The sequence below is a fragment of the Ochotona princeps genome, chromosome 26, assembly GCF_030435755.1.
Source record: "Ochotona princeps isolate mOchPri1 chromosome 26, mOchPri1.hap1, whole genome shotgun sequence".
Classification (NCBI taxonomy): domain Eukaryota; kingdom Metazoa; phylum Chordata; class Mammalia; order Lagomorpha; family Ochotonidae; genus Ochotona; species Ochotona princeps.
The window spans coordinates 18,877,113-19,160,474 of record NC_080857.1 but is presented as its reverse complement, the minus strand read 5'-3'; the positions used below and the strand labels follow the sequence as shown (position 1 = coordinate 19,160,474).

The window sequence follows — 283,362 nt, the reverse complement described above, 5'->3', positions numbered from 1 at the left end:
ATCCCAGCGCTGCCCCCAAACCACCGGCTGGACGGCAGGTGGCTTTAATTAGGTCAGGTTCTCTATCTAAAAATAATAGATGAGCTGGACGGTAATTCAGTGGACCAGAGGGGGAAAAAGTAGGGACAAGCCACGGGACACGGATCTAGCTTGAGTTACTAAGGCTCCTTGCCCAGATGACCATCTTTCCAAGTTCTGTCCAGGAGAAGGTGGCGCGAGGCAGAACCAGGATCGAGCCTTAACTTCCAAATACCGCCCCTGGGGGCTGGACCGAAAGAGGACACGGAGCCCCGTCCAGCGGCGCCTGCGTCCTGCAGGCCGAGCGGCCCCTCGCCGCCCCGGAAATCACGCGAGAGTTCCGCATCCTCAGCCCGCCCTCCACCTGAGAGAGTCGCGCGCCCGGCTGCTGGCGCTGAGGCCCCGGAAGCCAGGTGTGACCCCGCGCTGAGGGAGAGGACACCCGAGCAGGGTGACCCCCTGGCGTCCTCCCGGGGAGGGGGCCTCTGGGGTGACTGTCTAGGACACTACAGAAGGAGTAGGTCTTTAAAAGTTGCTGGGAGTTAGCCACTTCGAGCTAGTTAGAGTTGGATCCTCCCATATGCCAGGCGCAGGGGGCACGGAGGCATCACCTACCGAGTGGGCACGAAGCCTAACCTGCTCAGCGCTGCCGGGCTGGGCTGGAAAATGCTGGTGCTTAAGTGGTTTTCCTGGGAGGGATTGGTGTGACCCCTGGAGAAGGTGAAGCGCTGAGGAGGGTTGAGGTGGCTTCCCTTAATATCATGCCAGGCAAATGTGATTTACTGAGGTCCACTTCCCCCACCCCATGAGGGCTTCATTGAGCGCCCCCTTTTCCTTTTAGATCGTGAACTTTTGTGTCTAATTTTAGATGTCAGTTTTTATGATTAAGTTTCTTATATAAAAATTTATATGTAATTTAAAGATTCATTTCTTTATTTGAAAAAAGGTGAGCAGGCAAGATGGACTCCACTGGCTCACTCCCCAGATGCCACAGAGGCCAGGACTGGGCTGTGCTGGGTGAGGTAGGGATGAACTCTGGAACTCTAGCAAAATTCTGCCCAGGCATAGATTCCACTCAGGCCATCTTTTATTGCTGCCCCGCCCCCAACCAACTGGCACATTAGTAGGGAGCTGAATCAGCGGTGGAGCACCTGGGTCCTGGAGTGGTAGCCTAGTGGCTAAGTTCCTTACCTTGCACACAAGATGAGGACTCTAGCCACTAGGCTACCATGCCGAGACCAATTTATATATATATATAGATAGGTAGATATATTTATTATATTTTTATCACAAAGTCAGATATACAGAGAGGAGGAGAGACAAAGAGGAAGATCCTCCCTCCACTGATTCACTCCCCAAGTGACGGCAACAGCCAGTGCTGCGCTGATCCAAAGTCAGGATCCAGGAACTTCTTTCACGTCTCCCACATGAGTGCAGGGTCCCAAGGCTTTGTGCCGCCCTCGAATGCTTTCCCAGGCCTCAAGCAGAGAACTGGATGGGAAGAGGGGCTGCTGGGATTAGAACTGGTGCCCATACAGGATCTTGGTGTGTTCAAGGTGAGGACTTTAGTCGCTAGGCCACCACGCTGGGCCCAAGTTCTTTATATTTTTAAGGTGGTGTTTATTGTACTATTATGAGATATTTTGTAAGCACCCTACATTATTTAAATATAATATTTGACATTTGGAAAAAAATTTTTAAAGCCTTAGGACCCAGCGCTCGTTTGGAAACAGAAAAAGCTTCTGGCTGCTGGCAGCAGAGCGGCCCAGCTCTGTCTGCAGCCATTTGGGGAATGAACTTGAGGATGGGAGTCCTCTCTGTAACTCTACCTTTCCAATATATATATATATATAAAAGATTTTATTGTTATTGGAAAGCCGGATATACAGAGAGGAGGAGAGACAGAGAGGAAGATCTTCCATCCGATGTTTCACTCCCCAAGTGAGCTGCAACGGGCCGGTACGTGCCAATCCGATGCCGGGAACCTGGAACCTCTTCCAGGTCTCCCACGCGGGTGCAGGGTCCCAAAGCTTTGGGCCGTCCTCGACTGCTTTCCCAGGCCACAAGCAGGGAGCTGGATGGGAAGTGGAGCTGCTGGGATTAGAACCGGCGCCCATATGGGATCCCGGGGCTTTCAAGGCGAGGACTTTAGCCGCTAGGCCATGCCGCCGGGCCCATATATATATATTTTTAAAAAAGTGAGGCCTAACTGGCTAATCTTCCGCCTCCATGTCCTGGATCCCATAAGTGTATAGATTCCTGTCCTGGCTGTTTCACTTACTGTCTAGCTCTGTACGTATAGCCTGGGAGAGGAACAGAGCATGGCTCAAGTCCTTAGGATTTTGTACCTGCATGGGAGATCTGGAAGAAACTCCTGGCTCCTGGCTTTGAATTGGCTCAGCTTTGGCCATTACTACCATTTGGGGAGTGAACCAATAGAAGGAAGATCTTTGTCTCTTCACTGTAAATCTGCTTTTCCAATAAAAATAAATAAATCTAATAAATGAATAAATAAATCTTTTAAAAATATGTACTTCTCATATCAAAAAGCAGTTTTTGGAAAAATCTATAGTATGTGTATTTTAAGGAAGTAAACATGCTATTGGAAGTAATTGGAAAAAGGGAAAATATTCAACTTCCAAAAAATATGAAACTGCATATGGTATGACTCCTTCGAAAATTTAGTCATCGAAGTTCTATTAATAACCACTTAAGGATGGTTTAGCCCCATTTAATTTGAAAAAAAAAGCAACTCTTTAATTTCTTAACATAATTTACTCGGTGATTCACCATGTAAATTTCATGGACCTGATGTGAGGAAGTGGCCTACAATGCAGCACCAGTTTCAGAAATTTTTGCCTAAAAAAAATATTCTTGAACTTGAATCTAATGAAGTGTCTGGGCCTAACTGCCCGTCAGGGGTAAGGAGAAGAGACTGAAGAGCATGACAAATGATACCACGAGGAAGCAGGTGGAGGAAGTCCACAGACAGGAAAGAAGAAATCAGTGCCGTGAAATAATAAGGGAGGATGGGCTCAAAACCCTAAGTAGGTGGGCCCTGAATTCTGATTTATTTATTTTTATTGAAAAGGCAGATTTACTGAGAGGACAGACAGAAAAATCTGTCTGCTGGTTTACTCACCAAGTGGCTGCAGTGGCTGAAGCTGAGCTGATCCAAAGCCAGGAGCCTGGAGCCTCCTCCAGGTCTCCCACAGGGGTGCAGGGTCCCAAGGCTTTGGGCCATCCTCAACTGATTTCCCAGGCCACAAACAGTGCACTGTATGGGAAGTGGGGTCACCAGGATTAAACCAGAGCCCATTTGGGATCCTGGGCGTTCAAGGTGAGGACTTCAGCTGCTAGGCTACCGTGCTGGACCCTATTGATTTTTTTTAAGTCATTGTTACAGTCCGAGAGTGAGATCTTCCATCTGCGGGTGCGTTCCCCAAGTGGGCACAGCAGCCGTGGTTGAGCCAGGCTGAAGCCGAGAGGAAGGAGTTTCTTCTGGCTCTCCCACTTGGGTGGCAGGACTCCATGCACTTGGGCCATCTTCTGCTGCTTTTCCAAGGCTATTTTTTTTAAAGATTTATTTATTTTTATTGCGAAGTCAGATATACAGAGAGGAAGAGAGACAGAGAGGAAGATATTCTGTCCAATGATTCACTCCCCAAGTGAGCCGTAACAGCTGGTGCTGCGCTGATCCGAAGCCAGGAACCAGGAACCTCTTCTGGGTCTCCTACGCGGGTGCAGGGTCCCAAAGCATTGAGCTGTCCTCGACTGTTTTCTAGGCCACAAGCAGGGAGCTAGATGGGAAGTGGAGCAGCTGGGATTAGAACCGGCGTCCATATGGGATCCCGGGGCTTTCAAGGCGAGGACTTTAGCCGCTAGGCCACTGCGCCGGGCCCTTCCAGGCTATTTTTCAGGGAGCTGGATCAGAAGTGGAGCAACCGGGACACGAACCAACAGTTGTATGAAATGCTGGCATCGTAGATGGTAGGCAGCTCCAATGCTGCTCCAGGAATTTCAGTTTTAATAAATGAATAAAAGAACTTTTTAAAATTTGGTTATATTTCACTTAAGCAGGTAGTTAGTGGTTTATTTTGCCACCTTGATGAACTGGCTGGCTCCAGAGAAATAGATCATGTTGTTTTCTTTTAATCAAGCCCCAATAGGAAGCTTAATCATGGTAGTGTGAAGATGAATGTGCTTGAATTCTGTGAGGCCCAAAACATCTTGCCTCACTCAGTCTTCAATGAATTTGTTCTTACTAGCTGAGAATTCTCATTAGAGTTACCTCTGCCCTCTCCCCCTCCTCCCGCCCCGCCGCCATGTATTAGCTTTAGGAGGCAAATTCTGATAAAAAAAAACAAATAGTGTATCTGTTTCTGGATCCTAAATAGGAGTTTTCTCTCTTTGTCCTGCAATACAAATGGACTTCTTTGAATATTTCCAATCTTTTTTGTGATTTAATGATTTTTCTATTTATAGAAGTTATTGCATACATAAACCTTGTGAGACCACTGCATAAACAGAAATGATTGTGCGAAGGGTGGTGTTGAATTCTCGACCTGGTAAGTATTTCTGATGAATGAGCATCTGTGATCTTTGATAATTACTAAGGCAAATGGGGGATTACAAGCTAATAGGATGTCCAAGTGATAAATTAAGGTTGTAAAGTATTAGCATTAGTAAAGATATTAGAAGTTCTTGACATAATGGGACATTCAGTTTTACAAATACATGTGTCTTTTTTTATAATATGTATCACTGATTTTTAAAATTATTTAAAAATGTTTATTTTCATTGAAAGTCAGATTTACAGAGAGAAGAAGAGACAAAGATTTTCTGTCTGCTGGTTCATCCCCCAAGTGGCCACAATGACTAGCTGAGCCCATCTGAAACCAGGAGCCAGGAGATTCTTCTGCGTGTCTCACATGGGTGCAGGGTCCCCAGGCCACAAGTAGAGAGCTGCATGGGAAGTGGGGCAGTCAGGACACAAATCGGTGCCCATATAGGATCCTGGTCGTAAGGCAAGGATTTAGCCACTGGGCCATTGCACTGGGGTCTATCACTGATTTAAAAAATTATTGATTTGAAGTGTAGTATTACAGAGAGGGAGGAAGAGACACAGATTTTCCATCCATTGGTTGGCTCCCTCCTGTGCTGCTGCCCTCCATAGCTGAAGCCAGGAACCAAAGCTTCTTCTGGGTCTCCCACATGAGTACAGGGGCCTAAACACTTGGGCCATTGCCTGCTGCTTTCCCAAGAGCATTAGCAGGAAGCAGGACAAAAAATGGAGCTTCTGGGACTCGAATGAGATGCTGGTGCTGCAGACCGCAGCTTAACTCATACCACAGTGCTGACCTCTGTCCTTGCTTCTTACTCTACCCATTTTCTTTTCTTTTTTTTTAAAAAAAAGATTTATTTATTATTTATTGGAAAGTCAGATTTACACAGGAGAGACAGAGAGAAAGGTCTTCTATCCACTGGTTCATTCCCCAGGTGAATACAGTGGCTGCAATTGAATCGATCTGAAGCCAGGAACCAGGAACTTCTGCGTCTCTCACACAGGTTCAGGGTCCCAAGGCTTTGGGGTGTCCTCTACTGCCTTTCCAGGGCAGAAGCAGAGAGCTGGATGGGACGTAGAGCAGCTGGGACATGAACTGGTGCCCATATAGGATCCCGGCAAATGTAAGCTGAGGACTTTAGCCACTTGACTACTGCACTGGGCCTTTTTTTTTTTTCCCTCTCCTCTCCTCTCCTTTGCTCTCTCTCTCTCTCTCTTTGTCTTTCTCTCTCTCTCTTTTCCTTGATGCAGTTTTGTAGATATAGGGATTCTATCCTTCTATCCCTGATTCTTAGAACACGCTTTTCTGTTTTATATGAAATGTACTGACTTAAGTCAATGCTGAATTATAGAACTTTAGGTATGGGTGCTGGTTTGTGGTACAGCAAGTTAAGCTACTGCCTGCAATGCCAGCATCTCAGATGAGCATCAGTTTGAGTCCTAGCTGCTCCACTTCTAGCTCCCTGTTAATGCTCCTAGGAAAGCAGCAGCAGATGGCCCAAGTGTTTGGACCCCTGCCACTCACATGGGAGTCCTGGATGAAACTCCTGACTCCTGTTCATCCCGGCCCAACCTTGGCTGTTGAAGCAATTTAGAGAGTGAATCAGTAAATGGAAGATCTCTTTCTAAATGTCTTTGAAATGAATGAATTAATGTACTATGAAAGTAACCTGAAAGGACTGAGTAAGCCAGTAGATGGAAGCTCTCTCTCTAATTCTGTCTTTCAAACAAACAGGCAAATTTAGATGGAAGTATCCTGGGATTGAGGTTTGATTGAGCCCGCTGTTGCTTTGGGCCGTTGTCTACTGCTTTCCCAGGCCACTCTCAGGGAGCTGGATGGAAAGCTGAGCAGCTAGGACAGGAACCTCGACCCATATGGGATACTAGTGCTTGCAAAGTGAGGATTTATCTGTTGAGCCATCACACCATGTGGTGAAAGTGTCCTTTTAAAGAATAATGTTTGCGTGAAAAGAAGTGGTTTTTTGATTTTGTCTTTTGTTTAATATCTTAGGAATAAATGGTATTCCAGTGGCAGAGAATTTCCGAGTGGAAGAAGTCAGTTTACCAGATACTGTCAATGAAGGAGAAGTGAAAGTTAAAACTCTCTACCTTTCTGTGGATCCTTACATGGTAAGAATCAGGAAGTTGCGTCTTGAGGCAGAATAATTTTTTATGTTATTGCATTTGAATGTTATTGTGTGATCCATTCTGATTGGTAACTAGTTGTGCTTAACTCAATCTTTTTAAAATTTTTTGCTTCTTTTTAATGTTGTTTACATAGTTGAGAGGGATGCATGCACATGTGGGCCTCCAATTAGGGTGGGGAGGGTTGAGGTGTGGAGGAAGGTGGGTGGGACAAATGTTTCAGTTCTTTTCTTTTTATTCTGCTGGTCTGCTGGTTGAGTGTGGGAGAAGGAACCCCTGCTTGCTATCAAACTACATTAGCACCCAGGGATGGGAAACAGTCATTTGATAATGCCTTAGAGACCCTGATGTAGAGAAGAATGTTCCAAGGGTGTTACTTGAGTGATTTTTGTTGTTCTCAGACGTTGTTGGTTTTGTTGCACCAGAGTTGAAGAAGTTATTCCCCGTTCTACTGGCTGACCAGGTCCACCTCAGTATGCATCCATAGACTCGGACACTTGCTGCAAAGCTTGGCCTGGAGTGTTATCTAAACTGTTGTGATTCCCATCCTCTGACAAGGCACTTGCTGTCCCTGATGACCTAGATGAGCTGGTTATTATGTCCCCTTTGTGCATCTAGACAAGCTGTCCACTTACAGGCATCAGCAACCGAGGAGGCCCAGTCCTGATACATGCTCTCCACGGTGGTACCAAACATCTTGTAGTTTTCTCTGTGGCTGGGATTTGAGTCTAGCAATCTAGTTGGGGAGCCCCCCACCCAAGAAAGCTTGTCTGGGTGACCTCAGACTTGATTCTCATATGTGCTAGGTAGTGCAGGATCAGGTTCAGACTGTTACATTCATTAGCCAAAGCACATACTGGTGAAAGCAGCTGCCTGTTGAACTGACAGGTGCTGCGGCCTGGTCCAGCCCACCACAGGCCCAGTCTTCAAGCACACCAGCAGGTGCAGTCGCCTAGTTTTGGCAACTCCCAATAATCCCTGCCAGGCCCATCCCAGCCCTGGTTTTTGCACATGCCAGCATGTGCTGCAGCCTAGCATGATCAGTGCTGTCTCCCATCTGGTTCTCATGCACACTGCTGTAGATTAACTCAGTGTGCCCTGCCCTCAAACCTGGCCCATACATATGCTGAAGGATGCTGCTTCCTTGACCAGTCTGGCCTACCCCTTGGCCTGGTTGTCATGCTCACCAATGGGAGCTGCAACCCAGCAGGGGTGTGCCCACAGTTCCCCTTTGAGGCCTGCTTCCAGCCCTAGATCTTTTTTTTTTTTAAAGATTTATTTATTTTTATTAAATGGCAGATATACGGAGAGGAGGAGAAGCGGAGAGGAATATCTTCCATCCATTGATTCACTTCCCAGGCGGCTGCAGTGGCTAGAGCTGAGCCGGTCCAAAACCAGGAGCCTGGAGCTTCTTCCAGGTCTCCCATACAGGTGTAGAGTCCCAAGGTTTTGGGTCGTCCTCCATTGCTTTCCCAGGCCACACTCAGGGAGCTGTATGGGAAGTGGAGTCACTGGAATTAGCCCATATGGGTCCTTAGCGCATGCAAGGTGAGGACTTTAGCCGCTGGGCTACCACACCAGGCATTATTATTATTATTATTATTATTATTATTATTTAAGAAGCGATATCAGTTTATGAGAAAGGATTTACCAGGGGAATTGGCTCACACTGGAATAGAGACATGAGATGTTCCACAATACCATGATAATACCATGTGTATGCAGGGGCCCAAGACTTAGGCCATCTTCTGCTGCTTTCTCAGGCACATTAGCAGGGAGCCTGATTGAAAGTGCAGCAGCAGGGACTCAAACTGGCTACCTAAGACTATTGTTTCATTATTAAATTATCTTGGCACCCTTGCTGAAAATCAGTGAACCATACATATGAGGGTTGTTGACTCAACTCTGTTCCACTAACCCATGTGTTTATGCTAATACTTCCCTTGATTGCTGTAGCTTTTTGCTAAGTTTGGAAACTAGGATGTATGAGTTTTCCAACTTTGTTCTTCTTTCTCATGATTTGGCTATTCTAGGTTTCTTGGATTTCCATATGCATTTTAGAATCAGATTGGCAATTTCTACACAGAAGCCAGCTGGAATTTTAAAAACAATTGCTTTGAATCCAGATCAATTGGGGGAATGTTGCCATATGTGATGGTTAATTTTCTATGTAAGCTTGACTCTGCTATGGGATACTTAGGCGTCTGGTCAAACCTTGTCTTTGAGGGTCTCTGGGAGAGCTTGGCACTTGGAGAGATGGCCTGAGTAAAGCAGATACACCTCTCCCGTGTGGGTGGGCTTCATCCAGGCCATTGAAAGCCCGAGGGGAACAAAAAAGTGGGGGCAGTTGAAGTACCTGCCAGACTGGCTGAGCTGAGGCTTCTGTCCTCAGACATCCAGCTCCTGGTTCTCACGCCCTCAGACCTGGTCTGAGATCTGGCCTGTCAGCTCTCTGCTCTTAAGGCAATTGAGCCATGGCTCTGGGCCCTAATTATTTTTCCTGTAATCTAACCTCTGGGCTCCTGACAATGGAGCAGAGCTAGAAAGACACTGTAAATGCCTCACCACAAGTAGAAGTGAAGAGCCAGGCACTGACAGCACCATGCCTGACCCTATCCGAGTCTGCAACTGGACCCCACATAGGCTTGGATCTGCAGCTTGGTGCAGTGGCTCAATGGGCTAATCATCCCCCTTCAAGCGCCAGGATCCCATATGGATGCCAGTTCATGTCCCAGTAACTCTACTTCCAATCCAGCTCCCTGCCTGGGAAAGATGATCCAAAGCTTTGGATAACTACACCCAAGTGGGAGACTTGGAAGAAGCTCCTGACTTTTGGCTTAGGATTGGCTCAACTCTGACTGTTGTAGGCACTTGGGGAGTGAACCAGCAGACAGAAGATCTCTTTCTCTGTCTCTCCTTCTCTCTGTATTTCTGCCTTTCCAATAATAAATAAGTTAAAATCAGTTAACTGTAAATGTGTGGTTTTGTTTCTGGGCTTTCTAATCAACTTCTTGGGTCTTGAGTCGACTTTATGCTGGTACTATGCTGTTGTGATTACTACAACCTAATTTTAGAAATCCTTAAGTTCCTTTTTACTTGTACTTCTTATTAGTGAAAACTTTTTTTTAAGAATAAAAAAATAACAGAAAAGAGAAATTAAGATAAGTATATTTCAGTTGCCTAACTTGGCATTACTTGTGTTACACTTTTAATCTCTTAGTAAATTAGTGACTGATTCAATATTATGTGATAAAATTGCCTTTATCTTTTAAAATTTTTTCTAGCGTTGTAGGATGAATGAAGACACTGGTTCTGACTATCTTACGCCTTGGCAGTTGTCTCGAGTGGTTGATGGTGGAGGTGTTGGGGTTATAGAAGAAAGCAAACACACACATTTGACTCAAGGAGATTTTGTGACTTCTTTTACCTGGCCCTGGCAAACCGAGGCTATTCTGGATGGAAATAGCCTTGAAAAGGTGATGTACATTGTAACAGTGTTCCTTTTTTCTTCAGTCTCATTTTCACTTTGTACATTTAGCATTCAGTTCTGCTTATCATCTGGGAAAAAGTAAAAATATAGTTTCTTTTTAGCTAGTTGTCAGAATGTGGAAAACTTTTGTTCCTTGTGCACTCCTGAGCTGTAACTGTCTGGAACAGATATGAGGTTGCCAGAGAATGCTGTCACTTTGCAGATTTATTTCTCAAATTATATGTATAAAACTTGTGCTGTAGCATTAAAAATGTTTTATGTTGCTCTGAAGACAAAGATGAAAGAAACAGAAGAGGTTTTAGACTAAGAACTGAAAGTTCCCTTTAATTATGTGCTTTCAAAATGTCCTGAGAAATACCCGCAGAAGAAATTCACTTGCTCTGTGCTTGAAATTCTATGGAGTTCACTTTCTATTCATAGGTTGTTTCCTCTGAAATGACCCATATTATTTATTTTGTTTTAGATTTTCTTTCAATGCAAGGAGACAGTGACAGACATGGAGATCTTCCATCCACTGTTTTAAATGACCTCCTTAGCCAGAGCTAGTCCAGGCTGAAGCCAGGAGTCCAGAACTCAGTGGGAGTCTCCCCTGTGGGTGGCAGGGCCCGAGGACCCGGGTCACCATCTTGCTGCCTCCAAGGATGCACATCAGTGGGACACTAGATGGGAAGCAGGGGCAGGACTCGAGCATAAGCACGCTGATACAAGAAGTGATGTCAGAAGCAGCATTTTTAACTTCTTACCAAACATGTAGTCCTTTTTATCTGTTTTCACCTACCAAAAGAAGTAATCTTCAGGCAATTCAGTTGAACTGCTGTGTCATTAAGGTAATTATTTCATATACCTATCCCTCAGTCTTCTCATGTACAAAATAAAAAGAATAACTCTTACATACATGTAAGTGTAAGTGAGCTGGAAATGAGAGCTGGGAATTCAATCCAGGTCTCTCACAAGGGACGTGGGACCCACTTAGCCCATTACTGCTACTTCCTAGGATCTGCACTAGCAGGAAGGTAAAGTCTGGAGCTGGAACCTGGTACTTGGAGTGGGGACACAGGCATCTTAAGAAATGCATTCCCCTCTAGGGCCCAGGATGATGGCTGCAGTGGTTTAATCCTCACCTCTCATAAGCTGGGATCCCATATGAGTGTCAGTTGTTGTCCTGGCTGTTCCACTTCCCATCCAGCTCCCTGCTTGTGGTCTGGGAAAGCAACAGAGGATGACCCAAAGCTTTAGGATCCTGCATGCACATGGGAGACCCAGAGGAGGCTCCTGGCTTCAGATGGGCCCAGTGTCAGCCACTATGGCCATTTGGGGAGTGAACAGCAGATGGAAGGTCTTTCTCTGTCTCTCCTCTCTGTAAATCTGCCTTTCCAACAAAAATAATAGATCTTCTACCTCTTGTAGTGTGTTTTCTTATTAAGCATTTTATAAATTTTTATGTATTTGGGCATTACAAAAAAAGGATATTTAGTTTATTTTATAAGGAATTTATCTTCAAAAGTTTATTTGTTTTTAATATAAAGGGAAATAATAGTCCTTTTTTTTTTTTCTCTTTACAAGTAAATGACAGAGGACCCTGCGTGGTAGCCTACCAGCTACATTCCTTGCCTTGCTTGGGCTGGGATCCCATATGAGTACTGGTTCATATCCTGACTGCTCCACTTCCCATCCAGCTCCCTGCCTGGGAAAGCAGTTGAGGATGGCCAAAGCCTTGGGATCCTGCACCCACGCAGGAAACCTGGAAGAAGCTTGTGGCTTGTGGCTTCAGACCGGCTCAGCTCTGGCCATTGTAGCCATTTAGGGAGTGAACCAGCAGATGGATCTTTCTCTGTCTCTTCATCTCCCTATAAATCTGACTTTCCAATAAAAATAAATATAATCTTAAAAAAATAAATGACACAATTTTAACAAAACTGGACAGTAGTTTACTGTTCCAGTAACACTGTTAACTTGTTCATTGGACTGTTTGGGCTGCCATAACAAAATGCCACAAGTTGGGCAGTTCAACAACAAAAATATATTTTCTCACAGTGGCAAGAGGCTAGGAGCCCAAGATCAGGGTACTGGAAACTTTGAGTTCTTGTGAAGCCTCTTTATGTGGTTCAGAGAGTGAGCCTCTTCGTCCCCAGTGTGTATGCAACTGGCCTTTGAGAGAGAGACAACTTAGTCATGTTAAGAAAGGATTTCTAGGGTTATTTTTGGATGCTTTGTGTTTTATTTTAGGTAGTCCCACCACTTGTAGATGGGCACCTTTCCTATTTTCTTGGAGCCATTGGTATGCCTGGCTTAACTTCCTTGATTGGAATACAGGAAAAAGGTCACATAACTCCTGGAGCTAACCAGACCATGGTTGTCAGTGGAGCTGCGGGGGCCTGTGGATCCCTGGCTGGGCAGGTAAGCCTCCTGGAAGTAATTATTTTGTAAAGGAGTCATAATTGAATGTCTGGACACATGTATATAATTTAAACTGTAAAGTTTTATTTGTAATTATTTCTTACATTTCTGGTGGAAATATTGGTTTTATTACTTAGACTGTCTTAACTATGAAACAGTTTTTTTCTTCCCTCTCCTTGTCTAATAGCCAAAAATATATACAGTAAGTGATGGCATAAGGCTCTCATCAGTGTAAGGAAGAGAATCATATAGAATCTATCTAGAATTTCATGCATTACCACCAAATCTAAACTTTAAAGAAATATTGTCAAATAAAACACTTTGTTGGTCCTTCATAGAATTTTATAAAGTACCTTGTTTGATAAAGCATAGCCCTTGTTGTGTGGAACTACTGAAAGAATATATTTTATCTTAGCAGTGATTTTAGTTCTTTGTGAACCCAAAAAACACTGAATTGTAAGGTAACAATGTTTTGAATTTAACTATTTTTATGAAATGAGGTTTAAATTGTGATTGTGTCAACTTTCAAACTAAGTCTACTTTCATTTGACTTTATCTATTTTGAAGGATGACATAGTGTGCTCAGTTCTTTCGCTTGCGGATCACTTGTGACTAGAGGCAGTATAATCTAATGCACACTGTGATGAGCCCTCTCTCAACCTGCAGGAACAGCTTGTATAGATTCCTGTTTTTACACCGAGATGTGATACTGTACAGCCATTCCACTCTCAAAAATTTCTCCCTAGATCGGCCATTTGCTGGGCTGTTCCAGAGTGGTGGGAATCTGTGGAACAGACGAGAAATGCCTCTTGTTGACCTCAGAACTGGGCTTTGATGCTGCAGTCAATTACAAAAAAGACAACGTGTCGGAACGACTCCTTGAGCTGTGCCCCTCTGGGGTGGACGTGTACTTCGACAACGTTGGTGGTGACATCAGTGATGCAGTGATCAGTCAGGTTGCTTGCTGATTTTTTTTCCAAACAATTGTGATTATTGCATTATATTTGTGGTGATATCTTTTTTTTTTCATACTGAAAGAAAATTTTTAGAAAATTATGAGTTTACTATGATAAATAACATGATGATCAGCATTATATTGAAGTGAAACAAAAAGCTTACTGCTATTTCTTCCATTTTTATGCAGATTTGCATTATGAACTTTATTCTTAGTTCTTTGCTGGCAATATTATCTTTTTCATCTTCAGTTTAGTTGCATTTTTAAAAAAGATTTGGTTATGTCATAACAAATTAATCCTGCACCTGCTAGTGCCAGCATCCTATATGGGCACCAGTTTGTGTCCTCACTGCTACACTTCTGATCCAGCTTTCTGCTTATAGCTGAGGAAGGCAGCAACCACATGGGAGAGCAGGAGAAAGTGCCTGGCTCCTGGCTTTGGATGGGTTCAGTTCTGGCCATTTGGGGAATGAATCAGTGGATAAAAGAGCACTCTCACTGTCTGTCCCTCTCTGTCAAATCTGACTTTCAAAAAAAATTTTGTTTATTTATTTGAAAGGAAGAGTTAGAGATAGAGAGAGAAATAATCTTCCATCCATTGTTTCACTTTCCAAATGGCTGCAGTGGCCAGGGCCGGGTCAGGCTGAAGCCAGGAGCCAGGAGCTTCATCTGAGCCTCCCTTGTGGGTTCAAGGGCCATCTGCTACTTTTCAGGTACATTATCAGGGAATTGGATCAGAAATGGAGCAGCTAGGACTCCAACCATTGTTCATATGAGATGCTGGGCCTGGAGGTGCCAGCTTTATCTGCCACGCCTCAGCACTGCCTCAGTTCAACTACATTGTTGAAATTGTTCTCATGTCCAACTGACCATTGGCCAGTGCATAGTCAGGACCCCTGACTTTAGTAGGGAATGAATTTAAATACCAACATAAACTACTAGTGCTGCATGATCCTTTTATAAAATCGTTTGCAGTTGAGATTAATTAATCTAAATCCAAAGAAAGATGTTACTAAAAGTAGCAGCTACATGTAATTTAATACTTTTGCTCAAGCTGTGATTTGTCTTTATCCCCGTTATTTCTAGCTACTTAGAACTCTTCTATACAAAAGGATGAGTACTGGGCCCGGCGGCGTGGCCTAGCGGCTAAAGTCCTCGCCTTGAAAGCCCCGGGATCCCATATGGGCGCCGGTTCTAATCCCGGCAGCTCCACTTCCCATCCAGCTCCCTGCTTATGGCCTGGGAAAGCAGTCAAGGACGGCCCAATGCATTGGGACCCTGCACCCGCGTGGGAGACCCGGAAGAGGTTCCAGGTTCCTGGCATGGGATAGGCGTGCATCGGCCCGTTGCGGCTCACTTGGGGAGTGAATCATCGGATGGAAGATCTTCCTCTCTGTCTCTCCTCCTCTCTGTATATCTGGCTGTAATAAAATGAATAAATCTTTAAAAAAAAAAAAAGGATGAGTACATCTTCAATACCAAAGTTGATTGGCTGGAAATGATGGATTAACTGAGGGGCTGAAAAGGTTTTTTTCACTGAGGTAGCTATGAAATCAGCAAATATAGGAAAGGGTGTACTTAGTCTATCACAGGGTCTAATCATCCATTTTTCTCTGTGCAGATGAACCCTAACAGTCACATCATCTTGTGTGGGCAAATCTCTCAGTACAACAAGGATGTGCCCTACCCTCCCCCACTGCCTCCAGCAATCCAAGCGATCCTGAAGGAAAGAAACATCACAAGGTGTGTTCTCTCATTTGCATTTATTCTGAGGTTCAAGGCGGTTTCTGTATCAGAGAAGCATCAGAAATGTACTATTCTTCATTTACAGCTCTTCCTCATGAAATTAAACTTAGAAAACAGACATTTTTAAAGTCAAGTTAAATGTTTAGGTTTTGGTTAACTAATTCCCTGAAAGCTGAGACTTAATGAGTTCAACTGGCCTGGTTAGGTCCCATGAGAATGGGGAAAGAATATGCCCACAGAGGGGAAAAATATCACAGTGCTGTTACTAACTGGGGCTGTGGCTGTTGGCCTGGCAAAGACGATAGAAACCTATGACACTTACACCTATCACTATAATTAAAACTGAGAGTATATCTGACCAGACACGGAATGATGAAATCCTAATATTTTAAGGCTTCAAAGAGAATTATAGAATACTTTGAAGCGGGACTCTTTTCATCTTGTTTTCTGATCATTATCCTTTTTCTCCCGACTACAGGGAAAGATTTCTGGTGCTGAATTATAAAGATAAATTTCAGCTTGGCAGTCTACAACTGAGTCAGTGGTTTAAAGAAGGAAAGCTAAAGGTACAAACTGCTCCTGTTTTATCTCACATAATTCTTCCTGCCACTTGAAATTACTTTTCCATTACTTGGATTTATTATAGCAAGCATACTAGTTTTCATTATAAAATTCCTACAGAAGTGCACTGAAGATTATTATTATTTTTGGAGAAACAGGAAAATAAGAAGAAGTAAGTTTCTGTTTTCCTGGCTTACTCTCCAAATCCCCCCTTGCCACAGCCAGGTCTGAGCTGGGGTGAAGCTAGGAGCCGGAAAGTTGAGCCGGAGAGTCAAACCGGTTTTCTCACGTGGGTAGTAGGAATGCAACCTCTGGCGCCACCATGGCTGCTCCCGGATCAGCCTGAGCAGCAAGAAGATGCACTCTGATATGGGATGCAGGCATTTCAAGCAGTCTCTGGTAGGCAACACACCCACACCCATATATTGTACATTACCTCTACCTCCCAGACAAGTGTAAGCTCCTAATTGAAAAACCTTCGCTCACTGTTCCCATTATCTGACAATGTATTGAGCTTTACTTTCTGTAGATTATGTGAGGGAATTTCAAAAAGCTTGTGGAAAAATGGAATGAAAGAAATGTTCAGGGACAGGTGTTTGGTCCAGCAGTGAAGACACCAGTTAAGATGCCTGCATCCTGTATGAGTGCCTGGGTTGGGTATCTGGCTCTGTTTCTGTTTCCAGCTTCCTGGTAATGTACATGCTGGAAATGTACATAGCTGTGATGGCTAACGTGACTAAATTCCTGCCACCCATGTGGGAGAGTTGACTGGAGTTCCTCAGCTTCCAGCCTCACTAGGATGTTGTTGCAGGCATTTTTAAAAATCTGTTTCATGTATTTGAAAGGCAGAGTTACAGAGAGAGATAATCAAAGGGAGGTGTTCCATCCGCTGGTTCATTCTCCAATGGCTGCAGTAACCAGAGCTGGACCAGGCTGAAGCCAGGAGCCACAAGCTTCTTCCAGGTCCCCCATATGGGTATAGGGGCCCAGTCTATATTTATGTGCTAATGTACTTTAAAAAATACTTATTTTTATTGGAAGGGCAGATATACAGAGAGAAAGAGAGACAGAAAAGTCTTCCATCTGCTGGTTCACTCCTCAAGTGGCCACAACAGCCAGAGCTAAGCTGATATGGAGCAAGGAGGCAGGAGCTTCTTCTAGGTCTCCCATGCAGATGCAGGATTCCAAACCATCCTATATTGTTTTTCCAGGCCACAAGCAGGGAGCTGGATGGAAAGTGGAGCACCCAGGATACTAACCACCACCCATATGGGATCCTTGTTCATGCAAGCCGAGGATTTAGCCACTAGGCTATCATTCCTGGCCCAGTACTTAAAAAAAAAAAAAAGAAAGAAAGAAAGAAGGAAAAATTAGAGTCCTGTGCCATGGAGTGGCAGGCTAACCTTCATCTGCGGCACCCTGAGCCCACAGGGGGTCTGCTTCATGTTTTGGTTGCTCCACTTCTGATCTAGCTCTCTGCTTATGGCCTGGGAAAGTAGTGGAGGATGGCACAGGTTCTTGGGCTCCTGCACCTACATGGGAGACCTGAAGAAAACTCCTGGCTCGTGGCGTCAGATGGATTTACTTCTAGCCATTTGGGGAGTAACCCAGTGAATGGAATCTCTCTCTTTCTCTGTTGGTTACTTTCTCTGCCTTTTAAATAAAAATAAATCTTTTATGAAGAGAGAATTATAGGTTGTGATTTGCTACTAACTTTAGATCACTCAATGGAAAATAAGATTTTATTAAAAAATTAATTAATGGGAGACTTGTGCACCTATATGAAATAAATTTCTATCCTTAAATAAAAGTGCCAGATAGTATTTTTTTAAGATTCATTTTTATTTGAAAGACTGATTTACAGAGAAAGGGAGAGAGAGACACTTAAATATAGAAACATTGAAGTTTGAGAAAGAATACTAAATCTAGCTATTTTGATTAACAGATCAAAGAGACTGTGATAAATGGATTGGAAAACATGGGAGGTAAGATTAATGGATATTTGCATACCCTTTTTTCTTTTAATGCTATCTCTCTAGTATGCTTTCTTAAACTATTTACCTATAATTATTCCATGTAAAACTGCCCTACAAGATTCCTTAAATCACTTGACTGAACTCCATGAAAGTTTAGTGGTATTTTTTTAAAGGTTTATTTATCTTTATTACAAAGTCAGATAAATAGAGGAGGAGAGACAGAGAGGAAAATTCACTCACCAAGTGGCCACAACAGCCAGTGCTGCGCTAATTTGGAGCCAGCAGTCAGGAGCTCTTCTGGGTCTCCCATGTGGGTGCAGGATCCAAGGCTTTGAGCTGTCTTGGACTACCTTCCCAGGCCACAAGCAGGGAGCTGGATGGGAAGTGGGGCTGCCAGGATTATAACCAGAGCCCATATGGGATCCTGGCGCAATCAAGGCGAGGACTTCAGCCACTAGGCCACTGCTCCAGGCCCCGAAAGTTTAGTGGTATTTAAGAAGTGTAGTTGGACCAGTGTTGTAGCACATGGGGTAACTACATCGGCTTTTTAGTGTGGCCACTGTGTGTGCTTCCCCTGCAGCTTCCTGCTAAGGTTCCTGGTTAGGCAGAGGAAGGTGAGATTTGCATATAATATTCAGACTTGGCATGCCAATCTCAGACATTTCTAGTTGAAGAAAAAACAATTCTTAAAAGATGTTAATTGGATTCATTTGTAACTTTGCCTGTCCTTTTTTTTTTTCATGACAACTTCCTTCTCTGTGAAAATAAATGAAGAAATTATTTAACGTAGTTTAATGTGTCTGGCCTGCTGACAAACAAGATAGTGACACTTCTCTTTTTTTCTGCCTAGTTGCATTCCAGTCCATGATGACAGGAGGTAACATCGGAAAGCAGATAGTTTGCATTTCTGAAGAAATCTCTGTGTAATCTCCGTGTGTATTCATCAAGGAAATAGACTTGTTTCCATTTTGCACAGATTTTTTTAAAACTGCTTTGAAAGCGTTAGAGTACAGGTAGCTCTTGATTTCAATGTGATCACAGGTAACTTTTTCTTAGTTGCAGAATTCTTTCCTATATCTTTAATATTATATATATACACACACTAGGTCGAAGGCAATGATATACTTTCTCTCTCTGAACTTAATATACATGTTATTTTCGTGATACGCTATAAAAACACTGGAGATTTGATACAACTGTTAGTGGGTCATACAGGATAGATTTCTAAAATGGAGAAACTTTTTTTTTTTGAGGTAGAATGCTTGCGAGGCTGTGAGTATGCATTTGTCCCATTGGATGATTCTTAAGTGGACTTGGAAGGGCCTTCCCGTGACATCAGTAAAGAGGGACTCAAGGATGTGCGCCTTGGATAGGGTGGGAGGGGCTCAGGGTGTGTGGAGAGCAGAGATTTGGGGTCTGGAGTAAGATGATGACTGAGCTCGATGAAGCTGATGGAGAAAATCTGGATTTACTCTAGAGGATGATCTGTGTGTTCTCTGCCAGGTAATTTGCCATACAGACGAACAACTCAATAGGTAAGAACATACATTTATAGCATGCGCGGATGGTCATCGAGTTGTGAAGATTTAGAGGGTAGAAAGAAACATCATTTGGAGTTTTAGGTGATAAAAAAAAGAGATGAAAACAACAAAAAATTGTTTCAGAAATGGGCAAATGAACAAATGGCTGTAAACATGTCTTCAAGATGTACTAATATACTCTTAACTGTATTACTCACCATAATAAACTCTCCCAGAACAGTCAAATGTTTGTGTGAATGTTGTGGTTTACGGTTGGTGGTTTACACAATACCAGTATAATTCTGTATGCAACATTTGTAATAAGTAGATCCAAACTGTGTTGGTAATCACACTTGTCTGTTGCACCGTTTAAACTCAGCTGGGAGCTCCATCTCTTCTCTGTATCGTAACTTCCAATCTCTCCAGAATGTTCCCTCTCAGTAAACATCCCCTTAGTGCCCCAAACTTTGCTGATACAAGAGCAATTGGCAGGGTTATGGTGGTGAGCCTGAGGGTTAATCCTCTACTACATGTGAGGTCTCCATCAGGTAGTAGAGCCCTGGCTGCTTCTCCTCTGACCCAGCTCCCAGCAGCAGGTGGGCTCCTCACCTCAGCCTGACCCTTGCAGCCATCTGGGGAGTGAACCAGAGGATGCAAGCTGCTTTCCCATCTCTCCGTGTTAAATTTTGCCTTTTTATTTTTTATTGGAAAATCAGATATACAGAGAGGAGGAGAGACAGAAAGAGGAAGACCTTACATCCATTGATTCACTCCCCAAGTGGCCACAACAGCTAGAGCGGCGCAAATCTGAAGCCAGGAGCCAGGGACCTCTTCCAGGTTTTCATGTGGGTGCAGGGTCTCAAGGCTTTGGGCCATCCTCCATTGCTTTTCCAGGCCACAAACAGGATGGGAATTTGGGCCCCCAGGACCAGAACTGGCGTCCAAATGGGACCCCAGTGTGTGCAAGGTGAGGACTTAACTTCTAGGCTATCGTGCTGGGCCCATCAAAGCTTATTTTTAAGTGAGGGACAAAGTATCTTTGAAATACATGAAATCTGTCCCCTTATGTTAATAAATTCTTTAATTAAAAAAATTAATACAATTTGTCAGGCTTTTTAGTAAATTCTCTTTTTTTTTTACATATATTTATTATTATTGGAAAGTCAGATCTACAGAGAGGAGAGACAGGAAGATCTTCCATCTGCTGGTTCACTCCCCAAGCGGCCACAACAGCTGGAGCTGAGCCGATCCAAAGCCAGGAGCCAGGAGCTTCTGCTGAGTCTCCCATGGGTGCAAAAAGGTTTCGGGCCATCCTCCACTGCTTTCTCAGGTCAGGAGCAGGAAGCTGGATGGGAACAGCCGGGATAGGAACTGGCCTCTGTATGGGATCCCAGCGGACGCAAAGCGAGGACTTTAGCCACTAGGCTAATCACACTGGGCCCCCTGTTAATAAATTCTTAAAAAAAATTTGAAATTCCTCTTTTAGAGAACTACTTTAGCTATTACTGTTTTTTTTTTTTTTTTCGTGCCCAACCATTCTGCAGAGGTTTTGAAGTCATTCAAATTACTTCAAAAACCAGTCATTTGAATCAAACCCATCAAGTCCAACAAGTGGTGGTATCTTAACTGTCGCATTCCTCCAGATGGGACATCCTAATACCATGAAACCGAGACTGTAGAGAATCCAGAATCCCTTCTTAAAACAGACAAATCAGTCGTGCCGGCGTCTCCGTTTACACCTCGCCCCACACGCAACTGCAGCAGTTTAATTCTGCACATCCCCATCTCAGGCGGTGAAGCTCGCAAGATCCTCTTTCACGGAGCTCTCTAACGTAGTTAATGTTTAGCCATCTCTCCTTTCTGCAATGCACCCGCGGGAACTCCTCACAGCCCCGCGAGGGAAACAAGCGGAGGCCACGAAGCTCGGCCAGCACCCAGGGCGCCTCCAGGGTCCGGAGCGGAGGCGACGTCTAGCCGGGCGGTGCGCTGCAGCTCGCCTCCCTGCACCGGCCAGCCTCGGTGAGACACCGGGCAGCCCCGGGTGACACCGGCCAGCCCCGGGGGAGGCGGCGGCAGCCCCGCTGAGACACCGGCCAGCCCCGGGGGAGGCAGCAGCAGCCACCGAGAGCCCTGAGGCGAGCGAGTGGGTGTGTGCGCGCGTGGGGAGGGGTAGGGGCGGCCAAACTTCCTGTCCCGCGCTCGAGCTGCTTCCGGCGGGAGCCGGAAGACGCTGTGTGTGGACGGGATTCGGAGCGACTGACTGACGGCCGGTCGGCTGCCCGGGGACGGACCGGAGGTGAGCTCCGTGAGGGAGAGTGTTCCGCGCCGTCTGGACTGGGTGGTCCCCGGGAGGGAGAGGGCCGGGACTGGCTTCTCTGGAGGAGATAGCACCGAGTTTGCCTTCGGATGGGGACGAGGAAAGCCGACCCCTTCGGGCACCCCTCTGGGGTCTGGCGGGCCCGGGATCGGCCAGTCTGCAGCCCCAAGGCCTTGCCTTTCCCCTCGCGGGGTTTTTGGGGGTGATGTTTCGGCTGCTTCTTACGGCTTTAGGGGCGGGGCTGAAGTCACTAGACTGTCCTGGGGAAAGCTGGGTCGTGGGAGACCCCGGTGTGGGCTTTGGGAATGGCACCTGCAGCCAGGGCCTGCCCGCAGACCTTGGGGCCTTGCCCTGATGTCTTTGTGTTGGGGGAAGGGGTCGCGCAGGGAGGTCCCTGCCATGTGTCTAATCCCACAGCTCTGCTGTCCTCCCCTTGAGTCTGCTTACTTTTCTGGGTCCCGAGGAGATGCGGCGGCCACCCAGCCGCTGGGCCCCGGGTTTGCCTTTCGCCTGTCAGTCCAGTCCAAAGTGTGGACAGCGGAGGTTTCTAGCCTCTATTTGTGGCGCCGGTTGAATTGATCCTCGGAAGTTAGTCACGGGAGGAGAATCCGCTCTAGTTTATTAAACTTTGTCACGCTTGTCAGCACTCTAAAAAATGCTTGTGAGCACTGTATCTGGAAGTTACCTGTTATGAAACTTGGAACTTAAAAATTTGTTCTTATACTTAGGCACAAAGGACAGTGGTAATATATTTGCAGATAACTCTAACAAAAAAGGTGAAATCATATTGTGGTGCAGAATAAAAGGGGAGCTAGCCTAGCACTAGGTTTAAACTCTAACTTAAGTTTTGTATCTAAGTATAGGTCTAATTTTTTGCAAGTTGATCTCCAATTTTGGATGAGTTTTTCTTTGTAAGTGAAGGAGTTTGGCTTTGGGGAATTGGCCATTCTGAGGCAGTAGGCTTTGGGTAGGGAGACTGACATCAGAGTTTCTGAATTTTGCAATGATAGGTAGAGTGGCTGTGTGGAAGGTGGGTAGGGAAAGGGATTTTTAAAGTGAAGCGGGCCAATTAGAAACTCGTTTTTATTAAGATTTATTTATTTTTATTGGAAAGCCAGGTAGGCATAGAGGAGAGACAGGAAGATCTTCCATCCGCTGATTCACTCCCCAAGTGACCACAATGGCCAGAGCTGAGCCAATCCTAGGCCCAGAGCCAGGAGATTCTCCCAGGTCTCCCACACGGGTGCTGGGTCCCAAGGCCTTGGGCCGTCCTTGACTGCTTTCCCAGGCCACAGGCAGGGAGCTGGATGGGAAGCAGGGCGGCCAGAACACAAAACAGTGCCCATACGGGATCTTGATGCATACAAGGCAAGAACTTTAGATGCTAGGCTACCATACCAGGCACTAGAAACCCCCCCTTTTTAAAAAAAATTATTTATTTTGATTACAAAATCAGATATACAGAGAGGAGGAGAGACAGAGAGGAAGATCTTCCGTCCGATGATTCACTTCCCAAGTGACTGCAACGGCTGGTGTTGCGTTGATCCAAAGCCAGGAGCCAGGAACTTCCTCCAGGTCTCCTACATGGGTGCAGGGTCCCAAAGCATTGGGCTGTCCTGGACTACTTTCCCAGGCCACAAGCAGGGAGCTGGATGGGAAGTGGAGCTGCCGGGATTAGAACCGGCACCCATATGGGATCCCGGCGCATTCAAGGCGAGGACTTTAGCCGCTAGGCCACGCCGCCGGGTCCTAGAAACCCATTTTAATAAGTTGGGAGACCTGAAGAAGGCATTCCAGTAGGAATTAAGTGTTCAGGACTAAGAATCACTGGGATTATTTATATGTAGAATGTTGAAGACCTAGAATTTGCAGCGGAGTGGGAGGAGGAAGATTGGGCAACGATTGAAAAGGATTACCCATGAAGAACAGGTTTGGTGGGGCAGACAGTCATCTGGATTTTGGGCTTGATTGGGTTTGAGATGCTGTTTGTGTACATATGTGTGGGGATGCCCATCTAGTGGTTAGAAGGTTTGGCATTCAGAAGTCAGGACTACAGAGGGAAATTGTAGTATTGTGAATTGCAGTGTTGCCTGCATTTGCAGTGTTACGCATTCATTATGCAAATATATGCAGCCTGTGAGGAAGTTGGGGGAGCTCCTTTGTAAGTCCAGCCTTGAAACTGGGAAGTGACAGGTGACTGTACAGATTTCCTCTCAGGGGTGATGAGAATGTGAAATGGGTTGTGGTTGCAGTTGCACTGAATCTACCAGTCAGTTAAAGTGTTCTCCTTAGATTTGTGACTTTTAGTTCAGTGCAACGTACTTTAAAATTGACATGCAATGAAGTTTTTGCAGTCTGTTAAATGGATATTGGAATTGGGAGTAGAAAAACAGTGTGGTTGTGTATTTACCTTTTCACTGCTAGCTGGTGTGCATAGCAAACACTAGGTTACAAGTGAAGTGCACATGATATACTGGACAGGCACTGAGAGCTCCTGTGTGGAGTGAGTTCTGCGTACCCGGCCTGCTGTAGCCTATGGTACTGTCTTTTGTTCATGGAGTACGTGTACTCCACCCTGAACTTGGGCATCAAAATTAAACCTCAGAATTATCCTAATATGGGTACCCAATGGTTCCAGAAAATAACTACATTAGAAAAAATAGCTACATTAGAATTATCCTAATATGGGTACCCAATGGTTCCAGAAAATAAAGATTCTTACTAAAATGAAAGCACTAAAATTAAAAAAGAGGTCCTGAGCAGTATAGTTTCTTACAGTCTGCAGCCCTGAAAGTTGGAGTAAGCAAACTTTTGCTGGTTCTCTAGGCTTACTGAGATGACCTGGAATGGGGGAAGAATGCTTGAGCCCTGAAATTCACAATAAAACCCAGAGAGAGAAATTTATCATGCAATTCTGTATACTCTGAGATCGCCCCCATTTTATTTTCTTAATTTTTAAACACTTATTTAAAAGAGTAGAGGAAGAGAAATCTTCCCTAGGCTTGGTCACTCTTTGCAGCAGTGAGGACTGAGCAAGGTCAAAGCCAAAATCCAGGAGCTTTGTCTGGGTCTCCTATATGGATATGGGGCTCAAATACCTGGACCATCTTCTTTTGTTTTTCCCAGGCCATTAAGGGGGAGCTGAATCAGAAGTGGAACAGCCGGGACATTACCTTACGCCCATACAGGATGCTGATGTCTCAGGTGGTGGCTTTACTTGCTATGCTACAACGTTGGCTCCAGGCTTGTCTTATTTTAAATATTTTTAGGGCCAGCATGGTGGCTCATCAGGTCAAGCCTCTGCAAGCTTCAGCATTCCATGTGGGTGCAGGTTCCTGTCCTGGCTGTTCCACTTCCTATCCAGCTCCCTGCATGTGGACTGGGAAGGCAGCAGAGGTGGCTTCACTTTTTTATTTGCTAATTTGTTGTATGAAGTGCCTTTGTTTGCTTACTACATATCCACTGTTCTTAATATTCTGTGTCTCTTTTTCACTCCTATTTTAGGCTCATTTGATTACCTGCCAAGAAGAGCATTGCATTGCCTAAAGGAATATGAGCAAAACAGGGCAGCATCATTGACTGAATTAAATTTGAGCTTGTCCCCTGAACAACTACAACATTTGGAAACTGAATCAATGTTATCAGATGAGTTAGAATCCAAACCAGAGGTGAGACTTATTTGTATGCTTTATTGCTTTATTTGGAAGACTTACATAGGGTGAGACATACAGAGAGCCTCCACGTGCCACTTGACTCCCTAGGTGGCTGTACTGGCTACTGCTAGGCCAGGCTGAAGCCAAGAACTTCATTTGTGTCTCCACACACATGAGCCAAGCACTTCAGCCATCTCCCACTGGCTTTCCAGGGCCTTTAGCTGGGAGCTAGATCAGAAATCAAGCATTCAGAGCATGAACCAGTGCCAGTATGAGATATCAGCACTGCATCAACTTGTTGTGTCACAGTGCCAGCCTCTATATTTTTATCAGAAGTTTTCTCAAAGATTTAAACATTTTATTATTAACTTCTATTATTTTATACAGAATCTTGTTATATCTCTAAACGCTTAATAGTTCTATACTTAAATGATCTATATAAAATACAAAGCCCATACATGTATCTCATGATGAGTATAGGCATATGTTCATATATAAATATTCACTATCACAAACCATTCTTTATTGATTTTTGCATATATTTGAAAATGCTTTCTTTCTGAGTGTGACTTTGTTTTTATTGATTTTTCTCACTGTAATTTTAGTACATCTATATTACATAGTGGAAAGGTCATAGAATTGGGAATCAGATTGCTTATGGTAACTAGTCATGTGACCTAGACTAGTACTACTTAATGTCTTCAAGTTGGTTTTTCATCTGTAAAATAGCCTGGCTTGATGTGAGAAATAAATAATTCAATACATGGAAATGTGCTTTGAAAATGTAACTCAGTACATTGCAGTTCATTTTTTAAACTAGCCATCATTGAAAATATTTTTGTTATTTCTGTGTTGTGGAAAGTGACAGTTAATCATCTAAATCAGTCTTTCTTAAACAGAGACCTTGGTAAAATGTCTTTAAATACCATGCTGTGGTTAATCTAGATTTCTTTGAACATGACTAAAATCAGTGGACCACCATGGTTTGACTACATCATCACCATTTGGTACATCCAGAGATTTAGTTCCATTCCTAACAATCTTTGTTCTTTGACATTATCTTTTGTTCCCCTCCCCTAGCTCCTGGTCCAGTTTGTTCAGAACACGTCCATCCCACTGGGACAGGGGCTAGTAGAATCAGAAGCTAAAGACATTACTTGTTTGTCCCTCCTTCCGGTGACTGAGGCCCCAGAATGTGGTCGGCTAATGTTACCAGGTAAAAATTGAGATCACCAAAGATAGGGTGAAGATGTCTCAAGAGGTTAACTGACTCCATGGTGCTGGTGGAATGGATAACTGACTGCTGGGAACTGAAAGCTGGGGGCTAAAGAAAAGCAGCTGTGGGATCTGTAAGAGTGTCAGTAGTTTAAGCCAAGGAAGTAGATATGATCACCCATGCAGAATGAGAAAAAAGTGCCAAGGCAGGACTCTGTGGAACTCATTGTTTAAAGTACTGGACAATTCAGGAGACCAGGGGAAGGACTGAGGAGGAAAAGCAGAGTGGGGTTGTAGTCGGCAGGCAGCCGATGTTTGAGAGGCTCCAGAGAGGCCATGGTTGACCTGTCCCACAAGGTGAAGTAGGTGCAGAGGCTAGAGGGAGTAATCAGTGTAAATGAAGAACTACTTCCTAAAAGCTCTTCTGCCCTGAGAAGAAAAAAGAAGAGGTGAGGTAACAGGAAGTTTAAGATATGAGATATTTGAGAGGTGTTATATGCTAAGTGGAGCCGAAGAAACAAGAGAGGAAAAGATAGTGCATAATTGGTTGAGGGAGTTCCCAGAGAAGTAGGAGGCAGTAAAAATCTGAGAGCAAGTAGTGAGGTTAGCTTTAGATGGGAATAGGAATTCTCATTTGACTATTAGCATGGAGACATTATTTTCACACATAATAAATTCTGCATATTCTGATCCTTGTTTTAAAATTTGAAATACCAGTGTTAATAGCCTGTTGGTAACAGCTTTATTTGTTATAAAATCTTTGGCTTAGTTTCCTCTACTCGTCTTTGTTTTGTTTGTTTGTTTGTTTAAGATTTATTTATTATTTTTTCTTACTAAGTCAGATATACAGAGAGGAGGAGAGATAGAGAGGAAGATGTTCCATCTGTCCGATGATTCACTCCCCAAGTGAGCGCAACGGCCGGTGCTGTGCTGATCCGGAGCCAGGAGCCTTCTCCAGGTCTCCCACACGGGTGCAGGATCCCAAAGCATTGGGCTGTCCTCCACTGCTTTCCCAGGCCACAAGCAGGGAGGTGAATGGGAAGCGGAGCTGCAGGGATTAGAACCGGCGCCCATATGGGATCCCGGCACTTGCAAAACAAGGACTACAAACAGGGAGCTGGATGGGAACTGCAGTAGCTGGGACGTGAACCAGTGCCCATACGAGATCCCAGCGCATTTAAGGAAAGAATTTAGCCACTAAGCCATCGTGTCAGAACCCTTGTTGAATCATTAAAAACTGAGTTTTAAGGTTATTAAAATAAATAAATAAAAAAAAATAATAACAAAGACAGGGCCCAGCGGCGTGGCCTAGCGGCTAAAGTCCTCGCCTTGAACGCCCCGGGGTCCCATATGGGCGCCAGTTAGTGTCCCGGTGGCCCGCTTCCCATCCAGCTCCCTGCCTGTTGCCTGGGAAAGCAGGTAAAGATGGTCCAAGACCTTGGAACCTTACACCCACGCTGGAGACCCAGAAGAGGCTCCTGGCTTTGAATCAGCACAGCTGTGACCTGTGTGGCTGCTTGGGGCGTGAATCAACAGATGGAAGATCTTCCTCTTTGTCTTTCCTCTCCGTATAGCTGACTTTCCAATTAAAAAATAAATAAATCTTTTTTAAAAGTTTTTTTTTTTTAAGATTTATTTATTTGAATTGCATAGTTAACAGAGAGAAAGGTCTTCCATTCGCTAGATCACCCCCTAAAAGACTTATGGTCAGTGCTGAAATCAGGAGCTAGCTCCATCTGGGTCTCCTGTGTGGGTGGCAGGTGTCCAAGCACAGGGCCATCTGCTGCCTTCTCGGGGAGCTGGATTAAAAGTGGAGCAGCTGGGACTTGAACTGGCTTTCTTGTGGAATGCAGTGTCACAACTAGGAGGTGAAGCTGCTGTACCACAGCACCGGCACCTTGGGCCCCTTGGGTTATTTCTTTATATTCAGTATAAACCTAAAATCATAATGAAGCATTGGTCATTCTAAAAAATTTTAAGTTCCCTGATCATTAACAGTTTCATGTGTATTATGAAAGTTGAGAGGATTCTGACTCTGAAAAATAACTGAAAATTTAAATTCTGTGTTTGAGTTAGTTTTCTTTGTATCGCAGTGTTTTTCAGCGACAAAGTAGTGATTTCTGGCCTCAAGAAGGACTAAGTTCTGTAATATCCAAGTGTGAGTTTTTATTATTGCTTACTGCCAAAGGTCAAAGGTATCGTTTCCTCACATTCCAATTATCTGTGGAGCCTGAAGACACCACTGTTTTTCCCTGAGGCAGATTTGATACTTGTAAAATGAAGCTGCTGTGTACTCAGGTTCAGGTGTTAGATATGGAAGGATGTTACCAGAGTGGTACAGTCTGTGTGTCACAATAGTGAGTTGAAGGGTGCTGAAGGAAGCTGTGGTGTTTTCTGTTTCCTAGATGATACCCCAAATCACACCAGTTCCTCCAAAGAAGTCCCTTCCTCGGCTGTGCTAAGAAGCCTTCAGGTCAATGTGGGCCCTGACGGAGAGGAGACGAGGGCTCAGGCTGTACAGAAATCCCCGGAGTTTCTGACCACTGCAGAGTCTCCCAGCCTGTTACAAGACCTACAGCCAAGCGACAGCACTTCTTTTATTCTCCTTAACCTAACAAGAGCAGGTATTTTTTTTTTCCTATCACTTTCTAAATTCTGCTTATGTCTAAGAAAGCACCTGAGGATAGGATCTGTTTAATTCAGTCAGCTTGCAGGATTGCTGTGGTCTGGGTACCAACAAGTGTGTGGAGAAAGTGGAGGAACCCTAGTAAGACTCAAACATTTGTTTTGAAAGTGGACTGGTGCTGTTTACTCAGGAAGGATAGACCTCAGAGGAGGAGGAGGATTAGTTTGCATTTGTGTCTACAGTGTTGTGATTTCAGAGGAGCATTCGGGCCAAGGTGTTCTTCAGAGAGTAAGAAATGGGAATCCAGAGTTCTTGAGAAGTTTGGCATGAAATAAATAGTTTTGACACTTGTTAGCATTCATAAAATGTGTGAAACATTGACTATAGGTTTTTTTTTTTAAAGATTATATATTTTAGTGGAAAGGCAGATTTAAAGAGGGAGATACAGAATGATCTTCTGTCTGCTAACTCACTCCCCAAATGGCCACAACTGCCAAGCTGAGCTGAGCTGATCTGATCTGAAATCAGGAGCCAGGAGCTTTTCCTGGGTCTCCCACATGGACGCAGAGTCCCAAGGCTTTGGGCCATCCTCTTCTGCTTTCCCAGGCCATAAACAGGGAGCTGGATCAGAAATAGAGCATCCAGGACACGAACCGGTGCCCAGATGGGATGTTGGCACTTCAAGGTGGAGGATTAATTAAGCCATCATGCTGACTATAGATTATTTGATTCAAGAGAAATACAAAACAAACTAAGAAGAATTAAGTCTGGGACCCTTAAAACCAACGTGTTACTGCACAGCAGCAGAAATAGCAGTTAAAAGGAGTTGAAGACAACTGGAAGAGAATAGCTGGTAGGAGGTCAAGGAAGGAAAAAGTTTTAAGGAAGATGCTGAATCACACCAAATATTTCAGGATGGTATAATGAGATGGAGTGTCTTGTAACCTTAGCAAGACAAATTGTTTTGGAGATAGTAGAAGCAGAGGCCAGGATTAGAGACAGGGAAAGGTTGGGGGATGAGAAAATGGATATACGAGTTAGAAAGTATACTTGACTTTGAAGCAACAAATGAGAAGGTAATAGCTAGAAAACCACTTGGAATTTTTTTTTTTCAATAAATATGGAAGGGACTTGAATTAGAGTATATTTAAAGACTGAGGAAAAGCTGGCCAGTAGAGAGAAGTGGGTTCTAAATGGCAGAAAGGAGATAATGAAAGAATATGCAGGTGCTTACTGAAGATTGGAATTTTGATACTTTACGGGATGGGGGTGGGGTGTTGATAGACTGTAGCCAGGAAGGACAGCTCTGCCTGTGAAACTGGAGGTGGCAAAGCAGTGGTAAGCCTGTGGGCTGGGAGTGGAAAGGTGATAGTCTGGTCTTCTCTGAGAACAGAAGCCGGACGAGAGAGGGAAGAGTTGCAGTAGCTGATTGAGGGCTTGAGAAGTTTGAGTGAGGGCACATGGAAGGCTCCTCCCGACCTTCACGGATCTTGTTTCTGCAGGCCTGGGCTCTTCTGCCGAGCACTTAGTGTTTGTACAGGACGAAGCAGAGGACTCGGGGAATGACTTCCTCTCCAGTGAGAGCTCCGACAGTAGCATTCCTTGGTTCCTCCGGGTGCAGGAGTTGGCCCATGACAGTCTGATCGCTGCCACCCGTGCACAACTTGCAAAGAGTGCAAAATCCAGCACTAATGGTGAGACCTCTATGGTATTTTCTTTTCTAGTATTCTGTGTAAAGAGATTTTAGTAATGTAATGATTATATTTTGAGTTAGATATATTTCAAGTTACTCTTTTTTTTTTAAATTGATTTATTTTTATTGCAAAGTCAGATATATAGAGAAAGAGACAGAGAGGAAGATCCTCTATCCGATGATTCACTCCCCAAGTGACTGCAAGTGGTACTGAGCTAATCCAAAGCCAGGAGCCAGGAGCTCTTCCAGGTCTCCAATGCGGGTGCAGGGTCCCAAGGCTTTGGGCCGTCCTTGACTACTTTCCCAGGCCACACACAGGGAGCTGGATGGGAAGCGGGGCTGCCACTGGGACATGAAACAGCACCCATATGGGATCCCAGCGCAAGGCAAGGACTTTAGCCACTAAACTACCATGCTAGGCCCTGGAGCCCTCCCTTCCACACCATTTCCTGGACATGCCAGCAAGAACTGGTCTAATGAGAGCCAATGAGAAGCTCCTTTAAGATAGGCAGAAGTGGGATGGGGTAGCATGGAGGACTGTTGGGGAGGGTGGTTAAGGTCCTGGAGGGCAAAGGTCAGGAGGGGGAGCTGCAGGTGGTGCTTTCCCTCCAAACATCTGGACTTCCTGCCCTCTCTACCCTGAAGGGTAGAGTAAGAGTGAAATTAGATGCAAGGAGTTTTTGGGCCCTCTGATTCTCTCCAAGACTCCCATCTCCCCCTTCCCTCTCCCCCAAGAAATAAAAGAAATCCAGTGGGAACATAGACACACCCCCTAAAATTCAGTTAACTCCTTGCTACACTTATCATTGAAGGAGGCATGGATGTCTTCCACCTTATGGTTCTCAAAAGTTACTTGGGCCTCCAGGACCTTCAAATTTGGAGATGCAGGGAGCTTCCACCTTCTGGTAAATGGCAGTCCAGTCGGTTGTGGCAAAGCACTTGATGCCACTGACCTTGTACTTGAGGTTCCCAAAGCGCTTGGTCCCTCAAGTGAGAGGTGAAGCAAGATGGGAACCGCCCCTTCCCAGAGACAATCTTCTCATAGATCTGAATGGGCTGGTCAGTGAAGAGCAGGGTGCAGCCAACGGCCATCCCATTGGAAAATTATTTGACAAAGATCTATCCGCTGCAGCCACTTAGAGATGAACCAGCAAAGGAAGCTCTCTGTCTCTTCCCCCTTCAGATAAATCACTGTTTAAAACAAAACAAAACAAAAAACAAATGGTGTTCCTTTTCTCTCATTTTCTTTAAGACATAGCTGAACAGCAATAGAAAAAAATAATTCATAGTTTTACTGTGAACATATGAAGCTTTGTCTTTCTACTATATATATATATATATATATTAGGAATAAGATTTTTATATCCACATTTCCCTCTCAGCAGCCATAGGTTGGGCAGGCCTTTGACGTAGTGGTCAAGATCCCATGTGAGACAATCGTGTCTTCCATCAGGGTGCCTGTGTTGGGTCCTGACTCCACTCCTGATTCCAGCTTCCTGGGAGGCTGACAGCTCAGGGAATGCAGTCCTTCTCACCCCTGGGAGAGCTGGCCTGAGAGTGCAGCTCCTGGGCCTGGCCTTCTTTTTTTTTTTTTTTTTTTTTTTTTAAAGATTTTATTATTATTGGAAAGCCGGATATACAGAGAGGAGGAGAGACAGAGAGGAAGATCTTCCATCCGATGTTTCACTCCCCAAGTGAGCCGCAACGGGCCGGTGCGCGCCGATCCGAAGCCGGGAACCAGGAACCTCTTCCAGGTCTCCCACGCGGGTGCAGGGTCCCAAAGCATTGGGCCGTCCTCCACTGCTTTCCCAGGCCACAAGCAGGGAGCTGGATGGGAAGTGGAGCTGCCGGGATTAGAACCGGCACCCATATGGGATCCCGGCGCGTTCAAGGCGAGGACTTTGCCGCTAGGCCACGCCGCCGGGCCCCTGGCCTTCTTTAGTCCTGGCGATTTGGGGCATTTGAGGAGTCAGTCAGTGGGTTGGAGAGCTTAGTATGTCTATCAAATTAATCACTCATTTTGCTTTTGTAGATTTCAGAACTATTTTGGCTATTATATTTGTCAAAGAGGCCTGTGAAAGCATTGTAGTTGTTGGTGGCTGTCTGGAACGTGCAGAGGGGGGTGTACAGCACTCTCATTTCTGATAAAAGTGGGTTCAGAGCTGGGCAAGATGAAATTAGATATCTTATTAACAATCACCAGGTACACACTATTGGAGCTTTATTGCTTGAACTTAGTAAATGAGCAGGGCCCTTCCCTGATTATAAACATGTGACTCATTTATAGGAGAAAATGTCCACCTTGGTTCTGGTGATGGGCAACCCAAAGACTCTGGACCTCTTCCTCCAGCGGAAAAGAAGCTGAAATGTACAGTTGCAGGCTGCGACCGGACATTCGTGTGGCCAGCTCACTACAAGTACCACCTCAAAACTCACCGGTGAGCAAATCCAAGCTCTAGTACCTGCGACTTGAGAACATGTCAATGCTTCCAGACGAGTTTGTCCCTCAAACTGATAAAGCAAAGTAGAGCCACAACTAGCTGGCTTCTGGTTAAGGTGTTGCTTCTTCTTTCATAGGAAGACTTGCATTGTCTCACCTTATTCTTGATAAATATTTAAGAAGATATCTGACATCTGAGTGTCTTAGAGCAAGAGTTGTCAAATCTTATTATAAAGTATTATATGAGAACTTTAAAAATTACTGTATGTAAGGCCTATGAGATCAGTATTTGGGCAGGGGGTTGTGAGTGGGATCTGTGGTTTAACAAGCTCTTCAGGTCATTCTGTTGTATCCAGATTTGAGATTTGTTGTCTGCCCTGAAAGTTGGTGAGGGAGCTTTGATTTGTTGTTTGCAGCAGAGTATGCTTAGATACTGTTACTTACTGGACTACTTTTTCAGAAATGACCGCTCCTTCATCTGCCCCGCAGAAGGTTGTGGGAAAAGCTTCTATGTGCTGCAGAGGCTGAAGGTACACATGAGGACCCACAACGGGGAGAAGCCCTTCATGTGCCCCGAGCCGAGCTGTGGGAAGCAATTCACCACAGCCGGTAACCTGAAGAACCACCTGCGTATCCACACAGGTGTGTGCCATCCAGCATTCCCCTGGGCCCAGGGATTTCTTATGTTTCCTGAGGAGAGGATGAAGTGGGAACGGAGTAAAGATCCCAGGGTTAATGTGAGGGCTCTGAAGATTTCCTTTTCTCCAATGCCACTTCCCACCCATTCAATAACATTTACTGTACTTTCTGTGTGCAAGGAATAGATGGTGTTTATTTTACATCTTGAAGCCTGATGTGTAGGAATAAATGTGAGACCTCAGAGAACAATGATGTAAGCAGATGTGAACCAGCTGATCAGTTTCCAAATCCATTGAATATTGCACAGTTGTTATGTTGGACAGTAACAGGTACCGAGTCACGTAGCTTCTGCTGATGAGGTTCTAGGGACCAAAAGGGGGAAGATGGGGAGAGGTAGGAAATACACACTGCAATCCTCGACTTTGAGAGTTTTGTTTTCTGGTTAGGAACTCACAACATCAGAGGTAGAATGGGAAAGTGACTTGCTGTGGATCTCACAGCGTGTTTCTATCAGAAGAGAAAAATAATAATGTCTGACTGTCAGACCAAGAGTCTAGGGTTGCTTTTGCAATGATTTTGTGATCCATTGGACCCAGCATGTGTTAGTTTCCTGCCAAAGTTCTGTCACCAAACTCAGACTACTGTCTTAAGATGTGTAACTGCTGCCGCCTTTCTTGACACTTTTTTTTTAATATTTGGAAAGTCAGATATATAGAGAGGAAGATCTTCCATCTGCTGATTCATTCCGTAAGTGGCCGCAGCAGCTGGAGCCACGCCAATCCAAAGCCAGGAGCCCGGTGTCTCTTCTGGGTCTCCCATGTGGGTACAAGGTCCCAAGGCTTTGGGCCATCCTTGACTGCTTTCCCAGGCTGCAAGCAGGGAGCTGGATGGGAGGCAGGGCCACTGGGATTAGAACTGGCGCCCATATGGGATCCTGGTGTGTTTAAGGTGAGAACTTCAGCCAGGAAGAGAATAAAGGATTCACAGACTACAAACAAAAAAAAAAAAGATTCATTGATTTTTTTTTATTAAAGTGTTTTTTTGTTAAAGTGTTTTTTGTTTTTTTTTTTATGGGTCCTGCATGATGACTCAACATGCTAATCCTCTACCTCCAAGGACCAAGATCCCATATGGGCACGGGTTCATGTCCCTGTTCCCACTTCCCATCCAGTTCCCTGCTTGTAGCCTGGGAGAGCAGCAGAAGATGGTGCTCTGGCCATTGCGGCCATTTGGGGAGTTAACTAGTGGATAGAAGATGTTTCTGTCGTTTCTCCTTCTCTTCATAAATCTGCCTTTCCAATAAAATAAATACACCTTTTTAAAATATGTTTTGTATTGAATTACTTCTCATTTTCTTTGAGAGATCGAGAACAGATCTTGGGTGACAAGGACCCACGTACTTGAGCTCTCATCTGTAGTCTCCCAGGGTATGCATTAGCAGGAAGTTTATTGGAAGTAGAAGAGCCGTGGGATGCAGGTGACTTAACTGCTGCACCAAATGCTGCCTGCCCCCAAAGTCTTTTTTCCTTTTTTAAGGATTTTAAATTTTTATTTTGAAAGCAGAGTTAAAGAGATATCTTTTATCCCGGGTTCACTCCCCAAATGACCACAGTGGCTGATTCTGGGTTTATCCAAAACCAGAGCCAGGAACTTCTTCCCAGGCTCTCACTTGGATGCAGGGATTGGAGGACTTGGGCTATCCCCTGCTGCTTTCCTAGGCCATTAGCAGGGAGTTGAGATGGAGGTGGATCAGTTGTGACTCGAACCGGCACCCATTATAGGATGCCAAAGTCACAGCCACACCATAATGCTGGTACCTCCCCCATCCCATCAGGTCATTTGTAGCTTCTATGTGACATTACCTCTTGAACTTTCCTTGTCTTATTCTGTGTCCCTTATATCAGCAAAATCACCATTCTCATTCTCTGAATTGGGAGATCATGTTTCCTAAACCATCTTGATGCATATATTTAATGCCTTTAGATTTTGATCTTTTTCTATATCCTTTTGTTTTTAGTTCTTCTTGTTAAACATTTGGCCTGTCATTAGAATTTTCTAGCTTTCTGACAGCCTGTCTTATGCCTTAGTATATTGTTCATTCAGCAGTTTTCTGGGTGCCTAGCATTTTGGGATAGGTATGGTTATGTAAGTTACAGTCCCTAGCAGACATAGGAAACTGTGTGGTACAGTCAGAAAACAGTGCAGTCCCTAGAGGGCTGCAGGCCCAGCTGCTAGGCTGTGACAATGCCGGTCTCACCATTTTCTCAGTTTGCCTTGGGTACTCTGAGTTTCCATGCTCTGTTCACACTGTGTCTTGTACCTGAACTTCTTTTTCAATTTTATCACTTTTTTTTATTTTACATCTTTAAGATCAGGGATGGGTACTTGGCCCAGCACTTAAGACACTGGTTCGGACAGCCATCTTTGTCCTGCATTGAAGTTTTAGGATTTGACACGTGGCTCCAGCTCCTAACTGCACCGTCTTGCTAATGCAGGCCTTGGAAGGAATGTTGATGATTCAAGTTAACTGTGTTCCCACCCAGCATGTAAGACACCTGCATTGAGATCCCAACTCTGGGCTTTGGTCCAGCCTGATGCTATCCATTGTGGATGTTTAGGGAATGAATTCGTACATGAGAGGAATTGCTCCTCTAAATTTTGTCAGCATTCTTTGTATAGGAACTTAATCATATTTATAGGAGCCAGTGTTATGGTGTAGCATGTTAAGCCACTGCCTGCGACCTGGCATCCCATATCGGCCCCAGTTGATAGCTTGGGGTGTTCTGTTTCTGATCTAATTTGCTGCCAGCTTCATTTAGGCTCCTGTACCTGGAGACCTGGATGAAGTTCCTGGCTGCTTGCTTGCACCTGACTCACTCCTGGCCATTGCAGCCATTTGAGGGGTGGATCAGTGGGTAGAAAATCTTTCCCTTCCTCTCTATCTTTTCCCCTTGTTGCTAATTCTACTTTTCAGATAATACTTTAAAAAACTATAAATACATAAGTGTCACACTAGCTGTGATCCTTGGAGGCCAGAGACCACATCTTTGATTCTTTTCACTTTTGATTTTGAAGTATTTATAAACTCACAGAAAGTTGTGAAAACAGTGCAGAGTGCTGTGTGTATCCTTCCCTTCCCTTCCAAAACTTGGCATCTGAGGTATATAGTGCAATATTAAAGTCAGTGAATTAACATACCATTATTATCAACTAGTCTATGGACCGCAGATTTTTAAAATAATAAAGCAGTGTTATAAAAATGGAAAATTATAGAGAAGCACAGAAAAATCAATATACTACTATGTAGATGTGGCTATTTCTATTTTAAGATTTATCTATTTATTTTTTATTGGAAAGTCAGATATACAGAGAGGAGGAGAGACAAAGAAGAAGATCTTTCATCTGCTGGTTCACTCCTTAAGTGGCCGCAAAGGCTGGAGCTGTGCCGATCTGAAGCCAGGAGTCTGAAGCTTCTTCTGGGTTTCCCACACGGGTGCAGGATCCCAAGGCTTTGGGCCATCCTTGACTGCTTCCCCTGCCACAAGCAGGGAGCTGGATGGGAAGTGGGGCTGTGGGACATGAACTAGTACCCATATGGGATCCCGGCACATGCAAGGAAAGGGCTTTAGCTGCTAGGCTACCGTGCTAGGCTCAAATGTGGTTATTCTTTTTTTTTTTATTATTATTAAAGATTTATTTATTTTATTACAAAGTCAGATATACAGAGAGGAAGAGAGACAGAGAGGAAGATCTTTGTCTGTCCGATGATTCACTCCCCAAGTGACCGCAACGGCCTTTGCTGCCGATCCGAAGCCAGGAACCAGGAACCTCCTCCAGGTCTCCCACGCGGGTGCAGGGTCCAAAAGCTTTGGGTCATCCACGACTGCTTTCCCAGGCCACAAGCAGGGAGCTGGATGGGAAGCGGAGCTGCTGGGATTAGAACCGGCGCCCATATGGGATCCCGGAGCGTTCAAGGCGAGGACTTTAGCTGCTAGGCCACTACGCCGGGCCTTATTCTAATGAAATTGTTACAGACTTTTGTGTAATTCTCTGAAATATTTCATTTGCTTGTTTTCTTAAATGGTACTATATTTTTCTGTCTCCTCTGCCTTTCTAATAAAAATAAATCTAAAAAATAAGAAAGGGGCTATATATAACACCTACTTAACAACTTTTAAAAAAATGTTTAAAATTTTCTCATTTTATTTTTAATATTGTTTATGTTCTTGAGAGGGATTCCTAGTGTGCCTCAGATTAGGGTGGCAGAGAGTAAGGGATGGAGGAAGGTGGGTAGAATAAATGTTTCCATCCCTTCTTTTACTGCTGTGTCCACAGTGGGGGAAAGGGAGGGAGCGACTCCTTGCCTCATTGCTGTCACACTACATCAGTTCCATTTGATGACACCTTAGAGACCCAAGCCTGCCCCAGCCCCAGTGTTGTGGCAGCATGTCTGCAGCCTAGCCCAACCCATCCTGCATCCTGTCCGGCTCTCCTGCACACCTATGGGTGCTATGGCTTATATCAGCCCAACCCACCTCCAGACCTGACCCACACATAGGCTGCCTTGTCCAACCTGGCCTGTCCCCAGCCCTGGCTTGAGAGGCAGCACTTGCTAGGTGGCCAGTTGAAATGAGATAGCATAAATTAAAGAAATCAGAGTGAGTACATCCCTAGAAACAGTGAAGTGGATGGGAACAGGGTGATAGACAGTGTGTTCCTCCCAGGGCTGAAGCTTACCTCGTTCTCTCTCTCCAGGGGAGAAGCCTTTCCTTTGTGAAGCCCAAGGATGCGGCCGTTCCTTTGCTGAGTATTCTAGCCTCCGAAAACACCTGGTGGTTCACTCAGGTATTAGGATTTGTGCCCTTCCTAGATTTCTAGAAAAGTAGAGAGACAACAGGATAAAAGGGTGGGTGAATGGTGTAAAGAAATGTGAGAAGAAACAAACTGCTCACCGTGAAAGTAAATACAGCATCTCTCTGGCATGGCAAAGTCCAGTCAAGGCACTCAGTAATTATATTCAGAGGTACTTACCATCAGTGGGGAAAAATCTGGATACGATTTTCAACCAACTCATTAGAAGATTTTAGACCTTTTTCTGAGGTGATCACATTTGGTACAGTGTTTTGAGAGTTGTGTCCAACAAGGATCCTGCTTTTTAGGAATGGACATTTGCATTCCCCAGCAGAGGATTTCAGGTCGTAATCAAGTAAAAAGGTAGAGGTTGGTGGCAGCAGAGCCAGTGATATTACTACCTTTTAAGGAGACCTTAGTGACCCTGCTGTAATCACTGTTTTGGCAGAAACTATATGTCTGGCAAATAGAGTCACAGACAGAGATCTTCCAACCACTGGTTCATGGCTGGAATGGTCCAAGAAAGGCCAGACAGAAGCCAGGAGCCAGTAGCTTCTTGCGGGTCTACCCCATGGGATTTGAGCCGTCTACTGCTACTTTCCTAGATGCACTAAAGATTTATTTGTTTCTTTGAAAGGTAGAGTTACAGAGAGAAGGAGAAGCAGAGGTCTTCCATGCTCTGGTTCACTCCCTAAAATGGCTAAAATAATGAAATGAAACTAAGAGCTTCATCCTTGTCTGTCACATGGCTGAAGAGCCTGAGCACTTGGGCCGTTTTCCACTGCTTTCTCAGGCACATTAGCAGTGAGCTAGATTGGTAGTGGAACAGCCAGGACTTGAACCAATGCCTTTATGGGATAGTAGCAGCTTAACTCACTACTCTACAACACGAAACCCAGTTTGTTACCTTTTTTTTTTTTTTCTTTTTTTTTAATTGGAAAGTCAGATCTACAGAAAGGAGAAAGATCTGCTGGTTCACTCCCTACGTGGCTGTAACTGCCAGAGCTGAGCTGATCTGAAGCCAGGAGCCAGGAGGTTCTTCTTGGTCTCCCATGGGTGAATGGACCCAAGGCTTTGGGCCGTCCTCTACTGCTTTCTCAGATCATAAAAGGGAAGGGCAGCAGTTGGGATACAAAGTGGCACCCATATGGGATCCTGGCACATGCAAGGCGAGGACTTTAGCCACTTTACCACACCAGCCCTGTACTTTTTTTTTTTTTTTAAAGATTTATTTATTTTTATTGCAAAGTCAGATATACAGAGAGGAAGATCTTCCGTCCAGTGATTCACTCCCCAAGTGACTACAATGGCCGGTGCTGTGCCGATCAGAAGCCGGGTACCAGGAACTTCTTTCCAGGTCTCTCACGCTGGTGCAGGGTCCTAAAGCATTGGGCCATCCTCAACTGCTTTCCCAAGCCACAAGCAGGGAGCTGGATGGGAAGTGGAGCTGCTGGGATTGCCACAACGCCGGTCCCTTTTTTTTTTTTTTTTTTTTTTTAACCTCAGAGTGTTTTCTAGGTTCATTCCATCTCAGAGTAGGGAAATGGTTCTTATTCCTTTTTTAAGTAGCTTCATAATATTCTCTCTTGCTTATGTTGTATGCACTGGCTCTTTCGATCTCTGTGGTGCATATTTGGGTTGATTCCAGTCATTAGGCATTTAAATAATGTTGCAGTAAACTGTGTGCCTGGATCGTTTTGCATTTGGCCACTGCAACTTAAAGGCGGATCCGTTGATGAAAGGGCAAATGTACGTGTAATTGCTCTCAGTACTCCTCAGTGCTCTGCTGTAAATGTAGTGTTTTGTATTATTAAGCATGAGGATTGCTGTCCAGTTGTTTTTTTTTAAGATTTATTTATTTTTATTGGAAGTCAGATATACAGAGAGGAAGAGAGACAGAGAGGAAGATCTTCCGTGCCTCCACTGATTCACTCCCCAAGTGACGGCAACGGCCGATGCTGTGCTGATGCAAAGCCGGGAGCCAGGAACTTCCTCCAGGTCTCCCACGTGGGTGCAGGATCCCAAGACTTTGGGCTGTCCTCGACTACTTTGCCAGGTCACAAGCAGGGAGCTGGATGGGACGTGGAGCTGTCGGGATTAGAACCGGCACCCATAAGGGATCTTGGTGTGTTCAAGGCGAGGACTTTAGCTGCTAGGCCACTGCGCTGGGCCTTGCTGTCCAGTTTTATCATTATTAATAATTGCGAATTTTTTCTCCACATTTATAGATTGGGAGACTTTCTTTTATAATCCTCATTCCAGTTTTTCTTAAGAGAACATTAGTGAAACAGGTTAACCCACTCCCTGGGATCAAGTCCCACCTTTTTTCCCATTCCTCTTCCTGCTAATGCTCCTGGTAGGAGAAGGTGATGGCCCAAGTACTGGAGTTAATGCCGCGCACGTAGGAGACCCAGTTGAAGTTCCTGGTTCCTACCTTTGGCCTGGCCTGACTCTGGTGATTTTGAACATTTGGGGTGTGATCCAGCAGATGAAAGATCTTAGTTTCTCTCTGTTCCATTCTCCCTTTCAAAAAAAAAAAAAATCACTGCATCTTTTTTGCAAAGTCAGAGGATGTGGCATTAGTAGCCCGGTGTTCACACATAGGAATCATTGTCTAGAATTGAACAACAGTTGTTTCTTTTCCAGGGACGGTAGTTTCTAGGATACTGTGGGCCAGCTTAGCCATTTCACTTACTTTTGCTTCCTGCTAGTTCAGTTTTTGATGCTTGCTCTAAAGCATGGCTGTCTGGGTAAGTGGAACGTAAGCTGAGCTTCAAGGCTTATAGACATAGAGGATAGTTTAGAGTGTTAAATTAGAACTACCAGTGTGAATATTGGAGACTCCAAAGAGTGGACCATGGAATAATGTAAGCCTGAGGGTGGTACACGCCCTCCAGGTCAAGGAAGACTGAGCAGAGCAACCACATCCATGTGTGATTGCTGTGATCCCAAAGCAGAGATGCCTTTGTGAAGGCAGCAGTGCGGTGGGTCTGAAAGAGCAATGAGTGTGCCAAGCCCTCCTAGGGTGTGCTCCCTGGCTTCCCCACGTGCTGAAGGTTGAGAGGCTGGGGAAGGTGGGGAGTGGGAGAAGCAGTGGTCTCTTGGGTTTTGTCATATACTCCCTGGGCCTTCGTGTCCAGGTCTTGAGTCCATTCTCTCCTGGTCAGAATGTCACCCTGTCTGTTACCTGCCCTGTTTCAGGAGAGAAGCCTCACCAGTGCCAGGTCTGTGGGAAGACCTTCTCTCAGAGTGGGAGCCGGAATGTGCACATGAGAAGGCGTCACCTGCAGCTGGGAGCGGCCGGGAGGCAAGAGCAGGAGCTGCCTGGTGAGGAGGGCTGGGAGGCGGGCATGGCTTGGCCTGCTGGTAAACCGGAGGCTGCTTTCTGATTCTGGGTTGGTAGAGAGAGCTGGTCTCATGTGATGGGCTGGTGGTTTCCGGACAAAACTGTGGACTGGTTTCTTGCACAGCTCCTAAAAATGTGTCTTTGTATTGTTTGTCCTCCCCTCCTAACAAAACCCAATAGATGACAGTAATTTGTGAACTCCCAAAGTCATTCATTTTAAAAGTTTCCTGGTAATTAGTCATGATCCACTGCAAGCATTTCTGTAGCAGAGTGAGTGAAGGTTTCTGTATAAGAGATTAAGCTTTTCCTGTTGTTATAACGTAAACTTACAAGTCATGATTACTTTTTTGCCCTAGTGTAAATTTTGATAACTTTTAAAACTCGTATTCCTTTTCCTTGTCTTTCCTTAATTATTTGATTCCAAATACTCCTAAGGATCCACCCGTCCCATTTGATATACTGATTCTTCAGGCGGTGATCACAGGCAAGGATAATTATCCCTGGGGCTTAACCTTCCTCTTCTCCATGTTTATTCTGTTCCTGAAAGCTGGTGAGAAGGGAGGGCAGCCAAGATACAGGTTCACGTCTAATACTTAAGGGGAAGGCCAGTTTCCTGTGAAGGCAAAGGAGGACCATGCACAGCCTTGACTGCTGTATTCTCTCACATCCTGTTCTCTGTGCAGCTGAGCCACTCATGGGCAGTAGTTTGCTTGAAGAGGCTTCAGTCCCCAGTAAAAACCTGGTGTCTATGAATTCCCAGCCCAGCCTTGGTGGAGAGTCCTTGAACCTACCAAATACCAATTCTATCCTGGGAGTTGATGATGGTAAGATTTCCAGCTCTCCTTTATTTGGGGAAGATGGACTGTGAAAAGGGGCTAAGAAAAGGGTGTCTCCAAAATGGAGGTTTTAATGCTCAGAATGACTGAGTAGCATTTTGTTCTTACTGAATCTGTAAAAATAAAAAACCTTATTGAAAATGATGTGGCAAAAGAATAGAGAATTTTTTTTTTGAAAGGGAAAAGCATCCATAATTCTTCCAGCATCACAGCCCAACTCTTTCTGTCTTTCCTATTGCAGTTATGGAAGAACTTAATTTTTAAAACATTTAAACAGAACATAACCAGGTTTTACAGAGGAGAGGTAAAGCAGTTTCTCCATATCTTCAAAAGCCAGATCTTCTGGAGAAAGAAAGGGCTTTCTAGGAAACAGTTGCTCCTCTTGGTATAGAAATTTCATCCAAGGTACGCAGGCCAGGCCCTCTTCTCTGACAGACTTAACAGGTGAGGTCAGCATGCATTTATTTAGGGCCTACTGTGTGCCTGGCACCATGGAAAAGACAAAAATTAATGTCTTTAAATCCAGTTGAAAAGTCAAAGCTTACAGTTACATGAGAAATAACATTAAGTAAATAGAATGTAGTGTATCAAGTAAACATTAAATTATGTGTCAAAGCTCTTAGACTTGTAGTTGATTTGAAGTCCAAGCAGTACGTCTGTGGGCTATGTCCAGGTAATTCTCATGCTGATCCCATTGACGAACACTTACTTTAAGTTACTAAGGCAGTTCTGAATATAAGTCTGTGTTAGGATGCTACTAACAGCACTGCCTCTTCTGGTCCCAAAATAATCCTAGTGGATAACCAGCATGAGGTACAGAGACTGTGTGGAGCTGTTTTGCCAACTTTGACAAGAGCCCTAAGAGAGGAAGGGACACTGAACAGGAACGGGTTTTTCTTAAGTCCTTGACCTGCAGTGATTGGTCTGTGGTGTGCATGGTGCATAGAGGGCTGGCTCTAGTCCCTGGAGTAGGCAGCTTTGACCTTGTTTTATATGCAGCTGTAGTCCCCATAATACTGCTAACACAATCTAAACTGATAGACTGAAAAATGGCTAGCTCCTTTATCAAGATGTCTTGCCTTTTCTTCCCATCCTTAGCTAATTCTTGCCAAACTTGCTGATAATAGTTACCAGACAGGAATTAACTTGGAAGAACTATGGGAATGCAGGAGGTTTATTAGAGTTCCTTACGAGAGGCTCGGTGGTGTAGGTGGGTGTATCTGCGGATTCCCTTTCATTCGCACGTTTGTTCTGCTGTCGTGTAGAGGTGCTTGCTGAAGGATCTCCACGTCCCCTGTCTTCAGTGCCTGATGTGACACATCACTTGGTAACCATGCAGCCTGGGAGGCAGTCGTACGAGGTTTCTGTCTTGACTGCGGTAAACCCACAGGAGGTAAAACTGTCTTCTCGTCCTTGTTCTGTTTCTGTGGTGACTACTTGGAGAATGAAAATGAATCTAGTTTAGAGGATCTGAAACATTCTCCACCTTGGTTTCTGTAACCTTGACTACAGTATTGTCCTTTAAGCCAACCATGAGGCCCACTGGAAAGGAGCCGGGATGTCAGGTTCTTGTGCATTGGGAGATTGTTCTGTTGCAGCTGAAAACACTCAGCCTTAAAATTCTTTTAAGCACAGTCCTTAATGAATGATGCCCCATTCTTACTGTTCTCTGCCCCACTGTAGTATGAAGATTTTTTTTTAAAGATTTATTTATTTGAAAGGCAGATCTACATAGAGAAGGAGGAGAGACAAATATCTTCCATGTGCTTGTTCGCTCCTCAAGTGACCACAATGGCCAGAGCTGAGCCGATCCAAAGCCTGGAGCCAGGAGCTTCTTCCGGCTCTCCCACGTTGGTGCAGGGTCCCAAGGCTTTGGGCCATCCTCCACTACTTTTCCAGGCCATAACCTGGGAGCTGTATGTGAACTGGAGCAGCCAGGGTATGAAGTGGAGCCCATCTGGGATCCCGGCACTTGAAGAGGAAGGATTAGCCAGTTGAGCCATTTCCTTATGAAGATGTTTTTATAAAGAAAATAACATTCTGGAACAATGTGATCCCTGAGCATTAAAAAAAAAAAGTGGTAACAAAATCGTTGAAAATAAGACTCAGTTCCTCCAGGGTTGTGTGTGGAGAGATAACTGGGCTTACAGGAATGTGTTCTTTTGCTTGTGGAGGAACAGTCACCATTAGCATCAAGGAAGTGCATTAGCTAATTCTAAACACCTCCAGCTCTGTGGTCGCCCAGAAAACAACAGGAAAACCAACCAGAATGTTAGAATCTCAGAGTGTTTACTGGTCTTCTGGAAAAGGATGACTTCATCACAACCTTATTTCATTTGTGTAAGCTTCGGCCAAAACCCGTGTAGCTTGGGCCTGTTCAGTATGACAGCACTAAAGCAGTGTGATCCTTTCTTCCCCTCCCCTTTTTTTTTTCATTATATTCTTTGCGCCACCAGTAGGCTGTTCCGTGATTAAAATGACTGCATCTTGTGTCGAATATTCACAATTGTGTAATATCCCTGCGAGTTCCTGGGATCGCAGGGCTCTGGGCTTGCGCCTTCTTTGTATTCAGTGCTGTGCTGTGACCCAGTGTCTAAGCCTTGTTGTATTACATTGAGAATCTTCTGCTGTTGGTGTCATTGGTCATCAGACCAACCACCTCTGCCTCATCTGTGGGGCTTTACTCTTTTTCTTCTTCATTTTTATGCCTTCGAGTTTTTATTAAAGTTTTTGAAGAGTGTGAGAATAGTATAATGAATCCATATATCTAGTACTCAGCTTCATTTACTTTATACTATTGTTTTATCTTTTTCCTCCTGCTTTTGTTGCTTTTACTAGAGTATTTTAAAGTAAATTGTAGACAGACATGTCATCTAAATCTTGCAATATATACCTGTTATAGAAAAATTAATGAGTTAGTTTAATTGAAAGGCAGTGTGATGGCTCAGTGAGTAAATCATCGCCTGGTACACACTGGAATCCCATTTGGGTGCCAGTTGCTGTCCTGGCTGCTCCTCTTCCCACTCAGCTCCCTGCTTGTGACCTGGGAAAGCAGTAGAGGATGGCCCAAAGCCTTGCTTGGGACCCTGCATCCGTGTGTGAGACCCGGAGGAGGCTCCTGGCTTCAGATTAGTTCGCTCTGGCTCTTGTAGCTGCTTGGGAAGTGAACCAGCAGATGGAAGATATTTCTGTCTCTCTTCTTTGTAAATCTGACTTTCTAATAAAAACAAACATCTTTAAAAAATAAAAAGAAGAAGAAGAAAAGAGATAAGGCACAGGCAGATTTTCAGTCTGCTGGTTTTTATGAAACTGTTGGGGATGGGCCAGGCCCAGGTCAGGAGCTGGGAACTCAGTCCAGTTCTCCTGCATGGATGCTGGGGACCCAGTTAGTGGAGCCATCATCTGCCTCCCAGCCTGTGCCTTAGCAGGGAGCTGAAACCAGGAGCAGTCAGAGCAGAGCTTTGGACCTACGCATTCCAGGGAAGGATGTGGGCATCCCAAACGGCATTGTAACCACTACGGCAAATTCCCTCCCCTGACATAACTACCAGGATGCCTGAGAATGTTTATTTTAAAAAGGAATTCAAAGTATGAGCTTGGGGCTGGCACAGTGGCTCCACTTCTGATCTAACTCTCTGCTTATGGCTTGGGAAAGCAGCAGAGGACAACCCAAAGCCTTAGTCCCTGCACCCACAGGGGAGACCCAGAAGCAACTCCTGGCTCAATTTACGGTCTGTCTGTTCTGTGAATCTGCTTTTCCAATAAAGGTCAGTCTTTAAATTCAGCAGCCCCTGCTGATGGTAAATATTCAGTGAGTAAGCCAGAAGATGCAGGCTCTTTTTCTCTCTCAAATATTACAATTAGATTTAATTTAAAACAGACAAACCTCATAACACCCCATTCCCTGCCACACAGCATTAAATGAAATCTGTGGTTTTTTGTTTTTTTTTTAGTTTTGTTATTTTCCTTAACTTACCTATCACTAAATTCTATAAAATTACTTTCATCCAGTTAAGTCACCAATTACAAGCACAATAGTTTATGTTTATATATATATGTATATATATATTAAAGATTTATTTATTTTATTACAAAGTCAGATATACAGAGAGGAGGAGAGACAGAGAGGAAAGATCTTCCGTCTGTCCCATGATTCACTCCCCAAGTGAGCCGCAATGGCCGGTGCGCGCCAATCTGAAGCCGGGAACCAGGAACCTCTTCCAGGTCTCCCACGCGGGTGCAGGGTCCCAAGGCATTGGGCCGTCCTCGACTGCTTTCCCAGGCCACAAGCAGGGAGCTGGATGGGAAGTGGAGCTGCTGGGATTAGAACCAGTGCCCATATGGGATCCTGGCATGTGTAAGATGAGGAGTCAGCCACTAGGGTACCATGCCGGGCCGCAAAATAAATCTTAAAAATTTTATTTGAAAAAGCTGCAGAGAGAGAAATCCTTCATCTGCTGGATTCTTCCCCAGACGACCGCAATAGCCAGCACTGGGTCAGGCCAAAGGCAGAAGCCAGTATTTCCTTCCCGATCTCCCATGTGGTGGCAGGGGCCCAAGGACCTGAGCTATCCTCTGCTGCTTTCCCAGGCGGAGGAGCTGATCAAAGTGGAGCAGCTGGGATACAAATTGGTGCCCATATGAGATGCTGGCATCTTGAGTGGTAGCTTTACTCATTCTACCATGGTGCTGTCCCCAAGCCTGTTTTTGTGTCCAGGGTCTTTACAAAACCTTGTTTGAACAGAAGCCCTGAGTTAGTGTCCGTATTCACTGCTACCCAGTGGGGATCCGCCAGGCTTTCTTCCTCTATCACAGGAAAGGCATTTTAAGCCCGTGGAACTCCTTGATTCCTGTGAGCAGGTTCTCCTTCTCAGATAGCCAGAAGGGAAGGGCTCCTGTCTGAGCCTTCAGCCTGAGCTTCGGGCAACACTGACTTAGGGGATTTCTGGGCACACTGCTACCAGTTTCTCTGAAAGTCACTCACTTTGTATGGTGGGTACCTGACTATACAAACAGCAGTCTGGCTTTCAGACATGGTGTAGTTTGTCACCGTGATTTCAACACCAGCCTCATGCGCTGGCTAGTGTGCCAGCCCAAGGCCTTTGTCCATCTGGGTGAGACGTGTCTCTGTTCGTGGCTTTTCACTTGCGGTGCACTCCCCAGCCTCCACTCATCGTCCTTTTACCTAGTGTGGAGTCTCTCCTGTAAACCTACTCTAGATTTGTTTTCAATCTCTTACAGTTACTAAGCCAAGGCGACTTAACTGACAGACAGACATGAACTTGGGTGCCGACTCCTGGTGGACAGCTCTGATGGCAGAGTGCACGCAGCGGGAACAGCCTGCCACAACCAGGGTGAATCCGTGAGGATCTACACCCGCCTTCACCTTCCCTGGCACTGAAGGTCGATGTGGGCGAGCTTCTCCTGTCTGCCATCGGATCCAGGCAAGGGGCCAGAGAGGCTGGGGGCTGCCTGCCTGCCTGCAGCTGCCACTCTTCCTGCTGCAGAATGCTGGGCTCGGCATCTCCCCCCAGTGCGTTCAGGTGTGCGTGGGCCGGGCCTTCTCGTGACGGCTGAGGGGAGGTTTCTTCTGAGCATTCACCCCGCACTCAGCGCTGCTCTTCCCGTGGGTGAGCTGCGCCCTGCCACCAGCCACGGAGCTTCGCCAGGAAGTTGAGCTTTCAAGATGCCTTGTTCCTTTGAAGGAGGGAGGGATGTCAACCTGTGGCTATTTCTCCCTCTGGCCACCTGAGTGAGAGACTCTGCCTCTGGGCTGCAAAAAATAAATTACTTGAATCTCCTCCTGGCCCAGGCTAAGGTACTATCTTGTCCTGTGTGCCTCTACCTGGTCACTCTGCTTTCCTCATTTATGAACATTGAGAAGCATGTTGAAGATTTTGATTTTTTAAATTAAAAATCAATGATTCAGAGCTTCAGTTTTCCTTTTAAATAAACAAAACAGCCCAGTCAGTTCTTTGGCTCTTGTTTTGGATAAAATGTGTTTTCTTAGAGAGATTAAGAAAATCCTGCCATCTTTTCCCTTTAAGGTAGCGCGCCGGTTTACTCTTGGGATTCCATGCAGGTAAAGCAATGGCAGAGTGTCAGGCAGCCAACGTCAGGCAGCACGGCCCGGGCGTCAGGCAGCCAACATCAGGCAGCACGGCCCGGGTGTCAGGCAGCCAACATCAGGCAGCACGGCCCGGGCGTCAGGCGGCCAACATCAGGCAGCACGGCCCCGGGCGTCAGGCAGCCAACATCAGGCAGCATGGCCCGGGTATCAGGCGGCACGGCCTGACATCAGGCAGCGCGGCCCAAGCGTCTGCCTTTGTAACTGGGAGGCCCGAGCAGCACTCAGCCACCAGTAAGGGCAGGTGTGAGCATAGAATGGCAGTAGAAATATACACAGGCATTTTTTCCAGGAAGGCAGTTAGAAGGGTGCTTCTGTGAAAGGTAGACACCCTTACTCTCCCCCAGGCTACAGCTACTTGGTTAGAAGAGTAGTATTCCAAAAATCACTTGTTAGTAGAGAATCATGGCTTGAGAGATTTTATTTGAAGTGAAGCTCATGCTGACAGGGACAGATGCCCACACAGGGGACATTCTCAAAGCTTGTACAAGTCTCTGTACAAGGAAGTAATTACAGTTCTTGATTAACATGCATAGATAATCATCTTGCACTATGTAGACAGAATTCATGGCAATGATCTATATTCTTTAAATGCCAGATTTTGCTTCCTCTGGCCTTTCTCTTAGTGGTTCCCAACTAGGGACATTCCTACTCAACAGGGAACGACATTTGGCTGTTGCAGTTGATGGGAGGTTTGCTGGCAGCTGGGAAGAGACCAGCGATGCTGGTAAACCCACACGTCAGCTCCCTCCCTCATACAGCAAAAAGGAACTGATCTGCCCGGAACAGCAACGGTGCTGGGTGGAGGCCCCACACCACAAGCTGCATCTTTGTCATCCTCCATGGGCTAAATCTGATGTGTTTTGTTAACACTCACATAATATTCCTAAACAATTCTAACAAGCCGCAGTATGCAGCTGTCTGGTTTCTTAGGGAACGTGGCAGACTGGCGAGTCTTTGCCCATGCTGTTGATACTGCCGTGCTGTCACAGATCCCTCCCCTTCCTGATTAACCCCTCTCTGTTTGTGTGCTCCCCATGGAACCTGCAGAGCGGGAACCCTAACTTGGTTACGATCCCTCTATCCTGAGCTTTTCTGCTTATGGTCGCTGACCATTCTGTCACCTGCTATTTCCATTTGTTCAGAGGTTTTATTTGAGTGTACTGACTAAGAAAGTGGTTTGAAATTGTCTGGGTACTCGTAATTCAGCCCCTCCAGTTCCTTCTGGGGACTGATAGGCCAGCCTGGAGAGTCCTCAGGATCCTGCCGTGGCTCTCTGGTGCTGAGTTCTGTAATTTCATGGGTGCTGCAGAGGAAATGAAGGCATTAAGAAATAGAAAATGTTCACTTTAACAGAGATTGTGCAAGGCATCAGAAAGTTCTCCGCATGGTAGGACTTGGGTTAACAGGGAAGAGGCTGGCTGGATGCCTGCAGCCTATGCTGTAGTACCTGATTCAAATGCCAGCTCCACCCCGATTCCAGCTTCTTGCTGCTGTGCCCCCTGGCAGGCAGCAGCTGACAGCTCGACTAACTGGGTTCCTGCCGCCTATACAGGAGGCCTGGTTGTGTTCTGAGCTTCTTGCTTTGGCCCCAGTATTGTACCATTAGGGGAATTTGAAGATTACTAACAAAGTGTGGCAGTTTCCAAATACCAGTTGCTGCTCTAAGAGTGCCCCCTGGTGGCGTTACTAGGGATAACAGGGAGCCGCAGAGTGATGGCGGCATCTCAGATTACCTAGGCAACTCCTTGGCATGGACTTCCTCCTCCCTCTGTACCATCTTGCAGTCCTGACCCTTGTTCCTCACGAAGTCTTCCTCTAGCCCGACCTGTTTCAGGGCCTCTTGATACCGTTGTTCGGCTGCTTTTCTGGCAATGTTCTAGAGGATGGAAATTACATCTGTTGGAGCCGTTTCGTGAATGACTGCATGACCCTAAATTACCTTTTGAATCAGTATCCGTATGATACACTACCATCACCATCCTGTGTTAGCACAGATTCAGGTAGTGACTTGGAGCCTTGTTTTTGAGCATTAATGTACGTGTGAGTCCTCCAAGGATTTTGCTAAATGCACATTGTCATTTGTTAGGACTCAAGTAATGCATGCAATTCTGTATTTCTTTCTTGTTTTCTAAATATTTATTTGGAGGACAGGAAGAAAGAAGAGGGAAGGATGGAGAACGAGAACAAGGAAGGGAACGAGAGGCCTTTCATCCTTTTGTTTACCGCTCAAAGGCCTGTAACAGGCAGGTGTGGGCCTGGCTACAGCCAGAAGCCTGGGTCTCCATCTGGGTCTCCCCCCACTTCTGCTGCCTTAAGAGGTACAGTGGCAGGAAGCTCAACCGGAAACGGAGGAATCAGAGCTCAGGCCATGAGGTGCACATATCTCTAGAAGCAACAGCAGCTTAACCTCCTCTGCCACAACGCCATCCCAAATTCTGCATTTATTTTATGATAAGGAGTTATTTTTACTTGAAAGGTCGAGTTAGAGAAGGAGATACAGAAAGGGAGATCTTCTGTCCATTGATTCCTTCCTCAACTCCTAGAACTGAGCCCATCAAACACCAGGAATCAGGAGCTTCCTCTGGTCTCCCACATGGATGTAGGGGTCCAAGGCTTCGGCCCATTCTCTGCTGCTTTCCCAGGCACATTATCAGGGAGCTGGATGAGAAGTGGAGTAGTTAGAACACGAACCGGCGCCCACGTGGGATGCTGGCACCGGCGCCCACGTGGGATGCTGGCACCGGCGCCCACGTGGGATGCTGGCACTGCAGGCAGAGGTTTAGCATACTATGCCATGGCACTGGCTCCCCAAATTTTATGTTTCTAACACTCCTAGGAAATGTTGATGGTTGATGTGGCAGCCATACCTTTGAAAAACAAGGACTTGGGCCCAGCATGATAGCCTGGTAGCTAAATACTTGCCTTGCATGCACAGGAATCCCACATGGGCACTGGTTCATATCCTGGCTGCTCCACTTCCTTTCCAGCTCTTGGGAAAGCAGTCGAGGATGGCCCAAAGCCTTGGGACTCTGCACCCACGTGGAAGACCCGGAAGAGGCTCCTGGCTTTGAATTGGCTCAGCTCTGGCCAATGTGGCCACTTGAGTAATGAACTAGAGGATGGAGGATCTTTCTTTCTGTCTCTCCTTCACTCTCTAAATTTGCTTTTCCAATAATTTAAATATTTATTTATTTTTATTGGAAAGGCAGATATATAGATAGGAGGGGAGACAGAGAGGAAGATCTTCCGTTTGATGATTCACTCCCCAAGTGGTTGCAACAGCCAGAGCAACACTGATCCGAAGCTAAGAGCCCAGATCCTCTTCTGGGTCTCCCATGCAGGTGCAGGATCCCAAGGCTTTGGGTCGTCTTCAATTGTTTTCCCAAGCCACAAGCAGGGGCCTGGAAGAGAAGTGGGACTGCCGGGATTAGAACCAGTGTCCATACAGGATCCCGGTGTGTTCAAGGTGAGGACTTTAGCCATTAGGCCACTGTGCAGGGCCCAAGGTAAATAAATCTTAAAAGAGAAAAAAAAAAATTTTCCGCCTTTCTAAACTACTCAGGGGACCCCTGGTTTCCTTAGGGAGATCCTTACCTGTGTCTGACTACTCTAAAAATAGAAAATACCATAGTGATTCTCCCAGTCCAAAAGCCACTTCATCTGGAGAGAGCCTTGTGGAGTGTCTGGGAGCATTCTGACCCCTGGCACCTGTCTGTGTGCCACCGCTCTAGAAGCTGGCAGTGCCTGGGGCACCAGCACGCTGGAGAGCCATGCGCTGGCTCCAGACCAAGGAACCAGCCGCTGTGTGTCTGGATCAAGCGCCCACTCTGGTTCAGTCTGAGTGAAAAGTCTTGGCAGTAAAATGCAAATCCCAGGGCTGGCGTGTGGCACCGCACATTAAGTCACCCCATGTGACACCAGCATCCTCTGAGGGCACTGCTTTGCACCTTGCTGCTCCATTTCTGATGCAGCTCTCTGCTAACGTACTGGGAAAAGCAGCAGCAAATGGCCCAAGGGCTTGGACCCCCTGCTACCCATGTGGGAGACCTGGGTTGAAACCTCTGGCTTCAATGTGGTCCCAGCCCTTACCATCATGGCTACTTGGGGACTGACCCAGAAGATGGAAGATCTGTTCCCTCCCCCACCCCTGTAAGGAAGTATGTCTTTAAGTAACTCAATAAATGTAACTACAAATATATTACCCTTTCTAGATAGATGGAGTTTAGTTTGGATGAAATTGTACCAAGCACTTTTCACTATTATTTTGGGAAAAGATGGTAGGAATAAGAGTTTCTGAGCTTCAAGGAAATGTTCGACCTTCACATTGTAAAACTCGTAATTTTTAAGAATTCTTTCACCCAAACAGGAAAAAAAAGATAGTGGCTTGGCTTTACCTTTGTGACTTGTTCGAAGAGGTAGGGACGTGTCTGTATTCTTCTCTTCATCTCCTCCAATTCTCTCTTATACTCTTTTGTTCTTTTACGGTCATTGTTCCTGGAATTAAAAAGGTTTCTAGCAACAATGCTGTCTTTTCCAATCCAGGGTGCCCTCCCGGCTAGGCAGAGAATGTGCCCCAAGTGTTGAAAACTAACTGTTGCGTGGTCCCGGGCACCCTCAGGACCCATGTGCTGCCTTCAAGGCCTGCCACCCTCGGACCCCCTAGGGACCATCCTCAGACCCCCTAGGGACCATCCTCAGACCTCCCTAGGGGACACTGACCGGTTCTCTTTCAGCTTTGCTTTGAACACTTCCTCCAGGCTCCTGTGGGGATCCATGGCTTTGGCACGCAGGGTGACGGATTTCGACATGGCTTGACACTTCTTCTTGTGCATCTCCAACCACCGGAGACCCTCATCAGCTCTGTCCTTTTTTTCCAGTGAATTTCTAAAGGGAGGAGGTGGAAAGCAGAGATGACCCCTGCAGCATATTGGGAATCCATCTTGGCAGCCCCTTGGAGGGTTACACTGGCATTCTCTGTCAGCAGTGCTGGCATGTTCAACGGGAGCAGGCTCCTGGGATTGATTCTACTGGCAAATGAAGTCTAGCACTGCGGACACAGTGATTCGGAGGGCATGGGCATTTAAACAGCCTTTCTTAAATAGCCTCAACAGGTCTTTGCTAGACTTTCTGCCTGTCTGCAACAATACCAAGAGCTTCCATTTACTGAGCCACCTGCAATGACCCAGCACTACGACACTATGTATTCTTCATGACTGCTTCCAAAGGTAAAGACTGATGTACAGAGAGGGTGAGCCACCTGCTCAGAGATACCCAGCCTGCCAGTGGCTTAGCCAGGCTCTATGACTCTAGCCTGAGCACTCAAAGGTGCCTAGGTTCATGGTCTTTGGGGATGCCAATCTCCATTTCTAGGTAGACAATATGGGGCCAACTTGTAGCACCCAATTGGTGTGACTGTTATTCTCTGAGGTGCTATGGAGTGTTCCATCACCACGAGACAGTCACAACTTGTGTTTGGATGTGTATGCGAAGAAGAGCATGAAAATGCGTCACCTCTTAGGTCCTGCTCCCCACTGCGGGGAAGCAGATATGGTCACTGGGAGGTTCGGGTCATTTGGCCCAGAGGAGGCGGGTGTGTTTGGCACTGACTCGTAAGCTCCAGCTGGGAGGCTGGAGGGGGAAGGGAGCACCCTTTGGATCCTAAACTGTAGTCCCTTCAGGAACTTAAGGAGTGGAGGAGGCCCAAGGTATTTCCCTGTGAGCTCTGTGGGGAGGCACAAGGACGACAGGCCTCTCCCAGGACCACGCTGCTCATCACTGGTGACCTCGCCTGCTTGCTCTGGCACGTGCAGAGGTGACCGTGCAGCAGGGGTCTCTGTGGTCTGTGCCTGGGAACTCTCATCTTGGCGGCAGGCCCAGCCGACTGCTTTCCTCTGTGGGAAAACCCCTATGGATTTCCCATGTTGCTCTCTTTATCTGGCTTATTCCTCCTTATTCATCAAGTTTTACCTTCAATATCCCTTTTAAGACACGAACGAGCCTGGACAAGGATGCCCGGCACGCTCTGAAGTTCTAGACCCCCTTCCTGTACACCTCCCTTGCGACTGTTGCTATTTCAGGCAGGATGTGACACCGCAGGCTTCCTGAGGAATCTCCAGCCTGACATGGTGCCTGGCAGTCAGATTCCCCCTGAATATGTGCTTGACCGAAGGCTCTGCTCCCCAGCCGCAGGTGTTCCTGCCCTCATCAAGGGGTCCCCTCCGACTCAGGGAGGAGCTAGGAGGCCCAGCTGCGGGGTACTCTCCAGCCCCAGGACTCAGCAGAGTGCCACATCCCACTCACCTGACAGCCGACTCCCGCTTCCTGGTGGCATCCGTGATGTGCACAGGCAGAGTGTTGGCCGAGAGGGCGGCGAGGCCGCTCAAAGAACGACTCCTTGGCAGGGGTGTGGCTGGTGGCCGCGGGGAATCCTAGGAGAGATGAGGGCCGCAGTGGTAGGCCTGTCTTAACCAGGATCTGGCTTTAGCGAAGGGCTGACAATGGGAGGCCTTCCTCCCCACCCAACCCCCCACTGCCCTGCAGGGATCAGGCTCGGAGAATGAGCTCTCAAGTTCAATAATAGATATAAGTGTCCACTCTCAGGTGTTCAACCAACGAGAAGACTTGGCACAGGGGCACAAAGGCTGACGGCCACTGCCTGCCTGCTTGACCCTCTGCTCGACCCCTCAAGCAGGCAGAATTACGGAGAGAGGGAGAGACAGAGAAAGATCTTCTATCAGCTGGTTCACTTCCAAAATAGCTGCAAAGACCAGGAGTGGCCCAGTCCAAAGCTATAAGCCAGAGGCCTCCTCTGCAACCCCCACGTGGCTGGCAGGAACCTGAGCACTTGGGTCATCCTCTGCTGCTTTCTCGGGTGCATGAGTGGGGAGCTGAATCAGAAGTGGAGCAGCCAGGACTCAAAAACAGGAGTTCATACAGGGTGCCAGCATCACAGATGCAGCTTCACCTGCTACACCACAACGCCGGGCCCCTCTGTGATGTTAGTTTAACAGGTATTTGAATCTGCTCACAACTGAGCAGTTGGTTTTGTTTTGTTTTGTTTATAAAGTGAAGAATGACTTGAGCAGTGTTTTTCCCTGGGGCCCTCCTTGAGTTTCAGGCGTCAGGCCCTGGCCACTCCATGTCTCACCAAAGCTGCTGGGCTCTCACCCTCTTCCCTGCGGTGGCGGCATTGGTGGCAGTGGCACAGGGCCGCTGGCTGTGTTGCAGGTTGGCAGTCCTCAGCGAGAAGGGCTCGCTGTGCGTGGCCTCGCGGCTCTGCCATCCCCTGGCTGCTCTCCTCTGGAAGGCCCTGTAAAGGCCCTCGTAGTCGGGGACTGAGGGGTTCACCCGGGGCTGGAACCCAAAGTCAGTCTGCAGAAAACCCAGCTTTCTTTCCTGGGTCCGCGCAGCTGCTCGGGGCCGGGGCTCAGCCCCGCTGCTCGGGGCTGGGATCGGACAGGAGGCCATTTGGAGGGTGTCCAGGGCACGCATCTGGATGCGGATTTTCCTGAGCAGCTCTGCCTCTGAGGAGAGAGAGAATGATGGTCAGCGTGCGGGCAGCATGTCTCCTACCAGGACCCTCCCTGTCGCATGCTGGGGCTGTCTGCTGACTTCTGGGGAGTTCTGAGGGAGCCTACATCATCCAGGAAGCTGGAAGTTGGCCGCGAGAGGAGTATTTGGACAAGCATGACAAAACACCCTGCTTTTCTTCTTTTCTGGGTGCCTCACTGGTAAACCTTGCCCAGGGTGCCATGGCCAGAGCCGACCAGATGACGGAAGCAGCCTCATGCCGGCAATCAGCACCGTCTGTGATGCCCACTGCAGACCGGAAGCAGGAGGGAGTGGCCGGGCCCCTGCTGCTCTCCCACCTCAAAAAAAGGCTCCTCCAGCCACCTGTCACCCAAGCCCCACGCCCAAGTCATTCTGGACCACTGCCTCCTCAGCCACGATCTCTGCTGTCCCCTCGTCTTCAGCCTCTCGTGCTCCATCCTCTGCCATCCCTGCTGTTTCATTTCCCAGCACACTTGCTGGTTTCACCTCCCCTGGGGCTGACACCATTAGTTATGACCCCAGCAGTGAGTGCGATCAGCTCGTGTGCCTCATCAGCGCCCAGGAGATGAAGTCCGAACACCCGCCCGTGGCCTCCGGGTCCCCTGGGGCGGGCCTAGGCTGCTCCCTTCCCTTCCCTGCCCCATCTCTTCACCCTCTCGGCTTCTTCCCATTACCATCCTCCATCAGCCTGGTCAGCCCTTTGACCGAATCCACCAAAGGTTCTTGTCGGTCCCAAACGGGCCCCACCCAACCACACCCTTGATTAGGTCCCTCTGCCCCCTTTAATCCTCACAAATGATGGCTCCTGTTTCTAATTGTCTATTTCTGTCTCACTCACATGTCTGTCCACGGCACTGTAGTGGCACGTGTAACTAAAGGGCAAGTGAGGCCTGTGGCCCTCATGCAGAACCCTGCTTTGGGTGAGGCGTAAATATCCAGTGATTGACAGGCCTCATCCTGGCCGAGGGAGGGGCGGGAGCAATCCTCAGGTGCAGCTGATCTGAGGTGACACCACAGTCCCTGATGGTCTTACTTTCTCTGTTCTTGCACCTGCACTGTCACCTGAGAAGGTAACAGGACAGGCATGGGGGCAATGCGGTAAGCTTTCCCACTGCTCGCACTGCACAGGGCTCGCCACTGTTCACCCCCTGCTAAATCTTCCTCCACCGCCTGCCCTGAGCATGCAGCCCCTCATGGGTCTGCCTGAACTGCCCGTCTCTAAGCCAGGCTGACCCCCGAGCTGGTGCCTGCAGGTTCCCCCAGGCCACAGTGACGAGCAGTCTTACCCTGGAGTTTGTCCCCAAGGGCTGGCTCGAGAATGGCCTTGGGGATCCTCCTGGCCGCCTTCTGCTTGGTGGCCTTGGCCTTGGCTGTGGCAGTCGTGTCTTGGTGTCGGGCAGCTTCCTTTCGTTGCTCTTCCTTCTGCAGGAAGCTGAAGGGCTTCAGGGAGGACAGCAGCAGCTCCTTCCTCTCCTGGATCCCCGCCTGCCTGCGGGCTTCACTGCGTGCCACCAGCTCCTGGTAGAGGGGCAGGTAGACGTGTGCAGGCACGGGCTGTGCCCGGAACTGTCGCTGACACTCGGCCTCCTCCTGGCCCTGCCGCTGGGCCTGCTGCCTCCCCTGCTCGAAGGAGGTGGGGGATGCCAGCTGCTGTGCCTTCTTGCGGGCCTCGCGCAGCGTCATGTGGAATGGCCGAGGGACCGTGATGGATGAGGCCCACGCACTGATGCTCCTGCGCTGGGATGGAGGCCTGGAGCCCTGGGCTGGCTGGAGCTGAGAGGTGGTGCTGGCCCTGTCCAAGGGGAGGCTGCCCAGGGAGCTACAGCGCCTCGTGGTGCCATACCTGGGGGACAAAGCAGAGCTGAATCTTGAGGATAGTCCTTGTGCCCAGTGCCCGGTGCCTGGCAGGCAGCGCATGGCCTGATCTCAGTCCCACAGGCTTCCCTCTCTCCCATGGGCAATCCTGGCTGCCCTGAGGGAAAGTCTGTTCTCAGAAGCGACCTGAGATCTGCCAGCATGCAGGGTGACATTTCTATAGGAGACAGGCCAGGACAAAGGGTGGGGATGGGGGATTCAGTCAGACTTCAAATCCGGCCACAGTTCTGCTACAGCCACGCATTCCTTGGGTGCAGAGTGGCAAAAGCAATACTGAGTTACAGAATTACAGGCAGGAGAAAGGAAATATTCAGTGAAGTATGTGCACTTGACCAAGGTGAAGGTATTCCCCTGGTCATGCCCAGGGCAGCACTGGGGAGCCAGTATCTCCCCATCCTTGCCCAAGATAAAGAAGAGAGCCAGCTGGGATCGCCTGCGGCTGCAGAGTGGGCCAGTAGCTGGCTGCCCAGCTGTACCTGGGAGACAGGGGCTGCGCCACAGGCTGCTGGTCCCTGCCCTGGTCTTGGAGGAAGCCATCCAGGTCCTCATCATCTTCAGAGGGGGGCTCGGCGCTGTCTGGGTCCGACGGAAAGAGAGACTCCAGCAGACAGCACCTGCCTTCATGCCTGAGCACCTGGGGCTTCTCCCGCAAACTCTCTGAAGAGTCCCAGGTAGACTCTGTCTCCTCCTCGGAACCAAGGAACTCGGCTAGTCGGCCGGCCCTGGGCAGAGGCAGTCGGTCCGCAGAGAACTCCTCTTCCGCCTCCGAGTCTGAGGAGGACTTGGGGGGAAACACCTAAAAGCAGAATGGAAGCAGATGGGGTCTGGGACCAGGCACCATTTTAAAGGCATCCCAAGCACCACTGTTCGCGTCACTGCTAATGATGGACTCAATGTAAGTTTCTGCATGGGGGAGCGGGGAGGGTAAGCAGGAGCCAAAAGCTGTGAGATGGGTTCCTTGCTCTAAAGGAATGCAGAGTATGCTTGGCCAAAAGGCAGGGCAGGGCAGGGAGTCTAACAGCCCAGGTCGGCCGCCTGCTCCACGTGGTGCAGTAGCCGCCTCAGTGCCTCAGCGAGCCAACGTGCACCAGGCAGCCTGCCCTGCCCCCACCAACGCACAGCACACCTGCTTGCTGCCCACCTCCCTGCTCCGGCCGCCCATCTGGCTGGCCTCTAGCCTCATGCTCTAGCTGCTTACCGCTGTCACTAGGAATGCATGATCCATGAGACGGGTCTCATGGAAAAAACAATGTCCCACAACACTAGCTAGGAGAGGCAGACAGTGTGAGATGGTAATAAATTTAATGAATGGGCCAAGTGCTGTGGCCTCAGTTGGCCAATCCTCCCCCCTTAAAGTACCTGGGTATGGCAATGAATAAAAATCACCATTTAGGGCCTGGCACGGTAACCTAGTGGCATGGTAGCCTAGTGGGACCCCTTGCCTTGCCTGCGTTGGGATCCCAAATGGACACCAGTTCTAATCCTGGCTGCTATACTTCCCTTCCAGCTCCTTGTTTGTAGCCTGGGAAAACTGACAAGGAAGGTCCTAATCCTTGGGACCCTGCACCCATGTGGGAAACCTGGCTTCAGATCAGCTCTGCTCTGGCCTTTGTGGTCTCTTGGGTAGTGAAGCAGCAGATGGAAGATCTTTCTATATCTCTTCTGAATATCTACCTTCCCAATAAAAACAAATGAATCTAAAAAAAAAAAAAAAAAAGAATTACCATTCAGAAGGGAGAAGTTAGCCATTTTGCAGCTGGGGATGGGGACGCTAAGAGACCCAGTGTTTTTTTTCTCTGATCTTGCTGCAGGCTGTGTTTACGTCCACTGCCGTCCGAGCTGTACTTGCCTAACTCTGGACTGACTCATTCGCTCCCTGTGAGGCAATTTGGGGTTGACACCCAGCTTTTCAAGGAGTTGGCCTCACTGAGGTCTGGCTTGGAATGTTCGGGGTTTAAGGAACAGGAGTCACAAAGGCCTTGAGGAACAATGCTGAATCTGTCAGAGTTCCAGAGGGGGCCAGGGGACAGTACCTGCCATGTCCCAGGTGAGGTGGGCATGTGGTCTGGGCTGGATGGACGTTTACAGAGGAAACCTGGCAGGAGTCGGGGGCGGAGAGGGCAGGCCAGGGGTGCTCACACATGTAGCACTGGGTGATGGTCCATTGGATTCTCTAAGGTCCAGCCACAATTCCCAATTCTGAGGCAAACTTCTTTTTTTGTTTGTTTTTAAGACTTATTTATTATATATTGGAAAGTCAGATATACTGAGAGGAAGATCTTCTATCCACTGATTTACTCCCCAAATGACCACAACAGTCAGAGCTGAGCTCATCCAGAGCCAGGAACCAGGAGTCTTTTCCAGCTCTCCCATGTGGGTGCAGGGTCCCAGGGTTGGGGCCATCTGGACTGCTTTCCCAGGCCACAAGCAGGGAACTGGATGGGAAGCAGGGCTGCCGGGATTAGAACCGGTGCCCATATAAGATCCCGGTGTGTTCAAGGTGAGGACTTCAACCACTATGCTATTGCACCAGGCCCTAAAATAAATCTTTTTAAAAAGAGGGAAAGAAGAATGTTTTCTAAAATGTCCTTAGATTTATTCTGATGACAGTTGATAGTGGATACATGGTATACAGGAAACCGTTCTGAGTTGTATGGAAATGATGTCTCCATAAAAGGTGTCATTAAAAAGGAAAAGTTTGGGGCCCAGCACAGTAACCTAATGGCTAAAGCTCTCACCTTGAATGTGCTGGGATCCCATATGGGTACCGTTTCTAATCCCGGCAGCGCCACTTCCCATCCACCTCCCTGCTTGTGGCTTGGGAATGCAGTCAAGGACAGCCCAAAGCCTTGGGACCCTGCACCCGCTTGGGAGACCTGGAAGGAGCTCCTGGCTTTGGATTGGCTCAGGTCCAGCCGTTGTGGCCACGGATGGAAGATCTTCCTCTGTCTCTCCTCCTCTCTGTGTATCTGCCTTTCCCAATAAAAATAAAATAAATCATCTTTTTACTTTAAAAAAAAGATTTATTTTATTTTTATTGGGAAAGGCAGATTTACACAGAGGAGGAGAGACAAAGATTTTCCATCCTCTGGTTCACTCCCCAAGTGGCCACAACAACCAAAGCTGAACCAATCCAAAGCCAGGAGCCAGGAGCTTCTTCTGGGTCTCCCACATGCAGGTCCCAAGGCTCTGGGCCATACTCCACTGCTTTCCCAGGCCACAAGCAGAGAGCTTGGAGGGAAGTGGAGTGTCTTGGACACAAACCCGTACCCATATGTGATCCTGGTACATGCGAGGTGAGAATTTAGCCACTAAGCCATCGCATTGAACCAACCGTTTTTGAAAGGTCCGCTGGTGCCACAGCTAAATCCTCACCTTGCCCTGAAGAAGCTCCTGGCTCTGGATCAGCTCAGCTCCGGCCATTGCGGCCACCTGGGCAGTGAACCAGTGAAGGAAGAGTTTTCTAATCTCCTCTGTGTAAATCTATCTTTCCAATAAAAATAAACAAATCTTTAAAAAAACAAAAAGACCCCCACACTTTTTTCACAGTCATCCTTTACTTTTTGTAATTCTCCCTCCAAACTCACACACCATCAGCGTCTCTCGCGCCCGAGGCGACCGCCACTCGATTTTATTTTTATTTTTCTGTCTCTGTGGATCAGAATCTCTGTGCACTGGCCTTCCATCCTGCAACATGAGGATGGCGGTCGTCATGGGGGTCCCAGGAGACTGCGGAGCGAGTTCGCCCGCCCCTAGCGACACGCCTCCGCCGTCGTCTCCATGGCAACATGCACCCGATTCCTCCCTCACGGATTCCTCCCCGGAGCGCAGCCGCCCTTCCTCCCTTTGTCTCTGCTCACCTGGCGGCTCCACTCCGAGTCACCGGGCGCTCCCGCAGGCCTCCCCACGGTCATCTCTCCTCAGCCAAGCCACTGCAGCAGCCGCGGTGACAGCTGCTGGCGACGCCGCCGCCTCGGCCACGGACCAGCCAGGTTCCGCCCCTTTCTCAATTTGGTTGCCCTGATTGGCTTCGAGGGCAACCTGCCACCAAATCCCACCCACGAGAAAAAGCTCGTTTTGTGATTGGCCTATCCTCCTCCATCGTGCGTTCTACTTCCGGTTCCGAGGACGCGGCTGAAGCAGCACCGGATTGGAGGGCTGAGCTCCGGAAGTGCTGCTTAAGGTGCCCTGGCGGGACGTCTGGGGTCGCTGGAGCAGAGTAGCACCATGGCGGCCTGCCTGGCCGTCACCCGGTGCGCGGCAGTGCCTGTGGCTGCCCGCCGAGGCCCGCTGGTCTCCTGTCGGAGGTGGTCCGGCGCCTCCGCAGATACCGTGTACGATGTGGTGGTGTCGGGTGGAGGCTTGGTGGGCGCGGCCATGGCCTGTGCTTTAGGTAAGCGCGTCTCCAGGCCCGGAATAAGCGGGGAAGAAGCAAAATAGGGCGGCGGGGGCGCCACGTGAAACTTGGGGATCCCGGCGCTGTTTGCGCCCCCCCGAGTCTTGAATGTTCTCTGCTGCCCTCCCGGAGTGGACTCCAGGAAGCGTTTGCTGCTTCGGGGGCCAGCAGGGTCCAGAGTGGGCCGGGCCTTTCTCAGTGGACCCCGAGGAAAAGCAGGGTTGGTGTGGAGCGCAGGTCGAAGTCATCAGCCGTTAAATGATGAAACCGGTGCGGTAGCCTAGCGGCTAACGTCCTTGCCTTGCACATGCCAGGCTGCCATATGGGCACCGGTTCTAATTCCAGCGTCCCCACTTCCCATCCAGCTCCCTGCTTGTTACCTGGGAAAGCAGTCAAGGACAGCCCAAAGCCCTGGGACCCTGCACCCACTTGGGAGACCCAGAAGAGGCTCCTGGTTTGAGATCAGCTCAGCTGCAGCCGTTGCGGTCACTTGGGGAGTGAATCAACGGACAGGAGATCTTTCTGTCTCTCTTCCTCTCAGTATATCTGACTTTTCAATAAAATTAAGTAAATCTTTAAAAAAAAAAAAAAAGTAGGCTGATTGTCTGAAGCAGATGTGGCCCCTGACTTGCTCGGCTGCCTTCGTCATTCTGTGGCCACTGCCTCTCCGCTGGGCTCCCGCCCTGGTGAGGCCACCTGCCGTGAAGCCCCACAGAGGCCCGCTCCATGCTTCTGACTTTCTAAGTGTGAGCTCACTAAGGCTCTTCTGGGTCAAGTGCCCGGCCTCAGGTATCTTATTACAGACACAGCCAAAGGACTCCTATGCGCCTCCCCAGGGAGCTGGCAGGAAGCCATACCTTGCCTGAGACAGCCTGGTGTTACCTAGGTTAAGCCTTAAATCTGCATTCATTTTAGTTTAATCCCCACAATAACCTTCAATGTAGCTTGTACAGATAAAGAAGTTAAAACTCAGAAAAGTAGCTTGAACCCAAGGACAGATTCTCAGAGATGCAAAACTCTGTTGAAGATAACCCTTCCTGGCCGGTTTAAATACATCCCTGCTCCCTGGCAGCTGTTTTGTCCCTGTTGGTAAGTGGGCCAGAATCCTGGCTCTCAAACTTGGGTGCATTTTGTTTTTCTTGGATTTTGGGTAATAAGACAGGAAGATGCCAGACTCCAAAGTACTTATTGGTACAGCCATTTATGGTGGAGACTGTGTGTAGCCCGAGGTGAGCCTTGCAGATTGCTCACCCCCACTTTGGCACAGCAGTCAGGTTACCAGCTGTGGGGCAGATTTACAAAGTGAGGATTCCAGGTTCTGCTTCCAGAGACCCTGACTCAGTTGGTTCAGGTAGACCAGGAACTCCTGGGTTTTGCTTGTTTTTTGTTTTTTGTTTTTTTTTTTAAGATTTATTTATTTTATCACAAAGTCAGATATACACAGAGGAGAGACAGAGAGGAAGATCTTCCGTCCGATGATTCACTCCCCAAGTGAGCTGCAACAGGCCGGTGTGCGCCGATCCGAAGCCGGGAACCAGGAACCTCTTCCAGGTCTCCCACGCGGATGCAGGGTCCCAAAGCTTTGGGCCGTCCTCAACTGCTTTCCCAGGCCACAAGCAGGGAGCTGGATGGGAAGTGGAGCTGCCGGGATTAGAACCGTCGCCCATATGGGATCCCGGGGCGTTCAAGGCGAGGACTTTAGCCGCTAGGCCACGCCACCGGGCCCTGCTTGGTTTTTTTGAAAGTGGAGTTACAGAGAGGGAGAGATATAGAGATATCGAGAAATCTTCCTCTGCTGGATTGCTTTCCAAATGGCCGCAAGGGCCGAAGCTGAACCAATCTGAAGGCAGGAGCCAGGAGCTTCTTCCAGGTTTCCCGTGTGTGCAGGGGTCTAAGGACTCGGGCATCCTCCAGGGCACAAGCAGGGAGTTGCACGGGAAGTGGAGGAGCTGGGACTCAAACCAGCACCTATATGTTGTATCCTGGTGAGGCTTTAGCTACTGAACCATCACAGTGGGCTCCCAGTATAGGATTCTGCTTGTAAGCATATGGAAGCAAGCTGAAGGCCGTGTGCGCCAGGTTGTAAGAGTCACTTGCTGCTGTCAGTTGAAATTGCCAAATGCAGATTTACCAAGGAGTCACACAACAGCTGGTTTCCTAAGATCATTCAGGGAAAAAAAAAAAATCAAACCAAAAACACTGTGTTAAACTGTGAAGGCTGACGCTCTGGGCTGGGAGTCTTCCGTGCATTTTGCGTGCTGTGTTCCTGTAAGATGAACAGAGTGAGATGGAGATGCTGTCTTCGGAGGGCCTCTCAGCCGGCTCACAGGCAGTTGTGGAGCGTGGGTAACGCAAGCTCTCCTTGATGGTTGCAGAGAACACACTGGTGATGGTTTACACAGCCCAACCATCAGCATCCACTTAGCTGCTTTAAAAGCAAGACTTTTACCTAGCAGGCTCTTAATAGTTCGCCAGGAGGCAGCCTGTTTTCCTTTGGGTCTCTCCTGTTTAAACTTACACGGGTTTGCAGCTTGAACCATTAAATTTCCCTGCCACATTATTTGTAAATTCTCTGGTGGTTTTTCTCCCTAAATGAGTTTCCTGAAGTGTTATATAAAACAAATGAGAAGTAAGATACCAAACCTGGCTCTACTTCATTTTTTTTAAAATGTTTTTATTTTTATTTGAAAGATTTTACAGAAAGAGACAGAGAAAGATCATCCACTGGTTCACTCTCCCAAATGGCACAATGGCTGGAGGTGAGCTGCTGTGGAGCCCAACGCCAGGATCCTCTTGTGGGTTTCCTACGTGGGTGCAGGGGCCATCATCTACTGCTTTTCTATGCCTTTAACAGAATGTTGGATGGAAGTGGAGCAGCCAGGCCACGAACTGGCATCCATATGGAATGCCAGTACCTCAGGATGGAGGATTAGCCTATTGAGCCATGGCACTGGCCCCCCTGGCTGTGCTTTGTGATGCTTGTCGGAACTGAATCTTTTCCCTTTCAGTGTCCCAGCCCATGTCACCCCGCAGACACCCAGCCTGTACTTGATGGGTACAGACTGCTGGAAAGAAATGTCTATTTCTCACCCCTTCTTCGCTCCCCCTCCCCAGGGTGGAGGTGGCAGGCGAGAGCGATGAAAGGGGTGAGGTGAAAGCTGCCCTGGGGGAGTGAGCCTGCCACCCTGCCCCAAGGCATCTGGGGAGCTCTGGCAGGGGGAGCAGCTGCCCTTCCATTAAGGGGCAGAGGTGTGAGGACTGGAGGGCACTGTCTTCTGTGTGGGTGGCATGTCCCCGCTCCCCAGCCTCCACAGACTCCCATGGTACCCACAGGGCACAACGGCCAGTGGGTTCAGTGCCTGTCCCTGCTGGCTCCCCTGGAGTGGACTTCCGCTTTTGCCCTTGCTGCTCTAGATGCTGTAACAAAGCCTCTCTTTTCACTTTGGTTCTAAACCACTTTCTTAGGTCACGAGGTAGAAGTCTGTGCGTATCCTTTTACAAAGTAAAACCTGTGGTGTTTTTCTCCCCCTTGTGATCACTTCACAGCTTTGCTTGGGCCATCCTCTGCTGCTTTCCCAAGTGCATTAGCAGAGAGCTGGATGGGAAGTGGAACAGCCAGAACTTGAGTCGGTGCCTAAGTGGAACACCAGTGGACAGGCTGTGGCTTTGCCTGCTATATATTCTGTTTTTATGTTGAGTAGGACTTGTAATTTTCAGTGACTTACTACTCTGAGGATTGGAAGTGGCTGGTTTTTGAATACTGTAGTCTTTTCTACTGTATTCTTCCTCAGACATGCAGTTTGCTAGTTAGGGCCTTCTTCATTAAGTGCTTCTCTGTGTGGGGCAAGTGGTGGACTCTGGGGAGGGCGGTTCTTGGGCGGCATGGTGGGCTCTGCCACCACTTAAAACTCCATGTGCGTACGGCTGACCTCACATGCCCTGCAGGAAGTCTATGCTATGGCCCAAGAAACTAGTTAATCTGTTGGTTATCTTGAAAATAGGAAGGGGAGTAATTCCTAGATTTTCCTAAAATGATATGAAACATTGCTTTCTCTTTTTAGGCCATGATATTCACTTCCGTGACAAGAAGATTCTGTTAATAGAAGCAGGTCCAAAGAAAGTATTGGAGAAATTGTCAGACACTTACAGCAACCGGGTCAGCTCCATCTCCCCTGGCTCTGCAACCCTGCTCAGCAGTGAGTATAGGCTTGTCTTTCATAGACCCATTCCCCTTCCTCTCTCAGTCTGCAAGTGTGTCCCTTGGAGATGTGCCATGCAGAGCACCTGGCCCAGAGGGACAGTGGACAGAGGGCCCCTGAGACACATGCACCTCACTGTGGAATTGAAACAGGATGAGTCCCTTCTTCATTCTCGGGGTCAAGGCAGACACAGACATGTGCAGTGGCTGTGCCAGGGCCTGTCTAAAGGCAGCGCCCACAGTGGAACACCTCTGTCACTGCCTGGCCCCGTGGCCTGCTGTGTTCTCTCTGACCCTGCTGTGTGACTTTACAGTGTCTGGTCAGTGCTCCTCTCGCCAATGACAGTGGCAGCTGCAGAAGGGCAGGGACTTTATCCATCTGGTTTCCCACTTTATCCTCAGAACTGGAGTTGTATCTGGCACAAAGGTCCACCGTAAATATTTCCTCAATAACTGAATAAAAGGTGGCTCTTAGAGTTGCAGTAGGAAGATGAGGACAAAAGAACAACATGGATCCAGCTTCCTTTTTTTTTCTTTAAGATTTATTTATTTTTACTGGAAAGTCAGATTTATAGAGAGGAGAGACAGAAAGATCTTCCATCCGCTGGCCCACTACCCAACGGCCACACTGGCCAGAGCTGAGCCAATCTGAAGCCAGAAGCCAGGAGCTTCTTTTGGGTCTCCCACGTGAGTGCAGGGACCCAAGACTGGGCTGTCCTCCACTGTTTTCCCAGACCACAAGCAGGGAACTGGAAGGGAAGTGGAACAGCCAGGACAGAAACTGGTGTCCATATGGGATCCTGGCTCATGCAAGGCGAGGACTTTAGCCGCTAGACTATCGTACCAAGCCCCCAGCTTCCTTTTTAATTTCTGCTGCTGTAATGTGCTTCAACTTACTGGGTATCTTTCCGTGCTGCACAATCTGAAACTGGAGATCAGAACAGCGCAGGTCCTGCCGCCAAATCCAGCAGGCAGAGAGGATTTTCTTCTCAGAGAATATTGAAAACAAGTTCTTACTTGACACAGTGTGGGGCCAAGGGCTTCTCTGGTCCCTGTAGAGTCGCTGTGGTCTATGCATGGTTTTCTCTCGTAGGTTTTGGTGCCTGGGACCACGTCTGCAACATGAGGTACAGAGCCTTCCGGCGGATGCAGGTGCCTCCCCCTTCCCTCCCGGCAAGCTGTCTGGGTCTGCTTTCTCCTGGCTTTCTGTGAATGTGTGAGGAAAGAGAGTGCACACTGAGCCGGCAGAAGCAGGGGAAGAATCCTCAGGGGAATGTTCTTTACCTCCTCTGCCATGGCGGTGTTTCTGCTTCTGTCACTTGGGAAAGTAGAACTTGGTTTGATGCAAGTCGTGCTTCCTTGGTTTTAACGCAAACTCTCCTCTTGTGTTTCCAGGTGTGGGATGCCTGCTCAGAGGCCTTAATAATGTTCGATAAGGACAACTTGGATGACATGGGCTACATCGTGGAGAATGACGTCCTCATGCACGCCCTTACCAGGCAGCTGGAGGCTGTGTCTGGTGAGGTGGCACGCGTCCCCATCTTCCATTTGCCTTCTGGGACGTGAACTGCCTGGGACTAAGTGAAGCTGCGGTTCTTTTTATAAATGCTGAGTGCTCACGCTAACAAATCCTCCATTGGCTGCTCTCAGCTTTGATTTTAGCGGCTTTAGTCCCATACAATATTTATTTTGGTGAAAAAGAAAGAATTGAAAGCCTTGCATACGGTTGATCTTCACAAAGGTCATGGAAAACACATGAAAAACTTAGTTTCCTCCAAAATGTATCCTTTAACTCCATTTTCCATGAGTACTCCCCTCATATAAAGCTTCTAATTTCTCTACATCCTTGCCACCACTTGTTTTCCTTTTTTTCTTCTTAAATTTATTTATTCTTATTGGAAAGTCATATATACATAGAGGATGAGAGACAGTCCATCTGCTGGTTTACTCCCCAAGTGGCCGCAACAGTCAGAGCTTGGCTGTTCCATAGCCAGGAGCCAGGAGCTTCTTCCAGGTCTGCCATGCGGTGCAGGGTCCCAAGGGATTGGGCCGTCCTCAGCTGCTTTCACAGGCTACAAATAGAGGACTATTGCCCATATGGAATCCTGGCGCATACAAGGCAAGGCCTTTAGCAGCAGGCCCTGGATTGCATTTTTATGACTAACAGTGACTTCCCATGTGATTATTGACCATTAGTAAACCTCTGAAGAAATGTTATGTTCAGAATTTTCTCATTTTAAAATTGGATTATATTATTTTTAGTTGTAGGAGTTCTTGTACTCTGGATATAGATTTCATCATATATATGCTTTGTAAGTACATATATGATATCTCAAGGTTCTAAAGATCTTTTCCAATCTTTTGTTTGGCAATACATTTCAAGCCATGGGACCATGTCTTAGCTCTGCTTGCAGCTTTTTTCTTGGTTTCTGTGGCCTGTCTTTCTAATGTTTTACTCTTTTCTCCTTTGACCTCCGCAGACCGAGTGACGGTTCTCTACAGGAGCAAAGCTGTTGGTTATACCTGGCCTTGTCCATTTTCCGTGGCAGACTCCAGCCCTTGGGTCCAAGTTACCCTAGGTGATGGCAGCACCCTCCAGACCAAATTGTTGGTAGTTGAAGATTCTTATTTTGCCAGAGATCACGCATGGCTATGTGTTATCCTGGGTTTTAGAGTTGAGCTATAGTTGAACTTAGTTTCAGGCAAGAGCTTGGTGACTAGCCCACATTCAAGCAACCCAAGTGGAGATGGTCTTGTAAACCTTAGGACCAACTTTAGTAGCACAGAGCCAGGCAGGCAGGCTACTCTTGCTGTCTTCAAGGTCCTGCGGACACTCCTGCCTTTGCTCTCTGCGTTTTCATCAGCTCCAAGTCCTGTTACTGGGCAGCCTTCCCTAGGCTCATCAGGCCTGTTCGGCTCTGGTATGTGGTCCACACTGAGCCTCTTCTTGCTGTTGTGTAGTTTAATATTAAAGGGATCTGGTTTACGAACTTAGAGCTGGCAGCTGCTAGACCAGATGAGCAGCATTTGCTCTGCAAGGCTCATGGTGAGGCCTGCCCTCTAGCGGCTATGAGGGAGGCAAGCCTGATAGTTTCCTGCACTCTTGAGCCAGGCATCGGCTGGGGTAGAGAGAACTCCAGGCAGCAGAGGAAGTGGGTGGAGCTGGGTGACCTAGGACAGGACGCAGGTCTCGGCAGCTCTTGTCTCCTTGCAGGTTGGAGCTGATGGTCACAACTCGGTTGTACGGCAGGCTGCGGGAATCCGCAATGTGAGCTGGAACTACGACCAGTCCGCTGTGGTGGCCACTTTACATTTATCCGAGGTAAGCTCCCGAGCCACCAGCTAGAGGTCCCACCCAGAGATGCCAGGCACTTCTCACAGGTACTCCTCTCTTGCAGGCCACAGAAAACAATGTCGCTTGGCAGAGATTTCTCCCCTCTGGGCCCATCGCGCTGCTTCCAGTAAGAGCTCCCCTCTGGCTAGTGTTCTAAGCACAGCCAGCCTCCTCCTTCAGGAGTTTGCTTGCTCTCGTCTTTCATCTGGTTTCAGCTGGATCCGTCCAGGCCCATTCATGTTCCCCTTCATGACTTCCTTTCTGCTTGACAGCTCCTAAGTTCAGAGGAATTTCAGCCCTGGTATCCATGTTCTCTTGACACAGCTCTCAGACACCCTGAGTTCCTTGGTTTGGTCCACATCTCATGACCACGCGGCAGAGCTGGTCCACATGGATGAGGAAGAGTTTGTGGACGCCGTGAACTCTGCCTTTGTGAGTGTCCACTGGTCCACCTGCCTGTGCATTGAGGGACAGGAAGAAAAGGGGTTTGGGGAAGGAACAAGAGCTAAGCTGTAATCAGCTGCCTGTAACTAACCAGTGGCCTGGACTGTGGAAGGTGCCTAGCGGAACACACAATTTTGGCAGTGATACAACTCCCGCTTGGGAGGGGGTTGCAGCAGCTCTCAGCTGCTGATTCACCTTGACCTTTGAAGTGGGACTCCTTCGTCCCCGAGACCCAACTCAGTGACATATTCCAAGGGAGGGCTGGGCACCCTGCAGCTTAGCAAAGCTTACATGTGCACCTCGGAGCCAGGCCTGGGCTCAGGGTTCTGCACTGGCACCCCTATACTCTAAAGAAGGGGAATGGGTTACCTGCCTGTCTGCAGATTTTAAAAATAAGGATGTATGCAACATGTGAGGAACATATCTGGGATATTGGAGGTGCGCAATCAGTGATCATAATTGTGCTGGGGCAGAAACGGCCCTGGCAACTCTGTTTTTGAAATTTAAATGTCACATTTGTCTACCCATTGCTAATTGTGCTTACCATAAGTGTTTACCAGGTCCCAGGTCCAGAGTAGTTTTGTATGGATTTAAGGCAGGGAGCTGCATCTGAAGTAGAGCAGCTGAGAGTTGAACTGGTGCGCATATGGGATGCCAGCACTGTAGATGGAAGCTTAGCCTACCATACCACGGCACTAGTGCTAGGAATGTGTTTCTTGAATTGCTAAGCCCTATGTCCTTACTAAATTCATCATAGTGAAGAGTTTTCACTCCACTGTTCTGTAGCAGTGATGAGAATAGAAGGAAGGAAACACTACAGTGGATTCCAAGGTCAGTGGAGCGTGCTGAACGCCCTGGGGCACTCGGTGTATTCCTGACCCAGGCCAGCAGTGACCACAGCAGTCATTCTGCAGTTACATGCCTTCTCTGTTACTACAGAAACAAGAGGGACCGTCCCTTCTTTCTGGAAACTGAGTGCCAAAGGGGAGGAAGGTACCTAAGCAACCATCTCAGTGCTATGGGATCCCAGGGTGGGAAAATGCCTAGAGGAGGGCACAAGAAAAGGTGGCATCTTCCGGATACTTTAAGAGAGTGGCATTGTGGGGACGTGAGGCAACATGACAGTCCAAGCAGAGCAAGCTCTAAATGCAAGAGCATTCTCTGTGTGGAGCCATGCTGCGGCCTGTGTGTGCTGGCTGAGGGCAGCCACTAGAGAGGTGCCGCTCAGGCAGGCAGGAGGTTGGGGGATGCTCTTCAGGAATGTTAGGTGGCATTACTCTTCGCTTTGCTTATATAGAGGCTTTCCTGTTGAAGTTGTAATTCCTGCAGTTGCTGATCACTTCTCGTCTTGTTTTTTCTTGGCTGTGATGCTCAGTGGAGCGATGCTAACCACACAGACTTGATTGACTCCGCTGGTGCCCTGATGCAACATGCTCTTGTCCTTCTGCGGCCTGCCAGGGTCTCGGCGCGCCAGCTGCCCCCAAGCGTAGCCCGGGTCGATGCCAAAAGCCGAGTGCTGTTTCCCCTTGGCTGGGGACATGCTGCTGAGTACGTTCGGCCTCGAGTGGCACTCATTGGGTAAGATCATACACGGTGTGGGGTGCTCCCCTCTGCACAGCGGGAAGCTGCAGCTGAACTGCGCTTTCTTCCTAGGGATGCAGCTCACAGAGTCCATCCACTTGCAGGACAAGGCGTCAACATGGGTTTTGGGGATGTTTCCAGTCTGGTCCAGCACCTCAGCAGTGCGGCCTTCAACGGGAAAGACCTGGGTAAGGACCGGGTTCCACAGACTAGCTTGGCAGTCAGAGCTTCCTTTGCTGCGTCTGGTTTTCTAGGAGAGGGAAGACAACTTTACTTCTGGGTTGGAGATTTCCGCTTTCCGCTTCGTTCCAGGCTCCATGAGCCATCTCACAGGCTATGAAACAGAGCGACAGCGGCACAACACCTCGCTGCTGGCAGCCACAGACTTGCTCAAGAGGCTGTACTCCACCCAGGCCACACCGCTTGTGCTGCTCCGGACCTGGGGGCTGCAGGCCACCAACGCCGTGGCGCCGCTCAAGGTAACATGCTGTGCGTGGCACTCTGCAGGAGGACAAGGATCCCTGCCGTCTTCACCTGTCCACCTTGCTCAGTGGTTATGAGCAAAAATGACATCCTTGGCTTGTTGGGGTTAGGACCCACATATAATAACCATATTTAGGAAGGACTTCAAGCAAGGAGACAGGGACTTGTATACAGAGTTTAAATTTTGTTGCTTGTATGGCTTCTTACCTGAGAAACCTGCAGTTACGCCTTGCTAGTGGAAACAAAATTAGGGAGTCTTTACTTTTCAGGTATTTTGAAGTGTCTGACCACCCTCAGAGTTGGAGTGTCACTCACTTTCATTTTCCTCTAGGAACAGATTATGGCCTTTGCAAGCAAATGAATGCTGCTCTTACGGAGAGTATGAGAAAAGAACATCCCAGCTGAAGACCATCACAGATTTCCAACATTTAATAAATTTACATTAAAATTCTTGTCTCTAGCTTTCGGTCTATGGAACCCCAACAACGAGTGACAGTTTGCTATGAGGACAGTCTATCAGCTAGGCCAAGGAAAAAAATCCAAAAGACTCTTAGGATTTGGCTAAAAAGCTTTTTATTACTCAACAAAAATCACCATGGGACTGCCTTACTCATTTTCCCTTGTTAATCCATTCCAGATTTAGTCTTTTAAAATACTGCTCATAAATTTATAGTTGTAAAACAGTTAGAAATACTCAGTTGATATGTTTTTAAAATTAATATCAGAGTGCAAATCAAATAGAAACTGCTTTAACTCCTGATATAGGTAACACTGGACCTCATGAGAAGAAAACCAAGTCTTAATGCTCCTTACTTCCTCACACAGCGCCGGATTTGAGTTTTGTTTCTGGTTCCTATCTGGGCCCTCCACTTTCTGCAGTAACCAAGAGTTTCACCACACAGGTTAGAAGACCCAGGGGACCTGATGGCATTTGTCCTGTTTGCTGTCCAACACGGAGGCAGCAGGACTGTGCTGTGCTCCCTTCACACTTTGCCTCTCAAATAGAATTTGAGCTCTGCTAGGTTTGCATACTACACACCGACTCGCCCTGGCCTCTGATCTAAAGACAAAATGAAGGAAACAGTCTGCTGTTGGGGATCCTCCTGGAGAGCAGGGGACATCTGCCACCACAGGGCAGCTTCTTAGGCGAAATAGGAAATTGGGAAGATGCTTGAGTGAAAAGAATGATGTCACAAACCTTTCTGGAATCTTAGAAAATTTGCCCAGAATAAAAGACGGCGACTGCTGGGATTGTAGGTAGAGACTACAGGGACAAAGAAAGGGAGCCCGAGTAAGGAGAACACGGACCCCTCAAGGATACAACTAAATTCAGCCAAGACGGGGAATTCAAAGGCACAGTTTGCAAGGACTTCGTGACCCACAAAGCATGTGCTTCAGGGGTGATAAACACACCATCCACTCTGTGCCAGGCTGTGTCCACAGTCCATTAGAAGAAACCAGCCAGCAGTACTGCAGTCAATAGGATCTCTTAGTAAGAGGCCACAAGGAGCAGAAGGGACACGACAGATCTCTAAGAAACATTTTCATTCCAAGTTAACGTTCAAATGGGTTAATTCTCCAGAGATTCTAATGTAGACTCACACGTGTAGCTAAATGTCTAGTCAGTGCAACACCCAAGGGTTCTAGAGGATTCAGGAAGACTAGAAGAGTGAATTATGCAGGACATATGCTTTACAGATATGGCTACTGCTTCTGAGACGTGTCAGACCCAACCTGGACCAGGGCTGTCTCCTCTCGGAGCCTGTGAGTCAGGAGAAGTCTAAAATGACTTGGTTTCTGTGGGAAGCAGTCTCTTCGTGACTGTACAGAACAACATAGAACAATATACCTTCTGGACAAAGGTGAGGGGTCTGGAAGCCACATCACATGTTTTAAAAAAAGGACCATAAAGAATTAGGGGGTGGGGCCCGGCGGCGTGGCCTAGCGGCAAAAGTCCTCACCTTGAACGCCCCGGGATCCCATATGGGCGCCGGTTCTAATCCTGGCAGCTCCACTTCCCATCCAGCTCCCTGCTTGTGGCCTGGGAAAGCAGTCGAGGACGGCCCAAAGCTTTGGGACCCTGCACCCGCGTGGGAGACCTGGAAGAGGTTCCTGGTTCCCGGCTTCGGATCGGCGTGCACCGGCTGTTGCGGCTCACTTGGGGAGTGAAACATCAGATGGAAGATCTTCCTCTCTGTCTCTCCTCCTCTCTGTATATCCGGCTTTCCAATAATAATAAAATCTTTAAAAAAAAAAAAGAATTGGGGGGTGGGAGCAGTTCTCTGAAAATAATGAAAGGCTTTTGAAGGAGAAACTCTAGCAGAACTAAAGCCCACTGAGCAGGCTAATTTCAGCTCCAAGGAAGGAGGACTTTCCCCAGCCCCACCAGCAGTGCAGGTTCACACAAAACAGAAGCACGGGGCTCATCCACTGGAAACGTGAAGAGATTTCAGCAGTGGGTGAGGGCTGGATTCTATCTCTTGGTGGTTTCAAATTCAAAAAGTCTGGCTCCATTATGTATTAGAACTTTTGAGGAAGGCAACAGTTAAAAAGGTGATAAAAGTCTGAAGAAATACCACTATGGATTAAAAAAAAATCAAACAAAGCCCCAAACACTTGAATTTCCAAAGTACCTTGTGCACAGCAGATGGTATTTACTGACTCGGGAGTAACTTAAAAACACATTTCCCCAGGGAGTGATGGGAGGGTCTGGCACATCTAACATCCTGGATGAGGAAGCAGAAGGGAAGGGGGGCTCCTAAGGAAGTCCATGTTTAGGAAAGCTACAAGCTCTTCTAGGGAACAAATCTGAGAACCAGATTTTTAGGGTGAGCAGACAAGCAGCACATGATGTCATGTGACAAAAAACCCAAGATAGTGAATTTGGAGGAATAATTCATAAAACCCAGAGCTCTTGAGCAGGCAGACTCAAAGAGAACCTGAGCATAATTAAACAGCTCTTGACATGCTGGTCCAGCTGCCCTGACGGGACCAACAGAGCCAGTGAGACCATGTGAGGTCATGGGTAAGGGCTGCAAGCCCTAAGACTAGCTGAATCAAAAAGGATGTGAGATCAGATGACCAGGGACCAGGGCAGGAAAGTAGAGCTACAAACACTAAGAGGACAGAGGCTGTGACCTTGAATAGTGCGGGCACAGACCTCACCACAGGCCAAAAGTCGACAGGATCACAGATAATCTACTATCACCACTTTAGCTTGGGAGGCAGTACTGGCACTGAACACACACATACCCATAAGGTTGGATGTGTTAATTAATCCCAGAGTTCACTGACAAAGTTGATTATAGGAGGTCCGATCCAGACGGCCAGCACACCTTCCCTAAGGTCCCCAGGGCCCACTGGCCTCCTTTCACGAGGTTGTGACGTGCAGTCAGGAGTCCCTCCAAGTCTGCTCCTGGTTCAGCTGGCTGCCTGGACCTGGCATACAGAACTACCCACTGCCATGCCGGACCCTGCATGTGAGTCACACTGACAGCAGCATCAGGCAAGGATGGGACCAGCCAGTGCACAGGGAGGAAGGACAACACTGGTACTGATAGGTCATGCATTGCTTAATTTAGCAGGGAAGAGACAATGTTTAAAGGAATGAGGCACTCAAAGGGTTGAAATGACACTTTTCTTTGGTTCCCAGGGACCATTCCCTGAGTTCTAACTCCAAGGCTGCATCCCAAAGCTACTCTTTTTGGCTCCCGGGGCTCTCCATGACAAAGCAGCTCACAGGTTTAGCTGTGGAGCCAGGTGTGCACTCCAAGTGGTTAGGTATAAGTTCACAGTAGATGTGTAGAATTAATCCAATCCAACTCTGTAGGCGCATGGGCAAGATCCAGCTATAAAAGCCCTTTCCCCGCAAGAAAGCCAGCTGCTGGACTTCAGTCCGGCCTGGCTCAGGAAATGGCCATGTCTTTTCTCCTCTCTTTCCGAAGCTTGTTGGCTGACACAGGCCTCAGAGGAATGACTGACCTCAGTAGGAGATGCCCAGGGACTGCAGCAGGTGGAACGTGGCGCCCAAGGCCCAGCCTGTCTCTATGTTGTTAACTTTCTTGGTGAGCTGTTGAGGAGAGAAGAGAGTCTTCATATTTTTATCCAATTTGCCAACTCTAGCAAACAGCACTTGCACAGACAACATGTGCAAACTCCCACATGGGAAAACCAAGGCAAAACTCAGGCCAGTTTTGAGGGTCCTTCCAAAAGCTGCTGACGGCCTCCACATCTGCCTTTCTGATCCCTAATGTCTCTGGCCTAAGTAGTAGTCCCAAACAGGACTTGTAGAGAAATTGAGTTGAGATTCTGAACTCTTCCCTTAATTCTGAAAATAACTGTTTTCTGCTGAGTCACTAGTTTCTGGTAAGGCAACTTGTCATGAAATGCTACGTGATGGAGCAGAAAGGGCATGGACAGAACTTGGAATAGACTGAGCTCTGGGAAAGGCCACAGCAAGCTCAATTCATACTGTAAGCAACCATCTTTACTCAAGCACTGAGATGGGCCAGGCTCAGAAACTACTTGCTTAGTACCCAGCACCCAGCACCCACTGCAGGTGTATGAGGCAATCAATATTTGTGGGTTTTAGCCACTGGTGACATCTTTCTGGTCCACCACATGCTCTGATAAGTAAAACTCGCCCAATGCATGGAGGGTGAGCCAATGCCACTGGCCTCTGAACACAGCAGGTTTGGATGATGGTCCCAGGCATCTGTCCCTATGCTTCCCTGACAAAACTCCAATCCTAGTACTTGTAACCACCCCACCAGCAGTGCAGAGAGACAGGGAGATACACAGCCAGGACAAGGACCACCCAGCACTCAAGAAGGGCAGATGGCCAACCTGCTTGCACCTACCTGTGTGTTCATTTCCCTCATCTCTTTCCCCTTGTTTGCTGCCCTGGGATCCAAACTGACTGAATAAACCATTTGACTTTAACCTGGGCTGTAGGACTTCATTCTGTGACCTCCAGAGTCACAGGGGTCTGGTCGTACACTTGGAGGTTACCGCTGCAGGCCCAGGGCCCTATCCACAGCCTGACAGGAATCTCTCTTTATGCCACCTCTAGCTGCTCTGATTACTAAATACATTCTCAACTTCTTTTCTCCCCAGCCCCAGGGAAGCAGCCTGCCACGTGCCCTGGTGTCCCACCTCTCACCTGCAGGACAGTGCTGTCTGCGAAGCCAAAGCCATCCTTTAGCAGGGCTGTGATGTAGCTGAGATCCATGCACAGGAAAGGACTCTCCGAGGAGAATGCCTCCAGGTTATCGCACACTGAAGGAAGAGGGAGTGCTGAGTGGAGCTCATACCTGCAGCCCAGGGGCCCAGGGCACTCTCCATGCATAGACAGGTAGCCTGGCCAAGCCTTGCTCTTACTAGACCACAGTGTGTTAGAAAAGTGCACGCTGCTGCTGTGACTATGTGTGGACTCAAATTTATACAGGACTTAGTTTATCTGCCCCAGGCTGATGACCTGTGGTAGGCACCTGGCTCCAAGTCCCTGATCTAATCTAAATCTGAGGCCCAGGAAACAGGTAAGGTCCAGGAGGCAACATGGGCCCCTGGCTCAGATCCTTTGCTGTTAGATTGGTTCTCAATGGGACCTCCATGGTGCTTTCCCATGTACCCTGGCCCTCAGAGTGTCGCTAACTGTGGCAACACTACTTCAGTTAAAACATGGAAAGGCAGAAAACAAGAGTCACAGCTTTCCCCAGTGCCTCACCTGTTCCCATCTTCTTTCCCAGCTAAGAAGGCCAGGAGACCCAGGGAGGGAAGCATTTCCCGAGACTGGGCACTGACCTGCTTGGGGCCCTGGGGTATTGGTGGACTGCCCGAGGTGCCTGCACCACTTTCAAGGCCTTCCTCACACTCACCTTCCTTGGCTTTTCTTTCAAAATCTTCCACCTTTAAAACACCTCCCTTCTCATAATCTGAAATAAAACAGACCAGCAGTGACATCAGAAAGCCTTCACAAAAACAAATTTGATCCTAGTGCTATAATAATGAAAAATTCAAGAACGGGGTGTGCAAACATGCCACATGCACACATCATCTGCACAGCCTATTGTACTCATCTATCGTAGTGTATTTACTGCAATAAAAAACAAACACATAGAAACATGCAGAAGTGAAAGGAAATGCATTTGTGTCTCAGCCTGATGGATGGGAGGCTCACTCTGCCGGTTCAACAAAAGCACTGCATTTGTGCCGGGGTAGAAGCACTACACAGGGCAGGAGGAAACTCTGGCCTAACATGTGTGTTCACTTGAATGCAGTGATGCATCCACTGGCTGTGTATGTGACAAAACCTGGCAACTGCGTGCTCTAAGCATGCACTCACTGATGGTCAATCACACCTCATTGAGGTGTAAAGAAAAACAATGACATGCGTAGCGTCTGTGGCAAACACCCAGCCTTCCACTTGCACGTGTGGAGGAGAGTACGCACAAGTGCTTCAGACACTCCTGCTCGGCCAGCCCCAGGGTGCACTCACCAATCATGCCCGTGTCCACAGCCCGATCGTAGTAGTAAGAGAACGCGTAGAAGGAGCTGCGCCGCACCTCCTCTGGCTGGTGCAGCTTTCCCTGCACCACTCGCAGCACTTCGGCATAGCAGTGCTCAAAGCCCACGTCCCCTGGAAAGGTGTCAAGGGGCAAGGTGAGAATGGGGGTGGGCAGGGGCATGCTCTGTGGCAAGCTGTTGCAGCCAATGTGGGAGGAAAGGCAAGGGGGGTGCACAGCAGCCTGCCTGCTGCCTGCTGCCCTGGCTCCCTGGGCCAGCCCTTCCCTCACCTGTGGTCACAGCTGCACCAGAGGCTGAGCAGCAAGGGCCCAAAGGGCTCACCTGCTTGCTTCATTGGAAAGCTGATAGCTTTTATAAAAGCCCAAGATGAGTTACCCTTCCTTAATGTCTCAATTCCAAGCCTTACTAAATAATTAAACTTTAACTGAGCCTAAAACAAAGCTCATGCTGCTGCCTCTGGGCAGGCTGAGAACAGGTTCCTCCCAATACTCAACCAGGGAAAGAAGGGCTACCCCTTTCCACTGGTCATCAGAGGCACACAAGGTCAGGAGAGTCAGTCCCTGCAACGTGACAAGCCACTCCTGGGCTCCAGATTTGCCACAAGTTCTGTTGTAAAGGTAATTTCAGCTAATGAGGGGTGGGTGTTGGGAGCAACAGTTAAAACACTGCTCATACCCACATTGGAGTGCCTGTGTTTCAATCTTAGCTTTGTCTCTTTATTTGAAGAATATATTTACTTATTTGAAAGGCAGCCATTTGGTTCATTCCCAAATGGCTATAATGGTAGCAGCTGATCTGGGCTGAAGCCAGGAGCCCAGAGCTCCATCCAAGTCTTCCATATGAGTGGCAGGGGCCCAAGGACCTAGGCTATCCTCTGCTGCCTTCCCAGGCACATGAGCAGAGAGGTTGAAGTGGAAGTGGAGTGGCTGGCACTAGAGCTGGCACTCTGATATGGGATGCCAGCATCGCACAGCAGCTTAGCATGCTGCACCACAGTGTTAGCACCCTGGCTCTGCTTCTGATGCCAGCTTACTGCTAATGCACATCCAGAGACAGCAGGTGATGGCTCAAGTGCTTGTGTCCCTGACACTCAGGACTTACGACTGAGTTCTGAGCCTCTGCTTCAGTCTAGCTCAGCCCCAGTTGTCACAGGTATTTGAAGAATTAACTAGAAGATGGAAAAAATCTCTCTAGCTTTCAAATACATACATTTTAAAAAATTGGACCTGGCGCGGTAGCATAGTGGCTAAATTCTTGCCTTACATGAGCCTGGATTCCATATGGCCACTGGTTCATATCCTGGCTGCTCCACTTCCCATCCAGCTCCTGCTTGTGGCCTGGGAGAGCAGTCAAGGACAGCCCAAAGCCTTGGGACCCTGCACCTGCGTGGGAGACCCAGAAGAAGCTCCAGGCTCCTGGCTTTGGATTGGCTCAGCTCTGGCCATTGTGGCTACCTGTGGATTTAATCAGTGGATGGAAGATCTTTGTCTCTCCTTTTCTTTGTAAATCTTATTTTCCAATAAAAATAAATAAATCTTTAACAACACAAATTTTTTGAGATCGTCTCACTAGGGCTTCATGCAGTGCCCTAACAAACTAATCCTCCACCTGAAAGCGTCAGCATCTATATGGGCACTGGCTTGTGTCACAGCTGCTCTACTTCTGATCCAGCTCTCTGCTTATGGTCTGGGAAAGCCCAAGGATGAAGGATGGCCCAAGGTCTTGGGTCCTGCACCCATGTGGGAGCCTGGGAAGAAGCTCCTGGCTTCCCAGATTTGGATCAGCTCAGCTCTGGCTGCTGTGTCTCTTAGGGGAGGGAACCAGTAGATGGAAAAACCTCTCTGTTCTCTCCTCTTTTCCCTATAAAAAATCTGGCTTTCAAATAAAATAAATCTTTAAAAAATCATCTCTAACACAGAGTTACTCACCTTCCTGGTTGCCACCATATTTGTATTTCACACCCCCAAAGACCCACTCTGCTTCCAACCACCGTGGTAGACAGGCGCTGCGGAAAGTGTGTCCATCAGCTCCTGAGAAAAGCCAAGGCCTGAGTAAGAGGCAAGAACACTGAGAGATGGCAAGGAATGAGCCAGAAGCCCCAAGAAAGCTGGGCTGCCAGTCTGAGATTAATTCCATGACTGTGTCCCACAGCAGGAACTGTTAGCTCAGGGTTCACGGGCAGGTTGTTGAGGGTGGGCGAGACTTCGGAAATGGAAAGCTAAGTTTTGTGCACACCCACACGGGACAGGGTGGTCTGTCACTTTCATCACATCTCAAAGAAATCCGAATCCACAAGAGTTGAGTTTCTTCCTTTCTAAAAGCAAGGGAGAAAATACTGTGCTACCCTATGGAAAATGTTTTATAAACTCTGAAATGTTATACAATCATCATTCCAATAAAGAGTTTACTAGGGCCTTGGAGTACAGCAGGTTCAGTCACCACCTGGTACATCAGCATCCCCAGTGAGTGCCAGTGCAAGTTCTGGCTTCTCCTCTTCAGGTCCAGCTCCCTGCCAATGTGTCTGGGAAGGTAGGGGAAGATGGCCCAAGTACTTGGGTCCCTGCCACCCACATGGGAGATGTGAATGGAATTCTAGGCTCCTGGCTTGGCCTGGTCCAACCCCAGCTGTTGTGGTCATGTGGGAAGCGAAACAACAGAAGAAATACTTCTTGCTGTCTTTCTGACTTTGAACTAAATCAATGAATCATTAAAAAAAAAAAAACTACCACTACCACCATCAAATAATTTACTGTAAGTCAGGCATCATACAAAATGCATTAAATGAAATTTCATTCTAAGGTGGAGGTGGAGGAAAGGGGCACAGAAAGGTTAATCCACCCAAATCAGAAAACTGGCACTGACTCCCATCCTGTGTAACCCCAACTGTGAGGAAATGGATGGAATCACCCAGTTATTCTGCCCTGTAGGCAAAACAAACTTTTCTGCTTCCTGCACCTGCCAAAGAAAGCTAAGGGCCTGCAGACACGCCAGCAAACACACCCAGACCCCTGCAGGTCTGCAGACACTTCAGCCTCAGCCGCAGGGTGTCCCCTGTATGAGTAGGCCTCATTCTGAAACAGTTAATTATGTATGTCAAACATCCACAATTATAAGATACAAAAGAATTTGCTATTATATCCATTTTACAACATGTGCTACCCTATTTCAATATGAGCTTTTCTGCCACGGAATTGCTTCCAAAAGAGGAAAGAGGCAAGCCGAATAGTGGTGTCACTCCCACCCGCCGCAGGTCCCCAGACAAACCTTCCATTTCCAGGGCTCCCAGGGTTGCCAGTCTTGCCGCTTTCAGTCCAAATCCCAAGTAACTGTAAAACACAGGATGGACTGGCCTCATAAAGGCCCTCCAGCTCCCCAATCCCAGCAGCCACTCCTGCAGACCTGACGTGGTTTCCCCATCTTCCCCTAGGTAACCCAACATCTTATGTTCTGGAACCTGTTCTTCACGTGTGCTCAGCAGTGGCTGTTTCTACAGTTTGGGGCAAGGTTCTGCAGGAAGAAATTTTGCAGTTGGGGCAAGGTTGCTGCAGTTCCTGAGCTCCCAGCCCAGAGCCATTCCCAGAACAGCTCTCTCAACAGCCTGGCTAACAGACTGGAGTTTGAACGTCCCAGGGATCCCTTCCAAAGGACCTGGCTTGGAACTAGGGGTGGACCTGCTCCAAATGTCCTCTCTGGAAAGAAAACTCTCTTAATTTACATACTTTCAAGGCCAAGAAGGGAGAAACCTCTTGGGAGCCTCTGGATTGGGGGAGCGGCTAAGGTTTCCATGGAGATACAAGGAGACTGGCCAGCTCTGTTGACAGAGTGTACGGCCAAGTTGGGGGGACTCCTACCGCATGAATAGCCTTCCCTGGCCCCCTCCTCACCTGTGTGTATAGAGCTTGTAAGTGCTGTTAAACATCTCAAAAGAAGTGAGGTAGTCCCTAGGGGTTTGTTCCAGGGTTTTCTGCAAATCAGAAAAAGCAAAAAGACCATTCAGGATCTGCACTCTTCAGAAGATCTTCTCACCACCAGTCCTGTCCTTCCCCCTCAAACATCAGAGATGCCAAAGGATCAGGCTGCTTGCCTCATGAGTGTGGACTCCAACCGACAGAAAGGTTCAAGTTCACTCGGCCTGGGGGACAGGAGGGGGGCTGCCTGCCTGGTGCAGATGCTCCTGCTTTCCAGGTGCTCTTGTGAATGACTCACCTGAAACTGCGGCAGAAATGTGATTTGGGTGGAGGCCCCGCCCAGGTCCAGAGTGCCCATGGTCTCCTGGCCACGACCGCGCAGCTGACCTGTCAACGAGAGCCAGCTCAGCGTCTGCTCCACATCTGGACAGTCCACAGCATCTGTTCCTCCCCTGCTCCAGTCATGCATCGAAGGATTCATCCCATAATCCCACAATCCTCCTTGGCACCCCGACCCCACAGGCTGCAGAAGACTGTCCTGGGTGGACGGCTGCAGCTGAGGATCTGAAGGCAGGTTACAGAGATGAACTGCCCGTCTTTCTTCCCCTCACCACTTAAAAAAGGGGGGGGGGCAGGGATGAAGGGAAGACACTGTCCCTCCTGATCATGCCTATGAAAGCCATTTAAAGCTCTAAGATAAACTGAGGATGTATTACCTGTCAGGAAATTCACAGTAACCCAAGCTAATATGCCTAAAAAAATAGAAAGACGAAGATTACACACCATAGCATTTTGATGAATTTCCCTTCTTGAGCCGTGGGTCCTGCTGTCCCATTGCTTCCCTGTTCACTTTCTTTCTCACCAGTGCCCCTCCCTGTTCCTAGTTTAATTCTTTCAGTCACCCCGGCCCCACCCTCTAGAACAAAGGTCATGGCCTCTCCCACCTTCATAGGACCCATCCATGATGCCAACACTGTCATCTGGTACCAGGAAAGGTGACTTCTTGAAGATTTCTTCTACCTAGAGTAAAAACAAAGAGGTGTTGTTGATGGGGATATGCATTCCCTAAGGCAATCCAATCAATTTTCATATCCGTTTTACAGGGCTTAGAAAATTATTCTTTTCACTTTCCCTAGATAAAATTTCAGCTTAACTCATCCCCTTTACCTAAGGAACCAGAGAAGAAACTAGGTGAGTCATTACCAGTTTCTTGCAAAACTTCTAACTCTTAAAGTGTCAACTCAGCCATCAGCATTGACAGGTGACCTGGGCCTAGGGAAGGGCACAGGCTGGACCTGCCAGCTCTGCTCAGGAAGCAGCTGGTGAATTCTACCAGCACACACACTACAGGCGGCAGGCTTTCCCACTCCACGCCCTGGAGGAATGCCTGTAGAAGAGCTGAGGTACTGTGGCCCAGGCCTGGGGCCTCCAGAACCTGCGTGCGATCAGATTTAGACTTACGGAATCCCCTTTTAGGAGATGGCAATGAAAGTCTTGTACAACTGCCCTTGACTCTCCATAACTACAGGAATTAGGGAGTCACCATGGAGAGAAAATTCTCCAAACAGAAATAGGAATCTGTTTGCTGTTTTCATTGCCAGTGGGACAGAAGGTATCATACAGTGGACTCTGGACCCTCTTTCAACCAGGAAAAGCCAGTTCCAGGATTGATAAGCACACATCTAAGGAGAACACAGACAAGCAAGCAGGAAAAGGCTTTCTGCTTTTGCCTTCACTGCTCTCTCCTTTCCCAGCTGGTCCTCAACACAGCAGCCAGCATGGTGTTTTCAATGAGGTCAAATTACGTCTCTGCCCTGCTGAGAACCTGCTGCTGGTCTCCTTCTTAGAGGAAAAGCCCAAGTCTTTACATTGGCCTTGGACACCCTACAGGAAAAAAACGCCTCCGTCCCGCCCACGTCCCATCCCCGCTATCCTCCACACCGCCCCCAACACACACACCCCCACACACACTCTTCCACCTCTCTGATCCCAACTCTTACTTCCTTCTGGGTCCTTTCCAGCCATGCCTGTCTCCTGGATGCTGCTCTTGAACTTCGTCAGCACACTCCTGCCTCTGGCCCTAGCACACTACTGTTTTTTGGGTTTTGTTTGTTTGTTTGTTTGTTTTTGTCTGGAATCTTCTTCTCACAAGCTGTCTTCTGTAACTTGCTTATTCACCCTCCTCAGGTCTGTGATCCAGTGGCCCTTTCCAGCAAGTCCGCCCCGACAGCCCTATTCAGGCTGCCATCTCCCCAGCACTGCCAGCGGCCTGTTTTCTGTTCACCATGGCAACTTCAGCACCAGCACACTTTACACTGTCCAACTGCTTGTTTTCTCTGTCTCTGACATTACAATATAAACTCCACAGGGAGGGACTTTTCTTTTTTATTCCTTGCTTTGTGAATTCCTGGTAACTTGACCAACACCCAATACTTGTATGTGGAATGAATGTGAATGATGAATGAGGGAGTGAGGAATCAGGATTCAGATTCTTGCTCAGACATGTCAGGCTACTAATGCTTGCACAGTGTGCTTACATCCCTGTGCTAACAGTCAGAGTAAAAATGGTTTTGGATGATAAATTGACACACATGCAACATAGGATCCTTTTTTATTGTGCTTTGGTATAACAGGATTTTATACAGCAATATGCTTTATAACATGAAATCTAGATATTATTAATTTAAATATGTATTGCATAATAAATATGGGACAATAAAATAAAAAATATTGAGGTATCACCTCTATATATTTAATTTTTTTTGTCTGAATAAGAAGTTGAAATAATGACTAAAATTTTCCAAAGTTAAAATTCCAAGATTATTCTCAAAAACCATGCAAAGCAAGACATAAAAGAATATGAACTCCAAGATTCCATTTGTACTGAAATGGAAGATCACTCAAGACTCACCTGGGGTGACAAAGAAGATCAGGGGTTGCCTATGTTAAGGAATGGGGGAACCTGACCAGAAAAGGGCATGAGAAAACCCCTTTATGTTTGTAAAAGTTCATGTACTTGCACATTTGGAAAGGATATATTTTATTGTATGTAAGTTTACCTCAATAAGGAAGGTTAAAACCAATTTCTATAACTGTGATTTGAAAAGTGAGAGAAGCTGGGAATGTCAACAACAGTGAGTACTCCTAACATTTTAGGGAAAGTTCTGTATTTTCTTGAGAGTGTTGGACAAACATCAAAACAACTTGCTATGACAAGAGCCTGGGTCACACAGCTTTCCCTAAGGTAGGATACTGACATGATAGCCATATCCCTAAAGAGCTAAGAATTCTGAAAATACTGATGTAGGGAAAAAGGATGATCTGAGAGGCAGATTTCAAAAATTACCTCGAAGAGCAGAGCTTGGGCTTTCTGTTCAGGCAGCAAGCGCAGTCCCGCAGTTGCCTTCAGGACCACCGGCGTCCTCTTCCAGTGACTTTGGGGAATCGCATCTTTGGCCAGGTCTAAGAGTCCTTGAACCGTCTCAGCGCCCTTCAAAAGAGAAGGCCCACTCATCCCACTGACGGTCCATTTGTGGCACTACTCAACTCCTTCCACATGCTTTGAGGGAGCAAGAGGATAGAGGTGGTAAGGGACTCCACACTCTCTACTCTGTACAGATGTGGGGAACTTTGAAGAAGAATTCAACTAGTCACAATCAAATTTAATTTGTTTAGAGTAGGGTCATTGTTGTTGACTGCTATTTTATTATATTAAACTTAGAGGGGCAGGTACCCTGGTCTACTAGGTTAAGCCTCTTCCTGTGGTGCCAGCATCCCATAAGGGTGTTAGTTTGACTTTCAGATGCCCTACTTCTGAATCAGCTCCCTGCTGATGAGCCTACAAAAGCAACAGAGAAGGGCCAAGTGGGCCTCTGCACTCACAAGGGACATCTGGAAGAAGCTCCAGGCTTCTAGTTTCAGACTGGTCCAGCTCCAGCCTTTGTAGCCATTTGGGGAGTGGACCACCTAATGGAAGCTTTCTCTCTCTCCTTCTTCCTCTGTAAATCTGCCTTTCAAGTAAGAATAAATAAATCCATTAAAATATATTTTATTTGAACAGCAGTTATAGAGAAAGGGAGGGAGCGACACAGAGATCTTCTATCCCCTGGTTCACACTCCACTGCAATGGCCAGAGCTGGGCCACGCCAAAGCTAGCAGCTTTTCCCTGGTCTCTCATGTGGGTGCAGGCAGGGGCGTAAGAAATTGGACCATTTTCCACTGATTGCTCAGGTACATTTCCAGGTAGCTGGATTGGAAGCAAAGCATCTGAGACTCAAACTAGCACTCTGATGTGGGATGCTGGCATTGGAAGAAGTGGCATAATCCACTGTGCTACAATACCAACGCCATGAATTATCTTTAGGCTAAAGAAGAACCTGAAGGAGCTGAAATTACCTGACCTGCTGCTAGCACTGTGGCCTAACACAGGTCACTTGGTTTCCCAGGTGATAGAGAAGACTTGCTTCATAGCAACGCTTAGCAGGTGTACACTTAGACAAGGTATATGGTTACCACCTGCCAGCCATAGCTGCTATCATGGTGTGGTTTTTTGTGATCTCTAATGCTCATTTTTGCACTTACCAGCACTTATATGCAAGACATACAGTAGATCCTTAACTTATAATAAATAAAAATCATTATTTTAAGTACTATTTCCCTGAGCAACCATTTATTCTGATATCACACTCCATTAGTCATTGCTATTATTAACCACAACACAATAATCTCTACCAAATGTCTAATCAGGAATAGGTGCTGTGACACATCAGTCAAGCTGCTTCTTTGAAACGCCTGTGTCTCATACTGGAGTGCCTGGATTCAAGGCCTGCTTCTGCTTCTGACCGAGCTTCCTGCTAAGGCACCCTCTGGGAGGCAGCAGGGCATGGGTCCAACACCTGGGTCCCTGCCAACAACATGGGAACCCAGAGTTCAGCCTAGACCCAGTTCTCACTGTTGTGGACATTTGGGGAGTGACCCAGCAGGTGGAATATCAATTCTCATACTCATTCTCTCCCTCCCCAACTCCAAAGCCTTCCAATAAATAAACAGGAGCCATCATTGGAGTGCAGCAGGTTAAACTGCTGTTTCTAATGCTGGCACCCCAACTGGAATACTGGTTCCAGTCCCAGCTGCTCTACTTCTGATCCAGCTTCCTATTAACATTCCTAGAAATGCAGAGGTCCAAGTACTTGGGTGCCTACCATCCATGTGGGAGACTAGGCTGGAGTTCCTGGCTCTTGGTTGTGACCTGGCCTACACTTGGGGAGTGAACCAGTAGATAAAAGATCTCTCTCTGTCTCTCCTGAAAACCTTTCTCTATGACCCTCTACCTTTCAAATAAATAAATCTTTTTGAAAAACTAAAACTTCAGATATTAATCAGTTTCAGATAATAAAGTGATTGCAGTAGCTCCTAATTTTGTAGCACATCCACTATTTCATTGAGAAAATATACATCCTTGCAGCTCTTTATCGTTAAATCATTTTTTAAAAAGATTTTTTTTATTGCAAAGTCAGATATACAGAGAGGAGGAGAGACAGAGAGGAAGATCTTCTGTCTGAAGATTCACTCCCCAAGTGACCGCAATGGCCAGAGCTGCACCAATCTGTATCCAGGAACCTAGAGCCTCTTCCATGTCTCCCACACGGGTGCAGGGTCCCCAGGCTTTGAGCCGTCCTCAACTGCTTTCCCAGGTCACAAGCAGGGAGCTGGATGGGAAGCAGGACTGCTAGGATTAGAACCAGTGCCGACATGGGATGTGAGGACTTTAGCCACTAGGCCACAGCGCCAGACCCTAAACCATTTTTAACATCAGGATTTCTTGGTTAATAATCATATATATATATATATATATATATATATATATAATATGTTATATATTATATTAGAATATATATATATTGGGGCTCGCCTTGTTAATTGGTCTGGGAAAGTAGAATATGGCACAGGTACTTGGGCCTCTGCATCCATGTTGGAGACCAGGAAGAACAGGAAGAAGCACCTGGTTTTGATCTGGCCCAGCCCTGGCTGTTCCAACCATCTGGGAAGTAAACTAGCAGAAGGAAGATCTCACGCTCTTCACTCTCTCACTCTCTCTGTAACTCGGCCTTTCAATTAAAATAAATAAATCTTTAAAAGTCGAAAGGCAGGGTTAGAATGAGTGGGAAGGAAAGGAGAAACTAGAGGAAGAGAGATAGGGAAGGAGGGGGAAGAAAGAAGAGGAGAGTGAGGAGGAGAGAGAGACTGAGGGAGATAGATCTTCATTTGCTGGTTTGTTCCCAAAATTCCCATAAGCAGCCTGGTTGGTCTAGACTGAAACCAGGAGCTGGGTCTCCCACATGTGTCACAGGCGCCCAATTCCTTGGGTCATCTTCCCAAGGTACATTAGCAGGGAGCTGGATTGGAGGCAGAACAGCAGGGGCACAAACCAGAAGTCACAATGCTGGTCCCTAGTGATTACTCTCGTGACACTGAAAATTCTTTTATATCTATTTCCAGAGTTTGGCATTCTGCCTCACTCTATGTTATGCCACCATGGCACCTGTGCTCCAAGGTGAAATACAGTCACAGCTCCTCTCTGTGCATCCTCTGTCATCAAAGCTTTTTTGTCATCACAAGCTGCTACCCAGTTCTCACGCATAGGCGTGGTTCTATCCTCCTCCGGGGCACTCTGACAGAGAACTCACTGGCTTTTCACCCCTCAGTTGCCATGTTTATACCTCAAACCCTACAGAACTTCATGGATCTCGTTTATATTCATTGTACCCAGTGCAACTGATGGTGGCAGTTCAAAATCTTAGATAGTGGATACATAGGGAGAAACAGCTGCTAAGCTAACGCTGACCCTGCAGGACCCCAGTCTGTGTTCCAGCCTCCTTTCACAAGCCATGAGAAACTCACCTGCTTAGGTTCATCTACAAAAGCAGAAAGTCCTGGCTTCACAGATTCAAAAATTTCCCCTTCCAGGATTGGCAGTTGTCCTATTTTTCCATTGGAACAAAACAAAAGAGAGATGGATAATTACCAAAAGCTAGCCTGTTTCTGCTGGCTGCTGGGGTCCATCAACTGTCATATGTTTTATGCTGCTCTGGCCCCAGGATATTCCAAACCAATTCACTTGTGAGGAATATCTTGCAGGAGAACTAGATAAGTGGAAAGGACAAAATTATCCCAACTAGAGACCAATATGCTTAGTGAAATAAGCCAATCCCAAAAGGACAAATATCATGTTCTCTCCGATATAAGGCAAACTTCATGCAAAATAAAAGATCAACAGATATACAGGTAAGCACATATACACATATATTTATCTAGAGGATCTGTATAATGGGGGCAAGCATACTATGAAATACATTGCAGTATACATCTCTCCTCTGAATAGAAGATAGACTCCCAATGACACTTAAATATACCTCGACAACAGGATGCTGGACTTTCTCAGCAAACTTTTTATCACTTTTTAAAAAACCCCTCATATGACCAGTAAGATCTTTGAGGGAATAAGTAAATAAATAAATGGAAGGGAAGGCAACAGGCAGCCCCTGACAGTCCCTCTGCAGTGTCTCTGGGGACACGTCTCTCTTGCTCCTTCTCGAGGTCCAATAGGCATCCTGAGGAGAGAACACTGACGGGGCTGGTGTGTGGGACACTGAGTTAAACCGCTGCCTGTGACGCAGTTTTTGTTCTTGCTGTTGTTAACTATGTGCAAGGAACTGAGAAAAGACATCCTTGTAGTTTCCTATTATCAAATTCTTAAAAAATGTTATTTGATAGGCAAAGAAAACAGGTAGAGCTTTTCTTTGCACTTACACAGCCTTTGCCGTACCACTCCCTAAAGGCCCTCAGCAGCCAGTCCCTGTCCATGTTGAGGCCAGGAACTCAACCAGGGTCTCCCACATGGGTGGCAGGATCCAAACACATGATCCATTATCTGCTACCTCCCACCAGGGCACATGTTAGCAAGGAGCCAGACTGGATGCAGAGTAGCCGGGACTCAAACCAGGCACTTCAATATGGGTTGCAGGCATTCCAAGTAACAAGTTTACCTTAGTATCAAATACCTGGTAATAGGTTGGTGCTGTGGCACAGTGAGTAAAGCCACTGCCTGCGGTGCCTGCATTCCATATATCCATACGAAGTTGAAGTCCCAGTTGCTCCACTTTTTTAATAAATCTTTTTAAAAACATTTTTTTTATTGGAAAGGCATATTTACAGAAAAAAAGGAGATAAAGAATACAGAAAGATTTTCCATCCACTGGTTCATTCCCCAAGAGACCGCAACAGTTGGAGCTGAGCCAATCAGAAGCCAGGAGCTTCTTCAGGGTCTCCCATGTGGGTGCAGGGTCCCAAAACCTTGGACCATTCTTTACTGCTTTCCCAGGCTACAAGCAGGGAACTAAATGGGAAGTGGAGCCACTAGGACATGAACACATGCCTATATGGGATCCCGGCACAAGCAAGGTGAAGATTTTAGCCACTAGGCTATCGTGCCAGGCCTGGTTGCTCCACTTCTAATCTAGTTCCCTGCTAATGTACTTGGAAAAGCAGAGAAGGTAACCCAAGCGCTAGGGCCTTTGCACTCACACAGGAGACTCAGAGGAACCTCCTGACTTCAGACCAGCACTGCTCTGGTTGTTGCCACCGTTCAGGGAGTCAACCAGCAGATGGAAGATTTTCATTCTCTCTCTCTGAAATTCTGCATCACAAATAAATAAATATTTTAGGAAAAATACTACACACAGATTTTGAATAACAGTAATATGTTAAGACAAACTACACATGAACTTCTAATCATAAAAAATAAAAAGCTATGCTATGGATTTCAAAATATTCTTGCAGCAAAATAAACTAATGATTTTAATTGTTTCCTATACATCTTTTGAAATATGCTTACATTTTCAACACTCTGGACCCCAGGCAATATTAACCACCCTTGGCGAAAAGGAAGGATGAACCACAGCTATACTTCTTGGACACATGGGTTTCAGACTAGAAGCAGGTCCAGATTCTTAATTTCCCATGTAATTAAATTACAGGTTCAATTTCAGTCCAAAGCACTCTCTGAAGAAAGGCTTCCACTAGCCCTAAGATCTGCAGTCCACATCACACACTCCAGCATGTTCGTTCTGGGGAAGGAACGCTGAAGTTTGGCGTCACGAACTCTGGCGAGTCCCAGTGGCATTTACCTGGATTTTTCTGCACAAAGGTGTAAACGTGAATTCGTGTTCCAGTACTCCCTGCATCAAACATAATTCCATAATAGGTGCTGGCACTGACGTTGATGGGGCACATGGAAGACAAGAAGACCCCCTGGAACCACGTTGACTGTTCCCTGTGGCAGACACTCCTGCTGCAGGCCCAGGTTGCCCCCAGGATCACCAAGACTGGGCTCCAGTGAGCGCGCATCCTTGAGTCGCAGTGGCCCTGAGGTTGTTGCACAGCAGGGCTGCTGCTCACGCACCTGCAGTGGCTGACGGGACAAACACACACGGGTCAGTACACCTGGCGATGGTGGTTACACCTCTCAAAGAAACAACCACTGCAGAAATCCCTCCCCATGCTGAACTATCTCTTTTCCATTTCCAATAACCAGTATGACAAGCTAAGCCAGAGTGCAGGCATTTAGCACTGTTGCTGAAGGGTATCTAGTTTCAAAAGGAAACGGAGATTTAAAATATATTTTCCCACACTTTGCTTCTAATTACTGTTACCCTACGAGATTGTTCTCAAACACTCAATGGCTTGCCCTGCCACTCTACTCTGGTTGTTCAATCTGATTTTATTCTGACACATTTGCCTCTAAGTTATAAACTAATATTCTAAGATAAGAAGCTTCAACTTCCATTCTAGATTTTTATGGCAGGTCATGCAGGCTGGATGCTGCTGAACACCTGGAGTGTGCTAATGCGGAGCCCAGTGAAGGAAGCACAGGGGCCTGGGCCAGCAGCCTGGGGGTCAGCTCAGCATCTCCCTGTGTTCAGCTAGCTGCGTGACCTGGGAAAGTCAGATAGCTGCTCCCAAACTCCCTGTCCTCACATGTCTTACCTTGCTTATGGTTCCTCCAAGGTGATTAGGAAAATAAAATCAGATGCTTCATTTACACATATACACCCCCCCCCCAAAGTTTCAGTCACAATGCATTGCTCAATTATTACATAACAGCTTTCAGGCATTGTCCTAGGATTGAAGTTGTAGACAATAGGAGAGAATGGTTTGTTATCATTACTGGGAAATATTTGGGGGGGGGCAGATAATTTTTTTAATGCGGAAGAGACTTTGAAAAATTGCTTTGTTATGAGGTTATTACGTGTTTGAATACCCTTGCAGCCTGAGATAAAATATTTAGCCTGGAGTATGCATTATGGCATAGTGTGTTAAGTTACCACATTCCAACCCAGGGTCCCTACTTTGAGTCTCTGTCACTCTGTGCTGCTAAGCCAGTCCCGTTTCTGCATCATGGACACTATTTGAAAAGTAGTTAGAGAGGCAGAGAGCGCTTCCATCTGCCGCTTTACTCCTAAATGTTGCGATGGCGAGAGCTGGACGGGTCCAAAGCCAAGAGTTTTTGATTGTCCCACATGGGTGCAGGGGCCCAAGGGCTTGGGCCATCTTCCACTGCTTTCCCAGGCATTTTAGCAGGGAACTGGATCACAAGTAGAACAGCTGGGATGTGAACAGGCACCCAAATGGGATGCTGATGTCACAGGATACCTTCACCTGCTTCACCAAAACATAGACTTCTTTGTCTCTCTCTTTTTTTTAAAGATTTATTTTTTTATTGGAAAGTCATACATACAGAGAGAAGGAAAGACAGAAAAATCCTCCATCCATTGATTCACTCCCCAAAAGTCCACAACGACTGCAGGTGAGCCAATCTGAAGCCAGGAGCAAAGAACCTCTTCTGGGTCTCCTATGTGGGTGCAGGGTCCCAAGGCTTTAGGCCATCCTTTACTGTTTTTCCAAGCCACAAGCAGGGAGCTAAGTGGGAAGTGGAGCAGCTGGAATATGAACCGGTGCCCAGATGGGATCCTGGTGCAGGCAAGGTGAGGACTTAGCCACTAGGCTATTGCACTGGGCTCTCTCCTTTTTTTAAGCAAATAAAAATTTCAAAAAATATATTTGGCAATGTTAAACAGACTAATTAAATCCATTCTACCTGGTAGCTTCAGTGTAACTTTTTGTCTTTTTTTCCTTGGAGGGATGCTAAATAAAAACATGATTTGTAACTGGTGATTTGTAACTGATGGGCAGTAAAGCTCAGGCTGTGTCCTGAATGATCTTATCTGCAAAGAACTGAACTCCTCAAGGTCAGGTTCCTCAAGGTCAGCAGCATCCCGGCCCTCTACTCACCAGAGGCTAGTAAACTCCCTCCCCACCCCCAGTTGTGATAACACCAAAAATGTCTCTAGATTATTGTCCCCTGGCTAAGTTGTACTTCCTCTACTTCAGGGGCTGTAGTTTACTTGGTATTAATTAATAATTTCTTATCTATACTCTACCAGTTACGGTTCCTTAACTGTCCCTTATATTTCTTGTGCAAGTCACTGTTACTTGTTAAGCGACAACCTATGGGCCCAAATTACCCTATTTCTCAGTACCTTTTTGTCCAGCAGAATACCTGATACAGTTGGTGTATAGAACTGACAATTCCAAATCAATCCCAACCCTGATGACCACTGAGGGCTTTATCGAAAGGCCTCCCTCCCTCCCTATATGTGATATACTATATTAAATGAAGCATTCTAAAGATTAGTGCACTTGGAATTTAAAACTACCTGAAGCAACCAGACAAAGGCAGAGGTAGGGTCATCTGTTGGAGCCTAATTCAGAGCTGAAGTTCTATTCTGTAGTTAAGCAGAAGGACGGGCTAGAAGAAGGAATCCCACACAAAGCACACTTCAACCCAGGAAGTCAACCGCTGCCTGGCCAGATGCATACTCACATCTTAAATCACTCCTCTGGCTTATGCTTCTGTTGCCGCAGGAGGGCTGGTGGTGCAGGTCAGACCTAAACAACTGAAAACAGACACACTCTTCAGATCTGCTGAGCATGAATGGATCCTGCCTTGCCCACACTTGTCCCTCCTTGTCCCTCAGGAAGGGGACCAGAGAAGCTCCAGGCTCCTACCACCCCTCAATCTGTGACTGTGTGTGGCTTCTTGAGGAATCACTTGGATTTTCTGTTTTATTGTGGCTTCTGCAAAACCTTTCCAGCTTTTAGTTCCATTACTCAAACATTTGTTTTTCTTCCAAAACAGATTTCAAAGGAGAAAAAAACATGCATCCAAGGTATCTGTTTTCAGAGAGTGAAAACTGCAGAGTCATTCCAGGTGTTCATTGTGAAATTACACAATAGATTTTAGAGAAAGCAAAGAATGAACACACAAAACGCCCCTTCTGCTCTCGTTACTTACCTTCTAATATGATTTCAACTTCATTTTCCCTCAGGATTAACTATTTTTAAAGCTTTAGAAACACCTGTAATTCAGAGTTTAAGGAATGGTACTGCAGTTTGCATCAGATGTTCACCACTTCATGAAAATCTTGGCTTAAGCATTACCTTCTTGGGGGCCTGCCTTAACCTCAGGATGTACCCTCGCAACCCATAAGGCCACTGGCCCATGCTCTACCTCCCTTCCTTTTACTTTTCTCCATAGCACATTTGCACACACTGCACAAGTTAGTACTGTTGTTTATTAGCATGCGGTAGGTATTAAATCAATGCTCTAAAGGGACGAACAGTGATCTAGCAACTCGCACACCAGAGCTCACCCATTTCACAAGAGTACAGTAGTTGGCTTCTTTCTTAAAGATTAGTTATCCACCCATTAGAAGACCAGTGTTCTGTTCCTCAAAGCCAGGGCTGTTCTCCAGACCTGCCAGCTGCAAAAAGCTACCCCGAGTCAAGTTCTATATGCTATTCAAAAATAATAATGCAGACAATCATGTTGGCTTTCTATCGGCTGGCAAATATAAGCAGTATATTTAAATCCATTTCTTACACTCCATCTTGTAAGTATCTCTCCTTCACCGATTCACCTAGAACAAAACCCCCTCTTTAATTCCTTGGAGTCTCTGGAGCCAGTCAGTGATCATGACAACATCCACCTCACGCTAAGGTTGCTTCTGTGTGCCTCTTTACACTGGCAGCAAACCCTAATGCTTCCCACCCAGCCTTCCCAGAACTTCACTCTGGTTCCCTTGTTTCCAAGTCTCTCAGAGCCTGACTGACCACACGGTCCCAGGGCACCCAGACCCCATCTGGGCACTCACCTGCTGTGTCTGCCTCTTCCCTGTGACTCCTGCTTTTCACTGCTGACTGCCTTTTTGCCCTTTGCTCCCCGTTTCATGAGCCACACTCACCTTTGTGCCAGTTTGCAACTACCTGTGTGGCACTGTGTGAACTCACTTCCCTTCTTTCTCCTTTACTCCTCCCTTATGCACTTTGACTCTCTGCATACATGACTGCCTAGTTCATCCACGTTTATGACAGTCAGGTGCCGACCAGCAGAATTACTGCATGTAAGGCACAAGTTGCTCAGGGACTAAACTTCGTATTGTTTTCTTGTGTGTGCAAAAATAGCAGGAGAGTTAAGAGCACTTAATTTCCATGCAATAGCTTCCATCTCAAGATGAAACTTAGAGAACTGCGTATCTAATTAACAAACATTCAATCACTGTGCTAGTTCTAGATATAAAAAGAACAACCAGCTATAGGCTCAGCTCTTAGGAAAGCTTCAATTCATTACCATTAGAAAAAGACAAACCAAGAACACAAATGTACCATGAGAAGTTCTTAGGAAAAAATGTCCATGAAGTACAGTAAGGAGTAAATATAAGGGAAGGAACCTCAGCTTTGCAAGGGAAGGGAGTGGAGGCTTCCTGAGGGATGAGGGAATCCCAGAGGCAGATGCTGGGTCCAAGGTAGAATCACCCTGGGGAAGGGACCTCAGCAGACCGCTGAGAACTTCAAGTGTAACATCTCAGTATAAGAAACCTCGGTGTAAGAAACGCAGACATGTGCCAGAACAAAGGGGGCAGGTGTGAGAAAGATGGTCCTGCAGGCACCAGACCAGATCTCAAATGCAGTGGACTTTGTTTTCTTTGTAAGATTCTATGATAACACTGGCTATTAATTGTGCTTTCTATTCCCTCCCTAAGCAAATATCAATATTTGATTGACTTGGAACAAATGGCACAGTGTTTTCCAACAACGAAAAATAATGGAATGGGCTAGGTAGCCAGAAAGATCCACCAAAAGGTCAGAAACAGTGAAATGTAAAAAGATCCACCAAAAGGTCAGAAACAGTGAAAAGTAAAAAGCTCCCACTGCCAATCTATCTGCGCTCCACGGCCAAGTAAGCTTCACAAAGTTAAAAATTAATCATCAGGCAAGTTTAAAATGTAGCTAGGATGAAATTTTTAAACTATAAACTGCATTATGGGAATAGACATAGCCAAGCCACCAGTGTAAATGCTAGCCAACTCAAGCAAAACTCAGGAGAGTCCAACGGGGTGAACTGGAATGAATTTTAACCCCATTTGGGAATATAACACAAGACATGCAGATCCGATGCAGAGCCCAGGAGTGGTTTGCTTTCAGAATACTGTCTGAGATGGAGGTGCATGATGTCTTATGAATTTCCAAAGCCAAGTAATAAGCCTAGAACTTGTTAGTAGTCTTCAGCGATTGTACCCCAAAAGGACTTGGTACAACTGAGCTAACAGAACTCACAGACGCAAGCTCTGAGTCAAGGGCTACACTAGTTCCTATGTTTCACTATGGCCTATGTACTATATCTCTAACTCCTCTTCTTGGATACACCTCTAAGTGGGATGATCAGGATGATTCTGTGATGGAGACAAGCAGATTAGCAGAGGAGAGCTTTTCAGGTCTAAGAAACTGCATGAATCAAACTGTATGAACAGATGCTGAAAAGTGATGGGGGTCCCCGGGCCCAGCAGGAAAAAAAAAAAAGGTAAAAAGGCAGCTTACGGTGGAACAGCAGAATATACCAAATACCTAATGAAGGAATTCAGATTCAGCTCTGGGGGAGACAGCAAGTACCCAGAGAGACAGGCTTTGGTACTGGAGTGCCTGGGCTTGAGTCCCGGCACTGCTGCTGAGTCTAGCTTCCTATTAACATGCAGCCTACCAGGCAGCAGGTGGTGCTCATGCATTGGGAGATTACGCTGGCAGGGCTCCTGTCGTGTGGCCTGGTGCAGGACCAGCAGTGGTGGGCACAGGAGATAAAACCAGTAGATGGAAGATTTCTGTGTCTCTTTCAAAGAAAAAACTTCAACATCGTAAGTTTTTTTTCAAACTAAAGAAGTCACTTAAGAGTCTGAGCAGGACGGTATCACAAATCTGGATTTGCAGTGCCATGTAAGCAAGACTGGAGTGCAGAACACTGTCACCACTACTCATCCAACTACAAACGATCACAGATGTCCATTAAATGGCAGGCGCCAGAGTAAAAGTTCTGTAACAGAACTTCAAGATACCCAGTGTCTGGCACTGGTGACACCTACAACCACACCTGGGGTAGGCACTGTAGCACACGGTGGGATGAAGCAAACATCCCACACCGGAGTCCCTAGCTGCAGTCCTGGATGCTCTGCTTCTGATCTAGTTTCCTACTGATGTGCATTTTGGGGACAGCAGATGATGAGTCACATCCTGAGTCCCCGCCATCCATGTGGGAGGACCCAGATGGAAAACTGGGCTCCTGGCTTCTAGCCTGCTGCCTCCATTTGGAGAGTGAACCAGTGTGCCGGAGTCCAGCTCCAGCCGAGTTCGGAACTCACAAAGGGTGCATGGAGTAGGCATAGAGAAAAGTGGACCACTACAATTTCAGGATCATAGTGGACAATGCAAGAAAGCTGTCCCCTTTATTTATACAGAAGCAGTACACACTTGCTCTTAACCTCTGAGTAACCTGGGAAAGGTTATGTGAAAATGGCTCTAAGCAAAGACAAATATGGGAATAAGGTGGGGCAGAAAACGTGCAGAGACGAGGCTAGAAAACAGAGACCTGCACCAGCATGTGGGAGTCTTAGAGTGATCTGAACATCTTCAACAGCTTTTGATCTCAGCTCCTCACACTAACTCAGCATGTTTCCAGAGTTCCACTTTTGTGGCTAGTATCTTGCCCTGGGGCCCCTTCCTCTCTCACGCGATCTACTCGCTCCATCTTGCCCTCACAAGGCTGCTCACTCCAGTCTTCCTTCCCCGGAGCTGCCACACACACTGCTGACACTCCTGCTCAAAGTCGTCAATGGCTTCTCAGCGCCTACCAAGCACAAGCTCCATGGCTGAGTATTGGGTATGCATTATTATTCAACCCAATCTGCCTTTCCAACTTTATTCTGTGTTGTTTAAAGATTTATTTTATTTTTATTGTAAAGTAAGATATACAGAGAGGAAGAGAGACAGGAAGATCTTTTGTCTGTTGGTTCATTCCCCAAGTGGCCACAACAGCCAGATCTGAGCCAATCCAAAGTCAGGAGCCCAGAGCTTCCTCCGGGTCTCCCAGTTGGGTACAGAGTCCCAAGGCTCTGGGCTAACCTTGACTGCTTTCCGAGGCCACAAGCAGGGAGTTGGATGAGAAGTGGGGCTTCCAGGATTAGAATTGGCGCATTAAAGGCGAGGAATTTAGTTGCTAGGCTACCAAGCTGGGCCCAGTACTGTTTTAAAAAACTTTTAAAAGCCTGGAGAGGTAAAGACACTCACAAGGAGATAGATATATATATAGAGAGAGAGAGAGAAAGAGAGATAGAGAGCGAGGGAGAAAGAGAGAGAGAGACGTACAGAGAGCTCCTTCCCACTATCCATTTAAGATCACTCCCCAAATACCCACAATGGTTCAAGTCCAGGGCCAGGAACTCATCCAGGTGGCAGGAACCTAACCACTTACTGTTTCCTCCCACGGTCTGTATAAGCAGGAAGCTGGGGTCGGGGATACTGAAGTGGGTATCGAACCCAGACATTCAGATAGGAAATGTGGTTGGTCCAACTACATCTCACTCAGCCCAGTGCCTGCCCTTGCACTGCTTTCACCCATACTCCTTAGTATGTTCTCACAAGATACCCTTCTTCTGTGCAAAACTCAGCAACAGTTCCCCCTTTCCCTCAGAGTGACATAGTCTGACAACATCCATGGATCCACCTGCTCAACCACCATCCCCATCACTTTCCTGTACTCACCTACTCAGGGTCCATCTTCTGGGCTGCCTCCTCACTGACCTCTGTGCTCCTCCTGCATGGCTTAGAATGATCTTTCCCCCAACACGTCCACTTGATAAATTCCTTTAAATCATTGCTCAACTCCATTTTCTTATGGAAGCCTATCTTTAGCGGTGTAACCTCACATGCACCCACTTCTGCCTGCTCACTGAATTCCCCTTACTCTGATGTTCCTTTGTTTTGTTTCTATAGCACTTACCATGATCTCATGTTCTGGAGAGCTCATTTGTAACATTTATGGTCCATGTTCCTCCAACATAAGGACCTTTCTGTTCGCTGATACAGCTCAAGTTCTCCTTTACAATGATCAAGGTGCTGTCCAGGGCCCAGAGTAGGAGCTTAGTGGCCAAAGTCCTCACCTTGCACGCCCGAGATCCCATATGGGCAACAGTTCATGTCCCAGCAGCCTCACTTCCCATCCAGCTCCCTGTTTGTGGCCTGGGAAACTAGTGGAGGACAGCCCAAGGCCTTGGGACCCTGCACTCATGTGGGACACCCGGATGAGGCTCCGGGCTCCTAGCTTCAGATCAGCTCAGCTCTGGCCATTGCAGCCACTTGGGGAGTGAAACATCGGACAGAAGATCTTCCTCTCTGTCTCTTCTCTGTATATCTGACTTTCCAATAATAATAATAAAAACTGCTGTCCAGTAGAAACTGGTGATAGCAATAAACTATTAAGTTCCACAGAAAGGGGAAATGTACACTTTTGTAGTTATAACTAATTTGATTTTTCCTAAACCTATGAATTATATAGTTAAATTGAATTTTAACCCAAATACTTTTGAGTTATTAAAATTATGATAAGCTTTCAAAGAAAATTTAGAAGATACTAAAAACTGTTTACATTATCAAATTCTCTTCTAAAATTATTTTAGTATGCTGGACATTAGTTATCTGTTAGTGGAGAATAAATAATCCCCCAAACAAGTAACGTCAACCAACAATACATACTTACAATCTCACAGCTTCTGTAGCTCCAGAGTTTGGGCCTTTCAGGAGATGGTAGTCAAGATGTAGGCTGGGTCTAGGTCACATAAGGCTTAACTGGGGCTGGGTGACCCTCCTCCATGACTCAGCCGATGGTTACAAGCTCACACTGGTCATTGGCAGGAAGCCTCAGCTGCTTCTTCCCTCAGTATCTTCACAACATGGCAGCTGGTTTCCAGAGACAGGAATCCCAAAAAACCAAGGCAGAACAACCATGCCTGTCTTAATGCAACCCCAAGGGTCACACACTATCACCTCGCTATATTTCAAAGGTCATACCGACCAAGCCTGATGACCTGAACCAAGGGAATAGCAATTAGTGAGGGCCACATAGGAGCTTGAGCATTTCCAATTAAAAACATCTTTTTAAAAAAGATTTATTCATCTTTATTGGCAAGTCAGATTTACAGAGGACAGATCTTCCATCCAATAGTTTACTCCCCACGTAGCCGCAACAGCTGGAGCTGAGCCGATCCAAATCCAGGAGCCGGGAGTTTCTTCCAGGTCTCCAATCTGGGTGCAGAGTCCCAAGGCTTTGGGTCATTCTCTACTGCTTTCCCAGGCCATAAGCAGACAGCTGGACAGTGAGTGAAGAAGCCAGGACACGAACTGGCACCCATATGGGATCCTGGCACATGCAAGGCAAGGATTTTAGCGACTAGGCTACCATGCTGGGCCCTAACTTGTAAGTTTTAAGTAACTTTTATAACAGGGGACAGAATAATAGAGCAACAGGTGAAGCTGCTGTGCTGGCATCCCATATCGGAATGCTGGTTCTGAGACCCATCTACTCCATCTCCAATCCAGCTTCTTGCCAATGTGCCTGGGAAAGCAGCAGCAGATAACCCACAAGCTTGGGCTTTGAATGGAGTTCTTGGATTCTGTGTTTGTTGTTATTCTGTATGCTACACTTACAAATTAAACTTTCTTATAAGTACATACATATAGAAAAAAAACTGGTATATTTAAGTATTTATTATTTTTCCGTGGTCTCGGGCAACCATACTGTTCTTAGGAAGTATTCCCCTTAGGGCCTAGTGCAATGGCTCAATTGGCTAATCCTCCACCTCCAAGTGCCAAGATCCCATATGAACACTGGTTTGTCTCTTCGCTACTCTACTTTCCATCCAGCTTCCTGCTTATGGCCTGGAAAAGCAGAGGAGGATGGCCCTAAACTTTGGGACCCTGCACGCATATGGAAGACCCCAAAGACGCTCCAGGCTCTTTTTGGAGTGATGAAAAACTTTTGAAAATAAAACAGTAGTTATGATTGTACAACACTGTGAATAACGACACTGATAGAGTTAGAAGTAGCTAAGGAGGTTGGTGCTGTGGTGTATCAGGTAAAACTACCATCTGCAGCACCAGTATCCCATGTTCAAATCCTGGTTCAAATCCTGGTTCTCTACTTCCAATCCAGCTTCCTGTTAATGCAACTGGAAAGCAGCAGAGGATGACTCAAGTGGTTGGGCCTCTGCATCCACATGGGCAGTTCCTGGCTTTGATCTAGCTCAGCCGCAGCCATTGTGGCCATTTGGGGAATGTGCCAATGGATGGAAAATATCTCTCTTTCTCTCTTTGTGACTCTGCCTTTAAAATAAATAAGACCTTGGGCCCGGCGGCGTGGCCTAGTGGCTAAAGTCCTTGCATTGAACATGCTGGGATCCCATATGGGTGCCGGTTCTAATCCCGGCAGCTCCACTTCCCATCCAGCTCCCTGCCTGTGGCCTGGGAAAGCAGCTGAGGATGGCTCAAAGCCTTAGGACTCTGCACCCGTGTGGGAGACCTGGAGGAAGTTCCTGGATCCTGGGTTCGGATCGGCACAGCACCGGCCATTGCAGTCACTTGGGGAGTGAATCATCGGACGGAAGATCTTCCTCTCTGTCTCTCCTCCTCTCTGTGTATGTGACTTTGCAATAAAAATAAATCTTTTAAAAAATTAAAAAAATAAATTAGACTTTATATGTGTGTGTGTATACATATATATACAGATATAATTATCTTTGAATTCTCCTCTCATGTCTTCTAGTTTCTTCCCTTTTATTGAGGACACAAGAGTCTTCATCTGAAATATCTTTCCTCATATTCCTCCTCTGATATCTAAATTCTAGTCATTATTTTACATTTGGACTCTGATGGTATTTATACTTGTCTCTATTCTCAAATTCACAGACCAGTTCTTCCTCCAATGTCCTCATAATTTTTCTAGCAGACAGTAGGCCACACAATAGCAGGGTCTCACTCACCTTTGAACACTAATTATTCAGCACTGTACAAGTTGGCATATATGTTTAATCAATCTACAAATGTTGAATTAATGATACATAAATCATGTCACTCTCCTCAAATTTTTCATCAATTTCCCACTATATGCAATAGAGATTACAAACTCAAACACCTGTGAGGCCAGACACAAAGTGCAAATGAGCAAAGTTGTAGCTAAAACAACAGGAAGTGGTGGAGACTAGCCGACTGGAGAGCAGAAATCCCCCATAGAGGGGCAACTTCTCGCTGTTACCACCAATTGCTACTAAAGCGAAATGAAGCAGCTCTGCTGCCAGGTTTTCCAATTTTTCAAGGTATCTAACAGTAAAGATGTTTACATAAAATGCATTGTTTTTTTTTAAAGATTTATTCATTTTATTACAAAGTCAGATATACACAGAGGAGCAGAGACAGAGAGGAAGATCTTCCGTCCGATGTTTCACTCCCCAAGTGAGCCACAACGGGCCGATGTGCGCCAATCCGAAGCCAAGAACCAGGAACCTCTTCCGGGTCTCCCACGTGGGTGCAGGGTCCCAATGCATTGGGCTGTCCTCAACTGCTTTCCCAGGCCACAAGCAGGGAGCTGGATGGGAAGTGGAGCTGCAGGGATTAGAACCGGCACCCATATGGGATCCCGGGGCTTTCAAGGCGAGGACTTTAGCCGCTAGGCCACGCCACCGGGCCCAAATGCATTGATTTTTAAATGGTGATGATGAGTTCCACAAAAAAAAAACAAAAACAAACAAACAAAAACCACAAAAGCAAATCCTAAAACATCCACACAAGCTAAAGAAAACATTTCTGTAGGTTAAATCAAGTCCTAACTCACAAATCATTCAGTCAGGCCACCGGGATTGTGGGACACTGGGACAAGCTGCTGCCTGTGAAGCCGGCATCCCATATGTGTACCAGTTTGAGTTCCAGCTGCTCCACTTCCAGTTCAGCTCCTTGCTAATGTGCCTGGGAAAGAGCAGTGGGAGATGGCTTCAGTTCTTGGGGCCCTATCACTCATGTGGGAGACCTGGATGGAGTTCAAGGCTTCTGGCTTTGGCCTGGCCCAGGCCCAGTTCATACAGCCATTTGGGAAACAAACCAACATATGGAAGCTTTGTCTTAGTCATTTTGCTTTTCCTCTTAAATATGTCTTAAAAGAAAAAAGTTGATGAGTCTCTGACCTGCAGGACAATGTACCAACTCCTTGCTGGTCAGTGTAACCCCCTTACCATGAGGGCCCTGCCTGCCTTTCCCCTCACTACTTCCAGCACCCTCTGCTTTAGTCCAACATTCAAACCACATGCAGTGCCTCACGGCCAGCATTTCCACCTCCATCGGTCTCAGAAGCTTGTGAATCTGCAATGCTGATGTGGTCTGTGAACAACACAACAGGATCTACTGCTCTAAACTACTTTGAATTTGTTCCCTATTGTTCTGTGTTTTCAGAGGGCTATCCTTGGTCAATGACTGCTCAGTACTTTCCACTATTCAATATTTGGTTATAGTTACCGATAAGACCATGTACTCTCAGAGATCAATGTACAGGTCAGAGGCTTACACACCTGCCTGTAAGCAACTACAAGTCAGGGGTCTTTCTTATCCAACACTGCCACCCCTCAAGCTATCCCACAGGCTGGTACATGGTTGGGACTCACTAAATGCTTCTTAAATACATGAACACTTAATGGATATATAACATGCTAATGGCTTTCCATGCTAATGGCTTTGTTAGGTTGGATAACTAACAAAAAATGGAATCATGTGAAAATAAAATGTTAATAACTACATAATATATCTTGTATATAAATAAAACACTTCATGTTCTAATTTGCTTGAAAATTATTAAGTCTCCCAAGAACTCTGAGTCATCCACTCCCGCTTGATCTACCACATGGGATGAAAGAAGTCCAAATCCTTCCTCGCAGGATCCAGGGCATCAGAACAACAGCCAGGAGCCCTGAGCAGTCCGCAGAAACAGAACAGTAAACTTCCTTCGGGACTAGGGAGGGGAGCTTTCTCTGATCCGTGCTTGGTTCCAACTTTGGGACCCCACCCTCTCAGGCAATGATCATCAGGATCGCTCCAGAAACCCCTCAAAACAAACAAAAAATCTAGAATAGATAGACAGAGAACAATAAGGAAAGCTTAGAATCAGACAGGAAACGGTCAGCATGGATTCACTTATACCTTACTAGGTGGAATACAAAGATTAGTTACTCCTCACTAGGGTACTGAAGATTTCTCTGCACACCCCTCCTAAAACTGTTCTGCACCTAAACTGTTGACATACGTCTTGTTAGAGTTATAAGCCAGTCTAGACTACCAGAAAAAAAGCCAGGTTCAGCAAAATTATGCTTCAACACTATAAAATGCTAAATACTATAATGAAAATAGACACGAGACAGCTGAATAGTAATCTATAGCCATTTTAAGGTGTATAGAACCCTGTTAAATATAAAATAAAATTGAAATGTCAATGAAGAAGTCACAGGATGTGGTTAAGAACTTGCATTCTTTTTTTTTTTAACATATTGGTTACTGTGTCAATTAACTCCCTAACGTTATAAATTGTTGCTGATGTTATGTTGGGGCTTTTAATTGATCCGGATGATACTCTGTCGGCTCTACCTTCAGACCAGAGATGGTCTTCCCAAGAAGCCGTTGAATTTATCTGGACAATAAGATGCTGTACTCTATGCTTGGTATATGCTTGCAATGAAAGAATCTCAACTGAACTTGAACTGTGGTAATGCAACAAGGTGGAGGAAACCACCATGGGGGGAGGGTTTAGGGAGGGGTGGGAGGAATCCCAGTACCTATAAAACTGTGTCACATAATGCAATGTAATTAATTAAAAAATTATTAAGTCTTTATCCCTTACTTGTAAGATTTCTTTTAAATGTCCCTACAGGGGTGTGAACCGGTCATAACACAAGATGATGTTTATTTAATGAATTCTTAACTCCCAGCCCTAATTCCTAATTTCAGCTTCCAGCCAGTGTAGACTCTGGGAGACAGCAGTGACAGCACAACTAATTGAGTTCCTGCCATCCATGTAGGCGACTCTGACAGCACAGCCTGGCTCCAGCCCGGCCCCGCCATTGCAGGCATTTGGCAAGGAAGCCAGCAGATGCAAGGGAAGGAGACAGGAGAAAGAGATAGAAAGTAAGACTGATTTGTCTCTTTAGATACAGCTTGGTAACACTAGCATATTCATTCTGGATTCTAACAGCTGTGTGAAAACAAAATCAAAAGCTGTTTATCCAATCTTTTCTACTTACAGAATAGGATCTGCCATCAGATGATTTCAAGCGTGATTTGTGAGGTGAGTCTTCAGGGTAAACCAGAGTAAAACCACACATAACTTTATAGAGGAAACTCAGTTTGGGAACTACCAGAGAACAAAATCAATTATACTTCCTATTTTGGTACGTAAGAACACTAAATTAATTCTTTACAGGGCTTGTTGAACAATTCTATACTTGATAGTACTATAGCCATTGAGGGGTACCCACAGCACTAGAGGCAAGGGGCTGGATCTGTTTCAGACCCAGCAAGTCTCCCAGGCTTCAGCCCAGAACAGGAGGGGCCACAGGAGCCAGTTACATCACCAGCCTGGTGCGACCAATGGCACACCTGAACAGACATTCCTTACAGACATTCCTTACAGCCCCTTTGCCAGCCCAAGTGTCTAGAGGAGTATAAAACTCCCAGACACATATCTCAGCTGTCCCTTTTCGCCTCCATCTTCCTTCCGCTCTGTGCGAAGGGAGCCCAAGAGTGGATTTTCCAATAAAGCTTCCTTTACAACTATGGATAACTTGCTGATATTATTCCACCAGCAGGCGGGTAGCCGGTGGTCATCATCTAACATTTGGTGCTGAATCCTGGGAAGGGATGCAGGGGCTTCCCTGAACAGTTGAGCCCCCCCATCCTCTTCCCACCTCCAAGTCGCCAGCCCCAAGGCCTTTGCCAACTGCAAAGTGAGAGATGTGAGGTAAGCCCCTCCACCCTGCTCCTCCTGTCCCGAAAAGTTCTCTCCAACCTCCTGCAGACCTTCCAAACTGTGTACACATGGTTTGCCTGTCCTGAGCCCTCAGCGAGATGGGGGACACCCTGGTCGCTTACTGGCTCCCACGATTGAGGGCCCTCAGTGGGGCGTGAGACTTCCCCCGTACTGACTGGCCCTCCTTAACGGGGAACCAGGTTCCGCACAAGTCTGAATTTCAAAGCCAGGACGCCTTCTTTGTGTTTAGATTAGCAGCAAGATACAGGATGGGTAACAAAATGTCCTGAGCCCACAACTCCTAAACCCCCATAGGATGTTTACTGGCCAATTTTAAAACTCTGGGTCTGGGCCAGGACTTACACTAAAAACGTCTTGTCCATTTTTCAACCGTGGCCTGGCCACAGTATCTGTTGGACAGTGGCTCCAAATGGCCAGCGGAAGGCACGTTTGACTTTCAGATCCTCACGGAATTGGGTAATTTCTGTAGTCGCGAGAGTAAATGGTCTGAAATTCCACATGTAGAAGCTCTTTGGAAGCTCCACTCCTGCCCTATGCTCCCTGTTCCACAACTCGGGGTCTCCTGGCCAAGGCTAAGCCTTCCCCATCTCCCCAGGATCTCTTGGACTTCTCACCTAACTATACCTTTTCTGAACTGCCAGAACCTTTTATGACTCATCCTGACTGCCTCTTCTCCTCCCCCACCTCCTCTGCCAGCTTCCCTACACATCTTTCTCAGAGCCTTCGGCCTACCCGCCTCTGTACGTTACCCCTCCAGTCCCTCCACCATGTTCCGAGCTCACCTCCTCTTCGGTCACCTCTTCCCTGCTCCCTATCCTTCTGTTATGTTTCCAGACTCCCCCTTCACTTTCTGAGTCACTGCTGGATTCCAATGTCACCTTTGCTTCACCTTCTATTTCCCTACCATGTTCCCAAACTCTTCTCCTGCCCATTCCTTATTCTATCTACTCCCATCCCTTGCCCCACCTTATTCCACCTAATCCCATCCTTTGTTCTTCCTTTTTTCCCACAGTGTGGAGGATCCTTGTGGTCGGTGGTCATCATCTAAGTCATGGAAAGAGAACAATCTGTACTATTTGGCAGACACTAAGGGAATCAAACTGAAAAATAAAGCAAAGTACACGACCAGTAAGTGCCCAGGTGCATACGAGGCACATTTACAGCTGCAGCCAAGCATAGCTGCTAATCTTCCGTCAGACACCTACCTTATCCACAAGGACCATCATGACCTTGTTTGCATCAGAATTCAGTCCTGGACACATCGCTAAAGAGCAACTTTCTGCTCCACTACCTGTCGCTTTTCAACAACAGTTGACTGAATAACAACATCCAAGTTCTATGGTGCAGAACGTGGAGATTCAAAAAGCTTCCGATTCTACATCCCCTCTACCAGAGCATCCATTCTCTGCATTTCTCAGTCGTATTCATGTCACAGAAATTCCATCCATAAAAATGTATACAAACTATCTTATCACAGGCAACTTTCCATGTTTTTAAAACTAATCAGGAGGCCTATGTTCAAATGATGAAAGTCTGGGCTTTGAGTTTCATATCAGAAAGTCACCAATTTTTAGAATTCACTTTTAATATACAGCCTGAGCCAGGAGATATCCTACTTTTTCTTTCTTTCTTTCTTTCTTTTTTTTTGCAAGTTATCGTTAATGCACCTCTCCAGAACTTTAAATACACATTAACCCTAACTTTACAGACTCCATATTCAAGGCAACCCCTTCCCCGGACAGTGGTGGGTGTCACCCATGAAAGACACACTAGGGAAAGTGGTGGGCAGGAAGGGATTCAGTGGAAACACGACGTGAACCACAGTCCTGCCTGCAGATGAGATGGACAAGCTTGAAGGGCCTCTTGGGGACTCATCATCAAATCTAATCGCAATTCGGAAATAGAAATGTCAGTGAAAACGGTGTGTGTGTGTGTGTGTGTGTGTGTGTGTGTGTGTGTGTGTGCAAAGGACCGGGGAACTAGAGGTCAGGAAGGGGTGTCCCCTATAGAAACTTCTCCAAGGACAGTTGATAGTATCTGAAACTGAACTGCACGCACAGCAGCACAAGGCTCTTAACTGTAGACTGGGGGGTGGAAAACCCCATCTTCCTAATGTCTCGTACTGAATGAAAGTAAAATCACCCAACATTTTGCCCTCCAGAAAGAGAAAGAGAAACGCTTTAAGTATTCTCCGTTTTAAAAGCGTCTTCTCCAAGAGTTTAGCAACTTCACGCAACTTGCATGAAAACCGAGGTGCGGAAGCCGCAGCTATCAGCAAATGGGAACCTGGGGGCCAGTCCCGCACCAGTGGCTCCGGACCCGAGCCCCACATCCCGTACCTTCCTTTCCCCTAGCGCTGGAGTCTGGGGCGCCCGAACGCGAGGCCCTTCTGAACCCAAGAGCCTCGCCCTCAAACCAATGCCCTGGGACAAGTCCTCAACTGCCTCTCCAAACATGCTCGGCCCTGGACATCCGCTGGACGCGTTCGCCCTCACACAAGCACTCAGAGCTACAAGCCAGGAACCGGAGTGCCGGTCGAGCTGGGGAAGAAGCCGCGAGTTCAGGCAGCTGTGCAGCCACGCCGGTTACGGCGTTCTTTAGAAAGAAGGTCCTAGGGGGAAACTGGGAGAAAGCTGCAAACCCGGCAGCGACGGCTCCGCTGAGCGCGTCGGGGGCTGGCGCGCACGGGCACCGACCCAAGCCTCCTGAGGTGAGGGCGCCCCGACTGCCCAAGAGTCGCGGGGCCTGCAGGACCGCGGTGCCACGGCTCAAGGCCGGTCCACTCCCGCCTCCCCCTCCCGTCCGCCCTGCCTGGGCCCTGGACAGGCACGGCTGCCCGCCGCGGGTACTGGCTCACTCACCAGGAGCGCGCGCCCGGCCAGGCGCGGCATCCCAGCGCCCTCGGCGCGATCTCCGCCCCGCCCTCCACGGCCCGGCCCCCGGCACCGGAGCGTGGAGGCCACGTCACGGCGCGTGCGTGGTCCGCGCGCTGCGCTCCCAACGGCCGCGCGGGGCTGGGGGGTGGGGAGTGCCAGGGCGGAGAACGTTACTGCCTCGGCGTCTGGTCTCCATAGAGACGGAGCGGGGCCCTGGCCGCGGCGGCCTGAGGTAGAAAGGCAGTGCAGACCCTCGGAGGAGAAGCCACGATGTCGTCGAAGGGGAAGGACGGGAAAAAAGCCAAAGCCAAAAGCAAGAAGGGGAAGTAAGCAGCGGCGTCTTGGGCTTGCCTCTGCCTGGACCTCCAGGCCCACCGGGGTTTGAAGACTGGGGTGCTTACCTTCCGCTGGCCGACGTAGACCGGCTCTTACTCGCTGCCGTGTGGCTCAGATAGTTGAAATAGTTCTGTGGAGCTTTTGGGCAGCCCGCCGAACCGGAAGGGTTGGACTAGATTATTCCCCAGACCTTCGGTGCCCTGAAAGCAGGTCGTGACCTAGCCCTGGCCAGTCTGCGGGCTGGCGTTGGTGCTGGACGGCCCGACGGCCTTTTGGGTGGTTCTCGGGATAGTTCCTGGACACTTTGGGGTGTTACCTACTGTCCAAAAGCGCCATAAATCGAACCACGATGGGATTCCCCAAACTTGAGGATATTAATAAAGCCCCTTGAGTATTTCTCACTCAGTCCCAAAAGTTTGGAAACCACAGAAAAATACCACGGGGGGGGGGGGGAAAGAGCGCCTTAAATTCAGTTACTCAGAGATAATCATTACTGTCATTTGGAACATCTGTTTTTCCTGGTAAAATGATAATCCAAAAAATATATTTTTTTGTAGTTCCCCCTCCCCCATCTCATTTGTTAATGTAAGTGTCCTTTCTTGAAAAAAAAATTTTAATTTTTATTTAAAAGACAGACTGAGATACAGGAAGGAAAAAAAGAGAATGTGGAAATAGTGATCTCACCCACCTTCCTGTAGCCCTTGACCTTAATCCCCCAATCAACTATGTAAAAATCATCAAAAATTAAAATAATTATAATTTTTTTTTTTTAAAAAATCTACTGGTTCACTGTCATCGGCAATAGCCCAGGCCCAAGCCAGGAGTCAGGAACTCTGGTCTCCCACGTGGGTGATGGAGACCCGTGTATGGGGAACTATCATCTGCTGATTCCTGGGCTACACCTTAAGAGGAGAAACCAGGACCCTGGACCAGACACTTCTGATCCAGGGATACAGTGTAAAAATCACTCAACTGCTACACCAAACACCCTTCCCAGTGTCAGTATTCTACAGTTTGAATTTTTTAAAATATTACTGCACAGTTAGTATAGCTGTTTTCGTTATTGTTATTTTTAATTCTATTAGAAAGGCAGATTTACAGAGAGGAGGAGACAGAAACATCTTCCATCATCTGCTTCACTCCCCCAAATAGCCATAATGGCTGGAGCTGAGTGGATCCGAAGCCAGGAGCCAGGAGCTGCTTCCAAGTCTCCCATGCGGGTGCAGGGTCCCAAGACTTTGGGCCATTCTCCCTTGCTTTCCCAGGTCACTAGCAGGGAGCTGGATGGGAAGTGGAGCAACCAGGATATGAAATGGCACCCATATGAAATGCCAGCACTGGAAGGTGGAGGATTAGCCTGTGAGGTACTGTGCCAGCTGCACTCTATCTCTTTTTGAAAAGGCCAAGGGCTTGTCACATTCCTGGAATTCACTCGCCTCTGTTTCCGCATTTGGTCAGGACCTTGGCAGCATGGGTAAACAAAGAGCAACATATCTTTTGCTCGGATTTTCCAAGGCTCCTTGCTTGATAAGGGCTGCGTGGACGCTGCTGTGTGATTGCACTGCTCAGAGGTGTCTGAATCTGTTAGTTCTGTGTACACTTTACACTTCATACCTTGCAGCAGCAAGTGGATGTTCACAGAAAGGCAGCCACTAAAGCCTAATTAATCATTGGGATGAGGAGATGTAGACAAGGGGGTTGGGAAATGGGGTTGACCTGAATGGGAAGGAAACCAAAGGGTGAAATTAGGGGTGGAAAGAGGGCTAAAAATCAGGAATGGGGAGTGGAAACAGAGAATGACAGTATAGAAAGGCCACACATGTGTGAGAATATGTAGAATTCAAATGTGCTTGGAGTCTTTTATATTATCTGTTTCTGTATCTGTATACAAGCCCTGTATATGGGACACTGTTTTGTTAATCCTGGTACCATAAAGCTTGTTTTCTAAATTTCATTGTCTCTCATTGAGATCTCTGCCTTTTTTTTATTATTATTTGATTTGAGATTTCTGCCTTTTAAAAAGTTTCCTCTCCATCCCTTTATGAAGAATGATGGTTTATTTCTCAGGCATCTTCAAGACTGTTACACAGTGGCACCATAGATGTTTCACATACTTGAACCGTGAAGGGATTCTTATTTGGTCCAAAGTGTAGCCAGAAACAAAGCAACACCCACCTGGGAGATGGAGTGGGTGGGGTGGGCTAACAGGTACATTACAAACAGACCTTCATGCAGTAGGGTAGTAAATGCTGTGGGGAGAACCAAGGTAAAGAATGAAGGGAGGGCCTGGCGGCGTGGCCTAGTGGCTAAAGTCCTCACCTTGAAAGCCCCGGGATCCCATATGGGTGCCGGTTCTAATCCCGGCAGCTCCACTTCCCATCCAGCTCCCTGCTTGTGGCATGGGAAAGCAGTTGAGGACGGCCCAATGCATTGGGTCCCTGCACCTGCGTGGGAGACCCGGAAGAGGTTCCAGGTTCCCGGCTTGGGATCGGCGTGCATCGGCCCGTTGCGGCTCACTTGGGGAGCGAATCATCGACGGAAGATCTTCCTTTCTGTCTCTCCTCTGTGTATATCTGGCTGTAATAAAATGAATAAATCTTTAAAAAAAAAAAAGAAAAGAAAAAGAATGAAGGGAGTAGAAATGGAAAGTGTGATTTAAATACGGGAGAATCAGACATGTAAAGGAAAAGCCATGAAGATTGAAACACATTTGATTTATTGTTCCTTTCCTCTTAATTTTTTAGTCACTCAGAGTTATGCTTCAAAGTTCCCCTCTTCCAGGAAGAAGTACCTCTTTAACTCTCTTTTGTGAATACTGGCAAATGTGTATTTCTCATTAACTTAGCATCCAATAGTATTTACTCATGTGTGCCAGGCAGTGGCAAGCATAGGAAACTTTGAAAGGAGCAAGAGGTACAGTTCTGATGTGTGGTAGAACAGAGAAGGACTCACAGCCGTGCTTTTCCTCTGCCCTGCAGGAAGTCTGTGAAAGTAGAAGACTCCGTGGTGGAGAGAGCCAAGGCCAATGCCTCTCTCTGGGAGGCCAGGTTGGAAGTTACTGAGCTTTCTAGGATTGAGTACCGTGATACCTCCAGGAAACTGGCAAAAAGTAATGAGGAGCTAAAGAAACAGCAGTATAGAATGGAGAAAGACACAATGTCTGTATTAAGCTACCTGAAAAAACAGGACCACGAGAAAGACAATACGGTAGGTATGTAGAACGCCTCCTAAACCTCATTTATTACCTATCTTTGTGGCTGTACCGGTATGAAAATGTAGTTCATGGGGCTGGTGCTGTGGCATAGCCAGCAGGCCTGGCATCCCATATCGGTGCCAGTTTAATTCCTGGCTGCTCTGGCAAATGCAGCAGATGAACCAACTCCTTGGGCCCCTGCACCCCAAGGGAGACCCACATGAAGCTCCTCTTTGGTCTGGCACAGCCTTGGTCCTCATAGCCATTTGTGAAATGATCCAGTAGATGGAAGAGCTCTCTCATTATGTCTCCCTCTCTCTATTTTGCCCTCTCTAAGTCTGCCTTTCAAATCTAAAAATAATTTTTTCAAAGATTTTTAAAGATTTATTTAATTGAAAGGCAGATTTACAGAGAGAGTGGTGTGGGGAGACACAGAGAGGTTTATCTACTATCCACTGATTCATTCCGCAAATGGTAACAGTGGTCAGAACTGGGCCAGGATGAAGTCAGAAGCCAGAAACTCCATCTAGGTCTCCTGTGGGTATCAGGGGCCTAAGTGCTTGAGCAGCCTGTTGCTGCTTTCCCAGAAGCATTAACAGAGGCTTCGATTTGATGTGAAAGAGCAGGGGCTCAAACCAGCGTTCATTTGGGATGCTGGTGTTGCAGGCAGCAGCTCAACCCGTGTGCCACAATGCCAACCATTTAGAGATTTTAATTGTTTGAAATGTCATCATAGTTAAGGCAATTCAGTTGACTTTAACTCTCCTTTAAACAAGATGCTATCTCAGAATAGTTTTACTGTCATTGGCTCTTTGTCATTTTCAGTTATTTTCTCATGTTTTGTCATATGAACAGATTGACGATAAGAACATTATGATCCACCTTATCTTAAGAACACCATAGTATGTGGCATTTATAATTCTAAAATAGTAGGAATTTCTCTTTCTAAAATATTTAATATATGGGAGAGGCAGAGAAAGACCTCATATTTCTTTTTTTTAACAGCTAACAATTTTTAAATTGACAAAGCAAAAACTGTGAAATAATACAGAGTTGTAGTATATCCCATGCCCAGGAAATGCAGAGAGTAAGAGCTTCAATCTGCTGGTTCACTACCTAAATGGTCACAACAGCAGCTGAACCGAAGCCATGAGCCCAAAGCTTCTTCTCGGTCTCCCACACGGGTACAGGGTCCCAAGGCTTTGGGCCTTCTTTCCCATGCCTCAAGCAGAGAGCTAGAAGGGAAGTGGAACAGCTGGAACACGAGCAAGCACCTGTATGGGATCCTGGCACATGTAAGGTGAGGACTTTAGCTGCTAGGCTACTGTGCCAGGCCCCAATAAATAAAGCTTAAAAAAAAAAAAAAAAAAACCAGAGGGCCCAGCACAGTAACCTAGCTCCAGGATCCCATCCAGTTCCCTGCTTATGGCCTAGGAAAGCAGTTGAGGATGGCCCAAAGCCTTGGGACCCTTCACCCACGTTGGAGACCTAGAAGAGGCTCCGGGATCCTGGCTTCGAACTGGCACAACTCTGGCTGTTGCGGCTCACTTGGGGAGTGAATCAACAGATGGAAGATCTTTCTCTCTGTCTCTCCTCCTTTCTGTATATCTGACTTTGCAATAAAAATTTACATTTGGAAGGCAGATCAGATTTGCACAGAGAAGGAGACACAGAGAGAAAGATCTTCCATCTACTTGTTTACTCCCCAAAAGGCTGCAACAGCCAGAGCTGGACTAGACCTAACCTGGGAATCATTTAAGTATTCCCTATGGCTGGAAGGGCTCAGAGAATCAGGCCATCAACTGCTTGCTTTCTGGGTGCATTAGCAGAAAGATGGTTTAGAAACCAAGTAACCTGGACTTGAAGCAGCACTTCAGTGTGGGCTGCCAGCCTTATAAGCAGCTAGTTCCAGCATACTCTGATTTGAAATTCATTCCTAATTGGTTTATAATAATTCTATTAGGTAAATGAACCCAAACTGATTTATTCCTACCCTTCTGTTGGTCATTTAGATTCCATTTCCATGTTGCAAACAGACATCAGGTGGACATTCTGGTGTGTGTTTGCTTGCACCCATGTGTGAGTGTGTAGAGTAGCCAGCTGAAAGTAGGTTGCTACATTATGGAGTATGTGCCACTTGTATTTCACAAGAACTGTTACCAATTTTTACTGTCACAAGCAGTGTATTAGAGTGGATGTTTGTTTCACCTACAGTTTGGGCAGCGCTTGAACTACACTGTGCAGCGTTTGCCAGTCTTACAGATGTAGATGATCTCATTATCATTTTTTTCCCTGATAGTCACTTGGACATCTTTCCTTTGTTCTTCACCCTTTGTAAATTGTTTCTGGTTTTGCTTCTGCACACGTCCGCGTGTGAGTTCATACTGGAGTGCCTTGGAAGCATGACTCCAACACAAGGCTGATGCACACACCTGTGAATTTTTCCGTAGGATTTTCAGTTACCACCTCATTGAGACCCTTTCCCTCATCACCCTCTTTAAACTTTGAAACCACTCACTTCCTCACTTGTCTTAGTTTCCTTGGCACATGTGTTGAGCTCCATCTACTATAACACATGTTTCTTTCTCTTTTTTTAAGATTTTTTTTTTAATTGGAAAGGTGGATATACAGAGAGGAGAGACCGAGAGGAAGATCTTCCGTCCGATGGTTCACTCCCAAAGTGGCCGCAATGGCCAGAGCTGAGCCAATCCAAAGCCAGGAGCCTCTTCCGGGTCTCCCACACGGGTGCAGGGTCCCAAAGTCTTGGGCCGTCCTCGACTGCATTCCCAGGTCACAGGCAGGGAGCTGGATGGGAAGCGGAGCCGCCAGGATTAGAACCGGTGCCCATATGGGATCCCGGCGCATTCAAGGCGAGGACCTTAACCGCTACACTATTGCGCCGGCCCCAATATAACACATGTTTCTTAAACACTTGGTAATTGTCTTAGTCTGGTTAGAATGAAACCTCAGAGAAGTGAAGAATTTAGACTCTTTTTTTTTTTGTTGTGAAGTACCATATTGTTTGTGCCTAGTACAGGCTGTCACACATACTAGGCATCTGTTACTTTTTTCCCTTCCTGAATGAGTAGTTTGTGAGTATGCCAATGCTGTGAAAAAGCTAAAAGCAGTGAAACCTAAATCCAAGATGATATTGGAAGTAGAGAAGTCAAACAACTGAACATTTGTGTGAAGTATATACATTTTAAAAAGAACTGTGAGCTGGCGTTATGGCTCACCTGGCCAGTCCTCCACTGAAAAACGCCAGGATCTTATATGGGCACTGATTCATACCCTGGCTGCTCTACTTCCATCCAGCTCTGTGCTTGTGGCCTGGAAAGCAGTGAAAGATGGCCCAAGTCCTTTGGTCCCTGCCACCACATGGGAGAACTAGAAGAGGCGCATGGCTCCTGGCTTCAGATGTGGTCAGCTCCAGCTGTTATAGCCATTTGAAGAGTGAACAAGAGGATGGAAAATTTCTCTGTCTCTGTCTTTCCTTCTCTCTGTAAATCTTCCTTTTCAATAAAATAATTAGATTTAAAAAAAAAAAACTACAGTTTTTGTGGATTGATGTTACCCTTTAAAAAAAAGATTTATTGGGCCCGGTGGCGTGGCCTAGCGGCTAAAGTCCTCGCCTTGCACTCTCTGGGATCCCATATGGGCTCCGGTTCTAATCCCAGCAGCTCCACTTCCCATCCAGCTCCCTGCTTGTGGCCTGGGAAAGCAGTGGAGGACGGCCCAAAGCTTTGGGACACTGCACCCGCGTGGGAGACCCGGAAGAGGTTGCAGGTTCCCGGCTTCGGATTGGCGCACACCGACCGTTGCGACTCACTTGGGGAGTGAATCATCGGACGGAAGATCTTCCTCTCTGTCTCTCCTCCTCTGTGTATATCTTGCAACTGCTGGGATCCCATTTGAGTTCCGGTTTGTGTCCCTGCTGCTCCACTTCCCTTCCAGCTCCCTTCCTGTGGCCTGGGAAAGGATTAGAGGTCAGCCCAAAACCTTGCGGCCCTGTACCCACTGGTGACCTGGAAGAATATCCTGATTCCTGGGTTCAGATCAGTTTAGCTCTAGACATTGTAGCCACTTGGGGAATAAACCAGCAGACAGAAGATCCTTTTGTATCTTGTTTTCTCTGTAAATTTGCATTTCCAATGAAAAAGCAAATATATATTTTTTAAAAAAGTAAGTCGGGCAGCCAGATCTCCAACCCAGTGCCCATATAGGATACCAGTGATAACAGGTGGCAGCTTTACCGACTATACCATAAGGTCAGTTATTTTCCTTTTAAAAAAAGAGTTCAGATTTCTTTATAAGGAAAATGGTTACTCACATAAGAGAAATGCACCTACCTCTAAACTACACCAAGGTATCATCTCACGGTAATAGAGAAACCAAATAAATGTTGACATGGGTATAGAGAAATTAGAATCATTGCACAGTTGGTGAGAATGTAATCATTATGGAAGCCATTATTGGATTTCCTCAGGAAAAGTTGAAAGTGGAATTGCCAGTTTCATCCCTTGATGTGTAGCTAAAAGAATGCCAAGTCAGCATCTCAGAGAGCTGCTCACACCCAAGTTCATGGCAGCGCTGGTGGGAACAACCAGAAATCAATTGACAGTTGCTAAGTGCAAGTGAGCCAGTCACAAAGGACCAAACACTGTACAATTCTGTACATGAAGTATTTAAAGAAATCACCATCAAAGGATGAGAAAATTCAGAAGGTGATTGCCAAGGACTGGGAGAAGAATATATATTTAATCATGATTCAGTCAATTTTGCAAGATGGAAAGTCCTAAAGCTACATGTATTGAGCAGTGAATATACTGGACACTATTAGCTGTATGCTGAGAAACAGCTAACATGAAAAACTTAATACTTATTGTTGGCCACAATAAAACAAGTTAACCCAGGTTTTTCTCATGATAACCGGATTTTGAAAACTGAAAATTGCAGATGAAGGTTTTGGGTGAGTTCCTACCTTCTCCTCTTCCCACTTTACTGTTTTTCCTACCCTGTTAGCTTGCACATTATGCAAAAAGTAAGCCACAAATAAAGGTAGGACAATTTCTTCACCTTCCTTACTCTGTATTTTCATTTTCTGCAGATTGAAAAATTGAAACAGCAGTTGATTGAAACAAAGGAAAAAGCTGAAAAGGAAAAAGAAGAAATGGTGAGTTACCTATGTTTACTAACATTTTCCTGTGAATTCAGGTATTTAAGACTCAATAATTGTAAGTTGTGTAAACTGCTCAATGACTTTAAAGCCAAGACACTTGATTGTACAGAAGGTTAAAAATAACCTTATCACCCACAGGCTAAGCCTGCTCCTTGTGGCCTCCCACAAGGGTACCAGTTTGGAGTCCCAGGTGTTCCACTTCCCATCCAGCTCCCTGCTTGTGGCCTGGGAAAGCAGCAGAGTGTGGCCCAAAGCCTTGGGACCCTGCACCCCCATGGGAGAAGCTCCTGCCTTTGGACTGGTTCAGCTCCAGTTATTTTGACCATTTGGTGAGTGAACCAGGAATGGGTGATTCTGTTTGTCTCCTTCTCTCTGTAAATCTGCCTTCAAATAAAAACAAATAATTTTTAAAAATACATCAAATATGTTATTTCATAAAATTATCTGTTGTTAGAAGTGCTTTTTGATCCTGAGTTTGTTATTGCTTGCAAAGCTTTTCGGTAGATGAAGTTAAGATGTATATATTTTGAAGATTTATTTATTTCTCATTTTTATTGGAAGATGTATATATTTTGAAGATTTATTTATTTCTCATTTTTATTGGAAAGGCAGATTTACAGAAAGAAGGAGATACAGAGAGAAAGATCTTCCATCTCCTGATTCACTCTGCAAGTGGCCCCAGTAGCTGGAGCTGAGCTGATCTGAAGCCAGGAGCTTCTTCCTGGTTTCCCATGTTCTTCGAGTGCCAAGATTTTAGGTCATCCTGTTTTTCCACACCTTAGGCAGGGAACTGGATGGGAAGTGGAGCAGCCAGGATACAAACAGATGTGCATTGGGGATGCTGGTAATTGGATAAACCAGTTGAGCCATCATGTTGTCCCTGGAAAGTATGATCGTTATCCCTGTTTTTGCCATACCATCTCCGCCCTGTTCCTGTGGATATCCATTATTCTTTCATTGTTCTAGAGGCTAAAAATCTGAGGTCACGATGTCAATTCGGGAAGGCTCGTAGTGAGGGCTGTCCTGGTTCATGGACCGCTGCCTTCTTGTATCCTCACGTTACAGAAAGTTCTGGTGTCCCCAACCTTTTACAGACACCAAACCCTTAACGGAGGCTGCACCTTCATGTCTGCATCTAAACAGAATTAGCTACCAAAGGCCACACCTCTAAATACCATGGCACTAGGGATTCAGAGTTCAGGATGGGAGAAGACATGCACCCCACGGCAGTCCCCTTTTGCCAGAAGATATGGTTGTTCCCACTTCCTGGTGCCACAGTCAGTGATTCAATGCTGAACCTCATGGGGATCTTTTCACATTTTAGCCATTGTGTCTTTGGGAATAGATTCCCAGAAGTGGTATTGCTCATTCAAAAAAAAAGATGAATCATTTTTCTAGATGTTGCCCAATTTCCCTCTATAGATATGAAACTACCCATTTCTGCAGTGTTACCAATAATGCATTGTCATGCACTGATATAGTACATTGATTTTTGCCAATGTGATTGATGAAAAATGCTAGTTAAGTAGTTTCAGATTATATTGTGAGGTAGGCAGGCTAAACGTCTTTTTTTTTTTTAACCTGTTTGGGAGCCGTTTGGTTTTTAAATATCTTCCATTCATCTTGATTACATTCTCAAGCCTTTTCTCCACCCCTTTCATTCCTTTTTTTCTCTCTTCTTCCTTTACTTCTTTCTCTGTTGATTCCTTCTCCTTTTCTACCTCTCTTCTGTTTTGTTAAGACTTACTCCTCCTTTCTCCTGTTCTTTCTGCTTCGTTTATGAGGAACGTTTATCTTCCCCTTGTTTCTTAGCTCAATTTAGATTACGGATGTTATTTAACCTTAGAGATTAGATTATTTCTTTGAAAGAAATAACTATTTACATTTTCATCCTTTCTACAATCCTATATGGAAAATTTCCAAAAATTTTATTTATTTTTTTTCAGGCAGTTGATATCTTTTTATAGAAACGAAACTTTATGCAGGGAGCAGGCATTTGGCATGGCAGTTAAGTCCTTTATTGATGTGCCCAAATTGGAGTCCTGACTGTTCTCCATTCTGGCTTCCTGTTAGTGCATGCTCTTGATACAGCAGGTGATGCAGACAGTAGGTAGCGGCTCAGCACGTCTTTGCCACCCTCCTGGAAGATCTGTGCGGAATTCCTGGCTCCTGGGCTGGCCTTGCTTACTTTGCTGTTAGGGCCATTTGGGGAGGAAACCAGTGGATGAGACTGCTCCTTGTCTTTGTCTTCCTCCCGCATCTCTCTACCTTTCAAATAAAATATTTAAAAACTTTAGACAGAATACAAAGGGACATTTATTCAAAGATGTACAAATGGCTCAGGGTTGCAATGGCAACCTGACTCTGTAGAACTTTCTTTTCTTTTTCCAAATTCATTTACAATCTCTTTTTTGAATGCAGGAGCACAAGTACACCATGCAAATACACCAGCTGGAGGGACAGTTCCATCAGAGAATCAGAGAAATTGGCATGATTCAGACAGAGCTGAAAACAATAAAACAGTTTCAGAAGAGAAAAGTCCAAGTGGAAAAAGAATTAGATGATGTAAGTTTTCTTTTTCAAGATTAGAACTAACTACTTAGGCCTACAGAAGCCATCACAAGCTGTTTACTACTATGAGACAGTATAGAAGTCTTGACTTTTTTTTTTTTTTTTAATTAGCTGAGAGAAAAAGAGGAAAACCTACCATGTCAGACCTGGGTACCAAAGATTTTTGACTGCTAGACCTTTTTTTTATTTTTTTAAGATTCTACTTATCTTTTATTGCACAGATTTACAGAAAAAGGAGAGGCAGAAAGATCTTCTGTCTGCTGACTCACTCCCCAAGTGATTGCAACAGCAGAGGCTGAGCCGAAGTCAGGAGCCAGAAGCTTCTTTTGGGTCTCCTGTGCAGGTGCAGGGTCCCAAGGCTTTGGGCTACCCTCCACTGTTTTCCCAGGCCACAGGCAGGGAGCTGGATGGGAAGTGGAGCAGCCAGTACAAGAACCGGCACCCACATGGAATCCCGGCACATGCATTCATGCAAGGAGAGAACTCTAGCCACTAGGTTATAGTGCTGGACCCTGCTAGACCTTTTTTTTTTTTTTTTTTTTTTTGCTTTAGAGAAAGCTTCATTTACGACATACATCCCCAAAATGTAGTGCAAATAGAACAAGATGCTAGACCTTTTAAACCTTGATTTCTTTATGAACTTACCCAATATCAGCCACCACAACGCCCTTCCCCATGTTTATATGTTTAGGCTGATGAAGAATAATTTTAGAAAAACTTAAAAAGGTCTGTGGTTTGAGTGAGTAGGGCCAGATCACTAAGCGCTTTCAGGAAGTTTCTCTGACATGGCTCTTTTAAAGAAATGATTCAGAATATGGTTTTACTCTGCTAGTGATAATGCAGTCAATAGCACAAGAAGGTGCCAGGCAGCTTCCACATCTGTGAATGTTGACTATAGAGTTACTGTCTCATAGAACTGTTGAAGATTAAAGGAATTAATATAAGGTACTTAAAATAGCTGTGTCGTATGTTAAGAATTATATCAACTTGTTACTGAAAGCGTAGTCCTGGTCCTGGTGCCAAATCAGAGTAACAAGCACAAGGTTTGAGAGTGAGTGAGAGATTATTGATCAGTGAGAGCAATAAGCCAACTTTTGTGAGGCTGGTCTGGGAGCTTTAAAGGGAGCTGATAAAGAGGTTGGGCTAATCGAACTGCTGGACTCAGAACTCTAACCAGGAAAGGACAGAAGACAGAACAGGTCAATCATTCATCTCAGCTATATGTTGGCAGCGAAATACAGGGCAAACGGAGACTTTATGATGGACCATATCAATCAGTGGACGACCTCATCGAGTGAAACTGGCAGCGATTCATAACTGGAGAACTATTAAAACCACTTGAGCAAATATCTCGGAGCATGCCCCACATCCGGGACTTGGGATGGGCGGGAAACCGGGTGGGGCTTCTCCCTCAATATCCCCCTTTACCTCAGATACATGATGGAAACAATATGGACATAATAGTATTACCCACTTCCCTATACCCCCTGAACCTTTTTTTTCCTTTAACCATAATTAGCTATGTAAAGATTGTCAACAACAATACAATAAAAAAAAAAAAAAAAAAAAAGAGGTTGGGCTGCTGAGCCAAGTGCTGAGGCCGGGTTGCGAGTCTGCTAACATTTCTGGATGTCAGTCCAGTTCCTTGGGGAACTTGCTTCATGGCTTGACTTTATCATGAGGAGGCCATAGCAGGATTTTGTGTGCCACTAAGTAGCTACAAACATAATTTGGCTAAGGCTTGTAAGAGGCAAAGCATCCTGTTAAGCGATCAAGGTTTCATTCATCAGGTTGAGTGAAGCTCACTGACGCTGGAACCCGTGTTTATCATGCCCTTGGTTATTTAGGTTCCTTTGCATTTTATTGCAATAAATTCCATTCATGCTGCCTGGGGATACAGATTACTTTGCAACTGCAGCTGGCCAGTGTCTAAAATTCACAAGCAAGCATTATTTATGTTTGAACAGACACTGTAGTCTGTCCCAGGCTCAGTAGTTTGCTCTTGTGCATCAAAAAAGGCAAAGGAAAAGAAAGAAGTATTTGGTCCAGTTATAAATCGATGTGTATTCTCTGTAAAGAAGTGTCCATGATTACTTGTCCTTCCTTCTACGGGGTATCTTAAACCATCACAGGCCTGACAATGTCATGGTCAACTTGGTGAAGCATTGTCTATTGAAAACAGAATTACTGTCAGGCACTTTGGTGTGAAAGTTAAGACCTTCCACCCATATAGGAATATTTTCACTTAATTCTCCCCCCACCCCAGTTGTATCCCTGATTTCTGTCCATTAAAATTTTACCAGCTGCTCAAAGGCTCAACTCAAATGCATGCTCTCCCCAGGCTGACGCTCACATTTGTTGTGTTTCCACTAGATTGTAAATTCTTTGAGGCATGAACCATGTTGTCCTTTGTGTCAATTAAAATGTGAAATAGAACACACACACACACACACACACACACATACATACAAGAAAATACAAAAAAGAACTAAGGTACATTGCAACATTCCATAATTTTTATCAAGTGTTGAGGCTTTCTAGTTGTCTCACAGGGGGTTCTGGGACTCCAGGTCCAGCGGCTCTCCCATAGGCTGAGAGCTCCCTCCAGGGGGCACCGCTTGGCTGTGATGCCACGAGCTAACCGTTACCAGGAACACTGCAGCCCGTTAGGAGCTCAGGGTAATAAGATGACAGAGCAGCCTTTGGTAGGACAGAGAGCTGAGCAGGTGTGCGCCTTCCTGTCCAAGAAGCATAGGTGGAAAGGGGCTGCCGCCCGCAGGAACGCCACGTTTCTGCTGCATGGGAGCCTCTTGGTGGTCCGGGTGCAGAAGAGGCAGACGGGCCCCCAACCTGATGATCCTGAAGAGTGCGGCAGTGCCTGATGACAGGTGGATTGTGGAGACCCAAACCGCTGGGGGCATGAGCAAGGACAGGAGCCCGAGATCTTTGACGTGGTGTGCAAGTTCACTTGTTCAGGTTTGGCGAAGCAGGCGGGGGCCCAAGGATGAGGGGGCGACGACGGGCTGCGAGCTGGACATGGACAAGGAGGGCAACAAGATCTACCGACAGATCCCCATTTCCCCACAGTCTGTGAGGCCCCGGACAGGACCCTAGGACCATGAGTAAGGCCTTGTGCACTCTGTAAGGGCTGTGAGGAGACGGCCTTCCGGGGAAAACTGCAAGTTCCTCTGCGGCAAGTACGGGTGGCAGATGGAGGGTGAACCCAACGGGAGGTCGCCACAACGCCTGCGATGAGATGGACAAGGCCGGGAATGCGGAGGTGCTATGCAGGTGTTTCAGCTGTTGTCAGGCCTTCCAGAACTCCGTGGTCACCAAGTGCAGACATTATTTCTGCAAGAGCTGTGACCAGCAACCAGCCGACCCATGGCATCTTCAGACCAGCCAGAGATTTGGTAGCTAAGCAGGAGAAGCCTGGAGCTATGGCCCAGGGGGACACATCCAGTTTCCTAGCAGACCCCATGCCCTACACCAAGGTTACCGAGAACTCACCAATTTCAAACATGTTGTTCTGTTAGAAGTTTTAAAATAGCTGAAGGAATGTCAATTTTTGTTTTATGTGAAAATGCAACAAATTAATGTAGTTACTTTTACAGGAACTCTCAAAATAGTCCTCTTCTGTATAGTGAGCCCCAGTGTGAGATTTTTGTTATTTTTTTAAGAACCATATTGCCACCTAATGGTGAAATGGATTGTAGTCTTTCCACAAGAAGTTGTTGGGGAAAGACTTAAAATTCACATGCAAAAGACATTGATCTGTAAAAAAAAATCAGTGATTTTGTGGAATCCCAAGAGCGCAAAAATTAAGACAGGTGTGAGGGTCTGAGAATATAATGTTGAAAGAAATATCAAGAAAGAAAGTCAGTTATAGAGAGTTTGTGGAATTCACTGTACAAATTAAAGAGAGACTAAATAGATTATCAAAAGTTATTCAGGGCCCAGGTGATGGCTCAGTGGTTAAATCCTTGACTTTCACGCACTCAGATACCATGTAGGTGCTGGTTCGTGTCCTGGCTGCTCCACTTCTATCTAGCTTCCTGCTAATGGCCTGGGAAAGCTCAAGTCCTTGGGACTCTGTACCCACATGGGAGACCCGGAAGAAGTTCCTGGCTGCAGGCTACAGATCACCTTAGTTCCAGCTCTTGTGACTTTCCAACATGGAAAGGCAAAGTAAGAGAGGAGAGGAGTGAGAGAGATCATCCATCTGCTGGTTCACTACCCAAATGGCTGCAACAGCCAGAGCTATGCTGATCTGAAGCCAGGAGCCTGGAGCTTGTTCTGATCTCCCTTTTGTGGGTACAGGGGACTAAAGTCTTGGGCCATCCTCCATTTCCTTCCCATGCCATTAGCAGGGAGCTGGTACTTAACCAGTGCCCATATGTGGCTTAGGTGCCACCAGCAGAAGCTTAACTTGCTGAGTCACAGTGCTGGCCCTGGAGGGTATAAACTTGTATGTTGACATTATTTGTGCAAGTCTTAACACAATGTAAGGAGCCATTTTTTTTTTTTTGAGTTCTGCAAAAAAAATCACCTAGAAAGAACATCTAAAAGAGATTATATAAAAAAAAATTTAATACAGAGATTACAGTTAGAGATTACAGATATATAGTAAAGAAATTTGTTAGGTATGGGGGATAATATTAGATATAATAGCAACCTATACATCAAATGGCTGCTATGATAAGCACTTTACATGCATTGTTTATTTACCCCTTACCTGACCTTTGAGACAGAATTATTAATTTCCTCATATATCGGGACATCTGAGATTTAGAAAGCTGACTGACTGGCTCAGAGCCAACCACTTGGTCAGAGAGGCAGCTCTGTGTTCTGTCTACTGAAAATCCTTTGCTTTTTTGTAGCGTGGATACTACAGTAAGTCTGCATGTCTCAATTTTACTCATTAAAAAAAAAAAGATTTCCAGAAAGAGAGAGATATCTTTCATTCACTGGTTCATTCCCCACATGGCCACAGATAGCTGGGGCTGGAGCTGGGCCAGACTAATGCCAGAGTCCTAGAACTGCTGGGGTGTTCTACATGGGTGCAGAGACCCAAGGACTTGGCCCATCTTCCACTCCCTTTTTAGGTACATTAGTAGGGAGCTAGATCGGAAGTAGAGCAACCAGTGCTTGAACTGGTTTAGTCTGTGTAGTTTTTTTTAAAAGATTTATCTTTATTGGAAAGTCAGATATACAGAAAGAAGGAGAGACAAAGATCTTCCATCCACTGAGTCACTCCCCAAGTGGCCTCAATGGCCAGAGCTGAGCTGATCCAGAGCCAGAACTCCCATGTGAGTACAGGGACCCAAGGCTTTGTGGCATCCTCAACTGCCTTCTCAGGCCACAGGAAGGGAGCTGGATAGGAAGTGGGGCCTCTGGGACACGAACTGGCACCCACATGGGATCCTGGCATGTGCAAGGCGAGGACTTTAACCACTAGGCCCAGGAGGTGTTTTTGAATTGATGTTAGGGAGAATTGTTTTATAAAGTCAAGAGTTCATTTAGCTCCTTAGGAAGATCTTTTAATATGGAAACTATTAAAATGGAAACTATTAGAGGGCAGCCTCTAGTGTATTGTGAGATTGGAACTAGTGACATGTGTTTCTTGGAGTATTTTTCTTACATTATGAAGGAAGATTGTATAAGCTGATTTCTCAGGCCCCTTCCAATTCTAGAATGTTGTGAGTCTGTGATTCTACATGCTTGAAATGATGATACTTGGAAAATGAGAACTTGTCCTTATGTTCTAGAAACTGTTATTTATGAAAGGCTTTTTAAAATCTCAGTATTGGGCCTGGCGGCGTGGCCTAGCGGCTAAAGTCCTCGCCTTGCACTCTCTGGGATCCCATATGGGCGCCGGTTCTAATCCCAGCAGCTCCACTTCCCATCCAGCTCCCTGCTTGTGGCCTGGGAAAGCAGTCGAGGACGGCCCAAAGCCTTGGGACACTGCACCCACGTGGAAGACCTGGAAGAGGTTCCAGGTTCCCGGCATCGGATCGGCGCGCATCGGCCCGTTGCGGCTCACTTGGGGAGTGAATCATCGGACAGAAGATCTTCCTCCCTGTCTCTCCTCCTCTGTATATCTGGCTGTAATAAAATGAATAAATCTTTTTAAAAAAGCTCAGTATTGATCATAGACATTTATGGAAGGATGAATGAAACACAGTGATTAGAGGCAGGGACGCCACATTTTTCTGGATGTTCAAGATTAGGAGGTAATGTATAGCAAGGTGTTGCTTTAGTGAGAATTTTCTCACAATAGGTCCCAATGAAGCCCATTTCCTACTGACTACTTTTTGTTTTAATTTTAGCTGAAGGAGAGTTTAAGGAACACAGAACGTAAGCATCAGGAGACTCTTAGAAGACTGGAAAGCAGATTTTTTGAAGAAAAGGTACAGATAATGTGTGCTAGTTAGAAATGTCTTGTTTTTGAGAATAACTTAAGTGTATATACATTCTGATAAGTATCACCCTTCCATTTAGTACCTTATTAAAAGATTGTTATAGAGTCATAGCTGGGTAATAATGGGGGGAAACCTATTCCAGAAATCTCAAGGTCTTAAATTTTTCGTCTTTCCATCGAGAGATTCTTGAAATTTGATTTATTTGAAAGGCAGAGAGACAGAGAGATGAGATCTTCCATCTTCTGATTCACTCTTCAAATGCCTGCAGCAGCTAGAATGGGCTAGGCCAGAGCCAGGAGCTGAAACGCTCCTGGGCAGGGACCCAAGTGCTTGGGCCATCTCCTGCTGCCTCCCTGGGTGTGTGTTAGCAGTATGTAGGAATTGGAACAGAGTCAGAACTTGAACCTAGGCACTCCAGTTTGGGAGGGGCAGGTGTCCCAAGTAGCATCCTAACTGCTATGCCAAATCCCCACTCCAATTCCTAAAGTCTTTAAAAGGGATTATCATGTTACAAAGGCTTCAGAATACAATTTCCTCAGCTTGTTATTCCCCTGGAGGGATTAAGGCACCTTATGCCTACTACATAGGAGAGATGAGATTACAAAAGTCACTGTGGGAAGATCTTCCTCTCTGTCTCTCCTTCTCTCTGTATATTTGCCTTTCCAATAAAAAAATAAATAAATCTTAAAAGAAATATAACTATGTATTTAAATAGCCTGTTTTCTTTTTTAGCATCGGCTAGAACAAGAAGCTGAAAAGAAGGTAATAATGTTGGCAGAGCGAGCCCACCATGAAGCTATCGTGTAAGAGACTGCTGCCCTTTGCTGATAACATCTGGACTGTCTGCCTTCTCCCTTGGCTTGCTTTGTTCAGATGTTCTGGTCTGCTTTCCCTTACTATTTCTTCCTCTACCATTTCTGTTGCAGTGTTTGATATGGTGGGAAAGAACTGGACCTAAAGTCTTTGTTCTCAGCATGCATGCTGACCATAGGAAGATTCTTTTACCTTACTTTGAAATTAAATTTCGTCATCTAAAAATGGGGCTAATAATAGCAATTTTGTAGGGTTGTCAAAAGTATATTAGTGAAGATATCATAAACTGCTGTGTTAGTAAATGGACTTCCAAGGATGGCATTATGGCTTAATGGTTAAAGCCACTGACTGTTAGTTCCATATGGATACTAGTTCAAGTCCTGACTGTTCAATTTCCCACCCAACTCCCTTTTAATGCACCTGGGGAGTCAGGAGAGGATGGCCCAACTGCTTGGTCTCCTGCATCCATACAGGAGAATCAGAGGACGCTCCTGGCTCCTGGGTTCAGCGTGGCTCAGCTCTGGCCATGATGACCATTTGAGGAGTGAACCAGGAGGTGCAAGATCTCTCTATGTCTGTAACTCTGTCTTTAAAACTTATGAGTATCCACCAATAATTCAATGAGTGGTGATTGCTAATATTGAGGGTAAAGCAATCACTTTTTTTAAAAAAAATTATTTATTTAGGAAAGTTAAATAAACAGAAGAGACAGAGAGGAAGATCCTCCATCCCCTGATTCATTCCCCAAGTGGCCACAATGGCTGGAGCCACGCTGATCTGAGGCCAGGAGCCTCCTCCAGGTCTCCCATGTGGGTGAAGGGTCCCAAGGTCTTGGAACATCCTCGACTGCTTTCCCAGGCCGCAGGCAGGGAACTAGATGGGAAGTGGGCCACCATGACATGAATTAGTGCCATATGGGATCCTTGAGCATGCAAGGCAAGATCCCTAGCCACTAGGCTACTGCGCTGGGCCTAATCACTTTTTTTTAAAGTTTTATTTATTTTTATTAGAAAGTCAGGCTTACAGAGAGAGGGAGAGAGATAGAGAAAGATCTTCCATCTGCTGGTTCACTCCCCAAAAGGCTACAACAGCTGGCGCTGAGCCAATCTGAAATCAGGAGCCATGAGCTTCTTCTGGGTCTCCCACATGGGTACAGGGTACCAAGGTCTTGGGCCATCCTCTACTACCCTCCCAGGTCACAAGCAGGGAACTGGAAGGGAAGTACAGGGATCCTGAGGGTTGCAAGGTGAGGACTTTAGCCACTAGGCTATTGTGCTGGGCCCAGCAATCGCTTTCCTTGTTGGTAATATCTGAAAAATGTAGGCCTGTGTTTTGAACTCTTATATTTCTGTATTCCAGGCAACTGAATAATGCTGGAAGAAGTGTTTTTAAAGAGAATGTTTATCTCCAGAAAGCTCTTGCCTACCACCAGAAGGAAGCTGATACTCTACAAAAAAATTCCCAGAAGTTGAAAGAGAATCATACTTTCCTTTTACATCAAAAGGTTCTTGTTCTCATTTAGATGTTTTTAGAGGACTGAGCTGATGAATACCGGGGATTGGGTATAATAATGAGGCATAAGCACGGTGCAAGTATTTCTCTTCTCTCTGGATGACACTTTCCATATCTGAGTGACTTAAAGAAACATTAGATTCACTTTATAAAGAACTATCAGAAACATAAATAGAACTCTTACCTATGCTGCTTTAGAATATACACTCTGCTTTGCTGATAATTAGTCCCTGAGTCATTCAGAAATAGGTTAGTTGTGGGAAATAGACCTGACATGAATGGTGTTATCACATAGGGGTTTATTCTTTCTGTTTTTAGGAGATCAATGACCTGTTGGTTAAGGAAAAGATAATGCAACTCACCCAGCAGAGGTCACAAATTCAGACTCTTCAGAAGAAGGTGGTGAGCTTGGAGAATGCTCTGAGTTATATGACCAGAGAGTTTGAGACTGAAGTTTTAAAACTGCAGCAGCAGTCCATGGTGGAGAACCAAGCTGGCCGGGTGGAAATGGACAAGCTGCAGCAGCTCCTTCACATGAAGGACAAGGAGATGAATCGCGTGAAGAAGCTGGCCAAGAACATACTGGATGAAAGAACAGAAGTGGAAAGGTTCTTTCTAGATGCTCTCCACCAGGTGAAGCAGCAGATCCTGTTCAACAGGCAGCACTATAGGCAGATAGCACAAGCTGCTTTCAACTTAAAAATGAGAGAGGCATGTGCAGGAAGAACAGAGTATCCCAAAATCAGAACGTTTGATGGCAGAGAACACAGCACCAACAGCGTGAATCAGGATCTTTTGGAGGCTGAAAGATGGTACTAACAATACCTGATTATCTTTTACGCTAATATTTCTGTGCTCTTTAGAAAAATGAGAACTATGAACAGTTGAGCTTGATAATGTCAAAGTCCAGACTGTATTTCTCAGTAAAGTACCTGAGGACAAGAAGTGACCTACTCAACTTTGTAACTCCTGTGCTTAGTGTAGTATGTGTGGCTTGGTATGACAGGAGCTCCCCTACCCCTTCATCCCTACCTCACCCTTGTTTTCTCATGTCAGAGGCTTGTTAAAAAGACTAGATTATTTGTCCTGTTGGTGTCACTGTAATATCTTTTGTTTTTCTTTTCTCCTGGAAGCTGGACATTAATTATGAAGGCACATTCAAGTTAAATATTTTGATAAGCATATTTTCTCTCAGGTATTATAAATTGTTTCCTCTTACTATCCTGTGCAAGGAATGTTCCCTAGACTGGAAGACATCCAGTAGTGCCCCTCACTGTGTTGGCTTGCACTCCCCTGGAGATCCATTGCTACCATGGTAAAGAGAGGAGCATGTGTTAGACGATTGCAGACTGCACAATGATTTGTGTCTGGCTACCAATTTTGTCTTTTAGAGCAGCCTTCCCCCATAAACTTAACCATTATGCATTCTGAAGATTATTTAGAAAAATGTTTTATATTCCAATGCAATTTAGATTTTTCAAAGGCCCTAACTTAACTTTAAAAGACTCACTACTATTATGAACTTAACATCTTATTAAGAGCATTTCAAATGTGTTTTCAGCTTTAAAACATTTTTGAAGGAACTCATTGGTAGGTTCTCTTGAGTTATGTAGCTGTTGGGAAGGTTGGATATACTCTGTGACTTAGTCTCTGAAAGAGAAGATTCTTCTTCAGAAATATCCAGACTATATATTTTTTTTTATCTTCTTGCCATGTTCATAAGTCTGTAGTATCACTTTTGTTACCAGGAATTTTCCTATAATTTCCTTTTTTTTTTAAAATAAGTAAGCTGAATTTTCCTATAATTCTTTTTTTTTAAAATAAGTAAGCTGAGTTCTTACCATGCACACAGCTTTCATCTAATGTATGTGGGAAAGTTAACTAAAATGATTCTGCATGTAGTACAATGATTCTGCATTGTACTTATTTTGCTTGGTGTGAGACGTGTCTGTTCTTGGGCAGGTTACCACCTGGTAACTATATAGTAGAACATTAGCAACCATATACTAGAAACTGCTACAGTCTACTAGTTGCCTATCCCAATATCCATTTCACTTTTTCCTTTCCTGTTTGGTAACAACTCCCCCCCCCCCCCTTTTTTTAAGGTTAGTCTTCTGTTGTCTTTACCAGCATGGCAGAAATAGTGGTTAAAATATTATACCATCTGGTTAAGAGGCAGACTGGGGACAATTAAAATATATAGTAAAAAGAAAAAGAAAAGGAAATATATGGTAGTCATAAGGCAAAATGTAAACTTTCAAATAAACTCACTTAACGAGCCTGTATGTAAAAATGTCTCTCACATGATATAAAATCAATATCAACATGTTACGTTTTAGAACTAGCAAGCAGAGTATGCATCTGCTGGGGAAGTCAGAGTGTAGACAAAGGCCTGCCTGGCAAGCTTAGCTGCAGCCTTAATGGCAGGTAAGAAAAGAGACCAGATGAGCTACAGATAACTGTCTGGATTCACTTTTCGTGACTCTATTTTCATAGTAAAAGATTGAATTCAAAAAGAAATGTTAAAATATCTATCAATAATCTCACCAAATAAGCATTTGTTTTTCTTATTCTGTTTGTGTGTATTTCTGGATACAAACATTACATTATAGTTTTCTACTTTATTTGTTTAATATTTACATACTCATTTTTTCATGTTGTTGCTTTGGGTCATTAAATAACATTTTAAATTGGCTACCATATAATTATCTTTTTCAACTTTTGCTTAATAATGCACAATCTGCCTTGTAGTCATTATAACCAGTAGGCTGCTGCGCCGGGCCCTGCCTGTAGTTATTATAAAATATCAGTTATGGTGTAGAATTTCTCTTATATTTATGTATTAAATGTATATGTATGTGTATGTATATTTGAAAGAAGCTTACTTTGTAATTTTCCTTTTTTTTTCTTTGAAATTCTTCAGGACAATTACTCAAGGAAATGTGGATATTGGAGATTTGACCTGGGAGCAGAAGGAGAAAGTCTTAAGGTTGCTGTTTGCAAAAATGAATGGTTTTGCCCCTAGGTAACTCTCTATTTTTACAATGAAATACTGAGTTGTTATCAACCCTAGAAGCCACATTGGAACAATGAACTTCTAGAATTAAAGGAATGAGAAAAGACTAGCTAATACAGAGACCCTACTGCTTAGGCTACTACAACTCCCCAAGTTCAAGATAGAGTGCAGGCGAAGTGCACAGAAATGATAGCTCAATTGGAATTACAGGGGAAAAAGATTAATCTCAGATGTTTAATTTAATGCTTACTAATAATTCCTTACAACATTTAGCTGGAAGGCAACTGAAGAGAGGCCAAATGACTTAGAATTTTCTTGGTTTGCAAAGATAAGGAAATGGTTCTGAAGGTGATTTCCAGGAGGATTTCTAATACAAGAAAGGTATCTAACAAGGAAAACAGAAATCTTCAGATAGTCCATGTAATTCCCTTTGTTAGTTTCACCCCCTTGCTTACTCCCAGTCTTTCACTAGAGCTGACGCTAACAGAACACTGACGTGTGTGGTGAGCTGGAAGGACCAAAGAACCATGGGGAACACTGCGCTGCACTGCTCTGGGCGAGCGGCGGTGAGGGCTTGAGGCAGGAGTGGAAGCTGTCAGGAAGTTAGGGAAGATACTGAGACCTGCTAGGGGGGAATCAGGATTTGGTTAAAAAAAAAAAAAGTAAATGTCTAAATCTTATACCTCAAAATGAATAGTAGTATGAGAGATAAATGAAAATTTGGAGAGCCAGATTGAAGGATTTAAATTTTATTTAATCCTTTGATGAATTCATTTAACATACACACTGAGTACCTCCTATTTAGGATTTAGTGTTGATGAAATAAAGACAGCTTGTCTAATCTCAAGGAGTTTATTATCCAGATGAGGGAAAACATTGTTCAAATCATTACACAAATCAATCTAAAAGTGCAACTGTGACAGAGGCTCAGAGGAGCTAGTTATGTGAAATCCTAGATAGAGGAATCTGACCTAATCAAAAGTGTTCAGGTGATTTCTAAGAAAGTAAAAACTTGAGCAGATTTGTAAAAGCTGAATAAGACCAAAAGGAGGAGGAAAAAACTTTCAAGGAAGAAGTGGTGTTTTCAGTGTTGAACTAGAGATGATGGCATGGAAATGAAAGATAGCTTTAAGGCATTTGTAAATAGAAACTGGAATTTGGGGAGGGGTTTTCAAATTTAGTAAATATTGAAAGTTGAGTCTAGGAGAGTAGATAGAGGTAGAAAAGTAGATTGCTGAGCTTGGAACCTTTATGAATAATCACAATTCGGAGACAGAACTAACAAATACAAACTAAAGGGAAAAAGACATTAACTGATTCAGTTTAAAAAAAGAAAAAAGGTTTGAAGAGCTACTTTGAAATGACTGGTTTATTAATTATTTAATTTTTATTTATATTGGAAAGTCAGATATATAGAGAGGAGCACAGAGAGGAAGATCTTCCATCCGATGATTCACTCCCCAAGCAGCTGCAACAGCCAGAACTGAGCTGATCTGAAGCCAGGAGACAAGAGCTTCAAGCCTCTTCTGGGTCTCCCATGCAGGTGCATAGTCCCAAGGCCTTGGGACGTCCTCCACTCCTTTCCCAGGCCACAAGCAGGGAGCTGGATAGAAAGTAGAGCTGGACATGAAATCTAATTTGAGAGCCCAATGCAATAATCCAGTGGATAAAGTCCTCACCTTGCACATGCCAGGATCCCATATGATCACTGGTTTGTGTCCTGGCTGACCAGCTTCCCATCCTGCTCCCTTCTTGTGGCATAGGAAAGCAGTCAAAGAAGGCCCCAAAACTTGAGACCCTGTACCTGCATGGGAAACCTGGAAGAGGCTCTGGGCTCTTGGGTTTGGATTAGCTCAGCTCTGGCCATTGCAGCCCCTTGCGGAGTGAATCATTGGATGAAAGATCTTTTTCTCTGTTACTCCTCCTCTCTGTATATCTGACTTTCCAATAAAAATCAATAAATCTTAATTTTAAAAAAGAATATTTCATTACCAACAAGCTTCTCTTTTGTTTCTAAACATTCAGACTTGGGCCTGTCTCCATTGGGTAACTATTCTGTGGTATGAGGTTCTTTTTGTGGAAAGGGGCTTTTCTGGATGTTTTTGGTCAGTATTCCAGTTCAGCCCTGCCCTTCATCATTAATAGTTTTTTTTTTTAAAGATTTATTCATTTTTATTACAGCCAGATATACACAGAGGAGGAGAGACAGAGAGGAAGATCTTCTGTCCGATGATTCACTCCCCAAGTGAGCCGCAACGGGCGTGTGCGCCGATCCGAAGCCGGGAACCTGGAACCTCTTCCGGGTCTCCCACGTAGGTGCAGTGTCCCAATGCATTGGGCCGTCCTCAACTGCTTTCCCAGGCTACAAGCAGGGAGCTGGATGGGAAGTGGAGCTGCTGGGATTAGAACCGACGCCCATATGGGATCCCAGGGCTTTCAAGGCGAGGACTTTAGCCACTAGGCCACCGTGCCTGGCCCCATTAATAGTTCTTGTGTGAGTATTATCATGATAATCACTATGAAAAATTTGTATTTCTTCAGTTCAACAGATTTAAACTTTTAAAAAATATATATTTATATTTATTGGAAAGGCAGATTCACAGAGTGAAGGAGACAAAGACCTTCATCCATTGGTTCACTTCCCAAGTGGCCATAATGGCCAGAACTGAACTGATCTGAAGCCAGGAGCCAGGAGCTTCAGCCAAGTCTCCCACAAGGGTGCAGGGTCCCACGGCTTTGGTCCATCCTCTACTGCTTTCCAAAGCCACATGCAGGGAGCTGGAAGGGAGTTGGAGCAGCTGGGACATGAACTGGTGGTGCCCATATGGGATCCCAATAACTTTACATATTTACTTGCAGCATTTAAAGTGAGGAATTTAGCCACAAGGCTACAGCACTGGGCCCCAAATTTCAACTTTGAGACTATATTAGTTAATTTAGTTAGCCTTATACTGCATCTCTGTGTGTTTAGAGCTTATTTTGAAAATGCGAGGCCAATTCAAGTGACACGTCAGAACATTTGAAATTATAGCTGAAGGGCAGGTATTGTGGTACAGTGGTATAGACTGCACCTTGGGATGTCTGCTTCTTGTAATACCCAGGATCAAGACCTACTTCTGTTTTAGAGCCAGCTTCATACTAATAATACCTAGGAGGTGGCAGATGATGGCTCAAATACTTGGGCCCTTTTCTCACCCACATGGGAGTAGAGTTCCTGACTCCTGACTTTTGGGCATTTGGGGAGTAAGCCAGTAGTTGGAAGATCTGTGTCCCTGCCTTTTAAGTAAATATGCAAATAAGTTTCAGTTAGGGGGTGGGCATTTAGTACAGTGGTTAAGATACTGTTTGGGATGTTCCCTGTTCATACTGGACCACCAGCATTTGGGTCCATGTTCTGTTCCCAATTTCAGCCTGCTAATACAATACTGCAGCTGGCAGTGGCTCAAGTAATTGGGTTCCTGCCCCTGACATGGGAATCCCAGAATGAATTCTGGGCTCCTGGCTGCAGCCTGGCCCCTTGTGGGTCTCTGAGAAGTGAAATATGTCTCTGCCCTCTGCCTTTCAAATAATTAAGTATGTTAAAATATTAAAGTTGTATTGTAGTTGAAATGCAAGGGCATGAGGAGAGCAGGCCTTACTATGTCTACTGACTTTTATTTATCCAACATAGGAAATACAGCCAGAGTTCCAGGCCTCCCGTTCCAGAGTATGTGGCTTCTGACAGTGAAGACTCAAAGGAATTTGGGTAAGGCCTCTCCTGCCATGGTAATGAGCATGGCAGGAGAGCTCCTGATCTCGATGGTTCTTGTGGGCATTAAATGTGCTAGAGTGAGGGAAAGTAAACTGTTGTTCTGAACCAAGTTCTGTGTGTAGATGGTTGTTAACAAATCTGTTATTTTATTATCACAGGGATGAAAGTAAGCCTCAAGACCAAACCTTCATCACTCAGCAAGTTCCAATATCAGACTGCTCTGGTGAAATGATGTTACCCAGTATTCCACAAGGATCGCAAGAGTTAACACAGTAAGGAGTCTGTAATCTAATCCAGCAATACCCGTAACTGTTAACTGTGCCCTAGGAGCTGCTTGCTGACCCACAGTTCTTTTCTACTATCCAGAAGTTCTCAGGGAGCAGTGGAATAAGTAACAAACAATACTGCAGTGAGCTCACGGAATCTAGCAACATCTACACTCAAAGTAGAGCATATATGTATAATGCAAAGACGAATTTGTGCTCTTTTACTATGGAAAACCTATACGTTGCCTTGTGACATAAGCAGTCTAACCAAAATGTGTACTATCTTTTATAAAAGAATAAACATAATCATCTTGTGACTCCTGGCTTTGGACTCAGGTGTGAAGTCTGAATCACTACAGCCTAGGAGACAAAAGCATTAGAACAAAATATGATGTCATCAACAAAAAGGCATGTTGTCTCTCTTAAAGGACCTTGTTTAAAAAAGATTTATTTATTTCTATTGCAAAGTCAGATATAAATACATATATATATAGAGAGAGAGGAGGACAGACAGGAAGATTTTCTATCTGATGACCGACCCCCCAAGTGACCACAATGGCCAGATCTGCGCCAATTCAAAGCCAGGAGCCAGGAGCTCCTCCAGGTCTCCGACATAGGTGCAGGGTCCCAAGGCTTTGGGTCATCCTCGACTGCTTTCCCAGGCCACAAGCAGGGAGCTGAATGGGAAGTGGAGCTGCTGGGACCAGACCCAGTGCTCATATGAGATCCTGGAGCACCTAAGGTGAGGACTTCAGCCTCCAGGCCACTGCCCTGGGTCCTTGAAGAGTTTTTTATTTGTAATCTGTTAGTCATAATCAGCACAATGTAAAATCTGAAAGATTTCACATGAGGCTGCATCAGATTTTAAAAAGCACTAAAAAAATTTTAAGCTGTTACTAACATGAACATAGCTACCGATTTTTTTTTCCATCCATGAAATTATCCTGAGCAGCAGGAGTTAAAAGTTTTGAGTGAATTGGTCAAATGAGTTGATGCCAATTACTGCAATACAGTTCTGATTAATTAGCATTTTTGAAGTGACTTAAATGTAAGGAAAATGTTACCATGTAATGACCTCTATTTAACCTACTCTATAGTTGTTGAGTTGGATTAAATATCATTTTTGTCAGTTGTGATAAATGCTAAAACAAAGGTCAACACATCCTCAGATTATAAATTTCTATTGTCTCATCTTCAGGAAGGAAACAAAGATGAAGGGCCCAGTAGGGTCATCAGTCATCATATTTTATTAAAGGTGTAGACACCTTAAGTGATTGAAGAGTCTGACATTCTGTCCAGCAGGTGGTTGTAAATGACCCTAAGGCACACAGAGTGCACAGCCTTTCCAAGGTTTTCTCCTATGCTTAGTTCTCTCAGTAATCCCCATGGGCAAGTTAGTATTAGCCAAGAACCTAATGAAGAGGCAGAAAAATAAATGATCTATGCCACTTGGCAAAGGACCGGATATTACGAGAGAAGTCGTAGCCTACTTCTAGCTCAGAAAGCCGCTTTCACTTGGGATGGTGAATCAAGAATCTGTTCTGTTTAGCACATCTGTTTCTGACAAAAGGAAGGATAAAGGTTATTCAATTAGTAGCAGCAAAACAGTAAAAAAAAAAAACCAATATTTTTTTTACTTTTATAATAAAAAACAAACTTTGAAATTTCTTCAAATAAGTATTCTACATGAAGAGTTCTTCCATTAAAAAATGCCACTCATAGAAATGCAGGAAAAGGAAAGAACACAAAATCTGGCAAGTAGTAGGCTAAACTTGCTTAAGGCAAGAGTCGTAATACGCTTTCACGACTGGAATACTTAATGATTTCTAGGTCTAAAATAACTTTCAAACTGATTCTTTAAGACTATTGGAATCTGAGTAAAAGGCTGAAGCATCAATTAGTGATTACTAAAGCAAACCTGAAACTTAACACTTGGCAGATATCACAGAAGGGTGATTTACACATGATGTCCTAGGATGTCCTGGAGAAGCGACTAAAGAAGCCAGAGCAGTGACAGTGACGGAGAGAAATCACAGTCATGAATCGCAAGGAAAGGAAAATGGCATCCAGTGGAAAAGAAAGCAGGAGCTGTCACAATGTTGGGACAAGCAGAATGGGTTCTAATTTGTGTGAGATGCACGTGAAATTCAGGACAACTTTTAAAGTAATCTTTACTCCACTGGCATTTGTGCAGGGCTGTGATGGAGGTTTAATCACAGGGTGAATTATTTCTATCCGTCCAATTTTTGAAAGATCTTGTAGAAAGTCCTTCAAGTCATCAGAGAAGGGGAGCATTTTCAGAAAACTGCTCTGTGCTCTTATTTCAGATAAACATTTCACAATTAAAACAGTTACTTCAGAAAAGAAGAATGAAAAGCAAGTGAAAATCTAGTTTCATGATTACACGAGGAGTCTCCCTACAGCAACTTTGAAAAAAGGAGGCATTAGTCCTGAGAAAGAGTTCAGTTACAATGGATGCCGATCCCCAGGATCCGATCCGAGCAAGGTGGCAAATGGACTGGGCAAGACCAAAGGAGGTTACTTGAGGTCGGCTGAGTCTGTCCCAGGTTTCTTTCTAACGGCCCATGGTAGGCATGACTACAGCAGGTGTTGAAAGAGTAGCATCCTCTTCTTTCCACTGAGATGTGATAGTCTTTAGTTGAGTGTAGAACTGGATGCCCTAAATAGAACAAAGGAAAAACAAAAAGTTGGCATTGGGAGGAAGTGCTCTGAGTGCTACTTATGTTCCTGTTTGAGGATGACGCATAATCAAGCAAGATGCAGTATTACTATCTGTGAGATAATCTACTTAAAAACATTTTCCATAGCCCTGGCATGAGCCTAGTGGCTAAACTCCTTGCCTTGCATGTGCTGGGGTCCCATATGGGCATTGGCTTGTGTCCTGGCTACTCTAGCCAGGAGCCAGGAGCCAGGAGCCAGGAGCCTCTTCCGGGTCTCCCACGTAGGTGCAGGGTCCCAAGGCTTTAGGCCATTCTCAACTGCTTTCCCAGGCCACAAGCAGGGAGCTGGAAGAGAAGTGTATCCAGGATAGGAATCAGCGCCCATATGGAATCCTGGTACGTACAAGGCAAGGACTTTAATCACTAGACTACTGTAACAGCCCATAATTTAAGATTTTAAACTATGAATGAGATCAAGAATTTCCTTCAAGAAACTTAACTTTATTAGCAATTAAGTCAAATCAGGGATGGAGGGTAGGGAGTAAGAATATATTATTTGAAAGTCTTTTTTTTTTCTTTTTAGATCAACTTATTTATTTATTAGAAGTCAGAATTACTGAGAGAGAAAGAGGGATCTATCTTCCATCCACTGGCTCACTTCCCAAATGGTCACAATGGCCAGGGCTGAGCCATACCAAAGTCAGGAACCCCAGCTAGGTCTCTCACATGGTTACAGGGCACTAGGAACTTGGGCCATCTCCCACTGCTTTCCCAGGTACATTAGGAGAGAGCTGGATTGGAAGTGGAGCAACTTGTACTTGAACAGCTGTCATATGGGATGCCAGCACTGCAGACTGCAGCTTGATGTGCTGGGCCACAGTGCCAGCCCCAAATAGTTCCTTTTTTTTTTTGTTAAGATTTATTTATATAATTGGAAAGGGAAATTTATAGAGAGAAGGAAAGGCAGGTCTTCTATCCATTGGTTCACTCTCCAAATAGTTGCAATGACTAGAAGTGAGCCGATCTTAAGCCAGGAGCTTTTTCCAGGTTTCCCACATGGAAGGGTGTGAGGTTGAAGAAGTTTTGGACATCCTCCACTGCTTTCCTAGGACACAAGCAGGGAGCTGGATGGGACGTGGAGAATCCAGGACACAAACCCATGCCCATATGGGGTTCACAGTGCATAGAAGGTGAGGATTTAGCCACTAGGCTATTACACTGGGCTGGTGATTTTTCAACTTTAAGATGATGTGAGGGACCAGCCTTGTGGGGGCGTTAAGCTGTTGCCTGCAATGGCAGTATCCCACATTTGAGTGCTGATTAAAATCCCAGATGCCCCACTTGTGATCCAGCTACCTGCTGCTGCACCTGAGAAGTCAGTGAAAGATGGCTCAAGTGGTTGGGCCCCTGCAACCCACATGGGAGACCCAGATGGACTTGTGACCTCCTGGCTTTGGCCTGGCCCAGCCCCAGCCACACTGCAGCCATTTGGGGAGTGAACCAGCAGATGGAAGTTACCTTTCTCCATCTCCACCAACTCTGTCACTCTACCTTTCAAATAGGCAAAATGAATCTTAAAAAATAATAATAAGGTTAAAAAATGTTAAAATAGCCATATACCTTCATAGAAATCATACTGCAGTTTTGGGCTTTTGATCTTTCCAAGACTGGTATAACATTCTCATGAGAGGCTATGCAGGAACAGCTAGTGTAGTCGGCCTTGCTGTCACTAGTGGAAACATTTAATACACCACAGAGTATTGTGTTGCTAAGCTATGATGTTCAGTGGGCCAGCTGTGGTAAATGCAGTTTTACAAAAACAGCTGTTGTCTGGAAGGTAATGTGATAGAGGGAGAGACAAAGACAGATCAAGAGAGGTCCTCCATTCACTGGTTTACTCTCAAAATGCTCACAACATCCAGGGTTAGACCAGATGGAAACCCGTGGCAGGAACCTAGGTGCTTGGATCGTCGACTGCTGCCTTGCAGGTGCATGAGCAGGAAGAAGGATTGGAAACACAGCTCATGAGGGACCCAAGGGATCTGACATGAGATGCCAGCATTGAGGCAGTTTAATTTGCTGGGTTACAATATCTGCCCTTAAATATATTTTTGATTTATGATGTTTTCAACTTAAAATGGATTTATTAGGACATAACCCCAGTCGTAGGTTGAGGGACATCTGTAGTCAGTTTTGCAAAGCTTGACTAATGTACAAACTGGATAATCAGTATCTAAATAGCCAGGTTTGACTTAACTAGTTAACCATTGTGTTCTATCTACTATGCACTTCCACTAATAAACCTAAAGAGAAGAGACTTGTGTATCAAAAATATGTAATTAGGGCCTGGCACAGAGGCCTAGCAACTGAAGTACTGGCCTTGCTTGTGCACACTGGGATCCCATATGGGTGCCAGTTCATGTCCCGGCAGCCCCTCTTCCCATCCAGCTCCCTGTTTGTGGCCTGGGAAAGCAGTCAAGGACGGCCAAAAGCCTTGGGACCCTACACCCGTGTGGGAGACCTTGAAGAAGCTTCTGGCTCCTGGCTTCGGATTGGCTCAACTCTGGCCATTGTGGCCACTTGGGGAGTGAATCATCGGACAGAAGATCTTCCTTTCTATCTCTCCTCTTCTCTGTATATCCACCTTTCCAATAAAAATAAATGAATCTTTAAAAAATATGTAAATAATCAGAGTTTCAAAGTGGTTTATATCTGTGGTCCTGTTAAGGATTTGTGTTAAACAAATGTTTGGGAAGCTTATTCGTTACCAGGCAGTGCAGATAATAACACAGTAATACAGTGGCTTAGAGTTCAGTATGACACCAGGCCTCTTCCTGCCTTAGGACACATGTGCCTGCTGAAAGGTTTTAGTGGTGATTTAGTCCTCATAACCCTGTGAAATCAGAATCATTGTTACTGTCTCTACACACGAAGAAATTTGAGGCATACAAGGATGTCACACAGCCAATAACGGGGTTGAACTGCACTCTGAACTCAGGCAGTTTGGTTCTGGAACTACTTTCTTGTTCAGTATACTTCTAGCTTCTGGAATAGTGTTTGGTATAACAAAGGTGCCCACTACAACATTGTGTGAACTAGTAGCAATTATAGGAGAAACAGGTGCCACAGGTGCCCATGGGACAACCCACTCACCTTGAGGAAAAGAAGGGGGCTGTTTAGAGGTGGTTTTCTGGAGGTGTCTATTTAAACTGAGCCATGACAGTTAGTAGTAGCCAGATTAAAGAGGTGGGATGGGAAAGAGGGTCCCAGGCAGAAGAAATGGCACATACGAAGACTTCCGTTTCCCCATGATCTTTCCTCAAAATGTGCATTAAGTTATTCAGAAGGCAGTACCTTTGGCATATTTTTATTAATGTTTACCTTTTTTTCTAGGGAAATTTCTGAGACCCACTGCTGAACAACACATGGTCCCAGAGAAGCTGCTGGCAGAATCCTTATTCCTGAGATGTTGAAGAAAGTTTCTTAAAGGAAAAAATATTGTTTTGTTCAAAAGTTACCTGTTTGCCATAGAAGTTGGTGTCTCCCCTGAAGGAAGATCGAGAACCAGTGAATGAGAACATTGGCAAAGGCACTGGAATGGGAACATTCACTCCCACCTAATATGGAAAAAGTTCATTATCAGACACCAAGCAAAAAACTCAAAGGAACCCCCTCCACATGGAAACACAGAGGTATCCAATACCCAGCTTCCACCCCAGGAAGCTCGTGTGCCTTCGAAGAAAGGAAAGCACCATGGGAGATTAGAGGCACAGTGTTTAAGCAAGTTTGCCTCACTGATCACTGTTTAGGATCTCCTCTTAGGGAGGAGATACTATATTAACTGGAGCAGTCTCCTAAAAATACTGTTCACAAACCTGTCCGACGTCCACCAGGTGGGAGTATTTCCGAGCAGTGGCTCCATTTGTAGTGAAGATGGCTGTTCCATTTCCATACGGGTTGTCATTTACGATCTTGATGGCTTCATCCAATGTTTCCGTCTCCAGAACCACAAGCACTGGACCAAAAATCTCTTCTTTGTAACAGGTCATATTTGGCTGCCAGGAAGGATGCACCAGGAAATCAAGCTTTTTGGATTTTGAGCATTTTACACTTAATTGGTACTTTCAGTAAGCATCTATATAGACAGATTCCACGTTAGAGACCTTTTCATTTTCAATCACCTACTAAAAAAAGTCCTCTCTTACTGTGTCCAGTCTTCTAATCTATCAATTACACAAACAACCTAAAATTCTCAGTAACAAAATAACCAAATTCTTTTAAAATTTTCATTTCCATGACCGATTACTGGCATTCCTGTTACCTATTACAACCAGTTTCATGTAATGGGAATGTTTCAAGAAGATTACACAAAAACAAATTTTCCTATGTATTAAAAACAATAGAAGAATGTCTGTGCTTATAGAAATCTTGTGCTAAGTTCTCTGTGACAATGGCAATCTGTTCTCATTCACTCTTTTGTTTCCTCCAAGTTGGTTCATTTACATTTTGTTAGTGTTACTGGTTACAATTAAACATTCAACATTCAACTTTTGATTACTCAGGAGTTACAGCAGGGATGTGTGAATTTCAAAACAGCCTCAGAAACTCAATTTAGTCCTACTAGCTGAGATACTTTTATAGTCTTAATAAATAAAAATTGAACAATTAATTCTTTTCTTTTTTTCCCCCACTTTCTGGTGAAGACATTCTAAACTCTGTGCACAGGGTACTAGGTGTTCAACAAATATTGAGTAGTTGACTGAGACACTGCAGTAACTCTGAGCCAGGCAGCAAAAAGGGAAGGAGAGGAAGAGTCACAGTAAATAATGACACAGCAGAAGGTAAGACAGCTGGCAGGTTAGACAGCCTCTGGGCCAAATGTGGTTGTGGCCAAACGTGGTGGTTGCTCTATTTTTATGCAGCCCACAAACTAAGCAAAGTTTCTGTATTTTTTTTCTCAGAGAGTTTATGTATTTTTAAATGGTTGAGAAAAACATTTCATGACCTATGAAATTATCTGAAATTAAAAATTTCACTGTCCATAAAATGTTAGTGGAGCACAACTATACAATGTTTATGGCTGATTTTGCACTGACTGTTGTGTCAGAGTTGACAGTACTTGTGGCAGAGACTATGTCTCTGCAAAGCACAAAGCATCCCCTTATGAAAAGGGTGATCAGAGCCAGTATGGTAAAAAGGACTAGTTTAATAAGATAATCAAGCAGTCCTAGCAGGAGAGAAAGTCTGACATCATGATATTCTCATGTATAAATTACAGGAATGAGAAACTATAGTCTCTAAGGACCTTCAGCTGTCCTACTTGTGAAATAAAAAGAGCTGTTCACCTTTACATTTGAGATGATGGTTGGTCCAACAAAGTTACCATTTTCGTAGCCTTTCACTTTAATTTTTCGCCCATCAAGAAGGATGGAAGCGCCCTCCTTTGGTCCACTTTCAATCAGGTTACAGACTCGTTCTTTGGCCTGGGGAGTTATCAGGGGGCCAAGATCAGCCCCAGGCTGGTCTCCTGCAAAATAATGTTAAAATACTTTAGGTCTTCGTCAATATAAATTATGACTGCTAACAAGAGATGTATCCAAATGGTAACTAAAGTCTAAAGAGAAGCAATGGTAGGGAGAGACATATTTGCTCCCATTGGTCAAGGCCAATGCTAACACTAAGGGTCTGGTGCCAAGAATGTAGTGAGTAGAGGAGGCGGGCAGAGAACAGGAGACCTGCGTTGACTCTCAGGTTCTTGGCACGCTCCACCAGCTCTGGCAGCCACTTCCTGGCTTCTCCCACAAGGATTGCTGTTGAAAGAGCCATGCAGCGCTGACCAGCAGCTCCAAATGCTGCCCCGACCAACTGGTTCAGGGTATTTTCCTTATTGGCATCTGGCATGACCACCCCATGGTTTTTGGCTCCCTAAAGAAACATAAAAGGTTCATGAGTCTCCCTGAGCCAAATACAATTTTAAAAAACTTAGCAAAGAACCAAAAGTTTCAAATGAGAACTTAAAGAAACTAGAGAATTCCACCTTGGGATCTACTAAGCAAGTCTGCATGTCACTTTTCTATTTTCCAGCTGATAAAAAGCTGACATGTATTTAGTCAAAACCATTACCAAAACAGAATAAAAACTAATCACATTCAAAATGCATCCATAAGCCAAAAAAAAAAAAGCTCCCTTCCCTTTCATGAGGCCGATATAGGAAAGAATTCATGTCTGTTGGGAGTTCCCATTCACATAAAAAGCATGTAAACTCAATTTCCAGTAGTAATGCTACATACATTCCAAAAAGGTCTCTCAACTTGGCTAGCTTCTAGATACATAGCTTTGTGTAATTCTTTGCTATGTACAATGACATTTAGTCATCTCTACATTGAAGTTTCCAGATAAAACCACAGCTGAAAGCGTGGACACATAACCCACAACTGCTACTTAATTCCAAAACACATCATTTTGAACACATAAATACATTCAATATGGAGTAAACTAGAAGGGGCTTCAGTCAAAATGACCAAAAATCATTCCGCCACTGTTCATTCAGCAGGCATATCATGAACAGTTTCCAAGCCAGTGTACAGATGGCTGTCCTTGGTGCATCATTAGCTTATGAAGGATGAGAAAGGGGACTTCATGCTTAGTATCAAAGATTTCCTAAGTCTCTGGCAAGGAACTAGTAAGAGAACAGCAAAACACCACAACCAAGGAAATGAAGCCAACTGTTCCTTAAGTAGCCTTAAGCAAACTGTAAACTTGGGGAAGATCTTATCTTTGATCTAATAGGGTAAATCTTAAAAGAAGAAAGGATTAAGGATGAAAAGCATGGTATAAAAGAAGAAACAGGACCAGAACCAGAATTGGGCTGTTACTGTGGAAGCCTGGGAACCGGATTAACATTCTCGGGGAGGACTGCCGTGTGTCCTGTGTCGCCTACATGAGATGTAGGCTGAGAGGTGATTCTCTTGACTTACAACTGTCTCACAAGGCACACGGCTAGAGAAAAGACTTTTGGGATGAGAGCAAGTGCCCTTTTGCTGAACTGCTCCAAGGAAACTTAAATATAATGCAGTTTGGAGATAAAAGGAGTAAGAAGTCACCATATTGGCTTGAACCCTCTTGCCGTTTCTTGATCCTCGCTCGAAGATGTACTCTCCTGCCTGGTTGGAGCCCACAAAGCTGATTGCTTTGATGTCCGGATTATCACAGATGAAATTTACAGCTTTAAGAAGAAAATGAACAATCAGCACAGAGAAAGAAATGGCCACCAGCTTTTCAGCACAAACACATTTCTCTCTTTTGCCCACTGCTATGAGTTGTAAGTTCTCATGTACTTCTTTCCTCCACACTGGATTCCCCTTACCAAGTTCTCTCTTGCCTTTTCCACTTAAATTCTTTAATTTATAAAATGTATTTCACCTCTTCCCTTTCATTATTTTTCTTATCTGCCTTGTAATATTCCTTGTTCTTTAAGAATGTGATATTTCTGGGCCCGGTGCAGTGGCCTAGCGACTGAAGTCCTTGCCTCACACATGCTGGGATCCCATATGGGCGCCAGTTGCTTCTAATCTGGTGGCCTTGCCTCCCATCTGGCTCCCTGCTTGTGGCTGGGGAAGGCAGTTGAGGACAGCCCAAAGCCTTGGGACCCTGCACCCACGTGGGAGATCCAGAAGGGCTCCTGGCTTCAGATCAGCTCAGTTCCAGCTGTCGCGGTCACTTGGGGAGTGAATCATCAGATGAAACAGCTTCTTCTCTGTCTCTCCTCTCTCTCTCTCTCTCTCTCTCTCTCTCTCTCTCAAAGTCTTGGGCCCCTGCACCCGCATGGGAGACCCAGAAGAGGCTCCTGGTTCCTGGCTTCAGATCAGCTCAGTTCTTGCTGCTACAGCCGCTTGGGGAGTGAATCAGTGGATGGAAGATCTTCCTCCCTGTCTCTCCTCCTCTCTGTATATCTGATTTAACAACAACAATCTATATTGTTAAGCTGGAAACAAAATTTTAAAAAAATTTTAAAAATAATGTGATATTTCTTCAATCGTCAGCATGTGTTGAGACTCTCAATGATAGCTATATACTCGTGTGACAGGATTTATATGGCATAGTAATTAAAAGCCAAAGGTAGAACTAGCTTTTCTGGGTACATGCACATATGGTAATTTCTAAGAGTATGACTTTGGGCAAATTATTTAATTTCACTCTGTCTCAATGTTCCTGCCATAAGAGACTGTCATACAGATTAGGTGAGCTTATGTGTAAAAAGTACTAGAACAGCACCTGAAACACAGAGCATAAAGTATTGACTATTAATACGAGAGTTAGAAGACCTTCCATCTGAGATCTAAAAATTCTGAGTTAAAAAATACTTTAATCAATTCCGTCAGTACTAAAGCTTAAACTCTCTTCAATCTGTGTCAATCTCAACCCATATTTCTGGTGTCCCTAAGTATGGTGTAAGCAGTGCTAATCCTAGATGGTTAGTCATCTCAGCACACAGAGCTGGGAACCCGTCACCAAGCATTCCCTTCAGTCATGCAGGTTACTATCGTGATATCCCTTCCTCCTCAGTTTTCTCATCCTAAAAGCCCCAGTCACCACTCAACACCTTGAGCATAGCTGGATTTAAGCAGTGAAATGCAGAAGAGCAGTTACCTTCATGTTGTCCGTGGATGATGTTCAGTGTTCCATCAGGGGCCCCTGAGTCCTGCAGCAACTTAGCAAGAAGCATGGTTGCTCCGGGAACTCTCTCTGATGGTTTCATCAGGAAGGTATTTCCGCACACCATGGCCATGGGAAACATCCAGAGGGGGATCATGGCAGGAAAATTGAACGGAGCGATGCCTGCGCATACCCCCAGGGGCAGGCGGTAGGAATAGAGGTCCATGTCTTTGGTGATGGATGGCATGGTCTCTCCCAGCATGAGGGATGTCACACTGCAGGCATGCTCCACCACCTCTGCGACAGAGAAGAAGTCAGGCCACCGCTTTTCACGCTGTGCACTACTTAGCGGTGTCATGCTCAGGCCTTCTATCAAGGGGCTGTACAAAACGAGATTCTCTGAATAGGGAAAAGACGGTGAGATGCACGCATGCACACACACACACACACACACACTGCAAGATCACTGGAGTCAAATAAAGGACCAATAAACCTTACTCACAGATACCTGACAAGTACTGCAATTTGGGTTTTTAAAAATTTTTTAAGTATTAAAGACATGAATAGTAAAGACAACTTAAAGAAGCAATCTCCCACTCTGGAATCTGCCTCCCAGCTTCCTTTTTCCTTCCCAGATAGTCCCTGGAGGAGCTCCCAGCTTACGAAGGCCTCGAAATACATCTCCTTCAGCATCTGCTAAGGTTTTCCCTTGTTCTAGTGTGATTAACTTGGCGATTTCTTTCTAGGGAGAAAACACACATATAGAAATGAATATAAGAATGTTTCTCCCATTCAAATCTCAGGTGTGCAAGGAAGAGCACCAGTGAGGGAGAAGCGGTGACAAGCCAGAGACCCAAAGTCTCTGCAGGGTAGTTAGGGAGGGCAGCTAAAAGAATCTCTGGAGGAGAGAGGGGCTGGAACACTGCCCCCTTCAGGTTTCTTACCAAGTTTTCCTTAATAAGCTGTTGATAGCGGAGCAGGACCTGCTGACGGCTGAGTATGGATGTGTCTGCCCAGGCAGGAAAAGCACGTTTGCAGGAGGCAACGGCTGCATCCATCTCAGCCTTGGTAGAGTGAGGCACCCGGCCAATGACTTCATTGGTGGCCTGGCAGGGAAAAGCAGCATGTTAATCTTTGTCCCTGCTCCATCTTCTCTGGGTTCCCCTGAGACACAGAGATGGCACTCTGTCCCCACCTTTCCACCAGGTTCCCTGAATCCCCAGTTTAAGCCCCAAAGGAACTTGGCTTACTGGGTTGTGGATGTCAATCCATTTGTCACTTTTGGATTCAATGAATTTCCCATCAATAAAGAGCTTCACAGTTGGCTGAAGGAAAAAAAAAAGACTTGTGAATTGCATTCCTTCTCCTTTTCTTTCCTTTTGTAAACAAGAAGGAAGATTAATAATTGTATCTTCTGGTCTCTAGAAGGATAACCACTAGATAAGATGTGTTGTAGTCTGTGACACTAGCATCCCATATGGTAGCTGGTTTATGTCCATGTTGCTCCACTTCCTATCCAGCTCACTGTTTGTGGACTGGGAAAAGCAATCAGAAGATGATCCAAGTATTTAGGTCCCTGCCACCACATGGGAGGCCCAGATAAAGCTCCCGGCTTCTGGCTTGGCATATACTGGGCTGTTGTAGCTCTCTAAGGATTGATTCAGTGGATGGAAGATCTCTGTCTCTCCCCTTATCTCTTCATTTCAAAACAAATCAATAAATCTTATCTTTTTAAAGATCTATTTATTTTTATTTTTATTGAAAAGGCAGATTTACAGAGAGGAGACACAGAAAGTGTCTCCACAATGGCCAGAGCTGAGCTGATGTGAAGCCAGGAGCCAGGAGCCTCTTCTGGGTCTCCCACATGGGGGCAGGATCTCAAGGCTTTGGTCCATCCTCTACTGCTTTCCCATGTCACAGGCAGGGAGCTGGAAGAGAACTAGAGCAGCCAGGATATAACCTGGCACTCATATGAGATCCCGGCACATGCAAGGTGAGGATTTAGCCACTAGGCTATCACGCTGGACCCTAAATCTTATTTATTTGATTTTTTTTTTCTTAAAGAAAGGATGTAGCAGAACCTCTCAATACTCTTTGAGAACTGGAAATTCCCCACTATTCATACAGTGAGCTTCCAGTGCTGATCTGAAGTGCATCTACTGAAAACGGAGCACTTCTGTGTTAACAAAGACCCCTCCCAGTGCCTTGGCCCGGCTGACTCTCTGCCATGGTACCACAAACATGGATCACCTTGACAGCGGAGAGATCTGTTAACGATGATGTGCATTCTTCCCCCCCACCCCCTGAGGAGCAGCTCACTTTCACTACTCTTCACTACCCTGTGAACATGTCTGGATCGGATTCCCGCTACAGTAACTGAATGCCCGAGGAGGGTCATTCACAAAAGAGAACACAGTTCTGGGGCTGCATGTCCAGAACTGGGCAGTCACACCTGGCGTTGGCCTCGTGCTGCCTCCTAACACAGTGCAGAGGTGAAGGACGAGTGGTGGGTGTGGAGAGACAGGGCACGAGAGATGGCCTCACTCTAACACCTCGCTCTCAACAGATTGCCACAAATCCTGCTTAAGGACACCACTCCAAACTCAGCCACAGTGGGGCCTCACTCTAACACTCAAATCCTGCTTAATGACCTCGCCTCCCAACACAGCCGTTGTGGAAACAGAATTTCAACATGAGTTTTGGAGGGGACACATTCACACCACCACTGGGTCTGGCAGCCAGGGCTTACTGTGTTCCATTGAGTGCATCCTTCCATACAAGAGGGTCTGGGGTTGCAGTCTTTATTAGGTTTTAGGTGCCACAAATGACTGACCAACAGGTAGTCTAGAAAAATTATTCTAAAGATTGTTAAGCAGAAAATAACTATCTGAGAAGGTAAACAAAGCCTCTAAAAACCATGGATGTATTATTTGACCCAATAGTCCTTTTTCAGAAGGGAAATATTCCAAAAGAAGATAAAACAATATATATATACTTTCTATAGTGCAGGAAAAAAAAATGAAGCCACCTAAATATGCATGAAAAAAATATGAGCTACTGGCTACTTGTACTTCATAGAATATTATGCAGTCATTAGAAATCCTAATTATAAAGATCATCTTTCAGTATTGGAAAATGCTTACAACTTAATACACATTAGGCAAGAAAACTAAGATATGAAATGTCACATATCCTCAGATCACAAGCATGCAAAGAAAATCAAAGAGAATACTCCCAAGCTGGGTCTCGTCTCAGAATTCTACCTTGAGAGCCAAACACACTTACCACTGAAGAAGAGAAAGAAGATGCTGGGTGCCAGCTGTAGTTCACCTTAGAAGAAACCTGTGAGAAAAAAAAATACATGAAAAGATTTTTCTGATAAATGAGGACATAAAACTAGACCATTAGCAGGGAGCCGGATCAGAAGTGGAACAGCCAGGATACAAACCAGTGTCCAATGTGGACAGCAGTTCTACCTGCTAAGTCATAACACTAGCTCCAAACTACACACTTCAAATATGTACATTCTATATCAATTTTATTATAAGAAAGCTGTTTTAAAATGTCACACAGGTGCCTTATAAGAAAAAGATGTGTTACTTTTGTAACATAAAAGCAAAAGTGATGGAGGGTCAATTATAATAAGGCTATTCTCCAACTGTAATCCCCCCCCCCAAATGCTTGCATGTATGTTGTCAAAGCTGATTTAAGAAATATTCAAATCTAAGCAAAGTGAGCAAACTGAAACTCAGGTGTGAGATGCAAAAGAAATAAAAATCTAATAATTTCTTACCTTGTCTAAAGAGAGACCATGTTAAGTGAAGGCTAAGACTTTGTGTGTCTGCAGTACTTTCCAGGGTAAAGGGCGCCACTGGTCCTGTGGGCCCAGCAAACACCTAGTGAGCTTCCTCTCCCACTCCACAAGGGCAGGCACTGCCTGTTTTGCTTCTCCACCTCACAGTGAACATGATCACGACTGTCTAGGTATGGGACATAGCAAGCATGCCCTTGGCACTCGTTAAATACTACTGTGATGAATATTTATTTGCTTTCATTCTTGTAAAATGAGTGTCAAAACATTCATCTTGGGAACAGCTTTGTGGTGTAGAGGGTAAAGCTGCTACCTGTGATGCCAACATCCCATAATGGAGTATTCTTGGATGCTCCATTTCTAACCCAGCTCCCTACTAATATGACTGGGAAAGCAGTGGAAGACGGCACCTTGGGCAGAGGCAAACTGGTTAGCCATGCCCTCCTTCTCAGGACTCCTTTCCTCTTCTGGGACATTCTGGCATCTCTTTGGCCACATTTCTGCCTCTTTGTGGGTTCACCCTCCTCTAGCTGGCCATTAACCCCACGTTCCTAAAAGTTTGGTTTAGGCCTTTGGTTCTTTTTCCATTTGCTATCTTTTGATGACTTTATCAGCCACGGAGGCTGGCTCATCTGATTCCTGATGATGTCCAATCTGCAGGCCTTCGCCAGGATCTGCTTCTTGAAGTAAAACCCACCAAACTGTCTCCATGACATCACTGGCTGTGATTCAGGCCCGTGTTTAAACTCGAACATCAACCCCAACTCCTCCCCTCTCCATACTGAAACAAGTCTTGGCCTTCTGAACTCCTAGAGTTCCGTAGAACACTTATTCTCCCTAGTACTCCACTATTTCCCAGCCTTTCTCTTCCTTTGCTCCTTTGTCTCTCATTTGGATTTCCATAACAGCTTCTGAAGGGGTCTCCTATGTCCAATCTGAATCTAGTTTCCAAAGCATAAGCACAGGGCCCTTTAAAACACAAATTTGGCCAGAGCCCTTCCCTTGTTTTGAAACCTCCCATGGCTTTCCACTGTTTTCCCTGTTTTCTAAGAAGTTGCTTAGGAGGCTCTCCACAACATCTTTGCAGCTTTAACTTCATGGCTTGCTACTGTCCTCCCTGCTCTGTGCTCCAGCCACCTGGAACATCCTGTGTGCTCCTGGTTCTTGCTCATGCTGCCTCCTCTTGCCTGGCAGACTGGCCGCTTTGCTTGGCTCAGTGCTTTTCCCTCAGGTCCCCATTTGGCCATCACTTTCTCCAGGACCTCTTCTGGGCTAATCACCTGGCTGTGGGCAGTCACAGGCATCTGGATAGATCTCTTTTCCATCTCACCTTTCTAGAATAACAGCTTGCTAAGTTACTAAGTTTCCCTCCATTTCTGTCACTAGCTCATTGTATCCTAGCCAGGTTCCTGGAATGCAGTAAGCAAGCACTCAGTAATATTCAGCAGAAAGGAAAAGACTGAGTACTCAGCAAGCAGTAAGTGGATATGAGTGCTGTTCTGTGTGCTCTCTGTCACAGGCAGCAAATGCACCAGCCAAGCTGAGCACTTCAGAGCACATATAGGCTGCACCTTCTCACTTGCACAAAAGGCGCCACCGCTGGCAGGACATCATTGTACGGTTATTGAAAGATTCGGGTTTCAACCATCTCATTTCCCAAGAAATACTCATTAACAGTATCGCTGAAGACAAGACTCTTCTGATAACTCACACCAACTTTCTGCCTCCCAGATATTTACTTTCTTCTTTTATTTCCTATACCAGGAACTCCTCTCTCCTTTTGGTAGCCTTGAGGCAGCGCTTAGACACAGAGTTAACCCCTTCTGGAAGCTTTTCCTGATCTGTACAGGTGGACCTAGAGGCTCTTTCCCCATGCCTGAGGAATTCCCATTACTCAGGAATGCACCTGTTGTTATGTTCCCATCAGGGACCTCTCAGTGATGAAAGGCTGAAAGTCTGGCACAGTACCCGATACAGACAGACACTAAGATTTGAATCCAGAATTCTCAGCTCCACCAAGCACTGGGTGACTGACTGGGGGGTAACTTCAAGTGTCAGAGAAGTGACTTCACAACATTCCTCGATTCCAATCTTTACAAATACCACAACTAGAAAGTGGTGGAATTGGGGCAGAACTCAGGTATGAGTATGCCTGCTCTTATCAGTTCACCAAGGTGAGGCCAAGTCTCCTCTTCTCTGGATGGGTGTGATGCCGCCACAAGGAGTAGAGATTCTAGGCTGAGACTGAGCAGCCTCAGGAACAGAGGCTGTAAACTGAACATCTCAGTCAGCAGAACGCTTCAGCCAGCTGCATGCCTCGGCCAGCTAAACACTTCAGATAGCTTAATGCCTTAGTCAGTTGCACACTTCCACTCTCACCTTCATAGATCCCTTAGATAGCCCTCTACCAGTCAGGGCTGCATCTAGACTACTCTGTACTGAAGTGTCACAATACAGCAAGGCCCCAGTTGGCTAAGGACTATCATTTTTGTTCTTTTTCCAGGTCAGTTGCGAAGTTTTACCAAATGATTCTGAAAACTGTTATCTGTTTCTGAAACAAAGTAAAGGGAAGGGGAAAAAAGTCAATTTCAGCCCAAGAGTTGAAGGAGCAGTTGGTAACCCAAAAAATAGGGTGGAAACTTTATCTTCTTGTTGCTTAAAACGCACACACCAGAGCAGAACTAGAGAATCAAGGCCAGAAATAAGAGTAGAACCAACCCATCTGGCAAACTCCTCCAACCCACCTGCCACACTGTCCCACCCAACTCCGACCTTTGCGGACTTTGCCAAGATCCCAAGAAAGGCTTCTGCCTCCGGCAGAACCCACTCAAATGAGGTGCATGCTAACATGACCTTAAAAGTGCAGCCACACACAGAGAGCCCCGCTTGAGCCTAATGAGTCAGAAAGGTATCGTGGCTCCCTGCCTATTGTAAATCTTGCCAGATCCAGGGGAATGTTCTGCAGGGTTAGAGACACGCAGCTGATGCGAGGCAGGACTCAGTTCGACAAGGACAGATGCCAGGGTGTACTGGGACTTGAAGGGCTTTCTGTGGGGGCAGGAGCTTGGAGCAGCTCCATCTTCTGCCACCTGTTGTGGAGATGATTAGCCCTCTAAGGGACAAGGAACACGGTGGTTAGCAGAACAAGCATGAAAAATCGTTAACTTTAGTGAGAAAGTTTAACGGAGTGTTGGTCAAAAATGGCTCCAGCTTGTGGAAAACACAGCCTCAGAGCAGGGGAAAACAGCCTTTTGCAAACGACTGCTGTGGGTTTTTGAAAGCCTGGTGTACATTTACTTGCACGGCGAGATTCAAAGTTCACTCGCTGACCCTCGCCCCTCGCAACCCCCTCCCTCCCTTACCTCGGTGTATGGAATGTGAACGGGTTGGGGGGAAGGGAGCCATTTGGAAGCTCCTGGCAGAGGGACAAACAAACAGAAAGGTGACCAGAAAGAAGAGTTTATGCAGGGAAAAAGAAGTAGTAGCTGGTGCAGAGGTGACAGAGAAAGACGGCGAGAGGGCGGCGGATCTACAGATGACAGCGAGTGGCGACAGGGAGCACGCAGGGTTGAGGACTGTGGGCAAATGAGTGTGTGCGCGCGCGTGTGTGTGGGGGGCGGCACGGAGTGATGGTGCGGGAAGCCAGGAGAAGAAACAAGGCCCCGGGGGTGGGAGGGGAACACAAGGGACGCCCCAGAAGTCTGTCCCGCCCGAAGACGGCGCAGAGAGGACGGGAAGGACCCAGGTCCCAGCTTCGTGGTCCCTCGGTGCCACCCTCACTCGCCTGCAGGATCCGCGCCCGCACGGCTGCCGCCGCCACCACTGCCGCCATGGTTCTCGGCCGCCTCGCCAAGGATCCTCTTGCCTTTCACAGACGGTGCTTGCCAAAAGCACCAGGGCGGCCAGGCCTGCCCCTGCGACTGTGCCCCGCACGCCTCGCCTGGTGAGTATGGGATTGGGCAGAAGCGGAAGCGCTCGCGTCAGGGAATACTATTCGCGGACAGCTGGAAATCGTCCTGCCTTAGGTACTCCATATTGGATGCCCGAGGAAGACGCCCCCTAAGTAGCCACTCTGATTGGCCACAGGAACGATCGAAGCTCCACCTCAGCCTGCTGAGGAAGTAAATAAGACCTTCCAAGAGATTTGCAGTCGCTCCGCCTCCACAACTGCGAGGGGCGTGGTTGTCCCCAGGGGCCGGGCCAGGCAAGGAATGCCCTACCGGGAGAAGAGACGAGATTCGGCTGCGAGTCGGCGATAGGGTGTCTCCTTGGGGGCGTGGCTTACGGGTCCTCGCTTTCCCGCCGACGGTTGGCCACGTCACGTGACATGGGTTGGAAGATGGCGTCTCCCACAGACGGTAAGAGCCGGCTTAGAGATCCTTTTCTCGCAGCGTCTTCTTTTGTTCCCTTGGGGTCTTCCACTCTCCGTGTGCCCCTCTAACGTACACTTGAGTCTTGGGATCCTCTTCTCGCTCTTCTTTGCTGTGCGTCTCTGTTTTCGCCTCGCTGGTTCTGCACAGCTGCTCCAAGGGTGCCGGGTTTCCCTGGTGTGTACCCAGAGAATGGAGGAGGGTATCCGCGAGAGACCCATCTCAAACACCCATTTAGCGCAGGACTGTCTTTTAGTCCCGTTTGGATGAGGCTGAGGGATGAGGAGATGGTGCTCGGAGAAAGAGGTGCCTTATCAGAGTCTGCTCCTGTTAGGATCGTTTCTGTTTTCATTGAGCACGATTGGGACGATTCCGGTGGCCGACCTCACCCGTGGTCTGAACTGCAGGAAAAGCGTGTTGCTGTCTCCTCAGCTTGGGACCGTGCCCGTGACATCGAGTGAAACGGGGACGCTTCCATATCTTAGCCATGGGGGTCCCGAGGAAAATGACAGTTGAACTTTTTTTTCAGGAGATGGTATTTGCGTACATCTCAGCCTGTACAAGGCCCGCTGTGTGTGTTGTTTCTTCAGGCCGAGTTCAGGAACAGTTTTTTGCCTATATGCTAAGGTGCAAGTCATCTCAGATAATAACTAGGTGCATTTGTGCAGGGTTCTGCTTTAAAGAGCCAGGGACTTGAAGTCTTGGGACTACTTTCAGTTTTGCTTCTGCTGTCCCCATCCCCATGTCAGTTTTCTGATGTGCAGTTTTCTTTCCTGGAGCACATGTTGTTTTTGGAAGAAATCTTGGACAGGAAAGAGGAAACTGAATCCCAGGAGAAGCTGTATATTAAATAGCTGCTGTGTGGAAGGCATCTTGCTAGGTGCTTGGGGAAGCGTAGGAATGAATCAGACATGTATGTTTTCGTTTTCAGAATGAAAGAGGCGTGCCCAGCACACAGTCTTCAAGTTACCCCTCCACAGTTTTCCTTATCTTTGTTGTCAGCATATTTATTCTGTTAGGGTTTCCTCTCAACACAAATTATAAATTCCACATATGTTTGGCTCATTGTTGAATGCTAGGGTTTCAGCAAAATGCCTGGCAAACCCTAAGCCTCAACGGATGTTTCTCCTATGAAGAATTCAGTCTATACAGGAAATACTGTGAAAGAAATTATGGATGTTCAAAGTCAGATGTCATTCTCCTGCCTGGGCTGTGTCTGGACAGAAAAGTAAAGGAGGGAGAGGGTTATTTAAAAATTCATCAAAGCCATGGGGAGAGTTTTAATTTGAGAATGTAGAAATGTTCTGGAGTTGGATGGTAATGATGATTGCACCATACTAATGTAGTTAGTGCCACTGCACTGTAAACTTAAGTATTGTTAAACGAGATCATTTTTGGTAGTTTCATTACTTTTTTTTTTTAAGATTTATTTTATTTTCATTACAAAGTCAGATATACTGAGAGGAGAGATAGAGAGGAAGTGGAGCTGCCGGGATTAGAACCAGCGGCCATATGGGATCAAGGCGAGGACCTTAGCCACTAGGCCACGCTGCCAAGCCCTACTTTTTTTTTTTTTAAAGAAGCTAACCAGAGGCTGATTTAACCAGGAAGAATATTGGATCCATTCTTTTGTTTTTCTGGCCATCTCCACAGTCACTTTTATTTGCACCTATTTTTTTTTTCCCTTTTTTGAAAAGCTTTGCTTTTTCTAGAGACAGTTCCTGTTTGTTTTTTTCCCAGATGCTAAAGCTGGTAGCTGGGGACACCATCCAGATCTCCCACGGGGGTGGCAGTAACCTGATTTCCTGAGCGGTTAGCATTACCTCCTGCAGTGGGATTAGCAGGAAGCTGTTGTCAGAAGTCAGGATTTGAACACCTATACTCCAAGTGGATGTCTTAACCAAGAGGCTAAATGCCTGCTCCTGTTTGGGGTCTCTACAGAGTTTCACCTTTTATCTAATCTTTTCTTTTTGTCTGAAATAAGTCAAGCATTTTGAACTTAAATTCTGCTTTTAAATAAGAAACTCATCCTAAAGTATTCCACTGCCTAGTTTTCACTTCTTTTTTTTTTTTTTTTTTTTGAGTATGTCTCTGTCTTTAAGGTTTAATTCATATAATGTAGGTTTGTAAATGAATTTAGCTGGAGCTGAGCTGATCCAAAGTCAGGAGCCTAGAGCTTCTTCCGGGTCTCCCGCGCAAGTGCAGGATCCCAAGGTTTTGGGCTATCCTCAACTGCTTTCCCAGGCTGCAAGCAGGGAGCTGGAAAGAAAATCGGGACCACTAGGATTAGAACTGGTGTCCATATGGGATCCTCTAGCTATGTTCTCTTACCTAGTCGCATTACCAGGAAGATAGGATAATATTTATGATGTTAATGCACAATGTTCACCAACTGCCAGGTACTCTTCTAAGTGCTTTACAATTATATTATTTAATCACAAACTCATACGAGATACAGATATTAATATTATTACCAGACAAGAATAGGTACAGACAGTTTAAATAAATTACCAACGATGATAAACACAATCAGGCTCTGAACTTGTTAGTCTGGTTGCTTGTATTTCATCATGGTACAGCCACATCAACAGTTGGAGAACTTAATCTTTAGGCTTCCAGTGAATGCTCCAGTTTACATTCTTTGAGATTGAAATTTCATGAAGTCTAAATTATGTTTCATGTCTTTTTGGCTCATTTGGGTGTTTTGTTCTAGGGACAGATCTGGAAGCATCTTTGTTAAGTTTTGAAAAACTTGACCGTGCGTCACCAGATCTCTGGCCAGAGCAATGTAAGTCTTTGCTTTCTTTATATGAAAACCAACATTTGCTTGCTGTATCCTCTTTCTTCCTGTAGCTAGTGTGAAGTGATCTCTGAAAGTGGTTTCCTATTCATTTTACCCAGAAAACCCCACAAATTCATGTGAATCAAGAAACTCAAATCTTCATATTCATTTTTTTTTTTTTTGTTAAGATTTATTTTATTTTTATTACAAAGTCAGATATACTGAGAGGAGGAGAGATAGAGAGGAAGTGGAGCTGCCGGGATTAGAACCAGCGGCCATATGGGATCAAGGCGAGGACCTTAGCCACTAGGCCACGCTGCCGAGCCCGAAAAACAGCTTCATATTCATTTTAAAAACCTCTGAGGAGCTGCCTAGGCCATGAAGGTTATAGATGGTTGAAAAGCCACCAAGTCTGAAAGCTGTTCTCTTAAAGAAGTGTTGTGTTTCCATTTTACAGTGATGGAGATGGAGGGTGTGCTCAGGCTAAGCAGTAGGGCTGGACACCCAGTTCATGGCCCCAAAGCGGTGGAACTTGTGCTGTTGCACGTGCCTAAAATGCAGAGGAGTGCTACGCTGGAGGGGTGTAGAGTCTCTGATCATTGAACAAGTCCAGGTGAACAAAACAGCTGTGGCATGCCAGTACCCATGGAACTCAGATCTGGCTAATAGATACCTGTGCCCCTGGTGCCACAGTGAGATGATCCTTATCAGAAAGGAATGGATTGTGACTAACCCACAGGAGGAAGTGGCCCAGAAGAAACGGAAAAAAGTAAAGAAATTTGCGGCTTAGGAAAAAAATTTAGCATACAATAAATGTAAATGACCAGAAAAACAGTCTGCCTTTTCCAGGATAAACTAGTTTTTTTTTTTTTAAGATTTATTTTTATTACAAAGTCAGGTATACAGAGAGGAGGAGAGACAGAGAAGATCTTCCATCCGATGTTTCACTCCCCAAGTGAGCCGCAACGGGCCGATGCGCGCCAATCCGAAGCCGAGAACCAGGAACCTCTTCCAGGTCTCCCACGCGGGTGCAGGGTCCCAATGCATTGGGCTGTCCTCGACTGCTTTCCCAGGCCACAAGCAGGGAGCTGGATGGGAAGTGGAGCTGCCGGGATTAGAACCGGCGCCCATATGGGATTCCGGGGCGTTCAAGGCGAGGACTTTAGCCGCTAGGCCACGCCGCCGGGCCCTAAAATTGACTTTTCATCCCAATTCTCTATGAACTTGTGAAGCGTCTTTGTTTCTGTGGGTGAAAGAAGGCGTCCATTTCCTCACAGACTAGCCAGTGCTCATGTGGGCAGCACATACACTGCAATTGGAACTTATAGAGAAGATTTAGTGTAGCCCCTGAGCAAGGTGGCTCTCAGACTAGCTGATAGCAGATGTTACTGATCCATACCATTTTTAGTTTGTGTTTCCTTTTGGTGAAGTTGAACAGTATTCCATTTTAGAGTATCTGATTTGTATTCTGCTTTTTAATGTTTGATTCTTGCTGGAAGACATTGTAATGAGTAATTGCATTGATACAACAGCATGCCTGTGAAGAAGGTTTAGATTTCTGGTAAGAGATATTACATCTCCCCACTGTCCCAACCAGATCACTCCTGTCCCTTCACAGTTCTGGGGTGATATTCTCTGAGAAGTTGCTTCTTCACCCTCTGTCTGATTTAGATTTAGATTTCCATTTTCTGCCCTCCCATAGCACCTGTTATTGTAATACTTCAACAATATTACAATTACTCAGTTATTCCTGGTCCTCTTGTAAGCTTCTTGAAGGCAAGACTTTTATTACTCAAATCCTTTATGCCTACATGTACATGCTTATTAAATTGATGTACTTTTTCTTTCTAGTACCAGGTGTTGCCGAATTTGCAGCTTCTTTCAAAAGTGTAAGTAATAGCTTACCTAATAATTAAGTTTATCCTGAGTTTTTTTAGTACAATCTCAAATTTCTGTTATTTCTTTATTTTCATAACCTTCAAATAGTTTTGTAACTTCATTATTATAACTTTATATTGTCAACGTGTTAATTGTTCAAATGCTATATTCTGACATTTAAAAATTTTTTTTTTTTAATTTTTACTTGAAAGTGTTACAGAGAGAGAGGGAGATCTTTCATCTGTTGGTTCACTCCCCAAATGGCTGAAATGACCAGAGCTGAGCTGGTCTGAAGCCAGGAGCCAGGAAATTCTTTCGCATCTCCTTCTTGGGTGTGGGGGCCCAAGGTCTCAGGTCATACTCTGCTGCTTTCCCAAGCCATTAGCAGGAAACTGGATTGGAAGTGAAGCAGCTGGGGCACAAACTGGTGGCCATGTGGGATGTCTGTGCCCCAGGGTGGAGGACTAACCTGCTAGGCCAGTATGCTGGTGCCTATCTTGACTTTTTATTTGTTTGTTTGTTTTAGATTTAATTATTTATTTTGAAAGGCCAATTTTCAGAGCGAGGTGAGACAGATAAAGGAAGATCTTCCATCCAGTGGTTCACTCACCAAATAGCTCTAACGGCTAGAGCTGGGCCAAACCAAAGCCAGAAGACAGGAACTTCCTCTGGGTCTCCCATTGGGAGCAGGGACAGAAGTACTTGGGCTGTCCACTGATGCTTTCCAAGGCACACTAGCAGGGAGTGGAAGTAGAAAAACTGGGCCTCCAATCAGTACCTGTAAGAGGAGTTGGTACTACAGGAATCAGCTTAACCCACTATACTACAGCATCAGCCCCTAATTTGACTTTTTAGATCAAGATTCATTTATTTGAAAGAGTGACACAGAGAGAGGAAGAGACAGATCTATCCACTAGTTTACTCCTTAAATAGCTACTGTGGCTTGGGCAAGGCCAGGCCAGAATCAGGAGTGTGTAGCTACTTAGAGGTCTCCCATGTGGGTAAAGGGGCCCAAGCACTTGGGCCATCATCTGCTGCTTTCCAAGGCACATTGACAGGGGCCTGGGTCAGAAGTGGAGCACCTGGGCCTTCAACCAATGCTGCAGGCAGTCACTTAATTCACTACACCACAGCTCTGGCCATTATTTTCACATTCTGAATTGTGCTTCTAAACGCTTTTCTCAACAAACAAATTTTTAAGCTAGAGCAGTTGGAATACTTAAGGTCACATAAGTATTCTTTTTGTTCAAACTGTAATTTTCTGGGAAGTGCTACTCTTTTGTTTATTTGTTGCATTATGAGCTTAACTTGTACCTCCTTAAAGGATTTTAAAAGTTGCTCCATCAGAAACCTGAAGGAAGATGTTTGTGAGAGCCAGGGACATTTTCACTTTCTTCTTTTCTTTTTTTTTTTTTTTAAGATCTGTTTATTTTTATTGGAAAGTCAGATATACAGAAAGGAGGAGAGACAGAAGGGAAGCTGGAGCTGAGCTGATCCAAAGTCAGGAGCCTAGAGCTTTTTCCGGGTCTCCCGCACAAGTGCAGGATCCCAAGGTTTTGGGCTATCCTCAACTAGCCATTACCAGCAGACAGAAAATCTTTCTCTGTGTGTCTCCTTCTCTCTGTAAATCTGCCTTTCCAATTTAAAAAAAAAAAAAAAAAAAAGGTGAACCTCTTTAGAAAAGGAGAAAAAGCACAAACTAGCAGCACAACTTGAAAGTTATTCAGATTCTGCTAAGCGGCAGACAACTTAATCCATGTCTGTCAGATTCAAGAGCCCGTGTTCTTAGTTTTCAGCTATGTCATTGAGGAACAGAAAATAAGAATTTAAAAAAAAAATGTAATTCAGGGCCTGTCCGTGATACCAGCATCCCCTCTTGGCATTCTTGTCCCAGCAGCTTCACTTTCGATCCAGCTCCCTGCTAATGACCTGGGAAAAGCAGCTGAAGATCACGCAAGTGTTAAGGCCTCTGCTACCATGTGGGAGAACCAGATGAAGCTCCTGACTTCAACCTGGCTTTTGCTGCCATCTAGGAAGGGAGCCAGCTAATGAAATCTCTCTGTAATTCTGGCTTTCAAATAAATGTTAAAAAAAAAAAATCTGATTCAGCATCTACACGTTTAGCTTGGCAGTGTGCACATACATATTAGAGTTTTGTGTCTAGGATATCAGGAACATTCTGGGATGCCACATAAAGACCTCCCAGTATAGTCCTTCCTCTGGGTGGTGAAGTGGTGACTCCTTCTAAGGAAGGCTGTGTTGCATACTCACAGACTCAGGCTCTAGACCCAAGCTGCCTGGCCTTTGAATCCTGGCTCCTCTCACTACATAACATGGGCAAAGTGATTTTTAATCTCCCCATGTTTTGTTTGTTTGTTCTGTAAAATAGGGATAATATGTATTTTTAGGATTGATTGCTTGTAAATGTCATGATGCATATGAAGTGTTTTGTATGTTACATGTTACTGAGTAAATGTTAACTTTTTAATAAAAAATGGACTCATAACTGAAGTAGCAATTCTCAGTCTATTTGAAAAATGGGTACGTGGAATTCTTTGTTCTTTTTGATTGGCCTTTGTTAGGCTTCTATAGGGTGTGTATGTGACAAGCTACATTGAAGAAGGAAAAGTGGGTCTCATACTCTGCATGTATCTAAGTGGATATGTTCTTATTTTTGATAGCCTATTACTAGCTCCCCACCCAAATGGATGGCCGAAATAGAACGTGATGATATTGACATGCTGAAAGGTAAGCAGTGCCTTTAATTGATGATCCCCCATTTATGTTCCTCCTCAAATTATCCTTTCAATTGCTCTCAAGTTCATGGAAAAATGAAATTAATGGTTAGTTTTAGTGTCAAAAGAATTAAAATTTAAGTTCATCTTTTGTAACACTAATCCTCTTATTTAGAATCCCCTCCTCCACTTGTGCAAAAATTAAGTCACAAAGACATCTAAAGGGTCCATTGTTCTAATTCCAAATAAATATTTGTCTAATAGCCCATCAGTGTGTATTTCCCAGAGAAACTTTTCAAGTATTTTTCAGACGGATCATGCTGTTGTACTAAATGCTACTTAGATGAAAATATGAGAGTAAATTTTTATGTTAGATATAACCTCTGAAGAGAAATTTTGTATTTATGTTCAGGTTTTGTTTTATAAACTTATAGAAATGGTGTTTTGTTATTATTTCATTGTTAATAGAAATAATAGTGATTGAAAAATGACAATGGATATAATGTCCATTTTTCAAGCTGGAGATGTCAGTAAGGCTTTCTCAATGCTATGTTGAATCATACAAAGTTTTATATTTTAATGGTGCATTCATTTTGTGTGACAAATTGAATGTTATAAATAGGTCTTTATGTGTTATTGTATTTGTACTCTTTTTCATTAAGTGGATAAGCTCATTTAAGATATTCTGCAATACTGGAAATTTTCACTGATTTTGTAGGAGTGCATGTGTAAATGACTGTAGAGGGCATGTAAATCCATTTCAATAGAAATTAAGCTTGAAGGGTAGACAATTATGTTGAAGTTAATATGCTGTTTGGAATGCCCACATTTGCTATTGAAGTCCCAGGGTTCAAATTCTGGCTCCATTCCTATATTCAGCTTCCTGCCAATATGCACACTGCAGGGGATCAAATGATAGCTTGGGAGTCAAGTACCTGGGTCTCCGTTAGCTGGGTGGGAGATGCAGCTGGAGTTCCCAGCCCCCCAGCTTCGGCCTGGCACAAGCACAGCCGTTACAGGTATTTGGGGAGTGAACTAGAGAATGGGAGAGCTCTCGCTTTTCTCTCTTTTTTCCTCTCTCTCCATTCTACCTTAGCTAAGTAAGTCAGTAAATATTTAGGAAAACCATTTTCAAAAAGTAAAAATGAAGCTTGACCAAGATTCCCAGCCCAAAAGAATTGTTCCTAGAAAATAGTAGAATGAAATGCTATTGAAATAAATTATTCTGTTTCAGAGCTGGGAAGCCTCACCACGGCTAACTTGATGGAGAAGGTACGAGGCCTACAGAACCTAGCCTATCAGCTGGGGCTGGATGAGTGTGAGTACCCGGATCCCATTTATTTAGGGCTATAAGTTGTAGAACGCAGGATGAGTTCTGGTTATAATTCAGAAGGTGTCTCAGTTAAAGAAAAGTGTTTGAAGGTAAGTCAATGTAATTTAAAGTGTGTATTTTATGATAGAATATGCTGGAATAATAATTGGACTTAGAAGATATCTTAGTGCAGTAGAGTGTCAACAAGGGTGAGCTTAAACAGAGAGGAGATTTTATTATTTCTTGGTTCACATGATTGAGAAGTCCGGGGACAGAACTAGCTTTAAGGATCTCTAGATCCCTGACTCTTAGAGGTGTTGAGTGGACGTCCTCTGCTTCACCTCAAGGCTGTACTTCCTTCGTGCCTTGGTCTCATCTGGATTGCTGCAGGTAGCTTTCTTCTGGCCCTGGAGAGAGGTGAGCAAGAGCTCTGGTTTATGTGTCTTTAAATCTCATGATCCCTAAGAGAGTGTTACCCCACCCTTACCTGCTCCTACAAAACTTCCCAGGGAAGACTCTGCCCTGTTCCATCTTGGCTCAGAAACCCATCCTTGAACCAGTTGTTTGGCCAGGGAGTCTGCACCACTTTGCTGGACCATTCTGGGTTCTGGATGCAGATTTGATGCTTATTAGAGGGGCTGGTCTGACCCAAATAACAAAGGGATGTAGTACAGACCAGTAACATACTGGCCACCTTGGGTAATGCTTTAACATTTCCCGTTTACACCCGTTTGCTCTTCATTCGTTCAGTTTAAAATCATTCCCTTATAAATGTTTTCACTTTTAGTAGTGTGTTTTCTGTAAAGCTAGAGAAGAAATTATAATAAATTCTCACTTTGTAAGACAAGCAGTTGTAGCTTTGTTCTCAGAGAGTGTCTGCTGACACCTTCATTAATCACTATTTTGAGAGTAAGTATTGTTAGTATGGTTCTCATGTTTAAAAAATGCAGGTTTGTAGCAATCCCACATATAGTTTGATAAGTTATTTTTACTGTTTCTTTAAAAATGCTATATTTGTTCACATCATTGATAAGAATACATGCAAATTTAAAATTTCACTGTAGATTCAATTTAGGATTCCTAGTTTTTGACCAACAAATCAATCATCACTTCCTTAGCCCTCTGTATCTGTTTTTTATTTCCATTGTTACTGTTAACAGCAATTGGCTTTCTTTTACCAAGAAACATTTTAAATCATTTCATGAATCAAGATATAGAAAACAACAAACTTCTTTGAGATATGGTTGCTAGGTGGTCTTTTAGGTTCACTTACTGGTCCTAACTTATGCATACTAGTGATTTATTTCTTGTGATTAAAGTTTGTATCTTGGCAGAATTACTTATTATTATGTATGTCATGGAACTCCATGGTTTATAACAAAAAGGCAAATGTTACATGATTAAATTCATGAATGCAAGGTCTGTATAGTATAACATAATCATAATGACCAGCTTTTTATCAGTGGGATAATAGGATGCCAGTGCATGAAAGGTAAGGACTTTAGCCACTAGGCTACTGTGCCGGGGCCATGTGGCTGTACTTCTAATCCAGCTCCTTGCTAGTGCTCCTCGCAAAGCAGTAGAAGGTGGTACAAGTGCTTGGGCTTCTGTACCCATGTGAGAGGCCCAAATAAACCTCCTGGCTCTTGGCTTCTGTTTGGCTCAGTCCTGGCCATTGCAACCATTTGGGGAGTAAACCAGTGGATGGAGGATCTCTCTCTCTCTCTCTTTCTCGCTGTCTCTCTCGCTCTCCCTTTCTAACACTGCCTTTAAAATAAATAAAATACATTTTTTTAAAAAAAGATTCTATGTTAGCAAATGTATTTGCAAACTATATTGTTTCCAATTAGTTGCAGCTGAATCTGGTATAGTCCCTCTGATTAGCTTCTTTTTCTGCTTTCCAAATGAGAAAAATAAGGAAATATTTATTCCTACTTTTAACCATGAAAAATTTTAAACATATGCCTGAGTAAAAGACAACAGACTAATGAGTTCATGTTCCCATAATCCAACTTTAGTAATTAATATCCCATAGCTACTTTAAAGCAAATACAGACATATTACTTCATTGTCGCATAAATTTTTATTTGTGTTTCCCCAAAAGACAGAAAGGATAGGTTGGAATAAAAATTGTCAAAAAATTATTACAATTCCTTTATTGTATTCTAAAAATGTTTAAAAAAGTCATTTAATATAATCAACCAGATCCAATCCCTGTTTGGTCAAAAATGTCTTTATCCAGTTGGTTTGTCAGGATCCAAAGAATTTTCCAATACTATTTGATATATTTCTAAGTTTCTTTTAATCTTAGTTTTACCTGCCTATTGTTTTCCCTTGTTACTTATTGAAGCTAGTCATTTGCTCTCTAGATATTTCTCACATTCTGGATGTTTTATTTAAAGATTTATTTTATTTTTATTGGAAAGTCAGATATACAGAGAGGAGGAGAGACAGAGAGGAAGATCTTCCATCCGATGATTCACTCCACAAGTGGCCACAACGGCCGGAGCTGAGCCAATCTGAAGCCAGGAATTCAGAGGCTCTTCTGGGACTTCCATGCGGGTGCAGGGTTGCAAGGCTTTGGCTGTCCTCGACTGCCTTCCTAGGCCACAAGCAGGGAGCTGGATGGGAAGTGGAACAGCTGGGATTAGAACCAACAGCCATATGGGATCCTGGTGCATGCAAGGCAAGGACTTCAGCTGCTGGCTACCACGCTGGGCCCACATTCTGGATTGTGTTGATTACATCCCAGTAGTAGTGATCACAATGTTAAAAGGTCCCTTTTTATTTACCAGTGATTTAGATAGAAATGGTTGCAGAGATACAGGCTTGATTTTTATTTTCATTTCAGCAAAAATATTTCATATGTGGTGTTATACCTTGATCAAGGGGATACCTTGCTTCCTTTTTATTATATAATACTAGTAGTTGATAAAGGTATTGTCTGCCTGATCTGTTCAATATCAATTTCTCTTATCAGACTTACACACTTTTATTATAGGTTGCAAGGTGGTGATTTTCTGAGTCTATCTTTTCTTAGTGGCTAGTGCTTTCTATGATGGATTCGATCCTATCAGCTGCTCACTTTCCTTGAAAACTGTTCCTACTAACACAGCAAAATAAATGATTCTCTTTATTTTTCAATTTTCAGAGTCATGAGTCAGCTCCTTAAACATTTTAGTGTAGTATTTTAGTGGCTTTCACAAAATCATAAACTTGATATGATTTTTAATTTGCTTTCTGTTCCACACAGTCATTGCTACTGTTAAGTGTTTGTATTTCTAAAAAAAAAAAAAAAGGTTTTAAAGTTGCCTAACCCAGTTACTTTAAACTGTATAATAGAAATGATGGTTTCTGCTGGAGAAGTTCTATGAACACCACTGAGATTTTTCAAAATTATATTTAGCTCACATTTCAGCCTCACTTCAACTTCTGCAGCAAGTCTTTGTAACTGACTGCCATTTTCCTTGACTGTAGCAAAGTTAGGTGACATTAAGAAAAAGAAGCTTTAAAGGTAGAATTGGAAGTAATTACAATGATATGTATTGGACTTCTGGGGTGCAGTCTCTTTGTTTTATTGTATATAGTATATTTGCATAAAAACAAGATTTTTTTTTGTCATTACAGATTACTCATCTACTCTGGGGGTTGGCTTTTACTTGACACTCTAATCTGATATTTCGATGTCTCAATCCTCTTTCCTGCATTAATTGAGAGGCTGACATGGATGAAAAATAAGCAGTAGGAACTGAAGAGTCCCTAAAGACCAGTGAGCCCGTTTTCATGCAAATATTGACACTGATAAAGATGATGAGAAGGAAAAAAAACGCAAAATATATTTGTCCTCAAAACATGATTGTTTTCCTCTTCCCAAGAGCGTGGTTAAATATTAGTGTAGAGATATTATAAGCCTTTGCTTGCTGATAGTAAGTTGATTGTGGTTTTTGGGACATGCAGTCTACCCTTTGATGTGGTCCATGACTGTGCCTCAGATAACTCTTTTGGGGTACAGATTTTGGACTACATTTGTAAGCTGTCACATAATAAGCATCTCTTAGCTTGATTTGAACCATTAATTTGTATAGAATTCCTTTGAAATATATAGAAAAACAAACAAACCAAAAAAACAAAACTCTGCTTTGGTATATAAAGAATTCTATTTCTAGTACTGACTGAGTTTAGTGTTCTTCCTCATTTAGTAGATCTACTGTAATCACCTTCTAACCGGTCACTGTCTTTCAATGCCCCAATCCAATTCATCCTATTCACTACAACCAGATTTGTTTCTGTGAAGTATCATTTACCAGTGCTGGTGTTGTGCAGCAAGTTAAAGGACCGTTTGCTTCGGCTTTGTCTTTGCTAATAAGTCATTGGTAATACTTCATTACTATTCAGATTCCTGGAATTCAGATTCCACTGAAAATTGTCTACACTGAATCCCTTGCATCATCTCTAGCTTTCATACTTAATATCCCCTACCACAACACCATATGCTGTTCCCACTGGAAGTGCTTTTCCTAGAACATTTTTTCATCTTAGTTCTGTTCATGCTATTCCTTTTTCTGAGAATGTCCACTCTTGGTTTTCAGAATCTCTTTTTCATGCTTGGTCTTAAAGTGAGCTGTCTGCTGGACTCTTTGATTCACTTGTAAGACACATAACCATTCTTTGAGGAGACCTTTCGTATGTGCCTCACCCCTGGGGTTGACTAACTTTTTAAGATGAGAATTATTTTTCTTAGGCTGCCTTTGTAGCTCACAGAGGCCAGCATGTAGTAAGCATGCAGGGTGTTTTACTTGGTGACTGTATTATCATCTGATACCTTCAAATGAAATGACAGAATTCTTCTAATGTAGTCCATTAACTTAAAATTGAAAAGGTAGATGCTTCTGGAATTGTTCTTTAATTTCTTTCCTTTTTTTTTTTTTTTTAAAGATTTATTTTTATTACAGCCAGATATACACAGAGGAAGAGAGACAGAGAGGAAGATCTTCTGTCCGATGATTCACTCCCCAAGTGAGCCGCAACAGGCCGGTGCGCGCCGATCCGATGCCGGGAACCTGGAACCTCCTCCGGGTCTCCCACGTGGGTGCAGTGTCCCAATGCATTGGGCCGTCCTCAACTGCTTTCCCAGGCCACAAGCAGGGAGCTGGATGGGAAGTGGAGCTGCCGGGATTAGAACCGGCGCCCGTTGGGATCCGGGGCTTTCAAGGCGAGGACTTTAGCCGCTAGGCCACGCTGCTGGGCCCTTCTTTCTGTTTTTTTAAGATTTTTTTTTATTGGAAAGGTAGATTTACAAAGAGAAGGAAAAACAAAGAGAAAGATCTTCAGTCTGCTGGTTCACTCCCCAAATGGCCACAACAACCAGAGCTGAGCCAATCTGGAGCCAGGAGCTTCATCCAGGTCCCCCACATGGGTGCAGGACCCCAAGCACTTGGGCCCTCCTTGACTCCATGCTTTCCCAGGCACATTAACAGAGAGCTGGATGAGAAGTGGAGCAGCTAAAAAAACAAATGACATGCATTGGGATGCAGGGATTGCAGGCAGCGGTTTGACTTGCTGTGTGCCATAATACCAGCTACCGTGTGTGTATTCTCCATCACCTGTTGTGATTACTGTAGCTTTGTGGTAAGTTTTGAAACTGAGATACATGATGTGTGAATTTTCTACATTAGTTCTTTTTCAAGATTGTCTTGGTTATGCTAGGTCCCTTCAGTGTCCTTACACCTTTTAGCAGTTATATTCAAAGTGCAGATCAGTTTGGGGAGTGCTATTACTTAAATAATATTATGGCCATCTGTGAACATGGTGCATCTTTCCATTTATTTAGGTCTTTTTAAAATTTCTTAAATCCAGGGCAAGCTTTTGGACAGTAGGACACCAATTGAAATCCCCTCATCAGAATCCTCAGGTATAGCGCCAGCTCCACTCCTGCCTCCAGTTTCCTGCCAGTGCACACCCTGGGAGGAGGGCAGTGACGGCTCAGCTCCCTGGGTTCCTGCTACCCACTTGGGTGATGTAGATTGGTTCCTGATTGCTGGCTTCTGCCTCCAGCTGCTGCTGCTGTATTTAGGGAGTGAGTTGGTGGATGATGGGTGCTCTCTCTATACTATCTGGCTATTTCTGCCCCCCATTAAGTAAAAGTTAAAGGGAAAAAATTAATTCTAATGCCAGTAACGTGTTGTGGCTTCCTTTCTTCCTTCTTTTTTTAAAAAATGATTTATTTACTTATTTGAAATCAGGGAGTGGGGAATAGTACAAAAGATTACTTCCATCTGTTGGTCACAGGTCACAGCAGCAAAATCTGGTCCAGATGGAAAGTACTCCATCCTTGTCTCCTACATGGATGCAGGGACCCAAGTTCTTGGGACGTCTCTGCCGCCTTTCCACACTCATTAGGAAGAGCTGGATCAAAAGAGCAGCCAGGACTCGAGCCAGAACTCTTGATATTGGATGCTGGTGTCGCAAGGGGAAGCTTCACTTGTTGCATTACAACAGTGGTCCTGATTGCTCTTTTTTTAAAATAGAGTTTTTATTCTAATAGCCTTGATTACAATGTCTATCGACATGAAAACTGCAAACTGGTGTGCAGAACAGTTGATCACCAGTCATATGTTAAAAGCAGTAAGAAGTCCCAGACACCAAATAAAAAGAATTCTGGGATATCCTTCAAGATCAATTTAAAAATTTCTGCTTCTTAGGGGTTTAGCAAAATACAAAAGAAAATGTAGAGGTCATCATCATTTTCAAAGGCAAATCAGACTCCTGCAGGCTGAGGGAGAAAAAGCGATTTTGCACATGGAGATGGTGGGTATGCTTGGGATCCGCCACCCTCCTGGCTTACCGTGCTCCTGCTGGCAAGGCACCAGACATCCTGCCAGCCAGTCTGAGCCACACTGTGAGCATGCATGTGCTGTGGACAGACAGGTTCCCACTCTGGCCATGTAGTTACCAAGGAGGCATGAGGGGAAGAATAGGCATCTGGGCCACCTGGCCCATCTGTGATGAGACAGTGTGAGCACAAGTGCAAACATCCCATCATGGAATTCAGGGAGGCACAAAATCGAGTGCGGTTGGCTTGGTCACCATTTCTTGGATTCCCAAAGGGGAGCAGACAGACCAACCAGTATGGATTAGTGCTCAGGCACTCACACCAGAGTTTGCACTAAGTAACAGGGTTGTTCCGTACTCTCTTTAGCTTATATTTAACTGGAAAAAAAAAAAACTGAACACAGGTTATAAACCAGTTACCAGACGGATCTCAGTAGATCTAACCCAGAAATGAGTCTGGCACTTAATTTAATACTGTTATAGATTCCTGGAGGCCAGGCATCAGTGTGCCTAAATCCCCTCTCATGTGCCCAGCCATGAGTTTTCTTTTTCCAATGGAAGTATGTGTTGTGCACCAGAAACTGCCTCAGTGGAAAAACTATTTACATTCAGTAAAAACCTGGCTGCTGTCTGGACAGCATGCTGTGATGTACACTGGCCAACCCATGGCGACACGGAGAGGAAAGCCAGGGCCCGAGAGAGGGCAGTGGACTGGGGCAGCGTTCCCCCTTCACTTCTGGTTCTGGAGCTGTTTGGACAGCCAGTCCAGGCCCTCGTAGAGCCCGTCCCCGCTGGTGGCGCAGGCAGCCTGGATATACCAGCTCCTGCAGCGGAGAGAGTGCAGCCCCAGCTTGTTTGTGATTTCAGCCACAGTCATGGCGTTCGGGAGGTCCTGCTTGTTGGCAAACACCAAGAGGGCGGCATCTCGGAGCTCTTCCTCCATCAGCATCCCCAGGAGCTCCTGCCGCGCCTCGTTTATACGCTCTCGGTCATTGCTGTCCACCACGAAGATCAAGCCCTGGGTGTTAGCGAAGTAGTGGCGCCACAGCGACCGAATCTGGTCCTGGCCGCCCACGTCCCACATGGTGAAGCTGATGTTCTTGTACTCCACCGTCTCCACGTTGAAACCCACCGTGGGAATGGTGGTCACGGTCTCCCCGAGCTTCAGCTTGTACAGGATCGTTGTCTTCCCTGCAGCATCCAGGCCCACCATGAGGGTATACATTTCCTTTTTGCCAAAAAGGCCCTTGAAGAGGTTTGTAAAGATGTTCCCCATGTTTGTAGACAAACCACAACAGCCGCGGGGGATGGCCTCTCTGAGTCAGGCGTTGGTTTCACTGCACGAGATGGCGGCTCTGACGGCAGTTACCACAGCGCACGTGAAGCCGCCGTGGGGGGCACCATAGTTATGTAGTTTTTTTTTTTCAAGATTTATTTTTATTGGAAAGTCAGATACTGAGAGAAGGAGAGACAGAGAGGAAGATACTCGTTCCGTTGATTCACTCCCCAAGCGGCCTGGCTTTCCTCTCTCACCGATCATCTTCTGTGCCAAAAAACAATGCAACTTTTCAATTAGCAGTAGTTCCACAGAAAAACTTGTGCGTCTAAGTTGGCTTGTGATATCACAGACTCATCTGCCCTCTGGGCTTATGATTTTTGAAAAAGCAGCTACTTGTACGAAGCAATTATTTTCTACCTGGATAAAATTTCTATAGAACTCTCTGTTGGGTTTTAATTTTAGTAGATGGAGGGATGGGGAGGAAAATAGCTGCAACTCTTAAAACCTGGATATGCTTTTTTTGTGACCTGGCAAGGTGGTTTTCTTCCTTGGGTTCCCCTCTTCCCCCGCCCCCTTTGGTTTTGAAGCCTGTACCATCCTGTAACACTCCTTACTGGATGGACAAGACTCATTCAGCTCTTAACCTCTAGATGGCAGCATGAGTCTTACTGTACTACTAGTTTTTCCTGAGTTTTGAATTGGATTTCTGATTTAGGTAAAACAATTAATGTGGTTTTGCCAGTCTGCTTGCATAACTTTATGATGCTTTGCTTGATTTTTTTAAAGACTTATTTATTTGAAAGTAAGAATTACAGAGACAGAGACACAGAGGCAGATCACCCATCTTCTGGTCTGCTCCCCAGATGTCTGCAATGACCAGGGCTGGGCCAATCTGAAACCAGGAGCTAAGGACCAGGGGTCTCATCCTGGTATTCTACGTAGGTGCAGGAGTTCAGACACTTGGAGCATCCTCCACGACCCCTCCCAGGTAATCAGAAAAGGGAGCTGGATTAGAAACTGAGCAGTGGGACATGATCTCTTGCCCAAATGGGTTGCCAAATGTCTCAGGTATTGCTACATCTACACTGAACCCACCTTGCTTGATTTCTACACTTTTCTTTTTCATTTTTTAAAAAAGACTTATTTATTTTTATTGAAAGGCAGATTTATAAAGAGAAGGAGATACAGGAAAAAAGATCTTCCATTCTCTGGTTCGCTCCCCAAATGGCTGCAATGGCCAGAGCTGAACTGATCGAAAGCCAGGAGCCAGGAGCTTCTTTCAGGTCTCTCCCATGTGGGTGCAGAGTCCCAAGGCTTTAGGCCATCCTTTACTGCAGAGAGCTGTGGCTTTGGGGACACGAACCAGCACCCTTATGGGAACCTGACATTTGGAGGTGGAGGATTAGCCAATTGAACCATCTTGCCAGGCCCAACATGTGTTTACATAACTCACTGTGCCATAATGCTGGCCCTGAAATAGTCTTTAAAAAGCTTTTTAGGCCTGGTACTAGCCTTGTGATTAAATCCTCGTTTTAGGATCGCTGGGATCCAATATGGGTGCTGGTTCATATCCTGGCTGCTCCATATCCCTTCTAGCTCCCTGGTTGTAGCCTGAGAAAACAGTAGAGGATGTCCAAAGCCTTGGGACCCTGCACCTGCGTGGGAGACCTGGAAAAAGCTCCTGGTTCCTGGCATTGGATCAGCTCAGCTCCGGCCATTTCAGCCACCTAGAGAGTGAACCAGTGGATGGAAGATCTCTCCTTCCCTCTGCAAATCTGACTTTCCAATCAAAATAAATAAATCTGTATTTTAATGACTGTAACATTAAGTATATTCATTATGTGTGGTTGGTGGAGATACTTGATGTAAAAAGATTATACCATATCCGTATTAGTTGTAAAAGTAAACAAGTAGGTTCAGACACTGTAGTTTGATTTAGGCTGCCATTTGCAGTGCCACCATCCCAAATTAGAGTACTAGTTTGAATCCTGTTTGTACATCTTCTAATCCAGCTTCCTGTAATGTGCCTGGGAAGGCAGCAGATAATGCTACAGATGATGGTACAAGTGTTGTGGCCTTTGTTACCCATGAGAGAGAACAGAATGGAGTTCTTGTCTCGTGGCTTTACTCTGGCCCAGCCCTCGCTGTGGCTGTCGTCTGGGGAGTGAACCAGCAGCTGGAAGATCTGTTTCTCTATCTCTCTGTTGCTATGCCTTTCAAATAAGTCAGAGGTAGGAAGCTTTTTTCCTGCCAAGGTCCATTTGTGTATTTATAACATAATCCACAGGCCACATAAAATTATCAGCTTAAAAATTAACCTACAGGGCCCAGCGCGGTAGCCTAGTGTCTAAAGTACTTGCCTTGTATGCATTGGGATCCCATATGGGTGCCGGTTTGTGTCTCAATGGCCCTGCTTCTCATCCAGCTCCCTGCTTGTGGCCTAGTAAAGCAATAGAGGATAGCTCAAGGCCTTGGGACACTGTGCCCATGTGGGAGATCTGGGAGAAGTTCCTGGATCCTGGCTTCAGTTGGACTCAGCTTAGGCCATTGCTGCTACTTGCAGAGTAAACCAGGGGACAAAGATTTTTCTCTGTCTCTCCTTCTCTCTGTAAATCTTCCTTTCCAATAAAAATAAATAAATCTTTATTTTAAAAAAAGCCATGGAACTTGATTTAAAAACAATGTTAAAGTGTAATATTAAATTTAAAATACAAATTTCTCAATGCCATCTGCAACTTATCTTTGTTTTATTTGTTTTATACATAGTAGTCATTAATGTGGCATCCCATGTAGATGGTAATGCTATATAAAATCTAGAAACCCTACTTCTAAAAGACCCGGAGTTATTTCTCATAATTTGAAATTGTCCATTTAATTTTTAAGTATCTTGTTTTTTAAAATGTATTATGATAATGCGAAATAAAACATGCCATTATTTTTCCATTTTTCCTTTGGTTAACAAATTAGAATACACAAACCCTCAAATTACCTTTAAGGCTTATATGCATTATATCTTTTATCCATTAGTCAAGTTATTTCATAAACCCAGTGTTGCCTCTGAAATGGTTTTAAACACAAAGAGGATTTTATCATAAAATGCTTGTAGTGTTTTCTTCTGATGATTTTGGGGGAAGGGGAAAGCTAGTGGAATGTTTTCAGAGTATGAATTACTTTGGGTGGGGGTTGTTTTAGAGTATAATTCTGCAAAATGTATGGTAGGTGAAAAGTTCATGGTGAAACAAAAGTCAGCATTTAGGGAATAACTAAGTGAATTATAGTTCATCCTCAATGTAGAATACAATGTAATGATTAAAAATCACATTGAAGTATTAAAAAGCATTTAATGACAGATGAATGTTGATAATATGTAAGGACCATAGCAAGTGGGGGGGAGGAGGTTACAAAAGTAGTATTTCCTTTTTGTTCTGTATTTCCTTTTTTTTTTTTTAAAGATTTATTCATTTTTATTATAGCCAGATATACACAGAGGAGGAGAGACAGAGAGAAAGATCTTCCGTCCGATGTTTCACTCCCCAAGTGAGCCACAACGGGCCGATGCGCGCCGATCCCATGCCGGGAACCTGGAACCTCTTCCGGGTCTCCCACGCAGGTGCAGTGTCCCAATGCATTGGGCCGTCCTCCACTGCTTTCCCAGGCCACAAGCAGGGAGCTGGATGGGAAGTGGAGCTTCCGGGATTAGAACCGGCGCCCATATGGGATCCCAGGGCTTTCAAGGCGAGGACTTTAGCCGCTAGGCCACGCCGCCGGGCCCTTCCTTTTCTTTTTTAAATTTGTTTTTAAAGTTTTTATTGTATTTGAAGAGAACAAGTGAACTCCCCATCCTCTGGGTTACTTCCCCATATACCCCAAATTGCTAGGAGGACAGGAACTGGGAGGCAGACAGTCCAGGCAAGAACCCAGTACCTGGAGCCATCACCTGCTACCTCCCAGGGCCCACACAGGGGAGAAGCTGAAATGGATTATGACACAGCAAGTTAAACTTGGACACCTACCTTCTGTATCAGTGCGACTGTTTAAAGTCATATCTGTTCTCTTCCATTCCTGCTGATGTGCCTGGAAAGCAGCGATACTGGTCCAAATTCTTGGACATCTGCCACCCACAGAGAAGACCCCAGTGGAAGTGCTGGCTTCTGGCTTCAGCCTGATCTGGTCCTGGCTAATACTGACATTTGAGGAGTGAACCAGTCCCCCATCTCCATCTCCTATTCTTCTCTATCACTGAACCTTTCAAATAAATACATAAACCCTTTTTTAAAAAGTGTAACTTACTGGGGATGGGTATTGTGCCTCAGCAGGATAAGCCCAAGTCTTGGCTTCACCACTTGTGATTCAGGTTCCTGTTAATGCATGCTGGGAGATAGCAGATGATGGCTCAAGGGCTTAAGCCCTCGACCCATGTGAGAAACCTAGATGTCTCTAGGCTTTGGCATGGCACAGCTCTGCTGCTGTAGGCATCTGGGGAGTGAACCAATGGTTGGACACTCGTGTGTGTGTGTGAGAGAGAGAGAGAGAGAGAAACAGAGAGAAACTGCCTTCTAAATAGTGAAGAAAAATAACAATTGAAAATGTAGCTAGGAATAGAACCTACATAGGATACTGATGTCTTGATATTTTCACTTTTTTTTTTTTTAAAGATTTATTCATTTTATTACAGCCAGATATACACAGAGGAGGAGAGACAGAGAGGAAGATCTTCCGTCGATGTTTCACTCCCCAAGTGAGCCGCAACGGGCCGATGCGCGCCGATCCGAAGCCAGGAACCTGGAACCTCTTCCAGGTCTCCCACACGGGTGCAGGGACCCAATGCATTGGGCCGTCCTCAACTGCTTTCCCAGGCCACAAGCAGGGAGCTGGATGGGAAGTGGAGCTGCTGGGATTAGAACCGGCGCCCGTATGGGATCCCGGGGCTTTCAAGGTGAGGACTTTAGCTGCTAGGCTACGCCGCTGGGCCCGATATTTTAACTTTTAAGCCAAACTTTGATCTCTCTATGTGCTTTTAGAAGTACTACTTTTCCATTTAGCAAGATTTTCCTTTCTGGTTGATGCTATCTGTAATCCCTATTATTTAATTTGGGTTATTATAATGTCAAACCTGTAGCATTTTATAAATAAATAGTAAATTACTAGTATAATTTGGCCTGGCTGAATTCCTTTCTCTATTTTTGTTTAAAAGACTTATTTATTTTTAGTGGAAAGGCAGATTTACAGAGAGAAGGAGAGACAGAAAGATGTTCCATTTGCTGGTTCACTCCCCAAATAGCTCTAGCTTAAGCTGATCTGAAGCCAGGCACTTCTTTCAAATCTCCCACATGGTACTCATATGGATCCTGGCATTGGTGGTGAAGGATTAGCCAGTTGAGCCATTGCACCAGGTCTTTCTTTCTAAAAGTTCAGACTAAGAAAAATGAAGTTCTATCTTTCTTTTTTTGACATGTTCTGACAATCCACTTGAATGCTATGCTTAAAATTGTCATTTAAACATTCTTGAAACACCATTTTTCTTGAAAGCCAAAGTGTCAGAAAAGAACTTGCATAAGGAGCTAATAACTCAGCTGTTTTTGTATAAATATTTTAGAATTAGAAAGGCATTAACTGGGCAAATTTTAGTCTCACATTAATAACTATAACTTAAGTCACTTCATTATCAAGTCAGGGACTAGTACTGTGGTATGGTGGGTAAAATCACTGCCTTCATTGGTGGCATCCCATATGACTACTAGTTTAAATCCTGGCTACTCTACTTTTGATTCAGCTACCTGCTAGTGGCCTGGGAAGGCAGCAGAACATGGCCCAATTTCTTGGGCCCTGCCTCCATGTGGAAAACTCAAAAGAAACTCCTGGTTCCTGGCTTTGGACCGACTAAGCTCTGGCTATTGTGAATGTTTAGGAGTGAACAAGCAGGTGGAATATCACTTTCCTTCTCTAACTCTGCCTTTCAGAATTACAAATACATACATAAATGCTTAAAAACATTTATTAAATCCATAGAAGTCAACTTCCTATAAGTACATGGAAACCATTATGGCTAGTGTTGTAAGAAGTAGAGAGTGAATTAGTAATATGTGATGATGGAGATAGGAGTCCGGCTCCTGGTTCCTGTCCAATTTTACTATATGTGCTGCCAAAGCGAGCACAGGTTTCTGGCTTCAGATTGGCTCAACTCCAGCCATTGCAACTGTTTGGGGAATGAATCAAAGGACGGAAGATCTTCTTCTCTGTCTCTCCTTTTCTCTGTATATCTGACTTTCCAATAAAAATAAATAAATAAAAATAAAGGCTTATTCATTTTATTGTAAAGGCAGATCAGATTGACAGAGAGGAGAGATAGAAAGATCTACCATCCATTGGTTCACTTCCCAAATGGCCACAAGAGCTGGAGCTAAGATGATTCAAAACCAGGAGCCAGGAGCTTCTCCAAGGTCTCCCACACTGGTGCAGGGTCCCAAGGCTTTGAGCCATTCTCCTGCTTTTCCAGGCCAGAGGCAGAAAGCTGGATGGGAATAGCAAGGATACAAGTCAGTGCTTGCAAGGGGAGGAATAGCCAATTGAACTATTGCACTGGGCCCTAAAATATAGCTTTTAACATTAAGAAACAATAGTAGTGTTGTAAGAACTGGAGCTACACCTTGAGAAAATAAATCTCTGTCCACTTCCTCAATCAGCAGAGAAAATTAAAAAGCTACATGAAGAAGGAAACACATTTTCATGCAAGTTTCTTGAGGTTCAGTGCCTGAAGTGGAAGAGTCTGGAAGCCACTGTCATTAAAGCTTAGGAAATCAGTGCAGCAACATCCCTTGTGGCTTCCTGTCCGGGAGTTTCTGTATTTCAGTTTTTAGACCCTTGTAAAATTGAATACATTATACCTAATGTGGAAAATGGGAACAATAACAGTAAGTCCCTGTTCCATATATCCCAAAATATACACAATAGAAAATGATCAATTGTTGATATCACATTGTGTTGTAATTACATTAAAATTTTTATTAAAACTCTGGCTTGACAGAATACAATTGAGTTGTCATATATCTCTCTCTGATTTTTTTTTTTTTTATATTTATCTGAAAGGAAAAGAGTTCCCATTTGCTAGTTCACTTCCCAAACTCTTAATAGCTGGGACTCAGCCTGATCACAGTTGGAAACTAGTAACTCAGTCCAGATCTTCAGTTAAGTGGCAGGGACCCAATTCTCTGTGTTGTCACTTGCTGCCTCCCAGGGCGTGTGTGTATTAGCAGCAGCTGGATTGGGAGTAGAGGAGATGGAGCTAGCTTGGGAGTTATAAGATCTTGATCATCAGAAGCAGATCTGCTCCTCTGCTAACTTGACAAGTGGCCTCTCTCTAAGTTGCCTTTTTTTTTTTTTTAACATTTGTTGTTGTTGTTGTTGTGAAGTCAGCTATAGAGAGGAGGAGAGACCAAGAGGATTCACTGCCCAAGTGGTCACAATGGCCAGAGCTGAGTTGATCCAAAACCAATCCAAAGCCAGGAGCCCCTTCCAGGTCTCCCCCTTGGTGCTGGATCCCAAGGCTTTAGGCCATTCTCTACTCCTTTCCCAGGCCACAAGCATGGAGCTGGATGGCAAGCAGGGCTGTCAGGATTAGTACCAGAGCCCATATGGGATCCTGGCGCATGCAAGGTGAGGACTTTAGCTACTAGGCTACTGTGCTGTGCACTGGGCCCTTTTGTCTACAAAATAGAAGTAATAATAATGTCTAGCTGTATCTGATTGGATTCTTGTGGGTTTTAAGCTGTACGGTGATGATTGTGAATCTTAATGATCTTGAATTTTGACATCTGTTCTAAATTTTTGTTGTTCATTTACTTTTGAGGCAGAAAGAGAAGAAAATAGAGAAAAATAAACAGAGACAGTATCCCAAATGCCTGCAGTGGCTGGGGCTTGTCCAGGCCAAAGGCAAGAGCTGGGAACCTGATCCAAGTTTCCCCATTTGGTGGAAGGAATCCAACCAATTGAGCCGTCACTGCTGCCTCCCAGGGTGTGTTAGCAGGAAAGTGGAATCGGGTGCAGAGGTGGAACATTCTCACATGCATGTGGTATCTTGTTATTCTCATATGTCAAGCAGTGTCTTATTAACCAATGAGCCAAATACCTGTACCAACTCCTTTCTATAACCTATATATGTTTACTTATTTATTTAAGACAAAGAACAGCAGAGAGAAAGAAACAACAGACCATGGGCATGGAGTCTTACATATTATAGTGAAAATGTGAACAATAAGAGAAAGTATAGGTAAATGGAATATTATTTAAATTAGAATGTTTGGGGTTCACATTGTGCAGCAGATTAAGCCACCATTTGGGATGTTGACATCCCATGTTGGAGAACTTTGAGTCCTAAGCGCTCTCGTAACCCATCTCCCTGCTAACTTTTACCCCTGCCACTCATGTGGAAACTGGATGGAGTTTCTGGAGCCTGTGTTTGACCTAACCCAGCTCTAGCTGTTGTGGCCATTTGGGGAGTAAACCAATGTGTAGAAACGGCTGTTTTCTGTTTCTCCCTCCCCCTCTCATGATCTGCTTTTCAAGTAAATAAATTTGTCTTTTATAAGAATTTCAAAATTTTGTGAATTAAACATTTTCAGGAAAGTGAAAATACAAACCACAGGTTAGGAAAAATATTTTACAAATTATGTATTTGATAAGAGACTTGTGTCCAGAATAAAGAACTCCTCAACAACAAAGATACACAATTTTAAAAATGAGCAAGAAGATTCTGGAGTGTAGGCTAATTGTCTGCCTGCAACATCAGCATCTCATATGGTGCCAGTATTAGCTGCTCCCTGCTAATAGCCTGGGAAAGCAGGGACTGCTGCACTTCTATTGGAAACTGGGAAGAAGCTCCTGGCTTCTGACTTTGGATCAGCTCAGCTGAAATGAAAATAAAGAAGTGAATCTTTTTTAAAAAATAATAAAAGGAAGGAAATGAAGTGGCTTTCCCAGGGTTACCTTCCTAGTAAGTTTGTGATGGAACCAGTCATCTTTTATCTTAGAGCATGGAGATTGTAAAGCCCCTGGCGTCTTAATATTACAGATGCAGAAACAGGCCAAAAATGTGACTTTGTTTACCTAAGGACAGCTACAAAATAAAATTATCATGAAATCACAAGGAGGGAAAGACAGGTAACATTTTTGATCTTGTTAAGTTTTATGCATGTGCTTTTTCAATTAATTCTTACCAATATTCTTTAATCTCATTTGAACAGATGAAGTAACTTAGGTTCATGTTTGCCTGGGGCTTGACTGCAAGTCTTGTGATTCTTTACTCAGAATAAATAGTGGTTATATTTCTTGGCTTCACTGAAATACTTCATAATTCATAAAAAAAAAAAGTTGTCTCTTAGATCTTAAAATTAAAACTCTTGCTATTTAACAGTTCCCATTAATACTGGACACTGTTCTGACATTTATGATGCTGATGAGCCCTGGGAACTTTGCATTATAAGTGAAAACACATTAGAGATCATATGAGTAGGGTGGTCTTATTGAATGAATAAAATTGAGATCCTCATACTAGATTTCACCTACATTTTTGTTGTAGTGATTGTCTGGGATGAAACTCGTAGCATTTTCTTATTTTTTGTTTTTATTCTGTAGAGAATAAAATCTTAATATATAAAATCAAAATGGGTTCTCTGAAGTGTAAAATGGACTTTAAGTCAGCAAGGAGTCAAATAGGAACAAAATTGAAACTGTCAATTGTATCCTGCAGCTTTCTAGAAAAACCTGTATTTCTTAACAGGGCTCAAAATTTCAAAGTCATATTGAAGATCATACAATTGAAGCGTCATCCTATAGAACTGTACAAAGATTCTAATGAGTTTTGTATACTTTTGTTGGCATTCTTGTTTTGGTTCAGTTATATGAATGTTGATCAGTAATATCTATGTTCTACATTACTGCTTTTTAGAGAGCTTGTGATTGAATTGCTATTTTTAATACCTGTCAGTTATATCTAAGTAAGTTGAAGAAGGTGGAATAAAGTAGCATATGATAGAATCTTTCTTCCCTTCCTTCCCCCTCCCTACTCCCTGTCCTAGGGCCATAGGGTTTTATAAAAAGCCTTATAAAATAGAGGGACTAAAAATTAACTCACTTTATTGTAGTCTTTAACAGTTATGAATCTTAAGTTTTATTATTATTTAAGAGATAGACATTAATTCATATCTTTGGTATTTTTCTCATTTGCTTTATTGTAACAAGAGTTGCACATTAATTAACACATTAATCAATGGATGCAGAAGAGGTTACATGACACTGTGAACCCTCAGTCTACTATCGAAAAACAAGTATCCCCCACAGTAATTCTTATTCTAGTATCAGATATAACTGACCTTTAAAAATCTCCTTTGGAATGTTGAAAAGAGACCAAATGAAACCTTCAGAATGGTTATTTATTGGGGAACAAGAAACCTCCAATTTCATTCACCCATTGTAGCTCCAGTTTCTCATTTTAATGCTCAGTCCACAGTGGTGATGGTAAAAGATGTCCTGCACCTGCAGGGATGGCAGTGGGAGAGGGACATCACCTCTCTGTTTATTGCTTGTTGCAATTTGGCCTGTTTGCAGACAGAATTGCTCTGTGGATGCTCCTAGTAGAGTGGAAGAAATCAAGATAGCAGTAAGAAATCCGCATTTCCACGTGACCAATGAATTAGCTAATTTTTAACATGCAGTTAGTTAAGAAATGATTACAGCCTGCAGAGTCATGACCCCCACTTTTCATCAGCTCCATTGGATTGTGCCTCAGTTTGGAAATGAAGGAGGTATACGGGAAGTTTTAATTGTACCTGTGTGATTTATCCCTAGTCAGCTCTTTAATTTCTTCTGGCTGTCTGAGGTTTCCGACACGCTGTAAATTTCCCCAACTTTTTCATTATCTGCAATTTCTTTATGACTCGTGAATCGGAGTGGAGAGAGAGTGTGGATTTACAGCGGAGATAAACATGTCCATAAAGTCTGTATCTGTGTCAGTAATTGTACTGCTGTCAGTGACTGTCCTGTTTTACAGGCCTCTCTTGGGAAAGGAACAGGCTTCACTCCCAGCAGCACTGAAGTGCTTGCTTTCATTTGCATTAACTTGCTAGGGGATGAGGTAGGAATGGTGGGCTATGGATTGGTCCTGGACCTTGGGCTCTTTTGTAGGTCAGTTAGTTGGTTTGAGGTCAAATGGCCTCCTAGGATAACTGTGTGTTGGAATTAAAAGTTGGACAGGGTTCCTTTCCTCAATAAAAAGTATAGTTTATATTGAGATGGAAAACATGAAAAATCTCGCTTCTTCTGAGATCTAGTGTGACTTCTCTTTGCTATCTATACCACTGATAATTAAACTTTGTGTTTCTCTTTCAGTTCACTCTTTCGTTCTCAAGAATGGGTCCAGCTAGAGTTAAGATGAAGACTATATCTGCCTTAATCCTCAACTACCATTGGTTCTTTCCAACTACTTAACTTGGTGTGGCCATAACTACTTACTATGAGAAGGAGAGCTTAGAGATAGATTGATGTTCTTGTCTTGAAAGAGCCACCAGGATCTCTTTAGTGTTTTCTTACAGCAATTTTGAAAGAAATTATGGAGAAGTCTGTTTTGCATTGATGGCAACACAAATACTTTTCTTCTAGTACATTTGCTATTCGAGTGATCTGTCGTTTTCATAGCCTGAGCCTCCTGCAGGGAGTGGGAATGCAGATAACAGGGCAGTTGAATAGCAAGAAGGTCAGATGCATGGCCCATATCAACCTTTAGTGAGCTCACAAGTCCAAGTCATATGGAAAGTTACATAGCTGACTTCTCCATGCCTTTTCATTGGTCTTCTGCTTACATTCTTTTTTCGACCACAGTCATCTTTCTACCAGTTATTGGCTATGGAAAGGTTAAAGAAGAGACAAAACTATTCCTTGGAGCTGTGGTAAGTGTAGTCAGAAAAAATTGTGGCTAAAATGAGATTTGAAATTCTTTGTCTCTCTTATCACGATAGTAGTCTTACTCTCAATCTTTCTCTCCTTTTTTTTAAAAAGGCTGAATGTATTTATTTTAAGTTAGAAGTTATACAGAGAGAGAGAGAGACCTTCCATTCACTGATTCACTTCCCAGATGTCCACAACTATCCAGAAGCCAGGCCTATCTGAAGCCAGGACCTAGGCCATCCCCTGCCGCTTCTGCAGGCACATTGGCAGGGAGCTGGATCTGGAGTGGAGGAACCAGGGCATAAACCAGCACCTATAAAGGATGCTGGCACAATAAGCAGAGGCTCAACCTGTTGTGCCATGGCAATTCTCTTCTTAACAGCTTGTAAACTACACACTTGAGTGATAGAAATAATCTATTTAGAATGTTTTGCCCATAAGTTTAGAACAGGGACCCTTCTTTAAAAACAAACAAGTATCTTGAAAGACTTTTCTTTTTTGATATTATGCCAAAGTGTTCTTTATGGTTTAAGTTTATGAAATTGCTCTGTTACCTAATTCTAGTTTTGGAAAACTTCTGGGATATGACTTTGTCCGCTGTAACAGGCAACACACAATGACATAAACAACAAGCAAACAAAATCCTCCTCAGGTCTTCCTGCACTTGATGCTATAACTGCTGGTTTTGGGACCCGGCGCGTTAGCCTGGTGGCTAAAGTCCTCACTTTATACATGCCAGGATCTCATATAGGTGCCGGTTCATGTCCTGGCAATCCCGCTTCCCATCCAGCTCCCTGCTTGTGGCCTGGGAAAGCAATCAAGGATGGCCTAAAGCCTTGGGGCCCTGCACCCACGTGAGAGAACTAGAAGAAGCTCCTGGCTTCAGGTTGGTTCAGCCTTAGCCGTTGCAGCCATTTGGGGAGTGAACCAGCGGACAGAAGATCTTCCTCCCTCTTTCTCCTTAAATGACTGCTGGTTTAGTTTTGTAAGCTTGATTGTTTTCTGTACTGGATGTCCATATTGCAAGTACTTAAATGTATTTGTTTTATTTTGACTTTTATAAATTTCAGGCAGTGTGATGATAAGCACAGAAAGTTTGGACTAAATTCAATAGTTTGATCTGTGTGTCTACTCAGCTTAGCAAAAGAAGAGCGGACTGTGTAGCTGGATCTCAGGAAAATAAGCTTTCTGATTGCTCAGGTTGAAAGCATATTTTTACTAAGAATGTCAGTAGTATGCTAGCTTCACAGAGGAAGCATTTTTTTTTTTTTCCTGTCTTGTAGGGAAGGAAAATAGCTTATGGTTGTCTGCTTCTGCTTCTGTTGCTCTCAGCTGTCAAGTCTGATAAAAAAAAAAATAAAGGGGGGGACTTAATTAGCCTACAGTCTCACAGTGTAGGAAACAATAAAAGAGCTTTTGAATACTGATTTGTTTACCTGCTACTCTTTGAAGTAGTTCCTAGGCAGGGATTGATGTTTATCTTGAAGATTTAATAATAAATACAGTGCTGGAAAAAGGTACAGTCATGTGCTCCAGATTGCAGGGGAATGGGCAGCTTCTTCCTGCCTCACTCTCCCTCTCCCCACCACCACCCTTAATAAGGCTGCGAATGGAATCCAAGAGTAGCAGGCTTGAAACTCAGAGAGAGTAGAGTATTGATCTGCTAACTACTTGTAGAAAGAATCATTCCTGCGTGAAAATCTTCATATGGTGTTTTATTTTTTTAAGATTCCAAACTTCCTTGGAGATGTTGATTTCAGTTTTGTATTTTGAATTGTCAAGTAAGTGAATTATCAATGCCACAAATAGGTCAGGAAAGAAATTTCTCATCATTGACTTAGAGATGCCTTTAAGTCTTCCTCTCTTCCTTCCAAAGGCTTATTGAGAAAAAGGGTTTTTTATTATTTATTTATTTTATTTCAAAAGCAGGAGAGACAGAGAGAAAGATCTGTCTACTGGTTCACTCCCCAAGTGGCCTCAAAGGCCAGAGGTGAGCTGACCAGGAGCCAGTAGCTTCTAACAGGTCTTCCATGCGGGTACAGGATCCCAAGACTTGGGCTATTCTCTATTGCTTTCCCAGGCCATAAGCATGGAACTGGGTGGAAAGTGGGCCAGCCAGGACACGTACCGGTGCCCATATGAGACAAAGATTTAGCCACTAGGCTACTGCACTCAGCCCTATTGTGAAAAAGTCTTAAGCACCATCAGGCCTCCCAATCGTGTGGGTGTGCATGTATGCATGCACAGTTCCTCCCTTTCTAACCATTTGGGAATAAATTTCAGGCAGCCATGATACCTGACCTGTAAATACTGTAGGAATTATTTCCTAAGAGTTGCAGGCAGCAGCTTTACCCTCCATGCCGTACCACTGGGTTCCCAAGCAGTTTTAACTGCTAGGCCAAATTCCTGCTTTTTGTATAGCTGTTTTAGTAAAGCTAATATACAATCAGCATTCAGGTATTACACATGCCACATATACATTTTAAGGATGTATTTATTCATTTGAAAGTTAGTTACGGAGAAAGAGAGATTTTCCATCTCCTGGTTCACTTCCCAGGTGGCTGCAGTGGCCAAGGCTGGGCCAGACCACATGCTGCCTCCCAGGGGCATTAACCAGCATCATGTTAGGGTATGTGGGTGTCTAAAGAGTCAGCTTAGCCTGTTGTGCCACAACACCTTGCCCATATTAAAGCATCTTTGAAATGAATAATTTAAACTAATGTCAGGGTTATCAGCTGAAAGATGGTGGGTATTAGGTCTGTTTATTAGGATAATGTACAACCACTTGTTAACAGGCAATCCAAAATGATTGTGGTTTTTTAGGTAGAATCGTTTGTTCCACAAAGAGGAAGGCTAGAGGTTAGATAGGCTGAGACATGAAAGGGCAGCTCACAGTGCCATCAAGTTCCACTCCACTTTCTTAGTAGACAGCTTCCATCCTCATGGATGCTGGGAGCTCTCACTATCAAGCCAGAGTTACGAAGCAAGAAGAAGGTGGGAAGCACATGAGTCAAAGGGGGTCCTGATCAGATGCTGCTGCCTTCCTGGAAGCCCCACGGTGCTCAGGAGACTTGAGCAAGAGCACTGGGCCAGTAGAGACGTGATGCTCTGTTGAGAAAGCTCAGAGTGAATGATTTTAAGAGGTACATGAGTGGGTTTAATGTTTGTGATGCAGATATGAATCAATATATCATTTGTTGATCATCCTTTTGTAACCATTTTAAGTATATTTGGTTCTCTGTAAGTGCATGCATGTACAGGTTGTCCATTTATGGGATCTTGCAGACTTTGTTGTTTTCTGTTCAAGGAAGTAAACATTAGAGAGTCTCAGCTCTTTCGAATCTTTAGGAAACAAACCACTCAAGATATGATCAGCTTCTAAAATTGTTAAATAGAATAAATGAGTCTTGGTTTTCCAATGTATTTGTATGTACCAAAGATTTTTAATATTAAAAACATTCTTTAAATAATAGTTTCTTTTATGTAGCTAGCATACATTAGTGAATCCAAGACTTGATTTTTATTTTCATCCTGTGTAACCTCAATTGTAATAAGCTGTCAGTGGTGTGTAAATGATTAAATTACTTAGGCAGCTCTGCATGATATAGGCTCTGGTGACACTGAGATGTTAATGGAAGATTTCACCATTTAATACAACAAAATATGCTTTAATTGTTAATTTTTTTAAATGAAGTTAAAAAATTGAAAGTAAAAAAATAGAAAAAAACTTCATTTTTAAAAGCTATAAAACAGCTTTATATTATGTAATGCACATATTAATATATTACAGTTTTGTGTTTAATATATAGCAGTGTTCCTAACTGATTTTTAAAATTCTAAGTCCTGGGCCTGGCATAATAGTGTAGTGGTTAGAATCGTCGCCCTGCACATGCCAGGATCCCATATGGTTGCCAGTTCTAATCCCGGCAGCACTGCTTCCCATTCAGCTCCCTGTTTGTGGCCTGGGAAAGCAGTCGAGGACTGCCCAAGGCTTTGGGACCCTGCACCCACGTGGGAGACTCTGAGGAGCTCCTGGCTCCTGGCTTCGGATTGGCTCAGCCGTTGCAGTCACTTGGGGAGTGAATCATCGGACGGAAGATCTTCCTCTCTCTGTCTCTCCTCCTCTCTGTATATCCACCTTTCCAATAAAATAAATAAATCTTTAAAATAAAATAAAATAAAATTCTAAGTCCTAAGAATACTTTTTAGAAAAATATGTGAAAATGGATAGATTCCTTTAAAAGTGTTTTTTTAACCCCAAATGACAAGTGAATCTTTTAAGTTTATGCTGCTTAAGATGTCATAAATCGGCATTTTACTCTTAATATTTAAAGGCAACTTCTTACCTTCCTTGTAGCACTTTGTCTACTGCACAATGTACATGATTTTGCTCTACTTACGTTGACTGGATACCCAGTCTCTCAGTGGGATCAATATTAAGCCAGCCTTCTTTACCTCCTCGATTCATATTAAACCTGTCTTGGAAAGAGTTGTTTATTGGATAATGTAGCTACACCAAGGCTCTATGACAATATCTTTTGCTGCCTCATTAACTCTTGAGCGTTAGAACAAGATAAAAATGCCCTAAAGCCTCTTATCTGATGTCTGCTGTAACCTGCTGAAAAGCGGGAGTGCTATTAGTTTATGTTAGAAATCAAATGGCCCTCTCCAGTGCAGGAAGTACTGATTAAACATGAAGTGTCCCTTGAGGACACTACAGCTGTCAGAGGGGTGGTGGCTGTCCCTCATGAAACTAGAAATCTGGGCCAGAGGTCCCAGCGGGGTGGTGCTTAAAGAATCTGCACGTGGCTGCCCCAGCTGTTCTGCTTTGCCTAATGAATTGTTTTACAAGAAGAGACTGGGTATTATCATCACAAGCTGCCTTCCAGAGGGACTGGAGCTGGCCAAATAATAAGGAATGTTAGTGATGGTAATTGAAATGTGATGACTCTCCTGAGATCTTTACAGGCTCCTAGCTGGTGGGTACTTGTGGATTGTCCTGTCCTACCAAGGCCTTATTTTAAGTGCACCATATTTATTTATTTTTAAATTTCATAATGCTTGTGTGTGTGTGTGTGTGTATGAATTATTTCCTCGCTGTCCATTTTGGAAATTCATGAACAAAAGTGACCTCTAAGAATGTGATAGTGACATTAAATACAAAGGGAACAACTGACTTTTTTCATTTAAATTATCTGCACTATGACAGTGAAAAAAAAAGGACCGCAGAATCTTAGGCTTTTCAAGGGCACCACTAAAAAGATCTCTCTGAGCCTGTACAAACAATAGAAGTTCTTAAGTATTTTTTAAAATGTCATGGAAGGATGTGACAAATAAAAACCTGCTGAATGGACCCTAGGTAGCCACCACTTTGCCTACAAATGCTACCCCTTTGTGTATATAGCCAGTTTTAGATACATTACTACACTCACATGAGATCATAATATACAAGGGGCCTTAAAAATGCTTATGGGAAGTGCGTGTTGTAAAAAAACTATGTAAGTTTTGATTTTGGGAGAGCGGGGCACCAAACTTTTTGAAGTACCTTTGTATTTAATGTTTGGTGACTTATTTTTCATCCCTTAGTGTACTTCAGATATCTTTCTATAGTAATAACGGAGAGCTGTGTCCTTGTTTCCCAGTTGCAGCATATAATTTTGTTGCATGAATGTACCAATTCAACACTCTTAGTAGAGGCATACACTGTGATAGAGGGAGTTTAATCTGCCACCTTCCATGCCAGCATCTCATATGTACATTGGTTTAGTCCCTATTGCTCTACTTCTGATCCAACTCTCTGCTGGTGCACCTGGGAAAGCACCAGAAGACTACAAGTGCTTGGGCTTTTGCCACCCATGTTGGGAGATCCGGAAGGTGCCTGGCTGCAGGATTTGGCTTGACCCAGCCCTGGCTGCTGTGTTCATTTGTGGGGTAGAACTAGTGGAAGAAAGGTATTAATCTCTTCTTTACATTCTTCCTTCCCCACCCTGTATCTCTGCCTTTCGAATAAATAAGACAAATATTTAAAATAGATGTTTTTAATTTTTTTTTTTAAAGATTTATTTATTGTATTACAAAGTCAGATATACAGAGAGGAGAGACAGAGAGGAAGATCTTCCGTCCGATGTTTCACTCCCCAAGTGAGCCACAACGGGCCGGTGTGCGCCGATCCGATGCCAGGAACCAGGAACCTCTTCCGGGTCTCCCACGCGGGTGTAGGGTCCCAATGCTTTGGGCCGTCCTCGACTGCTTTCCCAGGCCACAAGCAGGGAGCTGGATGGGAAGTGGAGCTGCCGGGATTAGAACCGGCGCCCATATGGGATCCCAGTGCATTCAAGGCGAGGACTTTAGCCGCTAAGCCATGCCGCCGGGCCCAGATTTTTTTTTTTAAAGAAAAGACTTAACGATAGTTTGTCTTGGATTTTATGAACAAATGCTTACTGTACTAGCTGACTTATGTTCTATAATTTAACCGCTCATTCTACTGTTTTATATGAAGCGTTTTATTTCAGGAAGTGGGGGTGAGTATTAGCTTTTTGCCCAGGATTTTTCAAATTATTATTATTTGTGTGAGATAGAGAAAATGAAATTTTATTCACTAGTTCACTTTCCAAGTGTTGGCAGTGGTAGGCCAAAACTAAGAGTTAGGAACTCAATTCAGGTCTCCCACTTGAGTAGCAGGAACCCAGTGATTTACCATCACTGCTTCCTCCCAGGATGTGCAGGAAGCTGGACTCAGAAACCAACCCAAGCATTCTGAGAGAGGATTCAGGCATCTTTTCCCTATAAGCATTCACCTCTAAGATTGTTTTAAAATAGGAACTTCTGGGTTGAAGTCTCAGCTCCCAGTTTGAGATTCCTGCTAGTACTTGAGTCAGTCATGCAGCCACCCACATCGGACCTGGATTGGGCTCTGACCCCCTAGCTTCTTCCTGGCCCAGCCCCAGGTGCTGCAGACATCTGGGGAGTGAACAAGAGAATCGGAATGTCTGTCAAATGAAATTAATTGACTCATTAACTAAAATTGAAGTAGGAAATGTTATAGGTGAAACTCTTTGGAGTGAATAGTCTTGCACCAGTCATCAGCTGGATGGATGTTAGCGGGGGGATATGCACCCTGCTGTGAGTTCAAAATTCTTTGCTTAGTTAACTGAGAAGCACTCTGCCCCAAACATGGATGGGGAACATAAATAACCTTGGATAAATACTGTCCAAGGTGTTCTTCAGGGCTTCTTCTAAAGTTGAGTAAGTGCTTTCTCTTCAATTTTCTACTTCAGAAGTTCCGGGAATCAAGTTTTGAATGCAGTAATAGACTTGGGAAATGATTTTGTCAGCATGTGGAAATGAGGACTTGGGTTTCTTGTGAAACAGCTTGGCTCACAAAGCAAGGTTGTGCCTCATGAACTCTGAGGGCTTTGCTGGGAGTGGCAGTGTAATGAATGAAGCAAAGCAATTTTCCAGGAGCATTTCAGGTCAGTGATGGGAGAAATCAGTTGTCTTTTCAGGCAAACAAAAACCTAATTTTAGTTGCATCTGTCTTCAATAAGAGAATCTATATGCAAATTGAAGGATAGAAATTTCCACTTTCATCAAAAATGGAAACATTGCATATCTTTTAAAACTCTAAGCCCATTTGACCCATTCTCTGAGCACTTAACGGTCTGGTCTACTGGAACATAATTGAAGAGATGTCATCTTACTAATAATTATGAAATATCAGCTTGGTTTGTTTCAAGTTTCTTCTATACTGTTTTTCCTGCCCTTGTTACTGTGACTTCAACCGATACACAATCCTTCAATACTTCATTAATTTCTTATGCACGCTCTGTACTCAGGGCTGTTGAAGTTCCTCCAAACTTACCATGTCCCTAACATGAGTCACTACCATTATATGTTCACTTAAAACTATATAAAATGTAATTCCTCAGTCATACTAGTTAATACCCTTGGACAGTACTGTCTTAAACCAAAGGTTGGCCTCTATGACCAAGTCTGTTTTTGTAGGGTGTGAAACCAACTGTGGCCCATGGAGCCCAACACATGCACTGGCTCTTTGCATAAGAGAAAGCTGCCTGAGATCCACTTTATGGTGTAGTTCTCTTGATGACCTTCCAGTTTTCTGACCAGATTGTGACTCTGTTAATAGACTAGGTGAATTTCAGAGTGAAGTTTCTTAATACAGACAGACCATGGAATGAGTCCCAAGCCTACACAAGGAGCTAGCATGAGTGACATGAGTGTTTGAAATAGGTAAAATGCTTTGTGATACTAATTATTGATCTGCTACTAGCTTTGTAATACCTATAGTTTATTTTTTTTAAGATCTATTTTTATTAGAAAGGTAGACTTACCAAAGAGAGAGAAAGATCTTCCATTCCATTGGTTCACTCTGACCACAATGGTCAGAGCAAAGCCCATCTGAAACCAGGAGGCAGGAACTTTTTCCAGGTCCCCCACATGGGTGCAGGGTCCCAAGGCTTTGGCCTGTCCTTGACTGCTTTCCCAGGCCTTAAACAGGAAACTGGATGAGGGGTGGGGCACCAGGACACAGACTGACTCCTAATACCTTTAACAGACTATCCTTCTGATTTTTGTACATCATTTTCTTTCTTACAAGTGCTGTGTGCTCACAGTGTACTCTGAAAGAAACATAATAAATGCGTCTCAGCGGGTGACATGACATTTTTAGTGAAGAATTTGTCATGAAAAACCTAACTGTTAGGTTATTTCAGTCCTTCCTAAAAAGAATGAAGCAAAAAAAATTTCTTCATTTGATATTCTCAACATTTAAGAGATGCTCTTCCCTTGCAAATATTGCTAACACTTTCTCATTATATGAAAGGCTTATAAAGCCTGCTTATAAAATGAGCTTCTGGCCCGTATGAGGTATAAATGAAATATCTCTTGGTTACAGAGTCACATGCTTGGGCTGTTCTCTATTATCTAGTCACATTAGCAGGGATCTGGATCAGAAGTGGAGCAGCCAGCCCTCAAACCAGTGCTGCAGTATGTGATGCCAGTGTTCCGGGTGGCAACTTAAGTGCCACAAAACACAAACGCCACAAAGGCATGTTCTTAAAGTATAAGTCAGTTTTATGTATGTTTAAGTAATACTTGCTATGACTTAAAAACCTTTCCTTTTTATGAACTCTTTTAAACTTGCTATTTTCTCCCAAATCACCTTATGTTCCTGGGCCCTATGTTTCCCAAATCATTTTCCTGCCTTCTCTGCTTTCAGTAAAGAAAGCTTTCTTTGTTAGCACAATTACCGAAGCATTCCCACATGCTCTTAAGTACATCAGCGAAGCATTTACTTTACAGATCTGAGATGGCCCAGGAAAAGTATGTCATCAAACTTTTTGCAAATCAATGGAAACTTTTGGCCTGCTTCAGTTTTCCGTGAGTTCACCTTTTCACAGCCCAGTGAAATGCAGGTGCTGAGTGGAACTGCAGGCTCACCAACTGGCTGACTTGCTGCTTCAGCGTGTGAAGATTTATTCTTCAGCAGATTTGCAAGTAAGCCTCTGTGTTTGTTTTTTTTTTTAAAGATTTATTCATTTTATTACAGCCAGATATACAGAGAGGAGGAGAGACAGAGAGGAAGATCCTCCATCCGATGATTCACTCCCCAAGTGAGCCGCAACGGGCCAGTGCGCGCCGATCCGATGCCGGGAACCAGGAACCTCTTCCGGGTCTCCCACGCGGGTGCAGGGTCCCAATGCATTGGGCCGTCCTCGACTGCTTTCCCAGGCCACAAGCAGGGAGCTGGATGGGAAGTGGAGCTGCCGGGATTAGAACCGGCGCCCATATGGGATCCCGGGGCTTTCAAGGCGAGGACCTTAGCCGCTAGGCCACGGCCGCCGGGCCCAAGCCTCTGTGTTTTGACTCTCTTGCTTTCACAGTAGAGATGCTATAATTTGGGTTGTTTGAAATAACTTGGTTGTTTCCCCCATAAGTATGAATTGTAGAAAAATTGTCTTTCTATGTAACAGAACTATTCAGCAGTTTTTGCAGTGCTTTATTCTGATTTTCTCTGGAAGATTTTGTGATTCTCTTGCCAAAAAAATAAATGCTTTTGCCATAAAGGAGGTTTATAATCTCTTTCTTTTAAATTATGAATTTTTTGTCCTTAGAGATTACCTGGAGCTTTGTTCCTGTTGTTCACTGCTGTATGAAATGAAAGGAAGCAAAAGGGACTGTTACCACCTACACTTATATAGGAACTGCCTTTGTCCTTTGTTTAGTCTAAGAATCAAACTGACGCAGAAATGCAACGTACCCAGAATAGCTAAACAACAGTCTTGAAAAGGGACAAAGCTGAAAGATATGTATTACTCAGTCTCAGAATCTCTGGTAACCAAGACAGTGTAGTAGTAGCATGAGAATAGCATTACAGATCAATAGAATGGAGTTTAGAACCCAGAAATAACCCTACACAACTTTGGTCAGTTGGTATTTCATAGAGATGCCTAAGACCATTCAGTTGAGGGGAAAAATGTGTCTACAACAAGTGGTGCTATACTCCCTACCTCATACCGTAAACAAAAGCATACTGAAGATTGGTTATGAGCCTCAATTATAAAAACTGAAACATAAGAAGCAAACAGGCATAAATCATGCCCATGAATTAGGCAGTGGTTTCTCAGATATGATACCATATTTCAAGCAGGAAAGTGAAAGAGTAAGCTTCGTCAAAATTAAAAATCTTATGCTTCAAAGATGCCACCAAGAAAGTAAAAAAAGGACAACTTATAGAAGGGGAGAAAATATTTGCAAATAATTTGTAATTTGATAAAGGACTTGTATTCAGAACTGTTAAAATTCAGCAATAAAAAGCCCAGAACCCACGGCCCGATGCAGTAGCCTAGTGGCTAAAGTCCTCACCTTGCACATGCCAGGAACCAGTATGGATGTTGGTTCTAATCCTGGCAACCCTGCTTCCCATCCAGCTCCTCCCTGCTTGTGGCCTGGGAAAGCAGTCAAGGACAGCCCAAAGCCTTGGGACCTTGCACCCTTGTGGGAGACTCAGAAGAGGCTCCTGGCTCCTGGTTTCGGATCAACATAGCTCTGGCCATTGCGGCTGCCTGGGGAGTGAATCATCAGATGGAAGATCTTTCTCTCTGTCTCTCCTCCTCTCTCTATATATATATATTTGCCTTTCCAATAAAAATTAAATAATTTTTAAAGGATTTATTTTATTTCTTTTGCAAAGTCAGATATACAGAGAGGAGGAGGACAGAGAGGAAGATCTAAAGTCCAATGATTCACTCCCAAAGTGGGCCACAATGGCCAGTGCTGTGCTGATCCGAAGCCAGGAGCCAGGAACTTCCTCCAGGTCTGCCATGCGGATGCAGGGTCCCAAGGCTTTGGGCCGTCCTTGACTGCTTTCTTAGGCCACAAACAGGGAGCTGGATAGGAAGTGGAGCTGCCGGGATTTGAACCAGCACCCATATGGGATCCCAGTGCATTCAAGGTGAGGACTTTAGCCACTAGGCCACAGCACTGGGTCCCTAAATAAATCTAAAAAAAAAAAAAAAGCTTGGAACCCGATAGCCTAGTGGCTAAATCCTTGCCTTGCATCCATCAGTATCCCATATGGGCGCCGGTTCTAATCCAGGCAGTCCCACTTCCCATCCAGCTCCCTGCTTGTGGCCTGGAAAAGCAATGGAGGATGGCCCAAAGTCTTGGGACTCTGCACCTGCATGAAGACCTGGAGGAAACTCCTGGCTCCTGGCTTTGAATGAGCTTGACTGTGGCCATTGCAGCCATTTTGGGGAGTGAACCAGCAGACAGAAGATCTTTGTCTCTCCTTCTTTCTCCTTTTCTCTGTAAATCTGACTTTCCAATAAAAATAAATAAATCTTAAAAAAAAAAAAGCAAAGACAGCCTGTTTCTTGAAATAGGCAAAAGACTTGAATAGAAATTTCTCCTATTTCTATTATGATATATAAGTGACCAATAAACACAGGATAAGATGTTCAACAATATTAGTAACTAGGGAAGTGCAAATCCAACTCATGATAAGATACTTTATACTCACTAGAATGGCTGTAGTAAAAGTGAATGGACAATAACAAGTGTTGTTGAGCATGTAGCAAAATTGGAATCTTCCCACCTGGTTGGGGAGAATGCTAAATGATAGCCCTGTATGGAAAACAGTATGGTGATTCCTGAAAAAAATTAAAAGCAGAATTACCATATGATCTGTCAATTTCTCTTCCAAATAGGTTCCCAAAAAGAGCTGAACCGAGACTTAAATATTTCTACGTCCATGTTCAAAGAGGCATTATTCACAATTGCTAAAAGGTGGAAGCATTCCAAATGTCCATAAACAGAATAATAGATACATAAAGGGTGATGTATACATATAAAGGGGTATTATTCCACCTTTTCAAAAAGGGGGAAAACTGACACATCTGTCATCCTATCTCAGGGAGCAGAATTGTGGTGAAATAGATTAAGCTGCTACCTGCAGTTCCACCATCCCGTTTGAGTGCTAGTTGCTCTATTTTTTCATCCAGATCTTTGCTTATATTCCTGGGCAAACAGCAAACAATAACCCAGGTGGAGTTCGTGGCTCCTGGCTTTAGGCTGGCGTCTGGGCCATTGCAGCCATTTAGGGAATAAACCAGTGGATGGAAGATCTGTTTCTTTTTCTGATTTTTCCGTTTACCAAAAAGAAATGGAGGGGGAGGGGGGGGAGGAATTACAATGCTGCTTGCCAGCACCGGGACAATGGAGAATGAGTTATTATTTCAGGGGTACACAGTTTGAGCTTTGCAATACTAAACAAATTCAAGAGGAGCTAGTATTGTGGTACAGTTGGTTAAGCTGCTGGTTGCAAAAACTGACATCCCATATTGGAGTACTGGTTTTAGTCCTAGCTACTGTACTCCTAATCTAGATCCCTGTTGTTATGCCTTGGAAGGTAGCAGAGGATGTCTCAAGAGAGAGTATGTGTGTATGCATACATATATGTGTGAATATGTATAAATTTAATTGAGGGGGAAAAAATGACACATGTCTAAAGAACCTAAAAAGGATTTGAAAAAATCCACTGAAGACCTTTTTGGATATGCACTGATTATATTCTGCCTTCCTCAATTCATGATTGGGTTCCTTCCAGTTCTCCTCTTCCCTTCAGTCCTTCTCAGTACAGATGTGAAGCAATCTCTTTGTCCTCCTGGTATGTATTTTACCATTTGGGACCTTAGGGTATTCACTACTATGTCTTTTTTTTTTTTTTAAAGATTTATTCAGTTTATTACAAAGTCAGATATACAGAGAGGAGGAGAGACAGAGAGGAAGATCTTCCGTCTGATGATTCACTCCCCAGGTGAGCTACAACGGGCCGGTGCGCGCCGATCCGATGCCGGGAACCAGGAACCTCTTCCAGGTCTCCCACGCGGGTGCAGGGTCCCAAAGCCTTGGGCCGTCCTCGACTGCTTTCCCAGGCCACAAGGGAGCTGGATGGGGAGTGGAGCTGCCGGGATTAGAACCGGCAGCCATATGGGATTCCGGGGTGTTCAAGGCGAGGACTTTAGCCGCTAGGCCACGCTGCCGGGCCCTCATAACTATGTCTTAAGATTTAGATATTATCTACCCGGTGCGGTAGCCTGGTGGCTGGAGCCCTTGCCTTGAATGCACCATGGTTCCCATGTGGCTGCCGGTTTGTATCCCGGTTGTTCCACTTGCCTTCCAGCTCCCTACCTGTGCCTGGGAAAGCAGTTGAGGATGGCTCAAAGCCTTAGAACCCTGCACCCAAGTGGGGGACCCAGAGGAGGCTCCTAGTTCCTGGCTTCAGATTGGCTCATCTCCGGCCATTGCGACTGCTTGGGGAGTGAACCAGTGGATAGAGGGTCTATTTTGCTCTGTCTCTCTTCTCTCTGTGGATCTGGCTTGCCAATAAAAATAAATAAATCTTTTTTAAAACTTGGATATTATCATAGTAAATAAGACATTTGTTTATTATACTATGAAAAGTAAGGCCATAAAAACTAGGCATCAAAAATACACAAGTTCCTCTCAAGACCCTTACTAACAGAATGTTTATGAAAACAGGACAAATATGCAAAAAGATAACCATAGTACAGGAGAGCATGTACCAAGAGACACTGGATAATACAGAGGTCCCCAGAATAAGAGGTCAGATAGACTACAGGTGACTGGGGAGTCTTACCAAAAGAAAAAAAATATTTAAACTGGAATGAGAAAGACAAATCCTATAAATAATCAATGACAACTTAGTTCCCTCCCCACTCTAAGGTTCTCCATATAAAATATAACATTCCATGTAGCAGTTGCTATTTGATTCTTACCCAGATCCCTTTTGCCTCATTTCCATTACCCTTGCTGGCAGTCCAGTTTTCTAGCACGGTGAAATACGTAGTCTCTCTGATCTTGTACATTTGGGCCAGTAAGTGGGTAGGGAGGTGAAAGGGTCTTACCTCCTTGTTGGGCCACAGTCAGAAGCAGCCTTGCCAGGTTTGCCCTGTAAAGATTGTGAGTGGCAACAGAAAGTTAAGGGTAGCCACTGCCAAGCTCTGATTCCCTGCCGAGTCTGACATACATTTTTGACAATGATTTTATTTATTTATGTTTTCTGTGCTAAATGAATTGACTACCCGCTAGAATCTCAAGTAAATGCCCTTAATTTAAATAATGTATTGATTTTTCTTTTCTTTTTTTAATGTTAACCTTCTTAATGACAGACAGTAATGATTTTTGAGTTTTCATTAGGCACAACTCATTGTTGAAGCTCTGAAGTAGTTGGCTACTATTTCAGTTAACTCTTATTTAGGTAAAGACTCCTTTTAAAAAAAACAGTTTTCAAAATTCATAGCAGCATGCACACACACATGGGCGTGCACACATGCACCCACACACACATATACGTGTATCTATCACTTCTAGCTTGGCTGACTCTGACCTAGGGCTATGCAGTATTGTATTACCATCAGCTACATAAGGATACATACTTACATACTGCTTTTGTAGCAGATATTTTTATAACTACAAAGTGACTAGAGCAATTCTCTAAATTCATATATACTAAAATATTCAGGCAGATGTCTCTTTTTGGCCTTTGAGACATCATGATTAGATAAGACTGTACCAGGTCTGATTGGTACATGGATGAGGTTAGGCATAGTGTTCTCACGTTATTGACAAGGGTCTTTGTCATTCCAAATGAGAGAACTCTTGGGGGAAGAGTTCCTATCATACTAATTCCAATTCAGTACCCGCAATATTCTTGTTCTTCAGAAAACTTGTTACTTCAAACATACCCCCATGCCATCAGATAAGAATATTTGTATGATTTAAATTGTAGAGAAGTACCTTTGAATTTTAGCTAGAACAACTTAACCTGGGCTTGAAAACATAATCTTTTTGTCTGGAAGTTGAGGTATTGATTGGCGTTAAGAGCTTGTTAAGGAGAACTTGGGTGGAAGAAACCTGCCAGTAAATATGTATTAGGATATAGTGATAGGGGAACACAGACTCCTCTACTTACCAGCAACCCCAGGGTTGCAAGTTGTAGTCGTCAAGGAGGGATTGAGAGTTCTGGGAAGGTCTCACATCTTGAACGCTCTTCTGAGCTGGTTTTCCTTTAGTGCTTGCTCCCTGCTTCCTTGTGTCTGATTCTGTTAACTAGGAACAATTTGTAATTCGAAGATTGCTTCCTTGCTTAGAAGAGGCTCTCTGTATCGAGTGACTAGTGGTACAACCATTTTGGAAAACTATCAGGTACTATTTACTAAGGTTGATATGTACCCATGACTTCATAATTCTAGTGCTAAAAATACAATGGTATCTCAAAAAAAAATGTTTATGGGAAAATGGAATTAGTATCTATGGTTCGAACCCATGTATAGTTTTTGAAACTCATGTATAGCTTTTCATTTATCCTGGTCTTTTTGAGGGCCACTTGTCTGTATGGATTTCAACTTTTTTTGCACCACAATAAACTTCATTTTTCATGTTACTTTTTTCTTGAACTTTTTGAAGCGTATTCTAGAAATAGAAATGCATATATTTGTGTATCAAAAGATATATATGCTCAGAGGTTCTGAACAGTATTAATCAGAGTATACCCAAACTAGGAATAATCCAAAGCCCACTGTCAGTAGACTGAATAAATAATATAACTGTTTATGGTACAAGAATAGACTACAGGGGCTTGGCAGCGTGGCCTAGTGGCTAAGGTCCTCGCCTTGATCCCATATGGCCGCTGGTTCTAATCCCGGCAGCTCCACTTCCTCTCTATCTCTCCTCCTCTTAGTATATCTGACTTTGTAATAAAAATAAAATTAAAAAAAAAAGAATAGACTACAATGCTTGGAGCCAAAGTTCAAGAACAAGCACAGCTAATCTATGGTGGTACAAGTCATAGTAATGGGGGCCCGGCGGCGTGGCCTAGTGGCTAAAGTCCTCGCCTTGAAAGCCCCGGGATCCCATATGGGCGCCGGTTCTAATCCCGGCAGCTCCACTTCCCATCCAGCTCCCTGCTTGTGGCCTGGGAAAGCAGTGGAGGACAGCCCAATGCTTTGGGACCCTGCACCCGCGTGGGAGACCTGGAAGAGGTTCCTGGTTCCCGGCATCGGATTGGCGCGCACCAGCCCGTTGCGGCTCACTTGAGGAGTGAATCATCAGACGGAAGATCTTCTTCTCTGTCTCTCCTCCTCTCTGTATATCTTACTTTGTAATAAAAATAAATCTTTAAAAAAAAAAAAGACATAGTAATGATTCCATTGGAATTCTGGTGTAGACTGTGAGGGGGCATAAGAAAGAAGGCTTCTGGGTTATTACTACAAATATCACACAAATATGTTGACTTCATGAAATTTCTCATGTATACTTATCTACTTATTTTTCTGTATATATGTTATATTTCAAAAAATGAACTAATGGGCCCAGTATTGTAGGCTAGCAGCGAAAGTCCGTGCCTTGAACATGCCAGGATCCCATATGGGTGCCTGTTCATTTCCCAGTGACCTTGCTTCCTATCCAGCTCCCTGCTTGTGGCCTGGGAAAGCAGTCAAGGACAGCCCAAAGCCTTGGGATTCTTCACCCATTTAGGAGACCTGGAAGAAGAGCTCCAGGCTCCTGGCTTCAGATTGACTCAGCCCTGGCCATTGCAGCCGCTTTGGGAGTGAATCTATGGACAGAGCATCTTTCTGTCTGTCCCTCCTCCTCTCTGTATATCTTACTTTTAGTAAAAATAAAATAAATCTTTTTAAAAAATGAGCTAAAATTTTTTTTTCAGGCAAGCATTGGCTAAGAATGGAATCAAATCCACCCTCAAGTCCCATAGCTGGTTGTCCTATAAAGTGCCATAATACTTCTTAAATGTCTGGTTTGATATGGCAAGCCTATGAAACAAAGGTGCTGAAGCATCAGTAGTTTTGCATTCAGTTGGGAATGGAGTATGTTGAAGATGAAAGCAACTGACTCGCAGATTTCAAAATATTTCTTAAGCAAGCCTTACATAATAGGGTAAGGATAGTAGGAATTCTTCCCTCATGTGTTTTGGTCACAGGCAGCTGTGTTTACAGCGTTTTAAGCCTTAAAGGCTAGTTTTTAACATAAACATACTTTGTATTAAAATTTTTGTTTCCAGGGAATCACTAAGTGTGGTTATCACTGGACTAGAGAAAGGGTCGTGATGAATGTGACGCAGTAGATGGCAGTATTCCCTTTGGAGTTTTACTTAAAATGTGACTTCTTAGGGATGACTCTTAGCCACTTTTTTCAGTAGCAGTGGAAAAGGGTTACATACTAGAACAATAGCACCAAAAAAGACATTTTATTATCTTACCTGTTTTTTGTTGTTGTTCATGCATTACTATTTTGAATGAACCAATAAGAATAGGTCCGCAGATATCAAGAACGCTTTTTTTTTCATTTTCTTCTTTATTTTTGACAATCTTTACATAGTTAATTAGGGCAAAAAGGTTCAGGGGCTACAGGAAAGTGGGTAAGACTATTGTTTCCACATTGGCTTTTTTTTTTTTCCTGTATCTGGGGCAAAGGGGGAGATAAAGGGAGAAGCCCCACCCAGTCTCCCACCCATCCCAGGTGCCCAATGTGGAGCATGCTCCGAGGGTCTTGCTCAAGTGGTTTTGATAGTTCAACAGTTACGAATTGCTGCCAATCTTGAAGGACACATTTTTGCATAAAGTCCTAGAATCATTACCTACAGATAAAAATGTGTGTGAAGTGGTAATGCTGTTTAAGACAGTGTTAATGGATAGAATATTTAGGAAGGGTTTGAGCTTTGCCCTTTTCTTTTCTCTTTCTCCTGTCTGGTATTTTCAGAATAAGTATATGTCAAGGTTGAGATAAAGACAATCTGTTTTGGACAAAAGTGCCAGCAAAATTTATTGATGAGAAAATTAAGATGCAGTTACAGAAATTGAAAGGAATATTAAAGTGACTGACCAGTCTGCTTTTGCCAGTTTATCTAATACAAATCAAATGCCATTTGAATGATCTCTTTTTTTAATATTGAAGTTTTCTTAATAAGGTAATGTTCAGTGAAGACATTTAGAGTTTAAGAAATCTGTGATATAGAGAAGCTTTAGTTGTAAGGAATTTGATACGGATTGGAGTAATGCAGCATAGAAATCAATAGTGATCATCCTGTCAGAGAATTAAGCATGCCTATAATGCAAATGCAAGACCAGTTAACAAGTTGAAGTCAGACTAACTACATTTAAGGTCTCACTTTGTTCCTCATTAGCTAATGACCTGAGCGGGGCAAGCTCCTACCTGCCTAACTTTTCTACTTCTCATCATGAAATATGGGCGGTAAATTTATCCGTAAGTTGTCTAGTATACCCAATAGGGACATTGTCTTAAAGGTGCTCTGTTAGTGGTGATGCACTTACACATGGGCCCTATGTGGCTTTTACAGTATTCAGCTAATTTTTGTTTCCTTAGGTATTCTGTCTGGTGAATACTGAGAAACATTGATATCGTAGCTCCGATAGCCATTACTATGAGTACCTGCTCATTGGTACTGAACTAAAGGATCTAGGTGCATTCTCTCTTAAGCCTTGCCTTGTAAACCTTGTAAGTTGGACTGTTGACGCCACTTTAACATTTGCAAAAGTCTGGATTAACCTAAATTCTGCGAATCAAATCTGAACCCACAGCCTTTGCTTTTAGTATACTTCACTCTGTCTGCCATTTTTTGCTTTCTCACATCTAGGATTTTGGAAGCCAAGGTCTTATACAGTATGGTTTTATGTTTGCAGACTGGTGCTTGAAGATTGTGTTTCACCTAATTTTTTGACAGAATCCTTTTTTTTTTTTCTAAGATTTAATTTATTTGAAAGAGCTACAGAGATAAGGAGAGACACAGAAAGAGACCTTCCATCTGCTGGTTCACTCCCTAAATGGCCATAGTGGCCAGAACTGGACAAATCTAGAGCCAGGAGCTCCATCTGGAGCTCTGCATTGTTGCTAGGGCCCAAGCACTTAGACCATCCTCTGCTGCTTTCCCGGGCACATTAGTAGGGAACTGGATTAGAAGTGAAGCAGCCGGACCTGGCACGGTGGCCTAGCAGTTGAAGTCCTCAGCTTGAACATGCCAGGATCCCATATGGGCACCAATTCATATAACAGCAGCCCTGCTTCCCATCCAGCTCCCTGCTTGTGGCCTAGGAAAGCAGTCGAGGATGGCCCAAAACCTTGGGGTCCTATGCCCATATGGGAGACCTGGAGGAGGTTCCTAGATCCTGGCTTCAGATTGGCTCAGCTCTAGCCATTGTTGCCACTTGGGGAGTGAATCAATGGATGGAGGATCTTCCTCTCTGTCTCGCCTCTCTGTATATCTGACTTTGCAATAAAAATAAATAAATCTTTTTTTAAAAAGTGGAGCAGCCAGGACTTGAACCAATGCCCATTGGGATGCCAGCATTGCAAGTAGTGGCTTGATCCACTGTGCCCCAGCACTGACCCCACTTGCCAGAATCTTAGTGCATGTAATTACTAATTTGGGAGTATGGATTGGTACTCCGAACTTGAGCCTATATTTTGTCTTTACTTAGAGCATAGGCAAGCTACTTACTGAAGATTCAAATTCAAAGAAAGGAATAAAGAGTAGCATTACACAATCTAAAGAGAGTCAGTGCCTGAATGGAGAAAATGCCATGATTTTGTTTGTAGACATCCATCCCACTTGTACCTTATTTTAACATTAGAACTGGTTTACCTTTTTCTGTGTTTTAGAGGGGTTCTCATTTATTGTTATTCTAATAACCATTGATGCCTTGCACGATGGTATATTCTATAGAATGCATTTAATACCAATAACCAGACATGCTAATAACTAAATGTAGCTTTTTTGTTCCTGTCAGGTTAAAATAAATACATGAATACATGTATATAAAAATTTCCATTTTAAATGTTACTTTTGGTATTCCAAAAATATGTGCTTTCAGCGGAAAATGATTTCTTGAAAGTCTTTCATCTTCTGTTGTAACAGCATAAGAATAACTTATTCATCTTATCTAGTTAAGTGGTTTTTAATGCACAATAATTTTAGATATACAAGAAGATTGTGAAGATATCCCATCCAGTTTTTCCGGTTACTATTAATGTGGTAATGGGTAAAGTCCATACTTTTTCAGTGTTTCCTTGGTTCTTTACTAAACTTTTTTCTCTGTCTCAGTTGCATGCAGGAGGCTGTGTTGCAAGGAGTCCTTGGATCTCCCTGGGTGCCTCTTGGCCATGACAGTTTAAAACTGTGACTTTCCATGTCTTAGTTGGCCTGGAGAGTTTTTAGGCATACTGGTGAGGTGTTCCTCAGTTGGGATTTGCTGGTGATAGCTCTTTACCTTCCACTGAGTAAGTTAGGCCGTGGGAGGGTGTTCATACTGTGCTTGGTGAGGAGCAGATTGGCATGTGAAAATACCAGCTGTAACTAACCGAAGATGTACTTATTGATGTCAAATCATTGGTTGTAATCTTTTTTTTTTTAACCTCTTAGCATTTTTCAGAAAGTCTGGCTAGATGCGAAAAGGTCTAGCTAATATAATGTGTTCATGTCCCTAAAAGCATTTCTTTTCTAATTGTATCTATTAGGACAGTTAGGATAGGTTTAATGTTACTCCTAAGAGCTTTATTTAACCTATATTGGCCTCTTAGTTAGTAAAGAGCAGTTTTTGGGTGAATTGTGAATTGATAAGAATTGTGGAAATTATGCTAAAAGCCGTTTTGTCACTGCAGCCTAGAACAATGTCAGATTAAAACAACATCTGGTTTATTTACTTATTCTAAGACGAATGCTTGGAAAGTATTATTTTCAGTGGTTTGGGTTTGTATTCCAGCCTGGGTTGGGTTTTAACTCTGCTAAGAATGATTGTCTTTTAAATCACTGAAGGTCCTCAGTTCTACTCCATTAAGGGCCACTCCTCTGCCAATCAAGAAGCAGCATCTCTCAGGTTGATTTTTGTTACAGCGGATAGTAATGGCTGCCTGGTGACAACATTCCCAACTCTTTTATGTAAACAGAAAGCAATCAAATAAGTACTAATCCAAGGATTATGTGGACCCAAATCCCATGGCCAGAAGAACCTCAGCAGTGTGTGTCGCTGGCTCTTGGCCTTCTAGTGCCAGGCAGCCCCTGTTCCCTCCCTTAAAGCTGCCGATGTCGCCTGTTAGATTTCAGCATGCTAAAACCCAAACGCTGCGGCTCCTGAATGGAATTCAAAAAGACACTTACATTTCCATAAATAAATTAGGAATTCAGTAGTTTCTTCGGGCTAATCAGGGCAGGCTGATAAACCTTGCTAGCTGTTTAATAAATGAATTGTGACTGATTACCTATTAATATGGACGCCTCAGGAATTCACCCTAGGGGAAGCAGAGCAGTGAAATAGAGAGGGGCACGGCCCCTTGGGAAATCAGGGCTTCATGTTTGCAGCTTAAATATCTCTGTGAAGTATCAATAAGGAGGTAATTGAATTTTGAACACAAACATGAGCGCCGGATGGATGAAAGGGGGAGGGGGATCGGCTCAGCTCCTCTCTGCCCCTTCATTCTCCCCTCCCCTTTTCCTTAGAGACCACTCTAGTAAAGATAGATGCTAAATCCATTAAATAAAGATTAGACTCTGTCGTAGTAGAAAATGGCAGCTTAGCTAGATCCCCTGGCAAATTGGGGGCTTTTGCAATATAGAAAATTAAAATATACATTTTTAACAAGTATGCTATCGTCCTAGCAATAATGTGGGGCTAGCTTGCCGGGCTTGCTCCTCCTTTGGATGGGCTTTTGTCTGGGCGGATCACTTTCTCTTGTGTAATGCCAATCTTTTCTGTATTCCTGGAACAGAAGGGGCTGGGGTTATTTATTTATTTTTAAAGCTTCTGTGGAGGCCTTTCCTCTAGCATCCTGCTTGTGTGTAATCAGAGGAGCCGGGAAGGAGATTAGTGCCCCATGAATTGAAGGTAGATAAATGTCCCCTCCCCTTAACTGGTGGGTCCAGAAGAACCCAATCACTTGTATTTCAGGGATGATTGGAGACTGTACAGCCAAGCAAGGAAAGGGCTTACAGACCGAAATAAACATTGATGTTTTAGGTGCAATTTTACGTGGCTTTATTTCCTCTGTAGAAGGTTATTGATTTGCTTTGTCCTATTTTAAGTCACATAAAGTCATATTAATGTAGCAAAAGAAGATTGGCATGATTTGGTTCCAGATGGCAATACTTAGCCCTTTTAAAGCAGTAACAACAAAAAAACAAACAAACATCTAGCCTTAAAAACTTTGTTATCTTTGTATGCAACTGAGTACTGACTTGTTTGATTCATTCTTGTTTATGTCCGTCTACAGTCCTAACAACCCTTCCTGAAGACTTCGGTCAACCAGCCTTTCAACAAGTATTGTGTGTACATTTGTTAGATATGTAGCATTCTTAGTTGTCATTGTCATTGGTTAAATAGTCTATATTGTGCTCTCACAGTTACTCCTTAGAAAACAAAACTAACCATGTCATACTCCTGTTTGTACAAATTCTTTAGCTTCTTGGGTCCTATAAAGTAAAATTCTAACTCTTCAGGTGTTCATAAAAGAATCTTCCCACCATCGACCTAGTCTTTCCAGTTTCATTTTTCCTTCAGGCCATTTCCCATCCATTTCACGTCCCTCTCCTTGGAGTATCTGCTTGTGTCTCTGAGTAGAGTGCAATTTTTGTGTTATTCAGTGTTGGGTCTCAACTATTATATGTTACAGCCTTACCTAATATTAATAGATTAATGTAAGTAAAATGTGCTTTCTTATGTGTTGTAATAATTTTCAGAATAGATACATCTCTTTGTTTCATTATAAGAACGATTTACTTCCAGAAATTCTTTGTTTAAGTGGCTTTTTAGAAGATTTACTTACTAGATTGAAAGGAAGAGTGACAAACAGACTGAGAGGATGAGAGAAGAAGGATCTGCTATCTGCTGATTCACTCCTAGATGCTGAGAACACAAGGGCTGGGCTGAAGTCAGGAGTCAGAACTCCAACCACGTGTCCCACACAGGTGGCAGGAAATCCAAAGACCTAAGCTGCTGTCACTGTCTTCTAGGAGCTTTAGCTTGAAGCTGGATCAAAAAACAGAAGCGATGGGATTTGAACACATACTCCAGTATGGGAAGCAGACATCCTAAGTGACAACCTAACCTGTAACGCCACAGTGCCTGTCTTTACTTTTTGATTGAAAGGCCAAGTGATAGAGAGAGACAGAGAGAGAGAGAGAGAGATTTTCTGTCCCCTGGTTCATTCCCTTGCAGGATGCCCACAACAGCCAGAACTGTTAGGTCAGAGCCAGAATCCTACCACAGCATTCAGCTCTTCCACATGGGTGGCATTACCTGCTGGCTTCCAGGATGTATTAGCAGGAAGCTGGATTAGAAGTGGAGGAGTTGGGGCCTGAACCAGCACTTTAATAAGCAGTAGCTGAACTCGCTGTACCACATACTACCAGAAATTCTGACGTTAAAAAATAAATTAAGGGCCCGGCGGCGTGGCCTAGCAGCTAAAGTCCTCGCCTTGAAAACCCCGGGATCCCATATGGGCGCTGGTTCTAGTCCCGGCAGCTCCACTTCCCGTCCAGCTCCCTGCTTATGGCCTGGGAAAGCAGTCGAGGACGGCCCGAAGATTTGGGACCCTGCACCCGCGTGGCAGACCTGGAAGAGGTTCCTGGTTCCCGGCATCGGATCGGCGCAGCACCTCTCTGTATATCTGACTTTGTAATAAAATAAATAAATCTTTAAAAATAAATAAATAAATTAAGAGCCCGGTGCGGTAGCCTAGCAGCTAAGTCCTTGCCTTGCACTTGCTGGGATCCCATATGGGTACTCGTTCTAATCCCAGAGCCCCGCTTCTCATCCAGCTCCCTGCTCGTGGTCTGGGAAAGCAATTAAGGACAGCCCAAAGCCTTGGGACCCTGTACCCACATAGGAGACTCAAGAGGCTCTAGGCTCTTGGCTTCGGATCAGCTCAGCTCTGGCTATTGCAGTCACTTGGGAACTGAATCATCAGACAGAAGATCTTCCTCTCTGTCTCTCCTCTTTGTATATCTGACTTTTCAATAAGAGTAAATAATTCTTTTAAAAATTTAATTTAAAACTTCATTTCAATTATCCCTAAACTTTTCAAATAAATAATGCTATTGGCTTTGTCTCTTTTTTAGAAAGTGGGGGGAGAGGGGGAATAAAAGGGAAAAAAAAAAAACCTGCCTTTCCTAATGCCTTCTGGCAATATTAGCATGACAGAAAATATCTCTGTGCCTGGTGTGATGGCTCAATTGGCTAATCCTCCCATTGCAAATGCCAAATCCTGTTTGGATGCCAATTCGTGTCCCAGCTGCTCCACTTCCCATCAGGCCCCCTGCCTGTGGCCGGGAAAGCAACCGAAGATGGCCCAAGTGCTTGGGACCTTGCACCCACATAAGATACCCAGAAGAAGCTCCTGGCTGCTGATTTCAGATGGGCTCAGCTCCGGCTGTTGTGGCCATTTGGGGAGTGAGCCAGTGAATGGGAGAACTTAACTCTGTTTCTCCTTTCTGTAAATCTGCCTTTCCAATAAAAATTAAGTAAATCCTGTTTTTAAAGATTTATTTATTTTTATTGCAAAGTCAGATATACAGAGAGGAGAAGTGATAGAGATGAAGATCTTCCATCCGATGATTCACTCCCCAAGTGAGCACAACGGCTGGTGCTGCGCCAATCCGGAGCCAGGAGCCAGGAACCTCTTCCAGGTCTCCCACGCGGGTGCAGAATTCCAAGTCTTTGGGCCATCCTCGACTGCTTTCCCAGGCCACAAGCAGGGAGCTGGATGGGCAGTGGAGCTGCCCGGATTAGAACCGGCGCCCATATGGGATCCTGGCGCGTTCAAGGCAAGGACTTTAGCCGCTAGGCCACGCCGCCGGGCCCAAAATGAAGTAAATCTTAAAAAAAAAAAGTATCTCTTGCCTGCTTTTGTGTATGTTACAAGGGTACTTCAAAAAGTTCATCGGAAACATTTAAAAGGTCTTACTTTGATGCAAAAGAAAATTTTGAAATCCATGTACATGATAGGTCTTCAAAAAGCTTATGGAAAATGTGTGTGCTTGAAAAAATCTGCATGAATTTCAAGTATCTTTGTGCCAAAATAAAATTAATTTCATTTTTCCATGAAATGTTTGAAGTATCACACATAACACAATGTATTAAAGTAACCTTTAGACAAGGTTACAGAGAGAGGGAGGGAGAGGAAGTGCTGTTTGTACTGTTGGTTCACTCCCCAAATGACTGCAGTGGCTGGAGCTGAGCCAATCTGAAGCCAGGTGATTCCTCTGGTGCAGGGATTGAATTGCTTGCACCTTCCACTACTTTCCCTGGCCATGATCAGGGAGCTGGGTCAGAATTAGAACAGCTGGGGTGTGAACCCAGCATCCATATGGGATAACAGCACCTCAGGCAGAAGCTTGGCCTACAGCCTCATTAGCATTGGACCCCTTTGTCCAATTTTTAAAATTGGATTAACGATTTCAGCCACGTGATATTGTATGCTTCCCATCAAAACATTGTTGGAGTCCCAGTCCAAGCAACTCAAAATGAAGCCTTCTTTGGGGATGTTCTTTACAAAGACATAGGGTTGAGATGAAGTCATTAGAATGGGCACACTCCAGCACGACCAGTGTCCTTACATAAGGGAAATTTTGGACACAGAGACTGGCATAGCTAGAGGGTAGGCAATGTGGAGAAACACAAGGAGGAAATGGCCATCTGGAAGTCAAGAGAGGGAGCTAGAGAAGTTCCTTCCCCCACAGCCCTACCAGGGCCTTGGTGCCAGGCTCCTGACCTGCTGGACCATGAGACCAGGTGGTTCTGTTGAGGAAGCTGCTATTTCTGTGCTAGTCGGTTGGTTATCACAGCCCTAACAAGCATCCTCTGTCAGGGTGCTTCTGTAAGTTACAGAAAACACAACTAAAATGACTTACAAAGGACAAGAATGTTCAAAATATAACGTGAAGTTCAGAGCCACTTCATTTCCAGGATCAATTAACTCAGTGACTCAGTATTATTATTAGAGACCCTCCACACAGTTCCTTCTTGCTGTTGTGCCAACTTCAGCATGTTAGATCTCTGTTAGGTTGACTCTATCATAGATGCAAAATGACTGCTGTAGTTTTTTGTTGTTTTTGTTTTTGAGAGGCAAATGGAGAGAGCCAGAGAGCTCCTATACACTAGTTAATTCCCACACATACTGGCAGCAGCTGTGACTGAGCCAGGCTGAAGCCAGGAGCCAGGAAACCAATTCAGATTTCCATCTGGGTGGCAGGCACCCAACTATTTGAGCTATCCCCTGCCACCTCCCAGTGTATGCATTACCAGGAAGCTGGAATCAGGAGTAGAGCCGGAACTCAAACCCAGGCACTCTGAGATGAATTGTGGGCGTCTTAACTGCTAGGCCAAACACTCGCTATACATGTTGACATCATATGCTAGCAACAACAACCTGATGTAGAATAAGGCATTGTTTCTCCCTGTGCATCTTCTTATTAGTGAGTAAACCCAAAAATCTCTTAAAGAGATTTCTCTTCAGTGCCATTGAACAATATTGGTCACATTGCTGTACCTAAGTCAGTCCCTGTCAAGAGGAATGAGATGACCATGATTGGCTTAGATGGGTCAAGAAGGATTTGTCTTCTGGAGTTGAGAAGGACACCAGTATGGGGTCACTCTATACCTGAATAAAATCAGAGTTTTGATGATAGAGAATTAATTTGGGAATAGCTATGAATAAGCAACTGCCAACCAGGGTCCCCCAAAAGCCAAGAGACACCATTTGTAGAGACAGGCAATGTTTCCAAAGTGAGATACATAAACTTCTAACCACATACGTAACCTCAGCCACATGCCAACCCACTTCCTGTCCTTTTTAACAGTGGCTGTGATCCTCCACCTTCAAGCACCAACATCGCATATGGGCGCCAGTTCCTATCCCGCTGCTGTGCTTCCCATCCAGCTCCCTGCCTGTGGCCTGGGAAAGCTGTTGAGGATGGCCCAAAGTCTTGGGATCCTGCACCCACATGGGAGACCTAGAAGAAGCTCCTGGCTTTGGATCTTTGGCCATCCTCCACAGCTCTCCCAGAGCATAGGCAGTGAGGTAGGTTGGAAATAGAATAGCTGTGACACCAACCAGCACCGATATGGGATGCCAGCACTTGACAGTGGAGGATTGGTTTGTTGAGCCACCTTGACAGCCCCTGTTGTTTATTCTAATAGCTAACAAGTACTCTGTATCAATTATATATTACTGTTGCACCATTATCTCATTTGGTCACCAACAAAGCTGTGATAGTTAAGGTAGGATGAGAGGACTCGCTTTATATATTAGAAGGTCTATAAATAATACTGTAAAGGTGACTAAATAAAAACCTGAAGATTCCAAGACAAAAAAAAGTACTCTGTATCCATATCCTGATAATGTTCCTGCAGGGTGGCCACTATTACCCTCCATTGTACGGATGAGAGTTATATAAGAAATAACAGAGCCAGGACTAGAACACTCTGAAAACTCTGAAGTCTAATCCTGTAAGTGCTTATTGGAAGTGACCTTAAGTCCTCTTAATGTGGTGACTGGGGAGTGCTTATGAACCTGACCCTGGGTGCTTTCCTGAGACCATGAACTAGTTGCTCCTTAAGGCCAGTGCATATCTTCCTGTTACCCACCTACCTACTAGAAAGCTACACGGAGCAGAGTGCATCCACATGGGTTAGGTGGAAGAAGAGCTTATTCTAACCCTTTGCTTATTAAACTATATCTTACTGACCTTTTTAGAGCCCTGAATTTCTCAAGAAAATCAGACTGGGGACCAAATTTGACTAGAGGAATACAGCGAGAAATCCCAGACCATCTTCTCTTCATAGCTAGAAATTACTGTTGACTTAACTCAAGAAGAATCCCATTTGGGGATTAGAGCAAGTTCCAGGATTAACTTCAGTATCAGTTCCTGTAGAAGACCATGCTGATGCCATAGACTCAGTCAGTCCTACTTCCTACTTCCATGGAATACTCCATCTACTTCCCCTTTCCTAACTCAGGTACTTTGCTAAAGTGTTGTCTTTGTTCTCATCTGAGTCCATCATGTGTGATAAACTCACAGATGCTAAGAACCACTGGTTTCTGCAATCTCATTATTAAACCCTAGTTTGTTGGTATAGCTGTTGCTTTTACTTCTGTTTTGTTTCTGCCTGTGTTTATTAGTGAGTATACAAATCTACATGAAAAGAAAATGCTGGTATTAACTCAGGCTGCTGTATAATATAACCAGGGAAAGGAATATTTATAGACGCAAATGCCCTTCTATGAGAGTTTTATAATCACTATAGATTGAAAGGAATTAGGAGATTAGTGGGGTGCAAAAGATATCACACCAGCAAGTCTATGATTTCTTTATTTTTATTGGAAAGACAAATATACAGAGAGAAGGAGATACAGAGAGAAAGATCTTCTGTCCACTGATTCAGTCCCTGAGTGGCCACAACGGCCGGAGCTAAGCTGATCCGAAGCCAGAAGTTTCCTCCGGGTTTCTCACACAAGTGCAGGATCCCAAGACTTTGGGCCATCCTCAACAGCTTTCCCAGGCCACAGGCAGGGAGCTGGATGGGAAGTAGAGCAGCTGAGATATGAACTGGCACCCATATGGGATCCCGGTGCATGTGAGGTCAGGACTTTAGCCACTAGGCTACTGCACTGGGATGTTTTAAAGAGTCTTTGTTAACCAAGTTTGGTGATGGTAGTGCCCACTAGAAATTAGCAAATGAAGTCATTGTGGCAATCTGGTCTAAATCAAAACCCTGAGGGGAACAAATAGGAATAGTCATTACTCTGAACCCATCCATCAAACAGAAGACCTATATCCCAGCTTCTAAGAGACATGCAGCAACAACCTGAACACACTTAAAAAACTGTAGACACTTTTTCCTGGCTTCTCATATTCCATTACTGCCAGGCCTCACCTCTGCTGGAACTCTCAAAAGTACACAAATTAGAAATCTTTAATTTTTCCCTATTCCCTAAAACTTGCATATGCATGTTTTTAAATCGACAGGTAAAAATTATTTTTTATGTTAGTTATTTATAGTAAAGGACTTTTAAAAGAGCATTTGTACATCTTTTGCACTTCCCTAAATCTCTCATACTTTTGGTCATAATTGGTTTTCACAAGTCCCTTCTAGTCTATTTGTATTAAACATTCACTTATTCTTTAGTTTTGCAAACACTGAAGGTGATGCTGGATTATAACGGCTCTTACACCTGGACATTCCACTAGCCACTTTCTTCAGTGTGATTTAAAGTACTTTCTAATCTCTCCTTACAGTCTTAAGGCCAGTTTTCAATTCCAGAGACTCATATATCCTGGCTAGTTTTAATTAACTTTGCAAGGAAGTTGCCAGGCGAAGCAGTATTAAATGCTTTCTTATAAGCAAGTTATTTTATCTGTTGGGTTCCTGTCAGTCACTAATTTCATCACAACAAAATGCAAAAGTTTTTCCCCTAGTTGGTTGTTTGATCTTATTCATTAGTTCTTAGTCCTGGTTTAGATAACCTTATTTTATGGTTATCTTGTTCAGAATTGATGTTTCAGAATTTCCAAAATTGTTGATGGTGTTAGCTGTTCTTTTCTTTAAGATGTATTTGCTTTAAAGGTAAAGTTGTAGAAAGAGGAGGAGAGGCAGATTGAAAGAACTTGCATCTGCTGGTTCACTGCCCAAATGACCACAGCAGTTGGGCCTGAGCCAGGATGAAGTACCTTTAAGTCTCCCATGTGGATGGCAGGGGCCCAAGCACTTGAGCCATCCTCCACTGCTTTCCCAGGAGCATTAACAGGGAGCTGGTTCGAAAGTGGAGCAGCTGGGTCATGAACCAGCACTCACATGCTCACAGCCTGCAAATGGTGTTCGGCTTAACCCATTATGCTGCATTGTTGGTAGGATTATTTTATTTTTATTGGAAACTCAGATCTACAGAGAGAAGAAAGGACAGAAAGATCTTCCATCCATGGTTCATTCCCCCAAATGGTTGCAATGGCCAGAGCTAAGCTGATCTGAATCCAAAAGCCAGGAGCTTCTTCTGGTTCTTCCAGGCAGGCAGGTGCAGGGTCCCAAGGCTCTGGGCCATCCTCTGCTGCTTTCCCAGGCCATAAACAGGAAACAGTAGAGTAGCCAGGGCACAAATCCGCACGCTTATAGGATCATGGTACTTAGGGAGGTGAATTAGCTAATTGAGCCATCATGCCACATCCCTCGATTTTTTTTTTTTTAAACATTAGGATTTGGGGATAGGCTTGATTTCATATTGTATTCTTTTATTTGCTCTTTTTGGACGATTGTATCAGCCAGGATCCAGTCAGGAGTAATTTGAGCAGAGAATTTTTAAAATAAAAAGTTGTGAACTAGATGAGAAATGGTTAACTTCTAAAAAGGTAAGACAGAGTTAACAACTGCAGAAAGTCACTGACTTCCAGGGCTGAAGAAAACTGAATGTCAGCAGAACTTGGGAACTTAGAGGCAGTACCCCCAAGGCCGAGATTCGGTGACTTGGATAGTTCCAGAACTCAACAGGCTGCTCGCATTGCACAGAGGCTGGCATTCACAAGCCCGCCTCTGACCCTGAGCGTTCAGACAGCTTCTCAGCCTCCTTCTCTGACGAAAGGAAGAACAATTAAAGATGAGCAATACTTAAGCAAAACGACATGAAAAAATAAAGATCAAAGGCTGCAAAGAGTAAAAAGCAACTTGGAGAAAACAGACTTTGCTTTCAGGAAAAGGAAATTGATAAATTGCATGATCATCTCAGACTCTGAAGATCTAGGCTGACATAGATTTCTGTAACTGAAATTAGAGATCAGCACAAAGAAAACCAAGCAAACCAAAAGAAGAAAAAAATCACAGAGAATACAAATAATAAGTGCCAGAAAGGAGAAGTAATCAAAGTTTATTACATGGCTTAGCTATAAATGGCATTTATCCAATCATGATAATGTGGAAGCTGAATATTGATCCACAGAAAGTTACCATATACAATCATGCACAGCATAATGATGTTTGCTGAAATGACAGTGGTTCCATAAGATTATAAGATTTGAAAAATTACTGTTACCTAATGACATGGTAACCATTATCATGGTGTAACAATGCATTTCCTCATATGTTTGTGGAGATGTGGGTGCAAACAAAGGACTGCACTTGCTGCCTATGGAAGTATAGCACATACAGTTCAATACACTATGTAACTAGGGGGCCCGGCGGCGTGGCCTAGTGGCTAAAGTCCTCGCCTTGAAAGCCCCGGGATCCCATATGGGCGCCGGTTCTAATCCCGGCAGCTCCACTTCCCATCCAGCTCCCTGCTTGTGGCCTGGGAAAGCAGTCGAGGACGGCCCAAAGCCTTGGGACCCTGCCACCCGCGTGGGAGACCCAGAAGAGGTTCCAGGTTCCCGGCTTCGGATCGGCGCAGCACCAGCCGTTGCGGCTCACTTGGGGAGTGAATCATTGGATGGAAGATCTTCCTCTCTGTCTCTCCTCCTCTCTGTGTATCCGGCTTTCCAATAAAAATGAATAAAATCTTTAAAAAAAAATACACTATGTAACATATGAAACAATGTTACTGGTTTGTTATTTACTATGCTTTTTATCATTGTTTGAAGCATACCCCTTTTAAAAGTGTTCAGTGAGACACTATGCCATGTTATGCTCACAGTGGCCTCATACAACTGCTGTTCATCACATCTCTTGATTGTATTATGTTCTTCTGTGCTTGATTTTAAATCTTATGTTGTTTTGTTTATTATGGCTCTCAGGGTGTTAGCCTATACCCTATCGCCTGGGTGTATCATTTGCCATACCAGCTAACCACACTATGATGTTTGTACAATTAAAGTCTTGAATGATGCATTTTTCAGAGTGACTGCTTTCCACTAAACAGTGTGTGCTGTGTAATTGTGAAAGGATGAGAGGTGGTGCTTGTTCCTGTTCTGTGAGCAATAAGGGTGTAAGGAAAGAGGAGAAAAGAGCTAAATCATCACTTTCTTTGTTGGGGGGTGGAGTTGATAATGCCTCATTCAAAATCAAGAAGTGATATAGACTTGCTAGTTATTTAAAAACATAGAGGAAATATAAAATGATCAGTTACACAGGGTCAAAGTAACTGATATTGGGAAGGATTGATGGGGAATTTTCCTTTATTTTTTTAAGAAACTACAGAATTCCTTGATTTTTAAAAGGTGTACACATATAACTTTAAAGAATTGCTAAAAATTTTCCATGTTTTATAAAAAAGGAAGCTAATTGCTTTGAATTAAAACATAATTGATTACGTATTTTTAATGTTTGTGTTGTAAACTGTGTGTTCAAACTTATTACAATCCAAAATAAATAACGCACAGTTGCTGGATGAAAAACAATATTTCTACCCCATCATGGGCAGTAGAGCCCCAAAATTCAAGCCATTAGCAATATATTGGTGTCATAATTTGATTAAGAAACAAATCCTGTCTTTCTTCCCTTCATATGTCATAGTTTTCTTAGTATTTGATTGTATTGCAATTCAGTTCAAGAAAAAATTAATTCTATGGTAATTTTCATTATTAGGGTTCCTGAATTCTGACCACTCATAACTGACAGCTTTTAGAGAATAGAATTTGAGGTTTATTTTTTTATAAACATGACACTGAATTGTGCATTTAACCCCAAATCTGGGTGATCTCTCTGGGAGAACAGAATTGATAGATTCCTTTTTGTCAGTCGCAGGTGCCTGTCGGGACAGCAGGTGTTGCTGGGATAGTGCCTGCAATCAGAAGTCATAGAGCAAATCTGATCAAGGCCTGGATTCCCCAGACCAGCCTGGTGTCTCGTGGGGTAGAAGCCAACACTGCCCTCTTAGGTTTTTTCAAAAAAAAAAAAAAAAGGATGGAAGGAAGAAAAGAAAAAGAAAAACTAATTATCAACCTACAGCAAATGTCATTCAGCCCAAATCCCTGAAGGATAATGGCCTGGGTGACAAATGTTCCTGGAGAGAAGGTTGAGCTGTCACTTGTCTTTTTAATGGTCCATGCGTGTTTGGCTATAGAATCACAGACTGTTCCTTCTCATTGTGTGCTTTCATCTGAGGAAATCTGAGTAACTATAAGCCTAAGAAAATAGTACAAGTTTATAAATCTCTTAGGATGAAGAAAATCCTAGTGTCTAGGAGATTGATGGAGATATTTTCATTGCTCAACAGTATTTAAAGACAGTTGTCTATTTTTCAATTTTTTTGTTTTTTATCTTTTGTAGGTGGGAGGCAAGGACGGCTGTCTATCCACTTAGTTACTCCTAACGTGTCACCTATGTTTTCCTAACTTTTTTTTTTAATTTTTATGTTGACACCTACTAAGTATACTACCTTGGGTACAGTGTGTAATGATCAGAGTAGCCAGCATATCTGTTATCTCAGGCACACATAGTTTTTTTGTGCTGGGAACTTTTCCGTTCAGTTAGACTTACTACATCCCATTTTGTTTCCCTTGACTGTGAACTTGAAGGAAGGAATAATCAACTCTGAGTGTAGCTTTCACTCTGAAAAAGAGACATGAAGCTGGGACTTGAAGAGTGCATAAGAAATTGTCAGATGGGCGTAAACAGCACAGGAATACAAAAGAGGATAGGGGGAGATGGCCCAGTGTAAGTAACTGGGATATACAGAATCATGGAAGTGGAGGTTGCATGCTGCCTTCAAGGACATGCCAGTCTGTGCAGCTTCAGCCTGCGAGAGAGCAGCAGGAGACAAGGTCATGCCCTGGCATTAAGCTTGCTGAGTGCCAGGAACTCGGCTGGCTCCTTCTTCATTGTATTTGTGTTGCCTAGCACATAATGCTTAGTAAATCTCTGATAAATGAAGATCTGGAACTGACTTGTAAGACAGGAGATTGTAACGTTGTTCTCAAGTTGACCATGCCTAAGGATTTCTTCGTAAACTGAGGCATTATATAGATTTGGCTGCAGAAAAATCAAGTTAGCTGTTGTGCAGAGTATTTTTGGAAAAACAAAATGAGACTGAAAGGTGAGTTATCCAGGGAAGAACAACTACAGAGCCTAAACTAAGGCAGTACAGAAAATCTGACTGATGTGGGATGTGTAACACAGGGACTCACCAAGATTTAGTGATAACTTAGGAAGATGGGGTGGGAGGTGGAGTGAAGAAAGACCCTGGGGGGGTAGGCGATGAGCATAGCAGTAAAAACTCCAGCATTTCATATAGTGTCCCTGGGTCCCATCCATGCCTGCATGCAGCATCTCACTCTTCCTGCTAATGCAGACCTAAGAAGACAGCAGGTGATGGATCAGGTACCTGAGTCCCTGCACCCTACGTTGGAACCTAAATTAAGTTTTCAGCTCCTGACCCATCAGCCATTGTATACATTTGGGAAATGAACCAGTAGATGAAAGTTTATCTCTGTTTTTCTCTTTCTCTAATTAAAAAAAAAAAAAAAAAAAAGAGGCCAGCATTGTTTGTGACACTGGCATCCCATATGGGTGCTAACGTGTCCCAGCTGCTCCACCTCCAGTCCAGCTCCCTGCTAATGTTCTGAGGAAAGCAGTGGAAGATGGCCCAAAGGCTTGGGCCCCTGCACCCTGGGGAGGCTAGTTTCCCAGTTCTGGCCTGGCCAAGCCCTGGCCTTTGCACCAAAATGGGGGGTTGAATCAGCAAATGGAAGAACTCTCTGCCTCTCCCCGCTTCTCTCTTTGTAACTGACTTTCAGATAGATAAGTAACTTTTAAAAAAAAAATGATGTAACGGATTCTGCATTTATCTAGCAGCTTTTTCTGCCCTTGTTACTCTTCACACACCCCTCTGATTTCTGGGAACTTGCACTTCCTGGTTGTATTCTTTGCTGTGAATATCCATGAGGATTTCTGAAGGTTATACCTTCTCTGAAGTGCTGTCCACCTGTGCCCTTTCTTGTGAATGCCTTGGCCCTACTGTCTTCTGCTTGTCCACACTTGAATCTTATTTACACACACTGGCTAATTCAAGCTGAATACTGTGAGTCGTACGGTCTGTAGTACTTGCTCCCTGGATTGTGGCCCTTAACCATAACTAATGTTAATAGTTGTTTAGATGTTTTGGTACCCGGTAACATTCTTAGAAGATCTTCTACATTGTGGAAATACAGTCTTTAGCCAAGTCCTTGCAAACAGTTAATGGAATGTTCTGAAATCTTTATCAGCTGTGCATTCATAGGTTTTTTTAATTGCCCCAATAATTATCTTGTGTAAGAGCTTGAAATTCTGTCATTCCTTTCAAATAGAACTTGGATTACACTCTAAAGCCTCTTGCTGCCCTCTTGTGAAGAGTGAAGTAATACTGCCAATTCAGAGTGCTAAGAAAAGTGAAGTGATTTTCATTTGAATTCCGTTAAGGCTGAGCTTTCTCACACTTAGGATTTTTTTATATTCCACAAAATCTCCAGCACAGTTCCTAATGGATATTTCTTTACTTTCTATGCGTTTCTCAGGTGACTATGAAATTGTAATGCTGCATTTTTCCAAATGACCGATCACTTATTTATTGTTGTTTATTAATTTGAGAAGCAGAGACAGAGAGGCTTCCCAATCCACTGGTTCACTCATCCAAATACCTGCAAAAGCCAGGCCTAGACCAGGCCATAACCAGGAACCAGGAATTCAATCTGGGTTTCTCACATGGGTGTCAGGGACAAAACTATTTAAGCCATCACCTGCTGCCTCCCAGGATGTTCAACAGGAAGCTGGCATCAGGAGCACAGCCAAGCCTCAGTTGGATGCAGAGGCACCTGCCCTTGAATGACCAATCTGAAAGAAAGTTGGCCATGTGGTTAAGACCTTGCTTGGAATGCCTGCATCGCATATTTGGGGTACCTGGGTTTGAGTCCCTCCTATACTTTTGATCCGTCTTCCTGCTGATACACACCCCGACAGCAAATGTTGGCTGAAGTACCTGGGGCCCTACCACCTACATAAGGCACCTCAGTTGAGTTTTAGATTCCCGGCTTTGGCCTCACCTAGCCCTAACTGTTGTCAGCATTCAGTGAGTAAATCAGGAAATAGAAGATTTCTCTCTCAGTCTCTCTTACTTCCTCTCTAACTTTCAAATACGATGAAAATGTAGACACAAACACACAAGTTAATTTCTCTGTTGACATTAACTTCAAAAAAGTCACCTTTGCTTCCAGCTAATGTGCACCCTAGGAGGTAATGGGAGATGGCTGAGGTGCATGGGTACCTATCACCCATCAGGGGGGCCAGGATGGAGTTCCACACTCTTGGCTTCCCCCAGCCCTGTCCTAGAAGTAAGTTTATTAAAATAAGTGTCTTTAGCTTGCCTGTGTATCTTTAGATAGTGTGTTCCTAAAGGCTCCATTCAGACACCAACTCCTAACAAGTCTTTTCCTGTCCTTCCAACCCAAACTTCTGAGGAATTAATCACCTCCATTCCTGTCCTCATAATGTGTCCTATACTCCATTGAGGGCATCTGTGATATTGTTTGATAATTATTTATTTCCCAGCCTGCCTTCTACCAAGATTCTCAAGGTTAAAGATTGTATTATAGCCTTAATACTGAACACCATACATGACAATCAAGATAGAACTAACGTTTTGGTACAGTTTTTTAATCCTTAGGCTGAACATTTTCATTTTCTTCCTTGCTGTTCACATTATCTTTCTTTCTTTTTTCTTTTTTTTTTTTTTTTTTTGGAAAGGCAGATATACAGAGAGGAGGCTGGAGCTGAGCCAATCCAAAGCCAGGAGCCTCTTCTGGGTCTCCCTCGTGGGTGCAGGGTCCCAAAGCTTTGGGCTGTCCTTGACTGCTATCCCAGGCCACAGGCAGGGAGCTGGATGGGAAGCGGGGCCACCGGGGTTAGAACCGGCACCCATATGGGATTCCGGCATGTGCAAGGTGAGGACCTTAACCACTACGCCATCGCACTGGGTCCTGTTCACATTTTCAAACAGATAATTTCTTCCCTCCCTTTTTAAGCTTTACAGTAAAATGTGTTATGGTTGTAACTTTGACCAAAAAAAAAAAAAAACCAGTCCTTCCTCCTCTCTGACTACTGAATTAGAGCTCCAGGGAGATGGAGAAAAGTACAAGACGCTGACTAGTGGGGTTCTCCAACTTCAGCGTGAGTTACAATCGTGACTTGTTGAATGGGAGTTCTGGCTCAGCCTCTTAGAGTATGACTCAACACACAGAAGGCAAAGCCTGAAAGGTTATCAGCACGTTCCCAAGTAATGCTGATGCACTTGGTCCCAGGATTGCACTTTGAGAATCACTCATACAGACTTTAAATTGTAGTTAACACACCTGAAGAGCATCCAGTGCTTATAATAGAATATAATTAACTAGGTAGTTTCCTTATTTGATTTTGCCATTTTGATTAATACCTTAATTATGACCTGTATTTTCATGGAGAAAGTATTCTTCAATTCAGTACACATTTATTGCATGTCAGCTATGTATATGTTAAGCTCTGCAGTTTCAGTGATGCAGGCTATTATTAACAATGAAACTTTCTGGCTCAGGTTATTTTTTTTTTCAGTTGTCTTAAGCTATTAATCCATAGGTAATGTAAATAAAATTATTTACAACATCAAAGTAGGATATTCTGAAAAATAGAAGATTGGTTAGCTATCATTTGCCTTCCTATGTAAATATGCCACATAGTGAACTTCTTACATGATTGTCATGTGCGTGTAAGATAAAAATTGTGCCTTTGGGGACTGGCATTTAGTGCCGCTGGTGAAGTTGCCACCTGTGCCGCCAGCATCCTATAGGAGCACCCAGTTCAACTCGTAGCTGCTGTGTTTATGATCCATCTCCTAGCTAACGTGTGGGAAAGCAGCAGAAGATGGCCCAAGAGACTGGCCCCAGGAATTCCAGGGACTTGTTTTGGCTTGCTCCAGAGGAGAGAACCAGGAGATGGAGGATTAGCTTTCTCTCTCTCTCTCTCTCTTCCTCTCTCCCTTTCTGTCTGTCCCTCTCCCTCACTCCTTCCTTCCTTCCCCCATGTCTATAACTGCGCCTTTCAAATAAATAGATGTCTTTAATGAAAATAAACTGCACCTTTATATTCCTACATGGTTTTAGAGGAAAGAGATATTTAAGATTAAAGCTAATTGGGGAACTGCTTCTTTTCTAGGTTTGTTAGAGAATTTATCTTTCAGTCTTTTCTATTAATGAACTTACTATTCAGTCAGGTTGAGAAATTAAACCATACATATGTGAAACAAGTAATTTGTTTTAACTTAGACAAATCAACACCAGTCAAGTTAAAGTGATCAGAGTAGGATTAGTGAAATCATTTCAGCACATAGTTGTTGATAGCAAGAGGACAGACCAGTTGAATGTTAGTTGGACTAGTAAGAGTTCATGTTAAGCTGTTCATTTTTGTAACTTGCTAGCTTTTATACCGGTCTAGACCTTGAAGTTAGTCTTGTTATTACCTCACAAGCCTTTTTTCAGTGGCTTCTGAACAAGTTACAGTGCTGCTTATAACACTGACATCCATATCAGAGTGTACCCAGGAAGGCAGCAGAAGATGGCCCAAGTCTTGGTCTGTCTCTCGTGAAAAACAGGAGGGGTTCCTGACTGCTGGCTTCAGCTGGACCCAGATCTGGCTGTTGTGGCCATGTAGGGAGTGAAATAGCGGATAGGAGAACTTATTCTGTCCTTCTCTCTATTGCTCTTTCAAATAAATAAAGCAATCTTTAAAAAAAAAAAAAGCTTGTGAAAAGATTAAATAACAAACTGTGAACTCATTCTTTCCACCTCGCAGAGAATCTTGTAGAAGCCGCATGTTGGAGGCAGGCAGCTTCACTTGCAGCTGCTTCATGGGTAAAGTGAAATTTGCTCGTAGATTTGCAGCTTCATTTCTTAAGTAAGAGAGAGATCGGTTGGAAGGCAGCAGCTTTTTATAATTTGACTTACACTGAGTTCCATTTGGTAGACGTAAAAAAAAAATATATAATCTGTTTTTGATTGTTTATCATGTGTGATTTGTTCCTCATCCAAAGAATTTAATGACAGAAATAAACATTCATGACATGGAAAGTTATCCTCTTTCTAAAGCTTTTCCTGTCCATCCATTTCCATGCCCTCTGCACAATTAATTATTCCCACCTCTGGGCCCTGGCCCACTCTTCCCTGAATACTCATTCATGTTGATTTTAGCTTTATGAATTACATGATGATATGCAGTGTTAATGAGAAAAGGTCATATTTCCAGAAAACTATTTGGTTGGGGCGATTTTTTTAATTATGAAAAATTTCTGAGTATATTCTAAAATAGGAAAAATATTGTAATGAACTCCAGGTACCCAACCCAGTCCCTAGCACAGCTTTAATAGTGGTCAACTTTCTGCTATTTTAATGTTAATCTGTGTCCCCTTATACTGTACTTTTCGTTGTGCTTATGTTTGCTGGGATGTTTTAAAGCAAATCTTAGATCTCATATCATTTCATCTATAAATGCTATAGTGGGTATCTTTACACAAAAAAGCTTACCCCTTTTATTTCTTATTTTTAAAGATTTATTTATTTATTTATTTATTTATTTATTTATTTATTTATTTGAAAGGCAGAGACAGAGAATGAAATGAATCTTCCATCTACTGGTTCACTCTCCAAATTGCTTGAACAGCCAGGGATAGGCCAGGCTGAAATCAGGAGCCAGGAACCCAGTTAAGGTCTCCCACACAGGTGGGAGGGACCCCCCCCCCCCCCCCCCGCACTCAACCATCTTCTGCTGCCTTCTTCCCAAGCACATTAACAGGAAGACACATAGGAAACAAAGCAGCAGGGACTCTGGTCTGGCATTCCACTCTGGGATGCATGGGGCACAAGCAGTGGCTTGATTTGCTCCCTTCTAAAAAACAATGCCATTGTTATTACACTGAGCAAAAGAAAATAATAGCTCCTTAATGATAAAATTATGTTTTTCACTGGCTTCTTTGAATCTGGATCCAAGTGAGGTCCACGGACTACGTCGAGCTAGATGACTTTTTTTTTTAAAAAAACATATTTTATTTTGTTTTATGGTATAGCGAGATGACTTTTAAGTCTCTTAATCCTCCTTAATTTCACACCACCACACCCTCCAGGATTTTCCCCCCTCTGTGACATTTAATTGAGAAAAGCTGGGTTATTTGTTCTATAAGATTTCCAAAGTTTTAATTTTTGAGGATACCTAGAGGTATCACCCAACATGTTTTTTATCCCCAAATTTCCTATAAGGCAAAGAGCTTGAGAATGGATTGTTTAGTTTTGAACTCAGTGTTTTTTGGTTAGAGAATTTCGTAAGTGGAACAGTGTATTTCCTATTGCTTCGTATCAAGCAGCATGTAATGTGTTCCATTTTGAGTGAAGTTCAGTGGATTTGGTTATATTACTATGATCCTATTCATAATAATCATATCAGTAATAGTAACCTTTTTTCTTTTTTTTTTTCTTAAAGATTTATTTGTCGTGCCCATCGTGATAGCCTAGTAGCTAGAGACCTTGCGTTTCATGCATCAGGATCCCGTATAAGCACCAGTTTGTGTCCCAGTGGCCCTGCTTCCTATCCAGCTCCCTCTCTGTGGCCTTGGAAAGCATGAAGAGCAACCCAAGGCCTTGGGACCCTGCACCCACTTGGGAGAACCAGAGGGTCCTGGCTCCTGGCTTCAGATTGGTTCATCTCCAGTCGTTGTGGCCACTTGGAAAGTGAGCCAGCAGATGGAGTATCTTTCTCTCTGTATTTCTGTTCTGTGGATCTCACTTTCTAATAAAGATAAAATAATCTAAAAAGAGAGAGGGCCCAGTGCTGTGGCCTAGCAGCCATAAGTCCTCACCATGAACACGCCGGGATCCCATAAGGGCACCAGTTCTAATCCTGGCGGCCCCGCTTCCCATCCAACTCCCTGTTTGTGGCCTGAGAAAGCTGTTGAGGACAGCCCAAAGCCTTGGGACCCTGCACCCACGTGGAAGACCTGGAAGATGCTCCTGGCTCCTGGCTCTGGATTGGCACAGCTCCAACTGTTGTGGCTGCTTGGGGAGTGAATCATCGGACAGAAAATTTTTTCTGTCTCTCTTCCTCTCTGTATATCTGACTTTGCAATTAAAAAAAATAATAATAAATCTTTAAAAAGAGAGAGAGAGAGATTTGTTTATCTGAAAGATGGAGTTATAGAGAGGGGTTGGAGGGGAAACGGAAAGACAGAATATTCCACAAGGCAGTCCCCTTGTCTTCTTTCATACCCTCGTGATCTTTGCTGTTTCTTACTTTCACTCATGGCAGAATGTCCTTCATTCATTTATTTCACCAGGTTTGATATCTTATCCATTTCTCCAAAGAACTCTGGTTCCTTTTAGTATTAATCCAGGTCCTGAATAGCATTTGTTGGTATCAGATTATCATTGCTTCTAGGCCTTTTTGGAAAGAGAATAAGAAGGTATGTGTTCTCTCCAAAAATATATCCAATTCAAACTAAAGATATTAAATGGGGAATGACATTGTGATGCCAGCATCTTACATGAGCCCTTGTTTGACAGCTCCACTTCCAGACCAGCTCCTTGCTAATGGCTGGGAAAAGCAATGAAAGATCCCTAAGTATTAGGGACCCTACAACCCATGGGAGACCTGGATAAAGCTTCTAGTTCTGGGCCTCAGCCTGACCCAGGCCCAGCAATTGTGGCCATCTGGGGAGTGACCGGGTGGATGGTCTCCCTCTCTCCCTTCATTTCACTCTCCCTCTTTCCTTATAACTCTTTCAAATAAAAAAAAAATTTTAAGGCTTATTTATTACTTTTTTATTAGAAAGTCAGATTTGCAGAGAAAAAGATCTTCTTTCAGGTCTCTCACATGGGTGCAGGGGCCCAAGGACATGGGCCAGCCTCTACTGCTCTCCAAGGCCATTGCAAGGGAACTGGATTGGAAGAAAAGCAGCTGGAACTCAAACCAGTAGCCATGGAGGATGCTCACACCACGAGCAGAGGATTAGCCTGATACGCCACCACACTGACACCAATGTATTTTATTTTATAATGATCTGTTATGCTGAAATCTTGCTTCCTTTTTTTTTAAGGTTTATTTTATTATTATTATTTTGGAAAGTCAGATAGAGAGGAGGAGAGACAGAGAGGAAGATCTATCTGTTGATTTACTCCCCAAGTGGCCACAACAGCCAGAGCTTCGGGCCATCCTCCACGGCTTTCCTATACCACAAGGAGGGAGCTGGATGGGAAGCGGGGCTGCTGGGACTAGAACTGGCACCCATATGGGATCCTGGTGCATTCAAGGTAAGGACTTTATATGCTAGGCTACCACTTCGGGCCCCAAAATCTTGCTTCCTTATAACAGATCTTTACTTGCTTTAATCTTCAGTTAAAGTAACTACATATAATGACAGTGCTTCCTGATACAGTAGGTGTTTCTGTGTTTCTATTATATCATTAAGCTATGTTTCCAGAAATATGACTACATATAACTTTAATATGCTTTAATATTTAAAACTTACTTTTGTGTGGTTATGCCCACTTTATGTTATTTTCTGTCCTAAATTTTAGAGATTTCTTTTCCTGTTAAGTGAATTTTACCTTTTAATGTATAAAATATTTGTGATATTTGCAAATAACAACTACAAAATAAAATGTCTCCAAAGTATTTCCCATCTATCCCTTCTTTCTCTGTTTTCCCTTGTCTCAGTAATTACACATTTTTTAATGTATTCCGCCCCCACCTCCTATATTTTCCACATAAGATGAGGAACTATACACATTATTTTGTACCTTGCCTTTTTTTTTAAGATTTATTTTTTTATTGGTAAGGCAGATCAGATTTACAGTGAGAAGGAGAGACTGAGAAAGATCTTCCATCCTCTGGTTCACTCTCCAGATGGCCACAACAGCTGGAGGTGAGCTGATCTGAAGCCAGGAGCATCTTCTGGGTCTCCCATGTGAATTCAGGATCCCAAGGTTTTGGAATAACTTGTACTAGTTTCCCAGGCCACAAGCAAGAGCTAGATGTAAGTGGAGCAGCTGGGACAAGAACCTGCATCTGAACTGGATCCTGGCACTTGCAATGTGAGGATTTGGCCACTAGGCCATTGCTCTGGGCCGTTGTGCAAGAATTTTTTATATGCCATTTAAGATTTGGAAAGGAGGGCCCAGCGCAGTAGCCTAGATCCACTATCTCCCCACCCCCGCCCCACAAGTGACCAGAGCAGGGACATCCAAAGCCAAGAGCCAGGACCCTCCCCCAGGTCTCCCATGCAAATGCAAGGTCACAAGGCTCTGGGCCATCCTCTCCTGTTTTCCCAGGCCACAAGCAGAGAGCTGGGGGGGGGGGAGTGGAGCCGCCAGAACACACACTGGTGCCCAAATGGGATCCCAGGGCATGCAAGGCCAGGACTTAGCCACTAGGCAATCATAGTGGTCCCCTAGACATTTGCTTTAACGTGATATTCACACCTATGTTTTGTTCACTTCAAGTACTGCTTCTATTTATTACTGATCACAAGTTCAAAATATAGGAATGCTGGGCCCAGCGCAGTAGTCTAGTGACTAAAATCGTCACCTTGCATGTGCCGGGATTCCTTGTGGGTGCCAGTTCTAGCCTGGCTACTTCACTTGACATCCAACTATCTGCTTGTGGCCTGTGAAAACAGTAGAAAATGACTCAAAGCCTTGGGACCCTGTTGTCATGTGGGAGACTCAGTAGAAGCTCCTGGCTTTTTGGCTTCAGATTGGCTCAGCTCTGGCCATTGCAACCACTTGGGGAGTGAACCAGCAGATGGAAGATCTTTCTTTCCTTCTTTCTGTGAATATGGCTTTCCAATAAACATAAATATATGCTTGTTTAATTCTGGAATATCTGCTTTATAAGAAAACAAAAACACGGTGTATCAGTACTAGCTAAATAAATCTATTTAGCATACATTTCTGTTATTTTTTTTATTTAGTGATGCTTTTATCTTTAAAATACCATGGCAGGGCCCGGCGGTGCGGCTTAATGGCTAATGTCCTCGCCTTGAACGCTTTGGGATCCCATATGGGCGCCGGTTCTAATCCCGGCAGCTCCACTTCCCATCCAGCTCCCTGCTTGTGGCCTGGGAAAGCAGTCGAGGATGGCCCAAAGCCTTGGGTCCCTGCATCCGCTTGGGAGACCTGGAAGAAGTTCCTGGTTCCCGGCTTCGGATCGGCACAGCACCAGCCGTTGTGGCTCACTTGGGGAGTGAATCATCGGAGGGAAGATCTTCCTCTCTGTCTCTCCTCCTCTCTCTGTATATCTGACTTTGCAATAAAAATAAAAATAACTCTTTAAAAAATAAATAAATAAAATACCATGGCAAAACTATCCCTGAGGTATCTCTAGTCTTTTAAAATAGTATACCTTCTAAGTATCCTATATATTTCACACAAAAAAAATTAATTTGTATGCAACTTGTTTTACAAGTATCTGTTAAATGAACTTGAGTAAATAGCATAATCAAAATATTGTGCAACAATCTGTTAATTGCCACAAAATTAATCTTAGGGGGCAATGATTTTCTTGGGACAGAACTTACTGCATACTTTAATGTATTATCTTTACGTCTTATAGTAACCCAGTAATGTAACCGGTCCCTGGGGCACAGAGAGGCTGCGTGGTTTATGAAAGGTCGCCATCTAATGTGGGACAGACTTAAACCTAAGGGTCAGTCCTGTATCATCATAGGTTTCCCATCATAGGTATTAGAAAGTTCATTGAGCAAGAAAATAGATCCTAAGGGAAATGCATTTTTCCTTGCTGATGTTCTAAATTAAATCCATAACATTTCCAATGAACCAGACATGAAGATTCACAGACATTTTCTTTGACATCTTAAACTAGAATGAGCTACAGTTAAAACCCAGATTCTCATCCTACAAAGAAGGCTACTGCTAACAATATTAAAACAACATTGTATTATTCTGTGGCTAAAAGAATTTTCCAGATAACCATGAGAATGTTTGTAGTGTGAAGACAGCATCTTAAATCTCTATGCAAGTCATATACACAAAGTGTTACTGCAGTGAGAAAATAGTAGTGTGAATAATACCTGCTAACAGCCCAAGACACTTGATGTATCTTGGGCCTCAGTGTTTGTTGGATTTTGTGATTTCAGAAGAAAGATTTGCGATTTTTTTTTTTTAAGTTTTGTATTTCTGTACATCCCGCTTGATGTCAGATCTGTATCCTTAGGTTGTAGGGTTCCATTAAAAATAAATAAATAATCTCAGTTCCTCCTTTCTCCTCCCCCTCCCCCCACACACTCATTTTGTATAATATGGTAATGATATCACCGTAGCAGTAATTACGGGTCATTTTCATTTCTTTCATCTCTGCCTGTTCTGATGGCTTCATTCCTTTGACGGAAAAGATTTGGCTCTGGGTGCTATGATTATTTTGTTAAGCGTTATTCGAATAGACAGGAGTGAGAGAAATTAATCAATCCAAATGCAATTAGCATCATGTTTAACCCAGTGATGGACGTCTCAAGGTGAAACAGCCAGGGGAGTTTCAGACATTATTATTCAATCCGGTGGTTCTTATCTAAATTATAATCAAGAGAGATTTTATTGGCTTCTCCATGTAAAGATGAAACTCTTTCCCTGCCTTGGAGGAGGGGGCAGGGGTCCGAAAGACCAGCCTTCTTCCTGCTTGCTAGGCTTCCGCTGCTGCTAGTACCTTGTAGGGGGCTGAACCAGGCATGAAAGCTGTCTGCATAACCACGTCATCTGAAATTGCGTACTCTGTGTTCCCAGTCTGATTGTCCCTGGAATTGAGCATAGCCTATGAATCAGTTACTCTGTTCAACCTGGGGCCACACATTCTGTGTGCTGATCAAGTCACTTTGACCAGTTGTTGTATCGTAACCTTACATGATAGATTATTATAGCTATTCTCACTTTATAGATGAGGATATTAAGACTGTGTGAAGCTACTAGCATTTGATTATAATAAGTGTTTCACCAGGATGTATTGCTCTGTAAAGACCCAGAAGCATGAATTCCTACACAAATTTATGGATCTTTAATAAAAGTCTGGCCCCCTAGAGTATTAATCCATTGCTTCAATCTCATTACCTTTCTTCACTCAGTTGAGTTTTACCCTTGAAAAGAGAACCGAGTGATACTGTGAAATAGGGTGATGCTTTGGGGCCCTCTGGAAAGGAACAAAATCTTAAGTCGAAAGTTGTTAGCTCTGGTTTCTGGAGCACAAGACTTTAGGTTTTTGGTGGTGATGGCGGTTTGGTTTGATTTTCAGTAAGGAGGAAGATGATAAGAAAGATGACATGTTTGAAGTCTAGTCTTGTATTGCTCTTTAAAGAGGGAATAGCAAGGGAGTTGATGGAGAAACACGGGCTCTCTCCTGAATACAGTATTTTTTTCAAATCCCTGATAATTAAAATTCTTCCACTTCTGCCTTCAGTCTGCAGGCATCATGGCTGACACTTTCCATATTTTATGTTCCTGCTTGATGTTTTATATTCTGAAAATAAATCTGTTGGCTGGATATTTCATTCCTTTTTTTTCCTGTTATGAAAAGCCATTAAAATTATTTTCCATATTGGAACTGTCCAAATGTGTTTACCTGCACATTGAGTCCTGGATTTTCTTTTTCATTTTACTCCTTGGATAAACATTCTCTGGAAATTGCCTTACTGTGAATTGAAGGAAAAAAAAGTTTGATAGCCTAATATTAAATTATCTATGTCTGAAGTCACTAGAGAGAACCCTCTTCTTAGCCACCCCACCCTTTTGAAAGAAAGACTCCTGTTTTTCAAGGGGGTGGGGGAAATGTAATAGAGCAGCAGAAAGGGAATTCAGAAAGTGTGTCCCAAAAATAATTTGTTTTCAGTTAACAAAGCAACATCTATTAAAGATATTAAGGATGGAAACCTGTTGTGGCAGGAGGGAGGTTTTAGGAAAGAAAGATATCCCTCACCCCCACCCAGAAAGAATTTTTTAAGAATTCTGAGGATGGGGCCCAGCGGCGTGGCCTAGCGGCTTAAGTCCTCACCTTGAACGCGCCGGGAGCCCATATGGGCGCCGGTTCTATCCCCGGCAGCTCCACTTCCCATCCAGCTCCCTGCTTGTGGCCTGGGAAAGCAGTCGAGGATGGCCCAAAGATTTGGGACCCTGCACCCGCTTGGGAGACCCGGAAGAGGTTCCTGGTTCCCAGCATCGGATCGGCGCACACCGGCCGTTGCGGCTCACTTGGGGAGTGAAACATCGGAGGGAAGATCTTCCTCTCTGTCTCTCCTCCTCTCTGTATATCCGGCTTTCCAACAATAATAAATCTTTAAAAAAAAAAATTCTGAGGATGAAAGTTTTGCTAGTCCGTGATAGTTTGGTAGCAGATACAACACCCAGACTGTTTTCTTAGATTTGTAGTATTTCAGTCTCCTTTTTGAAATACTTAATACAAAAGCCTCAACACTGTTCTTTTTACCTTCACATGCCAGTTTTGTTTAGCGAAAAGTGGAGTTTCTACCCAAGATTCTTATTTGTGGTTACTTTTTCTCAAGCGTTGATGGAAAATGGTCATGAGCTCTTATTGCATTTACACCAGCTGCACCAAGTATCCCAGTGTAATGAGGTGCAAGGTGACGTGAAACTTGTCCAAAACCCGCTTGGTTCATGGCTCCTGCTGTTATAGTGGGGCCAGCATTAGTGGCTCTTGTGATGGAGGCATTAAAACGTGCTCTATCTTTGACTTGAATTATCGATCGCCTAATGGTACTTTCTGGGCGGAGAGCTGACATCGGGCTGGAGGGTGAAGAATCTGTCTGGCCGAGTGCCTTGGATCTGCTCTATGCCCCAGCAGTAGGCCAACTTGCAGTCTTTGGAAGCAGAAATCAGAATTGTAAATCACAGTGGTTGCTGCGAGTTTTGCTCTAACCCACTGGAGTACCTGTTAACAGCTAGCTCCCCACCACAGGCAGTGTGGCCTTGGAGAATGGTCTCTTCCTATCAGAAAGCATGACATGGCATCCATTAGACTCTTTGTAAGCTCTTGTATATAGCAGGCATGCTGCGTGCCTGACCATATTAGGCATCCATTCACTTTGTGGCCGCCCGTCCACATGATGCATGCCAATGCCAATGCCTGAGGTCAATCCCTGTTGTCTTTTTTTTTTTTTAAGATTTATTTGTTGTTATTGCAAAGTCATATATACAGAGAGAAAGATGTTCTGTCTGATGATTCACTCCCCAAGTGGCCACAATGGCCAGGGCTGAGCCAATCCAAAGCCAGGAGCCCAGAGCCTCCTCCAGGTCTCCCATGTGGGTGCAGATGGCTTTGGGCTGTCCTTGACTGCTTTCCCAGACCACGAGCAGGGAGCTGGATGGGAAGCAGGGCCAATCCTGTTATCTTAACCATCAGAATGCGTTCAAGGTTTCAGGGACCAACAGAGCAATACTATGAATCAACATCCTAAAAAATGGCATCATTTCTACAAAATATCTTTTGTGAAGTAAATTAAATGAACAGCCTTTTATCACATTAATTAAGGTAGGATTATGTGTTCCTTTTTGTTAATGAAGAATAGTGGCTACCTCTGATACTCAGCCTTGCCTCCAACAGGACTTACTGCACCAACAGTGTGTATCAAACAGGTGCAAGTCATCCATGATATCTGCTCTGCATTTGAAGATTTTGGAAAAAGTCTTTGAAAATAGGCTAGGGTTGACATGGTGGCTCGATAGGCTAAAATTCTACCTGCTAGTGCCAGCATCCCATATGGGTATTGGTTCTAGTCCTGGCTGCTCCATTTCCGATTCACCTCCTGCTTGTGGCCTATGAAAGCAGCAGAGGATGGCCCCAGAGCCTTGGGACCCTGCACTCACATGGGATACCTAGAAGAGGATCCTGACTTTGGATTGGCTGTGTTCTTGATGTCATGGCCATTTGAGGAGTGATTCAGTAGATAGAAGATCTCTCTGTCTCCTTTCTGTGAATATACCTTTCAAGTAAAAATTAAATAAATTGAAAACACACACACGTTAGACTCCTTTTGGCCAGCCCTGGTGCTATATGTATGCTTACATGGCCCAGACCTGAGGCTCCAATGCTCACCCTGGCTGAGGAATGAGTCAAGCCTGAGGACAAAGATCATCAGTGTGAAGGTGACGGGTAGGAAGGTTCCAAGCTGGAGTTTCAAAGAAGCCTCCTCCACTCAATAAACTGATAGAAAGCCCCTTGTGAACAACAAGCAGATCTGATTCCAATTTGATAGGAAACCAATTAATGAGACAGACCCACCTGCACAATTGGAGCTGCAGTTGGAAGCTGTAATTGATGTGTGTGCTCCCTCAGCAGACAAGGGGTGCAGGGAACCTGACCCTCGTCCCCCAGACTGTGAGTAAATTAGAAAGCTGCATCTCAGTCACTGTATCTTGTCTCTACTCTAGCCTTCCTCATTCTCTCTCCTTCCACATTCTTTTATTGGGCATCACATGACTGGCCTGTGAGCATGAGCATGTTGCCTTGTTTCTTTTTTAAACCAAATGACCAATGAACTGTCTTGATCAATGTCAGATGGAGACAGGAAGGGAGTGAAATAGCGATTCTGTTGGAAAATACCCAATTTCATGCCGTCTCTTTATATTCTGTTAGTTCGCGCTTAATAAAAAGAGGGGAAAAAATTGTGTACCTGGATCAGTTGGAGAATTTCACCTTTTTTCGTGTCATTGTAAAGATCAAAAATAATTCTGTAAGTTTTGTGCACATAACTGTTACATAGAAAACAATATGTCTGTAAGTAGGGATTAATTTCTCTAAAACAAATGAGTCTCACATGCTTTTTCTATCAAGCATCTTGTTGCTTGCATAAACTTCTTTGGAATGAAAATAATTACAGAATTAGAAAGTATCAGGACCGGTGTTATGGCTCAACAAGCTAATCCCCACCCTGTGGCACCAGCATCCCATATGGGTGTCAGTTCAGGTCCAGGCTGTTCCACTCCAGTCCAGCACTTTGCTTAAAGCCTAGTAAAGCAACAGAGGATGGCCCAAGTCTTTGGGATCCTGCACCCATATCAGAGACCTGGAAGAAACTCCTGGCTCCTAGCTTCAGATCAGCTGAACTCTGGTCATTCTCACCATTTGGGGAATGAGACAGCAGATGGAAGATCTTTCTCCCTTCTTTTCTCTGTAAACTTTCCTTTCCAATAAAAATAAATAAATCTTGAAAAAAACTTACAAAGTAGCTAGTATTTATAGATGTCCGTGTGAACTTTGTTTTAACCTCACTTTGAGATTAAAGATGACTCAGAACTTGGTACTTCCCACAGTGGTGCAGGATCAGCATCAAAACTGAGTCCAACTCTACAGCTGTGCAAGGCTAAGAGCCAAGTTACACCATCTTTTGTTTACTCGTCACTTGTATAGAATCTCTTTAAAACAGCCTGTTGTTGCTCTTCTGAGTGTAAAAAAGAAAAAAAAAAGGTGGAAAGTAACTCTTCTTCATCTCACAAATGTTTCTGATGATATCGAGGCACAGGAACCTTGAAAGTGCTTTGGGATTGAAAACCACGCATTATGAACTTCTTCCATTTCATTAAAAAGTTACTTAATCTTTATATTATTCCTCTACATAAAAGTCGAGCGGAATCTTCTCAGGCAATTGCCTCCAAGTTATAATCTGAAAAATCCTTCTGTAATGAAAGCCGTATGTCATGGGCAAAAGGTGCAGAGCCCTGGCAGAAAGGGCCGGTCCCAAGGGAGCTTCCGCACCCAATCTCGTTAGCCAGGGTGCCTCTGGTCATCTCTCATCCCCTCACCAGTGAGAAATCAATCTGTACCACTGAATCTTTTTCAACCAGCCACCAGAAAATTTACTACAGTGAAAGCAGCTTGGGGGAAGTCATTGTGGAAAGCAAGAGGCAAGGCTAAATGTAGGATGAAGGAATTGGAAAATCTGAAGAAGAAGAGATTATATTGAACTAGGCACCACCTTCCGAGCAAGCACGCTGGGGTCCTGCCTTCAGCCCTGCCCTCTTCCAGTGTACTCAGGTCTGTACAGCTGCCGTGAAGCGGACTGCCCCGGAGAAACTATGTTAGAGGGTCATAGAAACAGCATCAACCTGGAAGTCTGTGTTGGTGTAGGCGAATGCTGGGCTTCAGCCTCTATGAGCAGTCCCCTCTGCACACACTACACACAGCAATTCGCCTGTTAGTCCTGTGCTGGCAGTAGTGTGGCTTTCTCAGTTTGTGACCTGTGTAACTGCAGAAGAGGGCCTGTATAAATCATAGCTTCACCTGGGGTCCTTCTCTCTTGCCCTGCCCAGCGTATTCCACTGTGGCTGGTAACTGGGGAGTCATTCTCGGCAGAGCTGTTGGATTGGGAATGCTGTGGCATTCCTCTGGAAACTTGGAGTGCTAGAGAGTAAATCCAAAAGCAGAAAACAGTAGGCAGATTTCGCTCTTAGTCAAACTGTCCTCTAGCACCGCTGTTGTTCCTAGGATGTCACATGTGGGTGTATTGGAAGGGACCAAGGAGGTGTGGAGGAACAGGGAATGCTGGGATCAAAACCATGGAGTCCTAGCCTGACCATTCACGCAGAGACCAGACTAGCTGCTGGGAGGAAGAGGAGATGGAATCCAGCAGGAGAAACAGAAATGTCTTACCAGAAACAGGCAGAAGTCGTCTTGCAAAATGTGTCCCTGGGGACATATGAAATCCTTGGTGGGAGGTTTTTTACATGTAAAACCCAACTGGAAGAGGTAGGGGTGTGTGTGTGTGTGTGTGTGTGTTTGTGTGTGTGTAGATGAGAAATACAGAATAGTAGCAGAAGGCTGTCTCCTACTCCTAATGGGATTTTGTGGCAGCATGTGTGAGTTTGTTTCAGAAGTCAAAAATGAACAGATGTTGGTATAAATTACCTCTGTGTCTGATGTCTTGCAAATTAAAAGCGCGGTTGGCATCACTAAACAATTTTGCTGGGTTGGGGGGTGCGGTTAGCGGGCTGTGATTACTGTAGCAGGTCGGTAAGAATCTTCTCACTGCGGCAGAGCAAGCGAACGAGCAAGTCTGAGATCTGAAATAAGGGCCCCTGAATTAATCAGGAATGTTAACATCTCTGATGACAAGTGAACAGGAGGGCACGTGCGCTGCAGCAGCCCCTGACCCGCAGCAATTTCTCGGTGTGCAGAAAGGGGACGGTTCTTAGGTTCTGATTTATAGGGCACAGCCCTCTGCGAGGGAGCGGCTGTGTCACACATGTGTATATCTCCTCTATGGGACCCGCGGCAGGAAAACTTTCTCCCCTCCCATGTAGGAGATGATGTCTTTTGAATTACTTCCACTTTTACGGTGGTTTTCCTGCTGCCCTGTGTACTTGGATTAGGTTGAAGCGGGGGAGGAATGATTGAGTAGAAAAGGGGGTTGCTAAAATGTATCAGTGACATCCAAGCAGAACTTGCCAGTGAGGCCCTTCAAAATCTTCACCTTATTTTAAACTCTTTTGTGATCTCTGAAATAGTTTGAGTCTTTTAAAATACTGAATTTTAAAATATTGGTCGTTCTCCTATTTAGGGTGGAGGGGGACAGCAAGCAATTGGAGTCTGAAGAGCAGCAGGCAGGAATCATTAGTGAGACCAGCGCAGTGCTCCTGGCCCAGGGTGTTAGGAACAGGAATCTATTCTGCCCACCCAATTTCTGTCTTGTTCATTTCTGCTTATAGAGCACCTGCTGCTGGCCCTGTCACAGGATTATCTGGTGCTAATTTTAAAGGCCTTTCATAAGCATTTGAGAGTAGGCTGAATAGCACCTTTAGAAAGAGTGAGGTCCCAGCATGATAGCCTAGTAGCTAAATCCTCACCTTGAATCCACTGGAATCCCATATGGGCACTGGTTCATATTCCCAACTGCTCCACTTCCCAGGCAACTGGTGTGGCCTGGGAAAGCAGTGGAGGACGGGCCAAAGCCTTGGGACCCTGCACCTGTGAGGGAAACCCAGAATGGGCTTCTAATTCCTGGCTCCTTGGCTTCAGATTGGCTCAGCTCTGGCTGTTGCAGCCACTTGGAGAGTGAACCAGGAGGTGAAAGATTTTTCTCTCTGTCTCTCCTTCTCTCTGTATATCTGCCTTCCCAATAAAAAAATAAATCTTTAAAGAAAAAAGTCCTCTAGGGCCAGCTGAAGGGAAAGAGTTCCCGGGAGATGGGGTTTGGAGATTGCTAGCCTGCCCTAACACCATTGCCTTACTCGGGAAATCCTGGACACATGAGAACATGCCCCCTCACCTCTGCAAAGTGTTGTGGTTAATGATGGCCACTGCGCCAAGCTAATGTCCAGGAGAAGAGTAGGACAGGTAGCATTAGCTTGCTGCCCATTTTACAGATAAAGCTCTCTGAATCTCCATTTTCCTAAGTAAGCCACTAAGTATTAGAGCTAGAACTTAAACTGACATCAAGACTGATTTTATTTTTATTAGAAACTCATATATACAGAGAGGAGGAGAAACAGAAACATCGTCCATCCACTGGTTCACTCCCCAAATGGCTACTTCAGCCAATGCTGAGCCGATCCGAAGCCAGAAGCCAGGAGCTCCTCCAGGTCTCCCAAGTGGGTGCAGGGTCCCTAGGCTTTGGGCCATCCTCAACTGCTTTCCCAGGCCACAAACAGGGAGCTGGATGGGAAGTGGAGCTGCCAGGACAGGAACCAGCGCCCTTTTGGGATCTTGGCGCATGCAACAAGAGGACTCTAGCCACTAGGCTATCACACTGGGCCCCCTGGCACCAAATCTTATGATCTTCCTTCCTTTCAATTTTTTTTTAAGATTTCTTTATTTACTTTAAAATCAGAACTAGAGAGAGGATGAGAGATAGAGATCTTCTTTCAAATATACACAACAACTGAGGCTGGGCCAGGTTGAAGGCTAGGGCCTAAGCTTGTGGCCGTCTTTCGCTGCTTCTCACGGACTGTTAGCACAGAACTGAATTGGAAGTGGAGTAGTCAGGGCACGAACTAGCACCCAGATGGGATGCCAGCATTACAAGAGTCAGCTTTACCTACTATGCCATAGTGCCAGCCCCAAACCTTGTTTTCTGAAAGACCATGTTGACCCCCATGGGCAAGAAAGTACTCAAGCAGGGGCCAGCGCCATGGCGTAGTAGGTTAATTCTGCCTAAGGTGCTGACATCCCATAACTGCTGGTTTGAGCCCCAGCTACTGGACTTTCAGCCTAGCTCCCTAGTAATGTGCTGGGAAAGCAGCAGAAGATGGCCAAAGTCCTTGGGGCCCTGCACCTATGTGGGAGACCAGGAAAAAGTTCCAGGCTCCTGGCTTCAGACTGGCCCAGTTCCACCCAGTGTGGCTATGTGGGGAGAGAACCAACAGATGGAAGATTCTCTCTCTTTCTGCATCTCTCTCTCTCTCCTCTCTATGTAAATCTACCTTTCATATAAGTACTTGATTAGATTTTCTCGATGGAGTCCTTTCACTGTGATCTCTCCTTTAGTTTGGCATTGCTTCCCCGAGGAACAAAAAGAAGAAATAGCAAAATTGGAAGTTCACCCAATTTTCCCTAAACCTCGATCCTTCCCACCCTGATCAACCATGTAATCATTATTTAAAATACATATATGGCATTACCCCTAGCAAGGGAAATAGTTTTTCTTACCAGATAAGCCAGGTACATTTTAAAAGAACCCTCTAACTGTGGGAGAGGAGGACCTGTAACCAGTCCATTTTTTGTGGAAAGGAAGGGAATTACCATTTATTGCATCCCTTCTTGGTCTAGTGCTTTTATCAGTCATCCAGCTATCATTTATTCAGCAGATACCAGGTCTTGGTACCAAAGAACTGCCGTCAGTTCTTACATTTCAGTGGAAGAAGACAAATACGTGAACATGAACTTGTATGGAAGTCTTATACAGGAACTTTGAATGTTCAGGGCTTGCAGTAAATCCATGAAGGAAGAAATGCTCCGTTTGATTTGTACCAGAGTGGGGCTGTGAGCCTGTGAGGCAAGAACCAGCTCTAGGGTCTCCACTGCTTGTTGACGGACTGTGTGTGTTCTGTTGTTGGAGCTCAGGACCTAGTGAAAGAGGTGGGAGCAAGTGTATTACATAGACTGAAGTTATCACAAACATCCCAGTGGTGACAGAGCTTATATTGTGTTATTCATTCTATACCCCAACAACCCGCAAAAAACAAAGAGCCAGTGACTTTTGACTGGGCTGGAGCACCGTTCATCTAGCACCACTTGCTAAGGACTTGGAAAGGTGGCAGGAGACTCAGGCAGAATCCCTGTCCTCCCTGGGGGGTGAGAAGGGAATGGAGAGGGTGCTTGTTGAAGGTTTGCTTAGCAGAGTTCAAACAAGGGACCCGTGAGTGGCCCTTGCAATTGAGAGGTGTTCAGCTTTCATTTGGGAGCCTGGTAGGTAGGAAAATAGCTGTATAAACCCACTGGTAACTACAGCACTCAAAGATTGATGGTGCTGAAAGTCAGAGAAAGACACATAAACCTTGCCTGGCTGTATTAAATATCTAAGGATTGACAATGCCAAGAGAGAGAAGACCAAAGCTCTATAAACTCTATTTTATTACACCATGCCCAGATGAACCGCACTGAGAGGACATAAACCCTGTTTGTTGTATGACAGTGTACTGGAACTACCACTGCTGGGGGCTAGGATGCATAATCTCTAATTTTGATTTGAGATTATTGAGCCTGGAGGCTAACAAAGCACAAAAGACTAGAAGACTCATTTCTGTTGGATTTTAGACCCAAAGAGCAATAGTGAGTGCTCGCTTAGGTCCCCCAGGGGGATAAATTCTGGGGAATTTTCCTGGTGACTCTGAAGGTGGATGAGAAAGCCTGTACCTGGTAACAGTGGACAATTTCAGGCTGACTCTGTGGTGTCAGTCATAGTTTGTGTTCCTCTATTTTAGGAGGTTAGTGCTGATTGAATCTGTTATGCAAGTTGGAACTTGGAATACAATCTAAATCCATGTGTATTTTTTAAAATTAAGTCTTCTAAAGAGCCTCACTTCTTCTAATTTAGGTTTTCATTGAGCTCTCATTTGCTTTATATTCCAGCCAGAGAGATGACACGAGGGAAATTCCTCAACATTCTGGAGAAACCCAAGAAGTAGCAGCAGCTGCTGGTGGACAAGAGGTCTAGGGGACTGGAACCGAACACCCTTCCTGTGCAGTGCTGATGCCGCCCAGCTCACTGCTTCCTCCCAAAAGGCCAGCAGGTGTGCCTTGGGACTACCCCTCCCCCTGCTCCTGGCACTCTGCGCCTCTGAAGACACTCGGCGACACGAGAAACAGTCTGCTCTCCCCAAGGATCATTGCAGTCACTCAGTCAGCTTCCACGCTTTGACAGTCTCGGCTTCGGATATTGGTAACAACAGAGGCCACATCGTCAAAGGCCAAAGTCCTGCTTTCTCCTTTCCTGAAGTGATTCAGGGCCCAGGATCCTAGTGTTGGCTTGATGATTCAGTGTTGGCCAAGTCAGTTGTGACATGTCAAGTGGCTAGGTTCTGTTGAGTTGTACTTGATTTCTTAGAAAGCATTTATGATGCAAGAATACCAGAGACCAACTGGATTCTGGGCCAGACTGTACAGACTGACTTGTGAGCTCTCCAGTGTGTATTAGGTTCCAAGAATCTTCATCTGGAGAAACCAGAATCTATTCAAACTATACACCTGCTATTTAAATTCTACATCTCTCATGAGAGTCCCATCCCCTGGTGTCTTCCACTGTCCGCTGTCCAGATCTACCTTCTAGCTCTTCTCCAAGCAAGGGGTTCTCTGAGTGCTGAGGCTCTCTTGGAACTAGCTTGTATAGTGAAAGGCCCAGGCAAGTTGCATTGTGCTCCAGGCCTCAACAATATGCAGGTGACAGAAAGGACTTATGAGTTCTAGTTAACCTGTTACAGGTTCAAGTGGAAAGTCAATATGGCATGAAAGAAGAGGATGATTTATGGAGTGCCCATTTGATTAAAAATTAGAAACCCTAACTGACCCCAAAGGAACCTACTGGTTCCTACTGGGAGATAGTGGCAATGGTTTGTACCCCGTCCCTTCTTACAGTACACTCAGATAACATATGACAAAAACACACACATATACACACAAGAAAAACTTATCTGACTCAAATATGGCTCTCATATTCTTTGCCAGTTACCTGTAAAAACCTGAAAATCTAGGCCATGGATAAGTCAGTTAATGTTTTGGGAAGTATATGGAATTCCTAAAGTTTATTAGTATTGAACACAAGGAAAGTTCTGGTAAAGTTTTTAGCCTTGAGTGTTGCCCTAGGACACAGCACTTGGATTCAGTAACCATCTTCTGATATCTATGCCTTTATGCCCGTGCTGGAATTAGCTTTGGATTTCTCTGCCTCATGCGTACCATGCACCAATCCCTATAATTTTTATTTATTAAAGGGAAAAAAAAAAAACATTGAAAGCAAGACACAAAAGATGAGTATGAGAAGGAAGACACTCTTTTGGGTGATTCATAGAAGATTCAGTTGTTAGGGGCTTTGATTTTAAGTTAGGTTTATTATTGACCTTTCTTAATCTCACTAAATGCGGTTGAGTGAGTGTGTGTGTGTGTGTGTGTGTGTGTGTGTGTGTGTGTGGCCGGCCAGAATACGGTGTCATAATGTCAGATTTTCTTTGCTCTGTTTTTGAGAGTTTATGACATCAGGCACTTTTAACTGTTTGGGGAAATTAAGAAATATGGAAAAAATATCAGATACCTCCCCCAAACCAAGTCAAGTCTAACCAGAAGCCAGGTAGTTGGTTTTCTGATCTGCTTTGGCCCCTCTCTTTTACTGTCATCTTATTCACCAGCACTTAGTGTAAGTTGATGTATTAGAATTGTGATATTTATTGGTTTTGTATTTGTTGTCCTTAGAAATGTTGATGATGTATTTTTATATTGATAATATAAATTTATGTGCAGTGTGTGCATGTATGTATTTCAGAATGTTAGAGGATTATACTTTGTATGTGGTATTTTCTGTGTCTTCATAATAAATATGTCTCTTTTATTGGAGAGTTTTGAGTTTTCCTGAAGCAGCCTATTTGCATATTCAAAGCATAGACCGCTTCCAAAGCTCAACTGCATTACCAAACAGCCCAGGGTCTTCAGCTTAATATCGTCCTAGAAGGTCTGGGGGCTTATGGCCACCCAGCTTCTGACCTGTCTTACCAACCGTCAGGGTCACTACTGTTTGTCTTTTGCCAGAGTTGTAATTAGCAGCTTTTTGTGCCTCAACCTTTTGTGTATACTAACACAATCTGAATCTGTCTTCCTGGCATTGTGAGACTCTGTGTGTGTGACCCAGATTGGCCTTCCGCTGTGGCTTCTTCCTCACCTAAGCATGAAACTTTGACTCCTGGGACTCCGAGGAAGCCCTGGGTCCTCCCCCAAGTGCACACATCGTTGAGTGTTCTTAGAAAGGCTGGAGTCCCTCATATACCTATCAAGCCTGTGTAACCCCCAGTGATGCAGTTGAACATGTCCCTTTTCTCCGTATTCCTATGTGTACCCTCCCTTTGACTTGTACAACACTCTGCCTTATCTTTAAGTGATCTGAGTCCACATCTTATTGTCCTTCTAAACTATAAGTCCCCAAGACACATCTGCTTCTTCAATGTTTCCTTCAGACTGAGAACTCAAGAGATCTGTTGGCAGACATCCAATGAAACACGATAGAGTAAAAAACAAATATTTCTCCGCCATCTACTAAAACCCTGGTGTGAGTTCAAGAACTAAAGAGTGAGTACTCATTAGTGAGACTGCTTAATTTACCTACTCTAACCCAGAGCATGCTGCTTTAGAGAAAGGCACCCATGTTAAGGAAAGCAAGTTACTTGGTTTTGTTTTTCCAAGAAAACATCTGGGTGGACGGTAGAGGTCTGTCACCTGGAGCTAAACAGGAACAGCATTCTGAATGTTCTGCTCTCTAGCTTTAGGAATTATTTTTCCAGGAAATACTTATGATTTACCCATAGTTTTGTTTTTGTGGGTTTTTTTTGTCCTTCTTCTTTGCCATTTGTCTTGTGATGCACCTGTTCACTGGGCAGCATTGTCTGCAGAAGCAGAGCACTGGGACTTGCAGGGACTTTTTCAAATTCTTACTGACATCTTACCAATACACTCTGGTTCCTGCTGTCTTCAGTCTCTCAGATTCTCAGCCACTTTGCTTGGCTCTCCTGTAAACACAGCACTTAAAAGTTCATATAGTATTAATTAGCTTGATGGCTGAATAATATCACTACTTTATCCTTTTGTTACCAGGAATGGTATTGATAATTCTTTCTTTTTGAAATTATTTTTATGTGAAGGCAGAGAGAAATGAGAGAGACTGCCTCTCTACTGGTTCATGCCTCAAGTTCCTGCAACGGACTGTTCAGGCCAAAGTCAGGAGCCCAGAACTTTGGCAGCTGGGTCTCTCCAAGTACCTGGGTCATCATTTGCTGTCTGCCAGGATACATTAGGAGGAAGCTGGATAAGAAGCTGAGTAACCAGGACTCTTAAAAGGCACTCAGATACAGGATGTGGCTTCACATGCTGAGCCACAGTGCCCCTACACCTCCCCTCACCTTCCAATATATTTTTTAAATGGACTCTTGATGACTGCTCTTTGGTTTGGATTCTCTAGCTACTGCGTGTTGGAGTTTTCTGGACTCACCCAAGTCAGGACCATGAACATGAAACATGAAAATCATCCCACAGCCTGAGCAGGATGATTTGACTTCCGCAGGAGCTTTGCGATGAAGCCAGTGATAGGCTGAGATCCCTTCTATCTCTGGATTCAGTCATCACAGCCAGTGAGGAAATGGGAGATAAGCCAAGGCAGACGCTGCTCCTGGGGGCTCACATGGCACAATTTCTTAGCAGCTCTCAACTTTGTGCTAAACTCCATCTCCAGGCGTATGTTCTCCATTTTCTGTTTTCTTCATCCTTTGTTGCTGCAAGACCACCTGGAGCCTATATGGTCTTTGTGTTATCAGAAAGTCTTGTATCTGCCCGTCCCTTAGAGTGAGTGAACAGTGGTCTTTCCAAGTTCATGGTTCTGACGGGCCTTTTTGGCATGCCAGGGGTGTGTCCGTGACTGTGTGTAAAGAGGCCACCAGCCCTCCCACCCTTTGCCCAGTCCTTTTTCTCCTCCAGCAGGGGCAGTTGCGGGGTTCAGTTGCTCGGTGCTGGCAGAGCCTGTTAATTAGCATGGGAACACCCCCGATGCTCCATTAGCCAGGCCAGGCATTCGGAACCTTCCCTCCTAATGAGAGCTGGGAGAAGGGCCCTCACAAAACACTGCCTCAGAAGAATATTCCGCTTTGTTCCCACCAATAACCGGGGCTGACAGGATCACTCTGTCCATTTCTCTTCTAATTAGCACAATTCCAGAATGGCCTGAGCCAGCAAGTGGAGAAGAGCGATCAAAAGCGATCGGACAAGCGTACCGAATCACAAACACAAAGAGGCCCATTCCCTGTAATTAGGTGAGACACTCCCTCTGTCTTTTCTCGGCTGGAGTTTGCTGCTAAGACTCTTGCTGTTTGGGTCCCAGCAGCACAAGTTACATGTCTCCCTGGGTCACTAATAAGCCCCGAATTGTCTTCCGCTTCACACAACCCAAACGGGGGGTAGGAGGGGGACAGATACGGGGTGAGGGGAAGCAGGGAGCAGTCAGTGATGGGACAGGGTCTCTGAACAGCTGCTGCAGTGGGCAGGCTGTGGGCAGAGGGGAGCAGAGGCAGGTGGGTTGGGTGGAGACATGCTCTGAACGCAGCCTAGCCCTCACTTAAGCTGTTCTCCCAGGTGCTTAGAATTCCTGATCCTTGGGGAAGCCCACTCTGGTGCTTGCATTGTCCTGGTCATTCATCTGCTTCTACCTGTTCTCCCCCTCTCCACATGGGCAGCTGTAAGTGTGGCCGTTCCTGAAACTGTTTTGAAGCCCTTCACAAACTGTGTTGAAGTCCTCCTGTACAATTATAGTTATCCTATTTCTTTACCTTTTTTTTTTTTTTCAGAAAATAAATATAGGGGCCAACATTGTGGCACAGTTGGTTAAGCCGCCATCTGTAACAACAACAATAACCCTTGGGAGATGTCAAGAATGGACCCAAATGTGTTCATCCTCTGCTTTCTTGGGTTTGAAGCAGAACTTAAGACTGAGAGCTGGCAGGTCCTGAATAAGGAAGAGTTGAAAAGTGAACTGATCTATGATCTGTACTACTATAACAATGTGGAGGAATTCAATGTGGGGGGAGGGGTTGGGGGAATCCCAGAGCCTATAAAACTATGTCATAAAATGAAATAAATGTAGTTTAAAAATTAAAAAAAAAAAAGAAAAGTGAACTGATCTTGTTGAGCTGAGGTATTTGTAAGAGCTTGGATCAAGAGAAATGAATGTACAAGTCTCTTCTCAGCCTGTTTGCTCAAATCCTCCCCCACTTTATAAAGAGGCTGCTGCCCAGGGGCAGGCATGTGGCACAGGGTTTCAGACACCTGCTTCCCATATCAGAGGCCCTGGGTTCGAGTCCTGTTGCCACTTTCAATTCCAGTTTCCTGCTAAGGCACAGCTTGGGAGGCAGCAGGTGGTAACCCAAGTACTTGGGTCCCTGCCACCCATGCGGGAGACCTATATTGAATGTTGTGGACTTCTAGCATTTGCCTGGCCCAGCACAAGCTATTGAGGGTTGGAGAATGAACCAGAGGTCTCTCTCAGTCTCTGTTTCTCTGCCTTTCAAATAAATACAAATTTTAAAAAAGAGAGAGCCAGCCATGACATGGATAAGAACACTCAATAAGGAACTGCTGTTGGCTCTACAGACAGAGATTTAAAAGGCCATTTGTCCAGGGCAGGGTTTACACAGCAATTTGGTTGCTGTTTGGGATACCCTGATCCATAACTCAGAGCCTGTGGGGTCAAGTCCTGGCTCCTCTACTTCTAGTCCAGCTACCTGCTGATTTGCATCCTGGGAGGCAGAGAGGATGGCGTAGGTATTTGAGCCTCTACTACCTGCATGGGAGGCCTGAACTGAGTTCGTGGCTCCTGGCTTCTGTCTTGCCCAGCACTGGGTGTTGCAGGTACTATCTGGGGGAAGTAAGCCAGACTCTCTCTTTCTGTCTCTCCTCGCTCTCGCTCTCTGTCTTTCAAAATAAAATTAGAATAGAAAGAAATGTGAGAAAGACCATTTGTTGCTACAAACGAGCGGGAAATTAATTTTTGGTAACATTGGCAGGTTTCTGAGCTGGCAATGAGCTTGGCCTGGACCTCCCTCCCGTCTGACTTCACTGACCCTTACGTTCCTGGTATGTTCTGAGCATTCATGTCCTCCCGGTCACTACACCTCCCTGTTGATTCAGTCAAACGCTTCCTACTCATCTTTGCGCCCTTCCCCCTTCAAGTTCAGTATTAACAACTACTAGGGTAGTTCCAGAGATTACATGGATCCTTGCCAAGTGTCCGCAACTGTGCTTGACCTATCTTACTTGTTATGTAATGGCTTGTAAAACTGGCCTCAGTGTAGTGTTTAATTTATTATACTTGCATAGGTTAAAGATCGATAATCCTTAGAGGGTAATCTTCCTTTCCTGGCCTCCCCCAAGGTCCCCTCAGGTCCTCATAGTCTGCCCTGGGTTGTGCCCTCTCCTGGGGCCCACAGGGAGCAGCCTGGCCTGACTTTGCAGCCCAAGACCTCGCGGTCAAGCGAGGTTGAAGGTCTGGGGCCCTCCTGGATGCAGCCGTGCTGGCCCGAGTCAGCAGCTCCATACAAAGGAGCAGCTGAGAAGAGTCAAGTCGCAAAGTCAGTGATCAAGGCTGTGGGAAATGAGAAGGGCTAGCTGCCGCCACCAGGGGAGCTGGTCTCCAAGGGGAGTGGCTAGGGCACGCAGAGGACTCAGGGGCAGGGGTCATAGAAAAGCCAGTTCCTGAAAACTTCTCCATCTCAACCTCCTGTTTTCTGCCACCTGCCTCTGCTGCCACCACTTACACCATGTTAGTGGAACTTCAACCCTTGCATCCCTCACCACCCTACCTATCCCAAACCAAATGTCCCCAAATCCCACCAAGCATGCACTTGTTGTAAATGATGGTGCACCTGCATGAGAAGCTAATATGCAGCCAGGTAATATAGATTTACAAATAAATTAGGCAATCGTGAATGACAGGTTTGTATCATAGGACAAGTGACGGTAGCAAGCTATAGAATTATTACAAGGTATGTGGGGAGTAAAATTGGAGGGAAGTAGAGGATGAGATAGTAAGAGTAAGCACTGGCTGGCTGGAGGATTCTGGGTGATTTTTGTGCTACTTTATACTGTCCAAATTCTCTACAAAACCATGCACTTCACTGGGAGATTATTTTTTGTTTGTTTTTTTGTTTTGTTTTGTTTTGTTTTTAAGGCAGTTAGGAGAGACAGAAGGAAAAATCTTCCATTCGCTGGTTCACTCCCCAAATAGCAACAAAGGCCAGAGCTGGACTGATCTGAAGCCAGAACCAGGAGCTTTGTCCAGGTCTCCCATGTGCATGCAGGGGTCCAAATACCCAAACCCTCTTCTGCTGCTTTTCCACATGTATTAGCAGGGAGTTGGACGGAAGTGGAGCAGTCAGGACTTAGCGCAACACCCATATGGGATACCAGCACTACAGGTAGCACGTTAATGTGCTATACCACAGCACTACCTACCCTATCCTTGCCCCAGGAATTGCTTTAGTAAATTGAAAAAAAAAAAAAAAAAAAAAAAACACCTCTTCAGCAGAGTATGTAGGACTTAAAATGCCCTGTCCACAAGCTCATCTTATTAGCTCATGGATATACACATAGTTTCTCAAAACTCTTCGTATATAATAATAAATTGTGTTTAATATGTAATTTATTTATTTGAAAGGCAGAGTTGGGCCCGGCGCGATAGTGTAGTGGTTAAAGTCCTTGCCTTACATGCGCCCCGGGATCCCATATGGTCGCCGGTTCTAGTCCCGGTGGCCCCACTTCCCATCCAACTCCCTGCTTGTGGCCTGGGAAAGCAGTTGAGGACGGCCCAAAGCCTTGGGACCCTGCACCCACGTGGGAGACCCGGGAAAGCTCCTGGCTTCTGGCTTCAGATTGGCTCAGCTCCAGCTGTTGCGGTCACTTGGGGAGTGAACCATGAGACGGAAGGTCTTCCTCTCTGTCTTTCTTGGCACAGTTACAAAAGGAGAAAATGAAACAGAACTTTTTTTTAAAGAGATTTATTTATTTTTATTGGAAAGTTAGATATACAGAGAGGGGAAGAGACAGAGAGGAAAATCTTCCATCCGCTGAATCACTCCCCAAGCAGCCACAATGGCTGCAGCTGAGCCAATCCGAAGCCAGGAGCCCGGGAGCTTCTTCTGGGTCCCCCATGTGGGTGCAGGATCCCAAGGCTTTGGGTCGTCCTGGACTACTTTAATCTGCTAATTTGCTCTCCAAATAGCACCAACAGCAGGACCTAGGCCAGACCTAAATTAGGAGCCTGGAACTCTATGCAGGTCTCCCACATGGATGACAGGGACACAAACACCTGAACCATCTTTCCCAGTTGCATTAGCAGGAGACTGGATTGGAAGTAGAGCAGCCAGGACTCAAACCAGGTCTCCTATGAAATGCTGACATCATAGGCATTGGCTTAGTTTGCTGTAACATAATCCCAACCCTGAAATTTGTTCATGTACAAATGTGTGTCCATCATAAAACCAGTAAATATTTCCTGCCCTAGACTCCATTCATCTCTTGTAAAGGTTGGAGAATAACAACCTATTCATTCATCCTGCCAGTCCAACCCCACTCACCTATTGTGCGAGATCACCTGTGGATCTCTGCCTGCTTGGCCTATGTGGAAGATCATAAGGACAGCACACCATGTCTCCGGAGGAGCCCCCTGAGAATGGTCTTGGCTAACCAAGACCTCAGCCTGGCCTGATCACTGGCCATATAGTCAAGAGCAGTGGCTGCACTCCATTTTCTCTTCTCTGTTCTTGGATGAACTGTGCTGGGATCTTCTTGATAAGCAACTCTGAGAAGTCAGGTGTGGTCCATGTTACCTGCCTACCTGTGACCTGCCTGTGACCTGCCAACCATACTTGTTGTATATGATTTGTAACATGATTGAAGGGTCCAGAGAGATAGACATGCCTTCTAGTCAATTACAGTGTCATTGTTGGGTGGGAGGACTGTTGGGAGATGTCCTTCTGTCTTCCCCCTGTCTTAGTCTGTATAAGTTTGCATTTGCTTTACAATAAACAGACATGCTCTACCAGACTGTCTCTGGTGGTTCATGCTGCTGAACACCATCGCCTCAGCCCCTCTGTGGCTTCGGCGGCCTGCTGCTCAGGAACCCCCCCGAGGACATGTTGTCCATTAAACCTGTGCCAACAGACAAGGGTTCAAGCAGTGGGGTGGTCAGTCATGTTGGGAAACAGCTGTTTTCTTTTCCTTGCTCCATCCCTACACTGAGAAAAAGTCTCTCTCGCCAGAGCCTGCCATGGAATCTGGAGGCTGAAATTCACACTCATCCGGCACACAAAGCAAGAACTCAGTGTCCCGTAGTGGCTTCCCGCTCATTGTCCCATTCCCAGTGGGGAGCAAAGAGGAAAAGTGTTAGGGGTCAGGAAAAGGAGGGAGCCTGGCACTGGACTGTGCTCTTCACGGATGACCCACCTGGGACACGACACCATCCGGAAAAGGAACAAGTGCGCCTCTCTCGGTTTGGGAGCTGAGGAAGGCTGGCAGTGCGGAGGAGGTTCTCCCCTTCGTTGGGAGACACATGTATGTGTCAGTCAGTGTTCCTGCAAGAAGAGAATCGATTCATAAAAGAAAAAGCATCAGAGCCAAAAAAAAAACCTAAAGCAATGTTGAAGAGGGGACTGGTACAGTGTCATAGCAAGCTAGTCCTCTACCTGTCATGCCATCATCCCATAGGAGCACCACTTTGTGTCCTGGCAGCTACGCTTCTCACCCAGTTCCCTGCTAATGGCCTGGAAATCAGCAGAGGATGGTCCAGATCCTTGGAGAGCTGCACCCATGTGGGAGACCCAGAGGAATCTCCATATTGCTGGCTTCAGATCAGCCCAACTCTGGCTGTTGCAGCCATTTGGGGAGTGAAGCAACAGATTGAAGAACTCTGTCTTCCTTTCCTCAGTAACTCTGAGTTTCAAGTAAGTAAATAAATAAATCTCAAAGAGAAAGAAAGAAAAGGAAGGAAGGAGTGAGGAAGGAAGGATTGGAGAAAAATGGACCCTGTCTGCATGCAGTCCTTAGCACCCCAGTCCCACATGTGACTAGGCCTTGGAGGATCCTAAGGAGCTTTGCATCTCATCCTCCTTAGGAGAAATAAATGTGGGGGAGCGGGGTGGTATGGTGATGCAGCTGGTAAAGTTACTGCTTGCCAAAGCTGTATGTCATGTCAGAGCACCAGTTTGTGACTAGCTGCACTGCTTCTGTTCCAGCTCCCTACCAATGTGCCTGGAAAAGCAGAAGAGGATTGCCCAGGTGTTTGCACTGCTGCCTCACTGGGGGAGGTGGGGAGGAGTTTCAGACTTCACTTTACCCTGACCCAGTCTCTCTCTTTCAAATAAAATCTTCAAAAAAAAAGAAAGAAAAGAAAAGAAAATCATGAGTCAAATTCCATGCATGCTGCACCTGCTCCCCAGGTGGTTAATCTTCTCCTGTCCATCCTGTTCTCAGCTAAGCTCAGCAAAACAAAACCAAAGACAGGCAAACATCAGCCCTGTGCAGCCCTGAATCCAAGCCCTACCCTTACAGCAGTTCTGGGGCTTTCAGCTAGATGCATGGGGGTGGCCAGATCTGCTCTGCCTTCCATAGGAGAGACGAGCCTTCCAGAAAAGAAAGCAAAGCAGCCTTCCAGCAGGAGGAGCTGGGGGGCCGGTGCCACTGCGCAGCATCACCGAAGATTGATGCAAATTGGTTTGGTTCTGACCCTGTCACACCAGAAAGGATAATGACTCGAGCAGCGCCCGGCCTGGGAGGGGCACACGGTGGGGGCCTTGAGGATTGGTGTCTCACTTCACATCTTCATTAATGATCTGAAAGACAGGGGTAAACAGCATGCTAATGAAACCTGCGGATGATTGGTGTTACAAACCCCAGAGAGGACAGAGAAATAGCACGGCGAGATCCAGGGAAGCTTAGAAATATGGGCAGGAGATTGTCAAATGAGATTCATCCGAGGAAGATGAAAGTCGACATGATGAGGGTGCCTCTGGATGGGGGCCCACAGACCTGGAGAGGAGCAGAGATGGGAGCAGGAGGGGGGAACAGGAGGCTGAATGAGGGGTGAAGGCTGGAATGTTGAAGGGGGGAGGGAGGTGGTACAGAGCCGGTCCTCCATTTGCAACCTCTATTTGTGACAGGGATATCATTCTAACCCCAACAGGTCCCAGATTCCACCATGGGTTCCCCAGGGCACAGCAACATAGTCTAGCTGCCCTTGATTAAGAATTCAGCCCTGAGGACCCGGCATGGTGGTCCAGCGGCTAAAGACCTCGCCAGGATCCCACATGGGCGCTTGTTCTAATCCCAGCTGCCCTGCTTCCCATCCAGCTCCCTGATTGTGGCCTGGGAAAGCAGCTGAGAATGACCCAAAGCCTGGGGACCAAGCACCTGTGTGGGAGACCTGCAAGAGGATCCTGGCTCCTGGCTTCGGATCAGCACAGCACCCGCCATTGCGGTCACTTGTGGAGTGAATCATCGGACAGAAGATATTTCTGTCTCTCCTCTTCTATATATATATCTGACTTTGCAATAAAAATAAACAAAAGAAAAATAGAACTAATCCCATTCTTAAAAAAAAAAAAAAGAATTCAGCCCCTGCTGGGAGGGCCCCTTGGGAGCAAGGACCAAGCTGTGCTGTGCTGTGTTTTGGGCCTGCTGTAGGGGCTCCTGTACGCAGCTGCCGAATGGATTGCCTGCCTCTGCAGCATCACTTACACTCCTCCCAGGGGGAGTTGGCCACTGATATCAAAGTCAGAAATGTGGTTTTTCACCCATGCGTTGTTTAAGTTCTCTTCCTAAAGTGACTGAATCCCAAGGGAGACAGCAACATTTCAGGCCTGGTTTTCTCCAGCTGTTCTGACTACTGGCATGGAACCCGCTCCATTTCCTTTTAGAACCAACTTCCCAGGACCATTCTAAAGTTCCAGCACCTCCGATGTCTAGTAAGGAACCTGTGTCAGCCCCGCAGGTTACTCTTGGCTTGCCAGTTGTACTCACAGCCACCTCTGAGTTGAGCATTCTCTGAGATTGAGGCTGTGCATAATTGGACTATTTGGCCCACCAAGGAGATTTCTGTGCAGTCCATAACAGTAACTACCAGCCTCTTGTAGCTATTAAACTCGAATGTAAATACAATTAAAAAGTCAGTTCCTGGGGCTAGCGTAGGAAGTAGCAAGTAAAGCTGCCACCTACAATGCCAGCATCCCAAAGGGGTGCTGGCTCCAGTCCTGGCTGCTTTTCAAAAGTAGCTGGCTGCTCCACTTTCCATCCAGCTGCCTGCTAGTGTGCCTGGGAAAACAGGAGAGGAGTACGCAAATGCTTGGGCGCCTGCAATCCTGATGGAATCCCAGGAAAGCTCCTGGCTCCTGGCTTCAGCCTGATTCAACACTGGCCACTCCAAAATTACCAGTGGATGGAAGATCTCTCTGTCTAACCTTCTTGCTTTGCAACTCTGACTTAAGTAAATAGATAAATCTTAAAAATTCACATGGCGCTACTTGCTACCACAAGGGCAGTGCCAAGTTACATATAGCTCCATCCACATGGGAAATTCTATTGGATAGCAATGGACCCTCATTAATCTTTTTTTAAAGAATTATTTATTTTTATTGGAAAGTTAGATTTATAGAGACAAGCAGAGACAGAGAAGATCTTCTATCCACTGGTTCATTCCTCAAGTGACTGCAACAGCTGGAGCTGAGCTGCTCTGAAACCAGGAGCCAGGAGTTTCTTCCCAGTCTCTTATGTGGTTGCAGGGTCCCAAGGCCCTGGGCCATTCTCCACTGCTTTCCCAGGCCACAAGCAGGAACCTGGATGGGAAGTTGAGTAGCTAGTACATGAACTAGCACCCACATGGGATCCTGGTGCATGCAAGATGTGAAAGGGTTATCAATTTAAATCATACAAATATTTGCTATTTTCTCTTATTTATTTGAAAGACAGAAACCAGAGTTTCCCACTGACTGGTTCACTCTCCAATGTCTACAGTGGGGATGGGGTTGAGACCATGACCCAGGTCCCATGTGGGTGTGGTTCACACTTAATGGAGCCCTCCGCAGGCTCCCATGCACTGATGTGATGTGTGAATTCTTCACAGCAACCTGATGAGGCAGTTATTCCCATTTTACAGGTGAGAAACCTGAGGTTTTAAGATGCACTGTTTCCGTCCATCCTCTAATTGGTTAATAGCCAACCTGGGGTGACCTCACCCAAAAACCAATGCCTCTTACAGACTGGTTCCCGCATATCTGCATCCTGGTGGCCCCTCTTGTGGACAGACTCCAGGTGTTCCCCTCCCAGGGGTTCCAGCCCTCCCTGCCTGTTCACTGCCTCCTTCCCAGGCTCCAGGCACACAGCATCTCTGAGTCTGGCTCCTATGCTGCCCTGATTTCCTCTGTCCTTGGCCTTAGGCCCGCCCCTACCTGAACTCCAGGGCAGCCCTGCCCCTTCCCCTCCACCAGGTGATCCATTCAGCAACAGACAGCACTGGGGAGGTGGAAGCAAAAGCTTCTGTCACCTGACCCTGCTCAGCCAATTCCTGAAGACAGGATGGCAAGTTAATGAGCCTGCGGGCCTCTAATTAGCTGTCAATTACCTCAAATTAATCAACTCCTCGCCTAATTAAGCATTATCGGCAGGTGGGCACAAAGCAGGCCATTGTGCGGGAGCCCTGAGAAAAGCTGGGCTGGCAAACTTGGTTAGGATCAGTGCTATGCACCGCGCGGGCCTCCCCACAGTGCTCAGCCATGGGCCCAGGCAAGGCCCCCAGGCCCTGGCCCACCACTGTCCCTGGACTGACCGCCTGGGAAGCTGGCGGACTGGGGGCAGGGTTGGCGTGGAACTTACAGGCAGGTGGGGCCACAGGAACTGAAGGCCATGGTGAAGGGCGAGCTTCCCATCCCCAGGGGAACCAGCTCCTGTGGTTTAATGAGATGGGCTCCAGTGGGCAAGGGGCAGCCAGGCCACAGCTGGAGGGGAGGCCTAGGCAAGCAGGCAGCAGGAGCTGGCCTCCCATCCACCTGTGGCTTAACTGGTTGGAGCCACAGTTCCTATTTTCAAAGACCTTTGTGTGAGGGTTGGAGATCAGTGTATTGAGGGATGACCACAGTAGGGCTGGCTGGGTTGAGGCCCAGGGGTGCCTAATTTAAGGAATGCTTCAACTGTGGTGTACCCCTATATTCTGAGCCCCCATGGAATCCCTGAGTGGGCTGCCTCGGGGCATGCCAGGTGTAGCTGACCACCAAGGGTCTTGACTGCCATGAGTAAGCCAAGGGAGCCAGCATTTGTGAAGTATTTTCTGTGTGTTGACAGGAGTGGCAAGAGATTCAACGCCTGCATTACACTCATGAGGATTTCCGTGTTTGATGAGTTCCTGACTCATCCAGGGGGAGAACATCTATGTGATACTTGTTAAAAGTCAAACTGGGGCCCGGTACAGTAGCCTAGTGGCTAAAGTCCTCACCTTGCACGCCAAAGATCCCATATGAGCACCAGTTCATGTTCCACCTCCCATCCAGATCCCTGCTTGTGACCTGGAAAAGCAGTTGAGGATGGTCCAAAGCTTTGGGACCCTGCACCTGCGTGGGAGACCCGGAAGAGGCTCCTGGCTCCTGCCTTCAGATTGGCTCAGCTCCAGCAGTTATGGCCACATTGGGAGTGAAGATCTTCCTCTCTGTCTCTCCTCCTCTCTGTATATCTGCCTTTCCAATAAAAATAAATAAATCTTTTTAAAAAAATAATAAAATAAAAATGTATTTAAACACTCAGAGATTGGCTTAAAAAAAATACAAGGGCTTCTCCAATAGAAAACATGGACCGGACCCCACCCTGTCAATTGGCCATGTTGGATCAGGTTAGAAAAGGGGCTGTCCTGGGGGGCAGGCATGGGGGGCACTCGGAGGCAAGTATCCCATAACAGAGCGTCTGAGTGTCATTCCTGGCCCTTCTCCCAACCCTTACTTCCTATGGGAGGCAGCTTAAGTGCCTTGGTGTGTGAGACACATGCGTTCCTGGCTGCTAGCTGTAGTCCAGGCTATTGCAGGTATTTGGAAAGCTAACTAGCAGAGATGGAGAATTAATTGCTTCGTCCTCTTTGTCCCCATTCTCGTCCTGTTAAGTAAATAAGTAAATAAATCATCGCAAGTCTTCATCAAAAGAGGACGAAAGGAAAAGGAGTAGCTTGCCATGACTCCACCTTTGCACCTGCGGCTTCCCCGGGTACTGTCCAACCCGAGAGGTGTCTTACATAGAAGATGGGGGAAAGGCACTTCTCTGGCCGACGTCAGGCATCGGCCCAGAAGCGAAGCCTTGCTGCACCGTGCTCTTGGGAGCCCCTCGGCTGTTCCGGAGAGGCGTGCATTCCACGGTCCGAAGCGCTTCCCGCAGGAGGCGGTGCCCGTGCTATCCGCGCCATCACCACTAGAGGGAGCGGGCTGGCGGCGGCGGCGGCGTTTTAGCGCAGGTGCTTGCGGGGTCTGGAGCGGCGCGACGCCCGCGCCAGCCCCTGGGGTGGGTGACCTCGGGCCGGCGGGCCTGTGAGCGTGGACTTCCGAGAGGTTACCAGCACCGAGGAGCCGCTGCTGCTGTGCCCTCTACCCGGGTGAATGCTCCGCCGACACAGCAGGGAACGCATCACCTTAGAGTCACACCACAATGGCATGCCCCCAGGGGTTCTCACTCAGAGCTACAAGGGTTCTCACTGTAGCCTATTGTCCTGCGGGAAACGGAGGCAAGGGACGACGCTGGGGCATATCTCGGGGTGGAGGACGGAGGGGGGTGGCGAGCCAGAAGGCTAAGGGTCAGGCACCGCATCCCCGACAGATGACCACCACAGGAAGGCCCAGCAGGAGGTCAGAGGGTGCAGCCAGCCTGTTGCTGGCTCTCTCCTGGGTACGGGTGACAGCTGCAGCCTAGGGTGGGAAGCCAGAGGCCCCACAGGATAATAACTTTCACTCACTGCCCGAGGGCTAATCCCATTACTCCGTATGGACCTCCAAGACCACCCTCCCTGGCCTTCTTAATCTTCTGCCCTGTGGGAATGGTCCCAAGTCCTCAGCCAGCTCCCCACCCCCACCGCCAGCCTCTGTCACATGCCCCTGAGGGCTCTCTGCCCACCAGTGCCAGCTCCAGGCCAGTTCCCGCTGGAGATGCAGCCCGCTTCCCCCAGTAGCCCTGCCCATCCTTCCACCTTGGCCACCCAGGTCAAGGCACTGCCTGGAGGGGCCCCCAAGGACTTCTCAGCTGCTGTTCATGGCCTTGTTGGGGAGCTCAGATCCACAGCCTAGGAGATGCTCTGTGTCCAGGCCAGAGCCCGGCATCCTGCACATAGCTTAAGTTTTATTTATTTGAATTAGACATGTAGAGCAGGAGAAATCAAGCACCCATGGATTCACTCCACAAAATGCCCACGATGGTCAGCTAGATGAGGCGGCAGCTGACTCCTTCTGCGCCTTCCCTGGGAGTGGCAGGGGAGACACAAACTTTTCCAGGCTTGGCACCATCTTCCTGCCTCCTGGTGGCACTCTGGGTGTCAGTTCCTGAGCCCGTTGCTTGCTGGGTTACCCCAGCCGTCATCACACCAAGAAGCTATGAACAGATGTGAGAGGCACCTGTTGGTGCACACTCTGTGTGCACACTCCTGGTGGTAGGGGGAAGAGCCTCCATGTCCTTGGCCCATGGCCCTGTGAACCCCCACTCCCATGTGCCTTATCCAGATTTCGCTGATGTGGAAGCTGCACTGGAGTGGAGCTGGAGTCAGACATAGCTTCTGACTTCAGAACTGCCCCCATGTTTTACTGCCCTCTCAGGACCCTATCTGAAAAGGAAAGCGAGCCCCAAAAGGAGGCAGCCCCCCTTTGTGAGCACTGCTCAGGCTGATGCTGAGGGCAAATAGTCTGGGAGAAAGAGGCCCCAGCCCCCCAGGACACCTGTTCCCAGGGGGGCCAGGCCACTGTCCCCTCCACAGCTGATATCACAGGAGGGTGCCCCCCTCTTTTAGCCCTGGCTCTCCCTCTTCCCCACCTTCTGGTGCTCCTCATTTACATAAATTATCTCTCCCCAATTATCCATCCAGCTGTCCCAACGGTGATCTGTGAATGAATTAAAAACGGAATATAATTTAATAATGGCTGATTAGAAGGAGATTAGTTGTTATATAAAAAGGAAAAGCCAAGAGCCAGCTAGTTGCCCTTAATCTAAGCCAAAACCATCGTGATTCCGGATCAGGCCTCCCTGGGCACCAGCAGGCGGGGCAGACACACAGAGACCCGGGTCTGGGAAAGCCTGGGTCCGGCTAGACCACCCCAGAGAGAAGGTGAGGCTGCCGAAAGCCTGCAGTTCAAACCCCCTCAGCTCCCTCGCCTGCCTCTTGGAGGTGGCAAGGATGAGTTCCCTGCCTTTTGTGCTGGGGGGGGGGGGAAGCCTGACTTCCTGAAGAGAGGAAAATTTGGTGCTTGATTGGGGCCCCTGCCACTCTGAATTCCAGGCATCCTTGAATTAAAGATTTATTTATTTTTATTTGAAAGACAGGTAACAGACAAGAGAGACAGAGAGGAAGATCCTCCATCTGATGATTCACTCAGAGTTGAGCCAATCCTCTCCGAAGCCTGGAGCCCCTCCAGGTCTCCCACGCAGGCGCAGGGTCCCAAAGCATTGGTCGTCCTTGATTGCTTTCCCAGGCCACAAGCAGGGAGCTGGATGGGAAGTGGAGCAGCTGGGATAAGAACTGGTGCCCATATGGGATCGTGCCATGTGCAAGACAAGGATCTCAGCCACTAGGCTACAGCCCCAGGCCCCACCCTTGAATTAAATATCAGCCCCATAATATGGCCAGCCCTTGCCCCCGACTAAACCCAGGTCCTAAGGATTCAGGGTCTGGAGCTCAGGCTGTGGGACACACTTGGGGTCACAGACCTCCCTCCAGCCAAGGGATCTGCATGTCCGGGTAGGTGGTCAGAGAAAGGATGGGGGTTGTATGCATGAGGGAGGGACTGGCTGGGACAAAGAGGGGTTGAATATACTCAGTAGGATTTCTGAATCCCCACCCCAACTTCCATTAGACTACACCTATTTCTCAGTCCTCAGCTCAAGCATGCTTCCTCCAGGAAGCCTACCTTGATCTCCCTGCCTTGAGGGTCTTCCCAGTGCTCCCGCAATGTCCTGTACGTTCTTCCTCAGGGCTTATGGGATGTTCATGCTCCTCATGCGTGAGCTTGTGAGCGCCAAGAGAACAGAAAAAAAATGCTTTCTCATTTCTGCATCAGCGGCATCAGTGCCTGCTCCACATCATCATTGACAAATAAACACACAGCTCAACTCTGACCGTTGTGGCCATTTGGAGAGTGAATCCGAGGTTGGAAGATCTTTCTCTCTGCGTCTCTCCTTCTCTCTGTAAATCTGCCTTTCCAATAAAAGTAAATAAATGTTTAAAAATATATATGGGTGGATATAATTCCTATCTCAGAAGGTTTTGCCAGCATTAAATGGGTGAACAGAGGAAAAGTACTTAGTACTGCACCTCGCATGCGCTGGTTTTCTCTCCAAATGCCAACCATGGTCATGGCTGGGTCAGGCCAGAGCAGGGCCAGAAGCTCATTGCAGGTCTCCCGTTGGCTGGCTGTGTGATCCAAGTACGCGTGCTATGGCCTGCTGCCTCCCTGGGGCACAGGAACATAAATCAGGAAGTAGGTGAGACTACTCCCACACAAATGCTAGCATCTTAGCTGTTGCGCCAAATGCCCACCTGCTCATGGTTTTCCTCAAGCCACTGCACGGTGTGGTACTTGGTCCTAGTCTGTGCCGCTCCCTCCCTGGCTGTGGGCTCTCTGAGGACAGAGCCCGGACACCTTGCCTCCTGGAGGGGTTGATGGGCTATGCATGGAAGAATCCAGCCACAGACCCAAGGATACAGGGCATGCCACTCAGCCCTGACCTTCCCCCAGCTGTGCCATGTCCATGAGAGGGGTCCACCCCAGGACTGGGGTCTGGACAGCAGATCCCACCTGGGTGATGTAGGGGGATGTCTGCCAGGCAGAGTGAGAATAAGGGGGATGGCAGGTACCTAGGAAGCAGGTGTGCTGACCCTGAGGGGAGGTTGCAAACCCTGTCAAGGCCAGAACAGGGCCCCTAGCACCAGGCACATGGTCCATGGTGTTAGAGGCTTGCGTGTGAATGGACAAGGTGTACCAAGCGTGTGCAAAGTATCTGTTGCTGATTGGCTAACTAAACTGCTAGATTTTTTTCTTCTAAACCTTCCGAATCATGAAAATGTCGATTTCCTCTGTTTGAGAGAGCATGGAAATTGGTATGAATCCCCCTCTTCACATCCTGGGGGAGATGGCCCAGGGGGCCTCCAGGAGTACCCTATCTGCAGACACTCCAACGCCTTGTGTGAAATGATGCCCAGTAGGCAGATGCCTCTCTGAGACTGACCCAGATGCTGGAATGTAACTGACATCTTCTGTCTTGGGTTTGCAATAGACTGCATCACTCTCTAAGGGATGATGGGAAAAATGTCTACACGTGTTCGATATGGACATGTTCGGTTTCCCAAAGATGTCCTGACCCTTGGCCTGTCGGTTGCACGAATGTGGAGCCCATGCTGAGGAGGATTCCAGTACTTGACCTGAACCCTAGCTCCAGTCCCAACCACAGGACCTTTCCACCTGCCTCCCAGCCCTCAGGTCTGGGCACCGTGGTGCCTTCCAGGAAGGAGAGCTGACCCCCACCTGCCCCAAGATGCTCCATCCCCTGAACCCCCTCTCTCCGCTCCCAGCCTGGTCCCCAGTTTGGATGCCTCAGGAAGAGCTCAGAGCGCAAGGAGAAGGGTCATCTCCCAATCCAACCTCCCTGCTAAAGGATAATTTGATATTCAAATCCTGGCAAAGACCTGCTTCAAATTGCTACAAATTAAGCTGATTTTGCCCCCTCTGAATGAGGGATTTACTCCTGTGGATCAACCCTTCCCAGGACTTGATGAGGTCAGGATTAGAGGAGGGAGGGCTGGGAGAAAGCCTGAGGCCAGAGGAGGTGATGGCAGCGGGGAGGGGGACAGCCTGGAACTTCAGAATTTAACAACTCTCCCCAGGGGCTCCAAACTCAACATTCCCCAGGGATGGCATATCCCCAGGAGCCCCCAGATCAGAAGCACTTCACACAATGTCCTCCCCTAGTCTTTCTAAGTGAGGATCCCATTTCCCTGATTGGGGAACTGAGGCTGGCTTCCTTCTGGACTCAATCACTGCTCTGGGACCTTGAGGCCGAGACCCCGTCTGAGCCTCCTTGTCCAATTATCAACAATGCATGCACAGCACCAGGCCCCCAGCAAGTGCTCCTAAAATGTCAGTCAAGGTCATCAGCCGAAGGCCGAGGCCAGGAAATGTGCTGGCCATGGATAGGAGCCTGGGGCGGGAGCTCTCTGAGCCTGGCAGAGGGTCTGTCCCTGCCTCCTCAGGAGGTCTGTGCCTGCTCCTGGCAGCACCCTCCTCTCAGGACCCCCACCCTGGCAGCACCACATTTCCATCTGTTTTGTCAGGACCCTGTACAGTACATTGCAGCAATTTCGAATTGCACCATTAAAGATTTTATGCTGGAGACATTAAAATTAAAAAGATCTATGTGCAAAGAGTCACAACGAATTTAATCAACTTGATTTAATAGAAAACAGCAAATGGAATTTATGATGTTCCGAAAGACAAGGGAATGTGTTTTTTTTTCCCCAAAAAAAAGCACTTTGTGGAACACGGAAAGTGGAGTGCCCCCCCCCCATCCCCAGCCAAGAGTTGATCAGACCCATCAGACCCTAATCCACAGTGGACAACTCCAGTCGGGCCTGTTGGCCCACTAATCCCAGCTGCCATTAAAATATTAAAGATAAATCTAATCGTCTCTTTATCCAAAATAAGCGACTTTTGTGTGGGGAGAAAGCGGCCAGGCTCCGGGGAGGAGAATTAGTCCTAATGTATCAAATGGAATTTGGTCCAGGCTGGGGCGAAATAGGGTTTAGAGGCAAATGAGATGGTAATAGAAATAAAACCCAGAATAACAAATTAAAAACCCTCATTTACACGAATTAAACGGCTCACAAAAGACCTGGAGGCCTGGCCCTGCCCTCCCCAGCCCCTACCCCCAGCTCATTGTCACCCACTCCAGGACTGACCTCAGCCTCCAACTTCTGCCCCTCACCCTCCTGGAGACATGCCCTCCACTAGCCAGCCCAACCCAAGGGGGCCTGATTGCTGCTTGGGGCTTCTCCCCACGCCACCTGCAGGGGCTTCAGGTCCTTTGCTCACCTGTTTCTCCCACCGATGGGAGGTCTTGCGTCCCTTACAAGTCCTTGTTGTCACACGCCCTCCCCAGTCTGGACCCCCACCCCATACCCTGGTTGTCGCTGGCTGGGCTGATGCAGGCCTAGAGCCCAGGTGTCTCAGTGAGCAGCCCAAGTCACCCTGAGGTGGCTTCCCCTGGGAAACCCAGAATCCTTACCTCAGGGAGCCCATCTGTGCCTCCCCCCACCATCCCATTCCCAGGAGGCTTGAAGGCCCCTCCCTGGACAACCCCTTCCTGAGTGCCAGTAGGGGAGAGGGTGAGGAGGGGGCCTAGTGCCCCTGCACCTCCCTCCCCTGCTATTCATTCTAGGGAGGGGAACCAGGGCTGCTGGGCCCTCCCCCGCCTCCTGAACAAATCCACTTGAACAGGAAACTCGTGTTGACAGCGTTTTATTATGGGATATTAAGTGGAATTGGATTGTGGGGCTAAACCTCTCCCTAGCTGGCGGACTCCTCTGCTCAGTACCTACCCTGACTTCTCCTCCTTCTGGGGCTTGCCAGGAAGACTGGCTCCTTCTAGAATCTTGCTTGCAGCTCCCTCCTCTGACCCTTGAGCCATGGTAGGTAGTGACTCTATGAGAAAAACGGGAGTGAGGGAAAGTTTGGGGGAAGGGAGAGGAAAGAAGTTCCCGGCCAGGTCAAAGTGGGGAGTCCCCTCCCCAGGACAGCAAGTACAACATGGGAGGGGAAGTGTGTCGGAGCAGGAGGATTTTTCCTCAGGGATCCTCTGCTTGAGGTTAATGGGAAGGTGTTTCAAGAAGGTTCCCCCAAAAAGGGTGGGAGTGTCTACTGCTGCAGGCCAGAACACAGAGAACACCAGGGAGGAGCCAAGCAGCATTGCTCAGCTCCTGCTGCCTCTCTGAGAAGCTCTTCTAGCCTGGCCCCTATGAAAAACGGGACACATTTAGCCTAGCAGGCAAGACCACTGCTTCTGACTCCGGCTTCCTGTTGGTATGTACGCTGGGAGGCAGTGATGATGGCTCCAGTGGCTGGGTGCCTGATGCCCACCCAGGAAACCTGCACTGAACTTCCTGCTCCCAATTTGACCTGGTCCAGCTCCAGGTATGATGGGTATTTGGGGAGTGAACCGGGGATCAGATATCACTTTCTCTCTGCCTCTCAAATAAATATATTTTTGGTTTTTTAAAATGATTTTTTCCAACTTAATTTTTTTTAAAAAAGCTTCATTTTTATTTACTTGAAAGATAGCTACAGAGAAAGGATGAGGAGGGGCGAGAGAGATCAAGAACTCGTCTACCTGCTTGTTCATTCCCCACATGGCCTCAATGGCCAGGACTAGACCAGCCAAAACCCTGGAGCTTCTTCCAGGTCTCCTAGGTGGGTGCAGGGGCCAAACGTTTTGACCATCTTATACATATTTCCCAGATACATTAGCAGAGAGCCAGATTGGAAGCAGAAAAAGCTGGAACTCAAATCAGCCCTTCAATATGAGATGCTGTTGTCACAAGCAGTGGGTTAACCCACTGCACCACAACACTGCCCTCCCCCCCCTGGCTTTTTTCCCCTAAATATGTTTGATGCTTGGTGGGCTAAATCTGCAGTTTGGCTCCACCCATGGAAGTGGAGCCTGCAGGGACAGGAGGCTGACAGCGTGGTGCCTGTGTGACAGGAATAGCAATGGTCAAACCACCTTCACATGATTGCCTGGCCACTATCCAGAGTCCTTGTCTTGTTTCTCTCTAAGCTGTCACTGATGGTGAGCCTGGGTGTAGTTGGGACACTGGGGGCTGTCAGGCCTGTGGCAGGTGGGGGCTGGGACAGAGGTAACTGGGCTGGGATGTCAGATTATACAGAAGGGCTTGCAAAAGTTGGAAGCAGCTCTAGGGCTCAAAGAGGATGGGATGGAGAATGGGGCTTAACGGTGCATGGAGCCAATGGACATTGAGAAGGTGATGTCATCCTTGGATCGGTGAAATCCACAGCAATTCAGAACTATCCAAGCCACTTGGACAGAACCCTGGGAATATGTAGACATCGAGACTCTGTGTAGATATGAGGTGGTGGTTCCTCATCCCTGGGTATGGGGACGTGTGGAAAGTCTTGAATGCTTTTCCCCTTTATGTATCCCTGTCCCCCAGAAACAAGAAGAAATAGCAAATTTGGAAGCAATGAGCACACCTATTTTTCCCTAAACCTCAATCCTTCCCACCCTGATCCACCATGTAATCATTATTAAAAAAAAATAAAATTTATATAAAAAAACAAAGCAAATCAGTAGAACAGTAATGGTAAAGGAGAGGGACAGAAGGTGCCCTCAGGGGTAAACTGTGCACATAAGGTACCCTGTGGGGAGAAGTTCAAAGCCAGTGAACCCATGGCAAGGGGCCGAGGGGTGGTCCCCTGGTGGAGGCCTTGGGGATGGAGAAGGGAGTGAGTGGCCCTTTTGGGATGGGTGGCAAAGCCCAGGCTCAGCAGGGCTGAGAGCAAAGGCGTGGCGCAGAGAAGAGGTGTGGGGGAGTCGGGTATGGGAAGAGGTGTCACTCCAGAGGCCGGGCGGGCTTCCCAGAAAAGAAAGCGTGGAGCAAGCATTGGGATGCAGCGGGTGAAGCTGCTGGTTGGGGTACCCAAATCCCGTGTCAGAACACTGGTTCAAGTCCCAGCTACTCCCTTTCTCCTGCTGCTCCCTGCTCATACACCTGGGAGGGCAGCAGGAGATGGCCCAAAGGCTTGGGCCCCGGCCACTACCATGGGAGACTGAATGAAATGCCTGGCTCCTGACTTCAGCCGGGTTCAGGCCTGGTGGGTGCAGCCACATAAAAAAACAGCAGATGGAAGATATCTTTCTCTCTCTCTCAACCTCTGTGTTTCAGATAAATAAACACATCTTTTTCTCTTTTTTAATGTGGAAAAGACACATCTTCCATAAGGCTACTTAGTGGGGTTGGTACCAAGACTGTTGTTATTTTCATTTTGAAAACATCATTACTTAAGAGAGTCAAATACTACAGTGGCTGGGGATGGGTCGGGGCCAAAGCCAGGAGCCAAAAACCCAGTTCAGGTCTCCCACATGCAGGGCAGGGACCCAAATGTTTGTGCCAATATCTGCTATCTCCTGGACTCTACATCAGCACGGAGCTGTAGTCACACGCTAAAGCCAGAAATTGGGTCCTGGTTACACATCCTCTCCTTGAACCTTCACACAGTCCTGGGATGCAAATTCTTTAATTACTCTCACTTAACAAAAGAGGAAATTGGGCCCAGCAGAGGCTCTAAATGGGCTCTGTGGTGTGGTGTGGTCCAACCTCTGGCCATCCTGACTTGGACCATGAGAAGGCTAAGTAGCCACTTCCTCCAGACTGACAGATACAAACCACTCGGGGCCTGGCTGATGAGGGCTCCCCGAGTGACAGATATGGCCTGTTCTATTGTATTTGCAGACGCCTGCCAATTGCACTGCTTGGATGTTCCTCCAAAAAACAAACAAAAATTTGTGGGTCAGGTGCAGAAGAACAGTTATCTGACAGTTTCCAGCCTGAGACCCCTTTAAGCCCGTCTGCAGGGTTTGAATAACAGGTTAGGACATGGTACAAGGACCTGGCCATTCTGTCCAGCTTGTGCTCCTCTATCAGATAGCCAGCTCAGAGTTCCCTGTTCCGATGACCGAGTCCTCGTTGTAACTGCATTGCCGACTGAGGCTCTCCACCCCGGTCCCCACTGCACTGCACCTGTTACCTTCGCCCTCACACATCCTAACTCTGAGCATCGGCTTCCATAGAGCACTCAGAATGACACAGGCTTCCTGCCACAAAGCCCAAATCCTGGGTCAAGCACTGGCTACACAGTTCACTGCCTGACTGTGACCTTACTGTGACTCAGTTTCCTCACCTTGGAAAAGAGAGAAGTACCCACTGCTGTACAGTGAGATCATTCAGGCACCGTGTTGAGTGCCTGCCTGAAACATGGAAAGCATGCAGCTGATGTGAACTGAGCCAAGGCAGAAGTAAATGTCACACATTAAAATGCCAATGGGGTCCATGTTAGGCAGGTCTTTAAAAAACTGGAGAGTGGGACCAGCATTGTGGTATAGTCAGGCCTGGGTTAATTCAAAATTAGCTCCCTCCAGGTACCTTACATGGGCGCAGAAGCCCAAGCACATGTGTCACCTTCTGCTGCTTTCCCAGGTGCGTCAGCAGGGAGCTGGTTTGGAAGTAGAGCAGCCAGGACTCAAAGGCGTGTTCATGTGGGATGAGAGGATTGGGGGGAGGTTAAGAGGAGGACAGCGGCTTAACCCACTACCCCACAGCACTAGTCCAAGGGCCCGTTTTTTTACTTGTCTGTTTGCATGCTGTCACATCCACATAGGAAGCTCCAGGAGAACATGGATTTTGTGTTCTCTTTCCTTGTACTCTCACTAACGACAGTGGGATTGGGCACATGGTGGGTGCTCATAAGTGCTTGCTGCAGGGCTAGATGCTTTGCCTACTTGCCTCACGAAAGCTCAGTGAGCAACAGGACAGGCCCAGTGTTCAGAGTCAGGAATGTGGACTGAAGGGAAAACTGAGTCACAGCTCTGGGGCAGCCCGTGGAGGTGAGCTGGTAGAAGCAGGGGAGACCATGACAGGTGTAGAATTTTCCTTTTCGCTTGAGAGACTGAGGGGGGGGAGGTCCCCGGAGGCTGTGGGCAGCTGACACCTGTCGTACCTGTCGTGCAGTGTTCTGATGGGATGGGCCCCTTGGGTGGGCTGCAGGTGGCACCTGGGCAGTGACTGACAGGAGACAGCATCATCTGTAAGGCTGGTGGGCTGGAGCTGCCACCAGGCGGCTGTTCCTGCTCTCCCACTCCATAGAGCCCTTCCAGAAAACTCTAAAATGCATGCTCTCCTTCTTGGGGTTTTCAGGGGGTCAGGGGCAGCAGGGCTCAGGTATTTGAGGTGCAATGTTCTCAGCAGCCCAGACATCTAGGGGATCACCCCAGAAGTCCTCTCAACTCCACCATGGACACCTTCTCCCTGCTCCTTGGTAGGGAGGGGTGGCAACTCAAGCATTCGGGGAGAGGGCCAGTCTAACTTTCCTCTCTCCAACGGGCCTGCCTCTGGTTGGAGTTGTGTTCAGTCTTCAAGAAAGCAAGAGTGCAGTGGCTTTGGACTTCAGCTAGGCTATTGGCACCTGTATGTTCTTTAGGGTGCAGGTGGGTCACCCAGCCTTTCTGAGGCTGCTTTCCTCATTTGAAAAATGATCCATAGGGCCAGCAGTGTACTGTGGCAGATTAAAATGCTGCCTGTGATGCCGGCATCTCATATGGGCAGCTGTTCAAGTCCCGGCTGCTCTACTGTGGTCCAACTCCTTGTAAACATGCATGGGAAAATAGCAGAGGATGGAGCCAGTGCTTAGGACCCTGTCAGCCATGTGGGAGACACAGTTGGAGATCCAGGACCCTGGTTTCAGCCTGTCCCAGCTCTGACCATCCTAGCCATTTGGAGGAAGGAACCAAGGGCTAGAAGATCTCTGTCTCCATCTCTCTTTCTCTCTCTCATCTCTCCCTCTTTGTAACTCTTTCAAATAATAAATAAATAAATAAATCTTTTAAAAGGAAAAGTGACACACATCCTCCAGGGTAAGTCGGGAGATTCAGCTGAAACAGCATCAAAAAGTCCAGGGTTATGGGTGAGGAGGATAGTGAGTTCAGTGGGAATGAAACCCCTCGTTTCTCTCCCAGCATCAACCTGTTCATGGAACAAAGGCAAGGACAATCCAGCCCAATATCTTTTTTTTTTAATTAAATTTATTCATTAATTATATTGTGTTGTAATTACATAGAATCTGGGATTCTCCCCCCCACCCTCCCCCCATGGTGGGTTCCTCCACCCCGCTGCATAACCATAGTTCAAGTTTAGTTGAAATTCCCTCCCTGCAAGAATTTGCCAAGCATAGAGTCCAACATCCCATAGTCCAGACAAGTCCTCTACTTATTGGGAAAACCCTCTCTGGTCTGAGGGCAGAGTCAGCAGAGCATCTTCCCGGTCAAATAAAAGCACTAATATACCATCTGCAACAATTAACATCATTATGGATTGAATTGACATGATATTGAGCGGTCAACATGCTAAAAATAAATGCGATTTCTTAATCACTTTCTGTGACCCCCCATTCACAGTTCAATTTTAGTTTATATACTACAAATGACATAATATCCATAACATAACATGATATGCTTAACATCATATCATATTAAATTAAGGCAAACATGTGGTATCTAACCTTTTGGGATTGGTTCATTTCCCTTAGCATTATGGTTTCCAGCCCAATATCTTATGCAAGAAAAAGAAACAGCTGCAACTGGGGCAAAGGACTTTCCAGCACAAAGAAAGGCAAAATTTACCTCCAGAGGCAGACGAGTGACCCAAAATACACAAGAATATTAAAAAAAAAAAAAAAAGTAAAACACACTCATGGGTGACAGATTTATAATGGAATTATTGATTCAAACACAGATCCTGTCCCTGTATTTTTCACCCCCTCCCAAGAGATCCTTGCTAATGGCTGGGCAGTGACTCAGGGGAGCAGTGAGTGAGCAAGAGAGAATGGGCTGGTTGCTACCATAGCTAAAAATGGCCAGTACCAAGGTCCTCCCTCTCATCTCTCTCTCTGAGCTTCGGTGTCTTTGTAACAAGCCTAACAAAACTGCTGACTGTTCCAGGAGGTGAAGGAAATAAAACATGTAAGAGCCCTGGCACCCACTCATGAGTGTATGGGACCAGTGTTAGGAGGCAACAGGGTAAGCTACCTGTGTGATTTGCATCCCATATCAGAGCCCTGATTCAAGTTCTTGCCGCTCCACTTTTTCAATTTAATTTTATTTTCTCTTTTTTACGATTTATTTATTTTTACTGGAAAGGCAGATCCACAGAGAGAAGGAGAGACAGGAAGATTTCCCCTCTGTTGGTTCACTCGTCAAGTAGCCGCAACAGCTGGAACTGAGCCGATCCAGAGCCAACAGCTTCTCCTGAGTTTCCCACATGGGTGCAAGGTCCCAAGGTTTTGGGCCGTCCTCAACTGCTTTCCCAGGGAGCTGTATGGGAAGTTAGGCAGCTGAGATACAAACCAGTGCCCATATGGGATCCCAGTGCCTGCAAAGCAAGGATTTTAGCCACTGAGCCATTGTGCCAGGTCTACTGTTCCACTTTGAATCCAGCTCCCTGTTAATACAGGACCCACCCTCACCCTAAAGAACATACAGCTGCCAAGAGCCAAGCTGAAGTCCAAATCCACTACCTTGGGAAGAAGGAGATGATGGTCTAACTGCATGGGTCCCTGACATCCAACTAGGATACCCAGATGTAGTTGCAGGCTGTTGGCTGCAGCCTGGCCCAGCCCTGCTGTGGTAGCCCTTTGGGGAGTGAATCAGCACATATCGAATCCCTGGGGCTAGGTGGCATGCCAAGTGCTTTAAAAACAGCCTCTCTTTCAGCCATTGCCCCACATCCCAGGAAGGCAAGGGCCAGGTCTCTCTTGTTCCCACCGTTCTGCCAGTCTCAAGCTGGCATTCTCTCAGGTGATGACAATAACAGCACCCTGTGGCCTCATTTTGACACCCTCATGGTACAATACTGTATGTTTCTAATCCTCATGAAATTCTCAGGGGAAGTACCATCTTCCCCATCATCTGAATCATAAAGAGAGGTTGGGTCACTTTCCTAGTGTCACCAAGCGAAGCAGAGAAAGGATCTGAGCCCTCCAGTCGGTGCCCTTGGCTCCTGGGCTCACTGAGAGTGTTGAGGGAGATCCATAACTTCGGCACAGACTACTTTACAGAGACAGCAATCAAAGCTAAGAGAGAAGCTCAGTCATTGCCTCAAAGCATGCCTGGGATTGGCTCTAATGTGGCCAAGCAAAATGCTTCTAAAAAGATTCGCTTTACTTCCCCGTACATCTTGCCCAAGCGTGGGGACCCAGCTTGTCTGAAAGGACTCCCCCCAACAGTGCATAGTGTCTTGACCCCTGAATCCAGCCCAATTGGAGAGCAATAGAGCAAGAATACTGATATCCCCAAAACTCAGAGGCAGCCTCCCCGCCCCCTGCACTCCCCCACCCACCTGCAGGTGTCTGCTGGTGAGTCTAGCTCTCAGGGAAGCACTGGCTGCAGGTGGATGCCACACTGTCCTTCCACTTGAAGCTTCCAGCAAGGGAACGCCTCGGAGGACCCAAGGTTGCCCTGACCCTGGCCTGCTAGGATAGGATGGTCACTGTGTCCTTCTAATTGGGAACTGGCAGCTTCTGATGTGGGGATTGGTCAAGAGATTTTTCATGCTCATCTCCTGACAAGAGCCGACTTCATCACTCACAACCTTGTTTCCCATCACTCATGTCCTTGTCCACTAGCTGGCATCTGGCTCACAGTAAATGTCTCATGATAAGTCAGGGATGTGACAGATGCCATTAACATAACAGCCCCATCCATCCTCTGGGTAGGCTGGTGTGGAGAGCAGGCCAAGAGAGGGACAGAGTCAGAAGAGAACAGCTTCTGGCAACAGACATGGGAAGTTGAGTCTGGCCTCTGGGTTTCCTAGATAGGGAATCTCTTGGTATCCAAGTTTCTGCACTCATAAATTGGGGGAGAGAAAATTTTTAAAGACTTTTTTTTTGTTTGAAAAAGCAGAATTGCACTGAGAGAGCAAAGGAGAGACAGAGAGACCTTCCATCTGCTGGTTCACTCACCAAATGGCACAACAGCCTGGGGTTGGGCCAGACTGGAGCCAGGAGCTTCTCCGTGGTATTCCCATGTGAGTGAAGGGGTCCAGGCACTTGGGCCATTCTCCACGGCTGTCCCATGTGCACTAGAAGGGAGCTGAATTGGAAGTAGAGCAGGCAGGACTTGAACCGAGTCCATATCGGATGTTGGTGTTTCTGGGAGGAGACTCATTGGAAGAGCTTGGGAAACTCTTCATTGGAATGTAGCCCCTGCAGGTGAACACAAGGAGCAAGGCAAGCAGCAGGCCAGACCATGCCAGGTTACAGTAGCCGCCGGCATACATGTGGGTCAGAGCTGGAGACAGACCAGTTTGGGCCAGCATATAGCACCCACTGGCAGATCTGAGAACTAGGACAGAGGGCAGGAGGAGCCAGATTGGGCCTCCACACCAGTCAGTTCACGTTGAGACTTAGCCAGCAATCAGGCAGGGCTCAGATAGGCTGCAGCACCCACCAACAGGAGCTGGGACAGGGAGCAGACTAGACTAGGCCAGGCCGCACAATAAGACTGCAGACACTGAGGTGAGACAAATCATGCCAGCCTGGGCCCAATGGGGACCAGGTATGTGAGTCCCAGGGGCGGGGGATCTGACAGGACTTAGGTAGTTTGGTTCATGTCATGGGGCCCACATGTGTGGTGGGGCTGGGTTCCTTAGCCCCTGGGTCAGGGGAACTGATGGGGTATGGGTCTCTTGGCCCAGATCCTACTAGGTGGGTGTCGGGTTTGTGAACCATAGGGGTGGGGGATCTCTTGGGGCTTGGGTTGCCTGATCTGGGTTCCAGAGCCCACCTACTAGGTGGGTGCTGCATTCATGGACCCCAAGGGTGGGAGATTCGTTGGGTCTTGGGTCTCCTGTCCTGGAGCCCGCCTACTAGGTGGATGTCAGGTTTGTGAGCCCCAGGGATGGGGTCTCTGGTGATGCTTGGGACACCTGGCCCAGATACTTGGACTCACCTACAAGAACATGTCCTACTTAATGAAAAAGGTGGAGCAGTGGATACAGGCCCTGTTACAAAAGAATATGGCAACACATTTGGTGCTGTAGCAGAAGAACAGAAATAACTGGACAACTACCCCAAACAATGACAGCAAAAAATCTCTGTGAATGGAACCAATGGACATTGGGAGGGTAACATCATCCTTGGATCAGTGAAACCAGCAGCACTTCAGAGCTGTCCAAGCCACTTAGACAGAACCCTTGGAATATGTAGATATTGAGACTGGGTTGATATGAGGTGGCGGTTCCTCATCCCTGGGTGCTGGGTCATGTAGAAAGTCATGCATGAGTGGTTTCCCCCTTTGTCTCTCCCCTTCCCCCAGGAACAAAAAGAAGAAATAGCAAATTTGGAAGCAATTAATTCACCTACTTTCCCATAAACCTCGATCCTCCCCACCCTGACCCACCATGTAATTGTTATTTAAAAAACATAAAATTTGGGGAAAAAAATAGGATGCAACTCCGGGGGGAGGGGGTCACCATTCACACTGTGACCAACGCCACTAGGAATCCATCTCCAACACAAGGACAGATGCACCTTGCAGGGCAGAAAGCCTCGTTTCCATATCCAACATGGTCTCTTCTGTGGGTGCACAGGGTCCCACATGCGCTGGCAGTGGGACTTCTCTCTGTTGGACCCAGGCAGTGGACTGATCAAGAAACCCTGCCTAGTTTTCCAGTCTCTACCAAAGCAACATCCGGCCCTGTCCTGTCTCCTCTCACACTGCACCTTCTAATCAAGAAGCAGCCTTTCAGGGGCCAGAGTCCTGGCACAGCAGGTCAAACCACCACCTGCAGTGACAGTGTTCTGTATAGGAACACGATTCATGTCCTGGCTGCACCACTTTTGACCCATCTCCCCGCTACAGCACCTTGGAAAGCAGTAGAGGCCACTGCAGTACTTGGGTGTGTTCTAAGATAAGACTGCTCCTGGGCCCAAGGAGGTCACAGAAGAGATAGCTGAGGGAGTGGCAAACACGGACCCTGGAGTCCCTGGCACATGATCACCTGCACTGATGACACATGGGCCTTGAGACAGGAGCAGCTGCCACTCCCTGTTTTCAGCTGACATCGCTGGTTGCCCCTGTGCAGCCTCCAGGAGCTCCATCCTTGGGGAAAGGGCTCTCCTCTTTCTCTCTTCCCCTCACACACTGACAACTTTCCCACTGTTTCTGCTCAGGTCCCTGGGAAGGGCATCTCCAGGCCTTACTGCAGAGCTGGTGGATCAGGACCAGGAGGTGCCCAATAGCTGGCCGTTGAGTGGAGGAACGGGAGAATACACAAGGTCCTGAGTATACATGGGACACTCCTAGTGCCCACTTGGGGAAGATGTCCAAATGCCCATAGACATACCCCAGGGAGAGTCAATAGGGCTTTTGCTTGTCCATGGGCACCCCTGTTCCTGACCCTTTTCTCACCGACTCTATGCTCCAGCTCTTTTCCCTTGCACTGGCGGGACACCATCCCCATCTCCATGCCTAGGCCCCTACTTCTCCCCTCTTTTCCAACCATACACACACTTGCCCAGAACACTTGTCCCTTCCCTGTTGTAACTTCTGCATGAGGATCCCAAATTTAAGCCTCTGTGACAGCAGCCTATCTTCCCACCCCACTCCACCCCACCCCATCCCAGCCCAAGGACCAGTCCCGGCCCACCCCAGGGAGCAAGTCCTAGGCCGGGCTCTACCCAGAGACCCAAGCCACTATCTTCTGGAACCAGAACCAATTGGGCCTTGCTGTATCCTCTTGCCCGCCCCCCCCCCCGGGTTCCCTGCCCGCCAGCACCCTGCAGAACCCACTCAGTCCCCGCAGCGCACCCTGGCCCCTGCGCGCTGCCTGCAGCGGGAGCTGCCAGCTTTTTGGAATTCCTAATCGCTCCTGGCCCCGGTGATTGGCTGCTCAGCTCTGACCCCACTTGGGCTGCCGCCTGGTTGGATAAAAAGAGAGTCTCCTTGGGGCTCCAGAGCATTAGACATCGGAGGGGGCACCTGGGACCAACTTCGCAAAGAGGGGAGCTCGGTGGGGGGGTGGGGGGAGCCCAAAACCTACGGCCTCAGCCCCTCCAAAGAACCGGGAGATGACGGGCAAAGCCGGGGAAGCGCTGAGTAAACCCAAATCCGAGACGGTGACCAAAAACACCTCGGGGGGCGCCCCGGCCAGGTGCACAGGGTTTGGCATCCAAGAGATCCTAGGTTTGAACAAGGAGCCCCAAAGCTCCCACCCACGGGCTGCCCTCGACGGTTTGGCCCCTGGGCACTTGCTAACAGCGCGCTCGGTGCTGAGCCCCGCAGGAGTGGGCGGGATGGGGTTGCTGGGGCCTGGGGGGCTCCCCGGCTTCTACGCGCAGCCCACCTTCCTGGAAGTGCTGTCCGACCCGCAGAGCGTCCACTTGCAGCCGCTGGGCAGAGCGTCGGGGCCGCTGGACACCAGCCAAACGGCCAGCTCGGGTAGGTGAGGGCGAGGCTGTGCTACTGCCGCACCGCGGGTGAGAGCCGGGAACAGCTCCCGAGACGTCGGCTCTCGCCCGCCGGCCGGACAAGGTCTCCTTCCCGCGGCAAAAGTTAGTACCAGGCCGAGGGGTCGCAGTCCGGTCCTGGGGCCGCCGCGCGGGGCAACGGGGCTGCGGGGCCGGAGGATGCTCGTGCTCTGCGGGGTTCTGGCCCCAGGATTTCCTGGTCTCAGTGCAGTTTTCTTGAATCCCCGCGTTGGGCCCTACTCGGCCCCGGCACCTAGTGGGGACTGCATCGGAAACGGGGTTTGGGGTAACAGCAGCCGTGGTGAGGGGTCCCCGAAAGGGGCTAGCGGTTCCTGGTTTTGATGCTCGCCTGCGGCCCCGGCCTTCTGTGCTACAGAGACGGTTCAGTGCGCTAGGCGATTGGGAAGGCGGTGGCGATCCGGACGATCTGGCCCTGGTGTCCAAAGTTGTCTTCCTCCCCACACACCCCCTCATTCTTTCTCCATTCCCAAAGCCCCTTGCATCGGTTAGTGGGGAGCTACCTGTCATCCGAGAACTCGGGCAAACGGAGTACCGCAGCGGCCCAACCCAGCGGCAGCGCCGCACCATCTCGGCTCTGTGCGCCTCGCAGGTTCGGGGACCCGGGGTTACCTCGCTACGCCCTCCCCGGGCCACTTGCCTGCTTGGCCCTGGGTACGCTCGGCCAGCTTCCCCCCGCCCCGCCGGATTTTTTGTTTCGTTTTGTTAGGATTTTTGTTTTATTTGGAAAGACAACGAAAAGTGGTGCATCTCAGGCTCTCCAGCCTGGAGCGGGGACGCATCGTGCGGGCGCTAAGAAAAAGGGGCCGCGCTCGGGAAGCCCTCCTCAGCTCTTCCTGGAGCCCGGATCTCCGCAGGCGATCCCGCTCCTAGGGGCCAACTTTTGGCACTGGAAGCCGGGACTGTGGGCGCAGCGCAGGGCGCAGACCCAGGAGCGCGGCCAGAGATCTCTGCGACCCTCGGAAACTGCCTTGCTCTTCCACCCCGGCCTTTGCCTCTCTTACAACGAAATCTGCTCAACACCTCCAGATCCCCGGCCCCGAGTGTGGGTGGGACCGACAGGGACTCAGGGATGCGCGTGGTGGTCCGGGGACCAGAAGGGCTTCCGGGGGAGACAGCACGCCCTGGTGAGACGCGGGAGCGACCGAACGCACCCCATCTTCTGCCGCATGCCCTTTCGCCCGCTTTTCAGATTCGGAAGATGTTTCCTCCAGTGACCGGAAAATGTCCAAATCGTCGTTAAACCAGACCAAGAAACGAAAGAAGCGGCGACACAGGTAAGGCCCCTCGCGGCGCTTTTTGTGAATCCCCTCCGATCCCTTACCAACCAGCTTCCCCCACCCCCCATACCCTTCCAGGCTAGGATCTCCCAGACCGTATTCTCTCTGATCCCTCCAATCCGAGATCCCTGGCCGCACCAGGGTGCAGAGATCTGGCTTGTTTGGTAGTGAATCAGCCCGAGACCCAGGCGTCATGCGGTGCCGGCTAAGGGTGAAGATTGGCGGGTTTTTTTTTTTGTTTGTTTGTTTTCCTACTGCTCCAAGAGACAGGAAAGGCCCTGAGCTGGGCCGAAATGGAGCGTAAGAGGAGTGGGTGGCCTTGTCTCCCACCTGGAGCTCAGCCCGGAGGCCGGCTGCAGATTCCCCAACTCTGGCCATTCCAGCCCTCTCTGCTAGCCCCTCAGGTCCTGCTCCCACGGTTCCTCCCCACCCTGGGGCGGAATCAGCCCAGCAGATCATTTTCTTTCTGCTTCTGTTCTTTGATGGTTCTGAGCAGCGCGCGCTTCCCCTACGAGCGTCTCGATTTCCCCCGTCTGTACTATGGGGGATGGAGAGAGGAGGAGAATGACCCAGGGAGTGGTTCCCATATCTTGCTGGAGTTGGGCGAGCTGTAACGGGCTGCAGAATGCATACAGAATTGCTGTTCTTTTAAATGTAGACATGACTCCCAGGGAGTTAAAATGCACTAGATTCCGATAAACAATTCAGAAAATTCATCGGCCCTGTCCCCTTTCCGCCCTCAGACCCTCATTCCCCAACACGTGGCCACCACAGCTCCCAGCGCCTAATGTGCATTTAGTGTAGGTTTTTAAGGCAGTAAAGGAAGAGGAGCAAAAAATCTGCCTGCCTCATCTCCAGGGCTGTTGTCCATTCCTCTCCTGGGACACTTTCGCGCACTGGCGCCGCTGTTCCCTGTCCCGCCGCATCCCTTCCGTCTCCCCGGTTCACCCTCAGCCTCTTGGCACCCACTGGTGGGCGCGGTGCCGCGATTCGCGCTGCCTTCATCCCGGCACCCTCCGCCCCCAAGTGACACCAGCTTTTAAAACGGCTCTTCCTGACCTCTGGGGTCCCAGTGGGTTCTGCCTGGTGAGGGTGAATTTTGATTCGATTTGTTTTTGTTGGGGGACAAGTCATTGCCTCCAGCTACTGTTTGCTTTTTAGTTAGCTTAATTTTAAATGGAAACAGAAGGAAAAGTCTTGTTTCTGATCCTTTTGACTATCCATGCTCTCAACGATTATTCATGACAACATCCTTTCTCCTACTCCTCCCAGGGTGGGGATTCCCGCCAGTTGCCCCAGCAGGGACTGTGGGGTACCAGGAGGGCCAGACTCCCTTGCTGTATGCCTGGCCCTGGAGGCAGTCCCTGAGCCAGGCCAACCCTGGAGAAAGCTTCCACCAAGCTCTGGTGCTGCTGGGGCGGTGCTCTGTACTAGGAGTTGGGTAGCCCCCAGCCCAAAGTCCCTACTTTGGGGTCCCCACACTCTGACCTCACTCGTTTCCGGCTGCAGCTGCACCTGGGACACGGGTGAGGGAGGGAGACTTTGTTGGGAAGCCTAGGGGCCTGAAGGGAGAGCTCAGCTTTCTGTCTCTGGTGTCTGAAGGGAATACATTATTGGAAAAGGAACAATAGTTTCAGATTTCTGTGCAGTTTTTAATTAACAAAAAACTAAAAACGGTGTTTTCCTGAGCTTCTTGGGGGGGTTGGGGGTAAGAATCCGGTGATGACGTGGGCTAGGAACAAATCAGGGCCCGGGCGGGGTTGGGGATGGGGCAGCGCGTTGGGCCGGGTTTTGCTCTTCTGCTGGCATCCTAGCTCAGAGTTCTGCAGGAGCCTAGAACAGGCTTTGGGTCTCTTGGTGGAGCAGGGATTACCTGCTGGGAGCGGCAGGTCCCGCATCTGCACGTGCACCTGCCTGGAGTTGGAAATTAGGGGAAGTTAGGAGTTTGTTCGCTTTTTTTCTTGTTTGGCTTGAGGACCCAAGGTGAAGTCCTTGCGTCATTCTAAATTACCAATAACCTGCGCTCTCCTCCTGGACTCTGGCCACGCCCCCTCAAGTCTCCCAGTTTGGGAGAGGACTTGCACTCTTTCGATTGCTTAAGTTGATCTGTTCAGGGGTCTTTTGGCAAGTGACAGGAGAGAAACGGAACACAGCAGATCTTCAAAATTCAGAAGAATTTTCTCCTTCAACGGTCCCCACCCCCCAAGCTTGCAATCTTCCTTCTTCCCATACCTACCCCTATGTGGGCTGAGGGCGCAGCATCTAGGGTTGGCAGGGGATCAAGCTGGCCACGAGCCATTCTCTCAAGGTCAGTTTGTCCAAAAAGCAGAAAGTCCAAAGCCGCTGCTAGCTTGCTAGTAGGAGTCCAGAAGGTTTACTTTAAGAATAGGGTTTGCGAGCCCCCTGGTCTTGGGGACAATGTTTGGAAGCATTTTCACTGATGGTTGGTTTTTCGCAGTTTAGGTCATGAAGTGGTTCAACGGGAATTGCTCTATGGGGGGTAGGGGCCATTCCTGCAGGCTGGGAAGCCCACCTGCCGGCCAGTAAGGGGCGGAGTCTGTGTGGAATGGTTGGATCATGGAGAAAGACCCAACGCTCTGGCAGGCTGGTTGCTCTGCGTGGGGGCACTGGATGAACAGGGAACTGGAAAAGGAGAGTTGGGGGCAGGGCGGGAGTGGTTTGTGGGAGTGAAGAGCAGCAAGAGCTGCCTTTGACCTCACAGCAAACCTTGGGATTTGGAATGGGATTGGAAAACTCAGCTTTGGAGTTTGGGAGAGGATGGGGTAGCAGGTTTCTGGGATGGAGGGAAAAGGGGACTTCTAGCTATTTTCTAAGAAGTTCTTCTTTTTAAAAAATTTATTTATTCATTGATTTGAAAACAAAAGCTACAGAAAAAGGAGAGACAGAATCTTCCACTCACCAGTTCACACCCCAAATGCCAGCAACATTTGGGACTGGATCAGGTTTCAAAACTTGGGTCTTAGCCCTCCATCTGGGTCCCTACCTGTGGCAAGAACCCAAATGCCTGGGTCATTTTCTGCTGCCTCCAAGGCACCTTAGCAGGGAGTTGCTTACAGCCTAGGAAAGCAGCAGAGGATGGCCCAAGTCCTTGGACCTAGCACCCATGTGGGAGACCTGGAAGAGGCTTGAGGCTCCTGGCTTTGGATCAGCTCAATTCCAGCCATTGCTACCATCAGGGGAGTGAACCAGTAGGTGGAAGATCTTTCTCTCTATCTCTTCTTCTCTCTGTAAATCTGCCTTTCAAATTAAAAAATAAGCAAATATTTAAAAATAACAATAAGAGGGTCTGGCATAATAGCTTCGTGGCTAAAGTCCTCGCGTTGCAACCACCAGGATCCCATACGGGCACCTGTTCCAATCTCAGCAGCCCCACGTTCCATCCAGCTCCCTGCTTGTGTCTTGGGAAAGCAGTGGAGGACAGTCCAAAGCCTTGTGATCCTGCACCGACATGGGAGACTCTGAAGAGGCTCCATGCTCCTGGCTTCCTATCGGCGGCACAGCTCCGGCCATTGCAGCCACTTGAAGAGTGAATCATTGGATGGAAGATCTTCCTCTCTGTCTTTCCTCCTCCCTATATATCTGACTTTCCAATGAAAATAAAATAAATCTTAAATAATAATAATAATAAGAGTAGCTTGGCCTGGAAGCAGGCATCTCAGTGCGGGACATGAATGGTCTGAATGGCAGCTTAACCCACTGTGTCACCACACCCACCTCCAGGATCGCCTTACTGCTCATTCTCCCAGAGCACCTCCAAACAGATTTCCGGTGTGACACTGTGCCCACCCTTACCCTGGGAAGGTGGTATGAGCTTTCAGCCTTGACTGATGAAAACTAGAAAAAGAGCAGCAAAGGGAGAGAAAAGAGACAGAGCAGAGAGATGCTATGCCTGACTGGTATCTGAGGGCCCTGGGCTAGCCTGGCTTTGGGATCTGGCCAGCAGACACTGGATGGTCATTCTCTTCTCTCTGAGACCTGCCTTTCCATTTCTGGGGTCCTGAGCATCTGGTTTTGCTCCCTCAGGACGATCTTCACCTCCTACCAGCTGGAGGAGCTGGAGAAGGCGTTCAATGAGGCCCACTACCCAGATGTTTATGCCCGGGAGATGCTGGCCATGAAGACGGAGTTGCCGGAAGACAGGATACAGGTAACTGTTCCACCCCTTGCTCCCACATGTCCCCGTTCTCAGGCACATCAGCGTCTGCAGGTCCTGGGCACAAGGCCTGCAGCTGCAGCCCACCTTGCCCTCCTCCTCTGGGCTGTGGGTAGGCCAGGGCCTGCTGGTGGCAGCAGGGGCACCCCTCCAAGCCCCTAAGCCACCTGCCCACCGGCTGGGTGGCAATGGGTTCCCTGAATCACTTCCCATGGGGAAGAGGGGTCTGGTACTTGTGTAGGCAGTACCTTTGTGAATTAGAGGTTTTGGGGGTCTGGGAGGATAATTTCCTGAAGTCCTAGGGTTGCCCATCATCTGAGTTACACAGAGAGGGGTTTACTGTGAAGCTGGGGCAGGGGGCAGGAGTGGGGTCCTGACTTCCTGAAACTCCTTTCTAGTGCAGGGCCTCTGCGTCCGCAGGTGTGCCGTGGGGTGGTGATGAGGGGCAGGCAACGGAAAAGGGAGTCCGAGTGGCTTTGTACTCTTGCTGGAGGACTGGAGAATGGGCTTGGGGCTAGAAGCTGCTTTCCCAAGAGGACCCTCCTCTCCCTGGAAATCTACTTGGAATTTCTATTTGGAATGGCTCTCCACATTGACACAAACAATAAGCTCAATTACCCATAAGCAGATTAGGTTTGGTGCAGGATCCACGTCAGCCCGGCTCCCTCCCTCCCGCCTCTGCCTCTCTGCCTTCTGCAGGGCAAGCCCGGTGTTGATTCTGAATCCTGCGTGTTCACACCTGCTGCCAAGGCCAGTCCCTACAGTGCATGTGTGGCAGTAAGCCCTGTCCAGCCACAACCTGCAGCCTGTTAGGAGATCCTGAAATCCCAGAACTGGGGCTGTGGAGACAGACCCTCCCTCAGCCACCAGGATCCCAGTAGGCATGCACTAGCATCTGCTCCTGGGCCAGTGTCTGAAGCCTTTGGTACAACCGGAGGAGTTAGGGATGGAGCAAGCAGGGCCCTGGGGGCCATGGGGATTGGCCCTGGGATGTGTGGGAGAATCCAGGCGAGAGTCCCTCGGACCCTGCGGGTCCCATGCGGCTAGAAGCTGCTTCCACCCAGGATAATGATTGGATGGGAAATGCAGGTGCTGAGCCCAGGGTGCTCGGATGGGCAATGCAGGCGTCTCAACCTCCAGACTAACTGCCTGTCCCCCAGACACACCTCTACTCTGTGTCCCTGCCAGCAAGTGAGGCTCTGAGCCTGTCAACTACTAACAATATTCTTTTTCCAAAGTGGTAACTTAACACAGAAGTGTTAGTCCTGGCATAGATTTGTTCTTCATCCTTGGCCTGGCTGTTACGCACCTGCCAGGTCTCAATTCATGAACTCCTGCCAATAAGCAGACATGTCAGACGTGTTCTCACCCATCTCCTGGGTGGAGAAACCAGGAGCCTGGGAGGAGAGGAAGACAGTGGACTGAGACCCAGCCAGTACTCACCCAACTACCC

The 283,362-nt window shown here is 45.5% G+C and overlaps 10 protein-coding genes across 24 annotated transcripts in view; 6 read left to right on the top strand and 4 right to left on the bottom strand.

Moving 5' to 3' along the window:
- The first annotated feature begins 4,501 nt into the window (after positions 1-4,501).
- PTGR2 (prostaglandin reductase 2) lies at positions 4,502-18,949 on the top strand. Of its 3 annotated transcripts, XR_009244273.1 has the most exons (10): positions 4,535-4,586; positions 6,594-6,712; positions 10,012-10,203; positions 12,444-12,614; positions 13,361-13,570; positions 15,191-15,312; positions 15,794-15,881; positions 16,098-16,275; positions 17,822-17,861; positions 18,703-18,949. XR_009244273.1 is itself a non-coding variant. In XM_058655450.1 (9 exons), the coding sequence occupies exons 1-9, from the start codon at positions 4,550-4,552 to the stop codon at positions 18,777-18,779; spliced, it is 1,056 nt and encodes a 351-aa protein (XP_058511433.1). In that variant the 5' UTR covers positions 4,502-4,549; the 3' UTR covers positions 18,780-18,949. The 3 variants fall into 3 exon arrangements, 2 of the variants coding, with proteins under 2 accessions (XP_058511433.1, XP_058511434.1); XM_058655450.1 differs by lacking the exon at positions 16,098-16,275 and having other exon boundaries at positions 4,502-4,586; XM_058655451.1 differs by lacking the exons at positions 16,098-16,275; positions 17,822-17,861.
- A 2,603-nt stretch (positions 18,950-21,552) lies between these two features.
- ZNF410 (zinc finger protein 410) lies at positions 21,553-48,794 on the top strand. 3 transcript variants are annotated; one of them, XM_058655294.1, is made up of 12 exons: positions 21,553-21,668; positions 25,194-25,357; positions 26,423-26,558; positions 28,963-29,181; positions 30,686-30,877; positions 33,164-33,314; positions 33,777-33,958; positions 38,711-38,800; positions 42,008-42,133; positions 42,836-42,976; positions 44,254-44,381; positions 48,230-48,794. In XM_058655294.1, exons 2-12 carry the CDS (start codon positions 25,325-25,327, stop codon positions 48,266-48,268), a joined length of 1,437 nt encoding a protein of 478 aa, XP_058511277.1. In that variant the 5' UTR covers positions 21,553-21,668; positions 25,194-25,324; the 3' UTR covers positions 48,269-48,794. The 3 variants fall into 3 exon arrangements, with proteins under 3 accessions (XP_058511277.1, XP_058511278.1, XP_058511279.1); XM_058655295.1 differs by lacking the exon at positions 42,836-42,976; XM_058655296.1 differs by lacking the exons at positions 42,836-42,976; positions 44,254-44,381.
- Positions 48,795-50,282: 1,488 nt separating this feature from the next.
- FAM161B (FAM161 centrosomal protein B) lies at positions 50,283-62,638 on the bottom strand. The gene is made up of 9 exons (XM_058655633.1): positions 62,405-62,638; positions 59,021-59,340; positions 57,956-58,512; positions 56,286-56,641; positions 55,419-55,546; positions 53,838-54,002; positions 53,513-53,612; positions 50,852-50,994; positions 50,283-50,421 (listed from the first exon to the last, which is right to left on the bottom strand). The coding sequence occupies exons 1-9, from the start codon at positions 62,456-62,458 to the stop codon at positions 50,283-50,285; spliced, it is 1,962 nt and encodes a 653-aa protein (XP_058511616.1). The 5' UTR covers positions 62,459-62,638.
- Positions 62,639-62,672: 34 nt separating this feature from the next.
- On the top strand, positions 62,673-73,432 carry COQ6 (coenzyme Q6, monooxygenase). Of its 2 annotated transcripts, none has more exons than XM_058655634.1 (12): positions 62,673-62,937; positions 67,002-67,136; positions 68,232-68,290; positions 68,534-68,657; positions 69,619-69,749; positions 70,353-70,460; positions 70,537-70,599; positions 70,797-70,904; positions 72,292-72,464; positions 72,570-72,685; positions 72,810-72,976; positions 73,312-73,432. In XM_058655634.1, exons 1-12 carry the CDS (start codon positions 62,772-62,774, stop codon positions 73,339-73,341), a joined length of 1,380 nt encoding a protein of 459 aa, XP_058511617.1. In that variant the 5' UTR covers positions 62,673-62,771; the 3' UTR covers positions 73,342-73,432. The 2 variants fall into 2 exon arrangements, with proteins under 2 accessions (XP_058511617.1, XP_004584462.2); XM_004584405.3 differs by having other exon boundaries at positions 62,675-62,937; positions 72,292-72,494.
- A 3,099-nt stretch (positions 73,433-76,531) lies between these two features.
- On the bottom strand, positions 76,532-109,168 carry ENTPD5 (ectonucleoside triphosphate diphosphohydrolase 5 (inactive)). Of its 2 annotated transcripts, XM_058655635.1 has the most exons (15): positions 109,136-109,165; positions 95,355-95,427; positions 92,599-92,882; positions 90,314-90,393; positions 86,760-86,903; positions 84,358-84,433; positions 84,130-84,165; positions 83,712-83,800; positions 83,390-83,469; positions 82,770-82,831; positions 81,434-81,535; positions 79,477-79,617; positions 78,857-78,913; positions 78,142-78,257; positions 76,532-77,049 (listed from the first exon to the last, which is right to left on the bottom strand). In XM_058655635.1, the coding sequence occupies exons 3-15, from the start codon at positions 92,816-92,818 to the stop codon at positions 76,963-76,965; spliced, it is 1,290 nt and encodes a 429-aa protein (XP_058511618.1). In that variant the 5' UTR covers positions 92,819-92,882; positions 95,355-95,427; positions 109,136-109,165; the 3' UTR covers positions 76,532-76,962. The 2 variants fall into 2 exon arrangements, with proteins under 2 accessions (XP_058511618.1, XP_058511619.1); XM_058655636.1 differs by lacking the exon at positions 86,760-86,903 and having other exon boundaries at positions 109,136-109,168.
- Positions 109,169-110,977: 1,809 nt separating this feature from the next.
- On the top strand, positions 110,978-144,078 carry BBOF1 (basal body orientation factor 1). Of its 3 annotated transcripts, none has more exons than XM_058655518.1 (12): positions 110,979-111,132; positions 114,121-114,349; positions 119,443-119,508; positions 121,936-122,079; positions 128,415-128,495; positions 129,240-129,310; positions 130,680-130,824; positions 131,151-131,644; positions 133,756-133,857; positions 137,519-137,593; positions 137,758-137,882; positions 143,940-144,078. In XM_058655518.1, the coding sequence occupies exons 1-11, from the start codon at positions 111,077-111,079 to the stop codon at positions 137,873-137,875; spliced, it is 1,581 nt and encodes a 526-aa protein (XP_058511501.1). In that variant the 5' UTR covers positions 110,979-111,076; the 3' UTR covers positions 137,876-137,882; positions 143,940-144,078. The 3 variants fall into 3 exon arrangements, with proteins under 3 accessions (XP_058511502.1, XP_058511501.1, XP_058511503.1); XM_058655520.1 differs by having other exon boundaries at positions 111,007-111,132; positions 114,125-114,349; XM_058655519.1 differs by lacking the exon at positions 121,936-122,079 and having other exon boundaries at positions 110,978-111,132.
- ALDH6A1 (aldehyde dehydrogenase 6 family member A1) lies at positions 140,165-157,255 on the bottom strand. The gene is made up of 13 exons (XM_058655521.1): positions 157,117-157,255; positions 155,392-155,563; positions 152,487-152,543; positions 150,452-150,526; positions 150,146-150,307; positions 149,865-149,943; positions 149,196-149,498; positions 147,650-147,771; positions 146,282-146,471; positions 145,892-146,073; positions 144,422-144,601; positions 144,065-144,163; positions 140,165-140,545 (listed from the first exon to the last, which is right to left on the bottom strand). The coding sequence occupies exons 2-13, from the start codon at positions 155,395-155,397 to the stop codon at positions 140,441-140,443; spliced, it is 1,560 nt and encodes a 519-aa protein (XP_058511504.1). The 5' UTR covers positions 155,398-155,563; positions 157,117-157,255; the 3' UTR covers positions 140,165-140,440.
- On the top strand, positions 157,238-247,306 carry LIN52 (lin-52 DREAM MuvB core complex component). Of its 6 annotated transcripts, XR_009244277.1 has the most exons (7): positions 157,238-157,370; positions 160,096-160,170; positions 162,016-162,053; positions 164,724-164,790; positions 166,012-166,095; positions 242,746-243,015; positions 247,070-247,179. XR_009244277.1 is itself a non-coding variant. In XM_058655522.1 (6 exons), exons 1-6 carry the CDS (start codon positions 157,340-157,342, stop codon positions 247,177-247,179), a joined length of 405 nt encoding a protein of 134 aa, XP_058511505.1. In that variant the 5' UTR covers positions 157,238-157,339; the 3' UTR covers positions 247,180-247,306. The 6 variants fall into 6 exon arrangements, 5 of the variants coding, with proteins under 5 accessions (XP_058511505.1, XP_058511506.1, XP_058511508.1 ...); XM_058655522.1 differs by lacking the exon at positions 242,746-243,015 and having other exon boundaries at positions 247,070-247,306; XM_058655523.1 differs by lacking the exon at positions 247,070-247,179 and having other exon boundaries at positions 242,746-243,920.
- On the bottom strand, positions 173,651-174,377 carry LOC101529857 (ADP-ribosylation factor 1-like). Its single transcript, XM_036496306.2, has one exon. It carries the CDS (start codon positions 174,194-174,196, stop codon positions 173,651-173,653), a length of 546 nt encoding a protein of 181 aa, XP_036352199.1. The 5' UTR covers positions 174,197-174,377.
- Positions 247,307-275,924: 28,618 nt separating the features above from the next.
- VSX2 (visual system homeobox 2) overlaps positions 275,925-283,362 on the top strand; it is a 14,197-nt gene continuing 6,759 nt past the window's right edge. For both annotated transcript variants that reach the window (XM_004584400.2, XM_012926791.2), the window contains exons 1-3: positions 275,925-276,408; positions 277,648-277,732; positions 281,780-281,903. In XM_004584400.2, coding sequence (XP_004584457.2) covers positions 276,039-276,408; positions 277,648-277,732; positions 281,780-281,903 — 579 coding nt within the window. In that variant the 5' untranslated portion in view covers positions 275,925-276,038. The remainder of the gene's footprint in view (positions 276,409-277,647; positions 277,733-281,779; positions 281,904-283,362) is intronic.

Bases quoted from the DNA above. Each gene is read 5' to 3' on its own strand.
- PTGR2 (XM_058655450.1), top strand. From the start codon at position 4,550: ATGATTGTGCGAAGGGTGGTGTTGAATTCTCGACCTG. The intron at 12,615-13,360 runs GTAAGCCTCCTG...ATTTCTCCCTAG, and splicing joins GTGGATCCCTGGCTGGGCAG to ATCGGCCATTTGCTGGGCTG. The intron at 13,571-15,190 runs GTTGCTTGCTGA...TTCTCTGTGCAG, and splicing joins GTGATGCAGTGATCAGTCAG to ATGAACCCTAACAGTCACAT.
- ZNF410 (XM_058655294.1), top strand. From the start codon at position 25,325: ATGTTATCAGATGAGTTAGAATCCAAACCAGAG. The intron at 33,315-33,776 runs GTGAGCAAATCC...CTACTTTTTCAG, and splicing joins TACCACCTCAAAACTCACCG to AAATGACCGCTCCTTCATCT. The intron at 44,382-48,229 runs GTAAAACTGTCT...AATCTCTTACAG, and splicing joins CTGCGGTAAACCCACAGGAG to TTACTAAGCCAAGGCGACTT.
- FAM161B (XM_058655633.1), bottom strand. From the start codon at position 62,458: ATGACCGTGGGGAGGCCTGCGGGAGCGCCCGGTGACTCGGAGTGGAGC. The intron at 58,513-59,020 runs GTACAGCTGGGC...TTTGTCCCCCAG, and splicing joins GCGCAGCCCCTGTCTCCCAG to GTATGGCACCACGAGGCGCT. The intron at 50,422-50,851 runs GTAATCTGAGAT...TTTCCTCTGCAG, and splicing joins CATGCCAAGGAGTTGCCTAG to CACCCATGAAATTACAGAAC.
- COQ6 (XM_004584405.3), top strand. From the start codon at position 62,772: ATGGCGGCCTGCCTGGCCGTCACCCGGTGCGCGGCAGTGCCTGTGGCT. The intron at 62,938-67,001 runs GTAAGCGCGTCT...TTCTCTTTTTAG, and splicing joins GGCCATGGCCTGTGCTTTAG to GCCATGATATTCACTTCCGT. The intron at 70,905-72,291 runs GTGAGTGTCCAC...TGTGATGCTCAG, and splicing joins ACGCCGTGAACTCTGCCTTT to TGGAGCGATGCTAACCACAC.
- ENTPD5 (XM_058655635.1), bottom strand. From the start codon at position 92,818: ATGCGCGCTCACTGGAGCCCAGTCTTGGTGATCCTGGGGGCAACCTGG. The intron at 83,801-84,129 runs GTAATACATCCT...TCTCGTTGACAG, and splicing joins TACTGTGAATTTCCTGACAG to GTCAGCTGCGCGGTCGTGGC. The intron at 81,536-82,769 runs GTTTGTCTGGGG...GGCTTTTCTCAG, and splicing joins GGGAGCCCTGGAAATGGAAG to GAGCTGATGGACACACTTTC.
- BBOF1 (XM_058655518.1), top strand. From the start codon at position 111,077: ATGTCGTCGAAGGGGAAGGACGGGAAAAAAGCCAAAGCCAAAAGCAAG. The intron at 130,825-131,150 runs GTTCTTGTTCTC...TTCTGTTTTTAG, and splicing joins CTTTCCTTTTACATCAAAAG to GAGATCAATGACCTGTTGGT. The intron at 131,645-133,755 runs GTACTAACAATA...GAAATTCTTCAG, and splicing joins CTTTTGGAGGCTGAAAGATG to GACAATTACTCAAGGAAATG.
- ALDH6A1 (XM_058655521.1), bottom strand. The intron at 149,499-149,864 runs GTAAGCTGGGAG...TCTCTGTCGCAG, and splicing joins AGATGTATTTCGAGGCCTTC to AGGTGGTGGAGCATGCCTGC. The intron at 140,546-144,064 runs GTAACTTTTGAA...TGTTCTATTTAG, and splicing joins CCAACTTCTATGGCAAACAG to GGCATCCAGTTCTACACTCA.
- LIN52 (XM_058655522.1), top strand. From the start codon at position 157,340: ATGGGTTGGAAGATGGCGTCTCCCACAGACG. The intron at 157,371-160,095 runs GTAAGAGCCGGC...GTTTTGTTCTAG, and splicing joins GATGGCGTCTCCCACAGACG to GGACAGATCTGGAAGCATCT. The intron at 160,171-162,015 runs GTAAGTCTTTGC...TTTTCTTTCTAG, and splicing joins AGATCTCTGGCCAGAGCAAT to TACCAGGTGTTGCCGAATTT.
- LOC101529857 (XM_036496306.2), bottom strand. From the start codon at position 174,196: ATGGGGAACATCTTTACAAACCTCTTCAAGGGCCTTTTTGGCAAAAAG.